The sequence below is a fragment of the Trichomycterus rosablanca genome, chromosome 18, assembly GCF_030014385.1.
Source record: "Trichomycterus rosablanca isolate fTriRos1 chromosome 18, fTriRos1.hap1, whole genome shotgun sequence".
NCBI classification, from domain to species: domain Eukaryota; kingdom Metazoa; phylum Chordata; class Actinopteri; order Siluriformes; family Trichomycteridae; genus Trichomycterus; species Trichomycterus rosablanca.
Window position 1 is genome coordinate 18,476,452 of NC_086005.1, and position 279,847 is coordinate 18,756,298.

A 279,847-nucleotide genomic window follows, 5' to 3' on the forward strand; every position below is an offset into this window, starting at 1 on the left:
AAAATAGACTAGACAAAAAAATACGTTTTTAATAGCTCACCAGGGAAATTTTATGTCAATGGAAATATTTTAATCCATGAAAAAGTCAAGTTTTACTCAGTTTATAACACCAAAGGGTGTGTCGGTCTATGCCAGGCTGAAGAAAAGCTGGCCAGCTAGCTAGCTAATTTGCATAGCACTCAAACTCTCTCTTTCCCGCTCTCTCGCTCTTGTAGTCTGTGCCTACCGACCTTCACCTGCAAAGCGGGCAAATTATTCAAATCACAAAAGTGAAATCTGTAGATATATAGGTCCAAAAATGTTTGTAACGGTTAGAACGCTCACCTTGCTTGTAAAAAACTCACTCCACAATGAAGAAAGCGCGCCTTGAGAACACAGACGAGGCGAATTCAAACTACTGAGAAAATTAAGTCGTACAGTGTATGTATTTTAAGTTGCTAGAAGCTAAATTTTGTTCTTTATTGTTTAACCAAATATCTTAAGTTCAGGTGATTCATTATAGTGTGTTGAAACAACACTTATAATTTGTGCGTTATCAGAACTCAATAAAATAACAACTGCAGATAAAAAATTGTGTAATATAATGTAACTTGATTTTTTATCATACAGCAGTGCATATATTTAAGTACTGGCTAAAGGCCATCTGAATTACTTTTTAGAGTGTGGTATGAAAAACATCCTCATATCATAGTTTTGTACCACCATGCTTTACTGTCTTCACAGTGTACTTTGGCTCGAATTCAGTGCTCGAGGGTCATCTGACATACTGTCTATGGCCACTTGACCCAAAAAGAACAATTTTGCTTTCACCAGTCCACAAAATGTTGAGCCATTTCTCTTTGGACCAGTCAATGTGTTCTTTGGGAAATTTTACCCCATTCAGGACACGTCTTTTTCTTAACAACGGGACTTTGCAAGGAGTTCTTGCTGGTAAATTGGCTTCACTTAATCATCTTCTGTACTCACTGGGAACTTCAGATGTTCCTTGATCTTTCTGGAGGTGATCATTGGCTGAGTATTTGCCATTCTGGCTATTCTTTGATCCATTCAAACAGTAGTTCCACGCTTCCTTCTGCATCTTTCAGGTTTTGGTTGTCACTTTAAGGCATTTGAGATCATTTTAGCTGAGCAGCCTATCATTTGCTGCACTTCTCTGTATGTTTTTTCCCTCTAAAATCAACTTTTTAATCAAAGTACGCTGTTCATCAGAACAATGTCTGGAACAACCCATTTTACCCAGTATTTCAGAAGGACATGCGCTATGACCAACCTGTGCAACATTTGCCACCCTCCTACCTTAAATAAGGGCCAAAATTGACACCCATTCTTCTGCAGAATGAATGACTTGACCAATTGAACTCCTCACTGCTATTATTTTGAACAACCCCCTTTCAATCAATGCTTCGATTACTCAGAATGAACGGCATGCATGTCCTAATTGTTGGGTTTGTTTTGTTTTCAATACTCTACTACACTTTCAAGTAAATTTTTTGCTATGTAGAAATAGCATTTCTACTAAAAACTTTGATTTATCAAGTTAATGGTGTTGGACTGCTATTTTTTTGAACACCACTGCAACAATTTTACTGGTTTACTGATTTTGTATTGGGGGATTTCTACTTGCACAACAGCATCTAAGCCCGTAGCAGTGTAAAACTTTTGCTTCTAAACTTTTGCTGGTTTTGGTGTTTTTTGAATTAAATCTAATCTGGATAAATCTTCTATTATGGACCCACAATTAACCTTAAAAACAAACAAAACCCTTACTTTATTAATTATTAATAAAAAACTGAGCAAGCTCAAGTGCAACCAGTATTTTAACTAGTATATACTGTAGTTGTACTAGTATATAGTAATACATTTCTTAATAAGCCAAACATAACAGCTGTGTGAATGCTTCAAGTTGCCATTGTGTGGTAGTTATTATGAAGCTAAAGACAGTTGGCAAAGGGAAGGGGGAAAAGCACATGTTTTAGGAAGGCAACACCATATTAACGCTTGTGGGTTTTAAATGCAGTCATGATGGTGCCCACATATTTTTTTCTCCATTGTGTAATTCTTCAAGTCCACTTGGATGGAACTATACTGCTGTGTAGTGGGTGGGTGGGTGAGTGGGTGCCTGCAGGGACAATTTTTGGCTCGACGCCGAAGGGGCTTCCTCATTCCCCAACTGATGCAATTTCGACCTCTGCTGGTTTTATGGCGTCTGCACAGTTTGTTTGCTTATTAGGATTTTAACGTCATGTTTTACACTGGTTACATTCATGACAGGAATGGTAGTCACTCATTACACAAGGTTCATCAGTTCACAAGGTTATATCAAACACAGTCTTGGACAGTTTAGTGTCTCTAATTCCCCTCACTTGCACGTTTTTGGAATGTGGGAGGAAACCGAAGCACCCGGAGGAAACCCACGCGTCTGCACAGAGAAGCAAGATAACAGAAAGGCTCAGATACCACCTCGTGTTACCAGTAGTGACGAAGAAAACTTAAAACTAGAGAGAAGTATCAGAAAGCCTGAGAGAGTAAGTGTCTGTGGCCACCACCTTGAAAACTATTTTCATTTTGAAGGTTGTTTAACTTTTGCTTCTTCAGTACAAAGTTAGACAATCTTATTGTTCATTTGCACCGAAGCAGGTAAAATTGATTCACAAGCACTTAAGATTCCTAACTGGAATGATTAATATCCCTTAGGTTAATTGACTTGGTGTTCTAATTTTTCTTGCATTGGTGTTTTGGGATATCTTGGATTGATGTTTTAAGACCACACCTTCCACCATAATCATGATTAACTATGTTTAGGAACTAATGACTATGAAGAACATACCATATGATTAACAAAATTATCCTACTTATTAAACAGTAAAACCTCATGGCCTATAGACGTATCATTGTGATCACTGAAAAAAATTAATTCCTCTCATTATAGAAATGTTCCTTGATGTTGATCAGGCAATAAGTCAAAATAACTGTGTATTGATTTGAAGTGACCCTACCATTTAGGGTGACACTGTTGCCTCTTAGCAAGAAGGTCCTGGGTTCAATCCCCAAGTGGGGCGTACCGGGTCCTTTCTGTGTGGAGTTTGCATGGTTTCCTTGTGTCTTTGTGAATTTCCTCCCACAGTCCAAAGACATGCAAGTGAGGTGAATTGTAGATACAAAATTGTCCATGACTGTGTACGATATAACCTTGTGAACTGATGAACCTCATGTAACGAGTAACTACCGTTCCTGTCATGAATGTAACCCAAGTGTAAAACATGACATTAAAATCCTAATAAACAAACAAACAAACAAACCACCACCCTTTGCTAATAAAACAGCACTTGGTGTGCTCTGATAACATCTTATAAAGTATGGAATTAGAGACCATTCCTCTTTCCAGAATCTCTCCAGATATTTCAGGGTCCTAGGTCATCTCTTGTGCACTCTCCTCTTTAGCTCACCCCACAGGTTTTTTTTTAAAATTGAGTTTAGATAAGGGGACTGAGATGGCCATAGCAGGGGGTTGATTTTGTGCTCAGTAAATTATTTTGTGTTAATCCGGACATGTTGAAGATCCAATAATGAACCATTTTTAATTTTTTGACAGCAAGTTCATGATGACATGTACCCTAACACGGTTGCCAGTCCCTTTGGAAGAAAAACAGTCCCACTACTGTACATCAGAGACCCTTTAATATTAAAAATGCAATATTTTTTTTTCAATCCAACAGTGTTCCTTAGAGATTTTTGCTTGTCTTACCACCCTCTGCTTTGTGGATTAGGACAAAACAAAACAAATTGACTTTTGGGGTAACACACTTTTCAGTTATTTTTTTATTTTGAAGAATGTCTAAAGAACTCAACCTCTCTGCTACTTTATATAAATACCCTAACAGATTACTGGAAAGTTTCTAAGAACTTCTAGCGGTGCCAGTAATTGTGGCCAGGGTGGTTTGTTGTAGTTATATTTGAATTTCTTCTCAGAATAAATTTAATTCTACAACCCCAAATCAGAAAAAGTTGGGACAGCATGGAAAATGCAAATAATAAAAAATGAAAAAGTTTTTTACATTTACTTCGACTTTTATTTGTTTGCAGACAGGATGAATCTGAGATATTTCATGTTTTATCTGCTCAACTTATTTATTAATAAACATCCATTCCTGCATTTCAGGCCTGCAACACATTCCAAAAAAAGTTGGGACAGTAAAGCATTTACCACTTTTGTAATGCCGCCATTCTTTTTCACCACACTTAAAAAGACGTTTCCATCCTAGATGCCTCTGCACCCAGAGAAGTTGACGCCGCTTCTGGACATGGTTAACATAAGGCTTCTTTTCTGCACAGTAAAGTTTAAAGTGGCATTTGTGCATGTAACTCTGTATTGTAGTGCTTGACAAAGGTTTACCAAAGTAATCCCTTGCCCATGTGGTTATATCAGCTATTGTTGAGTGGTGGTTCTTAATGCAGTGTCGTCTGAGGGATCGAAGATCACGGCAGTTCAGCTTAAGCTTGCGCCCTTGGCCTTTACACACTGAAATACCTCCCAATTCCTTGAATTGTTTAATGATATTATGCACTGTAGAGGAAGAAATATGCAAATCCCTTCCAATCTTTCTTTGAGGTACATTGTTTTCAAACATTTCAATAATTTTCTCTCGCATTCGTTGGATAACTGGAGATCCTCTGGCCATCTTTGCTCATTAAAGATTCAGCCTTTCCTCGATGCTGCTTTTGTACCAAACCATGATTACAATCACCATTTTTTTTTAACCTCATTACTAGCTCTAAATTGCCCCTGTCCCAACTTTTTTTGGAATGTATTGCAGGCCTGAAATGCAGGAATGGAGGTATATTAACAAATGAAATATCTTGGGTTCAAACTGTCTGCAATCAAATAAATGTCAAAGTAAATGTAAGGAACACTGCATTTTTATTGTATTTGCATTTTCAATACTGTCCCAACTTTTTCTGATTTGGGGTTGTAATTTTATTATTTTTAGTGTAAACTTAAATTTACCGTTTTACTCATCTTTAGCAGAGGTGCCAATTGTTGTGGATGGGACTATAGGTTCTTCTGCAGGTATTTTATTTTCCAGCTTCCAAAAACATGTAGCTGGTGGATTGGCTACTCTAAGCTGCCGTGTGATGTGAATAAGTGTATTTGTGATTCCCTGATAAGTTATAAAAATACATTCATTATAGAGGGCGGCACAGTGGGTATCACTGTTGCCTCACAGTAAGAAGGTCCTGGGTTCGATCCCCAGGTGGGGCGGTCCGGGTCCTTTCTGTTTGGAGTTTGCATGTTCTCCCCGTGTCCATGTGGGTTTCCTCCCACAGTCCAAAGAGCAAGTGCAAGTGAGGTGAATTGGAGATGCAAAATTGTCCATGACTGTGTTCGATATAACCTTGTGTAATGAGTAACTACCGTTCCTATTATGAATGTAACCAAAGTGTAAAACATGACGTTAAAATCCTAATAAACAAACAGACATTCATTATAGAATTATGAATGTAAAATATTATTTTTTAATTTCTTGCAGAGCCTGCACAGACTAAATGAAAAAGTAATACCCAATCAAAATCTCTCTCAGCATAATTGTCCTGTGCATGATGTATGTAAGTTCTAGGCCCAAATGAGTATATCTAACTATCTTATACGTAATCTGTTTCATACTTAAGCTTCTTTGAATTGGTTGTTGTCTCTGCCAACTTAGGGTGGCTCATTTGCATTAATGGAACACATCAGTACTCAAACAGGCTGAATATACTGCTATTTTTCTTTGTAAGCAAGTGATCTTTTGTAATGAGCTGGTGTGCCTTGTACTCTCAGGACACAGTAGAATTCAAGTTCAATAAACTGAATACAGATGGTAAATGCTACCACTGAAAGTACTATAGTAATGTAACAATAGTAATTAGCTAGTAATAGTAATTAATGATTTGGTTGGCCTGGAGAAACCCTGCCAGTCTTGTAAAAGCAAATCTCATGATTGTCCTGATGATATTTGTATTTAAATGTTCTATTGTCTTTTAGTTTCTGTCGTGATCCATGTTATTTTTTATTTAATATTCTATTAGTTATTACCTGACCACATTTTCTGACTTACGTTATTTGGCAGAAAGTATGTGGACATTTCCCTTTCCTAATTATTAAGTTCAAGTATTTTATAAAGCTGTGCAGTATACAGTCATGTGAAAAAGTTAGGACACCCCATGAGAACCTTTGTCTTTTTGAACATATTTAAACAAAGCTTCATTTATTCATCCAGAATTCTATAATGGAGAACTTGCCAGGCCCTGCTGCTGCAAAGCAGCCCCAAACCATGACATTTCCACCTCCATGCTTCACAGTTGGTATGAAGTTCTTGTGCTCAAATGCTATGTTTGGTTTGTGCCAAACATGTCTTCTGTTACTGTGCCCAAATAATTCAACTTTGGATTCATCTGTCCAAAGCACATTGTTCCAGGAGTCCTGGTCTTTGTCTAGGAGTTCTCTGGTAAACTTTATTCTTGCCCTGATGGGTTTTTTTTGACAGCAAGGGTTTCCTCCTTGCACACCTCCCATGAAAATCAAACTTGTGCAGTCTCTTTCTGATGGTAGATGCGTGTACCTTGCTATCAACTGTGGCAAGAGCTACCTGTACAGTAGTGTTCAAAAAAATAGCAGTGGTTTTAAAAAAGTGATAAAGCACAAAATCATTATGATAACTTTTATTTCCATGAATGCAAATGCACTGAAAATACTCCACTTTCAATTCTAATTCAAAACATTAACAAAATTTAGCCAGTTTGTGTTAATCCTTTACAGAAAGTTAAGAAAAATGAATATTAGGCTGTTCAAAAAAATAGCAGTGCCAGCATTTTTCTTTAAAAACTCAAAAAATGTATCTATAAACTGAAAAAAATGTTTGAGGTTTCACTTTACTTTAATATTTAACTAATAATAACTAATATTTAGTGGCATAACAATTGTTTCTGAGATCTGTGTTGCATGGAGTCGACCAACTTCTGGCACCTCTGAACAGGTATTCCAGTCCAGCTTGATTAGACGACATTCCACAGTTCTTCTGCATTTTTGGGTTTTGCCTCAAAAAAAACGTGTTTCAGATATCAGAACACAAGTTCTCTATGGGATTGAAGTCAGGGGATTGTGCTGGCCACTCTATTACCTCAATCTTGTTTGTCTGTAACCAAGATGTTTTGGGTCATTGTCATGTTGACACACCCATTTTAAGGACATTTCTTCTTCGACATAGGGCAACATGATCTCCTCAAGTATTCTGATATATTTAATCTGATCCATGATCCCTCGTATGCGATAAATAGGCGTAACACCACGGTATGAAAAACATCCCCATATCATCATTTTGTACCACCATGCTTTACTGTCTTCACAGTGTACTGTGGCTTGAATTCAGTGATCGGGGGTCGTCTGACATATTGTCTACGGCCACTAGACCCAAAAAGAAAAATTTTGCTTTTACCAGTCCACAAAATGTTGAGCCATTTCTCTTTGGAACAGTCAATGCGTTCCTTGGCAGATTTGAACCCATTCAGGACACGTCTTTTTCTTAACAACGGGACTTTGCAAGGATTTCTTGCTGGTAACTTGGCTTCACTTAATCATCTTCTGTACTCACTGATAACTTCAGATGTTCCTTGGTCTTTCTGGAGGTGATCATTGGCTGAGTATTTGCCATTTTGGCTATTCTTCGATCCTTTCGAACAGTAGTTCCACGCTTCCTTCTGCATCTTTCAGGTTTTGGTTGTCACTTCAAGGCATTTGAGATCATTTTAGCTGAGCAGCCTAGAATTTGCTGCACTTCTCTGTATGTTTTTTGCTCTACAATCAACTTTTTAATAAAAGTACGCTGTTCATCAGAACAATGTCTGGAACAACCCATTTTACCCAGTATTTCAGAAGGAAATGCGCTATGACCAACCTGTGCAACATTTGCCCCCCTCCTACCTTAAATAAGGACCAAAACTGACACCCGTTCTTCTGCAGAATGAATGACTTCACCAATTAAACACCTCACTGCTATTATTTTGAACCCACTTTCAATCAATGCTTCGATTACTCAGAATGAGCGGCATGCATGTCCTAATTGTTGGGTTTGTTTTGTTGTCATTACTCTACTACACTTTCAAGTAAATTTTTTGCTATGTAGAAATATCACTTCTACTAAAAACAGTGATTTATCAGGTTAATGGTGTTGGACTGCTATTTTTTTTGAACACCACTGTAGGTCCCGTGATGACATTGTAGGATTATTGGAGACTTCTTTACGCATCTTGCGGTCTGCTCTTGGGCTGAACTTGCTAGGACGGCCTGACCTGGCCATGTTGGCAGTTGTTTTAAATGTTCACCACATGTAAATGATTTTCCGGACAGTGGAACGGCTGATTTCTAATTGTTTTGAGATCTTTTTAAATCCCTTCCCAAACTCATATGCATCTACAACCTTCTTTCTGAAGGCCTCAGAGAGCTCTTTAGATCTCACCATGGTGATAACACTCACTTCAACAATCAAGAGCAAACCAAACTAATTTCTGAGGTTTAAATAAAACTCCAATGTTCTCTAACGATGCTCTAATCATTGCAGCTGATTTTAGACATTTTAAGTAGTAATACATGTTTAGTTTGTTTGTTTAGTTATATAAGCTCCATCTCTCAGTACTGTTTAAATGAAGCTGAAATGTCCATATGTTTAAATATGTTCAAAAAGACAAAGGTTTTCATGGGGTGTCCTAACTTTTTCACATGACTGTACATTCCATATTATCACAAAGAAAATAGATGGCATATATTGACCTTATTGTGTGAATGGTCCCCACTTACATGCAAAAACAAATAATAGCCTTGTGCATAAACACCACATTTATATTTAAGCTAGTAATCAGTTAATAATATACAGACATTCATTATATGGCCAAAAGTATGTGGACGCCTGACCATGAGCATGCTGGTTTCCCTCTTTACATCTCTAACAGTCTCCACTCTTTGGAGAAGTGGGAGGGTGGGGCTTTTTACCATATTTAGACCCTGCTGTCCACATAGTTTTAACCATATTGACCAAATTTATTGCACAATGTCTTACATAAAACAACTCAAAACCAGAATTTTTGTAGTTTAAGTATATGAACTAGTGTTAAATGATATGTTCTTCCATAGCTTATAGATAAGATATCCTAAATGTCAGATGTTCCCTTAAAACTTGAATTTATGAAATCTTCTCATAGTTTCTAGATGACACATTATAAGGTAAAGTTTCAAGTTTGTTTACAAGCTCCGACAACATTCATTAATGACACAATATAAAATGTTTAAATGTTTCAAAATCACCAGGTATTGTTACATAATTATTGCTATAAAATAAATAAAAAATAAGGGACTATTACCACCCACCTAACAGCCATTAAGAGAAACAAAAGCTTCCAATAATGGAGAGAATGGTGCCCATGCAGCTGGTGAGAGTTCAAAAGGTGGTGTGATGGTGGGACTTCAAACACACACCAACATCTTCCCAACAAAGGAGGTGGAACTGTAATTGTGCCCTCACAGCTGTTTGGGCAGACAGGCATGCACACATCAGTCCACAGAAAAAAAAAATATTTGTTTACAAATATCCAGATCCAGATCACATAAAGCACTTATGAGATAAATGAGATAAAAGACATTCTAAAGTCTATTTCTCCAAGTTTTATTGCAAATAAATTGTACAACATGTTTATTTTTTGCCAGTTATGTGCAGTATATTCCACTGTAAATTATTTGCAGTAGAGTCAAATGTTCTGTCTGGAATAAAGATGCTGTGTCAAAATCTAAAAGGAATTAATAATAAAAGACCTCACAGTGTTTCTGATTTAAAGCAGTTTAACAAAGAAGAGTGGGCTAAATGTCTCAGATGTACAAGATTAATATCATATTATGCAAAGCATTTTGTCTCAGTCACTGCTGCTACGTTGCAACCAGTTAATATTTTAAGGCAACAAACTATTTCTCTGAGGTAATATAGCTTTATACAACCCCAAATCAGATAAAGTTGGGACAGTATGGAAAATGCAAATAAAATAAAAACACAGTGTTCCTTATATTTACTTTGACTTTTATTTGATTGCAGACAGTTTTAACCCAAGATATTTTATGTTTTGTCTGCTCAACTTCATTTCATTTGTTAATATACCTCCATTCATGCATTTCAGGCCTGCAACACATTCCAAAAAAGTTGGGAAGGGGACAATTTAAGGCTAGTAATGAGGTAAAAAATCTAAATAATGATGTGATTCCAAACAGGTGATGTCAACAGGTGATTGTAATCATGGTTTGGTACAAAAGCAGCATCCAGGAAAGGCTGAGTCTTTGATGAGCAAAGATGGCCAGAGGATCTCCAGTTTGTCAACAAATGCGTGAGAAAATTATTGAAATGTTTAAAAACAATGTACCTCAAAGAAAGATTGGAAGGGATTTGCATATTCCTTGCATATTTGCATATTCCTCCCTCTACAGTGCATAATATAATAATATTAAACAATTCAAGAAATCGGGAGGAATTTCAGGGCGTAAAGGCCAAGGGCGCAAGCTTAAGCTGAACGTCCGTGATCTTCGAAATCAAATAATACCTACTCTGTAGTGGTCCTGGGAGAGTCCTGACCATTAAAGAACAGCATGAAAGGGGGCTAACAAAGCATGCAGAGAAACAGATGGACTACAAAGTGCTTCTATATGGTAAGTGAAGCTGATAAAGATTCAGTTTAATAAAGATTCAAGAGAATTAACAAATCACAGATTATTCTTTTCTGCATTGCTTACAATGTTTCAACGTTTTCAGAAATGTGGTTTGTAAATAAAAAGATACAAATACCTAACAACCATCTCTTTGTTTGTTTTTGAAGAATGTAATCATTAAGGATATGACCAGCCTGAAGATACTCTTGTCTAAGATGGAGGTAAGTATGTTCAAGAATAAATGTCTCACGTGCAGCCTGTAGAACTGATTACATTTCCAGTGTGCCAAATTGGGACATGTCTAGGCAAGTCTGAGACTGTGGGTGTGTTCGAAAACCTAGGGAGCTCTCTACATAGACGCATTTTACGTCATCCTACGCACACTCCCGAGAAGTAGGCTGTTTGAAATCCTACATGCCTTAATATCCTCACTAGTTAGGCATCTTAAAATTTCAACGCTATTTTGACTCAAGAACGAGTGAGCATCCGATGCTGCCTTAGCAGTGAAGGCAATCCCAGCATTCACTGCAGCACAACTTTTCTCACAGAAAAATAAAAAACATGGCGGACGGTGCGGAGAAACAACAAACGTAATTTGTATAAACTTGCACGTGTCGTTTATTTGCAAATTCGAGCTTGTTAGCGAATTTACCCGTTTTCGGTACACAGAGGGAGATGTTAGTTGACATGCTAGCGCGTAGTGCCACCCCATCGGTTTGAATGGCATGATGCTAACTGTATTAGCTTAGTAAGCAAAAACTGATGGAATCACTGTCTAAGTAGTGCGTTCAAGTAAACCTGCCTTATAAGTCGATGACTTATTAGAATCCTCTCTACTTAGGCAGCTGCCTATGTAGGCAGTAAGACAGCAAGGCAGCTCACTAGGTTTTTCGAACACACCCTGTGTTCCCCATCAGCCTCTCACTTTTCTTTTATCCTCATTCAGCAATCAGTAATTCTGTTTACCAAATTACTTCTCGGTTTAGTCCCACCATATGAAACTCACATGGAGTGTGTGGTTTTTTCTAGGAGTGTTTTTGCAATACAAGCATGACTTATAAAGCTGGTTTGTTTGCCAGCAGTAAGATGGTGACTAAGCAGGCAGGTGACTGTGAGGAGAGTGAGTTCCTTTTACTGACCACTTTTGTTTCACCTCGCAGTGAAGATGTTTTTTCAGGTCAGATCACATGACCGTGTAATCGTTCCTATAAGCATCTTAATGTCTTCTATTTCTTCCTCTTTGTCATTTTTTTGTTTGTTTATTTGTGACCGGAGCAGACAGGTTCCCTGAGGAGCCACCAGCAGCGAGGCAGTTACTCTGTGCAAAAGGTATACCTGAACCATCGGCAGTGATTTCTGTGCTTGTGTGTCAAACTCTAAAGAAGATGGTCGTTTTGTTTTGTAGTGATCACAGTTTCAATGGTGCAGTATCCCATTGAGGCAACAGTCTGAATTTAATAAGCTTGAATTTTATAGTCAGTTTATAAAATTTTATAAACTATGTTGCTTCCAGCCAGTGAACTTGAACATTTGTTCCAGTTTAAGCTTTTTGGCAGAGGGCGTTCTATCCTGACCAGAATGTCAGTCCCTGTTGCTAAAAACACCTGGATAACATGATATAACCACAATGTTTTCTTTAAAAAAAACACCTGGAGATTGAGATGGTTTTATGTGCAGACAGGGATGAGAGTTCTATCTGGAGAAGTGTGCTGAGGAGGAAAGAAGGTTGAGACCCAAAGTGGCTTCTAAAAAACAAGCCCTACAGACAACCTAATCAGACCGGAGACATTCATACGAGATGCATTCTTTTGAAAACATCATGCAGCAGTCGTCATCTCTCACCTCAAAAAGCCTATGATACCACCTGGAGGTATGGCATAAATCAAGACCTTTACCAAACCAGACTTAGAAGTTGCCTCCCAACCTTCATAACCAATGTTCTTACCAACAGACATTTCAAGGTCAGAAGCAAAAACACCCTATCAACAGACCAAAATCAATCCACGAAATCCAGCCTCACACAATAACAAACCAAAACACCCAAATGCTCTCAAACTGGACCATGCAGTAGCTTAAACACCACTCAATACTGCCAATCTTTATAGAACAAATATCATCCTCAGCATTAAATACATACACATCCGAATACAACCCCAAATCAAAAAAAGTTGGGACAGTATGGAAAATGCAAATAAAATAGAAATGCAGTGTTCCTTACATTTACTTTCACTTTCCTTTGATTGCAGACAGTTTGAACTCAAGATATTTCATGTTTTATCTGCTCAACTTCATTTCATTTGTTAATATACCTCCATTCCTGCATTTCAGGCCTGCAACACATTCCAAAACAGTTGGGATGGGGGCAATTTAGGGCTAGTAATGAGGTGAAAAAACTAAATAATGATGTGATTCCAAACAGGTGACGTCAACAGGTGATTGTAATCATGGTTTGGTACAAAAGCAGCATCCAGGAAAGGCTAACTCTTTGATGAGCAAAGATGGCCAGAGGATCTCCAGTTTGTCAACAAATGTGTGAGAAAATGATTGAAATGTTTAAAAACAATGTACCTCAAAGAAAGATTGGAAGGAATTTGCATATTTCTCCCTCAACAGTGCATAATATCATTAAACGATTCAAGAAATCGGTTGGAATTTCAGTGTAAAGGCCAGATGCCTGCTGAATGCCCGTGATCTTTGATCCCTCAGATGGCACTGCATCAAGAACTGCCACTCAACAATAGCTGATATAACCACATGGGTGAGGGATTACTTTGGCAAACCTTTGTCAAGCACTACAATACAGAGTTACATGCACAAATGTCACTTAAAATTTTACTGTGCAAAAAAGAAGCCTTATGTTAACCATGTCCAGAAGCGGCGTTGACTTCTCTGGGCTCGGAGGCATTTAGGATGGACCATCACACAGTGGAAACGTGTATTGTGATCAGATGAATCAGCATTCCAGGTATTTTTTGAAAAAAATGGATGCCGTGTGCTCTGGACCAAAGACAAAAAGGACCAAAAGCCAGGGTCTGTCATGGTATGAGGCTGTGTCAGTTCTCTTGGCAAAGGTCATTTACACTTCTGTGATGGCAGCATTAATGCAGAAAAGTACATTGAGATCTTGGAGCAACATATGCTGCCTTCAAGACGTCATCTTTTCCAGGGACGTCCATGCATTTTTCAACAAGGCAATGCAAAACCACATGCTGCACACACTACAAAGGCATGGCTGCAGAGGAAGAGGGTACGGGTACTGGACTGGCCTGCCTGCAGTCCTGACCTGTCCCCAATATAGAGTGTGTGGAGAATTTTAAAATGAAAAATGTGACAACGACGACCCCGTACTGTTGCACATCTTAAGACATGTTTGCAGGAAGAATGGGACAAAATAAAACCTGAAACACTAAATCACTTGGTCTCCTCGGTGCCAAAACATCTTTTAAGTGTGGTGAAAAGGAATGGCAACATTACAAAGTGGTAAATGCTTTACTGTCCCTACTTTTTTTGGAATGTGTTGCAGGCACATCTCAAAATCTTTCAACTGTTGTGAGAGGGAAGGGCACCATTATAAAGTGGTAAGTGCTTTACCACTGTCCAAACTGTTTCCGATAATATAATAATAATATTATTAATTGATTATGATTGGTGACTTTTTTTCGTTTAGTAGCCTGGTCCTCCTCCTCAAAAGTGGCCTCTACAACCTCCATATCCACATCACTGCTTTTGCATTTAAGTGGTGTGGATCTGCGAATCTCATTCAGCCTCCCTCATAAATCAACATCGGAATGATGAGTCAGAGACGTCCAGGATTAGAAAGAAGAAAAAGTCATCTGGTTTTGCCTCCTCCTCAAACTCTTCATCTTCCTCCTCCTTTTCAGCTTCTTCATAAAAAAGAATCTCATCCCAGTTCTCTTCATCCTCCTATTCCTCATAGTCTGGAAGTTCCTCCTCTATTGTGTTCAGCACTGATAGAAAATTCCTGAAGCTGATTGAAAGCTTATTTGTATTGTTGGAGCTGGTGAAAGACTAAAGAGCTGAAAAGACATGCTGGACAGTTTTGTTCATTGTGAACCAATGTATTTTACCCTTGGGACATGTTTTGGTAAAGACTTTAAACTTACTGTAACTGCTATCCTGAATGGGCTTGAATGCTAAAAAAAGGAGAAAAGAAGAAGTAAAAATAAGTTTTTTTTCCTTTTTTTGTTCAAGTCAAGAAGGCTACTTGAAGGGCACTTGGGCGACACACTGATCTAATGCAGTGGTTCTTAAACTTTTTCAGCAGTGCCAGCAGTTTTAGATACAAATACACAAATATACATGTCTTTTGCTTTCAGACTTCACTGGAATTTATTGTAAACACTGTAATCTACACTGTAGTCAACATACACTGATCAGCCATAACATTAAAACCACCTCCTTGTTTCTACACACATTGTCCATTTTATCAGCTCCACTTACCATATAGAAGCACAATTACTGACTGTTCTAACGGGTATAGGGCTATGACGGACAGGAGGGGCGGACACACACGAGATACAAACTATATTTAATAATAATAAAGACAAGACAAAGGAATACAAACAAACATACAGGACTAACAGGGAAAACAAAGCTAATAGGGCTAAACAGGCTAACGGGGCTAAACAGACAAAACAGAACTAAACAAAGACTAAACAGGCTAAATGCTAAACAAGCTAATGGACTAAACAGGCTAACGGACTAATCAGAACTAAACAAAGACTAAACAGGCTAATGGGGCTAAACAGGCTAACGGGGCTAAACAGGCAAACGGACTAATCAGAACTAAACTAAATGCTAACTAATCTAACAATACTAAGACTAAGCTAAACAGGAACTAAACAGGACTGAACAGGGACTAACAGAACTAAAGCTAATTAACAAAAGGCTAACACAGAGAGCTAACAAACAAAGGGCTAAGGCTAATATAGGGAGCTAACGAACAAAGGTCTAAATAAACTAAACAGACAGGAACATGAACTAACTAGACAGGAATATTTGACAAATAAGACATGAACAGAACAAACAAACCGGATGGGACGGAACAGAGCAAGGCAGAATAGTTCAGACAGAACTTCAGGTATCAGAGGCACAGAGCAAACAGAGGCACCAGAGCAAACAGAGGCACCAGAGCAAACAGAGGCACCAGAGCAAACAGAGGCACCAGAGCAAACAGAGGCACCAGAGCAAACAGAGGCACCAGAGCAAACAGAGGCACCAGAGCAAACAGAGGCACCAGAGCAAACAGAGTTACCAAGAATAGTCTCCAACCAGCCTTTCCCAGAGCCTCTCTTAAATACTGGCAGCTGGGGCTAATTAGCCCCAGCTAACCAATCAAGAGAGGGGAGCTGGCTGGAGACTGAATGTGCTCATGGAGAGGAGGGCGTGGCACACAGGAGCTTCAGAGCACACTGAGGCTCCAAGCGTGACAACTGTAGTCCATCTGTTTTTCTTCATGGTTTGTTAGTCCCCTTTCATGCTGTTCTTCAATGGTCAGGACTCTACCAGGACCACCGCAGAGCAGGTATTATTTGGGTGGTGGATCATTCTCAGCACCGCAGTGACACTGACATGGTGGTGGTGTGTTAGTGTGTGTTGTGCTGATATAAGTGAATAAGACACAGCAGCGCTGCTGGAGTTTTTAAACACCTCATTGTCACTGCTGGACTGAGAATAGTCCACCAACCAAAAATATCCAGCCAACAGCACCCCGTGGGCAGCATCCTGTGACCACTGATGAAGGTCTAGAAGATGACCAACTCAAACAGCAGCAATAGATGAGCAATCGTCTCTGACTTTACATCTACAAGGTGGACCAACTAGGTAGGAGTGTCTAATAGCGTGAACAGTGAGTGGACACGGTATTTAAAAACTCCAGCAGCGCTGCTGTGTCTGATCCACTCATACCAGCACAACACACACTAACACACCACCACCATGTCATTGTCACTGCAGTGCTGAGAATGATCCACCACCTAAATAATACTACTCTGTAGTGGTCCTGTGGGGGTCCTGACCATTGAAGAACAGCATGAAAGCAGGCTAAAAAAAAAAGTATGTAGAGAAATAGATGGGCTAGTCAGTAATTGTAGAACTACAAAGTGCTTCTATATGGTAAGTGGAGCTGATAAAATGGACAGTGAGTGTAGAAACAAGGAGGTGGTTTTAATGTTATGGTTGATCGGTGTATATATTTGCTATATTGTATTTGCTCATATATAGCTCATGATCAGGAGTGCACTTGCCAGTATATCTGTACTATATCTGAGTCAGATGGGCACTATTTAAAGGGTAAATTCAGTACAAATCGATAAGACAATGCGGTGTGAATTTCTGTTTGCTGTGCTCCATATAGATTGTCTGTCCTGTCATGTTTCAACCAGCTTCTTTCATTCACTCTTGTCTAGCCCTCAAGCCTTTGGCTGTTCACCCAATACTAAGGCTAAAATGGAGAGCACTGAGTATTTATGATTAGCCAGGCTTTATAGAAGAGCACAGTTCCATCAGATGTAATTGCTTGCTGCACTGCTTGTGAAAATTACATCAACTCTCCTCCACCAAAAAAGTTAAATAACACTGTTTTGAAGGTAAGACATATTTTGCATACATTTATTTAAGTATTTAATTTAACTGTTATTATTTTTTTACTTATTGTTGTTGATGTTTGATGCATGGAATGGTATACTCATGCATACGCAATGCATGCTCATTATTTTTTAATGACCTCTGTATTTAATTTGCTACATCCATGTTAAATTATTAGTTGCAACTAACACAAATTCCTCTGGATGATCAGTTATTCCAGACCATGGCTATGCTTCATTACATTTCAGATATTAGATACAATTTTATTTACACACAGTCACCAATGCTGAATATTTTAACATGACATTTATTACATAGGATGCATGTTTTAATACTTAAATGTGGCTAAGGTTTGTGTGCAGTTTCTATAGCTTGTACATATCCTAGCCAGTAAGTTTGCATTGTGTAACAGTGTTGATTTTTTAGCTTTTTCATTAGCTGCTGTTTATTCATGCATGAAGGACAGTCATCTGAGTATTGATTGTGCACAGTGGGTAGTGTCTATAGAAAACAATATTCTAAGCCTTTACTAACCTTGATACTGATGATTTGTAACAGATTAAGAACTTAAGAATAATATAATTTATTATTAGGTACCTTGCCAGTACTAATTGGTTATATTTTGGCCAGCTCAATAATAATTGACCCCATTGGTAATGATTGTTTGGGGCAATTTTTCTTGCCCTTACTATACATGGATTTAGCAACTCTATAAGGGTAAAAATGGCTCTGCCAAGAAAATGTGTAATGCTTCAAAAACATTTGGGGTTAGCTTATACCTTTTCTCCAATGAATTTACTTTACTGATATTTTAATAAAAATGTGTCTTTTTTATTTACCCTTGTACCAGCCTTTACCAAAGATGCTGGCTGTGCTAAGAAGATAATAGATGACAGCATCTGTTTTCCATTAATTAAGTCTTTATTGGCTTTTCCTCATATTGATCTAGTAAGGCAACTTGCCAATGTGCTGTTCTATCTGTTCACATGCCAGGAGCTGCTGAACCAGCCATCACATCATAGAAGCTTATCTAAAGTTGACATAAATCTAGGTAGGATTTTGGACTGCTTTTATTTCTACAACCTCCATTTAGACGCTTGATATGTAATAAGACTAAAGTATGCTTGATAGCAGAACAATTATGTGAAGGCTTGTTACACAAACATAAGGAGCTTCAAACTCTTATAAATCTATTATTTCTATGAATCCATTATATTGTCCAATGGAACATCTTTCCAGTTAACACTTGGCATTGCTTATATTATTTTATCGATGTAATAGATCTGTTTTTTTCCCTAATTTTAGACAAAATGGATTATGACTACCACAGCAACAGAAAAAGTGGTCAGTGTAAATACTGTGATGGTGCGTATTCTTTTATCATTAACTGTTGTGTGATTAGACTGCAGAAAGATTTACATAATTGGCTTTTAATAAATGCATCACTTTATACAAGATCATGTCTTTCTAAAAGTTTACCTTTGAACTATTTATTTATAGATAATGGGGCTCACCTGATTGTCATTTGACAGATTTGAGAAAAGCCTTTAGTTAGCAGTGTTTTTCACTTTGCAACTCTTCAAAAAAAACAATTATGTTTAAATTTGCTAAAATTGGGGCCGCTCAGGTGGCGCAGCGGTAAAAACACACGCTGGAACCAGAGCTGGGATCTCGAATACATCGTATCGAGTCTCAGCTCTGCCTGCCGGCTGTGCTGAGCGGCCACATGAACAGCAATTGGCCTGTTGTTCAGATATGGGTGGGATTAAGCCGTATAGGGTCTCTCATAACTAATGCAATTATGACCTCTGCTGGCTGATTGATGGCGCCTGCACAGAGATGGGAAAAAGAGTGCTGTCAGAGTGTGTCTCTCCGTACACAGTGCTGATCTGCACTGCACTTGTCAAAGTGTAGGTGACAAGGTGCATACGGCATGCTGCCCCCGTGTCGGAGGGGGCGTGGGTTAGCTTTGTTCTCCTCAATCAGAGTGGGGATTGGCATTGGTGGAGAGGAAGCATGACACAATCGGGCAATTGGACGTGCTAAAAGGGAGAAAAGGGGGAGAAAGTGCATAAACAAAATAAAATTTAAAAAAAACATTGCTAAAATCATGACATGGTAAAACCTGAGGCAAGTGATGCTGACTGATGAACTTTTTTTTATCACTGCCTTTTAGGCTACTTTGTTTAAAAGCTTTTATTTAACCCCCATTGCAGCACACAAACCCAGGAATATTAGTGAACTGGAAGCCACTGTCCATGAGGAATGGGTTAAGATTTTTCAGGAACACTGCCAATAGCTGGTGTCTGACCAGACATCACATTTATAGCAGGTCACAACAGCAAAGGGTGCTCTACTAAATATTAAAGACACTTGTCATGATGGGGTTGAATAAATCTGAGACTGCAGTAATCATTAAAAGTGACATTTGAATTTGGAGAAACCCCTTATTATATTAGTTGTGTTCAGCTATTTAAATTGTTTGTTTCACTGTTTTATTGCAAACAGCTAAAAGTTTGTAAATTTTGCTAATAAACCTAATGCAATGAGAGGGTAAATAATTTTGATTGCAAATGTAGGTGATTTTTTTATTCAACTTCAATTCAAGTTTGGCTGTGTTTAGTCCAGCCAAATGCAAATATCTATTAAATGTGGGTCATTTGTTGTTTAAGACATTTAAGGGATGTACAGTATTATTTCTATAGGGCAGCTGGAGGTTAATATCTTTTTAAATATATTCAATGATTATTTAAACAATATACACTGATCAGCCATAACATTAAAACCAGCTCCTTGTTTCTACACTCACTATCCATTTTATCAGCTCCACTTACCATATAGAAGCACTTTGTAGTTCTACAATTACTGACTGTAGTCCATCTGTTTCTCTGCATACCTTTTTAGCCTGCTTTCAGCCTGTTCATCAATGGTCAGGACCCCCACAGGGCCACCACAGAGCAGGTATTATTTAGGTGGTGGATGATTCCCAGCACTGCAGTGACAATGACATGGAGGTGGTGTGTTAGTGTGTGTTGTGCTGGTATGAGTGGATCAGACACAGCAATGCTAATAGAGTTTTTAAACACCTCACTGTCACTGCTGGCACCTCACTGTCACTGTCACTGCTGAGAATAGTCCACCAAACAAAAATATCCAACCAGCAGCGCCCAGTGGGCAGCGTCCTGTGACCACTGATGAAGGTCTAGAAGATGACCAAATCAAACAGCAGCAATAAATACAGGGGGTCCTGACCATTGAAGAACAGGGTGAAAGCAGGCTAAAAAAAAGCATGCAGAGTAACAGATGGACTACAGTCAGTAAATGTAGAACTACAAAGTGCTCCTATATGGTAAGTGGAGCTGATAAAGTTGACAGTGAGTGTAAAAACAAGAAGGTGGTTTTAATGTTCTGGCTGATCAGTGTAACTCCTTGTGTAGGTGAGTAAATGGGTAAATGATGTTTAAATTTATAAAGACATTTTATACACAATACAAAAAAACAAGCCTGGATAGGATTCAAATCTACACAGGCATATTTCACTCATTGTTTAAAAACAATAGCCTGATCCTCACTTGGACTTAAACAAGATTTATCTATTTCATTGTACTTTTATCTTTCTTTTACTGCTTACTCTCAGAGCTCCAGCCTGTTTACACTGATGTCCCAGTACCAAAAGGATACAGAAGGAAGCGGCGACAACACAGGCATGCATGTCGACATAATCATGACCATGAGAGACACCAACATCGGCATGACAGACACGAAGAGCAAATTCAAGACGATGATGAACATGATTCGAATGATCAGTTCTCGGATGTAAATCTTAACAGTAAGTAAAAAAACACCACAATAATTAAAATAAGTAACACTTGCAAAGCTAGCTGGCACAGTGGCTAAGTGGGTAGCACTGTCGCCTCACAGCGAGAAGGAGTTTGCATGTTCTCCCTGTGTCTGCGTGGGTTTCCTTCGGGAGCTCCGGTTTCCTCCCACAGTCCAAAAACATGCAGTCAGATTAAATGGAAACACTGAATTGCTCTATAGGTGAATGTTGGATTTAGCATTAGCACTATATGAGTGAATTATTATAGTACATAGCAGCTGTTAAGCAAAAATCAAATATTTCTAGTTTCTGTTGTATAACCCCAAATCAGAAAACGTTGGGACAGTATGGAAAATGCAAATAAAATAAAAATGCAGTGTTCCTTACATTTACTTTGACTTTCATTTGATTGCAGACAGTTTAAACCCAATATATTTCATGTTTTGTCTGCTCACCTTCATTTCATTTGTTAATATGCCTCCATTCCTGCATTTCAGGCTTGTAACACATTCCAAAAAAGTTGGGACGGGGGCAATTTAGGTCAAATAATGATGTGATTCCAAACAGGTGATGTCTACAGGTGATTGTAATCATGGTTTGGTACAAAAGCAGCATCCAGAAAAGGCTTTAATGAGCAAAGATAATCAGAGGATCTCCAGTTTGTCAACAAATGTGTGAGAAAATGATTGAAATGTTTAAAAACAATGTACCTCAAAGAAAGATTGGAAGGGATTTGCATATTTCTCCCTCTACAGTGCATAATATCATTAAACCATTCAAGGCTTACGACCAGGCTACAGAGAAGCTTTTTTCCAAACTCCATTACGCTCATGAACAATTGAACACTACTGAACTGTTAATGCTTGGGACACTTGCACATCAAAAACTACCTATTTAATTTATGTAATGGCATACACAGGATTTTCACATTCACTTCCATTTCTTATTTATATATTTTTCTATTTTCTATACTTTTTATATTGCACAAAACTGCACCTTTTTAAACCCACAATGTGAATTGCACATGCCGATGTTTACAATGTTTTCTATGTTTACAGGTATGAATGTGTGTGTTAGAGAGAGTGAGCTGTGTGAATAAGATTGTCTGTACTGTATTTTTTGTGCACTACAAGCATCTGTGTAACCAAAAACAAATTCCTTGTATGTGTGAGCATACTTGGCCAATAAAGCCTGATTCTGATTCTGAATCAGGAGGAATTTCAGTGCGTAAAGGCCAAGGCCACAAGCTTAAGCTGAACGCCCGTGATCTTCGATCCCTCAGATGGCACTGCATCTAGAATCGCCACTCAACAATAGCTGATATAACAACATGGGCAAAGGATTACTTTGGCAAACCTTTGTCAAGCACTGCAATACGGAGTTACATGCACAAATGGCACTTAAAACTGGCTTTAAAGCTTTATGTTAACCATGTCCAGAAGCTGCGTCGACTTCTCTGGGCTTGGAGGCATCTAGGATGGACCATCACACAGTGGAAACATGTATTGTGGTCAGATGAATCAGCAATCCAGGTCTTCTTTGGAAAAAATGGACGCCGTGTGCTCCGGACCAAGGACAAAAAGGACCATCCAGACTGTTATCAGCAACACGTCCAAAAGCCAGGGTCTGTCATGTCTGTGTCAGTGCCCTCGGGAAAAGGTCATTTACACTTCTGTGATGGCAGCATTAATGCAGAAAAGTACATTGAGATCTTAGAGCAGCATATGCTGCCTTCAAGACGTCATCTTTCCAGGGACGTCCATGCATTTTTCAACAAGACAATGCAAAACCACATGTTGCAGATATTACAAAGGCATGGCTGAGGAAGAAAAGGGCCTGCAGTCCTGATCTGTCCCCAATAAAGAATGTGTGGAGAATCTTGAAACGAAAAATGCAACAACAACCCCATACTGTTGCACATCTTAAGACGTGTTTGCAGGAAGAATGAGACAAAATAAAAGCTGAAACACTAAATCACTTGGTATCCTCGCTGCCAAAACGTCTGTTAAATGTGGTGAAAAGGAATGGCAACATTACAAAGTGGTAAATGCTTTACTGTCCCAACTTTTTTTGGAATGTGTTGCAGGCCTGAAATGCAGGAATGGATATTTATTATAAATGGAATGAAGTTGACCAGACAAAACATGAAATATCTCAGGTTCATCCTGTCTGCAATCAAATAAAAGTCAAAGTCAATGTAAGAAACTCTGTGTTTTGTTTATTATTTGCATTTACAATGCATGGGTATGGGTAGAAATGAGAGGAGGTACAGTGCCTTGCAAAAGTATTCAGCCCCCTTGAACTTTTCAACCTTTTGCCACATTTCAGGCTTCAAACATAACAATATGAAATTGTAATTTTTTGTGAAGAATCAACAACAAGTGGGACACAATCGTGAAGTGGAACGAAATTTATTGGATATTTTAAACTTTTTTTAGAAATAAAAAACTGAAAAGTGGGGCGTGCAATATTATTCAGCCCCCTTGCATTAATACTTTGTAGCGCCACCTTTTGCTGCGATTACAGCTGCAAGTCGCTTGGGGTATGTCTCTATTAGTTTTGCACATCGAGATACTGAAATTTTTGCCCATTCTTCCTTGCAAAACAGTTTGAGCTCAGTGAGGTTGGATGGAGAGCGTTTGTGAACAGCAGTTTTCAGCTCTTTCCACAGATTCTCGATGGGATTCAGGTCTGGACTTTGACTTGGCCATTTTAACACCTGGATAAGTTTATTTGTGAACCATTCCATTGTAGATTTTGCTTTATGTTTTGGATCATTGTCTTGTTGGAAGATAAATCTCCGTCCCAGTCTCAGGTCTTTTGCAGACTGCAACAGGTTTTCTTCCAGAATGGTCCTGTATTTGGCTCCATCCATCTTCCCATCAATTTTAACCATCTTCCCTGTCCCTGCTGAAGAAAAGCAGGCCCAAACCATGATGCTGCCACCACCATGTTTGACAGTGGGGATGGTGTGTTCAGGGTGATGAGCTGTGTTGCTTTTATGCCAAACATAACGTTTTGCGTTGTGGCCAAAAAGTTAGATTTTGGTTTCATCTGACCAGAGCACCTTCTTCCACATGCTTGGTATGTCTCCCAGGTGACTTTTTATAGATATCTTTGAGAAATGGCTTTCTTCTTGCCACTCTTCCATAAAGGCCAGATTTGTGCAGTGTACGACTGATTGTTGTCCTATGGACAGATTCTCCCACCTCAGCTGTAGATCTCTGCAGTTCATTCAGAGTGATCATGGGCCTCTTGGCTGCATCTCTGATCAGTCTTCTCCTTGTTTGAGCTGAAAGTTTAGAGGGATGGCCGGGTCTTGGTAGATTTGCAGTGGTCTGATACTCCCTTCATTTCAATATGATCGCTTGCACAGTGCTCCTTGAGATGTTTAAAGCTTAGGAAATCTTTTTGTATCCAAATTCGGCTTTAAACTTCTCCACAACAGTATCTCGGACCTGCCTGGTGTGTTTCTTGGTCTTCATGATGCTCTCTGCGCTTTAAACAGAACTCTGAGACTATCACAGAGCAGGTGCATTTATACGGAGACTTGATTACACACAGGTGGATTCTATTAATCACCATCAGTCATTTAGGTCAACACTGGATCATTCAGAGATCTTCACTGAACTTCTGGAGTGAGTTTGCTGCACTGAAAGTAAAGGGGCTGAATAATATTGCACGCCCCACTTTTCAGGTTTTTATTTCTAAAAAAAGTTTAAAATATCCAATAAATTTCGTTCCACTTCACAATTGTGTCGCACTTGTTATTGATTCTTCACAAAAAATTACAATTTCATATCTTTATGTTTAAAGCCTGAAATGTGGCAAAAGGTTGAAAAGTTCAAGGGGGCTGAATACTTTTGCAAGGCACTGTATATTTAGTGGTGAAGGAGGAGAACACTTTCATGCATGAGGTGCTTTGCCCCACACTTGATTTTAGCTTTGCCTATGATTAAGCCATCCAGAACAACAGAGTAGAAAAAATGCACTAAGCTGAAACACAAGGCAGGATAAGACCTTCAGCGAAATGTGTAAAAACTGAGAAAAACCTAAAGGTATTGAGAAATCTAATGAGAAAGTAGAAGAGGTAAAAAATTAAATGTAGCCATTGAGTTGATCTGAGACCACATTAAATATTTTTCCAGACGCTTTGTAATTCCTTTAACAGCAGTAAGATAAATTACAAATGGACCAGGGAAGCTCTGATTTGCTAGTAACATCATCCAGCTTTCAGCTTTCACTTCAGTCCTTTACCTCCAATATGGGTTTCTGCTCTACTCTGTCAGGTAAGCTTTATAATTATTATAAAATATTAGTTACTTATATTAGTTACTACATTAAAACTTGTTTGTTGTTTTTGTTTTTTTATGTAACAGTACTATTTTCTCAAATTTAATGTCTGAATGAAGTTTTATAATACACTATATACTGATCAGCCATAACATTAAAACCACCTCCTTGTTCCTACACTCACTATCCATTTTATCAGCCCACTTACCATATAGGAACACTTTGTAGTTCTACAATTACTGACTGTAGTCCATCTGTATCTCTGCATGCTTTGTTAGCCCCCTTTCATGCTGTTCTTCAATGGTCAGGACCATTACAGAGTAGGTATTATTTGGGTGGTGGGTAATTCTCAGCACTGCAGTGACATTGACATGACATTGGTGTGTTAGTGTGTGTTGTGCTGGTATGAGTGGATAAGACACAGCAGCGCTAATGGAGTTCACCTCACTGTCACTGCTGGAGAATAGTCCACCAACCAAAAATATATCCAGCCAACAGCGTGTGACCCTGTGATGAAGGTCTAGAAGATGACCAACTCAAACAGCAGCAGTAGATGAGCAATCGTCTCTGACTTTACATCTACAAGGTGGACCAACTAGGTAGGAGCGTCTAATAGAGTGGACAGTGAGTGGACCTGGTATTTAAAAACTCCACCAGCGCTGCTGTGTCTGATCCACTCATACCAGCACAACACACACTAACACACCACCACCATGTCAATGTCACTGCAGTGCTGAGAATGATCCACCACCTAAATGATACTACTCTGTAGTGGTCCTGTGGGGGTCCTGACCATTTAAGAGCAGGGTGAAACTAAAACAGTGCATTAAAACAGTATGTAGAGAAACAGATGGACTACAGTCAGTAATTGTAGAACTACAAAGTGCTTTTATATGGTAAGCTGAGCTGATAAAATGGACAGTGAGTGTAGAAACAAGGTGGTTTTAATGTTATGGCTGATCAGTGTATGTCCAAAAGTATGTGGACACAATATTCAGTTGACACAATTGAACAATAAAAATAATCAGAATACATCAGTTTGCAAAAAGTTACAACATCATTTCTAAGGCAATATCTCTAATCGGACAAAGTATACAACAGTGATAAATAATCCAATAAATATCTCACTAAACGGCTGAAAATATAAGTATTGTAAGTTTTACAGTGACCCATTCAGAGGTCTTATTTAAACCAAAAAGAAATGCGTAGTACGACAATCAGTAGTAAGACGATCTGCAAAATGGGTTAAAATGTCTCCACAAAATTCACCTTTGGAATGAATAAAAATGTTGATAGCAAGTGTGTGGGGTGGGGTGGGGGGGGGGGGGGAAGGGGGGGGGCTGTCTATTTACTTTTGGTCTTATACAGTATACCCCTTAAAAACGACTTAAACTGAGTAACAAATATTTTTTAAGTTTATTCGATGTTTAATTCATGTGAAGCTTGGTGACAAGTTTTGTGCTGAGTGGAGGTTTCCAGAACTTAATTTTATCTGGCGCCAGCAGTGGTTCAAATGAGATTCCTTTTTTGTGGTTTGAGTTAAACACGCTCAGTATGCTGTTACCATGTGACTGTATTACTTGAAAAAACATTATACAATTTGTAACTCAAGCAATGAAGGTTCACACAAGGTCTTAACTTTGAATTTGATGTAACTTTTTTTAACCAAGAGTCAAGATAAATGAATAGCATGGTTAATTATAACTGTGCATAAAAAATGACCTTTTTATGCTGAAAATGGCATAACCCCAGACAACATGTCCCTGGCTGTGCCACAGGATCAAAAGGATTACATAGTGGTCAACAAGATAAACAGTCACATGTCAGTAATATTTTGGGATTAGAGTCACATGCCACAACATGGGAGTACTTCCATGGTGTAAGATATTTTTATTTTCTTTGACTTGTGTTGTTTTTACTTCTTAGTTCTTAGTCTTAGTTGTGTTTTTTTTATGACTGAACATTCTAAGTTTATTGGCAATAGCCAGAAAGTCATTTGATTTAGATCACAATTTTGTTATTTTCAGTTTGTCACATGTAAACTGTATTCTACTGTAATTTGGTACAATTCCTAAAGTATGTAGACATTACTTCTAACTTGTGGATTTAGCTATTTTAGCCATAACCTGACAGGAATAAAATTTATTAAATCAAGCATAGTCATGCAATATACATAGAAATCTGATCTCAAGCTTTCATATTTGACTCTTATACAATGGACCTTAAAATGAAAATTAGTCACATTAGTTTATCAAATTTCTGCTTTGCTTGAGCTGCCCGGTCAACAAAAATGCTGGTATTGTAAAGTAAAAACGTCCAGGAGCAACAACAACTCAAGCTGTAATGTTGTAGCTGACAATATATGAGTTTGATTTTGACTAATATATAGCAAAAACATGATCTTTTTTGGTTAGATTTCTTACCACTAAGATCAAGCTGTATTTACAAGCTGTTTGGCATTAGCTGTATTGATAGTTTTTATGCCAAACTGCCTTAATTGGTTTGGTGTTAAACAACATTTTAGATGCTGGAGCAGTAAAAATAGTTAAAAAGCAGTTTTAGTAGTAATACATCTTCTTAACCATCTAGATATTTGATAGACAAAGCTGTGTATTGACAATACCAGCTACATGCTACATATAAATAAAGGTCTGCAATCCTTTTCATTTCAATGAAAACAGCAATTATATAATAGATACTTTCTTCCCATTTTTGCTACATTTGAGAATGATTCTGCATGACAATACTTGTGTGTGTGTGTGTGTCCCAGTGTCTCCTGCTGCAGAGAGACTGCGTTCCATCCTTGGAGAGGAAGATGAACCCACACCAACACTCTTTACTGAGATGGACACACTGCACCAGGAAGGAGGAGAACTGGAGTGGAAGGAATCTGCAAGGTAAACTGTATACCTAATCATGCCCATAAAACACATGGCACATGGGTTGGGAGTCACCTTGCTGCTGAACAGAAGTAATTATAGTCAGCAGCATAAGCAATGGAGGAATACATTTGGTTCATTTACATTTGGGCATTTAGCAGACACTTTTATTCAAGGCAGCTTACAATTATGACTAAATACAATTTAGGCAATTGAGGGTTGAGGGTTTTGTTCAGCAGCACTGAACTCCAGCAGCACTGCTGTGTTTGATCCACTCATACCAGCACAACACACACTAACACACCACCACCATGTCAGTGTCACTGCAGTGCTGAGAATGATCCACCCCCTAAATAATACCTGCTCTGTGGGGGTCCTGTGGTAGTCCTGACCATTGAAGAACAGGGTGAAAGCTAAAAAAGCATGTAAAGAAACAGATGTACTACAGTCAGTTATTGTAGAACTACAATGAGTGTAGAAACAAGGAGGTGATTTTAATGTTATGGCTGATCAGTGTATTTATGGACCTTACTTCATGCACAGGGTCACAGGCATAAACTACTTTAACTTTAAACTATCAGAAAGTTGGTAGCACTTACATTATTTTAAATCTGAGTACAGATGCAAGCATGTTGGGACTGGGCTTAACAATTTGAACAACACGTGATAGCCTTAGTAGGTATACTTTAATATGAGCTCAAAATGATTGCCGTTTTTAATATTACTTGTTGTGAAAGCTGTGACAGCCAATAATGTTGCAGAGGGGTGGGACAGTACTCTTCTCCACACTTGCCAGTTGATCAGGTAACTGCCAAGTTATTTGTCATGTAGTTTACACTTGTATTTTATAGGTATTTTAGTAACAGGCAGCATGGTGGCTCGGTGGGTGGCACTGGTGCCTCACAGTAAGAAGTATGCATGTTCTCCCCATGTCTGCGTGGGTTTTCTCCAAGAGCTCTGGTTTCTCCCACAGCCCAAAGACATTAAAGTAAGGTGAAATGGAGATACAAAATTGCCCAACTTCAACTGATAAATCATGTGTAACCAAATCACATATCCTGTCATGCATGTAACTAAAAGTGTAAAACTGGCATTAAAACCCTAATAAACAAAAAATCTTTTAGTAACTATGACTGGTTCGCATGGCCTGATGGTTCGTTACTTTGGTACATAAATAAAAATTGGGTCATTTATACCTGATACCTAATTTTTAGTTTCTCTCTTTTCTCAGATGGGTAAAGTTTGAGGAAAAGGTTGAGGAAGGTGGAGAAAGGTGGAGCAAACCTCACGTTTCCACCCTGTCACTTCACAGTCTTTTTGAACTACGTACCTGTTTGCAGACCGGTAGCATCCTGTTGGACCTGGAAGGTTACTCTTTGCCTCAGATTGTCAGTGAGTTTTTACCTACTATGAGTATACTTGTGTATGCTTCTAAATGTCAGTTACTAGTCAGTCACAATGACTGAAATTGTGTTATAATAATTAAAACCTTATGCCACTTTATTAATTACACACATGTAAGTGTAGATATGAGTGACATATCACATATTATTATTGTAAGCCCTGATGGCTGCTGGAATGAAGGACCTGCTGTAGCGCTCCTTCTTACACAGGGGTGGAGGAGTCTGGTGCTGAAGGAGCTTGTTAAGACCCCTACAGACTCGTGTAGTGGATGTGCGGTGTTGTCCAGGATGGATGACAGCTTTGCGATCATCCTCCTTTCTCCCACCTCCTCTACAGATTCTAGAGGACAGTTCAAGACAGAGCTCACTTTCTTGATCAGCTTGTTCAGTCTTTTCCTGTCTCTCTCTGAGATTGCACCTTCCCAACACACCACTGCATAGAAGATGGCAGATTCTACCACAGTGTCATAGAAGGATCTAAGCAGTGGTCTGCACACTCCAAAAGACCTCAGTATCCTCACTAGATGGAGGCGACCTTGGCCTTTTCAATATAGAACATCCAAGTTGCTAGATTAATCCAGTTTGTTACTGAGGTGAACACCAGGTATTTGTACTCCTTCACCATCTCAATGTCCAAACCCTGGATGCTCACAGGTGTGGTGAGATGCAACCTTTTCCTAAAATCAATCACCAATTCTTTAGTCTTTCTGGTGTTAATGTGAAGCACATTGAGTTCACACCAGGCAACAAAGTCCTTGATGACCCTCATATTATTTTAGACATTCCAGACGTACATGTTAAACAATGTGATTTATTTAACTTTACATATTTACTTTCCGTAAATGTTGCATAGTACATCTGTGTCTCCATTATATTCAGATGACATAATGGAAAAGCAAGTGCAGGATGGCCTGATTGATCAAGAGCTCAGAAAGAAGATCAGTTTTGTCTTACTGAGAAAGCATCGTCACCAGACCAAGAAGCCCATCCATCATTCACTGGCTGACATTGGGAAGCCCAGCCCTTCAATTAAAGGTCTTAATACTTTATAGTTTGTTGATCTTTTTAATTAGTTGTTGGATGATCTTGATAGCAGCAATGTAGTGTTTTCAGACAGTGTTATTTGAATAATTAGAACATTTTGTAAATATAATCAAAAAGGATAACCTTGGGAACAAAGCAACTTACAGTGAAATGTATTTATTTATTTGGATTTTAGCATCATGTTTTACACTTTGGTTAGAATCATGACAGGACAGGTAGTTACAGATTACACATGATTCATCAGTTCAAGTTCATCAGTTCATGTCACAGGCAATTCTGTACCTTCAATTTACAACCCCAAATCAGAAAAAGTTGGGACAGCATGGAAAAAGCAAATAATAAAAAAACACAGAGTTTCTTACATTTACTTCGACTTTTATTTGATTGCAGACAGGATGAACCTGAGATATTAATGTTTTGTCTGCTCAACTTTATTTCATTTATTAATAAACTTCCATTCCTTCATTTCAGGTCTGCAACACATTTTAAAAAAAGTTGGGACGGTAAAGCATTTACCACTTTGTAATGTTGCCATTCCTTTTCACCACACTTAAAAGACATTTTGGCACAGAGGAAACCAAGTGATTTAGTGTTGCAGGTTTTATTTTGTCCCATTCTTCCTGCAAACACGTCTTAAGATGTGCAACAGTACGGGGTCGTCGTTGTCGCATTTTTCCTTTAAAAAATGTATATTGGGGACAAGTCAGGACTGCAGGCAGGCAAGTCCTGTACCCGTACCCTCTTCTTCCGCAGCCATGCCTTTGTAATGTGTGCAGCATGTGGTTTTGCATTGTCTTGTTGAAAAATGCATGCATTGAGCTTAAGATTGTGCCCTTGGCCTTTACGCACTGAAATTCCTCCTGATTCCTTGAATCATTTAATGATATTATGCACTGTAGAGGGAGAAATATGCAAATCCCTTCTAATCTTTCTTTGAGGTACATTGTTTTTAAACATTTAAATCATTTTCTCACACATTTGTTGACAAACTAGAGATCCTCTAGCCATCTTTGCTCATCAAAGACTCAGCCTTTCCTGGATGCTGCTTTTGTACCAAACCATGATTACAATCACCTGTTGACATCACCTGTTTAAAATCGCATCATTATTTAGTTTTTTCTCCTCATAACTAGCCCTAAATTACTAGCCCCCATCCCAACTTTTTTTGGAATGTGTTGCAGGCCTGAAATGCAGGAATGGATGTTTATTAATAAATGAAATGAAGTTGAGCAGATAAAACATGAAATATCTCAGGTTTATCCTGTCTATAATCAAATAAAAGTCAAAGTAAATGTAAGAAACTCTGTGTTTTTATTTTCTTTTTCCATACGGTCCCAACTTTTTCTGATTTGGGGTTGTATCTAATTTTCTTGTCTTTGGACTGTGGGAGGAAACCCACGCAAACTTAAGAACATGCAAACTCCTCACAGAAAGGACCCAGATCGTTTCACCTGGGAATTGAAACCAGGACCTTTTCGCTGCGACAGTGCTACCCACTGGTCCACTGTGCTGTGAAATAATATTACAAAAATGTAACTTCTAAAAACTTTCTTGCTTTCTTCGTTCCTTTAATTATTCATTTCATGCATTCATTTAAACACTGTTTTAAACATTTCCTTATTAAATATAGTATTCCCTGTGTATTAGTCTGTAAAATCATGTCTTAATTTACCATTTTAACCATCCATAACATTTCATTTAAATATTTACAATGTAATCAACATCTTATGTATCTGTTTCTATTTTTTCCCCATTTTTTGAACTAATCAATGGTCTGCATCAGACCACCAGTGCATCCGAAAAGTATTCACAGCGCTTCACTTTTTCCACATTTTATTATGTTACAGCCTTTATTTCAAAATGGATTAAATTCATTTTGTCCCTCAAAATTCTACACACACACACACACACACACACAATATCCCATGATGAAAATTTTTTGCAAATTTAGTAAGAAATAAAACATGTACATAAGTATGTATATAAGTATTCACAGCCTTTGCCATGACACTCAATTGAGCTCAGGTGCATCCTGTTTCCACTGATCATCCTTCAGATGTCTCTACAACTTGATTGGAGTCCACCTGTGGTAAATTCAGTTGATTAGACATGATTTGAAAAGGCACACACCTGTTTATATAAGGCCCCATAGTAGACAGTGCATGTCGGGACACAAACCAAGCCATGAGGTCCAAGGAATTGTCTGTAGACCTCCGAGACAGGATTGTATCGATGCACAGATCTGGGGAAGGGTACAGAAATATTTCTGCAGCATTGAAGGTCCCAATGAGCACAGTGGCCACCATCATCTATAAATGGAGGAAGTTTGGAACCACCAGGACTCTTCCTAGAGCTGGCCGCCTGGCCAATCTGAGTGATCGGGGTAGAAGGGCCTTAGTCAGGGAGGTGACCAAGAACCTGATGGTCACTCTGACAGAGCTCCAATGTTGCTCTGTGGAGAGAGGAGAACCTTCCAGAAGAACAACCATTTCTGCAGCACTCTACCAATCAGGCCTATATGGTAGAGTGGCCAGATGGAAGTAACTCCTAAGTAAAAGGCACATGACAGCCCGTCTGGAGTTTGCCAAAAGACACCTGAAGACACCTGTCTGCTCAGACCATGAGAAACAAGATTCTCTGGTCTGATGAAACAAAGATTGAATTATTTGGCCTGAATGCCAAGCGTCACGTCTGGAGGAAACCAGGCACCACTCATTGCCTAGCCAATACCATTCATACAGTGAAGCATGGTGGTGGCAGCGTCATGATGTGGGGATGTTTTTAGGCAGCAGGAATGGGGTGAATAGTCAGGGTTGAAGGAAAGATAACTGCAGCAATGTACAGAAACATCCTTGATGATAACCTGCTCCAGAACCGCTCTGGACTTCAGACTTGGGTGAAAGTTTATCTTCCAACATGACAACAACCTTAAGCACACAGCCAAGATAACCAAGAAGTGGCTTCGGGACAAATCTGTGAATGTCCTTGAGTGGCCCAGCCAGAGCCCAGACTTGAACCTGATTGAACATCTCTGGAGAGATCTGAAAATGGCTGTGCACCGACGCTCCCCATCCAACCTGGGGGAGCTTGAGAGGTTCTGCAAAGAAGAATGGGAGACTCTGCCCAAAAATAGATGTGCCAAGCTTGTAGCATCATACTTAAAAAGACTTGAGGCTGTAATTGCTGCCAAAGGTGCTTCAACAAAGTATTGAGCAAAGGCTGTGAATACTTATGTACATGTTCTATTTTTGTGTTTATTGTTAATAAATTATCAAAAAGTTTATACAAACGTTTTTCAATTTGTAAAGCATTCCTTATGCATTTGTCCTGTTGCTGGTTATATAAATGTTTGTGAGAGGTACATACATACCAGATGTGCCGTGTAGTGACTCTTTACATGGACACTGAAATTATACGGTCACATATTTTCTGTATTTCAGATCATTCTCATAGCCATAGCATGAATGACATCTCAGTCACTCCAAGTACTAACCAGGTATGTATAATTTTGTTTTTCTATTTAACTGTGCTAATTTAGCTGTGCTTTTACAACCCTAAATCAAAGAAAGTTGGGACAGCATGGAAAATGCAAATAGGACGGGCAGGCCAGTCCAGTACCCGTACCCTCTTTTCCCGCAGCCATGCCTTTGTAATGTGTGCAGCATGTGGTTTTGCATTGTCTTGTTGAAAAATACATGGACGTCCCTGGAAAAGATGACGTCTTGAAGGCAGCATATGTTGCTCTAAGATCTCAATGTTTGAGGAATCATTTAGGCTGTTCTTGTGTGCATTTTGAGTTATAAACAGCAATCTGCCTGGTAATCCAGGGTGAATTTGTATTATGTATTATACAAACACATTTTCATTACACCCCGACCTGAAACATCAAAGAGAACTAATAAGAAACACATGGCTGTGATCATCTGTTGATTGGACTTCTAAGCAGCTGTGTTCACCTCTTAGCATGAGCTTGAGTTTAATAAGATTTTGCCTCCAAGAGTGACACCCAGCACTTTCATGTTCTCATTACCTCTTTGTATGAAAAGTTTAATAAAAAAATATTGATCTAAAATAACTGCCTTAGCATAAGGAGATTTACAGACATTTTTTGACCATACGCACTAAACACTTCATTGCCACATGTTTACTTGGTTGCATTGTCTGCTATCATAAGGGTGTTTGTGTGGGTTTTGAGTTTATTCTTTTTAAATACTAATACTGTAACAGTATATCACTCACTCCCACTCTCGAGAGAGAGTCTGCAGGAAAGACCCTGCAATGTGCTTGGGCACATTTGGTAAATATAGATAAACAAAGGTAATCATTTTTTTGTTAAAAATCTCAAGCAGCAGCATTGTTCCTCTCAGTGATGTAAATAAAAGCCATAAAGAGAATGACTACAGAATTACAGAGACAAGTATGTCATTGCAGTCCTAAGATTTTAATTACAACCCCAAATCAGAAAAAGTTGGGACAGTATGGAAAATGCCAATAATAATGCAGTGTTCCTTAGATTTACTTTGACTTTTATTTCATTGCAGACAAGGTGAACCTGAGATATTTCATGTTTTGTCTGCTCAACTTCATTTCAATTATTGATAAACATCCATTCCTGCATTGCTGGCCTGCAACACATTCGAAAGAAAGTTGGGATGGGGGAAATTTAGGGCTAGTAATGAAGTGAAAAAAATTAATAATGATGTGATTCCAAACAGGTGATGTCAACAGGTGATTGTAATCATGGTTTGGTAGAAAAGCAGCATCCAGGAAAGGCTGAGTTTTTGATGAGCAAAGATGGACAGAGGATCTCCAATTAACAAATGTGTGAGAAAATGATTGAAATGTTTAAAAACAATGTACCTCAAAGAAAGATTGGAAGGGTTTTGCATATTTCTCCCTCTACAGTGCATAATATCATTAAACCATTCAAGGAATTAGGAGAAATTTCACCGCGTAAAGGCCAAGGGCGCAAGCTTAAGCTGAACGCCCATGGGGCTGTGTCAGTGCCCTTAGCAAATGTAATTTATACTTCTTTGACGGCAGCATTAATGCAGAAAAGTACATTGAGATCTTAGAGCAACATATGCTGCCTTCAAGACCTCATCTTTTCCAGAGACGTCCATGTATTTTTCAACAAGACAATGCAAAACCAAATGCTGCACACATTACAAAGGAATGGCTGCATAAGAAGAGGGTGCGGGTACTGGACTGGCCTGCCTGCCTGCAGTGAAATGCAGGAATGGATGTTTATTAATAAATGAAATGAAGTTGAGCAGACAAAACATGGAATATCTCAAGTTCATCCTGTCTGCAATGAAATAAAGTATATGTACGAAACTCTGTGTTTTTTTTATTATTTGCATTGTCCATTCTGTCCCAACTTTTTCTGATTTAGGTTGCATTTCTGCAACAATTTTCTATGTGTAAATAAATGGAAAACATACTTTTTAAAGTTTAGCAATAAATCTTGGGTTTAAAAATGTAATGGCTTGAAAGTTTCAAACAGCAACTAAGATTATTTATTTGGTGGTGTAAAAAGCTTTAGCCTCTGTATTACAACCCCAAATCAGGAAAAAAAAAGGTTGACGGTAAAGAGAAAAAACAGCAACACTGTGTTTCTTACATTTACTTTGACTTTTATTTCATTGCAGACAGTGTGAACCCAAAATATTTCAGTTTCTTTTGGTCAACTTTCATTTGTTAATATAAACCCATTTTAGGCCTGCAACACATTCCAAACAAAAATTGGGATGGGGACAATTTATGCTAGTAATTAGGTAAAAAAAACCCAGAAAAAATATACAGTGGTAACTTGAAACTCGACGTCAACATGTTCCATGGTCCCGTGGAACTGCATATATTTTAGGCAAATGTGAAATAATAGGGTTGTTGACAGACTGACTTTTGGACTTGTTGCTGATAACAGTCTGGATGGTCCTTTTCATATTTGGTCTGGAGCACACGGCGTCCATTTTTTCAAAGAAAGACCCGGAATGCTGATTCATCTGACCACAATACACGTTTCCACTGTGTGATGATCCATCCTAGATGCAGAGAATTCGACACTGCTTCTGGACATGGTTAACATAAGGCTTCTTTTTTGCACAGTAAAGTTTTAAGTGGCCAAAGTAATCCCTTGCCCATGTGGTTATATCAGCTATTGTTGAGTGGTGGTTCTTGATGCAGTTTTGTCTGAGGGATCAAAGATCACAAGCATTCAGCTTAAGCTTGCACCCTTGCCCTTTACACTCTGAAATTCCTCCCGTTTAATTATATTAAACACTGTAGAGGGAGAAATATGCAAATCCCTTCCAATCTTTCTTTGAGGTACATTGTTTTTAAACATTTTAATTATTTTTCTCACGCATTTGTTGACAAACTAGAGATCATCTGTTCATCTTTGCCCGTCAAAGACTCAGCCTTTCCTGGATGCTGCTTTTGTGCCAAACCATGATTACAATCACGTGTTGACATCACCTGTTTGAAATCATATAATTATTTAGTTTTTTCACCTCATTTCTAGCCCTCAAAACATGAAATATCTTGGGTTCAAACTGTCTGTGATCGAATTAAAGTCAAAGTAAATGTAAGGAACACTGCATTTTTATTTTATTTGCATTTTCCATCTTGTCCCAACTTTTTCTGATTTGGGGTTGTATGTTTTAATTTCAGTGCCTGTATTTTCTGATCTTTATTCTAAATAAGCAATGTTATTGTATGTTTAAAATGTTGCGTATTAGCTTAAGAACAAATTCATGAAGAAAATCCCCAGAGATGCAGAAGCCTCCAATGTATTAATTGGTGAGGTGGACTTTCTGGAAAAGCCTTTCGTGGCATTTGTTCGTCTTGCTCAAGCCACAACATTGGGTGGACTGACTGAAGTCCCTGTGCCAACCAGGTAAACAGTTTGACTCAGTTTTTTTGTAAAGTTTTGTCTGCTAAACATGAAATAAGTCAGTCTGAAGACACCTTTATGAGATGCTTTACATTTAAAACTACAGTGTAACATTATTGGCTATTAGCTACATGTTGTTTTGTTTCAGTTTTAATCAGAATATATCCTCCTGGTATGATGTTTTATGTTTTCTCTCTGATCTTCTTTCTAGGTTTCTCTTTGTTTTGCTCGGACCTAATGGCAAGGTCAAGTCATACAATGAGATTGGACGTTCCATTGCCACTCTTATGGTTGATGATGTAAGCACAAGTTAATTATTGATAATGAACCTAACTTTTTTAAAACCAGAAAATTTTTGGGATACAAAATAGAATCTTTTTTATGTGTAGTATGTCATTGGTGATCATTGGTGATTGTTTTTTTTAGCTCTTCAGCAGCATTGCCTATAAGGCTAGAGACCGAGATGACTTGATTGCTGGACTTGATGAGTTTCTTGATGAGGTAATAGTGCTTCCACCAGGAGAGTGGGACCCAAAAATTCGTATAGAGCCACCAAAGAAATTGCCCTCGGCAGAGATGAGGTATAAGCATGTGGAGCAGGAGTATAAGCCACTGCAACTGACTTTCAATTTTTTAGTAATTAAAAACTTGGTCTAAAGAAAGTCAACAGAATTTGCTCTTGTATGCAGGAAGTCAGTTTTTTCATTAAATGAGTTGGGACAAACAAATGAAACTGCAGGCACAGGTGGTGCAGCTGATGATGATGAAGAGATACCTGCGGCTCATGAATTGGGGGAAGAGTTGGCCTTCACTGGGAGGTAATACCTTCATATACTGTACACATGAAGCCTAACTTTTTTTTAGATGGGGTTATTTGTTTGTTGAAAGCTGTGAGGGCAGCACGCTGGTGCAGTGGGTATAGCTGTTTGCAAGAAGGACCTGGGTTTGATTCCCATATACATTTAATTTTTTTCCAGGGGCTCCGGTTTCCTTCCACAGGTTCAGAGACATGCAGTCAGGCCAATTGGAGCTACTAAAAATTGAGTGTGAACGTACAGTATGTGTGTGTGTTTGTGTGTGTGCCCTGTGCATGTCTATTACAGACCTGTCCAGGGTGTTTTCTGTCTTTTGTCCAATGAATCGACCCACCGCGACCCTGACCACGATAGACAATGCATGAATAAATACAACCCCAAATCAGAAAAAGTTGGGACAGCATGGAAATTTAAAAAATAAAAACACAGAGTTTCTTATATTTACTTTGATTTTTATTTCATTGCAGACAGGATGAACCTGAGATATTTCATGTTTTGTCTCCTCAACTTCATTTCATTTATTAATAAGCATCCATTCCTGCATTTCAGGCCTGCAACATATTCCAAAAAAAGTTGGGACAGTAAAGCATTTACCACTTTGCAATGTTGCAATTCCTTTTCACCACACTTAAAAGACGTTTTGGCACCGAGGATACCAAGCAATTTAGTGTTTCAAGATTCTGCACACATTCTCTATTGGGGACAGGTCAGCACTGCAGGCAGGCCAGTCCAGTACCCGTACCCTCTTCTTCTGCAGCCATGCCCTTGTACTGTGTGCAGCATGTGGTTTTGCATTGTCTTGTTGAAAAATGCATGGACGTCCCTGGAAAAGATGAAGTCTTAAAGGCAGCAGATGTTGCTCTAAGATTTCAATGTAGTTTTCTGCATTAATGCTGCCATCACAGAAGTGTAATTGACCTTTGCCAAGGGCACTGACACAGCCCCATACCATGACAGACCCTGGCTTTTGGACTTGTTGCTGATAACAGTCTGAATGGTCCTTTTCATCTTTGGTCTGACGCACACGGCGTCCATTTTTCCCGAAAGAAAAACCTGGAATGCTGATTCATCTGACCACAATACACGTTTCCACTGTGTGATGGTCCATCCTAGATGCCTCTGAGCCCAGAGAAGTCGACGCCGCTTCTGGACATGGTTAACATAAGGCTTCTTTTATGCACAGTAAAGTTTTAAGTGGCATTTGTGCATGTAACTCTGTATTGTAGTGCTTAATAAAGGTTTGCCAAAGTAATCCCTCACCCATGTAGTTATATCAGCTATTGTTGAGTGGCGGTTCTTGATGCAGTGCCATCTGAGGGATCAAAGATCACAGGCGTTCAGCTTAAGCTTGCGCCCTTGGCCTTTACACACTGAAATTACTCCTGATTCTTTAAATTGTTTAGTGATATTATGCACTGTAGAGGGAGAAATATGCAAATCCCTTCCAATCTTTCTTTGAGGTACATTGTTTTTAAACATTTTAATCATTTTCTCATGCATTTGTTGACAAACTGGAGATCCTCTGGCCATCTTTGCTCATCAAAGAGTCAGCCTTTCCTGGAAGCTGCTTTTGTACTAAACCATGATTACAATCACCTGTTGACATCACCTGTTTGGAATCACATTATTTAGTTTTTTTACCTCATTACTATCCCTAAATTGCCCCTGTCCCAACTTTTTTTGGAATGTGTTACAGGCCTGAAATGCAGGAATGGATGTTTATTAACAAATAAAATGAAGTTGAGCAGACAAAAGATGAAATATCTTGGGTTTAAACTGTCTGCAATAAAATAAATGTCAAAGTAAATGTAAGGAACACTGCATTTTTATTTTATTTTCATTTTTCATACTGTCCCAACTTTTTCTGATTTTGGGGTTGTAAAGGATGTGCAAAAATGTGAAAGCTCATTGTGTGTCTATGGAAGAATATAAGTATGTCAAGTCACTTTTGCATGTTTACATACTGAGATGTTATTGGTGGCGTTTCCACCTTTGGAAGCAAAAACATGGTGAGGTTAATGCAAATAAATTTTTATCAACAGCAGTTGTACTTTTTGTACAATGTCTGCAACTATTCTGGGTAAATGAGGAATTATTAATATATGATTTGTTAAGAGTAAAATAATGCAGGCATTAAATTGCATTTCCCATGTCCCAACCACACTTTATTGTGTTATCCCTTTTCCACTTCCTGTAACATGATCTTCATTTAGTTTCTTTTGATATTGTGTCACTTATTAATGATCCTACATCAGGGAAAACAACAATTATGATACATGGCCAAACATACACCGATCAGGCATAACATTATGATCACCTCCTTGTTTCTACACTCACTGTCCATTTTATTAGCTCCACTTCCCATATAGGAGCACTTTGTAGTTCTACAATTACTGACTTTAGTCCATCTGTTTCTCTGCATGCTTTTTTAGCCTGCTTTCACCCTGTTCTTCAGTGGTCAGGACCCCCACAGGACCACCACAGATCAGGTATTATTTGGGTGGTGGATCATTCTCAGCACTGCAGTGACACTGACATGATGGTTGTGTGTTAGTGTGTGTTGTGCTGGTATGAGTGGATCAGACACAGCAGCGCTGCTGAAGGTTTTAAATACTGTGTTCACTCACTGTCCACTGTATTAGACACTCCTACCTAGTTGGTTCACCTTGTAGATGTAAAGTCAGATACGATCGCTCATCTATTGCTGTTGTTTAAGTTGGTCATTTTCTAGACCTTCATCAGTGGTCACAGGACGCTGCCCACAGGGCACTGTTGTCTGGATATTTTTGGTTGGTGGCTATTCTCAGTCCAGCAGTGACAGTGAGGTGTTTAAAAACTCCATCAGCATTGCTGTGTTTTATCCACTCTGTGTCATACCAGCACAACACACACTAACACACCACCACCATGTCAGTGTCACTGCAGTGCTGAGAATGATCCACCACCCAAATAATACCTACTCTGTAGTGGTCCTGGGAGAGTCCTGACCATTAAAGAACAACATGAAAGGGGGCTAACAAAGCATGCAGAGAAACAGATGGACTACAGTCAGTAATTGTAGAACTACAAAGTGCTTCTATATGGGAAGTGGAGCTGATAAAATGGACAGTGAGTGTAGAAACAAGAAGGTGGTTTTAATGTTATGGCTGATCGGTGTATGTGGACATCTGATCATGTGCTTGTTGGACATCAGGTTTCAAAACCATAGGCAAAAGACAAGGTGTTTTACAAGGTTTTGAAATGTGTCTGTGGGAATATGTGCCTATTCAGTCAAAAATCCATTTGTTAGGCATCAGATACTGACGCAAAAGGATTTAGATCACGGCAGGATTTGTAGTGTTCATTTCTTGTCTCATTAAGTCCTCAACTGCTACAGCCATGAGAGTTCTTTAAATTCCAGTCTTTAAGTGCCCTTCAGTGACCCGTTGTTATTTGTCTTATGAAGTGTAGTGGGCAAGGCTGTGCAGGCCAGGTCTTTCTCCGCTGGCATTTACATCAGCATTTCTTTTCCAGGGAACTCAGTCAGTGGCCTTTCAAGTGTGCAGAGATTACCTCAGGAGTGGGAGTGGCAGTACTCCTTTGTTCTTGGTTTTGCCACCACCAGTTCCAGTAGGGTTCTCTGCCTTTACTTTTACTTTTTTACTTAAAGTCTGGTTTTCCATGAAGTAATGGATTAAATAGCTGGTAATTGTAGTGACTCTGCATTTGTACCTTTCCTGTTATCTGTTGTGTGGTTGTGTGTCTACAGTATATCACAAATGCTCATTTAGGATGAGCGCATGGCCACCTGAGTTTTCTGTCATTCTTTTCTTTTGAGGGCAAGCACACAATTTGTGAGCTCCCCTACATCGTCCAATGTATGTCCACCTGTTCCATCACCTGTGCTTTGGGCTGGGGATTTTGTTTGGTGTCTGTTGTTTTTTGTTTGTTTGTTTGTTTCCATTATTTTGGACACCTTTTACTTTGTGGTTTCTCCTTTTTTGTGACTTTTTAGCCATTGTATTGTTCTAAATTGGTTTTCTGCAATTAGGTTATTTTCCTCTGGTCTCACAGGCTTAACGTGTTGCTCTAGTGGCTAGGCGCGAACCACCCTGTTACAGCAGGCCACTGTAGTTCCTCCACACCAACGTCAGCAAAACAAGTCTTTATGGATGTCACTTTGTTCACAGTGGCACAATCATGCGAGAACAAGAATGTGCCTTTCCACATTATTTATGAAATACAACCCCAAATCAGAAAAAGTTGGCACAGTTTGAAAAATGCAAATAAAATAAAAATGCAGTGTTCCTTACATTTACTTTTATTTGATTGCAGACAGTTGGAACCCAATATATTCATGTTTTGTCTGCTCAACTTCATTTCACTTAATATACCTCCACTCCTGCATTTCAGGCAGGAACACATAAAAAAAAAAGTTGGCAACGTGGGCAATTTAGGGCTAGTAATAAAAATAAATAATGATGTGATTCCAAACAGGTGATGTCAGCAGGTGATTGTAATCATGGTTTGGTACAAAAGCAGCATCCAGGAGTCTTTGATGAGCAAAGATGGCCATAGGATCTCCAGTTTGTCAACAAATGTGTGAGAAAATGATTAAAATGTTTAAAAACAATGTACCTCAAAGAAAGATTGGAAGGGATTTGCATATTTCTCCCTCTACAGTGCATAATATCATTAAACAATTCAAAGAATTGGGAGGAACTTCAGTGCGTAAAGGCCAAGGGTGCAAGCTTAAGCTGGCAACCTACTTTGGCAAACCTTTGTCAAGTACTACAATACAGAGTTACATGCACAAATGCCACTTAAAACTTTACTGTGCAAAAAAGAAGCTTTTTGTTAATCATGTCCAAAAGCGGCGTCGACTTCTCTGGGCTTGGAGGCATCTAGGATGGTCCATCACATAGTGGAAATGTGTATTGTGGTCAGATGGATCAGCATGTGTGCTACGGACCAAGGACAAAAAGGACCACCAAGACTGTTATCAGTAACAAGTCCAAAAGCCAGGGTCTGTCATGGTATGGGGCTGTGTCAGTGCCCTTAGCAAAAGTAATTTACATTTCTGAGATGGCAGCATTAATGCAGAAAAGTACATTGAGATCTTAGAGCAACATCTGCTGCCTTCAAGACGTCATATCTTTTCCAGGGACGTCCATGCATTTTTCAACAAGACAATGCAAAACCACATGCTGCACACATTACATAGGCATGGCTGCGGAAGAAGAGGGTATGGGTACTGGACTGGCCTGCCTGCCTTACAAGAAATGCAGCAACGACGACCCCGTACTGTTGCACATCTTTAAGACGTGTTTGCAGGAAGAATGGGACAAAATAAAAGCTGAAACACTAAATCATTTGGTTTCCTCAGTGCCAAAACGTCTTTTAAGTGTGGTGAAATAGAATGGCAACATTACAAAGTGGTAAATGCTTTACTGTCCCAACTTTTTTTGGAATGTGTTGCAGGCCTGAAATACAGGAATGGATGTTTATTAATAAATGAAATGAAGTTGAGCAGACAAAACATGAAATATCTCAGGTTCATCCTGTCTACAATCAAATAAAAGTGAAAGTTTTTTTATTTTTTGCATTTTCCATGCTGTCTCAACTTTTTCTAATTTGGGGTTGTACATTTTTTTACGTTAACTTTATAAGGCTGCATTAATGAATATGAATTTTGTATTCATTTAAATTGGGTTCTAAGTGTGCTGGCAATAAAACAATAACAAATTATTCATAAAAATGCTGTTTAGTTTGATTTCTGTGTTGTGTCTGTGATTTAGATTTTGTGGAGGTCTTTGCCTTGACGTCAAACGAAAACTACCATGGCTGCTGAGTGACTTCTATGAGGGCTTTCACATTCAGTCCATCTCAGCTGTGCTTTTTATATACCTGGGTTGTATCACTAATGCCATCACTTTTGGAGGACTCTTAGGGGATGCCACCGACAACTACCAAGTAACATTATTCACTTCACTGAACTAAGCTCAATTGATCTGCAAATGCTGTGATGCAATTTGTAGGACCACCACTTAAAATGTGGCAAATTCAATGCTAATTCATTTTTTTTTCTTTTAGGGTGTGATGGAGAGCTTTATTGGCACGGCTTTGGCAGGAACAATATTCTGTCTGTTTGGTGGCCAACCTCTCATCATCCTAAGTTCTACAGGACCAATTCTGGTCTTTGAAAAGCTACTCTATGAGTTTTGCAAGTAAGTACAAAAAGATGTTAAATCTGGCATCAGTGGAATTAATGGCAGTGCATGGTATTTCTGCCGAGCTTAGTTACTCGATCTTATGTTTTTCCACTTTTAGGACAAATGACATAGACTACATGGAGCTGCGCTTATGGATTGGATTGCATTCTTGCTTCCAGTGTCTTTTGCTGGTGGTTTCAGATGCTAGCTACATAATTAAGTACATGACACGTTTCACTGAGGAGGGCTTCTCCAGCCTCATATCCTTTATCTTTATCTCTGATGCAATCAAGAAGTTGATCGGAACCTTTCAATACTACCCCATTAATATGAACTTCAAGTCTGAGTACATTACTATGTACAAGTGTGATTGCCTGCCTCCTGATCCAGGTGAGCCTCAAGTAAAATACACTTATCAGCATTTAAGGTAGAGGGCTATACCACAAAGCTAACATAACATTTTTAAAGATTTATAGAAAAATATAATAAAGTTTAGTTTTAACTAACCAAATTGAGGGACAACACTGTTATATTGCTTTTTCTCAGATAACCCTAATATTTTACTGAGTTATTCACTAGTAAGTTAAATATGACTACTTTACCTCTGTTAGTTATTGATAAGGGTGATGCTACAACCCCAAATCAGAAAAAGTTGGGACAGCATGGAAAATGAAAATTTTCTTTGACTTTACTTTGACTTTTATTTGATTGCAGACAGGATGAATCTGAGATATTTCATGTTTTGTCTGCTCAACTTCATTCCATTTATTAATAAACATCCATTCCTGTATTTCAGGCCTGCAACACATTCAAAAAAAAGTTGAGACAGTAAAGCCTTTACCATTTTGTAATGTTGCCATTCCTTTTCACCACACTTAAAAGACGTTTTGGCACCGAGGTAATGTCAACAGGTGATTTTAATCATGGTTTGATTAGTCTAAGCAACACCTTTAATGGGTCAAAAAACTAAATAATGATGTGATTCCAAACAGCTGATGTCAACAGGTGATTGTAATCATGGTTTGGTACAAAAGCAGCATCCAGGAAAGGCTGACTCTTTGATGAACAAAGATGGCCAGAGGATCTCCAGTTTGTCAACAAATGTGTGAGAAAATTATTGAAATGTTTAAAAACAATGTGCCTCAAAGAAATATTGGAAGGGATTTGCATATTTCCCCCTCTATAGTACATAATATCATTAAATGATTCAGGAAAATGGGAGGAATTTCAGTGCGTAAGGGTCAAGGGCCCAAGCTTAAGCTGAACGCCTGTGATGTTCGATCCCTCAGACGGCACTGCATCAAGAACCACCACTCAACAATAGCTGATATAACCACATGGGTAAGGGATAAGCCTTATGTTAACCATGTCCAGAAGCGGCGTCGACTTCTCTGGGCTGGGAGGCATCTAGGATGGACCATCACACAGTGAAAACGTGTATTGTGGTCAGATGAATCAGCATTCCAGGTCTTTTTTGGAAAAATGGACACCGTGTGCTCCGGACCAAAGACGAAAAGGACCATCCAGACTGTTATCAGCAACAAGTCCAAAAGCCAGGGTCTGTCATGGTATGGGGCTGTGTCAGTGCCCTTGGCAAAGTACATTGAGATCTTAGAGCAACATATGCTGCCTTCAAGACGTCATCTTTTCCAGGGACGTCCATGCATTTTTTAACAAGACAATGCAAAACCACATGCTGCACACATTACATAGGCATGGCTGCAGAAGAAGAGGGTACAGGTACTGGACTGGCCTGGCCTGCCTGCAGTCCTGACCTGTCCCCAATAGAAAATGTGTGAAGAATTTTGAAATGAAAAATGCAACAACTACGACCCGTACTGTCGCACATCTTAAGATGTGTTTGCAGGAAGAATGGGACAAAATAAAACCTAATACACTAAATCACTTGGTATCCTCGGTGCCAAAACATCTTTTAAGTGTGGTGAAAAGGAATGGCAACATTACAAAGTAGTAAATGCTTTACTGTCCCAACTTTTTCTTTGGAATGTGTTGCAGGTCTGAAATGCAGGAATGGGTGTTTATTAATAAATGAAATTAAGATGAGCAGATAAAACATGAAATATCTCAGGTTCATCCTGTCTGCAATCAAATAAAAGTCAAAGTAAATGTAAGAAACACTGTTTTTTTATTATTATTTACATTTTCCATACTGTCCCAACTTTTTCTGATTTGGGGTTGTAGTTGCTACTGTTATATGAGTTTGTTTTTCTTGTTTGTTATACACAGTACTTGCTTTGACAATAAGAACAATGTTTTATCATCACTTAGTTGATTTTAATTTTTCTGCAATAGGTTCAATGAATCTCAATTTCTCAGCTTCATTTGGCCCAGACAACTTTACCGATTACTCCATGGTAAGAGCAAACGTGAACAAATTTGACTCTTTTTTACTGGCATTCTATTATATATAATATATTCTGTTATATAATGTTCTTCTGTTGTTGCATTAGTTCTAAAGATGTTTTACTATGAAATACTTTTCTAATAAATTGAAATTACATAATGACATTAGAGATTAATATCCAATGATCAGCTTTTATTTAGCATTTTAACCCCCTTTTGATCTGTGTGCATAAATAACCATATCATTCGTGTCAGTTTAATTTAACAGGTCTGGACTGGAGCCTGCTCAGTAAAAAGGAATGTCTAAAGTTTGGTGGCTTTCTGGTGGGCAAATCCTGTGAATATGTCCCTGACCTGGCTCTCATGTCCTTTGTCCTGTTTTTCGGCACCTACTCCATGACCATTTCACTCAAGAAGTTTAAGTCCAGCCGGTACTTCCCAACAAAGGTTTGACTGCATCAGAACAGGATTTTCATATTTATTTGTTATAGGACTTATAAAATATACAATGATCAGCCATAACATTAAAACCACCTCCTTGTTTCTACACTTACTGTCCATTTTATCAGCTCCACTTACCATAAAGGAGCACTTTGAAGTTCTACAATTACTGACTGTAGTCCATCTGTTTCTCTACATACCTTTCTAGCCTGTGCTCACCCTGTTCTTTGATGGTCAGGACCCCCACTTGACCACCACAGAGCAGGTATTATTTAGGTAGTGAATCATTCTCAGCACTGCAGTGACAATGACATGGTGGTGGTGTGTTTGTGTGTGTTGTGCTGGTATGAGTGGATCAGACCCAGCAGCACTGCTGGAGTTTTTAAATACAGTGTCCACTCACTGTCCACTCTATTAGACACTCCTACCTAGTTGGTCAACCGTATTTTTTTTATTTTTTTTATTTTATTTTATTTTATTTATTTGCACATATGAACACAAAAGGAAAAGAAACAATGAGAAAAAAAAAAGAATGTGCAGGGAAAGTAAAAAAGCCGAATGGGCTTATATAAATGAACTTTCTCTCAAGAAAAAAAATAACTTAATTAGTTGTAGATGTAAAGTCGGAGACGTTTGCTCATCTATTGCTGCTGGTTTGAGTTGGTCACCTTCTAGACCTTCATCAGTGATCACACAGGACGCTGCCCACGGGGTGCTGTTGGCGGGATGTTTTTGGTTGGTGGACTATTCTCAGTCCAGCAGTGACAGGTGTTTAAAAACTCCATCAGCGCTGTTGTGTCTTATCCACTCATACCAGCACAACACACACTAACCCACCACCTCCGTGTCAGTGTCACTGCAGTGATGAGAATGATGCACCACGCAAATAATACCTACTCTGTAGTGGTCCTGGGAGAGTCCTGATCATTGAAGAACAGCATGAAAGGAGGCTAACAAAGCATGCAGAGAAACAGATGGACTACAGTCAGTAATTGTAGAACTACAAAGGGCTTCTATATGGTAAGTGTAGCTGATAAATTTGACAATGTGTGTAGAAACAAGGAGGTGGTTTTAATGTTATGGCTGATCGGTGTGTATATATATATATATATATATATATATATATATATTATAATTGTTTTCATTATTAATTTCCATGTTCTGTGTAGTCTATTTTCAGTGTGCGTAAAAATTGAAGATTTCAAGGAGTTGAGAAGTTTCTCTTCCAAATTAAACAAACATGTGTCTCAATTTCTTTTAGAGATAATGAAAAACAATCTATCAAACAAATCTTGCCATCAGATTTGCTCTTCCTGAGGGATTGACAAGCCATTTTTCTGCACCGTAGTTTTGGTTCAGTGGAATGGAACATGTCTGGAACAGCTCAATATTCCAAGCCTGTCCTTCCCTGTGGGGACCCGGGGTGGAAAAGGTCTTCAGCCTCAGGCTGCTCTTAAGAGGTGAGCAAATGAAGCTCATTTGAGGGGAGTGATGGCTGCGGCTACCATGTGCACAACACAGGACTTTGCAAAAGGAGGTCATCCGCGATTTAAGAGACATGGATGACAAGGACATAGTCAAGAAACTGGCTCGCCAAGACAAATCACGACGAAGAGACAAAGAGATGAAAACAAATACATACATTATAACCTTCAACAAAACCACAACACCCAGCAAACCCATCATAGGCTACCAAAGGAGGGACGTAGACCTCTAAATACCCCATCACATGATGCAATAAATACCAAAAATTCTGACATGGATCAGCTGAGTGTAGAAGCACCGCAATTGGCTGTAACTGCGGAAAAGAGGGACCTAAAAAATTGCCATGCACCCACAAACCCAAGTGCAGGAATTGATGGGGCCCACATGCTGCATTTACATTTACATTTTCTGCATTTAGAAGACGCTCTTATCCAGAGCGACTTACAGAAGTGCTTCCATAGTGAACATTTTATTTCTCAAGTTTAAGTAAACAACAGTCGAAGAACACAAATCTGTTGAAACCTGTTAGAACCAAAGTGTTTTTTTTTTTTTTTTGGAAATGGAAAAATTTTTTTTGTAAATAAGTCAGCTTAAGTGCTTAGTAAAAAGGTGGGTTTTTAATCGTTTTTTAAAGACAGCAAGAGACTCAGATGTTCGGATGGACAGAGGAAGTTCATTCCACCACTTGGGTGCTAGAACAGAGAAGAGCCTTGATGCTTGTCTTCCTTTAGTCCTGGGTGGAGGCTCAAGTCGAGCGAGACTAGAGGCTCAGAGGTTGCGTGGTACAGAGCGGGGTTTGATTAGACCACGAAGGTAGCTTGGGGCTGGTCCATTTTTGGCTTTGTAGGCGAGCATCAGTGTTTTAAACTGAATGCGTGCACATTTACTACACATTTACCACTTTGTAATGTTGCCATTCCTTTTCACCACACTTAAAAGACGTTTTGGCACTGAGGATACCAAGTGATTTAGTGTTTCAGCTTTTATTTTGTCCCATTCTTCCTGCAAACACGTCTTAAGCAACAGTACGGGGTCATTTTTGTTGCATTTTTCGTTTTAAAATTCTCCACACATTCTCTATTGGGGAGAGGTCAGGACTGCAGGCAGGCCAGTCCAGTACCCGCACCCTCTTCTTCCACAGCCATGCCTTTGTAATGTGTGCAGCATGTGGTTTTGCATCGTCTTGTTGAAAAATGCATGGACATCCCTGGAAAAGATAGCCCATCACATGATGCTATAAATACCAAAAATTCTGGCATGGATCAGCCACAGCATTGCAATTGGCTGTAACTGCAGAAAGGAGGGACCTAAAAAATTGGCATGCACCCACAAACCCATGTGCAAGAATTGTTGGGGCCCACATGCTGCTTTAGAAAGATCAGCAACGTCAAAGCTAAAAACTGTATCAATGGACCATCGTTTGCTGAAAGTAAACAGAACATGGGGGTTAATATTTAGTCATTAGTGGCACTAATCGTTGTATTGTGTTTAAGATAAACTATTTAACTTGACTGAGATTTATTGCTTTTCCCACCAGTCCCAGTTTTCATACATTTGACCCTATTCTCCCAACCTCCTCATTACTCTTTTACCCTCAGTGGCGTACCTTGATTGCGGATTTTGCCATTATCATATCCATCTTGGTCTTCTGTGGCCTGGATTACCTGATGTCCCTCGACACTCCCAAACTGCATGTGCCCACTGAGATTAAGGTCACCTAATTTTCCTTATTTGCCATAATTTTCAGCTCAACGAAATTACCTTCATGAATGACTACTTGCTACATAACTGATTTGAAATCAGATCAATAGTTCCTTGTGTTCTTCATGCCCTTTTTCTTAACTTTTCACCTTCTTGCCTAATATCCTATATTCATCTTTGTATTCCTCTTCGAAAACTCATCAGCTTCGAAAACTCATCAGTGATTTTGCCATCTTCACTTCAATCATGACTTTTGTTGGTCTTGATATGTTCTTGGGGCTTGATACACCTAAGCTTATCATTCCTACAGAGTTTAAGGTATGAGCATGATTAACTAACTGTACTTATGTTTGAATTAATCAGAATGTGTTTTATAATTTTTTTAAATTAACCCTTTGATGCACAACCTGGGTCAAAAGTGACCCAACTGAGTTTTTATTTTCTATATCTTTGCAATAAATTAATTTCGTCATTCAAGCTTCCATGAATTTTTCAATTAACTTGTTTTTGTTCATCACAAAACCTTATTTCAGTTTTATATTTTTTGCTTTTTTAATAAAAATCATTTTTGTATTACTACCCTTCTAATGCACAACATGGGTCAAAAATGACCCTTATGTATTTACTATGGAATTTGACAGAAACTACTGACATTTGTAAGTGTTTGTAGTCAAAAACATATTTACTGATCTTTTGAAAGACAACCAAAGATTAGGCTCTTGAATCTTGAATATGTCCAATACTATTTGCTTGCTAGCTGTTTACATATTCTAGTATAGATACAGCCACTGTATCTGCAGGGTGGGGGCCAGACCATGTGTGGGTGGGTGGGTCTTCATACGCTGTGTAACTACCCTGACTGGCGGAAGAGACGCCTGTGCAGAAGGCAGGGGCGAGAAGAGGAGGGCTGTGCACGTGCCGGAAGAGGCGTGTACAGCGACGTGCTCTCCTCGGATGCAATCTGGTATCTCTGGTAGCAGCGGAAGACAAAATTGAGTGCACAAAATCGGGAGGAAAATGGGGAGAAAATGCATAAAATATATATATAGATATACTGTAGATTGTGAACTAAATAGACACAACTTTCCACAGACACACTGCAAAATTTTGTGGAAAGAATTCCCAGAAAATTGGAGGCTATTGTAGCTGCAAAGAGGAGTCCTACTCCATAATAATACCCAGGGTTTTAAAAATAAATGTCCAATTAGCTTATGGTCAAGAGTCCAGAAACTTCTGTCCATATATTATATCAAGATGGGCAATATGGTGAAATAATAATAACAAGCAATATCTATCATCACTATGTTTTGCTAAGGTTTTTAAAGTAAGCTTTCACAAAACAATGAATCCACATATTTAATTATGTACAGTCAAGCCGGAAATTTTTTTAATTCAAAAGCATAACACTTAAAAGCATGAGCTTAATTTAACATTTTTAAAAACCCTAATCTTATCTCTCTCTTTTTTTTTTTTATTATAGCCGACCCGGCCAGATCGAGATTGGGTGGTCATGCCCAAGGGAAAGAACCCTTGGTGGATGTACTTGGCGAGCTTCGTGCCTGCTCTTCTAGTTACCATCCTGATCTTCATGGATCAGCAGATTACTGCTGTTATTGTAAACCGGAAAGAGAACAAACTCAAGGTCCACTATAGCAAAAGCCTTTTTTCTTTTCTTATTGGTACAGTTTTATAAGTGATATATATATACACCCACCAGGCCTAACATTATGACCACTGACAGAAGAAGTAAATAACAAGTGAACATTTTATCTTCAAAGTTGATGTGTTAGAAACAGGAAAAATGAGCAAGCGTAAGAATTTGAATGAGTTTGACAAGAGCCAAATTGTGATAGCTAGACGACTGGGTCAGAGCATCTCCAAAACTGCAGCTCTTGTGGGGTGTTCCCAGTCTGCAGTGGTCAGTATCTATCAAAAGTGGTCCAAGGAAGGAACAGTGATAAACCAGCGACAGGGCCAAGGCTCATTGATGCACGTGGGGAGCGAAGGCTGGCCAGTGTGGCCCGATCCAACAGATGAGCTACTGTAGCTGAAATTGCTGAAGAAGTTAATGCTGGTTCTGATAGAAAGGTGTCAGAATACACAGTGCATCACAGTTTGTTGCGTATGGGGCCGCATAGCCGCAGACCAGTCAGGGTGCCCATGCAGACCCCCGTCCACTGCCAAAAGCACCAACAATGTGCACATGAGCATCGGAACTGGACTACAGAGCAATGGACGAAGGTGGCCTGGTCTGATGAATCACGTTTTCTTTTACATCACGTGAATGGCCGGGTGTGTGTGCGTCACTTACCTGGGGAACACATGGCACCAGGATGCACTATGGGAAGAAGGCAAGCCAGCGGAGGAAAACCTTGGGTCCTGCCATCCATGTGGATGTTACTTTGACACGTACCACCTACCTAAGCATTGTTGCAGACCATGTACACCCTTTCATGGAAACAGGATAATGCACCCTGACACAAAGCAAAAATGGTTCAGGAATGGTTTGAGAAGCACAACAATGAGTTTGAGGTGTTGACTTGGCCTCCAAATTCCCCAGACCTCAATCCAATGGAGCATCTGTGGGATGTGCTGAACAAACAAGTCCGATCAATGGAGGCCCCACCTCGCAACTTACAGGAGTTTGTGGTTTTGGCAGCAAAAGGGGGACCAATACAGTAGGAAGGTGGTCATAATTTTATGCCTAATCAGTATATACATATAACTATATATAATAATGTTATGTATATTTACTTGATGTTTTGGAGCAGAAAGGATGTGGGTACCATTTGGACATGCTCTGGGTGGGCATTCTCATGGCTGTCTGTTCTTTCTTGTGCCTACCCTGGTATGTGGCAGCTACTGTCATTTCCATTGCTCACATAGACTCACTTAAAATGGAGAGCGAGTGTAGTGCACCAGGGGAACAGCCGCAGTTCCTTGGAGTAAGGTGGGTGAATATTCAAGTAATTAAACATTCAATTAATACTATGTATAGTTAATCATTTGTATAGTTATATTTACTTTTGTGTTAATTTCACCATAGATATTCAGGAAACATTAATTATTTTTAACAGGGAGCAGAGACTGACTGGTATCCTGGTCTTTGTTCTTACTGGAGTTTCTATTTTCCTTGCTCCTGTACTGCAGGTGAGTTTTATGACCAAGTTCCACTTTGTTCCTGTTTTGTACCAGACCTGGTAAATCACAAGAAAACATGTTACCTCAGGCACCCCAGAGACACTGTCTAGGGCACCTGGATGGAAACTCATTTTCACCGAGGGCCACATCTGCATTATGGTTGCCCTCAAAGGGCTGATTGTGACATATCCTGCTGTGATTGCAGTCTGCCTTTTAAGTCTTGGACAATTTGTTGTTTTTCTTGGAGGCTAAATTCTGTGTTTAGTGTCAATATGCCAAATGTATACTTCTTGAAGCATAAACTTGTATTCACTTTTCCATCTTTCATTAAATTCTCTTCTTTCTGCTTCAATTTTCACTTCTTTTACATTTTGGGATTATCTGTAAATATTTCTCAACATCATCTAGTCAAGGACGGATTAAGGATAGTCTGGGCCCCTGGGCAAAAGTTGTTGGACATATTGTCAGGCATGAAAAGAACATCAAATAGCTCAGTTAAGTGTGTGTATGCATTCAAACGGTGGTTGAGACAGGACGTCAATGACAACATTGAAAGTTTCGATCCGAAACTTGTCCTTTCCGTTAAATGCTACACCTGGCTCTGCACTATCATCAGACATAATTTTGCGCTTCTTTGTACGCTGGAGGTCATGCCTGTACTCTTGGGAGACAGCAGTGGTGACATTTAAAGCTGCCCCTTCAAACACCTCAAAGTTATCTCTCTGTGCTGCCACAAAGTCTCGTAAAGACAAGAGAAGTTGTGTAGCTGTACATATGTCAATATCATGCTTCTGCAGCTGCAGGCTTGTGGCTTGGAACCTCTGTAGTATTGTGTCCCAGAAGTATGCCATGAAGGCCATCTCCAGCGTGTCCAATTTTTCACAGAGTGCAGAGGCTTCACTTCGAGTTACACATTTCTCCTCCATATCTTTAGACATATCATTCAATGCCTTTCTCAGTTGTGCATAATATTTCCAAAGAGCCTTAGTTGACTCAGCTCGTGCGCTCCATCGAGTACCTGACAGTGATTTCAGTGTGTGTTTGATATCAGTATCACGGAAAACCTTTCCCCACCTGTGTGTAGATGATGCACAAAATGTGTACATTGCCTGTACAAAGTCAAAAAAACGTCCAGCTTCTGGGCTACTGTCAACAGCATTGACACCAACTAAATTCAGTGAATGTGCTGCACAGGGGACATAACAAATCAAAGGGTTTCTTTGTTTAAGATGAGCTTGGACTCCATTGTACTTTCCCGACATGTTACTTGCATTATCATATGACTGGCCCCTACAGTTGGATAAGTCTAGGCCCATATTCTCCACCATAGCAACGACACACTCTGCCAAACTGTCCCCACTATGGTTTTCAAAATAGGCTCAAAAGCTAGAAAACGCTCAACTACATGTCCGTCATTATTAACAAACCTGAAAATAAAAGTAAGTTGGTCCACATGAGCAAGGTCTGGAGTGGAGTCAACTATAACAGAGAAGTATTTTGATTCTTTGATCTCATTAACAATTGCCTGCTTTGTTCTCTGTCCCATCAAATGGATAAATTCTTCACACACTGTCGATGATAAGTAGGACACAGAACCTTTTCCCTTACCTCCAAACCTTTGGAGGTGCTCAGCTAGGAATGGGTCAAATTTGGCTGAGTTCTATGATGCCCAAAAAATTACCATTGTGGGCTGATCCTAATAGCTCATCATCTCCCCTGAAAGCAAGTCCCCTCTCCCCCAAAAACTGGATGACTGCAACAACTCTTTTCAAAACTTCCCGCCAGTATTGTCTTTCTGCATCAATTTGTTTGACAATATCAGAATCAATTGTTGCTGTGCCTCTGGAGCGATTATATAATGCTAGCATGCAAGCCCTATGCTCCACACTTCCCTGAGTAACTGAGTAGAGCATTTGTAAAGCTCCTACTGGTACCCCCAATGCCTCTATCCCTGACTGAGGCTGGGTACTTAGCACTTCTGTTTTGAAATGCAGCTTCTCCTCTACTAACAAGAATCGACTTGGCTTGGTCGGTAATGGTACTGGGCCATAAAGCAGGGTCGTTGACCGTTTCACACCAGGAGTTGGGGTCCTTGCCCTCCTCATTTGAAAAACGACACTCACACGATGCAGCTGGCTGGTCTGATTGTGGGTCTGACACACCTGCAACTTTCCTTTCATGGTCTTTCTGCTGCTAGTCTGTGGTAGCCTGGCAGGGCTGGCATTCCTGCTCTGCACCTGACTGGGTCTGCAAAGGTACATAGTCACTGACAGGTGACACTAAGCCAGTGGTGATCACATCTTTATTGCTAGAACTCTGATAACTGCTAACATTAGCAATACTTGTCTCACTCATATCCAGCGGTTTCTCAAAGAAGTTTGAGATCAAAGGAACGCTTTTCAGGAAATCTGCCTGATTTGCTTCCTTAATCTTTTTTGCTTTTCTTTTTGAGGCACCACTTTTTTGTTTGGGATCCATGTTATTAATGGCAAGTGTTTCTTAAGATGCAAATATAGAAGCTTGTCTTGCAAATTCCTATTTCTATCCAATACTTACTATGTTGTTTCTATGTTGTGTGTTCAGGAAAAAAATACAATCACAAAATTGTAGAACCAGATACAATATGTAAAAAAAAAAGGCTGACCTATAACTATTTAGCTATAAATTGTTGTTATTGTAAATGTATTGTATGTATGTACTAATATTATAAAGCTTACACTTCTACTATTATCAATAATGTAATATGCAAATAACAATAAGCTTTTAAAAAAGCTGTGAGTTGCTAGTTAGCAACGTTACACTAGCCTTGAAAAAGGCTGTGAACCTTTCAAAGTTTAATATATTATATATAGTAATATTATATTATATCATGTAATATAATATAATATAATATCTAAGCCTTTGAAAAGACTATGAAAAGAATGTAACAGAATATATGCAATATAGTATAGTATAATATAATATAAAAATATTTATATATATTATAAAATAATATAATGCAGTATAAAGGGCAATGAGCCTTTAAAAAGGCTGTTGGTTGCTGATCTGGTAATAGCAAGGTAAAAGTTGTAGTAAAAGCACAGAGCAAGTTCGCAAGCTGAACTGTCTGAATGTGAGGAGTTTTGATACTGGCAGGGGGTTTTATATAGATCTTGCATATTCACTTGGAAGTTCTCGCAACACCTGATTGGCTCAGCCCCCGTGGGAATTTAGGGTAATGTAACAATTTTTCACCACTGAGTGAGAGAGTGGGGGAGGGGCAGCCACTATCTACTACAAAAAATGCTGTTTTGTGTGTGTGTGTGTGTGTGTGTGTGTGTGTGTGTGTGTGTGTGTGTGTGTGTGTGTGTGTGTGTGTGTGAGAGAGAGAGAGGCATGGAGAGGGAGACAGGGGGAAGGTTTTGAGTATATTAAAAATGCTGTGTTAATGATATTAAATCAAGTTTAATTATTGTCGAGACCCCTTCACACTGCCTTGAAACATGTCAAGTCATGTCAAACTGTCATTGAATAGTCATTGAATAGTCATTGAATAACAAGCTGAATAAAATATGTTTTCCAATAAATAATCCTCAAACAAAATATCAGGGTTACACGCATACGCAGCCACAGCTACTACAACAAAACCACTTGCTGTTTCATCATCTGTCACCAAACCAAAATTGTGCTACTCAGTAAAATTAGCTTGCAGTTCTGTTGTATGAAAAGGCACTTTTCCTTTCATGCATTCCTTTAGAGCTAGAGTGACCACTGGTCTCTTTACTGTTGTTTATTAAAGGGGAAACATGAAACTAGTCAAATGGCTTGTTGTTTTCACATAAGTGAAATCACACCCTTGGCCAAATTCACTCAATTTAATCGGTGTCAAAGATAGCATTCATCAGACAAATTGCTTGTCTTAAATTTAAATAGTTGCAAAATTGCAAAATTAATTTGTGTCTCTGCGCTTGAACATAATAATTTTGAAATAATACAAATTCAGAAACATTAAGTAAGGGCCTGAATCGCATATTTGCAACAAAACGTCTGTTATGAAATATGGTAGCTTGCCTGGCAATTTGTAGGTCCCTAGAAAGTCAAGGAGCCATGGTAAACGACTTCTATGGAAGTCAAGGGCCCCATAGCAGGGGCCCTCGTGATCAAGGGCCCTCTAATGGTATGCCCTGCTCTTCTCTAGGGCCCCCTGGTAGGGGCTCTCATAACCAGGGCCCTCTAAAAATATGCCCCCCTCTTTCCTAGGACCCCTAATAGCCAGAAGTCGAAGTCAGAGCAGTGCCACAATGCCTCATCCATTTTCATAAGGGGCCCAAAAGCGTGGCTAGGGCCCAAAAGCATGGCTAGGGGCCCCAAAAGCATGGCTAGGGCCCCCAAGAGGCCCTGGGGTCAAAGTCCCTAATAGTCAGAGGATCCTTAAAATGGAGGGCCCTCGGAAATAAAAATATATTGTATCATAAATGTTGATAGGCATCGCAAAATGTTTTGGGCCAGGGCCCCCTGACCTCAAGGGCCCCTGGGCGCTGGCCCCACGAGCCCGGTCAGTAATCCAGCCATGCATCTAGTGGCGGGATGCGATCACTTTGCAGGTCACAAAATCGGCATGCATTGTGGGAGATGCAGTTTATGTATGATTTTACGGTGTATTTTAAGACAATTGTTCTGCCCTCGCCAAGTTTTCCCCCTTTCTCAGCTAGACAGACAGACAGCTCCCTCCAAAATACAGTTACATCGGTTTTATTTGCTTCCCAACTGTACACTGTGTGCATCGGAATGGAGTAAAACTACAAAATACAAACAATAAAAACAATTAAAAACTTAATACAGTACATGCACATAGCTGTAGTTAAGTGTTACATCTAGTACAATATGAAATTTAACCAAACGTAAAATAGCTCTAACGAGTTAGCATTTTGTGTAAAAATACTAATTGTTATAGTAATGGTAACAACCGTATTTCATTACGGAATTATGGTAAATTCATAACTGAAACCCTGTAACATATGCACTAAACATTTACAAACAACTGAGAATATAAATGTCTACTACTAACAGACGATGATTCTGTATTGGATTGCAAGAGAATTAACTTCTATTTATTATTGTTTACGCTACTGACTTTACCTCGCGTTCTTTTGCCGCTTAAACGTAAAAGTGACATGACTTCTTAGCAAAGGGTAAAGTTAGTTGCCATGACTACGATGTCAACGGTTGCCGCATAGAGGCGCAGGTGTCCCATTAAATTATAAGTACGTCTCTGTAACTACTCGAACCATCACAACAATCGTATGTCTTTTAAGCTCTTGCAGGCCACATAAAATGATGTGGCGGGCCGAATTTGGCCCGCGGGCCTTGAGTTTGACACCCCTGGTCTAGGGGAAGGTAGATCAGTTTGGAGACCTGCTGTCTGGTTAATGCCTAGTTCACACTACACGATTTTTGCACTGATTTTTGTTCACTGACTGGTCGCTGCTAGATGTGGCAGCTTGGAAGCTGAAAAATATCTAGCATGTTAAATATCTTGATCAGTTGGGCGACTGGCAATGAGTGTTATGTTGAACTACAGCCAATGAGAACGCAAGATACGGGGTGAGGGGAAACCCGGGGAGGAGTTGTAAAAATGTTGGACAGGGGCATAATATAGTTTCTGTCAGAATACATCAGCACACACACAAGCTTTACATTATTTCTGACCTTATCGTTCTTGACAAAACATAATACCAACACTGCATTGCAAAAAATATTTATTTACCTCCAACTCACTACAGAACAAAACAATCCATGCTGGCCGCGTAGCCCAATCCACTCTGATTCATTTATTTTTTCTCCTTGCTTTTACGATGCACATCAGTGCACAAACAGCTTTGAATGCTCGCTTAATGTTGACGTGCATTTGTAGACATGGTATCATTAAACCCCTTGTCACTTTTTGCGTGTGTTTTTGTGACAAAACGTAGTTTGGGAGACCAGACAGACTCACCCGCGATTCCTCATGATGGTACACTATATTGCCAAAAGTATTCGCTCGTCCGCCTTCACACGCGTATAAACTTGAGTGACATCCCATTCTTAATCCATAGGGTTTAATATGATGTCAGCCCACCCTTTGCAGCTATAACAGCTTCAACTCTTCTGGGAAGGCTTTCCACAGGGTTTAGGAGTGTGTTTATGGGAATTTTTGACCATTCTTCCAAAAGCACATTTGTGAGGTCAGACACTGATGTTGGACAAGAAGGCCTGGCTTGCAGTCTCTGCTCTAATTCATCCCAAAGGTGTTCTATCGGGTTGAGGTCAGGACTCTGTGCAGGCCAGTCAAGTTCTTCCACACCAAACTCGCTCATCCATGTCTTTATGGACCTTGCTTTGTGCACTGGTGCGCAGTCATGTTGGAACAGGAAGGGGCCATCCCCAAACTGTTTCCACAAAATTAGGAGCATGAAATTGTCCAAAATCTCTTGGTATGCTGAAGCATTAAGAGTTCCTTTCACTGGAACTAAGGGGCCGAGCCCAACTCCTGAAAAACAACCCCACACCATAATCCCCCCTCCACCAAACTTTACACTTGGCACAATGCAGTCAGACAAGTACTGTTCTCCTGGCAACCGCCAAACCCAGACTCTTCTATCGAATTGCCAGACGGAGAAGCGTGATTCGTCACTCCAGAGAACACGTCTCCACTGCTGTAGAGTCCAGTGATGGCGTGCTTTACACCACTGCATCTGACGCTTTGCATTGTGCTTGGTGATGTAAGGCTTGGATGCAGCAGCTCGGCCATGGAAACCCATTTCATGAAGCTTTCTACGCACTGTTCTTGAGCTAATCTGAAAACCACATGAGGTTTGGAGGTCTGTAGTGATTGACTTTGCAGAAAGTTGGCGACCTCTGCGCACTATGCGTCTCAGCATCCGCTGACCCCGCTCTGTCATTTTACGTGGCTAACACTTCGTGGCTGTTGTTCCCAATTGCTTCCACTTTGGTATAATACCACTGACAGTCGACTGTGGAATATTTAGTAGTGAGGAAACTTCACGACTGGACTTCACGGTACCACACTGGAATTCACTGAGCTCCTGAGAGCGACCCATTCTTTCACCATGGTTTGTAGAAGTAGTCTGCATGCTTAGTTGTTTGGTTTTAAACACCTGTGGCCATGGAAGTGATTGGAACACCTGAATTCAATTATTTGGATGGGTGAGTGAATACTTTTGGCAATATAGTGTAGATTGTTAGTGTGTGACCCCCTATCGCCGATCAGTCGTGTAGTGTGAAATACACAACGACTTAAAAGACTCCCAAGTGCAAGAGATCCAGTTGTGTAGTGTGAACTGTACAGCGATCTGACAACTTGAAAGTCGTGTAGTGTGAACTTGGCATATGGTGCTGGCACCAGTAGTGAAGGAATGCAGGAAGCGTAGCATGTATTTTTAATTAGATGTTTGTTATTTGACAAAAGTATGTGGACACACCTTTTAATTCTTGTGGTGTTTTAGCCACTCAATGCTAACAGGTGTAAAACATAAATATATGCCTTTATATGCTTTTAACTTTGAGGCAGCTAGGAAGATGGCCCAAACAGGAGATCTATTAAGATATCATTTTATAAGTTTGGTGTGCTGAAATTTCAGTGGCCTGTACAGAGCCCAGAACTCAACCCCAGTGAATACCTTTAAGATAAATTGGAACAGTGATTGTGAACTAGGCCTTTTAATTTGCAAATGCTAAAATAAGCACAATTTTTTATTATTATATTAATTTGCTGTGTCTTTTTTTATCTTTTTAGTATATTCCCATGCCTGTTCTCTATGGTGTATTCCTGTACATGGGAGTTGCTTCTCTCAGTGGCATTCAGGTGCACACATACCTTCTTTTAGTTATTTAATTTTTCTGAAATTTTTTCAGTATTATTACAAATGCAATTGTACATTTATGTTGAAGTTCTGGGAAAGGATCAAGCTTATTCTGATGCCTGCCAAGCACCAGCCAGACTTTGTTTACCTTCGCCATGTTCCTCTACGCCGGGTGCATCTTTTTACCTTAGTGCAGATCACTTGTCTAGCTGTGCTTTGGATCCTCAAGTCTACAGTAGCAGCAATTATTTTCCCCGTCATGGTAAGTGCAATATTTTTACATCATTGTGAATTGATGAATTGAATCTTACCAACTTTAGTACGCATGCACCAGCTCTGTGTAGCCACATTTGGAGTTTCTAATCTGAGGTTTTACATTTTATAATTACATAATTATCATACACCGATCAGCCATAACATTAAAACCACCTCCTTGTTTTTACACTCACTGTCCATTTATCAGCTCAACTTACCATATAGAAGCACTTTGTAGTTCTACGTACAATTACTGACTGTAGTCCATCTGTTTCTCTACATACTTTTTTAGCCTGCTTTTACCCTGTTCTTCAATAGTCAGGACCACCACAGAGAAGGTATTATTTAGGTGGTGATGATTCTCCGCACCGCAGTGACAATGACATGGTGACAATGGTGGTGTATTAGTGTATGTTGTGCTGGTATCAGTGGATCAGACACAGCAGCGCTGCTGTCCACTCTATTAGACGCTCCTACCTAGTTGGTCCACCTTGTAGATGTAAAGTCAGAGACGATCGCTCATCTATTGCTGCTGTTTGAGTTAGTCATCTTCTAGACCTTCATCAGTGGTCACAGGACGCTGTTGGCTGGATGTTTTTGGTTGGTGGACTATTCTCAGTCCAGCAGTGACAGTGAGGTGCTGCACAGCACTGCTGTGTCTGATCCACTCATACCAGCTCAACACACACGAACACACCACCACCATGTCAGTGTTACTGCAGTGCTAAGAATGACCCACCACCCAAATAATACCTGCTCTGTGGGGGTCCTGGGAGAGTCCTGACCATTGAAGAACAGGGTGAAAGGGGGCTAACAAAGCATGCAGAGAAACAGATGGACTACAGTAAGTAATTGTAGAACTACAAAGTGCTTCTATATGGTAAGTGGAGTTGATAAAATGGACAGAGAGTGTAGAAACAAGAAGGTGGTTTTAATGTTATGGCTGATCAGTGTATATTGTACTGTGTATTGTGAAGTATTTACAAGTAAAGAACACTTATTTTATCTTGAATTTGTTTTGTGACAGATCCACAAAGACTTAATTAGTTTTGGTGTGTTTATGTGTAGTTGGTTAGTTTTTTTTTCACTTTGCTTTAGTACTGCTGAAATTTGTTTCATTTTTACATCAAGCCCTTACAAGCAAATACTCAGCTTCAAAATAACTGTCATTTATAAAACGGATAGTTCCGGTCCTAAAATCTGATTGGCTGAGCCGCGTTCGAAGCCGTTGTAAAATCCCCGATAAACGCACACCTAGGACCGCCTCACATCATTCCATATTAATACGCCACTGAAAAGAAAAAGTTAATGTTATTTTCGCCCTCATGTTGCCTAGCAACACTGTTAATCGAACTACCTGGCGTCGCGGAAGAATGCTTTATTGTAAGTTTATACACAATAAATACATTTATGAATTAAACATTGTTGTATTTATTGTATTTAATTTTGACCGCCGTTTAATAAAAGCAATAAGCCACTCGAGACCGTGCGTTACTGCTATGATTTTAGCACGGGAAAGAAGTTTTAGGCACTCCGCTTCGCGTCGTGCCAAAAACGTCATCCCCATGCTAAAATCACAGTAACACACGGCCTCTCGTGGCTTATTGCTTTATTTAAGAACAAATAGGAAAGGTCATAAAATGTTTTTGTTTAATCTTAGATTGATTGTGTGTGTGTGTGTGTGTGTGTGTGTGTGTGTGTATGTATGTTAAGGGAGCCATGTTGAAACATGCCAGGCAGATACACTGATCAGCCATAACATTAAACACTCACTGTCCATTTTATCAGCTCCACTTACCATACCATTAGCAAACTTTTAAAGTTTGATTTGATATTTGGTTGTCTCCTATTTGAAGATCCTGGGACTAATGCTGGTGAGGAAGATGCTTGACCTTGTATTTTCCCAGCATGACTTGGCTTGGCTGGATGATATTCTTCCTGAGAAAGACAAAAAGAAAAAAGAGGATGAGAAAAAGAAAAAAGAGAAAATGAAATCCAAGGCCAGAGAACATCACAATGATGAAGAGGTAAACATGCAATTAAGTTTGCTTAAATACATACAGCAATAATTGTAAGGCACAGACACTTGACCAATTGTGGCTAAATTGTTTGCAGTTAGCTGATCTGCTAGTCTTTGAGATTTGTGCCACAATCAGCTAGATAAAGCTTATTTTTGCATATTAAAAGATTAAGATTATTATTAAGATTATTGCCATCTGAAACTGAAATCCCTCTCATTGTACCTGTAAGGCAATATTGTTTGCACTGTTGTTTTTACACAATATTAATATATTGTGAATTAGATTTTAAATAAATACAATTGCCATTTTACCCACCAATCTACACTTAATAACCCACAATAACAAAGTAAAATCATCGGGGTTTTTTTTTAATGAATTTAAAATTAGTCTTAAGCCACCATTAGATTTGTTGTTTTAGCAATGCTGTAATGTCTTTTTATTAAAATACAACCAGAAAATACTGGAAATTTGTATGCAGTATTAAAAAAAATTATTTGTCCTACTATTTATGTCCAAGTAACTGCTGTGAAAAAGGTCTGTTACACCTGGTTTGTGCAAGACATGCTTGAGCATTACATACACTTATATGAATGGAATTCATTGGAAGCTTGCTAATATGTATAAGAGAAACCTTCAATCACATCATTCCATTTAAAATGCCACAGATGACCAGAAGTAGCAAAAAGAAATAAGGAATACATTTTAAAATTATTCAATAAAGGATGGCACCTTACAGTAGCAAGGTCTTGGGTTCGGTTCCCAGGTGGGGCGGCCCGGGTCCATTCTGTGTACTTACTATCTGCAATGTACTGTAATAGAGGTCTAAGGATCTGTAAGAAACTTACATTTTTATTTGCCTTTTACCAACTTTTTCTGATTCGGGGTTGTACATATTTCATCCATTTGTCTAGGTACACTTGTTGTTAACCCTTTGATGCACAACCTGGGTCAAAAGTGACCCAACTGAGTTTTTATTTTCTATATCTTTGCAATAAATTAATTTCGTCATTCAAGCTTCCATGAATTTTTCAATTAACTTGTTTTTGATCATCACAAATCCTTATTTCAGTTTTATATTTTTTACTTTTTTAATAAAAATCATTTTTGTATCACTACCCTTCTAATGCACAACATGGGTCAAAAATGACCCTTATGTATTTACTATGGAATTTGACAGAAACTACTGACATTTGTAAGTGTTTGTAGTCAAAAACATATTTACTGATCTTTTGAAAGACAACCAAAGATTAGGCTCTTTAATCTTGAATATGTATAATACTATTTGCTTGCTAGCTGTTTAAATATTCTAGTATAGATAGCTTTTATTAGCTAAGACAGCAAATACATGAATAACTGACAAATGTGCATATGCAAATATTCTTGAATGGATGAATATGGGTCATTTTTGACCCATGTTGTGCATTAGAAGGGGTTTGCTTAGCTTGTGCATCAAAGGGTTAAAGGAACTCTGCAAGAAGGTTGTTCCATACATTTTGGAAAACTAACCACAGATCTTCTGTGGATGTAGCCTTCTGTCTCTTTATGTAATCCCAAACAGACTTGATGATGAGATCAGGGCTCAGTGGGGGCCATATCACATCACTTCCTTCTTTGCGCTGAATATAGTTAATGACATTGGCTTTATGTTTGGGATTGTTGTCCTGCTGTAGAATAAATTCAGAGCCAGTCAGATGCCTCCCTGATGGCATTGCATGATGGGATAAGTATCTGCCTGCATTTCTCAGCATTGACAACACCATTAATCCTGATCTAATCTTCTGCATCCATTTGCTGAAATGCAGCCCCAAACTTGCAAGGAACCTCCAGCATGCTTCACTGTTGCCTGCAGACACTCATTATAGTACTGCATTCCAGCCCTTAGCAAACTCATCACTCCAGAGCGCCTGCTCACTTGGTCACGTCAAAGGCATGGCTTTATGTCCGCAATTCTCCAAACAGTAGATGGGTGTACCATGGTTAAACTGGTTTCTACATACAGTATATCCTACATATGAAAATGATGATCATTGTCACATGTTTGGTAGAATTAGTTAATCATGCACCTGACTATAATCATAAGTTGGCTGTGTTCTTTTTTGTCATCTGCTAAATGTTGTGTTTGATGAACACATAACTACAGTTGCGTAGTGATATTTTGTGCTTGCTTTGTCTCTCCCAGTCAAACTGCTGGGTGTTGCATGCTCTGAATTGTTTTATAAATCAGACTGACATCACAAATATCGTGAGAGAACACACATTAAGTATGATCCTAGGTGCTGCATTACCATGTCATCCAATAGTCAACGCTTAATATATACACCGATCAGCCATAACATTAAAACCACCTCCTTGTTTCTACACACATTGTCAAACATTTTATCAGCTCCACTTACCATATAGAAGCACTTTGTAGTTCTACAATTACTGACTGTAGTCCATCTGTTTCTCTGCATGCTTTGTTAGCCCTCTTTCATGCTGTTCTTCAATGGTCAGGACTCTCTCAGGACCACTACAGAGTAGGTATTATCTGGGTGGTGGATCATTCTCAGCACTGCAGTGACACTGACATGGTGGTGGTGTGTTAGTGTGTGTTGTGCTGGTATGAGTGGATCAGACACAGCAGCGCTGATGGAGTTTTTAAAAACCTCACTGTCACTGCTGGACTGAAAATAGTCCAACCTATCGTCTCTGACTTTACTTCTGCAAGGTGGACCAACTAGGTAGGAGTGTCTAATAGAGTGGACAGTGAGTGGACATGGATTTAAAAAATCCAGCAGCGCTGCTGTGTCTGATCCACTCATACCAGCACACAACACACTAACACACCACCACCATGTCAGTGTCACTGCAGCGCTAAGAATGATCCACCACCTAAATAATACCATTGAAGAACAGAGTAAAAGCAGGTTAAAAAAGTATGTAGAGAAACAGATGAACTACAGTCAGTAATTGTAGAACTACAAAGTGCTTCTATATGGTAAGTGGAGCTGATCAAATGGACAGTGAGTGTAGAAACAAGGAGGTGGTTTTAATGTTATGGCTAATCAGTGTTCAAGTTCTAGTTTTAGGCCATATATATTTATTTACCTATATCCAAATCCAATCACGTAGTAAGTAGAATACAAATAAAAACATAATCAGTGATTATTAAACAGTTTTATAGGTATGTTATTGAAAATGTCTTATTCTTTAGTCATGTCTCTTTTTTTTTCTCTCTCCTCTGGTCTATGTCCCTGCTTTGCCTCTGTACACTTTCCTTGATGTGTATCCATGTGAAAAACAGAAGAATCTCTCTTATTCCTTCAGCACTCCCAGTGAATAGGACTTGAACCACAGGTATTGTGAATTCCATACATAAACTAATACAGTATTCATGCATTCTCAACTAAGTGAAAATTCTGCACTTTCCCAAAAAAATTCTTCACTTTCCCAAAAATCATAATTGAAATCATATAATTTACAAACCCCCTTTCCAGAAAAGTTGGGCCACTTTTTAAAACTATAATTTGAAATTAATCGTGATTAAAGAACCAAATTAATCGCAATTAATTGCATATAATTGCAAACTAATAACTAAGCAGCAGCAGCAGCTCGAGCAATTTATAACTCACGGCACCTGTTGTGCCTGTGCTATCGCTACAGTAAAAACACAATGTTGCTGTGTTAAAGTAGCACAAATTACCACAGAGACACATATTTACGTGGCACAAACATAGCCCAATAAAAATAGTTTGATTAAAAATTTTAATCTCGACTAATTTTTTATATTGCGATTAAAATTTTAATGCATTAATTAACGCAATTAACGACAGCCCTAGTATTTACCTAATAAAAGTACATTTTAGTATTGTTTTTTTCTACTCACAAGCCTAATTGTATTTAGTAAAAAACAAGTATTAGAATGTGACACCTGCAACACAAAAAAAATTGGGACAGAGGCAAAAAAGCTTTATACAAATAACAAGTTAAGTTTATACAAATAACACTGTTCTGAAAGGTTTCACAATTAGCATTTTAAATGGTAACAGGTGAGGTTAAAATTGAGCATCCACCAAAGCTTAGCCTTTGCAAGCAAGGATGGGTCATGGAGCAAGCTGTAGCCTAGTGGTTAAGATACTGGACAGGTCGCTGGTTCAAGCCTCACCACTGCCAGGTTGCTGCTCTTGGGCCTTTGAGCAAGGCCCTTAAGCCTTATTTGCTCAGACTGTGTACTGTAACTGTACTGTAAGTCGCCTTGGATAAATGCGTCCGCTAAATGCCGAAAATGTAAATGGTCAGCGGTGGTGTCAAGGAAGGGGGGGTGGGGGGGTCGGGGTGTAGGTTGGGTCACAGCCACCCTTATAAAATCGAAACTGTATGAAGCAGACATTCAGACAATGGCGACCACAAACAGTTAAGCAAGTCTTGTATACAGCAAAAATAGACAAAAATTCCACCTGTCAAACTGCAACAATTACAGTTAGTGTCTTTATTTCCCAGTCAATTAAAAAGTATATGTGTTAAAAAAAGGTTCAAGTAAATTAACAAATGACATGTCAGTTTTTTGTACATATGCTTTGTATTTTATTTAATTGATCTCATGACTCTTTCAGCAACGGGGCAGCTAAAATAGCTAAACTTAGAAATTATGAGGATGCCCCCATGTTCTTAGCCATATATTATAAATTCTGTTGAATGAATGTATGAAACTTATTTATTTTAAAATATTATTTTATCATTTTGTTGAAAACATTAATGTTTATTGCTATCTGGATCTGGATCTGTATATGCCTATTCAGTGACTGTTAAACTGTATATCTTTTGTTGACCTTTTCTTAGCTTAATCTGAGGATGAAGATACCCTGTTTAAATCTTCACCTTAATTTTCAGTTCATCAGTCTTTTCTTCACCTCGTCAGCTTTCAGATCCAACACAAACACAATAAAAAAGAGTTTTACGAGGACTGCACCGTGACAGTGTGGCACCATATTGTACTGAAATGACATATTAACCCTTATGTTGCATTTGCGTTAATATGACCTATTTTTACACCGATTAGGCATAACATTATGACCACCTTCCTAAGTTGTGTGTTGTTTTGCCTCCATGGATCGAACTTGTTTGTCCAGCACATTCCACAGATGCTTGATTGGACTAGGTAATGGGACTGGGTAATTTGGAGGCCAAGTCAACACCTCAAACTCGTTGTTGTGCTCCTCAAACCATTACTAAACCATTTTTGCTTTCTGGCAGGGTGCATTATCCTTCTCAAAGAGGCCACAGCCACCAGGGAATACCGTTTCCATGAAATGGTGTACGTGGTCTGCAACAATGGTTAGGTAGGTGGTACGTGTCAAAGTAGCATCCACATGGATGGCAGGACCCAAGGTTTCCCAGCAGAAAATTGCCCAAAGCATCACACTGCCTCCGCCAGCTTGCCTTCTTGCCAATTTGAGCTACAGCAGCTCATCTGTTGGATCAGACCACACTGGCCAGCCTTTGCTCCCTGCGTGCATCAATGAGCCTTGGCCACCCATGACCCTGTCTCCGGTTTATCACTGTTCCTTCCTTGGAGCACTTTTGATAGATACTGACCACTGCAGACTGGGAACACCCCACAAGAGCTGCAGTTTTGGAGATGCTCTGACCCAGTCGTCTAGCCATCACAATTTGACCCTTGTCAAACTCACTTAAATCCTTACACTTGCCCATTTTTCCTGCTTCTAACACATCAACTTTGAGGATAAAATGTTCACTTGCTGCCTAATATATCCCACCCACTAACAGGTGTCGTAATGAAGAGATAATCAGTGTTATTCACTTCACCTGTCAGTGGTCATAATGTTCTGCCTAGTCGGTGTATGTTTACTACAAATGAAAAATGCTGTAATTTGTAATCCTAGCATGAAAACTTATGTTTTTATTTTGTTCTTTTAATAAATACATGACATTTTTACCTGAAATGACAAATCAAACTTACCAAACCACATCTATAGTACATGTGAATTTTGCATTCTTTGTCATTTGCCAACCCCTTTATTAGGAAAACCTGTACAACTGATTTTATGAATTAATATCTAAGCAGCCAGCCATGTGGCAGTAGCAAAGTGCTTAAAATCATACATACATGGGTCAAGAGCTTCAGTTTAGGTACACGTGAAACATGGTACAGAACAAAGTCTTGGTCACCTGCCATGATTGGTGTCATAAAAAACAGAAAGTATCAGAATAAGAGTTAACACAGAAGGTTTTTAAAAACATCCAGTAAGTGCTCAAATTTCCGCTGTTTGCTGAAAGAAGTGTAATCAGATTACATCTGCTCATTACATCTGGTTACATTTCCAGAAAATTTACATTTTGTAAAATGCAAAAAAAACCAAGAATCTGTGGTTTGTCACTTTTCATAAAATTTCATTTACTGACCAAATTACAAAGCTTTGGCTTTCTATTTTTGGCTGATTAGCTTAATTGTATTTTGTAAATACTGAATTTGATACCTGCACCAGACTTAAAAAGTTAGGATGTCACAAATTAAGAGTAGAAGTTTAACAAATGAAAATATTCACTGAATTAAATATTAACATACACTGATCAGCCATAACATTAAAACCACCTCCTTGTTTCTACACTCACTGTCCATTTTATCAGCTCCACTTACCATATAGAAGCACTTTGTAGTTCTACAATTACTGAATGTAGTCCATCTATTTCTCTACATACCTTTTTAGCCTGCTTTCACCCTGTTCTTCAATGGTCAGGACCACCACAGAGAGCAGGTATTATTTAGGTGGTGAATCATTCTCAGCACTGCAGTGACAATGACATGGTGGTGGTGTGTTAGTGTGTGTTGTGCTGGCATGAGTGGAGTTTTTAAATACGGTGTCCACTCACTGCCCACTCTATTAGACACTCCTACCTAGTTGGTCCACCTTGTAGACGTAAAGTCAGAGATGATCGCTCATCTATTGCTGCTGTTTGAGTTGGTCATCTTCTAGACCTTCATCAGTGGTCACAGGACGCTGTTGGCTGGATATTTTTGGTTGGTGGACTATTCTCAGTCCAGCAGTGATAGTGAGGTGTATAAAAACTCCATCAGCTCTGCTGTGTCTTATCCACTCATACCAGCACAACACACACTAACACACCACCACCATGTAAGTGTCACTGCAGTGCTGAGAATGATTCACCACCCAAATAATACCTACTCTGTAGAGGTCCTGGAAGAGTCCTGACTATTGAAAAGCAGCATGAAAGGGGGCTAACAAAGCATGCACAGAAACAGATAGACTACAGTCAGTAATTGTAGAACTACAAAGTGCTTTTATATGGCTGATCAGTGTAAGTTACATCATTTTGACATTTCATAATAAGCAGGTGAATTAGAAACAGCTGAGCGCATCATCTTTGGTATAAATGGAAGATCCACTAAAGGCTCAGTCTTTGTAAACAAAGATGCGTTGTGGCTCACCAATTTGTGCCAAACTTTACAAGAGTATAGTCAATCAATTCAAAAATTTCTTTTAGATCTCTCACCATCCACCTTACATAATATTTTGAAAAGGTTTAGGGAATCTCAGTCCACCTAAAGCAGAAACCACTGCTGAATGTGTGTGTAACCTTTAAACACTCAGATGGCATTGCATGAGAAACCATCATGCTATTGTGATTAAATATAACCACATGGGCTTGACAGTACTTTGGAAAACCTTTGTCGCTTAACACAGTCAGTTGATGCATCAAGAAATGAAACCTGAACTCTAATACACAAAGAGAAAGCCATATATCAATGCTATTCAGAAATGCTGCTGAGCCCAAGCTCATTTTACAACCCCAAATCAGAAAAGGTTGGGACAGCATAGAAAATGCAAATAATAAAAAACAGAGTTTCTTACATTTACTTTGACTTTTATTTCATTGCAGACAGGATGAACCTGAGATATTTCAAGTTTTGTCTGCTCAACTTCATTTCATTTATTAATTAAAATCCATTCCTGCGTTTCAGGCCTGCAACACATTCCAATAAAAGTTGGGAAAGTAAAGCATTTACCACTTTGTAATGTTGCCATTCCTTTTCACCACACTTAAAAAAAAGTTATGGCACCGAGGATACCAAGAGATTTAGTGTTTCAGCTTTTATTTTGTCCCCTTTTTCCTGCAAACACGTCCTAAGATGTGCAACAGTATGCTGTCGTCGTTTTTTTGTTTCAAAATTCTCCACACATTCTCTATTGGGGACAGGTCAGGACTGCAGGCAGGCCAGTTCAGTACCTGTACCCTCTTCTTCCACAGCCATGCCTTTGTAATGTGTGCAGCATGTGGTTTTGCATTGTCTTGGACTTGTTGCTGATAACAGATGGTCCTTTTTGTCTTTGGTCCGGAGCACACGGGGTCCATTTAAAAAAAAAAAAAAGACCTGTAGTGCTTGACAAAGATTTGCCAAAGTAATCCCTTGCCCATGTGGTTATATCAGCTATTGTTGAGTGGTGGTTCTTGATGCAGTGCCATCTGAGGGATTGAAGATCACCGGCATTCAGCTTAAGATTGCACCCTTGGCCTTTACGCACTGAAATTCCTCCCTATTACTTGAATGGTTTAATGATATTATGCACTGTAGAGGGAGAAATATGCAAATCCCTTCCAATCTTTCTTTGAGGTACATTGTTTTTAAACATTTTAATCATTTTCTCACGCATTTGTTGACAAACTGGAGATCCGCTGGCCATCTTTGCTCATCAGAGACTCAGCCTTTCCTGGATGCTGCTTTTGTACCAAACCATGATTACAATCACCTGTTTGGAATCACATCATTATTTAGTTTTTTCACCTCATTACTTTTTGGAATGTGTTACAGGCCTGAAATGCAGGAATGGATGTTTATTAATAAATGAAATGAAGTTGAGCAAACAAAACATGAAATATCTTGGGTTTAAACTGTCTGCAATCAAATAAAAGTCAAAGTAAATGTATGGGACACTGCATTTTTATTTTATTTGCATTGTTCATACTGTCCCAATTTTTTCTGATTTGGGGTTGTACATTTACTTCATTCACAAGACACTGGAAACAAGTGCTGTATTCAGAGGAGTCCACATATTTAGAGGAGTCAGCGGTGTATGGTACAGTATGAACAGGAGAATAAGACAAAAGTGACAACAGAGCAGCTAAAGCAGCTAAATTCTACTATTGCAAGAATGGACAACAGTCTACTTTCAAAACTGCAACAGTTATAATTCTCAGTTTCCAAATGACTAAAAAGTGTCATTAATAAGAAAGGTGATGAAACTCGTTGTTTTTATTGCATTTTACAAATAATCTTTTTATGTACAGTATATTGTTGTAACCCATTTACTTTAAAGTTTGACATGTGCATTCTGAAATAAGTGTAAAAAGTGGTTGAGTTACCCGCTCAGGTGGTGCAGCGGTAAAGTACGCTAGCGCACCAGAGTTGGGGTTTCGAATACTTCATCTCGAATCTCAGCTCTGCCTTCCGACTGGGCTGGGCGGCAGTATGAACAACGATTGGCTGTTGTTCAGGGTTAGGGGTAAAAAGTCGGATCATAGGTCCTCATAACTGGTGCAACTGCTGCCCCTGATGGCGCCTGCACAGGGAATAATGCTCATGGGGGTGTGGCCCTCCGTACACAGTGCCTGTCGGTGTATGAACTCGACTCGTGCAGGTGAAAAATGCTGTACGTGCCAGAGGGGGCGTATATCAAATGAGAGGCGTCCTCAGTCAGCGGTGAAGGGTTAAATCGGTATAGAGGACACAATCAGGGTAATTGGACGCAACTAGATTAGGGGAAAATTGGGGGGGGGGGGGGGGGGGAGTGGAGCTTCTGCTAACAGAACTGCAACTTACTTAATCTTTAATTGTTTGATTTGTCCTGAACTTGATGTGTGTGATTTTATGGAGACTGGCTGATTGGATAATCACATATTTAATGTGAAGTGAATATTACAAATTAAATTAAAACTTGTGTGTAAAAAACATCTATCTCAATGACTGAAGTTGTGAAATAATGAAAACTAAACGTCAAGACATTTTTAAAATCATGACTTTTGTAATAAAAATCATTGGGTATTTTGATTGAATGATGATTTGATGACTAGATTTAATAATTATTTTTATTAGTACTAACTACTGTATTAACACACCTTTAATATTATTTACAGTGCCTATTTAAATTTAATGAAATAAGCTAAATAAAAAAAAGTTTACCAAAAAACTGCTTTTTTAATTTCATTGTTTCATTGTTTTTACCACTGCTTTATCCTGGTCAGGGTTGCAGTGGGTCCGGCTTCCCCAGAATCACTGTGTGTAATCCAGCACACCCAGGACAGGATGTCAATCCTCGGCCACCGTCCTCCCTCAGACATAGCCAATCATGTGTGCAGACATGCAGAATTAATTAAAAATATGCTGCCATGTCTACAGATAGTAATGTATAGTATAGAAATGTGTATAATATAAATGTGTATTACAACCTCAAATGCTTGCAGGTAATCTACACGCTCTGCCATCATGTTACTACTCTACTTTCATTGTGTAACGCCCACCGATGATGACAGGCTTGGTTCCCAAAAACTGGTGGAAACGCGGGTTGGTTCTCAACACCAAGGTTCGAAGAAACCTGAACAGAACCGGTTCAAGAACCAGGGTTCTTTTGGTGAAAAAGCACTATGAGTGACTCAGATTAAGCCAAGTCCATAAAATGAACCGAATTTACCATCACTAGTGCACAGACTTGCCTCAATTTATTAGTACTTAAAACAGACTTGCCTCAACTTATTAGTACACATCGCCATGATGACATTCTGCCACTTCGGCTTTTTAAAGTTTGGACCAAGACGTCAAAATCTTACACATTAATGTTTTCTGTGTACAGGCGCAGGATTGCGTCTATAGACGCATAAAACAACGTTTTTATATGTTTATTTACGTGTAATATTTATACGTGTCCAGACAAACGATTCCACGCCTTTTATAGTTTCGCTCTGAGTTTAATGGAGTCATTCCTCCCTCCCTAGATTGTTAAAGCATGAACACGTGACGGGATTCGCTGTCGTCAATTGCCGCACTATGATTGGATAAGCTGTGCCACTTCCGGCTGGAAGAAGAGCAGGGAATAATAAACAGCAATGGGGGAAATCTTCGGCTCCAGTAACAGATTTACTTCTTATTCTATGACACAGTTAAACGAACTGCTGGAGGACGATGACAAGCTTAATGACATTGTTAAAGAAACGGACGAGGTAAGTTTGTAACTATCAGTGCAGTGGCTTTACTGAGCTCAGTCGTGAGGCGTCTGTCCTTTGTTCGAAAACACAATGTACTTTATACAGTAAATATTATAAACACTGTTTAATACGACCACAACGCTAATTCATGTGTTGAGCTTTTCATACTTTACATAATGAAACTGGTGCCTCACATTTTTATAAGTAACATATCTGATGATAGAGCAGCTGTTTTAATGCTCTCTATCACCGGTGTGTGTTCATGGTTCAGACCGTCAGTAAAGCGATCTGCTGTCATTCACGTTCATTCAGATAAATCTGCGATTTTCGTCGACAGGAGGCGGAGAGAACGTTAGAGACGCAATGTGGGCGGAGTCGAAGATGCGAAAAAATTGAGCAAAGTTTAACTATGCAAATTATACGACGTGTATTAGGGCAACTTTAAAGAAAATTATTTTTTGAAGTTTCGATTTCGAGAATAAAGTCGTATGAGTTTCGATTTTAAGATTAAAGTCGGAATGATTTTGAGATTAAAGTCGGAATGATTCCGAGACTGAAGTCGAAATGATTCCGAGACTAAAGTTGTATGAGTTTTGATTTCTAGATTAAAGTCGAAATGATTTCTAGATTAAAGTCAAAATGATTTTGAGATTAAAGTTGTATAAATTTCGATTTTGAGATTAAAGTCGAAATGATTTCTAGATTAAAGTCAAAATGATTTTGAGATTAAAGTTGTATACATTTCGATTTCGAGATTAAAGTCATATGAGTTTCGATTTTGAGATTAAAGTCATATGAGTTTCAATTTCAAGATTAAAGTTGAAATGATTTTGAGATTAAAGTCGTATGAGTTTCGATTTCGAGATTAAAGTCGAAATGATTTCGATATGGCTGGCACCAATCTGATACTCTGTATCGGTCCGATATTGGCCCAAATTACTGGATCGGATATCGGAAGGAAAAAAACTTGCAATCCGATCCGATACTGTTGCTTATGTATTATGTATGTAACACTTAATGTAAATAACACTTAATGTAAATAACACAATGTAAATAAGGCCGTTGTTTGTATGTAAAGCAAATAACACATGAAGATACATTCCAACAGAGTGCCGTTTATTGCTAACGCCTTTGGCAACTGCCATAACAAGGTGCATCTTGATGACATCATTAACATGTGCCACTGATCTACAACTCATCTGCAACAGCCGTTTAGAAATTAAAACACACTGATCTACTTAAAATTTTAGCATTTTAAAAAATCATTTTCTACTGCCACATCTAAAAACACTGTTTAAACACAATAAAAAACGCTTTATAAATGATAAAACGCACCCCGGCTTAAAGATCTCTCACATCCTCAACGATTAATCCATTAGTGTTATGAAATAAAACAAACTACACCGTTTCCCGTTTAGCCAGCAGGGTTTTTTTAATAAGCGTGTTTTGTTTTTAATAATCTAAAAACGTGACAGAACTTTAACGGAAAATCTCACATCTGCGTCAACTCTAATTGGTCCATCACGTTTGATTGACATCAACATCTTCCAATTGTAGACCCTTTGGACGACGTAAAGCGAGATGTGTCGTGAACGTGAGCTAGAACGTAAGTGAAACCAAAAATGCTGCTAAATGTTCTGTGTGTAAAAGTTACAATAAAAACAGCAGTTTTGATAAGTGTTTATGTGCACTATTATTTAAGACCCAGCCTCGGTACTTAGTGGAACATCCTTTTGCCTTAATAACCTCTAATAAGCGATTTCAGTAAGTGCTAACAAGCTTCTGTCTCTTGTGGAATTTTTACACATTGTTCTCGTGCAAAAGCTTCCACCTCATCAAGGTTTGATGGCTTTTGTGCTGTAAGTGCTTTCTTTAAATCCCACCAAAGGTTTTATATGTTCCTGCAGCAGAATGGCCTGTCAGTTCTAGTTTTGATGCATCACTCTGTTGAACTACGTATGTCCCAGAACTTGTCTGGTGTATTCCAGTTTACCCTTTCTGTGTGTCTAGATTAGTGTGGTCTGGCCATGAACTCTTTGGTTGTTCTCTTATAGTTGCTGACGCATTTGTCCCAGCCTTTATCAGGTCATCTTGTAAGTTCCTTGCAGTAACACTGTTTTCCCATTTGTTGTCCTAATGACATTGGATGAAAATTGGATGAAATTTTTGGCTTTCTCCCATGGCCAGGCAGATTGGCTTTTGCATCAAAAGGTTGGAACTAGGGCTGTGTTATATGACTAAAAAAAGTTATATCTAGATATGCTTTTGAGAAGTGGCGATATACAATACAATATGATATAATGTAAACTTGAAGTACAATGGCAGGCCACTGCCTGTATTTTAGCTTATTTTGTTTATAAGTTATCTTAAAAACACAAAATACTGTAGTTCTGATACATTCTGACAGAATTACAGTGTTTATTGTCAATATTAATACAAATACACCCTTGTAATAATACAAAATATATTGATATTATATCTACTTATTATAGATATATAATAATAATATTAAACAAACCAGCAGAATCTCAATCACATTTATGCTGTCTATTTTACTTCGAATAAATGAGCATCAAAAACAAAATCTCGATAATGTTTAATATTTGATAATGCTTTGCTATCATTGCAAAGTGAAAGCGCACGGTAAACAGCAGCACCGCAACCCAGATCAACCACAAAGCAGCATAAAATCATAACCACTGCTTACCTGAGCTTCTCTTCTTCAAATTGAGACCAAACCTATATTCGTGTTTCTTCCATTAGGGAAAAAATCCACTTGTTTTTTTCTTCTTGGAAGCCACCTTGTATGTTTCCAGAATATTTCCAGAATATATAATTCTATATCCAACTGTGTTTGTCCACCTAACTAATGAAAACCGTTTCAGATCATTTATTCTCTCTGCTTTCCCAGTAAAAAGCTGAAACTGGTAATTCATTCACTATGCTGTCCCTAATACAATAACCAATGAAAAGAAAAATTCAACCCAAAATCTGAATTCGGAAGCTCTGATTGGTTTATACATCTGAATCTCTTTAACAAATGAATTGATTCATTTAGTTTTTTACGCAAAACGAATGAATCTTTACATAGATAAGAGCACAGCTCCCTGATTTGATTCCAATGAATCATTCGCTTGAAAAGAGTCGGTTCTGACTCGTTGACTCAGTGATTCAGTTTGCATATGCTCATATGCTAAGGAAAACGTTCCGCGCAGCGCTTTTGTGCTTTGTTTTAAATGTTCTCAAATGGTAACCAGTGTATTCTACGCATACTCGATATGTCGAATATGGTCATTTTCAACATCGTGTAAAAAGTAATATCGAATATATTGATATTTACGATATACCGCCCAGCCCTATTTGGAACCTCTGGACAGTACTCCCAATGGTGTCTATAGTAATGTCTTGGAAATCTTCTTATAAAAGTTAATTGTAATACTTCTCCTGATGGTGCAATTAATGTATCACCTCTCTTAGCCTTTGTAATAGCTCCTTAGTTTTCACCATGCTTGCAACACACTTTAAACACATCTCTGGGTGGTGTTTATATAACACATCACAGCTAAAGCAAATTAAGTTATTAAGTTCCCGAAAGTTTAATCATGTTGTAACCCAACTTTAGGTTATACAGACATGCAGTAGGTTTTAAGATAATTGTGACATTGCAGTTTTGACAAAATACCCTGTTACTCGTAATTACCCTGTTACGTAATTAATTTGCTGTATCTTTCAACTGATAAAAACAATGTATAGAGGGGGAGGATTTTTGCGTCTGTGGTAGTTCACCCATTTTATGGGAACTGATGCACCCCATACCATGACAGTCACTGGCTTTTCCACCTTTCACCGATAACAGTTTGGATGGTCTTTTTCATCTTTGGCACAGAGAACTCATCGTCTGACCTCAGCACATGTGTTTACTGTTTTTCAAACTATCTGAGATCAGTTCAGGAACAGAGAACACTGGGTGTTTCTGCATAGAATTGATGTTTGGATTCTCTTTGTGTAAAATAGTTTTAGGTTTCATATCTTAATGACTGTAGTGAATGACAATGGTCTTTTTGATAAACTCCCAGGCCCGTGTGGCTATATTTATTACAGTACCATGACGGTTTCTCATGCAGTGCTGTCTGAGGGCTCAAAGTTCACACACATTTAACAGTGGTTTCTGGCTTTTTCCTATACAGACTGAGATCTTTCCAGATTTTGTGAATCTCTTCACAATATTGTGAAAACTAGATGGTAACATACTTGCAATTTTGCATTGAGACGTTTGGCAATTTTCTTCTAAAGTTTGGCACAAGGTGGTGAGCCATGATTCATCATCATTCACCTGCTTTTTGTGGAACCCTGTAACTTGAATAGTCTGTTTTTTGTAGTTCTACAATTACTAACTGTAGTCCATCTGTTTCTCTGCATGCTTTGTTAGCCCCCTTTCATGCTGTTCTTTAATGGTCAGGACTCTCCCAGGACCACCACAGAGTAGGTATTATTTGGATGGTGGATGATTCTCAGCACTGCAGTGACACTGACATGGTGGTGGTGTGTTAGTGTGTGTTGTGCTGGTATGAGTGGATCAGACACAGCAGCGCTGCTGGAGTTTTTAAACACCTCACTGTCACTGCTGGACTGAAAATAGTCCACCAACCAAAAATATCCAGCCAACAGCGCCCTGTGGGCAGCGTCCTGTGACCACTGATGAAGGTCTAGAAGATGACCAACTCAAACAGCAGCAATAGATAAGCGATCGTCTCTGACTTTAGATCTACAAGGTGAACCAACTAGGTAGGAGTGTCTAATAGAATGGACAGTGAGTGGACACGATTTATAAAAACTCCATCAGCGCTGCTGTGTCTGATCCACTCATACCAGCACAACACACACTAACACACCACCACCATGTCAGTGTCACTGCAGTGCTGAGAATGACCCACCACCCAAATAATACCTACTCTGTGGTGGTCCTGGGGGAGTCCTGATCATTGAAGAACAGCATGAAATGGGGCTAACAAAGTATGCAGAGAAACAGATGGACTACAGTCAGTTATTGTAGAACTACAAAGTGCTTCTATATTGTAAGTGGAGCTGATAAAATGGACAGTGTGTGTAGAAACAAGGAGGTGGTTTTAATGTTATGGCTGATCGGTGTATATAAAAACAGCTATAAACATACATGCACATACAGAGGGCCAAAAAAGTATACACACTTTAACAAAATAAACTGTATAAAAGCTAGTTGTAATACTATCAAGGGATGAGCATCATGCAACACATTCGATTCAGCTTTACAAAAGTCCATATAAAAACAAGTGTGTGTGTGTGTGTGTGTATGTATATATATACAGGGGTTGGACAATGAAACTGAAACACCTGGTTTTAGACCACAATAATTTATTAGTATGGTGTAGGGCCTCCTTTTGCGGCCAATACAGCGTCAATTCGTCTTGGAAATGACATATACAAGTCCTGCACAGTGGTCAGAGGGATTTTAAGCCATTCTTCTTGCAGGATAGTGGCCAGGTCACTACGTGATGCTGGTGGAGGAAAACGTTTCCTGACTCGCTTCTCCAAAACACCCCAAAGTGGCTCAATAATATTTAGATCTGGTGACTGTGCAGGCCATGGGAGATGTTCAACTTCACTTTCATGTTCATCAAACCAATCTTTCACCAGCTTGCTGTGTGTATTGGTGCATTGTCATCCTGATACACGGCACCGCCTTCAGGATACAATGTTTGAACCATTGGATGCACATGGTCCTCCAGAATGGTTCGGTAGTCCTTGGCAGTGACGCGCCCATCTAGCAGAAGTATTGGGCCAAGGGAATGCCATGATATGGCAGCCCAAACCATCACTGATCCACCCCCATGCTTCACTCATGCAACAGTCTGGGTGGTACGCTTCTTTGGGGCTTCTCCACACCGTAACTCTCCCGGATGTGGGGAAAACAGTAAAGGTGGACTCATCAGAGAACAATACATGTTTCACATTGTCCACAGCCCAAGATTTGCACTCCTTGCACCATTGAAACCGACGTTTGGCATTGGCACGAGTGACCAAAGGTTTGGCTATAGCAGCCCGGCCGTGTATATTGACCCTGTGGAGCTCCCGACGGACAGTTCTGGTGGAAACAGGAGAGTTGAGGTGCACATTTAATTCTGCCGTGATTTGGGCAGCCGTGGTTTTATGTTTTTTGGATACAATCCGGGTTAGCACCCGAACATCCCTTTCAGACAGCTTCCTCTTGCGTCCACAGTTAATCCTGTTGGATGTGGTTTGTCCTTCTTGGTGGTATGCTGACATTACCCTGGATACCGTGGCTCTTGATACATCACAAAGACTTGCTGTCTTGGTCACAGATGCGCCAGCAAGACGTGCACCAACAATTTGTCCTCTTTTGAACTCTGGTATGTCACCCATAATGTTGTGTGCATTGCAATATTTTGAGCAAAACTGTGCTCTTACCCTGCTAATTGAACCTTCACACTCTGCTCTTACTGGTGCAATGTGCAATTAATGAAGATTGGCCACCAGACTGGTCCAATTTAGCCATGAAACCTCCCACACTAAAATGACAGGTGTTTCAGTTTCATTGTCCAACCCCTGTATATACAGTGTATCACAAAAGTGAGTACACCCCTCACATTTCTGCAGATATTTAAGTATATCTTTTCATGGAACAACACTGACAAAATGACACTTTGACACAATGAAAAGTAGTCTGTGTGCAGCTTATATAACAGTGTAAATTTATTCTTCCCTCAAAATAACTCAATATACAGCCATTAATGTCTAAACCACCGGCAACAAAAGTGAGTACACCCCTAAGAGACTACACCCCTAAATGTCCAAATTGAGCACTGCTTGTCATTTTCCCTCCAAAATGTCATGTGATTTGTTAGTGTTACTAGGTCTCAGGTGTGCATAGGGAGCAGGTGTGTTCAATTTAGTAGTACAGCTCTCACACTCTCTCATACTGGTCACTGAAAGTTCCAACATGGCACCTCATGGCAAAGAACTCTCTGAGGATCTTAAAAGACGAATTGTTGCGCTACATGAAGATGGCCAAGGCTACAAGAAGATTGCCAACACCCTGAAACTGAGCTGCAGCACAGTGGCCAAGATCATCCAGCGTTTTAAAAGAGCAGGGTCCACTCAGAACAGACCTCGCGTTGGTCGTCCAAAGAAGCTGAGTGCACGTGCTCAGCGTCACATCCAACTGCTGTCTTTGAAAGATAGGTGCAGGAGTGCTGTCAGCATTGCTGCAGAGATTGAAAAGGTGGGGGGTCAGCCTGTCAGTGCTCAGACCATACGCCGCACACTACATCAAATTAGTCTGCATGGCTGTCACCCCAGAAGGAAGCCTCTTCTGAAGTCTCTACACAAGAAAGCCCGCAAACAGTTTGCTGAAGACATGTCAACAAAGGACATGGATTACTGGAACCATGTCCTATGGTCTGATGAGACCAAGATTAATTTATTTGGTTCAGATGGTCTCAAGCATGTGTGGCGGCAATCAGGTGAGAAGTACAAAGATAAGTGTGTCATGCCTACAGTCAAGCATGGTGGTGGGAATGCCATGGTCTGGGGCTGCATGAGTGCAGCAGGTGTTGGGGAGTTACATTTCATTGAGGGACACATGAACTCCAATATGTACTGTGAAATACTGAAGCAGAGCATGATCCCCTCCCTCCGGAAACTGGGTCGCAGGGCAGTGTTCCAGCATGATAATGACCCCAAACACACCTCTAAGACGACCACTGCTTTATTGAAGAGGCTGAGGGTAAAGGTGATGGACTGGCCAAGCATGTCTCCAGACCTAAACCCAATAGAACATCTTTGGGGCATCCTCAAGCGGAAGGTGGAGGAGCGCAAAGTCTCGAATATCCGCCAGCTCCGTGATGTCGTCATGGAGGAGTGGAAAAGCATTCCAGTGGCAACCTGTGAAGCTCTGGTAAACTCCATGCCCAGGAGAGTTAAGGCAGTTCTGGGAAATAATGGTGGCCACACAAAATATTGACACTTCAGGAACTTTCACTAAGGGGTGTACTCACTTTTGTTGCCAGTGGTTTAGACATTAATGGCTGTATATTGAGTTATTTTGAGGGAAGAATAAATTTACACTGTTATATAAGCTGCACACAGACTACTTTTCATTGTGTCAAAGTGTCATTTTGTCAGTGTTGTCCCATGAAAAGATATACTTAAATATCTGCAGAAATGTGAGGGGTGTACTCACTTTTGTGATACACTGTATATGAGACCAAGGCTACATTTTGTAACAACTTGCATCAAGTCGGCCAAAAACCTGTGGGTAAATTTGTTCCGGTCTGATGAGACCAAGGTTATACTGTTTGGGCATGATTCCAAAGGGTTTGTTTTAGGTTGGAACTGGGGCTTTAGTCAAAGTGAAGGGAATTGTGAACAGTTCCAAGTATCAGTTAATTTTGGCACAAAACCTTAAGGCTTCTGCAAAAAAATTATGGAATTTTATGACAATGACCCAAGGCATACATCCACATCAACAAAAGAATGAAATGTCTTAAAATGTCAAAGTAACATCCACATAAATGCCAGGACTCCAGGTTCCCTAACAGAGCATTGCACAGAGCATTACAATGCCTCTGTCGACTTGCCTTCCTCCCACATTGCATACTGGTATTATCTCTCCCACAGGTAATCCATGCACACACGCCAACCAGCCATCCTCATGATGTTAAAGAAAATGTAGATCATTAGGCCAGCTCACCTTATTCCATTCTTTCTTGGTCCAGTTCTAATGCCTCCATGCCCATTGTTGGCATGTTTAGCTTAGTCACTCAGATCTTTGAGCTTTCCAGTTTACTTTTTCCAGCACATCAACTGCTATTGTGTGTGTGTGTAAGTGTGTGTAAGTGTGTGTAAGTGTGTGTAAGTGTGTGTGTGTGTGTGTGTAAGTGTGTGTGTGTAAGTGTGTGTGTGTAAGTGTAAGTGTGTGTGTGTAAGTGTAAGTGTGTGTGTGTGTGTGTGTGTAAGTGTGTGTGTGTAAGTGTGTGTGTGTAAGTGTGTGTGTGTAAGTGTGTGTGTAAGTGTGAGAATCCACACCAGTCAGACAAAACATGAACCATCCACCTAAAATGTGTATTATAAAATGTATATTTAATGTTAGTTCATTGTATTTTACGTATTGATATGCAGTTCATTGTATTTTACGTATTGATATTACATATTGTAATGCTCTGTAAACAGGCATAAAGACCTAAGTGGCCACACAATGCTCACAGGCAGCAGTCCGAGGAGGGACAGGTCATTCTGGTACCAGATACCACAGGACTACTTCTGATATCTTGTTGAGTCCTGTTGGCTCATCTGTGTTGGTTACATATTTCTTTTTGCACACCCTTTGTAATATTTTGAGTTTATTGTTCTAAAAGTGACCCTCAGATGCTGTAATAATGTCCTCCTCTGAACAAAAATGAGGACAATAGTTGGAATTGCATGCAGTAAATGCAGATTCCATGTTCTGGTTGGGTCTAAATCCTGATTAAAATGTTTTATGAATGTAATTTCTGTGCTGGTAGGAGAATTATTCATAATAGAAAAAAATTGTTTATTGTAGAATCCTTTAAAGAAAAGGAAGGTTTGATAAATTAAGATTGATGTCTTAATTTGACATTACCTATGAGCCAAGATTTGGGGTTACATATCCAAGGCTAAAGGGCACATTTCTTATTCCATGCAAGGGTTATGTAATGGCAAGCAGTAATTCTTTGATTAAGCAGATTGGAATAGGGTCGGAATAGTAGACATGATGATGATGATGATGATGATTTTAATGATTTAATAAATAAAATTAGCTCAGTTTCAGGTATTGGATTAGGGGAATGTAAATGTATAAGGTTGAATAAAACACTATCAGCACTTCTGATAGGGTGTATTGCTGCTAACTAGGGGAATAATAACTTCAATAATTTTGAAGTCATATATTTTTTATCTTATCATTAAGGAATATTAGAAAATCATTAATATCAGAGTCTGGCCACACCCACAGTCTGTACAGAGAAAGAATAGTGATTTAAACACTCTCCTACCAACTTTAGTACGCATGCACCAGCACTGTGTAGCCACATTTGGAGTTTCTAATCTGAGGTTTTACATTTTATAATTACATAATTATCATACACCGATCAGCCATAACATTAAAATCACCTTCTTGTTTCTACACACACTGTCCATTTTATCAGCTCCACTTACCATATAGAAGCACTTTGAAGTTCTACAATTACTGACTGTAGTCCATATATTTCTCTACATACTTTTTTAGCCTGCATTCATCCTGTTCTTTAATAATCAGGACCCCCACATGACCACCACAGAGCAGGTATTATTTAGGTGGTGGATCATTCTCAGCACTGCAGTGACAATGACATTGTGGTGGTGTGTTAGTGTGTGTTGTGCTGCTGGAGTTTTAAAATGCCGTGTCCACTCACTGTCCACTCTATTAGACACTCCTACCTAGTTGTCCGAGACGATCGCTCATCTATTGCTGCTGTTTAAGTTGGTCATCTTCTAGACCTTTATCAGTGTTCACAGGACGCTGCCTACGGGGCGCTGTTGGCTGGATGTTTTTGGTTGGTGGACTATTCTCAGTCTAGCAGTGACAGTGAGGTGTTTAAAAACTCCAGCAGCGCTGCTGTGTCTGATCCACTCATACCAGCACAACACACACTAACACACCACCATGATGTCAGTTTCACTGCAGTGCTGAGAATAATACCTGCTCTGTAGTGGTCCTGGGAGAGTCCTGACCATTGAAGAACAGCATAAAAGGGGGCTAACAAAGCATGCGAAGAAACAGATGGACTACAGTCAGTGATTGTTTGTTTGTTTGTTTATTTTGATTTTAACATCATGTTTTACACTTTGGTTACATTCATGACAGGAACAGTAGTTACTCATTACACAAGATTCATCAGTTCACAAGGTTATATCAAACACAGTCTTGGACAATTTAGTGTCTCCAATTCACCTCACTTGCATGTCTTTGGACTGTGGGAGGAAACCGGAGCACCCGGAGGAGATATCATGAGTTTGCTAATTAACCAGCCAGACAGCAACAGACAGTTTAACTCATATTGATGTTTTAAACATTACGCTTTGCCCTTTTACATGCTTAATAGAAATTGTTAGCTAAGGTTACAATGCTTGCTGCTGATGGCAAACTATAGCATGTTTGCCTGACAACTAATGTCCTTCTGCTTTTAGGTACAGGCGATGCAACAGACTAAAGAGATGACCCTTGCCAGTAACCGCAGTCTTGCAGAGCAGAACCTCAGCCTTCAGCCTAATCTGGACCAACAAAAGTTGCAGCTAACCAAGTGCTACTGCTATTTACAAGAGCTCTATGAGTCCTACCAGCTTCGCAAGTCCACTCTAGGTTAACCATTTACTGTTAAGATGTTTTCCTTATATGTGCCACAAAGCATCTTTCCTGACTGTGTAAACAGCAAAAATCACAAATAATGTGGCCTTCAGGACTAGGCCTTTATGTGTCTGCTGGTTGGTGTAAAGAAGAGCCAGTTGGCTTCATGTGTCAAAGGGGTCATAGGGTAGTCTCTGTTCTTCAGCCTGCAGAGCTGCTGTGCGAGAGACAGACATTAAAAGTAAAGTGGGGGAGGGAAATTGAAATCTAAATTATATATTTTTAAAAAAGTTAACAATAATTAAAAAAAACATTTATTTATTAATGCCCTGTAAGGATTTGGCCAAAATGTTTGAGACATAGGTAAATGACAATGTGTAATATAAAAAAAAAACCAAAGTGTACACCGAATAGGCATAACATTATGACCACCTCCTTGTTTCTACACTCACTGTCTATTTCATCAGCTCCACTTATCATATAGAAGCACTTTGTAGTTCTACAATTACTGACTGTAGTCCATCTGTTTCTCTACATACCTTTTTAGCCTGCTTTCACTCTGTTCTTCAAGGGTCAGGACCACCACAAAGCAGGTATTATTTAGGTGATGGATCATTCTCAGCACTGCAGTGACAATGACATGGTGGTGGTGTGTTAGTGTGTGTTGTGCTGGTATGAGTGGATCAGACACAGCAGCACTGATGGAGTTTTTAAATACCGTGTCCACTCTATTAGACAATTCTACCTAGTTGGTTCACCTTGTAGATGTAAAGTCAGAGACGATCGCTCATCTATTGCTGCTGTTTGAGTTGGTCATCTTCTAGAGCTTTATCAGTGGTCACAGGACGCTGCCCACGGGGCGCTGTTGGCTGGATATATTTTTGGTTAGTGCAGTGACGGTGAGGTGTTTAAAAACTCCATCAGCGCTGCGGTCTTTTCCACTCATACCAGTCCACAACACACACTAACACACCTCCACCATGTCAGTGTCACTGCAGTGCTGAGAATGATCCATCACCTAAATAATACCTGCTTTGTGGTGGTCTAGACCATTGAGGAACAGGGTGAAAGCAGGCTAAAAAAAGTATGTAGAGAAACAGATGGACTACAGTGAGTAATTGTAGAACTACAAAGTGCTTCTATATGGTAAGTGGAGCTGATAAAATAGACAGTGAATGTAGAAACAAGGAGGTGGTTTTAATGTTATTCCTGATCGGTGTATTTTGCCTTTGAATATTCAAGTATGCCAATAATATTAGTATTGGGACAGATTAGGAGAACAAGGTTTGTTTAGAAAGAGTTTAAATATGGAGGTGGAGAAGCAAAGGGTTGTTTTACTTGCATTTACGAAGTTAGACTAATTTTAGGAAATTGATATTTAAAGAATGTGATTAGTAGAGGGTAGGCTGGTGTTTATGAAGATCGGCATGGGGCAGCAAAAGTAGTAAGGTTTGGTTTAGGGGTTTGGAGTGTCTCTGATTGGTTTGGGTTCCAGATTGTCAAAATTAATAGGGATTAGATGGAATATATAGGGATATATTGGAATAAGTAATGGGAAGGGTTTGGAAGGATGAGGTAGGGGTTTTGGCATAGCTGATTGTAATTGTTTTGTTGGGTTTCTAGATGGGTATTTGTCTGTTAATGAGAGGTTTGATGTGCTGGGGAATTTATATGTAGCTCTAGTAATGGTTTTGAAGGGATGTTGTAATGCAAAGAGAGAAGAAAGGGCTGATAGTTTGCTTTTGGATATCTCCTGGTATTAGGAGTGCTACGGGTGAGGCAGTGTGGTGGGTGGGTAGTGGAGGTATAGTTGGGATAGTTGGATTTGCGGATAGGGCAGGAACCATAGGTTTTGGGTGACAGGGAGATATATAAGGGAAGGAGGTGGGCCTGGGGATGGGATAAGGCTAGGAAGTGAGATGAAATGGGGGTGGGATGAATGGGGAAATTATTAGTGCTGCCCAGTTGTTTCGGACTTCTGACGGATGCGTGGATAGTGTTTTTACAGGACGTCCTTTTTCTGTCTACGGGCTTCTAATTAGCTCATTCATTTTCTCATTGTAGTGTTAAACGTTGGATGTTGAATGTTCACATCCATCGTATGAAACTGTCCATCTTCTAAAACTGGCATAAACTTTGATGTAAGGCAATGATGTTAAGGTCCTGTGGTATGGCTGCTTATGGGGATTCATCAAGAAAGAAGAGAGGGAATCATGAGTAAAAATATAGACAGTCAGTTAAAAGTTGGGAGAAGTTTCAGCCATGTCTTTTTTTACCTAAGTTATATCATAGCTCTGTTTATTGTCAACGTACTTAAATTACCCTAGACTAAAGCCAGTTTAGGAATTCGGCTGTCTGAAGATTATTAACGTGCTTAAATTCTCACTGAAAAATTCATTGTATACACTGTGCATAGAACGCGTGCCCCAGTTTGCATAGTACTGTCTTATCATTCTAAACTAAAATTTGCATACTGTTCTGTATCTGTGTATGCTCAGATCACAATTCAGGGAAAAGCTCATTGGACACATTGTTAGCCTTGCTGCAAGCTGAAGGAGCCAAGATTGAAGAAGAAACCGAGGTAATGACAGTTTCTTGTGTGCTGGTAACTAAAAACAGTAATACAAGTGTAAAACTCATTTAAGTAAATTTTCTGGTGAAGACTGGAACATGTGATTTCAGAATTTACCCTTCTGTTTTTCAGAACATGGCTGATTCATTCCTTGATGGAGACTTGTCTTTGGATGCATTCATCGAATCCTATCAGAGCAAGAGAATACTGGCTCATCTGCGGCGTGTGAAAATTGAAAAGCTGCAGGAGATTGTGCTCAAATGCCTTCGGATGCAACCTACGCCTGGTAATGAGCATGTGAAGCCTCAGATCTCCAATTCCTCCGCACCCTTCCACAGCCAAACTAATGGCTCAGCAGTGCCTGTGATGGCACCACCAGTGGCGTCAGTCCATCCCACAGCTTTACCATACCCAGCAACTTCCAACCTTCCTGTCCAAATTCCCATTATGGTGCCATCCTACTCAAGTCCAGCAATGCAAGAGTACACATCAGCACTTCCGCAGAGGCCTGGACCAAGTCTTGCCCCAAGAGCTGGCTTTATCATGCAGTGATGTAATGTTGTTGTTTTGAAGGGTGTAACATGGACATTTAAAGGATTTTATTCAAGCACTTTGCTCTTATACAGGTTTGTCTATCCTCAAATGTGGTAACAAGTGGTTTACTATGAACAGTCTTTATTTGACTTTTAATTGTAGTCGAGTATGTTTTACCGAGGTAAATTGCAGAAGGGACTTAGTTATGTATCTATTAAATGGATGCAAGCCTCTGATGAAAATGGCACATCTTAAACTTATACAGCTTAAATGCATTAAATAAAAGCAATGCTTTTGCTACACAAACAAATATATAAATTTCTCTATGTATTATACAGTATGTATCCATAAAAAATAATTCGAATTAATTAGAATGAAAGCATTAAATTCACATTTAAAAATGGAAGAAAATTCAGCATTTCCTGTTATGAATAATGAAGAACTGTGTTGTGCATGTAAGTAAATAATGATGCATTGTTGAAAGGATATATTGTTTTACCATTTTTATGTTTAACTGGCCAAAAACCAAAGATATACACCGATCAGCCATAACATTAAAACCACCTCCTTGTTTCTACACTCACTGTCCATTTTATCAGCTCCACTTACCATATAGAAGCACTTTGTAGTTCTACAATTACTGACTGTAGTCCATCTGTTTCTCTGCATGCTTTGTTAGCCCCCTTTCATGCTGTTCTTCAATGGTCAGGACTCTCCCAGGACCACTACAGAGTAGGTGTTATTTGGGTGGTGGATCATTCTCAGCACTGCAGTGACACTGACATGGTGGTGGTGTGTTAGTGTGTGTTGTGCTGGTATGAGTGGATAAGACACAGCAGTGCTGCTGGAGGTTTTTCCAACACCTCACTGTCACTGCTGGACTGAGAATAGTCCACCAACCAGAAAAATATCCAGCCAACAGTGCCCCGTGGGCAGCGTCCGGTGACTACTGGTGAACGTCTAGAAGATAACCAACTCAAACAGCAGCAATAGATGAGCGATCGTCTCTAACTTTACATCTACAAGGTGAACCAACAAGGTAGTACTATCTAATAGAGTGGACAGTGAGTGGACACGGTATCTAAAAACTCCAGCAGCACTGCTGTGACCGATCCACTTATACCAGCACAACACACACTAACACACCAACACTATGTGATTGTCACTGCAGTGCTGAGAATGATCCACCACCTAAATAATACCTGCTCTGTGGTGGTCCTGACCATTGAAGAACAGGGTAAAAGCAGGCTAAAAAGGTATGTAGAGAAACAGATGGACTACAGTCAGTAATTGTAGAACTACGAAGTGCTTCTATATGGTAAGTGGAACTGATAAAATGGACAGTGAGTGGTTTTAATGTTATGGCTGATCAGTGTAATTACAGTAGTTTTCTCTTTGGTACTTAAATATTGCTTTTAGTTTATTTTCCTTTAAATAACACTTCAGACTAGATTAATGAGCTTTTGCAGCTATTATTCACATTTTTATCTGTATTTAAAACATATGTGCATCTTTATAAATACACATATACTGTTTAGTATATATATACAGGTATACTTTTTGATTTTAATAAGTTAGAGGTCCAAGCCACTTTAGATTTAGATTTATCCGACTGCTCATGACTTGACGTGAAACACACGTGAATGCCTCTTTTTTGTAATCCTATACAATTTCACAACTTGTTTAAATGCATTTGTACTATGCAGTCCTTTATAAGCTTTTTCTATTGAAGTTTTATTTAGCTAAAAAAGGTGCTTGTACAAAAACAGTCATGTCATGGCTGTTCAAAAACTGTACATCATTAAATTTATATTTTATAAATGCATCCCCAAATCAGAAAATGTCGGGTCAGTGTGGAAAATGGAAATAAAAAAAATCAGTGTTTTTTACATTGACTTTAGTTTCATTGCAGACAGCATGAACCCATTGTGATTTCATGTTCTGTCTGATCAGCTTCATTTTATTTGTTAATAAACATCCATTCCTTCATTCCAGGCCTGCAACACATTCCAAAAAAAGTTTCTCACAACATTTAAAAGAAATGTTGGCACAGAAGATACCAAGTGATTTAGTGTTTCAGCTTTTATTTTGTCCCATTCTTCCTGCAAACACGTCTTAAGATGTGCAACAGTACGGGGTCGTCGTTGTCACATTTTTCCTTTCAAAATTCTCCACACATTCTCTATTGGGATCAGGACTGCAAGCAGACCAGTCCAGTACCTGTACCCTCTTCTTCCACAGCCATGCCTTTGTAATGTGTGCAGCATGTGGTTTTGCATTGTCTTGTTGAAAAATGCATGGACGTCCCTGAAAAAGAATAATGATGCATTCAATGATGATATGCAGTGTGGAGGAAGAATTATGCAAATCCCTTACAAACTTTATTTGAGGAACATTTCAATAATTTTATCACATATTGGAGATCTTCTGCCCATCTTTGCTTGTCAAAAACTCAACCTTTCGTGGATAATGCTTTTGTTCTGACTCATGATTACAATCACCTAATTATTAACCACATAATTATTTGCATTTTCCATACTGTCCCAAATTATTCTGATTTGCAGTTGTATAAGATAGAGAGGACTAATGACATTGTGAAATCGCTCCTACTAAAGTAAGTACTGTTATTTAAACAGTGTTTCAAATTCTGTTATTAATAATGAGTCGTCCTAATATATTTGAAATGACAGCCATAACTCGTGTGCCTTTGTAAGAATTCTGTTAGTTTTCTCTTTTCCTTTATTAATACTAAAATATGTTTTTAATGTGTTAAATAGCAGGTGTCATCCTGTTGTAAGTGTACATCTGTTTATTGCAAGGAACACTGTATAGTGATTTGGTTTATTTAGTTGTGAATTTTTAATTTGTGTTTTTTATAATTATGTGAATTAAAAGAGAATATCAAGCGTATCAAGGTAAAAGTATTTGGGAATCAGTTTCTTAGACAGCGGCAATACAGTTGCTCTCTACTGGATGTCCAGTTTATCAGTTCTTTATCACTTCCAAAAGCTTATTAAACTGTGATGAACTGGCAATTTGTCCAGGGTATTCCTGTTCTGTTTCCAGTGCCTAGTGAATCCGAACCCATGTGGTGAATGTGTGAATACTTTTGCTTAGGCAAGTCACTGTGTGTGCAAGCGTCCAATTAGTCGGGGTGTGAATACTTTTGCTCAGACAGGTGACAGTGTGTGTAAGTATGCAGTTGCTGCGTGTGTGTAAATACTTTTGCTTAGGCTTTACTTTGATACATTTGTCATATGCACATAAGTTACTACAAGATAAAACAGCAAGACATGTGGTAGCTAAATAATGTAAGATGTGTGACAAACTGCAATGAAATAAATGCGTTTATTTGTCATGTATACATATGCTTATGCACACTGCTTCCCACATATCTGAGCCTGTGCCGGTCCCTACTGATCTGCCTGAACCTGTGCCGGTCTCTACTGATCTGCCAGAACCTGTGCTGGTCTCTACTGATCTGTTAGAACCTGTGCCGGTCCCTACTGACATGCCTGAACCTGTGCCGGTCCCTACTGATCTGCCTGAACCTGTGCCGGTCTCTACTGATCTGTTAGAACCTGTGCCGGTCCCTACTGACCTGCCTGAACCTGTGCCGGTCCCTACTGATCTGCCTGAACCTGTGCCGGTCTCTACTGATCTGTTAGAACCTGTGCCGGTCCCTACTGACATGCCTGAACCTGTGCCGGTCCCTACTGATCTGCCTGAACCTGTGCCGGTCTCTACTGATCTGTTAGAACCTGTGCCGGTCCCTACTGACCTGCCTGAACCTGTGCCGGTCTCTACTGATCTGCCAGAACCTGTGCCGGTCTCTACTGACCTGCCTGAACCTGTGCCGGTCCCTACTAGCCTGCCTGAACCTCCACTACTCCCAATGGCCTACCTGAGCTCTCACCTGTACCAACCTCTATTATTTGGGTGGTGGGTCATTCTCAGCACTGCAGTGACACTGACATGGTGGTGGTGTGTTAGTGTGTGTTGTGCTGGTATGAGTGGATAAGACACAGCAGTGCTGATGGAGTTTTTAAACACCTCACTGAGAATACCAACCAAAAATATAGCCAGCCAACAGCGCCCTGTGGGCAGCGTCCTGTGACCACTGATGAAGGTCTAGAAGATGACCAACTCAAACAGCAGCAACAGATGAAGGATTGTCTCTGACTTTACATCTACAAGGTGAACCAACTAGGTAGGAGTGTCTAATAGAGTGTACAGTGAGTGGAAAGGATTTTTTAAAACTCCAGCAGCGCTGCTGTGTCTGATCCACTCATATCAGCACAACACACACTAACACACCACCACCATGTCATTGTCACTGCAGTGTTAAGAATGATCCACCACCCAAATAATACCTGCTCTGTAGTGGTCCGGGGAGAGTCCTGACCATTGAAGAACAGCATGAATGTGGGCTAACAAAGTATGCAGAAAAACAGATGGACTACAGTCAGTAATTGTAGAACTACAAAGTGCTTCTATATGGTAAGTGGAGCTGATAAAATGGACAGTGCGTGTAGAAACAAGGAGGTGGTTTTAATGTTATGGCTGATCAGTGTATATGTGTATATATACCCCTGTGTTTGTAACCTTAATGGTTGGTCATTAAAATGAAATTAGAATTTGAATGTGAGACTGTATCAGTATCAGTTCATGATAATCTGGGATTATTAGTTTAGTATATTGCAGCTGTCTGTCCTCCAGCCTGTTTTGTTTTCTGTCTTGTCTCCTGTTTTGGCTTCCTGTCTTGTTTCCTGTTCTGGTAATATCTGGTTCATGTCTATTTGTTCTAGTTGATGCAACCACTGTCCGTGTTTGTTATGTCCTAGTTTTAGTGTCTGTTCTGGCTTAGCTTAGCATAGCCATTAGCTTTGTTGTTAGAGTTACCTGATTTTATAACTTTATTGACGTTATTGTTAGCATTACCTGACTTTTTATAGCTTTATTGTTAGAATTACCTGACTATAACTTTATAACTATTATCATTGCTAGCACTATTAGCACTTCCATTCTTAAGATGTGCAACAGTATGGGGTCGTCAATGTCGCATTTTTCCTTTCAAAATTCTCTGTTGGGGACGGGTCAGGACTGCAAACAGGCCAGTCCAGTACCTGTACCCTCTTCTTCTGCAGCCATGCCCTGTACTGTGCCATGTACTGTGTGCAGCATGTGGTTTTGCATTGTCTTGAAAAATGCATTGACGTCCCTGGAAAAGATGACATCTTGAAGGCAGCATATGTTGCTCTAAGATCTCAATGTACTTTTCTGCATTAATGCTGCCATTACAGAAGTGTAAATGACCTTTGCCAAGGGCACTGACACAGCCCCATACCATGACAGACCCTGGCTTTTGGACTTGTTGCTGATAACAGTCTGGGTGTTTTTTTCCAAAAAAGACCTGGAATGCTGATTCATCTGACCACATTACACGTTTCCACTGTGTGATGGTCCATCCTAGATGCCACCGAGCCCCGAGAAGTCGACGCCGCTTCTGGACATGGTTAACATAAGGGTTCTTTTTTGCACAGTAAAGTTTGAAGGGGCATTTGTGCATGTAACTCTGTGTTGTAGTGCTTGACAAAGGTTTGCCAAAGTAATTCCTTGCCCATGTTGTTATACCAGCTATTGTTGAGTGGTGGTTCTTGATGCAGTGCCATCTGAGGGATCGAAGATTACGGGCGTTCAGCTTAAGCTTGCGCCTTTGGCCTTTACGCACTGAAATTCCTCCTGATTCCGTGAATGGTTTAATGATATTATGCACTGTAGAGGGAGGAATATGCAAATCCTTTCTAATCTTTCTTTGGGGTACATTGTTTTGAAACATTTTAATCATTTTCTCACACAAACTGGAGATCCTCTGACCATCTTTGTTCATCAAAGACTCAGCCTTTCCTGGATGCTGCAGGCCTGAAATGCAGGAATGAATGTTTATTAATAAATGAAATGAAGTTGATCAGACAAAACATGAAATATATTGGGTTCAAACTGTCTGCAATCAATTAAAAGTCAAAGTAAATGTAAGGAACACTGCATTTTTATTTTATTTGCATTTTCCATACTGTCCCAACTTTTATTTGGAGTTGTACATGAATTTTGGTGGCTGTCAGGTAAAGAATAGACCGTGTTTGGTAGATAGTGCCTACTTCAATCACACCAATGAATAAAAAGTTTTAGACAGATGAATCTGACATGGATGTTTTCTAATAACAATAATTTATTATCATTCATGAAAATAACAGCTACATGAAATGCGGTTTTTCCATCAGTGGGGTGAAGAGTTGTGGTGGGGTTGTTAACGTTTTCAGTAGCATTTTGTTGAGTATGAACTACATACCTGCCCAACCCGCATGATTTTAGTGTTGGTCTAGTTATTTTACTTGATTGTCCCTGGCATAAATCATATGTAGAACTACGCAATATCAAACAGCTTCTCAGAATAAACAAATATTCTGTGTTGCACCTCACTCTCAGTTTCCCACAGGGCAAAGAGCAATGTTCATCCATTGCTTATAAATACAACTGTTAGAGTACTAATACCACAAAAAGCAAGCGATTTACATTGTGACTAAGCACATTAACTAACCTGGAAAAATGAGTGGCCATGTAGGAAATCTGAATCCCAAGCAGGCTGAAGCTCTGGAGCAGGTAGGAATATTTGCTGAATGTGTCCACCTAAACTCCAAATTAAAAATGGTTTAGGACAAAGATATTTGGTTGCTTTTGTCTGTCACTTTGTCTAGTTTCGTGAGAGACTTGGAGATGTCTTTGCCCAGCTGCCTAATCAATGTGATCACTATCTACTTCGTTGGCTGAGAGGTAAGCAGTAATTTATTAAATAATTAAGATAATTTAGCTTTTTGAAGCTGTGCAGCTGTGCATGATTATCACATGTCATTATTGCAGATAATTAAACATACCATTAAATAACACAAAGGGAAGAAAGGATTATTTATGAAACAATGTTATTCAACATCTTTTTCACATAGGTGATCAGTTAGCGATTACTAATTTTAAACTTTTACCTAACTTAAATGTATAATCAAAATCCAAGAAATCAGAAACAATGCAAGGAAGTCATAAAATAACAGAAAACAGATTTATTTGGTCTTAGCTAAGGTACAATGCAAACGAGACGATGCATAACAACATTTTTAATGAGTAGCAAGCGGTAACCCACTGCTAACCAAGAGTTTCTTAAAGTGCTTTTCAGACAAGTGCAAAAATAACTATTTAAAATAATTAAGGCCCTACTTAATTCACGGTCGTGAAAATCGTGTCACGGACTGTGAATTGAGCCATTGCCCGTGAAATGCGCCATCTCCCGTGTAATAAGTATTTTGCTATAAAATTCACATTTTAAGGTTTGTGTTTAGCGACTGAACATTTTTTATTCACATAGTGTATGAAATATGAGGCGCAATATGCAGTAAGAGGCGGTCCAGCCATCATACAGCAATTACGTTAGTGTAAGAGACTTTTCTGTGGTGTAGTGTGCTGACAATGGGTCTGTTCGAAAACTTAGTGAGCTACCCATACGCAGTAGACAGCAAAGTAGCTCACTAAGTTTTCAAAGTCTCAGTAGAGAGGATTGTAATTAGGCAGCGACTTATAAGTCAGCGCTACTTAACGATTCCATCAGTTTTTGCTTACTAAGCTAACACAGCTCCCCCCTGTACCAAAAGCGGTTAAATTGTCACTGACAAGCCCGAATTTGCAAATAAATTAAACTTGCACACATTTATACAACAACCTCCCACTCCCGATAATTTGTCTATGTACAGTATATTTCTTTCTTTATGAACTCAGCAAACTCTAAAGACGCTCGGTTACGCTCGCAATCGGTTAGTCAAAATATGCAAGATGCCGAAGTCTAAAGCGTCTAAAAACACAAATCCCAACCAATGCTCTGGACGCAGAGGACGGAGTGTCAAAACACGGACAAGAATTTTGGTCTTTGAGAGGGAGCTAGTAAGGTAAGCTGTGCTGTGTATTGTAGCTTCTATTGATTCTATCATTCAGTTTATGAGTGTTATTTAATGACTGCCGTGAAATGTGGCACTTTTCTTTGAAAATCCATGTAATCTGTGATTATTGAAAAATGAGGTCCGTGAAATTAAGCACATTTTCCCTTGAATTAGGTAGGGTCCTAAAAATAATGCTCTGTTAGACCACTTCTGCCATGATAGTTACAATACATGTCATTATTTGTCATGGTCAGTTACATTTTCAATTTCAGTTACATGAACAATAGTATACACCTTCATTGTTTAAATGAGATGATTACTGGTTTACAAAATATGCATTTATTTGCAGTACCGGGCTAAAAGAAATCCCACAAGAATTATCCCAATAGGATTAAAAAACTGTGAGCCCTTTAAAACTGGGTCACTAGCCAAAGAAGGTTGAGAACCCATACCTTACAGAGAGTAACTGAAAGCAAAGTTCAAAACTTTCAATGTATTCCTTAAATACTGTATAAATACATTATATGAAGTCTTTGTCTGAAATTCGGTTTAAATTCTTTACATTTGTATTATCTTAGTTTAATAAAATTCTTAGTTAAATAAGAGTTTGTCTTATGCATTTCAAAATGCAATTCTAGCCGACCATATGAACTACATGAGAGGTTCAAGGTGAAATTCTCAGGATACAAATATTTGAAGTTCCGTTTTGTCCAGTGCAATAATATTTGCTTGTTCCCTTTGAACCACATTAATGATCTATCTTGTCAACTTGGACCATGACAAATGAGTTTTACAAAATTATTAATAATTTTGTAATATTTTGGATATTTCTTTTTTTTTTTCAGATTAACCCTTTCATGCATGAATTACTGTATAACAACATGAATCAAGAATGTTTTCCAAAATGGTTTAATTTTCCCTTCAGGCAAATAAAACTATTGAATTGCTTTTTTTATTTTAAATGTAATTATTAAGAGTCATTCATGTGTCCACTCAGGTGGACAGCATGCATTTGAGTTTCACTGAGAGTGACATTTCATTAACAGCCCAATGAATAGAACAATAATTTATAAATTATAAAAAAAAAACATGAACAGTACAATGCCTGTAAAAACATAGAAAGAATGAATTGGTTTGTATGTAAATCTATTTACAATACGTTAGCAAAGCAGTCAGGGCACAAAGGCACAAGACATTTCAAGCAAATGTACTTGGTCTATTGCGTGCATAAAGCATCTTGGCATCTGTGTGTATTTTTTGCTTCCTTGAGCTGAGGCCAGTAGTTTCTAGGCCCAAATCTGATCTCAGTACATCTCATCTTGGTACAAATGGTACCTTGTGATTCTCTAAAATTAAAAATAATAATTTAATACTATTAAAAAATAGTGCGGTTCACAAAAGAAATCAAATTTGAGGTGTATTTTGACATTTGGTAGGTGAAATATCCCCAGAATGCATGATGTCCATTTTAGTGGACATGTGGTTAATTGTAATTTACTGCTTCAAAAAAATAAATATTTGAACAACACGATGATTGTATTGCTTCTTAGATGTTGCTTTTTGTGCTCAAATTTTATTTACCAGGAAAGATGCCTTTTAGTAGTAGAATTTTACAGAAATCCCTGAAGCAGATAGAGTTTCAGACATTCCGTCAGCTATTTTTGGTTTACCATATGATTTGTTGCACTTGCAATTATTGGCCAGATGGTAGCGCCATACTGGGTTGTTTGGTAGCGTCCCCTTAAAAGGCTGTCATTCATCAATAACTGTAGGGGTGTCAAACTCATTTTCACCGAGGGCCACATCTGCATTATGGTTGCCCTCAAAGGGCCGATTGTGACATATCCTGCTGTGATTGCAGTCTGCCTTTTAAGTCTTGGACAATTTGTTGTTTTTCTTGGAGGCTTGAAGTGTAAACTTGGATTCACTTTCCCATTTTTCATTAAATTACCTCCTGCTTCAGTTTTCTCTTCTTGTACATTTTGGGATTATTTGTAAGTACTTCTCAACATCATCTAGTGGCGGGATGCGATCACTTTGCAGGTCACAAAATCGGCATGCATTGTGGGAGATGCAGTTTACAGTGTATTTTAAGACAATTGTTCTGCCCTCGCCAAGTTTCCCCCCTTTCTCAGCTAGACAGACAGACAGCTCCCTCCAAAATACACTTACGTTGGTTTTATTTGCTTCCCAACTGTACACTGTGTGCATCAGAATGGAGTAAAACTACAAAATACAAACAATAAAAAACTTAATACAGTACATGCACATAGCTGTAGTTAAGCAGCCAGGGCACAAAGGCACAAGATATTTCAAGCAAATGTACTTGGTCTATTGCGTGCATAAAGCATCTTGGCCTCTGTGCATTTTTTGCTTTTTTGAGCTGAGGCCAGTAGTTTCCAGGCCCAAATCTGATCTCAGTTGCTGCTTCAGTTGACTTCAGTTGCTGCTTGGAAACAGAAATGTAAGGCAAGCCATTGTTGACTGTTCTCTATAGGGCAGTTGTAGCCTAGTGGTTAAGGTACCAGACTAGTAATCAGAAGGTTGCTGGTTCAGGCCCCACCACTGCCAGGTTGCTACTGTTGGGCCCTTAAGCAAGGCCCTTAACTCTCAGTTGCTTAGACTGTATACTGTAAGTCGCTTTGGATAAAAGCGTCTGCTAAAGGCCGAAAATGTAAGTGTTACATCTAGTACAATATTAAATTTAACCAAACGTAAAATAGCGCTAACGAGTTAGCATTTTGTGTAAAAATACTAATTGCTGTAGTAACAGTAACAACCGTATTTAATTATGGAATTACGGTAAATTCATAACTGCAATGCTGTAACATACTCACTAAACATTTACAAACAACTGAGAAAATACTGTAAATGTCTACTACCTACAGACGATGCTTCTGAACTTTACCCCGCATTCTTTTGCCGCTTAAACATAAAAGTGACATGGCTTTTTAGCAAAGTCAAAGTTAGTTGCCTTGACTACGATGTCAGCGGTTGCCGCTTCAAGGCGCTGGTGTCCCATTACATTATAAGTGCATCTCTGTAACTACTCGAACCATCACAACAATCATATGTCTTTTAAGCTCTCGCGGGCAACATAAAATGACCTAAAACATAAAAAAACCTACGCACATGGAAAATAATAACTTTTAAATAGCTGTCCACTGTATTGACCACCATGCATGAAAGGGTTAAATACATCAATAATGGCAGTATTAAACAGTATTGTGTCAGGTATAACACTAATGACATAGCCAAATAGACTTTTACTGGTAAATTTGAAGTAGGTTTGAGCTGTGCAGTTACACAGGTTCCTCTTTTTATAATGCATTAGCTGTTCAGCGTAATAGACCAAGACACTTGCATGCTACACTTACACTTTTTCATGTGTAAGCTTTATTTTTGTTTTTACTCCATTTAACAGCAGTTTTTTTTGACAGCACGAAGTTTCAGTGTCCCAAAGGCTGAAGCAATGCTTCGTAAGGTAATATTTATTTCAAAGATTTTTCTCTGGTTATTACTTCTTAAAACTGTGTTATTGCTAAATTGTGTTTCCTTTTCTAGAACATTTCTAAATCTGACTCAGAATTTCAAAAAAATGTTATTATTATTATTATTGTTATTATTATTATTATTATTATTATTATTATTATTATTATTATTATTGTTATTGTTGTTATTATTATTATTATTATTGTTTTTATTATTATTATTATTATTATTATCATTATTATTATTATTATTATTATTATTATATTGTTTTATTAAACATGTTCAGTGCTTAAAAGTTCATGTTCGTGATGAATGTGTTTGATTTTTAGCATTTAGAGTACCGCAAACGCATGAAAGTAGATACAATCCTGGAAGACTGGAAGCCACCAGAGGTAAAATTGTAAACTTTCATTCATTCCATTATTCATTTTCTTATCCGCTTTTCCAATAAGGGTCACGGGAGGGTGTGCTGGAGCCTATCCCAGCTTTTCAATGGGCGCAAGGCACACAGTAACACCCTGGACACACACACACACATACACACTCACCCATTCACTTATAGGGCAATTCAGTGTCTCTAATTAACCTGACTGCATGTTTTTGGACTGAGGGAGGAAACTGGAGCTCCCGGAGGAAACCCACGAAGACACGGGGAGAACATGCAAATTCCATACAGAAAGGACCCGGACCACCCCGCCTGAGGATCGAACCCAGGACCTTCTTGCTGTGAGGAAAATTGTAAACAATAAAATCTATATGCATTAGCAGCTTAAATCTGTATGCACTAATGCTGTTAAAATGTATGCACAGTACTGTCTAATCAAAATAAATATGTCCAAACACTGTTTTAGTAATATATTTAAGCACCAACACTTAATTAAAACATAAATGCTCAATACTGTTAAATTTTCATCCACATTGTTTAATTAAAACATAAACCTCATTTCGGGGCAGCACTGTGGCTAAGTGGGTAGCACTGTCGCCTCACAGCAAGGAGGTCCTGGGTTCGATCCCCAGGAGGGGCGGTCCCTTCTGTGTGGAGTTTGCATGTTCTCCCCGTGTCTGTGTGGGTTTTCTTCTGGGTGTTCCAGTTTTCTCTCACAGTCCAAAGACAAGTGAGGTGAATTAGAGACACTAAATTGTCCATGACTGTGTTTGATATAACCTTGTGAACTGATGAACCTTGTGTAATGAGTAACTACTGTTTCTGTCATGAATGTAACCAAAGTGTAAAACATGATGTTAAAATCCTAATAAACAAACAAACAAACCTCATTTCCGAAAAAGTTGGGACATTTTGTAAAATGCAATAAGAAGAAGAATCTGTGATCTGGTCATTTTCCTAAATCTTTATTCAACTGACACAAGTAGAAAGAAAAGATTTCAGATGTTTTCACTGATCAGCTTCATTGATTCTTCACAGATTCTTTTTTTGCTGCATTTTACAAAAATGTCCCAATTTTCTTAAAATAGGGTTTGTATATATGCAGACTGTTTAATTACAACCCCAAATCAGAAAAAGTTGGGACAGCATGAAAAATGCAAATAATAAAAAAAACTTGTTTCTTACATTTACTTTTACTTTTATTTCATTGCAGACAGGATGAACCTGAGATCTTTCATGTTTTGTTATTAATAAACATCCATTCCTTTATTTCAGGCCTGCAACACATTCCAAAAAAAGTTGGGACAGTAAAGCATTTACCACTTTGTAATGTTGCCATTTCTTTTCACCACACTTAAAAGACATTTTGGCACCGAGGATACCAAGGGATTTAGTGTTTCAGGTTTTATTTTGTCCCATTCTTCCTGCAAACACGTCTTAAGATGTGCAACAGTACGGGGTCGTCGTTGTTGCATTTTTCATTTTAAAATTCTCCACACATTCTCTATTAGGGACAGGTCATGGTCCCTGGACAAGATGACGTCTTGAAGGCAGCATATGTTGCTCTAAGATCTCAATGTACTTTTCTGCATTAATGCTGCCATCACAGAAGTGTAAATGACCTTTGCCAAGAGCACTGACACAGCCCCATACCATGACACACCCTGGCTTTTGGACTTGTTGTTTATAACAGTATGGATGGTCCTTTTCGTCTTTGGTCCGGAGCACACGGCGTCCATTTTTTCCAAAAAAGACCTGGAATGCTGATTCATCTGACCACAATACATGTTTCCACTGTGTGATGGTCCATCCTAGATGCCTCTGAGCCCTGAGAAGTCGACGCCGCTTCTGGACATGGTTAACATAAGGCTTCCTTTTTGCACAGTAAAGTTTTAAGTGGCATTTGTGCATGTAACTCTGTATTGTAGTGCTTGACAAAGGTTTGCCAAAGTAATCCCTTGCCCATGTGGTTATATCAGCTATTGTTGAGTGGCTGTTTTTGATGCAGTGCTGTCTGAGGGATCAAAGATCACGGGCGTTCAGCTTAAACTTGCACCCTTGACCTTTACGCACTGAAATTCCTCCTGATTCCTTAAATTGTGTAATGATATTATGCACTGTAGAGGGAGAAATATGCAAATCCCTTCCAATCTTTCTTTGAGGTACATTGTTTTTAAACATTTCAATCATTTTCTCACACATTTGTTGACAAACAGGAGATCATCTGATCATCTTTGCTCATTAAAGACTCTCAGCCTTTCCTGGATGCTGCTTTTGTACCAAACCATGATTACAATCACCTGTTTGAAATCACATCATTATTTAGTTTTTCACCTCATTACTAGCCCTAAATTGCCCCGTTCCAACTTTATTTAGAATGTGTTGCAGGCCTGAAATGCAGGAAAGGAGGCATATTAACAAATTAAATGAAGTTGAGCAGATAAAACATGAAATATCTTGGGTTCAAACTGTCTGCAATCAAATAAAAGTCAACGTAAATGTAAGGAACACTGCATTTTTATTTTATTTGCATTTTCCATATTGTCCCAACTTTTCTGATTTGGGGTTGTAAAATAAATATGCTTAAATACTGTTTTATTCATTTCTGTCAGCACCAACACTTTAAAATATTAAGTCAGACATTGTTTACTTAAAATATATATGCTCCAACACTGTTTAGGTAAAATTTAAATGGTTACTGTTTAATTTAGTATCAATAATATTGTCTTGATTGACTACATTTTGTATATGCAATGATATGTATATGAAATGATCTGATCAGGTGATCGAGCGATATGTGTCTGGTGGGATGTGTGGCTATGATAGAGAAGGAAGCCCAATATGGTACGATATTGCAGGCCCACTGGATCCAAAGGGCCTTCTCATGTCTGCCTCCAAGCAAGACTACATTAGAACAAAAATCAGGGACTCAGAGTTACTTCGCAGAGAGTGCTTAAGGCAGTCTGAAAAGGTAAGGTGTTTGTGTGTATATATATATATATATATATATGTTTGTATTTATATACTTAGTTAGTACACTTGATTGAGACATGTTTGGCAGACAATCTTTGTATAGAAGTGTTTGAATATGTTTAGCAAAATTAAATTTAGTTATTTTGGTCCATTGTCTATCATTTTTTATGCATTTTCTCCCCATTTTCCTCCCGATTTAGCTCACTCCATTTTTGTCTTCCGCTGCTGAGAGATACCAGATTGCATCCGAGGAGAGCACGTCGCTGTACACGCCTCTTCCGACACATGTACAGCCCTCCTCTTCTCGCCCCTGCATTCTGCCCAGGCGTCTCTTCCGCCAGTCAGGGTCCTTACACAGTGTATGAAGACCCACCCACCCACACATAGTTCAGCCCCCACCCTGCAGATACGGTGGCCAATTAGTATCTGCTGCAATTATGCCCACCAGATGGCGCCCAGCCGACCAGTGGCAACACCTAGTTTCGAACCGAGGAGTTCAGAAACTCGGTGCTGGTGTGCTAGCGGAATATCCCGCCGCTCTGGGCACTCATTGTCTATCATTTTTTATGAAGTTCTGCTGGGTCATTTGGGAAGCTTTGGTGTGTACTGCTTTAGGTGTTATGTTACAAATGTTAAATAGGGCTGCTCTAAAGGCTGGCAAGGGGCACGAATATGGTACCCGGCATGTAGGCGCAGGTGACTGACAGTACCTGTTCTTTTACGTGGCACTTCGAGGGCAGTCTCTGCACCTAATTAAGCATTGTTCACTTTTAATATCCTTTTAATATACATCCATTTATATCAATATATCAATTTTAATATGCTGGCCTTTGCCTCTTTAGTCATGTTGTTCATTTCCAGAGCTTGGGTTGATTTGACTGGTGGATTGAGTGCCTGGCAACCAAGCTACTCTGTATTAGTTCTTCATTCAATCTCTGTGTTTTCTGTGTGGTCTTGCTATCACTGGTGGCTTTAGTAATTATGTCACTGAGAAGCAATTGCAAGGCTAATTATGATTATTATGGGTTGTTATGGTTATTCCCCTTTTTCTGTCTTGCATTGTGATATCTGGGACAACCCAGTTGTTGAGAAAAAGGAGAGTTAGGGAACCTTAAACACCCAGCCAGGGGGTAATGCATGAGCAGTACCCCAACCCCATTAATTGGCGCAGCACGTGATAGCAGCACATGATATCATGGATTTATGGGCTGGGTCTTCTCTGGAAACAGGGACATCACATTGCCTTTTGGGCAATTTGCTCTTCCAGGGCCGTGTTGTCATGAGGCCTGAAAATGCCACAACACTGGGTGAGTTCCCAGAAAAAGAAAGAGCCTTGTATCATGGATTCAAAGAAAATTAGGGTTGCCAGACAGAGGAACTTCCTATAACAAGGCTTAGATGACTGTCAAGTAAAAATAACTGGGCCCTAAAGCTAAAAATGGCAATGCAGTGGCATAACTAGGAGCTTATGGGCCCCAGTGCAAAAGAAAATTTTGGGCTCCCTCAACAAATTTCATTTTATATAAATGCTGTATGCTGAATGAATTAAAGGTACTCACTCTCACTTACTTTTAATATTTTACTTAACAAAAATATTGTAATAGAATAATAACGGGGAGGGGGCAGAGCGGTGGGGGGTTTAATTAATGTTGTGGAGGGCCCCCCTCCCGCCATAGGCCCCAGTGCACCTGCCCCCCGCCCCCGGTAGTTACGCTCCTGGCAGAAGGGCATGATTCCAACAAGGCTCATTGCCAAACTTCTTCATCAGCTGAGCCATGTTACAGTTTCAACCAAACAAATGAATGTGATTGCTGCAACACATTTCAAAAAGTGCAGGTTCACAGACATTCAATAGTTTTTCAGAGATTCTGTATTATCTAAATCAGTTAATAATGTTATGGATTGTAGATGGTAAAATCCATTCATTTCATACAGTTTTGCATATTTTTGTTGTTTTTGCTTTTTCTATTTGCAAAGTGGAACATATTGACCCATTTGTACTCTTAATGTTTATTTTATACCTAATCATAATGTAATCATGTTTAATTTATAGACAAGTATATTTATATATACAAAATATATACAGTATATACAATTGGTAACTTTTAAAAATGTAACTTTTCAATTAAACCAAAAGGGAAACATACAGTACTGAGCATTTTGTAATATACTTGTGTGTTGTTTTTAAGCTGATCTTGTGAGCTTTTTTTACCAGCTTGGGAAAGTAGTGGAGTCCATTACTATTATCCATGACTGTGAAGACCTCGGCTTGAAACACATGTGGAAGCCTGCTGTTGAGACTTTTGGAGAAGTATGAATTTGATCAGTTGATTAAGTCTGTTGAATTAATTATTATTTCATCCACATATCACATACAGGTCTATATAACCAATGTTACAGCTATGTCATTTGCATATACAAACACTGGCAGTTCAAGCCACAGAGCATATTGACATATACTGATCAGGCATAACGTTAAAACCACCTCCTTGTTTCTACACTCACTGTCCATTTTATCGGCTTCACTTAGCATAAAGAAGCACTTTGTATTTCTACAATTACTGACTGTAGTCCATCTGTTTCTTTACATACTTTTTTAGCCTGCTTTCACCCTGTTCTTCAATGGTCAGGACACACAGGACCACCACAGAGCAGGTATTATTTAGGTGGTGGATCATTCTCACTGTAGTGACAATGACATGGTGGTGGTGTGTTAGTGTGTGTTGTGCTGGAATGAGTGGATCAGACACATTCCACTCACTCCACTCACTGTCCACTCCTGTTAGACACTCCTACCTACAGTAGTTGGTTCACCTTGTAGATATAAAGTCAGACACGATCGCTCATCTATTGCTGCTGTTTGAGTTGGTCATCTTCTAGAGCTTCATCAGTGGTCACAGGACGCTGCCCACAGGGTGATGTTGGCTGGATATTTTTGGTTGGTGGACTATTCTCAGTTCAGCAGTGTCAGTGAGGTGTTTAAAAACTCCATCAGTATTGCTGTGTCTTATCCACTCATACCAGCACAACACACACTAGGGCCAGTGATAGCTCAGTGGTTAAGGTACTGGACTAGTAAACAGAAGGTTGCCGAATCAAGCCCCGCCACAATTGCTCATTGTGTTCCGCTCATTGTGTAAGTCGCTTTGGATAAAAGCGTCTGCTAAATGCTGAAAATGTAAATGTAAATGTACACACTAACACACCACCACCATGCCAGTGCTGCTGAGAATGATTCACCAATCAAATAATACCTACTCTGTAGTGGTCCTGGGACAGTCCTGACCATTGAAGAACAGCATGAAAGGGGGCTAACAAAGCATGCAGAGAAACAGATAGACTACAGTCAGTAATTGTAGAACTACAAAGTGCTTCTATATGGTCAGTGAAGCCGATAAAATGGACAGTGAGTGTAGAAACAAGGAGGTGGTTTTAATGTTATGGCTGATCAGGGTATATGGTGCTGTTACAGGATTTAATCTTTCAAACAATTCAATTTGTGCATTAATAATTTTGAGTAAATAAATGCCGGAAGAATTTTACCTGTTCAAATAAACTGCCCTGGGTACTGTTTATTGTAGAAGCATTAAAAGTGTGGGGTTGTTTTGTTATGATTTAGCCTGGACATATAATGTGTTATATAATGTTCTAAACAATGGCAAAATTTCTTTTTGTGATAAAAGTTCTGGGTACTGTGGAATGAATTGATTAATGGTCTAAAATAAAAGCAAATATTTGCAGTCACATTCCAATTTGCTGCAACAAAGTGCAAAAAAAAATATGTTCATACATAAAGCACATACGGAGTTGGTGTTTAGGCAATCACTAATTTAAGCCATTTAGTGCCTAGTTAGTTTTAAATAGTTTGTAAATTGTCAGTTTATTTGTATTTTGTTTTATTTTTAAAGATTCTGACCATGTTTGAAGAAAACTATCCTGAAGGCCTAAAAAGGGTTCTTGTTATTAAAGGTAATGGTTAATAATAATAATACTACTAATAATTATTAATTATTATTATTGTTGTTAAATTGTTTAAATGATGGTTGTTTAATGCACTTACAGCATCAATATTGAAATAAGGTGCATAGGATGTGGCATTGTATTTGATTTATTACTTCATTTCTTAAGTACATAAACATTTAAATGTGTATAATAATCTAATGATCTGGTAAAAGATAATAGTTTGGCCAGTTAAGCTTTCAGATGTAAGGAGTAGCCAGTGGCTTGATGGCCAAATTGGCTCTGCTTTTTATTTTGTTCTGTTTTTCATTTCTTGCAGCACCTAAAATCTTTCCTATTGCTTACAACCTCATCAAGCCTTTCATGTGTGAAGAGACTCGGCGAAAGATTATTGTGGTTGGATGTAAGTATCATATAGGTAGTTGCTGCAGTACACATCTGTCCTTATATTACACATAACACACACACACACACATCAGTTACAGACACAGAAAAACTACTGTGGCTCAAATTGCACATAATGTAATGCTGCCGATGATGTAAATGTGTCAACACACAGTGTATTAAACCTTTCTGTGCAAGAGGTTGTGTAGCGCAGGGATTTTCAACCTTTTTGGACATGCGCCCCCTTTTGTGTGTCGACCATAAACTTGCGCCCACCTCTCACCAGTTAGTGAGAGAGAAGAAGGAATTCGGCTCAGTAAAGTAGTCTTTCTTTCGTGCAGTTACACCTACAAAATACTGTACAACACTATTGAAATAAAGGAAATAATAGAGAAATATGAGAGTTATTGTTGTTTCTGGTAGATACATTTTATAAGAAAAAGAAGGAAATGTATTATGGTGTATGGTACAGCTCACATACTGTACTGAAATGTGATGTGTGTTTTTTATGTACAGTACTACTGTGTATTGTTGTTCATTATTGTTTATTACTGTATTATCTATTCTATAATTTAAGATCAAGGGAAAATAAACTTGTATTTATAACAAAAAAGTCCATTTAGACATTAGAAAGGTTAGGTAAGGGGGTGGTTTGGGAGGTCTGGCACAGATTAATTGTATTTACATTATTTCTTATGGGAAAAATAGGTTTAACTAATGAACATTTTGACTTAAGAACAGCCCTTCGTAACCAAATTCATAAGTCAAGGGTCTACAGTAGTTATAAATCGTAGCAGTACTTGCTTTTGATGTAGATGAGAGCAGAAAACTTTCACAGAGCCAAGTAGAGGCAAAAGTACATCAATTGCTAAGTTCAGGATAATCTGTTTTGACTGACAGAAAACTCAGGTTTTATTCTGACTCGGCTACCACTCTGTGGTAATTGCCAGTTTAATTAAGTGTCCCACCTGTAAGGAAAGTGAGTCACACAAGGTGTTCCAGTAGCTGGTGTTTATTTTAAACCACAGCATTCATTAATAACAGTAAAAAATAACAGAGCTGACTGGGTAGAGAAACTTAGAATGTGCACACGCTTTGATTCATTGGAATCGACTCCTGAATCACTTATAGCGATATTGTGAACAGAGCATCTCCCACTATACACCTCTCTAAAAGATACACACCCACCCACCCACATGTCCTATAACAGCAGTCATCGTTTTTGTCACAGATTTATCTTCACTGTTAGCCCTATTTTAAAGTTTTGCTTGCCAACGGTCCTTTTTTTTCAGATTGAACTGAACATTAAATGTGTGTGTGCGTGGTCAGCGAGACTTATCAAATATGTCTCCTGTGGGTGAAAAATGAATTGATTTAGTTTTAGAAGTAAAAAAAGTTCATAATGTCATAATGACAGGTTGAAAACCCCTGGTGTAGTGGCCGACTCTGACTCCTGTCCACCATTAAAAACACCTACAATGGGCACACAGGCATCAAACTAGACTCATTTTCTTGTGTAATCCTCACCCATTCTTCTCATACAAAAGCTTCCAGTTCATTGAGGTTTGATTGCTTTCATGTTGAAACTACAACCCCAAATCAGAAAATTTTCTACATTGGCTTTGACTTTTATTTCATTGCAGACAGGATGAACAAAATATTTCATCAATTTCTGCATTTCAGGCCTGCAACACTTTCCAAAAGAAGTTGGGACACTAAAGCTTTTACCACTTTGTAATGTTGCTATTCCTTTTCACCACACTTAAAAGACGTTTTGGCACCGAGGATACCAAGTGATTTAGTGTTTCAGCTTTTATTTTGTCCCATTCTTCCTGCAAACATGTCTTAAGATGTACAACAGTACGGGGTCGTCGTTGTTGTCGGTGTTTTCCTTTCAAAATTCTTTATTGGGGACAAGTCAGGACTGCAGGCAGGCCAGTCCAGTACCCGTACCCTCTTCTTTTGCAGGCTTGCCTTCGTAATGTGCAGCATGTGGTTTTGCATTGTCTTGTTGAAAAATGCATGGACGTCTCTGGAAAAGATGACGTCTTAAAGGCAGCATATGTTCTCAAGATCTCAATGTACTTTTCTGCATTAATTTCTGCCTCATACCATGACAGACCCTGACTTTTGGACTTGTTGCTGATAACAGTCTGGATGGTCCTTTTTGTCTTTGGTCCCGAGCACACGGCGTCCATTTTTTCCAAAAAAGACCTGGAATGCTGATTCATCTGACCATAATACACGTTTTCACTGTGTGATGGTCCATCCTAGATGCCTCTGAGCCCTGAGAAGTCGACACCGCTTCTGGACATGGTTAACAGAAGACTTTTTTTTTTTTGCACAGTGAAGGTTTAAGTGGCATTTGTGCATGTAACTGTATTGTAGTGCTTAACAAAGGTTTGCCAAAGTAATCCCTTGCCCATGTGGTTATATCAGCTATTGTTGAGTGGCGGTTCTTGATGCAGTGCCGTCTGAGGGATCGAAGATCACGGGCGTTCAGCTTAAGCTTGCGCTTTTGGCCTTTACGCACTGAAATTCCTCCCGATTCCTTGAATTGTTAAATGATATTGTGCACTGTAGAGGGAGAAATCTTTAAGGTACATTGTTTTTAAACATTTTCTCACACATTCGTTGATAAACTGGAGATCCTCTGACCATCTTTACTCATCAAAGACTCAGCCTTTCCTTGATGCTGCTTTTGTACCAAACCATGACATCACCTGTTTAAAATCGCATAATTATTTCTTTTTTTTAACCTCATTACTAGCCCTAAATTGCCCCCATCCCAACTTTTTTGAAATGTGTTGCAGGCCTGAAATGCAGGAATGAAGGTTTATTAATAAATGAAATGAAGTTGAACATACAAAACATGACATATCTTGGGTTCAAACTGTCTACAATCAAATTAAAGTCAAAGTAAATGTAAGGAACACTGCATTTTCATTTTATTTGTATTTTCCATACTGTCCCAACTTTTTCTGATTTGGGGTTTTACATCATTAATTGTATTTGCTGTATCATTCAACTGATAAATACTCAATTTGAATCTAGCTCTGCAGATAAAAAAGATATATTATAATTCCTGATTTTCTATGGTAAGTGGAATATTTCCAGTAAGAATTGTTATCAAATTAAGTTGTTTGTTAAAGAAAAAGGTCTAAAATCTGAAATACTTTTCACCTACAGCCAACTGGAAAGAAGTATTACAAAAATACATAGCACCTGATCAACTGCCCATGGTCTATGGAGGCACACTGACAGATAAAAATGGGGACCCTTACTGTAAAACTATGGTAAGTGTATGTTAAGCTTTCAATATGTGTCTACCAAGTACAATTAAAAATGGCAGTGTGATAAACACAATATATCAATATTTACTGCTTTAAAAATGATGGAAAAAGATTAAATTAAATATTGACACTGCAACAGCAAAACAAGCAGGAAATGAGTTGGTTATAAATCTGACTTTTTTTTTTCTGAGTACTGTAGTTTAAGGGGCAGCACGGTGGCCCGGTGGGTAGCACTGTTGCCTCATAGCAAGAAGGTCCTGGGTTCGATTCCCGATATTTTGTTTATGCATCTTTGTTCCAGCAGCCTGGATAACATGTGGTAAGTGCTGCTCCAGCGAGTACTTACATGGTGCACCAGCATGTGATGTGGTGCACCCATGGCTGGATTACTGACCGGGCCAGTGGGGCCAGCGCCCAGGGGCCCTTGAGGTCAGGGGGCCCCGGGGGGGCCCTGGCCCAAAACATTTTGCGATGCCTATCAACATTTATGATACAATATATTTTTATTTCCGAGGGCCCTCCATTTTAAGGATCCTCTGACTATTAGGGACTTTGACCCCAGGGCCTCTTGGGGGCCCTAGCCATGCTTTTGGGGCCCCTAGACATGCTTTTGGGGCCCCTAGCCATGCTTTTGGGCCCTAGCCATGCTTTTGGGGGCCCTAGCCATGCTTTTGGGGGCCCTAGCCATGCTTTTGGGCCCCTTATGAAAATGGATGAGGCGTTGTGGCACTGCTCTGACTTCGACTTCTGGCTATTAGGGGTCCTAGGAAAGAGGGGGGCATATTTTTACAGGGCCCTGGTTATGAGAGCCCCTACCAGGGGGCCCTAGAGAAGAGCAGGGCATACCATTAGAGGGCCCTTGATCACGAGGGCCCCTGCTATGGGGCCCTTGACTTCCATAGAAGTCGTTTACCATGGCTCCTTGACTTTCTAGGGACCTACAAATTGCCAGGCAAGCTACCATATTTCATAACAGACGTTTTGTTGCAAATATGCGATTCAGGCCCTTACTTAATGTTTCTGAATTTGTATTGTTTCAAAATTATTATGTTCAACTCTTTGCCCAGGGGCCCAGACTATCCTTAATCCGTCCTTGGGTGCACCCATTTGCTGCTGCTTATCCTTTAGCATGGTGCATGCCAGTTCACTCTTGTTAAAATGTTTAAAGGCATCTTACAGCAGCTACACACTTAAAACAGCGGGTGTGTTAGTCCCGGCTCTCCTCAGTCAGAGTAGGGTTTAACATCAGTAGAGAGGAAGCGTAATGCAAGCCAATAATTGGATATGACTAGATTGGGAGAAAATTGTAGTATGTAAAAAGTATGTATGCTCTCTATGGTACTGTGGTAAAAGGTCCTCAGGAAAAACAACCAGTGCTGTACTTTCTTGACTAGTGCAGTTGTGTTAGTGAACCATGTGAGCTCCTTGGTATTTGTGGTATTGACAGGTATTTGTGATATTGTTCTCGCCATGTTCTGCACCTCTGCTCTATAGACTGATTAATTATTGTTGGAGATCAAGCCAATCACTATTGAGTCATCTGCAAACTTCATGATGGAATCAGTGGTGAACAAAGGAGCACAGTTGTGTGTAAAGTGGGAGAATAGAATGTGCCTCAATACACATCCTTGCAGTGTGCCAGAACTTACTGTGATGGTGGAGGACATGTAGGTGCTCTGACAGAGTCCACTATCCAGTTGCATAGTCATAAGTGGAGGCTTATGTAGTTTATCGGTAAGCTTGCTGGGGATGACGGTGTTGAAAGCAGAACTGTAATCACTGAATAGCACCTTTGAGTATGTGCTCTGTCTTTCCTGGTGAGTGAAGCCAGTATGAAGGGCCAGAGAGATGGTGTCCTGGTGTCATGGTTTTAATGTTGTGAAGGATCAGTCTTTAAAAGCATTACATTATTGTGGGTGTGAGGACAACCGGACAATAGAGGTTCAGATTGCTGGTGTTCATTAATCTTTCTTCATGCTGTAGGTGTTTTTCTTTTCTGCGTGCTGTAGGTCAGCGTTTCCCAACCTTTTTTGCACCACGAACCGGTTTCATATAAGATATAATTTCACGGACTGGCGGGGAAGGGAGGATTTAATAATATTGCTCACAAACGATGTAAATGAGCTTTTTTTTTTCGCTGCAACAAGGCACTGCTCCCACCTAGGGGTGACAATAAGACAATTTGGTGCACAAATTCGAGGTCAGAGAGGGGCGAATTTCCAAAAAGGTTCACACTACATGATTTTTGCCCTGACTTTCACACGACGACTGGTTTTCCCAGCTCGGCTAGATTTCCCAGCTCGGCGTTCGCTTGGTGATCAAAACTCGGCTCTCAATTGCTATGTGTAAACTACTCAACAACTCGATCCGAGCGGCTCGCTGAGAGATATCTAGCTTCCCAGATATCTGGATCTGAGTTGCCCGACTGGCAATGAGTGCTATGTTGAACAGCCAATGAGAACGCAAGACACGGTGTGAGGGGAAACACAGGGGAGAAGTTATAAAAAGGTGGGGCAGGGGCATAATATAGTTTTACAGTATTTCTGACCTTATCATTATCTTCAAAACATAATACCAACACTGCATTGCAAACAATATTTATTAACCTCCAACTCACTACAGAACAATCCAAGCCAAATCCACTCAGATTCATTTATTTTTTCTCCTTGATTTTACGCTGCACATCAGCACACAAACTTTGATCGCTTGCTACTTGACGTTGACGTGCATTTTTGGACGTGGTATCATTTAACCCCTCGTCACTTCTTGCATTTGTTTTTGTGACATAACGTGGTTGGGAGACCAGAGAAGCTCGCCTGCGATTCCAGTTGGTGATAGATGGTGTAGCGTGAAACCCCCTATCGCCGATCAGTCCTGTAGTGTGAAAGCCACACCGACTTGAAAGACTCCCGATTACAAGAGATACAGTCGTGAAGTGTGAACTGTACAGTGACCTGACGACTTGGAAAGTCGTGTAGTGTGAACTTGGCATTAAATAATCGTGATTGCGAGCTCCTCCTACCACTCTCTCTCTCTTTTAGCTCTAGTTAGTTTCTCTCTTAAGTCCTTGCAGACTTCTTTGCTCTGCTATTGGGTCCTTTCTCCCTCTGCTGGTGAGTCTAAGCAGTACATATTCACCAGACTCGTTACAGGGGGTCTCTACATGGTTTTGACCATATGCTGTACTTTTTCAAATTAGATGTATTTTCTTTTAGATTAAGTGGGGAGGTGTAGTGCCAAGGTCTTACTACGTCCGAGACTCTGTTAAAGTGCAGTATGAAAATTGCATCACCATCAGCCGTGGGTCTGAACACCTTGTGGAGTGTGACGTCCTAATGCCTAACTGCTTACTGCGGTATGTGACAGATAGCCATATCCTCCCCTCTACTGTCTTTTCAGGCCTGTAATGTTTAGCCTTTTTCATTTACTTTATTTGTTCATATATCTAGATGGCAATTTGCTAGCGATGGTGCTGATATTGGTTTTGGCATCTACATGAACACAAAAACAGGAAAGAAACTAAAAGTTGCAGAAATGCAGGAAGTGTTACCAACGGCACGGTACAACTCTCATCTCGTACCAGAGGATGGATCGTACACATGTGAAGAGCCAGGAATCTGTAAGTACAAATTTATAATAATAGTAATAAATAATCGTAATCAATCAAGTTTTAAACCAACTGTAAACTGAATCCAACTAACCATGATTTTTATTTTTAATATTTAAAACATTTCAGGTCTACTTTGTAATACACTGTTGTGTCCACTATTTTTTTTTCTATCAAAATAAATGTAGTTCTTTTTTGTAGGTCTTGTTGTCAGTTAACATTAAAGGAGAATAGGTTTTATGGACAATGATTTTTAATACTTACTGAGTTTTGCAACATACACTGCTCAGCCATAACATTAAAACCACCTTCTCGTTTCTACACTCACTGTCCATTTTATCAGCTCCACTTACCATATAGAAGCACTTTGTAGTTCTACAATTACTGACTGTAGTCCATCTGTTTCTCTACATACTTTTTTAACCTGCTTTCACCCTGTTCTTCAATGGTCAGCACCCCCACAGGACCACCACAGAGCAAGTATTATTTAGGTGATGGATCATTCTCAGCACTGCAGTGACAATGACATGGTGGTGTGTTAGTATGTGTTGTGCTGGATCAGACACAGCAGCGCTGCTGGACACTCCTACCTAGTTGGTCCACCTTGCAGATGTAAAGTCGAAGACTTTTTTTATTGCTGCTGTTTGAGTTGGTCATCTTCTAGACTTTCATCAGTGGTCACAGGACGCTACCCAAGGGGCACTGTTTGCTGGATATTTTTGGTTGGTGGACTATTCTCAGTCCAGCAGTGAGGTGTTCAAAAACTCTATCAGCACTGCTGTGTCTTATCCACTCATACCTGCATAACACACACTAACACACCACCACCATGTCAGTGTCACTGCAGTGCTGAGAATGATCCACCACCCAAATAATACCTGCTCTGTGGTGGTCCTGTGGGGGTCCTGACAATTGAAAAACAGCATGAAAGGGGGCTAATAAAGCATGCAGAGAAACAGATGGACTATTGTCAGTAATTGTTGAACTACAAAGTGCTTCTATATGGTCAGTGAAGCCAACAAGGAACACCTGAAACAAGGAGGTGGTTTTAATGTTATGGCTGATCTATAACATTACAGCCGTATATTTTAAGGTTGAATATAAAAATGAAAAATCATACCAAACTTCCTAAATTAAAATTTTAAATTGATCTTTGTGTTTATTTCCTATAACATACCGGTGTTCATTCACTTCTAACAGATGTACTGTACCTCAGAGTAGGAACAGTATTAGAAGTGAATAAAAACTAGAAGATTGTCACGACATAAATGGTCCTTAACTTCAACTGTAAATGGTGGGATGATTGTTGGAAGTTCTAAATTTGTGTTTGCAAAAAAGTTGGTATTATAAAATAATATGAAGCCTAGAATGTTTCATTGTTTTAAACAATATAATGCATTGGACACAAAAAAATGTCATGTAATTACAACCCCAAATCAGAAAAAGTTGGGACAGCATGGAAAATGCAAACATTTACTTTGACTTTTATTTCATTTTGACACAGAGGATACCAAGTGATTTAGTGTTTCAGCTTTTATTTTGTCACATTCTTCCTGCAAACACGTCTCAAAATGCGCAACAGTACGGGGTCGTTGTTGTCGCATTTTTTGTTTCAAAATTCTCCACACATTCTCTATTGGAGACAGGTCAGGCCTGCAGGCAGGCCAGTCCAGTACCCGTACCCTCTTCTTCCACAGCCATGCCTTTGTAATGTGTGCAGCATGTGGTTTTGAATTGTCTTGTTAAAATATGTGGACGTTCCTGGAAAAGGTGGCGTCTTGAAGGCAGCGTATGTTGCTCTAAGATCTCAATGTACTTTTCTGCATTAATGCTTCCATCACACAAGTGTTAATGACCTTTGCCAAGGGCACTGACACAGCCCCATACCATGACAGACCCTGGCTTTTGGACTTGTTGCTGATAACAGTCTGGATGGTCCTTTTCGTCTTTGGTCTGGAGCACAGGGCGTCCATTTTTTCCCAAAAAGACCTGGAATGCTGATTCATCTGACCACAATACATGTTTCCACTGTGTGATGGTTCATCCTAGATGTCGCTGAGCCCAGAGAAGTCGATGCTGCTTCTGGACATGGTTTTAAGTGGCATTTGTCCATGTAACTGTATTGTAGTTCTTGATAAAGAGCTATTGTTATGATATATCAGCTATTGTTGAGTGGCGGTTCTTAATGCGGTGCCGTCTGAGGGAACGAAGATCACAGGCGTTCAGCTTAAGCTTGCTCCCTTGGCCTTTACGCACTGAAATTCCTCCTGATTCCTTGAATCGTTTAATGATATTATGCACTGTAGAGGGAGAAATATGCAAATCCCTTCCAGTCTTTCTTTGAGGTACATTGTTTTTAGACATTTTAATCATTTTCTCATGCATTTGTTGACAAACTGGAGATCCTCTGTCCATCTTTGCTCATCAAAGACTTTCCTGGATGCTGCTTTTGTACCAAACCATGATTACAATCACCTATTGACATCACCTGTTTGGAATCACATCATTATTTAGTTTTTTCACCACATTACTAGCCCTAAAGTGCCCCCGTCCCAACTTTTTTTGGAATGTGTTGCAGGCCTGAAATGCAGGAATGGATGTTTATTAAGAAATGATATGAAGTTAAGCAGACAAAACATGAAATATCTTGGGTTTAAACTGTCTGCAATCAAATAAAAGTCAAAGTAAATGTAAGGAAGACTGCATTTTTATTTTATTTGCATTTTCCATACTGTCCCAACTTTTTTGATTTGGGGTTGTATTACACTTTACCAGTACAAATAATAATATCTGTTAATTTTTTTTAAATTTCTTTGTAATTTTGTACTTTTAAAGATATTTTATAGCTGAGTTTAACTCACACCTTTTGGATTTTACAGATGTGGTACGATTTGATAACACTTACAGCATACTTCAATCAAAGAAAATCAGCTTCACAGTGGATGTTGTTCTACCTGAAATTCACACAAACTCAGAAGGACATGCATAATGTGAGAGCACTTTCAACATCCAACATGACAAGAAAGCTTTGTATAACTGATGAAATATTTTGTGGTGCATTATGATAAACAACAGAAAGACAAATAACTTTACACTGAAAATATCAGTATTAAAAAACTAATTTGTTTTCCATAGCAATTTCTTATAAATCAATGTAATTATAAATTAATTATGTAATAGTCGGGATATTCTGGGTATAAATATGATTTATAAATGATTTAGAAAGTTTTTAGTAATGGATTGTGCATTCTGATTTTTAAAGTCATTTGTTCCTGCTTGCAATTAAACTATTAACAAACATGTCATTTGTATTGATTATTTACACTGATAAGGCATAACATTAAAACCACCTCCTTGTTTCTACACACACTGTCCATTTTATCAGCTCCACTTACCATATAGAAGCACGTTGTAGTTCTCTAATTACTGACTGTAGTCCATCTATTTCTCTTCATACTTTTTTAACCTGCTTTCACCTTGTTCTTGGTCAGGATGGTCAGGACCCCCACAGGACCACCTTATTTGGGTGGAGGATCATTCTCAGCACTGCAGTGACACTGACATGGTGGTGGTGTGTCAGTGTGTGTTGTGCTGGTATGAGTGGATCAGTCACAGCAATACACCTCCTTGTCACTGCTGGACTGAGAAAAGTCCACCAACCAAAAATATCCAGCCAATAGCTCCCCGTGGGCAGCGTCCTGTGACCACTGATGAAGGTCTAAAAGGTGACCAACTCAAACAGCAGCAACAGATGAGCGATCATCTCTGACTTTACATCTACAAGGTGGACCAACTAGGTAGGATTGTCTAATAGAGTGGACAGTGAGTGGACACGGTATTTAAAAACTCCAGCAGCGGCCGCTCAGGTGGCGCAGCGGTAAAAGACACACGCTGCAACCAGAGCTGGATTTCGAGGGTGCGTTGTTTCGAATCCAGCTCTGCCTTCTCTGGTCGAGGCTGGGCGGCTACACTCTAAAAAGTAATGTGTCATTTTTTCTACACAACTCCTGTGGTCTGTAACATGTTTTGTGTCATTTCTGGCCACTTCTTACACAGACACGTGTAAAGTAACTCTAATAGTTAGTCTACACATTTATGTGTAGAACTGTGAGAAAATACATTGTGTAAAAATATATATTTATTCAATGTTACTTAAATTTGCTGGATAAAATAATGGCATTTCTGACTAGAAACATAGATTATTTCCCATGAAAGATTAAAAATAAATTAATAAATACAAAAATATGCGTTAACCAATCACATTTCTCCTATCAAGTATATCTGTGTTTCACGTTTGATTCCCTCTTTTTGGACCATGCAAGGAAAGGAGTAGGACTCATCCTTATTGGTAAGTTGCAAAAGCAGTGGGGTTTCAAAATAGTCTAGTATTGAGTATGTTTTATTAATCTTTATTTAGTTCATGTTTATCAGTGTTTTGTTGTGTGTATTATGAAGTCAAGCAAAGCTATAAAAAGTAGGTTTTAACCTTGTGACCTGTTTTAACTTACAATAGACTCAAAATTGACTTAGTTAAGTAAAAAAGGAGGCACTGAATTACATTAATATAAACCTAAGTTTGCTTTTCTGTTACTATTCAGTAATAAATGTTCTGTTAAACCTGACTAGTCTTTCTTTTTATTGGTATTATTTATCGTTAGCTAACTGGCTAACCGTAAATTGGACTTTTAGTTTGGTCAAAATGGCGCCACAACAGAATGACTGTGGATAAGGTTACCATAGCAACCCTCTGTTTTTCGGTTTCTCAAGGTGACTTACTTAACTGACCTATTGGGAACTATGTGATTACAGTGATTGAGTAACATTATTTAAGTTAAATCTCATTATGAGAAGCGAATTTTAATCATTTTAACATTTGTTTTAGCTTAGTTTAGCTCAGTTCGTTTTACCGAATCGGTTCTTTTAAATCATCCGTTTAAACGAATCGAAAAACTGAATCGATTGATTCATTAGTGGTCCTAATGTAGTTGGTTCCGAAGTGCAGAATCGGTTCGGAAGAATCGGTTCTTTAAATCGAATCGTTAGAAACATTGCTTATTGTTATTAGCATTAAAGTAGTAGTGGTGGATATACGTATTTAGGGTTAAAGCACAACTCTTCCAAAATTCATCATCCGATTTACTTTATTCTGGTAAAGTAAACATTTTAGCTTGTATTCTGTAACTGTAGTTTTCAGGTGACTTGTTTAATAATTTGTTAAACCAGCCTATGTGAATAATCAGAGACATCTGATGACAAATTTGGAGGAATATTAGTTGTTAGCTGATTACTCATTTGGTTGGTTGACTAATCAGAATGTTATTCAAAATATTAAATGTTGTAAATGTCTCAGTTAATATTTTGTATTGTGATTTGTCTTTCTTTTAGGACAGAGAAACAGACGTTTTACGAGTTTTTGCAACCATCTTTAAGAATGGAAAAGAAAGTTCAAGGAAGATATATTTTGTACATTTACTGTTAAACTGTTTGTAATCTTGTTTTAATGTATTGTCACAAAAAAAGAATGTTATTTAAACATTTGTAATATTATACAGTAAAATAAAATGGCTATATTTGTATTAGTCTTTATTTTACCCATTTTCTTGATTACACATAATCAACACACATTGTGTGAGAACAACACATTGTGTGTGTTAAGTACCCTAACACGGTGGGTGTGCAAAAACAGGATGACACATTTACTGTGTTTAAATCAACACAGTATGTGTCGTCCCTGAGCACACTCCGTACATGTGTTGAAATTTCACACAGTGTGTGTCGTTTTTACGTCTCAGGACGGGGGCGGTTGCGCCCTCTGCTGGCTGGTCGGTGGTGCCTTCATGGAGACGGGAGGGGGTGCGGTGGAGTGTGTGATCCTCCGTGCACGGTGCTCTGCCGAGCTGCACTCGTCAAGTGTGGGTGATAAGACGGTCGATTGGCTGTGCACGTGTCGGAGGAGGCGTGGAACGGCCTCGTCAGCCCTGACCAGGAGCAGGGACCGGCATTAGTGAGAGCAGGGCCGGCGCTGAGGGGGGCATTGCCCCCCCAAATTGTGTCTTTGCCCCCCCAAGCACAATGCAAGCAACGGCTATTTTTAAAATTATCTCTGAACCAATCACAAAAATGCATTTTGTTTTACAGTGTGAAGATATTTCCTTGCTTATTCCTGATTGGCTCTTTGAGTCATATAAAAATCGGCAGACTGCCCCAAACAGTTCAGTTCGGCAGTATATGTTCTGTTAGTGTGAGCGAGAGGCAGGTATACTGGTAAACACTTTTTTTTTACAGAATTAGTATTCTTTTGTTTTCTTTATATTTTAATTTCCCAATAATATAAATATTCTCACTCATTCCTATTTCCACGTTTGAATATTCTCAGTCTGTGTGTAGGTACATTTGTCAGCTTTGACTTAAATTTGTATTAAAGCCTTTCAAGAAATAGAGTTGTTCTATTAGTAATGGCAATTTAATTAAGGGGGCGTATTAAAATGAAATAGAATTAGATCATCTTTTTTCTCCATTTACATAATCAACATGTATTTTTTAATCATTGGGTTTTAAGTTTAAGTTCGAAAACATGCATTTTTATTTCTTTACCTCATACATCACTTTAAGCCAGTATCAATAGCTTGGCTGTCATCATTCATGCACAAATCAAGCCTTGAATATATTTCTGGCTTCAAAAACATGACTATCAACATGCCCCCTCATTAGGTTTTACTGCCCCCCCAAGCAAAGCAGTCCAGAACCGGGGCTGAGTGAGAGGATGATTGATGGGATGAAATTGGACGCGCTAAATTATTTAAAAAAAAAAAAAAAAAAACAGCAGCGCTGCTGTGTCTGATCCACCCATACCAGCACAACACACACTAACACACCACCACCTTGTCAGTGTCACTGCAGTGCTGAGAATCATCCATCACCTAAATAATACCTGCTCTGTGGGAGTCCTGACCATCGAAGAACAGGGTGAAAGCAAGCTAAAAGGGAAATAGATGGACTACAGTCAGTAATTGCAGAACTACAAAGTGCTTCTATATGGTAAGTGGAGCTGATAAAATGGACAGTGAGTGTAGAAACAAGGAGGTTTTAATGTTATAGCTGATCGGTGTATATTATTATTGTTATTATGTTCTACATGTGTAAACCAGTGCTAGCACACAAAACACTAACTACTTTATTGAGAACACCATACTATTACTGGGTAGCATCCTCCTTTGTGATACAGGTTTACGAGGCAAATGCAGATTTCATTTGAGTATATACAAGATCAAGGCAATCAAATCCAAAGACAGTCCAAATCCAGGTCAAGGTCATAGAACATTTGACTCTCTGATACTTCACACCAAACTGAAACCAAAAATGGGTTTAAATAAGGGAACACAAGGAGAGGAACAAACTCAGTACAGGTGAACATAATAAAGATACACTATATTGCCAAAAGTATTCGCTCGTCTGCCTTCACACACATATGAACCTGAGTGACATCCCATTCTTAATCCATAGGGTTTAATATGATGTCGACCCACCCTTTGCAGCTATAACAGCTTCAACTCTTCTGGGAAGGCTTTCCACAACATTTAGGAGTGTGTTTATGGGAATTTTTGACCATTCTTCCAGAAGTGCATTTGTGAGGTCAGACACTGATGTTGGACGAGAAGGCCTGGCTTGTAGTCTCCGCTCTAATTCATCCCAAAGGTGTTTTGGGTTGAGGTCAGGACTCTATACACAATTTGTTTGAGATGACCCCAGAGATAAAAGTCGAGGGGTGTGATGTCGGGTGATCTGGGCGGCCATTCCACAGGACCACGACGGCCAATCCAATGACCAGGGAATTGAATATCCAGCCACTGATGAACACCTGCTCCATAGTGTGGTGGAGCCCCATCCTGTTGGAAATAACAGGGGAAACTGTCATCTTCGGTCAGAATGGATGGGAACACTGTTTCCTGTAGCATTGTCAGGTAGCGCTGAGCATTTAGGGTCTGGTCGATGAAAATGGGTCCGATTACACGGGTGCCCCATATTCCACACCACACCATAACCCTCACATACGTTCTGGCGGTTGACCTCACCACTGACATAAAAATTGGCCTCGTCACTGAACAAAATGCCCTGTGCTGCCAAAACCATTGTTGAGGTTTCTTCGTTGGTAGCGGTCTTCGGACGACCACTACGTGGCTTGTTGTCCACAGTCCCAGTTTCTCGGAATTTGGCTATGAGGGATGCAACAGTGCTGTGTGAAATTGGTGGTCTTTCTGGGTGTCGGTTGTTGAAGTCTGCAGCTATGATACGGCAGCTGCATTCCCCGGACATCAGAATTACCTCAATCCTCTCTTCTTTCGTCAATTCCATCTTCAGTTACCTGTAACGAACAACAAAAGTTTTGAACTTTCTGTGTTGATAACTTTTGAACCACAGGAGATATTGCAAATCTGATTGCGGCAACCGATCTCTGAGAAAATTCTGGTCTTCTGTGGACAACGAGCCACATAGTGATCGTCCAAAGACCGCTACCAACAAAGAAACTTCAACAATGGTTTTGGCAGCCTTTGCGAAAAGTCCACAACGCAGCACGCGACGTCTCGCAGCAGAATGTGGTGTCAGCCAGTCATCCCTTGTACGGAATCTTCATACCAATAAGTATGCAACAGAAACTATCAGTTGATGACCCTGATAGACGTGTCGAGTTTTGCACCTGGGCGTTAGACCAACATTAACGGGATCCCGCATTCGCACAGGGCATTCTGTTCAGTGACGAGGCCAATTTTGATTTCAGTGGTGAGGTCAAATCAAACCCCGCTCTGTACCGCGCAACCTCCAAGCCACTAGTCTCGCTCGCCTTGATCCTCCACCCAGGACTAGAGGAAGACAAGCATCAAGGCTCTTCTCTGTTCTGGCATCCAAGTGGTGGAACGAACTTCCTCTGTCTGTCCGAACATCTGAGTCTCTTGCTGTCTTTAAAAAACGATTAAAAACCCACCTTTTTACTAAGCACTTAAGCTGACTTGTACTTACTTACTAACACTCATTCATCCATTTTCATTCATATTCATTTCTTGAAAAAAACCCCCACTTTGGTTCTAACAGGTTTTAGCAGATTTGTGTTCTTGGACTGTTGTTTTACTTAAACTAGAGTAAGGTAATGTTTACTATGGAAGCACTTCTGTAAGTCGCTCTGGATAAGAGCGTCTGCAAAATGCCGAAAATGTAAATGTATGTTGATATGCTACATGACCACCTTCCCATTGGAAAAACTTGCCCTTGATCCAATATGGCAGCTTTCAAGATGGTGGCCATGTTCCGGACATAGCCTAAAAGATAGGCCCCCTCACCCATTACCTGCTGGGGTATTCAGATATGTCATTTTCCCTTTCGTTTCTGAAATATAAGAGTCTCCCTACCTTCTGAGGCATGATCAAAGACATGCTGAAAATGTTCAATAAAAGATTCATAATTGAAAAGAATCTCACCCCACTGATTCCAGACAGCTGTCACTTACTTCAGAGCCCTACCACTGAGAGGGCCAATCATTTGTGCTATTTTGCTCTGGTTTTATATCCCTCCCTGACCTGAGAAATAAAGCTCACATTGTAAAAGAAAACCCTGGCATTCCAAAGCCTCCCTGGATTTGCATTCATGACAAGCCACAAGAGTTTGTAATGTGCAGACTAGCGTTTGTGTGGTAGCGGAAGCAACAGCCTCTGCCTTGGCGAGCTGGCAGACTTGGTGGTTGAGCTGAGTGAGCAACTGTTGTTGTTTGCCTGATAATCACCTTTGTGTGGACACTGCTACTCTCATAAAGTCTTGTCCTGCCACATCTATAGTTAAGGTGAAATATCCTGTAACAAAAACGAGGCAGGATTAAAATGCAAATGCAGGTTTTATTTGCGTATATCAACCCGGAAAGTCCCTTTCACCTTCTCCACATTTTATTATGTTACAGACTCATTCTAGTATAATAGTTTAAGTTCTTTTTTTGCCTCAAACATTTACACACAATCACCAATAATTACGAAGTGAAAACAGGGTTTAGATAATATGCAATTTTATTTTACTGACAAAAATGGTTATTTAGGGGTTACATATCTGTACACACCCTTAGCCTAATACTTGGTTGATGCACCTTTGGCAGCAATTACAGCTTCAAGACGTCTTGGGAAAGAAGCTATGAGCTTGGCACACTTGTTGTTTTTGCCCATTCCTCTTGGCATATCCTTGAAATCTCCGTCAGGTTGTATGGGAACGTCGGTACACAGCCATTTTCAGCTCCTTCCACAGATGTTCGATTGGATTCAGGTCTGGGCTCTGGCTGGGCCGCTCAAGGACATTCACAGACTTTCTCCTAAGCCACTTCTTTGTTCTCTTGGCTGTGTGCTTCGGGTTGTTGTCATGTTGGAAGATAAACCTTCGCTCCAGTCTGAGGTCCAGAGAGCTCTGGAGCAGGTTTTCTTCAAGGATCTCGGTGTACTTAGCTGCATTCATCTTTCCCTCTATCAGGACTAGTCGCCCCGGTCCCGCTGCTGAAAAACATCCCCACATCATGATGTTGCCACCGCCAGGGATGATGCTTCGCTGTAGGGATGGCATTAGCCAGGTGATGAGTGGTGCCTGGTTTTCTCCAGATGTGACGCTTGGTATTCAGGCCAAAAAGTTTAATATTGGTTTCAGCAGACATCTCATGGTTTGAGAGTCCTCTAGGTGCCTTTTGGCAAACTCCAAGCGGGCAGTCATGTGCCTTTTACTGAGGAGTGACTTCCGTCTGGCCACTCTACCATAAAGGCATGATTTGGGGAGTGCTGCCTGGATGGTTGATCTTCTGACGGTTTTCCCATCTCCACAAGGATACCCTGGAGCTCTGTCAGAATGACCATCGGGTTCCTGCTCACCTTCCTGGCCAAGGCCCGTCTTCCTCTATCTCTCAGTTTGGCCGGGCGGCCAGGTCTAGGAACATTTTTGGTGTTTCCAAACTTCTTCCATTTAATGGTAAATGCTTTACTGTCCCAACTTTTTTGGAATGTGTTGCAGGTTTGAAATGTAGGAATGGATGTTTATTAATAAATGAAATGAAGTTGACCAGACAAAACATAAAATATCTCAGGTTCATCCCGTCTGCAATGAAATAAAAGTCAAAGTAAATGTTAGAAACTCTGTGTTTTTTTATTATTTGCATTTTGCATACTGTCCCAACTTTTTTCTGATTTGGGGTTGTACTTGCACTTTAGTGAAACAATACACTACATATAGTACACATAACAAATAAATGAACGCTAATACTGTCTACTACATTACACAAATAAAACGCAAAGACATCAATGTTATTTGAATATGACCGTGAGTATTGTTTTGGTGCATAAATGTGTGGCTTCTTAACAGTCCAGGTAACTTAGCTATAATAGCTAACGTTTGGGATGGTTGATTGATTAGCATTTGCAAATTGTATAAAGTGGAAACAAAAAAATGCTACACAATTACAGTTCCAGTACAAAATGACATACTGACGTTAACGTTCCCTTTTCTACACCACAAATTAATAATTTAAGCTAAGATAAAATAAAATAAGATAATCCTTTATTAGTCCCACAGTGAAAAAAATTCAGTGTTGCAGCAACATTAATAAAGTCAATAATAAAAGTAAAAAACTCTGAAAAATATTTACAAATAGTTACAAATAATGAATAAGGTATTTATATTTTTAGAAATATTTTTTAGAAAATCCACAATAAGTTTATAAAAGTCAAATTTATAAAAGGGTCTTAGTTGCCGCTCAGGTGGTGCAGCGGTAAAAGACACACCGTTCACCAGAGCTGAGATCTCGAATACATTGTATCGAATCTCAGCTCTGCCTTCTGGCTGAGGCTGAGCGGTTACATGAACAACGATTGGCCTGTTGTTCAGATAGGGGCGGGACTAAGCCGGATGGGTACTCTCTCTCATACTAGTGCAATTACGACCTCTGCTGGCTGGTTGGTGGCGCCTGCACGGAGATGGGAAAGGAGTGCGGTAGAGGGTGTGACTCTCCGTACACAGCGCTGTACTGCACTGCACTCGTCAAGTGTAGGTGATAAGATGTTCGATTGCTGTGCACGTGTCGGAGGGGGTGTGGAGCAGCCTCGTCCTCCCCAATCAGGAGCAGGGACCAGCATTAGTGACAGGATGATTGACAGGCAGAAATTGGTTGCGCTAAAGTGGGAGAAAAAGGGGTAAAATACAAAAAAAAGGGTCTTGGTTAATAAACGATTTACAGAAAATAACTTTTTTGTTTGTTTTAGAAGTTAGGTGTAAGAAATTAGGTCCAGAAATTGTAACAAAGTTGAATAGAACTGCCCAGGGTGTGTTACCACATTGCACCCAGGGGAAACCGGATCCACCGTGGCCCTGACCAAAATGAATTGGTGGTAAAATATGAAAATTAAATTAAATTAAATGAAAAATATATTCAATTTGGAGGATTTTACAGCACAGTGAAATTACGTTATAATATCAGCGTACAAAACAAACACGCCTAAAAGGGGCGCTCTTTACGGTTGATCTGCAAATTTCGCCCGACTCTGGGGTCCTGGGAACGTGGGGTTAACTTTCGTTGTTAGGATGGCACAGCTGGTAAGGTGGGTTTTGCACAGCAACATGAGTCCTGGGGCTGAGTTTAATCCTCGCCTTCTGTCACTGTCTGTGACCACCATGTTTTTCTGTGTGCAAGTTTTCTCGTTTCATCTCACTTCACCAAGAACATGCCAGTAGGTGAATTGAAGAAGAACGCACTGGAATGGATTGGCACACAGTCAGCATTGTGTTCTTCCATGTGCGCAGAGTTTTGTGAATTGTGAGTTTGATCGTAATGAAGCAGTTACTGGGGATTAATAAATGCATATACAGACATCCCAAGTTGCAAAAATTTCAGGGAGGTACCCCCGGACCCGGACCCCCCAAGCCCCCAGATAGTGTGAAAGATAATAGATTTATGTTCCTTACATAGTGCACTAGATTGTATATTAGAAAAGAATTTATGTTCCTTACTTAGTGCACTAGATAGTGTACTAGATAATAGACTTATGTTTCTTACATAATGCTTTAGGTAGCGTATTAGTTAACAGATTTAGGTTCCCTACATAGTGCACTAAATTGTATATCAGATAATGGATTTATGTTCCCTACATAGTGCACTATATAGTATTTTAGATATGAATTTATGTTCCCTACGTAGTGCACTAGATAGTGAATTAGACAATTGGTTTATGTTCCCTACACAGTGCACTAGATTGTATATAAGATCACGGATTTATGTTCCCTACATAGTGCACTAGATAATGTATTAGCTAACGCATTCATGTTCACTACATTGTGCACTAGAAAGTATAACTAGATGATGATTTGTGTTCCTTACATAGTGCACTAGATAGTGTATTACATAATTAATTATGTTCCCTGCATAGTGCACTAGATTGTATATTCGATCATAGATTTATGTTCCCAATTTAGTGCACTAGACAGTATATTAGACAATTGATTTATGTTTGACTTGGGATGTCTGCATATAAATGTTAGCTAAGGTAATTCAGATTTGAAAATATATTTAAAAGCAATTAATTCTTTGAGCCGCTCACTAAATAAAAAATTATGTAAATTGGTAAGTGTTTTAAAACACTTTAAATTTATATAAGGATAGTATTTTCTAAGGAGATTTGCTTATTTATCTTATTGACTTATTTTATATGATATACTATATCACTATATAATATACAATATTTATTTTATATGATATACTATAAATACTATTGCTTGCGCTTTTTTTTTAGATGACTGGCTTTGTTGTTTTTCTCTTTTATGTTTATATTTTTGGGCGGCACGGTGGCTAAGTGGGTAGCACTGTCGCCTCACAGCAAGAAGGTCCTGGGTTTGATCCCCAGGTGGGGCGGTCCGGGTCCTTTCTGTGTGGAGTTTGCATGTTCTCCCCGTGTCTGCGTGGGTTTCCTTCAGGTGCTCCGGTTTCCACCCACAGTCCAAAGACATGCAAGTGAGGTGAATTGGAGACACTAAATTGTCCACGACTGTGTTTGATATAACCTTGTGAACTGATGAATCTTGTGTAATGAGTAACTACTGTTCCTGTCATGAATGTAACCAAAGTGTAAAACATGACGTTAAAATCCTAATAAAACAAATGTTTATATTTTTTCTTCTCTGCTGTTATTTAACATATTTTGTATATTGTTAAATTTAGTGCAAAAGTTTGCTGCCACACAGTTAAAAAAAAAATACCGTCAGTATGTCGTTATAACGAGAAAGGATGTCGTTATAACGAGAAAAGGATGTCGTTATAACGAGAAAAGGATGTCGTTAAAACGAGAAAAGGATGTCGTTATAACGAGAAAAGTTCATTACCTCAAATGCTGCACAGCTGATGGAGCGTATCTGCTGATGGAGAGACAGTTTGCACACATGCATGATGCTGTAACTTGTGTAACCTTACAGCTTGTGGTGCCGATCAAGATTCTCCTTTAGGATCTAAACTTGGTTTAATATTCAACATTTGTCTGACATTCGGCATTCCGATCTAAATAAGTGCTTCAAAAAACACCTAAGACCTTCTTATTTGATGATTTCTTACACAAATGAAAATAGTCAACATACTACAAAAACAAGTTTATGTTCAATTTAAGATTACGTCTATTTATCTAAAGAAAGGTTATAATGAAACCGTTTATCCAGCTCCCACTTCATGTAACGAGTTAGGGACCGTCATAAAACTAACTGAGAAACGTAGGAAACATGCACTTATCCACACTAATAAATCCATTTAAATCTGGTATGATTTGTATTTTTGGAAATATAATTTGTATATTTGAAATATAAATTTATTACAGATTTATTTATCTTTATTTAAATGTAATGTAAAATAAATACCATGTTATTTCAAAAAATAAGGTTTTTGTAGTAGGTGAGAAACATTGATGTGTTTTTGTAAAAACTGTTTGACATTAATTCATCAAATCATACCAGATTTAAATGGATTTATTAGTGTGGATAAGTGCATGTTTCCTACGTTTCTCAGTTAGTTTTATGACGGTCCCTAACTCGTTACATGAAGTGGGAGCTGGATAAACGGTTTCATTATAACCTTTCTTTAGATAAATAGACGTAATCTTAAATTGAACATAAACTTGTTTTTGTAGTATGTTGACTATTTTCATTTGTGTAAGAAATCATCAAATAAGAAGGTCTTAGGTGTTTTTTGAAGCACTTATTTAGATCGGAATGCCGAATGTCAGACAAATGTTGAATATTAAACCAAGTTTAGATCCTAAAGGAGAATCTTGATCGGCACCACAAGCTGTAAGGTTACACAAGTTACAGCATCATGCATGTGTGCAAACTGTCTCTCCATCAGCAGATACGCTCCATCAGCTGTGCAGCATTTGAGGTAATGAACTTTTCTCGTTATAACGACATCCTTTTCTCGTTTTAACGACATCCTTTTCTCGTTATAACGACATCTTTTCTCGTTAAAACGACATCCTTTTCTCGTTATAACGACATCCTTTTCTCGTTATAACGACATACTGACGGTATTTTTTTTTTATCTGTGTGGCAGCAATACGCTTCCGTACAAAAGCATATTTGATGTTTATATATATATATATATATATATATATATATATATATATATGATATGTATGCGTCTGTAATATTGTTGTTTAAAAATAAAAGTTATTAAAAAAAAAAGTTAGCTAAGGAACAAGTAAGTTTTATGCAGCCTAAGTAGTGCACTACATATATTAATAAAGAGTGATTTGGGACGCATATGGCTCATACCCGGTTTCGCTGATGGTGGGCGTTGCGCAAGCGTATGACGTCACCACCTCGCTTCCCCAGACGCGAAGCAAACATGGCGACAGAGTGGATTAGGCAGGGCTACCTGCTAACTTTTGTCATGATCCTTTGGAGCTCGGTGTGTGGTCGGACGGAGACAGCGAACGTCGAAGGCAGGCGGATATTAGGTATGAGACTGGAGAGGAGCGACAAACCGTTCACGACGACGGACGACGGTGTGATTCAGGTGACGGAGGAGAGCAGCGTCCAGCTCAGGTTTTACGGACTGCACCTGAGTTCGGATTCCGCGTACCACATTCGCTTTATTGAGACTGACGTGGACGAGGACGAGGACGGCACAGATATGGTAAACAGGACTTGTATCGACTTCACCAAAGATATCAGTGTCGGAAACTACATGAACGTGAGCGGTCAGGGTACTTCAGGTGTGGTTAGTTTGAACGTTAAGCCGCTCCGCAAAAGCGAGCAGCAGCGGGAGTACAGCGTGTGCGTCCGGACTGCGGAGGATAAATGGCACATGCTGTCAGATAACGATGGCAAGTTACGAGTTGTGGAGGAGAAAGCTTCTCTTCTTCCTTTGTGGCTTCAGATCATCATCGTGTCATGCTTACTTGTACTGTCCGGCATGTTTAGTGGACTCAATCTCGGACTCATGGCACTTGATCCGATGGAGCTCCGTATAGTCCAGAGTTGTGGCACAGAGAAAGAGAAGCGGGATGCCCGCAAGATCGAGCCTATTCGCAAGAAAGGAAATTACCTGCTGTGCTCCTTGTTACTCGGTAATGTCCTGGTAAACACCACACTCACGATCCTACTGGACGATCTGATCGGGTCAGGTTTGGGTGCAGTAGTAACGTCCACTGTGGGCATAGTCATCTTTGGTGAGATCGTTCCACAAGCACTCTGCTCACGCCATGGTTTGGCGGTGGGTGCCAACACCATCATGCTGACTAAATTCTTCATGTTATTGACGTTCCCCTTGTCCTATCCTATCAGCAAGCTCCTGGACTGTGTGCTGGGTCAGGAGATTGGTACAGTGTACAACCGTGAGAAACTAGTCGAGATGCTGAAGGTGACTGAACCCTACAATGACTTGGTAAAAGAGGAGCTTAACATGATTCAAGGTGCGTTAGAACTGAGAACCAAGACAGTAGAGGATGTGATGACACCACTAAACGACTGCTTCATGATCAAGTCTGATGCTGTTCTGGACTTCAACACCATGTCGGAGATCATGGAGAGTGGATACACACGGATCCCTGTCCATGAAGATGAATGCTCCAACATTGTAGACATTCTATATGTGAAGGACCTGGCGTTTGTTGATCCAGATGACTGCACAACATTAAAAACAGTCACCAAGTTTTACAACCACCCAGTCCACTTTGTTTTCCATGACACCAAATTGGATGCCATGTTAGATGAGTTCAAAAAAGGTCAGTATTTCTTTTATGGCTGGAGGATATGATGAGCTAAATAATCAAGCAGCGTACAGTCAGATCCAGAATTTTTGGAAAATGGGGTAAATGGTATTTCACACTAAATACCAAACCTTTAGCACCTCCTTGTTTCTACACACACTGTCCATGTTATCAGCTCCACTTATCATATAGAAGCACTTTGTAGTACTACAATTACTGACTGTAGTCCATCTGTTTCTCTGCATGCTTTGTTAGCCCCCTTTCATGCTGTTCTTCAATGATCAATACTCTCCCAGAACCACCACAGAAAAGGTATTATTTGGGTGGTGGATCATTCTCAGCACTGCAGTGACACTGACATGGTCTTTGTGTGTTAGTGTGTGTTGTGCTGGTATGAGTGAATAAGACACAGCAATGCTGATGGAGTTTTTAAACACCTCACTGTCACTGCTGGACTGAGAATAGTCCACCAACCAAAAATATCCAGCCAACAGCGCCCCATGGGCAGCGTCCTGTGACCACTGATGAAGGTCTAGACAAAAGCACACATATGAAGGTTCTGTCCACTTTTTTTAATAGCATGTCGAACCTGTCCATGTTGCAAGACTTGATCAGATGATCAGTGCTGGCGTGCCAGCAGAATATCCCACTGTGCCATGTGGGTGCCACAGTTTCTTTTTTTCAAGTTAAAACAAGTAAAAACATAAAGTAAAATAAGTAAGCTCACATTCTCTTAGTGCTTAGGAGTCTAATCGATAACCATATAGTTTCAGTATTTGCTCACCCTTTGAAGCTTTATATAGGTACTTTAATTATTAAAACCATAGAAGTGCTTTATGCTTTCCCAATCATCAGTTGTCCTAAAGAGAACCTGGAGCGTGCATATGGTTTATTAACCTGGTAGATGAACATTTGTTTCTCAGTAAAAAAAATAGGCTTTCTAATATCCTATTAATTTTTGACCACCGCATTCATTTTACATTTACAGTGTATCATGCACGTTGATGGTGCAGTTGTGTTAGTTTTAAAATAATAATAAGTTAAAATAATAATATTTAAAATAATAAGTTTGGACGCTCAGGTGGCGCAGCGGTAAAAACACACATCGGAACAGCTGGGATCTCTAATACATCATATCAATCTCAGCTCTGCCTGCTGGCTGGGCTAAGCGGCCAGATGAACAATGATTGGCCTGTTGTTCAGATAGGGGTGGGATATTAAAGCCGGATAGGGACTCTCTCATAACTAATGCATTACGACCTCTGCTTGCTGATTGATGGCACCTGCAATCAATGTAAATTATTCTGGGAAGTCATTTCATAAGATTTTAAAGTGTGTCTGTGGAGATTTGTGCCCATTTAGCCTTACTAGGTCAGACACTGATGTCAGAAGAAAAGGCCTGAGTTGCAATCCACACTTCAGTTTATTCCTAGAGTGCTTAATAGAGGCACTGTGTAGCCCACTGGAGTTCCTTCATACTACACTGGACAAACCATATTTTAAGAACCTTACTAAGTGCAGGGGCACTGGCATGCTGATACACAAAGCGGCACTCCCCAACTTAGTCTTGATGTCAAACACATACATACCTTAAATCAGAAAAAGTTGGGACAGTATGAAAAATCTGTTAGAAAATAAAAGTAGTGTTTTTTTTTTATTTACTTTCAATTTCATTTCATTGCAGACAGTATGAACCCAGGATATTTTATGTTTTGTCTCGTAAACTTCATTTCAGGTCTGCAACACATTCCAAAAAACATTGGGGCAGTATGGCATGTAACATTCCTTTCCACAACACTGCTTACAAAAGACTTTTTGGCACCAATGATGCCAAGCATTGACTTGTTTTAGGTGTTTTCTTCCTTTTGTTCTTTCTGCAAACAAATGTTAAGGTTCACAGCAGTATGGGGTTTACATTTACATTACATTTTTGCCATTTAGCAGACACCTTTATCCAAAGCGACTTACATTACAGTATGAGCAACCGAGGGTTAAGGGCCTTGCTCAAGGGCCCAACAGCAGCAACCTAGCAGTGGTGGGGCTTGAACCAGCAACCTTTGGATTACTAGTCCTGTGCCTTAACCACTAGGCTATGGCTTGCCCTTATGGGTTGTTGTTGTCGTCACATTTTTCGATTAAAAATTTTTCACTCATTCTCTGTTGGGGACAGGTCAAAACTGCAGGAAGGCCAGTCCAGTACTCATACCCTCTTCGTATAAACACTTGATGTCCTTTTCTGTATTTATGCTACCATCACAGCCCATTACATCCTCCTATCAGAAGCAACAGGTGAAATATAATACAACCACTTGGAGCCTGAATGAAGTAATACATAGACAAAATAAAGATAAATTTAAACATGATAACCCAAAACCCTCACTACAACATACCTCCTTGGAAATTCAGTAAGCCTGATATCATCTTCTACCTTGCAAAAATAATTCACACCAAAATGTATACATCAACAAATTCTTGAAAATCAGAGACAAATATCCACTCTATTTATTCATTTATACTGATGGATCAAAAACCACACAGCAAGTAACAGCAGTTGTAACCACAAACCAATATTCAAGAACAGAAAAATTACCTCAACCAAGCTGCATATTCTCTGCGAAAGCCCACACCATAATAATGGCTTTAGAATTTGCAGAAGAGACCCATAAGAGAAAAATAATAATATGTACTGACTCAATTATTAACAGTATACAAAGATCCATCCATAGACTAACTGAAATAAATTACAACATAAAACTGTGCTGGGTTCCGGGACACAGCGGAATAAGTGGAAATGAAAAGGTGGATAAATTAGCCAATGAATAAATACATTAAGGAAAAATGGCAAACTGAGTGGGACACACAGACAACAAACAAACTACACGAGATACATCCAAATATAAGCAATAAGCCAAGAACACACCAAGGAAGACGAGTGGACCAAGTTATATACACAAGATGTAGAATAAGTCATACAAAAACCACTCACCAATACTCAATAAAAGGAGACAACCCCCCAACATGTGAAAGATGCCAAACACAACTCACAATAAAACATATTTTAATCGAATGCCCCAAATACCCCAGAGAGAGACAACAACTACACATACCTGGAACTGTTAAGTGTATAAAGTGGCGTAAAAATCAAATAAATAAATAAATAAAATGCTGTCATCACAGAAGAGTAAATTACCTGTACCTAGGGCACTAACACAACCCCATACCATGACTTTTACACTTGTTGCTGATAACAGTCTGGATGATTCTCTTTGTCTTTGGTTCGGGGGACACAGCCTGTATTTCTTTAAAAAAAAAAAAAAAAAAAAAAAAAAAACTGAAATACAATATGTTTCTACTCTGTGATGGTCCATCCCAGATGCCTCTGAGCCCAGAGAACTTGATACTGCTTTTGGACGGGGTTAACATAAGGCTTTGTGCACAGTAAGGCCTAAGTGGCATGTACAAATGTTTACCACATTACATAATTCAGAATGCCATTTTGCAGTCTGCTGACCAATAGCCTGTGAGAACATTAAATTAATGCCCCACCTGATAAATAAACTCACTATTTACACTTACACATGCTGTGACTGTGTACTGTTCAATGGTAAAATGTCTCCACTAGTGAAGTTTCCACATTTCTACAGATCATTTAGACTAGACTGTAAACAAAGGCTGTCCATCTCATCCACAGTGGGCTGGTGTGACATCCAGGAGCTACATCTCATACAAGTGAACTGGACCCATTGTTGTGGACAGTCACAGCTTTGATGGGGATCAGACTTAATGTCTATCTAATTAGATCGCTCGCCCGACTTGCCTGTACACAACCTTTGCAAATTTTAGTCAATGAGTGAATGTAAATAGTAATGTTTATTTATTTTTTTTACACGCTGTTTTTTTGTTCCTCTATCACTTGTGTTGGTACACCAGCCAGACAGCAGGAGTTGGTGTTGCAGCAGTTATGTGGTGCATCCTCATCCAGCCTTTCCTCCCTCAGACATATCCAGTTGTGTCTGTTTATTGTCCCATCAGGCTGGTGGTGGACTAGCATATTATACTGCTGTGCCACCCATGCAACTCATTATGCATTGAATTTTAATGAGCAAACACTGTAAGTTACTTAATTTTATTCAGTTTATTTACCTCAAGACCTGTTATACAGCTCTTTATTGTTGTGCCCTGCACCTGCAGAGCAATTTATACTAGTTGTATACCCCCCAGTCTAGCTATTCCTGTATTTAGGGGTCACCACAGCGGGATCAATTTGCTCTGCATACCTGACTTGGCACAGTTTTTACACCAGATGCCTTTCCTTATTTTATCCAGGCTTAGAGCCAGCACTGAGAGTGCACTGATAAGTGCATCTCCCCATAGCCAAGCAGTATGGTACTCTTGTTAAATCTAATGGGGTGTGACCATGCATAGAATTCCCGGCTTAGGGTGTAGATCTGGATTTCTGGGAATATAAATGTGCAGCCACATCAGCCCTGTGTTAGTAGGATTGTACAATTCTGCAGTAAACTGCAGTGAAACCTTGCTGCCTATCTCAGTAAGTCAGCCTCACACAGTTTTCTTTTGACAGTGTGATGAATTTTGGGGTTTAATACACAAATCATTCCCCCTAACTGACTGGTCACCTCTAAATCTGATCTAGGTTGCAGTGGGTTTTTAAAAGCCAGTCAACTGTAGGCAATTACACACTCATAATAAAGCCAATATGATATTATAGTAACAGTTTAACCCCATTTTCAAAAAAGTTTCTCCAAAACACCCCAAAGTGGCTCAATAATATTTAGATCTGGTGACTGTGCAGGCCATGGGAGATGTTCAACTTCACTTTCATGTTCATCAAACCAATCTTTCACCAGTCTTGCTGTGTGTATTGGTGCATTGTCATCCTGATACACGGCACCGCCATTGGATGCACATGGTCCTCCAGAATGGTTCGGTAGTCCTTGGCAGTGACGCGCCCATCTAGCACAAGTATTGGGCCAAGGGAATGCCATGATATGGCAGCCCAAACCATCACTGATCCACCCCCATGCTTCACTCTGGGCATGCAACAGTCTGGGTGGTACGCTTCTTTGGGGCTTCTCCACACCGTAACTCTCCCGGATGTGGGGAAAACAGTAAATCATTATTTTGAAAAACTCACCTACAGACAAATATTTCCTCAGATAACTTCTGTATTAGACCGGCAGAGGAAACATTCATGGTGCTGAGGAAAATGCACATCTTTAACTGTTTAATGGTCTCAACAAGAACTCAACTTATCCAACTTTTTATGGCGGATTTTTCAACTGCTGCTTCAAGTTGACGTATAAGTTAGAAATGGTGTTTACTTAAAGTAAGAATACCAATATTTTTTGAGTTTAACACATTCCAATCAGGGAGTAGATACAGCCCAAAAAGATGATTTAAATGCAGCTTATTTTACCCAAATATTTCGATTTAAATTAACGGTTGAGCAGATCATTAAAGTGCTAAAAGTGCCACATGTTTTGTTAAACTCTCTTGAGTTTTGCTTCAAATTAATTCTGCCAAAATTCAGTTGTTTTTGGTTATTGGGATGTATACAGTATCAATGACTTGAATGTACAACCGAAATAAAAAAAAATGGGACAGTATAGAAAATGCAAATAAAATAGACCCAGTGTTTCTTACATTTACATCGTCTCTTATTTTATCCTATATGAACCCCAGAATATTTCATGATTTGTCTGGTCAACTTCATTACAATTCTTAACATACACATACATGCATTTTAAGTCTACAACACATTCTAAAAAGGTTGGAACAGAGCAATGTAGGGCTAGTAATAAGGTGAAAAAAAAAAAAACTTAATAATGACGTGATTTCAAATAGGTGATGTGAACAGCTGATTATAATAATGAATTGGCACAAATCATGTTCAGATGGAAGGAAGGAAAAAGGTTGTTAAGGTTTACAGGCTTAAAAGAACAATCTTAATTGTTAATCTTAAAACAACCGCTTCAGTTTATACTAACAGCGATTACTTTTACTTCTACTTTTAATGCTTAAGTTCAATTTAATATCAAATTACTTTTAATACTTAAGTACATTAAACATCAGATACTTTTAGATTTTTACTCAAGTAATATTCTGAAAGGTGACTTACTTCTATTAAAGTTAATTTCTGGTAAGATACTTGTACTTTTACTCAAGTATGGACTTCAGGTACTTCATACACCACTGCTTCTGACACCTCATGTGGAATCTTAACTCATTAATCCTTTGCAAAAGCTTTCTGCTCATTGAGGTTTGGTGGTTTTTGTACAACAACTGCTTTCTTTAAATCTCACTAAAGAAATTGAGCGGTCACTCTAGGAGATGACAGGACTGATTTCTCAATCAAGCTTTGGTTGACTTGGCATCATTGTTTTGCTGATATATGCCAGAAAGAATGAATTTGAATAGGAGTTCTGTGACACTGTTGTGTGGAGTAATGATTCAAAACTGGAGTGGTTTGTCTGGTGCAACTCAAGCCAATGGTGATATTCAAGACCAGAAGAATACTATCCCTGCGGTCAGGGAGGTTATTTAGTGCTGCGGAAATGGTCAGTCTTGACCATGTGACTGGCATCATGGATTTACAGAAATTACAAGGCATTTTATGTAAGATTGTTATGTCTTTTCCAGTAAAATTGAACCTTGGTGATAATTGAACTTAACAAAACCTCGTCTAATAAACACCTATCAGCCATAACGTTAAAACCACCTCCTTGTTTCTACACTCGCTGTCCATTTTATCTACTCCACTTACCATATAGGAGCACTTTGTAGTTCTACAATTACTGACTAGTCCATCTGTTTCTCTTCATGCTTTGTTAGCCCCCTTTCATGCTGTTCTTCAATGATCAGGACCACCACAGAGCAGGTATTATTTGAGTGGTGGATCATTCTCAGCACTGCAGTGACACTGACATGGTGGTGGTGTGTTAGTGTGTGTTGTGCTGGTATGAGTGGATCAGACACAGCAGCGCTGATGAAGTTTTTAAACACCTCACTGTCACTGCTGGACTGAGAATAGTCCACCAACCAAAATATCCAGCCAACAGCGCCCCGTAGGCAGCGTCCTGTGACCACTGATGAAGGTCTAGAAGATGACCAACTCAAACAGCAGCAATAGATGAGCGATCGACTCTGACTTTACATCTACAAGGTGGACCAACTAGGTAGGAGTGTCTAATAGAGTGAGTGGACATGGTATTTAAAAACTTCAGCAACATTGCTGTGTCTGATCCACTCATACCAGCACAACACACACTAACACACCACCACCATGCCATTGTCACTGCAGTGCTAAGAATGATCCACCACCTAAATAATACATGCTCTGTGGTGGTCCTGTGGGGCTCCTGACCATTGAAGAACAGGGTGAAAGCAGGTTAAAAAGACATGCAGAGACACAGATGGACTACAGTCAGTATAGTATGTTTTTAACAATAATTTGGGGTGTCAAGCTCCCTGAAAGCAGCTGATTTGGTTGTGGAGTGAGCGGTACAGCAAATGTGAGTTTTAAAAAATGTGCACTCGGCTTAATCTACTCTCCTCTTTTCTCTTAGGTAAATCTCATCTGGCAATAGTGCAGAGGGTGAATAATGAGGGTGAGGGAGACCCCTTCTATGAAGTACTGGGTCTAGTCACACTTGAAGATGTTATCGAGGAGATCATCAAGTGTGAGATCTTGGATGAATCTGACCTCTACAGTAAGTTGTTTTAAATCTACCAGTTTTTTGTCCTTGCCAATGACTTTACATATTGCTTTAGTACCTTCTTTTATTTTCTACTAGCTGACAATCGGAACAGGAAGAAGGTGGACCCTAATAAGAACAAGCGGGACTTCTCTGCCTTCAAACAAGAAAGTGAATCCAAGGTTAAGATTTCTCCCCAGCTGCTCTTAGCAGCTCATCGGTTCCTGGCTACTGGTGAGCTAATCTTATTTAATTCTAGAACAATTTTAGGGGGTCAAAGCACCTTTGCACTGGAACACTATTGTTTTTTAGGTTTGTTCTATTTTTTTCTGTTTAAAAGTCAAGGCACTAAAGGTGATTGAATCCTATTGTTTTTATTAGGATTTGTTAGGAATTTTCTTCTTTTTCCTTTTTGAAATGAAACAAATCGTGACAAATAACAAATAAACATACCAAATCGTGAACTATAAGGTTCATACAGTTCAAGCCGGAAAGTCTGCACACCCCTTTCACCCTTTCTTCACGTTTTATTTTATTCTATAACAGATTGAGTTGTTTTTTTTGCCTCAAACATCTACACACAATCGCCAATATTTACGAAGTGAAAACAGGGTTTTACTTACAAAAATGGCTTATTTAGGGGTTACATATCTGTACACACCCTTAGCCTAATACTGGGTTGATACTGGCTTCCGTCTGGCCACTCTACCATTTGTGGAGTGCTGCCTGGATGGTTGATCTTCTGATAGGTTCTCCCATCTAAACAAGGATATGCTGGAGCTCTGTCAGAGTGACCCTCGGGTTCCTGATCACCTTCCTGGCCAAGACCAGTCTTCCCCGATCGCTCAGTTTGGCCGGGCGGCCAGGTCTAGGAGGATTTTTGGTGGTTCCAAACTTCTTCCATTTACAAATGGTGGTGGCCACTGTGCTCTTTGGGATGTGTAAAGCTGCAGCATTTTTCTGTACCCTTCTCCAGATCTATGCCTTGACACAATCCTGAGGTCGGCAGATAATTCCTTTGACCCCATGGCTTGGAGGTTGCTCTGATTTGCATTGTTAACTGTGTGACCTTATATAGACAGGTGTTGGCAATCCACAATCCTGTCCAATCAATTGAATTGACCACAGGTGGACTCCAATTAAATTGTAGAAACATCTCAAGCAGTATCAGTTAAAACTAAATGCACCTCAGCTCACTTTTGAGTGTTATATCAAAGGGTGTGCACACTTGTGTACATATGATATTTTACATTTAATAAATTAATAAATTAGCACAAATGTCTAAAAACCTGCTTTCACTTTGTCACTGTGGGCTATTTTGTGTAGAATTTTGTGACAAAAAAAGAACGCAATCTATTATAGAATGAGTTTGTAGTGTAATAAAACGTGGAGAAATTTGGCATAGTGCTTATGTTCCATATCCTCCTTCATTAAAACCACATTCTTGTTTCTACACACACTGTCCATTTTATCAGCTCCACTTACCATATAGAAGCACTTTGTAGTTCTACAATTACTGACAGTAGTCCATCTATTTCTCTGCATACTTTTTTAGCCTGCTTTCACCCTGTTCTTCAATGGTCAGGACCACCACAGAGCAGGTATTATTTAGGTGGGGGATCATTCTCAGCACTGCATTGACGCTGACATGGTGGTGGTATGTTAGTGTGCAGCGCTGCTGGAGTTTTTAAATACAGTGTCCACTCACTGTCCACTCTATTAGATACTCCTATCTAGCTGGTCCACCTTGTAGATGTAAAGTCAGAGATGATCGCGCATCTATTGCTGCTGTTTGAGTTGGTCATCTTCTAGACCTTCATCAGTGGTCACAGGCCACTGCCTATTGGGCTGTGTTGGCTGGATATTTTGGTTGGTGGACTATTCTCAGTCCAGCAGTGACAGTGAGGTGTTTAAAAACTCCGGCAGCGCTGCTGTGTCTTATCCACTCATACCAGCACAACACACACTAACACACCACCACCATGTCAGTGTCACTGCAGTGCTGAGAATCATCCACCACCTAAATAATACCTACTCTGTAGTGGTCCTGGGAGAGTCCTGACCATTGAGAAACAGCATGAAAGCGGCTAAAAAAGCATTCAGAGAAACAGATGGACTCCAGTCAGTAATTGTAGAAGTACAAAGTGCTTCTGTATGGTAAGTGGAGCTGATAAAATGGACAGTGAGTGTAGGAACGAGAAGGTGGTTTTAATGTTATGGCTGATCGGTGTATCAGTCAGTTCTAAGCCATAATTTGTCCAATTGAGACCAAATTTGAGACTCAAATTTGGACTGTATTGGACATCAGTGGACTAATTTGTATATGGTTTTGTGTATTGTACTCCCAGAGGTGAGCCTCTTCAGTCCACTCCAGATCTCGGACAAGATCTTGCTGCGGATCCTCAAGCACCCGGATGTCATCCAGGAGCTGAGGTTTAATGAAAATGACAAGCGCTCACCGCAGCATTATTTGTACCAGCGCAGCAAGCCAGTTGACTTTTTCATCTTAATTTTGCAGGTAAGCATAAGTTTATATCAGTTTCAATTTCATAACCAGGGTTGGGCAAATCTTAACAATAAAAAAGAAAGTATTTGTTTAATAGAGATGCATACAGAATATTGTTCATAATTGTAGAAGACTACTTTTTAAATTAACTGCATGGCCAATAATACACTATATTGCCAAAAGTATTCGCTCGTCTGCCTTTACACGCATATGAACTTGAGTGACATCCCATTCCTAATCCATAAGGTTTAATATGATGTCGGCCCACCCTATAACAGCTTCAACTCTTCTGGGAAGGCTTTCCACAACGTTTAGGAGTGTGTATGGGAATGTTTGACCATTCTTCCAGAAGCGCATTTGTGAGAAGGCCTGGCTCGCAGTCTCCGCTCTAATTCATCCCAGAGGTGTTCTATCGGGTTGAGGTCAGGACTCTGTGCAGGCCAGTCAAGTTCTTCCACACCAAACTCGCTCATCCATGTCTTTATGGATCTTGCTTTGTTCACTGGTGCGCAGTCATGTTGGAACAGGAAGGGGCCATCCCCAAACTGTTCCCACAAAGTTGGGAGCATGAAATTGTCCAAAATCTCTTGGTATGCTGAAGCATTAAGAGTTTCTTTCACTGGAACTAAGGGGCCAAGCCCGACTCCTGAGAAACAACCCCACACTGACGGTTATCTGTGGAATATTTAGTAGTGAGGAAATTCATGACTGGACTTGTTGCACAGGTGGCATCCTATCATGGTACCACGCTGGAATTCACTGAGCTCCTGAAAGCGACCCATTCTTTCACAAATGCAGACAACCCAAGTCTCTCGGAAGTTCCGGGAGTCTTCCGCATATACATAGCGGCTCCCTGATGCCTGCAAGTCAGGTAAAATCTACCGGAATCTAGAACGAGCGGCCAAGAACGCGCACGCAGGCAACACAGACTTTTTTCCACGATCGCGTATTAAATCCGTTATTTGATATACAATCTAGCGCACTGTGTAGGGTACATAAATCAATTGTCTAATATACTGTCTAGTGCACTATGTAGAGAACATAAATCCACTATCTGATATACAATTTAATGCACTATGTATGGTTAAGGTACTGGACTAGTAAACAGAAGGTTGCCGGTTCAAGCCCCGCCACCACCAAGTTGCCACTGTTGGGTCCCTGAGCAAGGCCCTTAACCCTCAATTGCTCATTGTGTTCCACTCACTGTGTAAGTCGCTTTGGATAAAAGCATCTGCTAAATGCTGAAAATGTAAATGTAAATGTATGGAACATAATTAATTATGTAATACACTATCTAGTGCACTGTGTAAGGAACACAAATCCGTGATCTGATATACAACCTAGTGCACTGTGTAGGGAACATAAACCAATTGTCTAATTCACTATCCAGCGCACTACGTAGGGAACATAAATTGATATCTAAAATACTATCTAGTGCACTATGTAGGGAACATAAATCCGTTATCTGATATACAATTTAGTGCACTATATAGGGAACCTAAATCCGTTAACTAATACGCTACCTGAAGCATTATGTAAGAAACATAAGTCTATTATCTAGTACACTATCTAGTACACTAAGTAAGGAACATAAATTCTTTTCTAATATACAATCTAGTGCATTATGTAGGGAACATAAATCTATTATCTTTCACACTATCTGGGGGCTTGGGGGGTCTGGGGGTACCTCCCTGAAATGAGTTTTTGCAACTTGGGATGTCTGCAAATGTTTGTAGAAGCAGTCTGCATGCCTAGGTGCTTGGTTTTATACACCTGTGGCCATGGAAGTGATTGGAACACCTGAATTCAATGATTTGGATGGGTGAGTGAATACTTTTGGCAATATAGTGTATGTGGACATTCTTTTTGAAGGAACTTTTAAAGGAACCTTAACCCCAAAAAAAACACTTTAGCAATGATTTGCAACTTTGATTGCAAACTAGAACTTTATCAGTGTCACACCTTACAAATGCTATTTTGACTGGGTATAAATTCCCACATAAACACTTTACAATCTTTTAAAGTTTTAGGTGGGGAAATCTATAATAATACCTGTAGTTTTGGAATAGAATGTTCATTTATACATCATCCTCAGTTTCTATGCTTTAATGCCCTTCTCCCTTCTTACTAGCAGCTCATTTCCTGCTCAATGGAACTAAACCAGAGCATACTGTCTGTTCCTGCACTGTCCACTCTCCAAGTCTGTTGGGCCTTTTGCCCATGTTGGGCCGTTTGCCCACATGAATCCCAGGCTTATGAGCATTAAAACAGGTCTGAAAATAACTTCAGAGTTAGGATGTGTCAGACGGGTCCAGATTTGTTCTTACTGTTGCACTTTGTTTATAAAGAAATACACACATATTACTTTATCTGGTTATATTACAACAAGGATATTGTTTGTGCACTGCCAACATAACCTGTACTGGTGTCAGCTTATAATAAAGGTATGCACCATTTCAGGATTCTGTTGCATTGCATCATATTTCTAGCTGTGTCAAACACTTAACCACTACTTGACTTTAGTTGAACTACTCGGAGCTACATATTGTGCAAACAGAAACCCTTGAAATGTTGAAATGCCATGAATTGTTGAGTATTTGGAGCACTGTTTTGAAGCTGCATAACAATGGTAAACACCAATCACCCATAACATTAAAACCACCTCCTTGTTTCTACACTCACTGTCCATTTTATCAGCTCCACTTACCATATAGAAGCACTTTGTAGTTCTACAATTACTGACATCTGTTTATCTACATACCTTTTTAGCCTGCTTTCACCCTGTTATTCAATGGTCAGGACCCCCACAGAGCAGATATTATTTAGGTCGTGGATCATTCTCAGCACTGCAGTGACTGACATGGCGGTGGTGTGTTAGTGTGTGTTGTGCTGGTATGAGTGGATCAGACTAGGGGTGGTTTTATAAAATCGATTTTTCGATTCGAATCGATCTTTATTTGAACGATCCGATATCGATTCATATAAACGCGAGATCGATCTTTTAAATACGCCCCTTTTCACGGTGCACATGGAAATCTGTTACTATGGTTACCCCCTTTAATTTCGCGTGACCAGCCAGTGTTTTTTCATGCAACGAGATCTGACCTGCACATCAGTTTAGCATGGCAGAAGCTCAAGTTATGACCACTACACAACTTCTTGCACTGATTTTCGCTCGGCGACGGGTCGGTGCTGGATTCGGGTGGAACTCGGTGTTCGCTCTGCGATCAGAACTCGGCTCTCAATCAATGTGTGAAACAGCGAGGGGAAACACAGGGGAGAGGTTGTAAACAGGTGGTACTGGTGGATAATATAGTTTCTATCAGAATACATCAGCACACGCGAGTTTTACAGTATTTCTGACCTGATCGTTCTCTACAAAACAAAATATTTATTAACCTCCAACTCACTACAGAACAAGCCATGCTGCTCGTGTTGCCAAATCCACTCAGATTCATTTATTTCTTCAGTGCACAAACTTTGATCTCTCGCTACTTGTTGATGTGCATGTTTGGACGTGGTATCATTAAACCTTTCATCACCTCTCACGTGTGTTTTCGTGACAAAACGTAGTTTTGGAGAGCAGAGAAGCTCGCCTGTGATTCCCCCTGGTGATAGATGGTGTAGTGTAAAACCCCCCATCGCCGATCAGTCGTGTAGTGTGAACATTACAGCGACCAGGTGTTAATCAGAGTGTCGTGTAGTGTAAACTTGGCATAAGCTGTACAACAGCCAGGTGTATGTTTACATTACATTTACAATGTTGTAGCGTGTCAGACATATAAAATAATAATAAAAAATGTATGTTACTGTTTTCTGTTTTGGATTAATTATTTATGTAAACAAAATACACAAATATTTTTAATAATGAGTGTTCTTTGTACAATTATCACATTCGTTCTCTGAACATCTTTACATATTTAAACAAAACCTGTTAATGTAACTCAAATATGCCTAAATGTGTTGAATCGAAATTGAATCGAAAATCAAATCGAAGATCGAATCGAATCGGGACCTTGTGAATCGGAATCGAATCGATCCAGGAAATTAGTGGCGATACCCAGCCCTAGATCAGACACAGCAGCGCTGCTGGAGTTTTTAATACAGTGTCCACTCACTGTCCACTCTATTAGACACTCCTACCAAGTTGGTCCACCTTGTAGATGTAAAGTCAGAGACGATCGCTCATCTGCTGCTGCTGTTTGAGTTGATCATCTTTTAGACCTTCATCAGTGGTCACAGTACGCTGCCCATGGGGCGCTGTTGGCTATATGTTTTTGGTTGGTGGACTATTTTCAGTCCAGCAGTGACAGTGAGGTGTTTAAAAACTCCATCAGCATTGCTGTGTCTGATCCACTCATACCAGCACAACACACACTAACACACCACCACCATGTCAGTGTCACTGCAGTGCTAAGAATGACCCACCACCTAAATAATACCTGCTCTGTGGTGGTAGTATGTAGAGAAATAGATGAACTACAGTCAGTAATTGTAGACCTACAAAGCGCTTCTATATGGTAAGTGGAGCTGATAACATGTACAGTGTGTGTAGAAACAATGAGGTGGTTTTAATGTTATGGCTGATCGGTGTATTTGTTTTTGAATCAATTACATATTTTTATTACTACTGATTTTCATTGGCTGGCAGTGGCTGGCAAAATATTTAATCCTTTATTCATTTGTATGCCTGAGCGTAGCTAGCTTCCAGTTTCTGGTTTTGTTTGTAGTAACTTGTAACTGGCTGAGGCAAAATATGAGGACCGAGACATTGAAACCTGCTTGTGTGGTCTGCTGTCTGCAAATACAGTATTCATGTTGTGATCCGGTTTCTTAATTCGAGGACTACTGCTCTTAGACTTTTTGGAAGGCCTGTATCAGATGACTTATCTGAATGTAGATTTACTCATTTTCATAATGCTGTAGAGACTGGATTAGGAAAACATAACAACAGTCAGAACAATATAGTTTAAGTCCTGCATTATTCAGTTTCTACATATTGGCATAGATGCAGGCAGGGATTTTATTTCATTACTGTAAAAGGATTAAGTTTGGCTCTAGCTAGCAGCAACTTTAGAAACAGGAAGGGACAGTCTTGGCAAAATGACAGAGCAAGATATATTTACTCCTGAACTAATTTTAGTGTTGTCAACTTACAGACATGATAAAGAAAGATTTGAGTCAGCTTCTAAGCGTCTTGAACTGATGTAAGAGCAAGTGTGTTACACATTATGGGATGAAGATGTACAATATATAATACTAAAAATGCAATGTCATATGTAATGTTTAAAAAAAGCTTAAAACAACTGTTACTGCAATTACAAACCCAGCTGCACAAGTGAGTTACAGTCAAGCCGGAAAGTCTACACACCCTTTCACCTTCTCCATGTTTAATTACATTACAGACTCATTCTATAATAGATTGAGTTCATTTTTTGTCACAAAATTTTACAAAAAATAGCCCACAATGACAAAGTAAAAGCAGGTTTCTAGACATTTGTGCTAATTTATTAAAAATCAAAATGTAAAATATCATATGTACACAAGTGTGCACACCCTTTTTTTATTGATACTGCTTGAGATGTTTCTACAATTTAATTGGAGTCCACCTGTGGTAAATTCAATTGATTGGACTTGATCGGGGATTGCCAACACCTGCCTGTATAAGGTCCCACAGTTAACAGTGCATATCAGAGCAAACTCCAAGCCATGGGGTCAAAGGAATTATCTGCAGACCTCAGAAATAGGATTGTGTCAAGGCATAGATCAGGAGAAGGGACAGTGGTAGCCTAGTGGGTTGAGCTTTGGGCTATCAACCGGAAGATTGGCGGCTCTGCTATGCAGCCACTGTTGGGTCCTTGAGCAAGGCCCTTAACCCTGTCTGCTCCAGGGGCGCCGTACGATGGCTGACCCTGCGCTCTGACCTCAGCTTCCAAACAAGCTGGGATATGCGAAGAAAGTATTTCATTGTACTGTACATCTGTATATGTACATGTATATATGACAAATAAAGTATATCTTCTAAAAATTGCAGCTTTACACATCCTAAAGAACACAGTGGCCACCATCATTCGCAAATGAAAAAAGATTGGAACCACCAAAAATCTTCCTAGACCTGGTCGCCCGGCCAAACTGAGCGATCGGGGAAGACGGGCCTTGGCCACGGAGGTGAGCAGGAACCTGAGGGTCACTCTGACAGAGCTCCAGTGTATCATTGTCGAGATGGGAGAACCTATCAGAAGATCAACCATCCAGGCAGCACTCCACAAATCACACCTTTATGGTAGTGAAAGTAAAAGGCACATGACAGCCCGCTTGAAGTTTGCTGAATGGCACCTAGAGGACTTTCAAACCATGAAAAGCAAGATTCTCTGGTCTAATGAAAGCAAAATTGAAGCCTGAAAACCAAGTGTCATGTCTGTAGGAAACCAGGCACCGCTTATCACCTGGCTAATGCCATCCCTAAAGTGAACTTGATTGGAAAATATGTACAACCCAGTCTAATATCAATCCAGTTTTGCATAATAGTTCTGGTATTGAAAAGGATGTGCAAGGCCCTTACTCTCCCAGTTTGGTAGCTGTCATGTGGAAGGTAAGACCCAGTGGGCAGGAACAGGCAATAGCCAAATTCTGACAAAAGGGGGGCAAATCTAAATAAAGAATGAACTATGTGTCCTCTCACCGCCTTCTTATTCAAACAGGGTCGGGTAGAAGTAGAGGCTGGCAATGAGAACATGAAGTTTGAGACTGGCCCTTTCTCTTACTATGGAGTCATGGCACTGACTGCTCCAGCTTTAGGTAAGTCTTCTTATTAAATACCATATTCACATGTCTACATTTTATTTAGTGTAGTACAAACAGATAGGATGTGACAGGCATTGCTGCAGTTTTTGGTCATACAAATGTAAATGATTTCAAGACTGTGCACATAAAAAATGTTTATTAGCTGTTATCAGACTGATCTTTACAAAAAAGGTTGTGTCTTGTTCTAAAGTACTGAATGAATTTATGGCTCTGAAGGTTAAAATCAGGTCTCATGAAGTTAGTGTCAATATACAGAACAGAATTGCAAAATTGGCCTGACGTGAAGTAAGAAATGGTAAAAACAAGCATGTATTATATCCACAAAGTTGAATCAGTTCATCTGGACACAAGTTTGTTGTAGCGATATGTTTCATCACTCATCCAAGTGACCAATCACCGCCCATTGCATAACAATGAAACCGGTGGTCAGGTCCATATGCAAATCACAATTACCATTAATTACAATGGCCATGTGTGCCTTTCACATATGATTGGGGTATAGCTCCTATTATGGCGTTGTAAGATGGTGAGATGTACCCCCCTCTCGGTTCAGGGTTGTTCCCTCTTCACATAGATGGCCTTTTTGACTTCCCGTTCAAACCAGCATTTCTCCTAGTCAAGGATCCACTTGCAGGTGAGTGTAAATCGCTGAGTCCGTAATAGGAGCTATACCCCAATCATATGTGAAAGACACACATGGCATTGTAATTAATGGTGATTGTGATTTGCATATGGACCTGATCACTGGTTTCATTGTTATGCAATGGGAGATCGTCGTTAAGCAAATCATTTACGAGGGATGCAAAATTTAACTAATAACTGGCTGGTTTTTTTTAAATAGCAGTCTATTAAAATATTTAACATGTTGCTGAGTTTTATGAAAACAAAGCTTTAGGTGTTACTCAATTTAAAAACAGCTTAATGTGGCAGTAATGTATAAATAACAATAAATATCGTAGGCGGCACGGTGGCTTAGTGGGTAGCACTGTCGCCTCACAGCAAGAAGGTCCTGGGTTTGATCCCCAGGTGGATAAGACACAGCAGCGCTGATGGGAGTTTTTAAATACCGTGTCCACTCACTGTTCACTCTATTAGACTCTCCTACCTGATTGGTCCACCTTGTAGATGTAAAGTCAAAGACAATCGCTCATCTATTGCTGCTGTTTGAGTTGGTCATCTTCTAGACCTTCATCGGTGGTCTCAGGACGCAGCCCATGGGGTGCTATTGACTGGATATTTTTGGTTGGTGGACTATTCTCAGTCCAGCAGTGACAGTGATGTGCTTAAAAACTCCAGCAGCGCTGCTGTGTCTGATCTACTCATACCAGTCAGTGTCACTGCAGTGCTGAGAATGATCCACCACCTTAATAATACATGTTCTGTGGTGGTCCTGTGGGGGTCCTGACCATTGAAGAACAGGGTGAAAGCAGGTTAAAAAGATATGTAGAGAAACAGATGGACTACAGTCAATAATTGTAGAACTACAAAGTGCTTCTATAGTGTAGAAACAAGGAGGTGGTTTTAATGTTCAATGTACAGTAATACTCACCTACTCAAGAATTTTTTATCTAACGTACCTTGAGCCTTTTACTTACTTATTTAATGTTTTCTTATGTATTTTGAGCTGATGTAATGCATGACTTTCCTTTGGGATTAATAAAGTTATCTATCCATCTATTTATCTATATATCTATCTACCTGTCTGTCGGTCTATCTATCTGTCTATCTATACTTGTTTTTTTGTTTTTGTTTTTTTGCATTTGTTTTTTTGCATTTGTTTGCTAAAGGTCACTAATTAAAAGTATTGTCCACATACTTTTGGCTTTGTAGGGCACGTTAGAAGTTCAAGACAACTTGGATGTAATCAAATGGTTAATTAAAAGGGTGCAGCAATTTGTGCATTTTTGTAAGAAAAACTCACCATATTAGCTGCACTTCACAGTCTAAAATGTTCAGTAGTAAAATAAAACTGTGATGAACAAACTGTGAACTGTTTAAAGATCCTCTCTATTTTTCCTCTCTGACTCCTTCCTCTGTTCAGATGTCACCCCCCCTCTGTCCCCCTCTGTAGTGCTGCCTCAGCCGCGGCGCCTTTCTCTTAAGAGGTTTTCTCTGTTCTCTCGCTTCCCAGGTAAATTCCTGCATGTTGGCAGCTAACCAGGGGTAGAAAGGATAAAAGCACAGTGTTACTAACATAAGAATTAGGGGGCGGGTGGTCAGGCAGTGCTTAGTTAAATAAATCACTAACTAAACACATTTCCACAGTTCATTCTCAGTGGAGCTCTTATTAAGCAAATACAAACCCAATTTCTGGAAAATACAATAAAAACAAGAATCTATGATTTGTTAAATTTGTTAAAGCTTTCTGATAGAAAAGTTTAAATGTTTTTATTGACCTTTGTATTTGTAGACTTTGTATTTGATGCTTACAGCACGCACAAATATGGGACAGGAGCAAAATAAGGGTGAAAAGTTTATAGAAAACCATGTTACGCCGTTTGAAACATACACTGATCAGCCATAACATTAAAGCCTTATTTTGCTCCTGTCTCACTATCCATTTTATCAGCTTCACTTACCATATAGAAGCACTTTAAAGTTCTACAATTACTGACTGTAGTTTTTCTGACAGCATCTGTTTTTCTACATACCCTTTTAACCTGCTTTCACCCTGTTCGTCAATGGTCAGGACTCCCACAGGACCACCACAGAGCAGGTATTATTTAGGTGGTGAATCATTCTCAGCACTGCAGTGACAGTGACATGGTGGTGTTGTGCTGGTAGAATGATCCACCACCCAAATAATACCTGCTCTGTGGTGGTCCTGTGGGAGTCCTGACCATTGAAGAACAGCATGAAAGGGGGCTAAAAAAGCATGCAGAGAAACAGATGGACTACAGTCAGTAATTGTAGAACTACAAAGTGCTTCTATATGGTAAGTGAAGCCGATAAAATGAACAATGTGTGTAGAAACAAGGAGATGGTTTTAATGTTATGGCTGATCGTGTATAAGCAGGTGAATTGGTAACAGGTGAGGGTATCATGATTGTCTATTGAAGGAAGAACCACCAAAGGCTCAGTCTTTGCAAGTGATGATGGGTTGGGGCTTTACCACTTTGTGCCAAACGTCATAAGAAAGTTCAAGAAGGGCATTTGTCAATGCAGTATTGCAAATAATTTAGGTCCATCTACCAAACTATAATAATTATAATTAGAGATGCATGAGTACCGATACTGGTATCGGGTATTTGCCCGATACCGCACTCATTAACTCGTACTCGTACTCGCAAACGAGGCTCCGATACTAAACATCCGATACTGTGTCTATTGCTGCGTTACGCCTAGTTCACACTACACAATTTTTGTGGTTCACTTTGGTAAATCATAAGCGGTTCTTGCTTTTTTATGTAGATGAGAGCAGAAAACGTTACTTCACAGAGTCAAGCATAGACAAAAGTTCATCAGTTACTAAGTTGGTTAGTTCAGGATAATCTGTTCTGACTAAGAGAAAACGTTTAGCTCCACAGACAGAACAACTCTGAGTCGGCTCCCGCTCTGTGGTAATAAGCAGTATAATTAAGCCTGAGCTTTTTAAGGTAAGCGAGTCACACAAAATGTTCTGTAGTAGTTGGTGTTTATTTACAACCGCTACATTCATTATAACAGTAAAAACGGAGAGATGACTGAGAAAAGAAACTTACGCTGCGCTTAAAATGAATCGACTCATGAATCACTTATATCGATACTGTGAACAGAGCATCTCCTCTCTTAAAGGCACACACACGTCTTATAACAGCGGTCGTTGCTTTTGTAACCAGTTATCTTCACTGATAGCTCTATTTTGAAGGTTTTTTTCAGACTGAACTGAATAACATTAAACGTGCGTTTGTGCGTGGTCAGTTAGACTAATGAAATATGTCTCCCGTCGGTGAAAAACGAATTGCTTTAGTTTTAGAAGTAAAAAAAATGCCACGCCCCCCAGTCAGGCACTGGCGCCCCCCCAGACAAGTACTCCCCCAGGTTGAAAACCCCTGTTCTAACATGTCAGATATCTGATCCAATAGGTATCGGTATCGGTATCGGCAAGTACAAAAATACATGTACTTGTACTCGTACTCGGTTGGGAAAAAATGGTATTGATGCATCCCTAATTATAATAATACTGTAAAAAGATTTGAAAAATTTATACAAATCTTACTCTGTGTAGGTCAAAGGCTAGAAACAAATGTTGCAATTGCATGAGCTTCAAGCCCTCAGACACCATTGCATTAGTTTGTTAGGCCCAAAGTGATCTCAAATGTACTGAAAGAAAGTGAAAATGTGTACTTTATTTTATTTTATCTTTTATGGAAATAGGGTTTGTAGGATCTGGAAAGTTGGTCATAAGTGGTTTTAATGAATTACAGTTTGTTTTTAGCTAGCACACTAAATGCTTTAATGTCTATAGCTAGTCCAGTGTTTTGGCTGCCTGCGAAAAAAACATTAAAATTGTATGTATTCTATTATTATTCTAATTGTGTATACCTACACCGACTAGGCATAACATTATGATCACTGACAGGTGAAGTGAATAGCACTGATTATCTCTTCATCACGGCACCTGTTAGTGGCTGGGATATATTAGGCAGCAGGTGAACATTTGATCCTCAAAGTTGATGTGTTAGAAGCAGGAAAAATAAGCATGCGTAAGGATTTGAGTGAGTTTGACAAGGGCCAATGGCTAGACGACTGGGTCAGAGCATCTCCAAAACTGCAACTCTTGTGGGGTGTTCCCAATCTGCAGTGGTCAGTATCTATCAAAAGTGGTCCAAGGAGAAAACAGTGGTAAACGGGCGACAGGGTCATGGGCAACCAAGGTTCATTGATGCACGTGGGGAGCGAAGGCTGGCCCGTGTGGTCCGATCCAACAGACAAGCTACTGTAGCTCAAATTGCTGAAGAAGTTAATGCTGGTTCTGATAGAAAGGTGTCAGAATACACAGTGCATCACAGTTTGTTGCGTATGGGGCAGCAAAAGCAGGACCAACACAATATTAGGAAGGTGGTCATTATGTTATGCCTGATCGGTGTATGTGTCTTTAATATCTTCTGCATTTTTTGCATATTCATTTCTCCAGTACAAATCACATTACCCTGCTGCCTTAGACTAAAATTGTAGCTAATGGTTTTTAACCAAATTGCTGCTGACTAGCTAGTTGCTGATTATGATTAGAATCATAATGCAATAGTAATTTCTGCTACAGTAAAATCAGCAGTCTATTGAGTGGACTATTTGTGTGCCAGCCAATTGCATCATTAAATAGAGGAACAAAAAAAATTGGATACATCTAATGTGCAGTGGCTACCCCTGCCACCTTCACAACACCCTCGCTGGCTGAGAAGGGCGCAGCCAGTGTCACATGATGTGAACCCACCTGGTCGCTTCTTTACACTTTACAAATTCTTACAGAGCCCCAACAGGTACAGAGGCTTTCCAATCTTCTCTTCCTCAGACACGGTCAGTTGTGTCTGTTGTGTGACCAACCAGGACAGTGCCCCTCTGAGGTCTGAACTGTTTCTTTAAAGAGGTTGGATAGATTGTTAGACTGCTGACTTCATAGCACCCTAATTGATTCTTAATTTGAGCATCCAGAACTGAAAAAACAAAGCCATTTAATTGTTAAGTACTTATAAATATTGGCAGTAGACATGCAATTCCACTGCTTTACTGGCAGATTATACCTAATTAAGAAAGTTTTATGTCAATATCTAGCTTTCTGCTGTTAAATACAAACTGGAAAATACAAGAGCAATTTAGCCCAATAAAATTTACCAAGACAACCACTGTGGATGTATAGAAAAATGATTAATGGGTTTATTAAGGCTTTTACTAACCAAAACAAACTGTTGGTTGGTTCCAGAAGCAACTGAGGAGCTTGAGAATGTGCAGGCCTGTTATACTCGACTCCACCAACCAATTACTTACAATTTAGTACTGATTTCGATTTGTCCAAAAAATCTTTTAAATTCCATTATTTTGAAATGAATGCTTTGTGTTAGGTGACCCTGATCAAGAATACTTTGGTTTTAGGTGGTTTTGATTCTCACTTCTTCAAAATTATAAAAAAAATATGAGGTCACACTCTTAGACATGTTGATCATGTGTGAATCATATAATCAGAATACAAATTTTTTTGTCACGTTTAGGGCACATGTTCAAAATACACCTGTTAGAATACACCATTGAACACTTGTTTCTTAACGAGTTCTCTAAATGTCTCTGGTTTTGGTACATGTGGATCATCGGTCATGACTGTGTTTGAAATTAAAGACCTGACCTGATGAATCTTGTGTAACAAGTAACTTACCTGTTCTGTCATGAATGTAACCAAAGTGTGTAAAACATGAGGTTAAAATCCTAATAAATAAATACGTAACGTATTGATTCTATATACAGTATTATTCACACTATTAAATTTACCATTGTTTTCACCCTGTTTTAAACACAGTAGGTCTTTAGTTATACTCATGTGTAGAGAAAATATCTCACACTGACACTAAAGCAGTATAGTTGAATGTTTGTGTAACATTTTGCAACTGTAAAACCCCAATTTCATGCCTTTTTTAAATTTATAAAATAAAGCACAGAAATGCAATTGCATTATAATAAACCATTACTACAATAAAATAGTTAAACATAACGTATGGTGTTTATTTTCATGTAGAAAAGATGTCTTGTGGGATTTGCAGGCTCTGGCATTAAATTCCTCAGTGGAAAGGGAGTTTTTTCTCCCCACTTTTTTTATTTAAATGATTTGCTTTGCCATAACCTACCTTAGCCTTCGTTATCTTTGCCATAGCACTAAACTTGGCCCTGTCTGCTATGCAGTAAATAAGATCTTAATTACTTCTGCAGTGCTTATGTTAAAGTGTATTGGTGGTGCATTTAGTAATGAAAATAGTGGTTTTTGTGCTTTGTCCCATGTTTTGTCTGTGTTGTAACTGTTCCCATTGCTTTAATACGCAGTGATTTCTGGGTGTTCTGGGGTTAATTCAGGTAAAACTATTTACTAACATGAGCACTAGGGGGAGCCACATTAACACAGTACATGTACACATTAACATGCCGCTCAAGTTTTGTGAACACTATCTTACCAATGTTTTGTACAATCATTAGACTAATGCATTACTCACTTGATCATGGTAGATGTCCTACACAGATAAACTAAACCTACATATAAGTTTGTTCTACTAATTTTTCATAACATCCATTCATTGTACAACCCCAAATCAGAAAAAGTTGGGGCAGCATGGAAAATGCAAATAATACATTTACTTTGACTTTTATTTGATTGCAGACAGGATGAACCTTAGATATTTCATGTTTTGTCTGCGTAACCAAGTGATTTAGTGTTTCAGCTTTTATTTTGTCCCATTCTTCCTGCAAACACGTCTTAAGATGTGCAACAGTACGGGGTCGTTGTTGTCTCATTTTTCGTTTTAAAATTCTCCACACATCCACACACTGCAGGCAAGCCAGTCCAGTACCCGTACCCTGTTCTTCTGCACCCATGCCTTTGTAATGTGTGCAGCATGTGGTTTTGCATTGTCTTGTTGAAAAATGCATGAACGTCCCTGGAAAAGATGACGTCTTGAAGGCAGCACATGTGGCTCTAAGATCTCGATGTACTTTTTTGCATAATGCTGCCATCACAGAAGTGTAAATGACCTTTGCCGAGGGTCAAGGACCTCATACCATGACAGACCCTGGCTTTTGGACTTGTTGCTGATAACAGTCTGGATGGTCCTTTTCATCTTTGATCCAGAGCACACGGTGTCCATTTTTTCCAAAAAAGACCTGGAATGCTGATTCATCTGACCACAATACACGTTCCCACTCTGTGATGAGCCCAGAGAAGTCGACACCGCTTCTGGACATGGTTAACATAAGGCTTTTTGTTTTGCACAGTTAAGTTTTAAGTGACATTTGTGCATGTAACTCTGTATTGTAAAGTGATCCCTTACCCATGTGGTTATATCAGCTATTGTTGAGTGGCGGTTCTTGATGCAGTGCCACCTGAGGGATCGAAGATCACGCGCATTTAGCTTAAGCTTGCGCCCTTGGCCTTTACACACTGAAATTCCTTTCGATTCTTTGAATCATTTAATGATATTATAATAATAATAATAATAATAAATTTTATTTATAAGCGCCTTTCATAACACTCAAGGACACTTTACAAGAGTTTTTAAAACATACATACAAAAGGACACCAAACATACAAAAGGACACAAAACATACAGGGACAATAAAGTGGAAATTACAGAGAATAGGCTATTTTGAACAGGTGAGTTTTGAGTGTAGATTTAAAAAGAGGAAGAGAATCTATGTTACGGATGTCGGGTGGGAGGGAGTTCCAGAGTTTGGGAGCAGAGCGGCTGAAAGCTCTGCTCCCCATGGTACTCAGACGAGCAGAAGGCAAAGAGAGATGAGTGGAGGAGGAGGATCTGAGCGAGCGGGAGGAAGATGCGATATTGAGAAGATTTGACAGATATGGGGGGGCAAGATTATGGATGGCCTTGAATGTATAGAGAAGAATTTTGAAATTGATTCTATATTTAACAGGAAGCCAGTGGAGTTGTTGAAGGACAGGTGTAATGTGATGAAATGAAGGAGTTTTAGAAATAATACGACCAGCTGCATTCTGGACCAGCTGAAGCTTATGGAGGGATTTATGAGGAAGGCCAAAAAGGAGAGAATTACAATAGTCAATACGGGAGGTAACAAGACTATGAACAAGAATAGAGGCAGTATGGGGGGTGAGGGAGGGGCGTAGACGATTAATGTTACGGAGATGAAATTATGCACTGTAAAGGGAGAAATATGCAAATCCCTTCCAGTCTTTCTTTGAGGTGCATTGTTTTTAAACATTTCAATAATTTTTTCACGCATTTGTTGACAAACTGGAGATCCTCTGATCATCTTTGCTCATCAAAGAATCACATCATTATTTAGTTTTTTCACCTCATTACTAGCTCTAAATTGCCCCCGTCCCAACTTTGTTTGGAATGAAGAACAATGAAAAACTGAAATGAAGTTGAGCAGATAAAACATGAAATATCTTGGGTTCAAACTGTCTGCAATCAAATAAAAGTCAAAGTAAATGTAAGGAACACTGCATTTTTATTTTATTTGCATTTTCCTTACTATCCCAGCATTTTCTGATTTGGGGTTGTAATATCCCATTCATGTGATATATTTTGTGTATTAAATTGCTCTTTTGATGTCCTCAGGCTGTGTTTCCTCTGTAGGTAAGTATTATGTGGCTCTTACATTTGTGTCCTGAGATGTCAATTTTTCACCCCTTGTTTAATTTTCACTTGCTTTCTGTTATGCACATGTGTGTATTTTGTTTAGGCACTTAAACCTTATCTGTAGTGCATTGTGTGTTATGTTAAATATCCTCAGATTTGTATTTAAGCTCACTCTGATTTTTTTTTGTGGATGTCACAGAGTTTCGCTCTCCTTCACACCTGAGTGGCCTGAACCGTTCAGCCTCCCTGAGCTGCTCAGAGAGAGTGGACACGCTTTCTGTCAGCGGCAGCAACTTGCAGCTCAACAGCACCTCTGCACCCCATTATATTCCTGACTTTAATGTGCGTGCTCTCACCGACCTGCAGTTTGTTAAGGTATGAGCAAATAGGCTTAAGATATAAAATCATTAATATTCATTTTGAGATTTCAGTTGTCAGATTGGTATAAATGTGCTAACACTGTATATAAGCAATTAGCATTTATTATTCCAGCAAGATTCCAGTTTTATACTCATTAACAGATTTACCGAGTGTGTAATATAGAATAGAGTATTTTTAAAGGGTTGCTGCAGTAAGACAAATTATAAATAAATGTCTAATACAACTTACACGTACACTGATCAGCCATAACATTAAAACCACCTCCTTGTTTCTACACTCACTGTCCATTTTATCAGCTCCACTCACCATATAGAAGCACTTTGTAGTTCTACAATTACTGACTGTACCTTTTTAGCCTGCTTTCACCCTGTTTTTCAATGGTCAGGACCCCCACAGGACCAACACAGAGCAGGTATTATTTGGGTGGTGGATGATTCTCAGCACTGCAGTGACACTGACATGGTGGTGGTGTGTTAGTGTGTGTTGTGCTAGTATGAGTGGATCAGACACAGCAGCACTGCTGGAATTTTTAATTACCATGTCCACTCTATTAGACACTTCTACCTAGTTGGTCCACCTTGTAGATGTAAAGTCAGATACGATCGGTCATCTATTGCTGCTGTTTGAGTTGGTCATCAGTGGTCTCAGGACACCGCCCATGGGGCGCTGTTGGCTGGATATATTTTTGGTTGGTGGACTATTCTCAGTCCAGCAGTAACAGTGAGGTATTTAAAAACTCCAGCAGCGCTGATGTGTCTTATCCACTCATACCAGCACAACACACTACCACACCACCACCATGTCAGTGTCACTGCAGTGCTGAGAATCATCCACCACCCAAATAATACCTGCTCTGTAGTGGTCCTGGGAGGGTCCTGACCATTGAAGAACAGCATGAAGGGGGGCTAACAAAGCATGCAAAGAAACAGATGGACTACAGTCAGTAATTGTAGAAATACGAAGTGCTTCTATATGGTAAGTGGAGCTGATAAATGGACAGTGAGTGTAGAAACATAGAGGTGGTTTTAATGTATGGCTGATCAGTGTATATTTGATGTGACACCTTGAAACTGGCGCTAAGTGTTCACTGATGTGTGTTCTCCCAAAGTAATAAAATCATTACATTACAAAAAATCGTTAAATCATACAATTAAATCATTATATTACATAAAAAATAAGAAAACTGTAATTTGGTAAATTGCTTAAACAGTGTTTTTTGCAAATAGACATACTCAAAATTTGAGACAGAGGCTAAATAAGACTAAGGTTATGCGAGTAACACAGTTCTTGAAGGTGCTACAATTATCAGTTTAACTGTTAACAGGTGAGGTCAACGAGATGAAGTATAAAAGTCTTTGCAAGTAAGGATGGGTCGTGGTTTACCACTTTTCCAATTTGAGAAAATTGTCAGTCAATTCAAAGACAATGGGTGTGTTCGAAATCCTAGTGAGCTCTCTACATAGACAGCATTTTACGTCATTGTTCATGCGCTCCTGAGAAGGAGGCTGTTCGAATTCTTAGATACCTTAAAATGCTGCCTAGTAAGGCACCTTAAATCTGAACGGTATTTTGACAGAATAACGAGGAAGCATCTGATGCTGCCTTAACGGTGAAGGCAATCCCAGAATTCAGTGCGGCACAACATTCCGCCACCAAGTTTTTATGGGAAAAATGTCGACCTTGCCAGGACGTCATGTGACAACCAGAAGTCCGATCTTTTCCAAAAGCAAAAGCACACTATTCCCATATGGGATATGGTCATATGAAAAAAACTGCAGACTGTAAAAAGTGTGAACATGTGTGAATAGAATAATAATAAAAAATAAGAACAATATGAAAAACAGGATGTTGACTTCATCAAGCCAACATAAAAATAATAATAACAAGCTAAAAAAAACAGGATGTTGGCTTTGTCAAGTCATCGTAATTATTTTACCCAAAATGAAGAAAACTGTGTTGTATGTCATGCAAGAGATGAACATTAAGTTTAATACATTTTAAAATCAAAGTAAAAACTTTCATGAAGTTGAACTATCTCATCTGTAAAGTGTAAGTTGAGGCTTCTGCATGATGTTAATTGTTGCAAAGAACTTGGTTCAGACTAATTCATATGACCACAAAGAGTTTGTGAAAAATCGAGGCGATACTCTCTATATAAAATTAAGTACAAAGGGCCGCTCAGGTGGGTCAGAGGTAAAAACACACGCTGGAACACCAGAGCTGGGATCTCGAATACATCGTATCGAGTCTCAGCTCTGCCATCCGGCTGGACTGAGAGGCCACATGAACAATGATTGGCCTGTTGTTTAGACAGGGTTGGGATATTAAAAGCCAGATAGGACTCTCTCATAACTAATGCAATTACGACCTCTGCTGGCTGATTGATGGAGCCTGCACAGAGACGGGAAAAGAGTGCTGTCAGGGTGTGTCTCTCCGTACACAGTGCTGATCTGCACTGCACTCGTCAAAGTTTAGGTGACAAAATGCATACGGCTGCTGCCCACGTGTCGGAGGGGGCATGGGATAGCTTCGTTCTCCTCAATCGGAACGGGGATCGGCATTTAGGGCAATTGGACGCACTAAAAGGGAGAAAATGCATAAACAAAATATATGTATAAGCACAAAGCCATGCAATCTTCATAGCCAGCACTGGCAGTGACTTTAAAAATGGAACGGTTCATAGGTTTACCCATGACTCTAACAATGTCTCAGTTTGTCAAATTTCTGCCCTTTTAGAGCAGAAGTACCAGCAATGATTGCCTGCTAACATTTAGCAACATAATATAGCAATACAGAATATAAAATAAAGTATTACAATCCTAAAAGTTGGTCGGTGTATATTCAAAAGTCTTTAGGCGCCAATTTTTCTGACAACAATTAAGGATGGTAAGAGATTATTCAGTCCACCGGGGATTGTATTCCAGTGCTGTTTTTACACACCCTTTGTTGACTTCCTTTTGCATGTCCTTCCAGGGAAATCTTTGTTGCCATCTTAAGGGCCGTGCCTGCACTTAACATCTCAATTGAAGCTTGTTAGATGAAAACCTCTTTCCCTTCACAGTGCTACTAATGGTTCTGTAAGAAAAAAGTTTAAATGTGAAAAAATATTTATACAACCCCAAATCAGATAAAAGTTGGGACAGTATGGAAAATGCAAATAAAATAAAAATGCAGTGTCCCTTACATTTACTTTGACTTTTATTTGATTGCAGACAGTTTGAACCCAAGATATTTCATGTTTTTTCTGCTCAACCTAATTTCATTTGTTAATATACCTCCATTCCTGCATTTCAGACCTGCAACACATTCCAAAAAAGTTAAGACGAGGACAATTTAGGGCTAGTAATGAGTTGAAAAAAACAAATAATGATGTAATTCCAAACAGGTGATGTCAACAGGTGATTGTAATCATGGTTTGGTACAAAAGCAGCATCCAGGAAAGGCGGAAAGTCAAGTCAACTTTATTTATATAGCGCTTTTTACAATATACATTGTCTCAAAGCAACTTTACAAAATCCAGGACCAACAGATACAAAACCCCTGTTGAGCAAGCCGAGGGCGACTGTGGCAAGGAAAAACTCCCTGAAAATTACAGGAAGAAACCTTTACAGGAAATTACAGGAAAGAGTCTTTGATGAGCAAAGATGGACAGAGGATCTCCAGTTTGTCAACAAATGCGTGAGAAAATTATTAAAATGTTTAAAAACAATGTACCTCAAAGAAAGATGGAAAGGGATTTGCATAATATCATTAAACGATTCAGGGAATCAGAAGGAATTTCAATGCGTAAAGGCCAAGGGCGCAAGCTTAAGCTGAACATCCGTGCTCTTCAATCCCTCAGATGGCACTGCATCAAGAACCGTCACTTATCAATAGCTGATATAACCACATCGGCAAGGGATTACTTTGGCAAACCTTTGTCAAGCACTACAATACAGAGTTAGATGCACAAATGCCACTTCAAACTTTACTGTGCAAAAAAGAAGCCTTATGTTAACCATGTCCAGAAGTGGCGTCAATTTCTCTGGGCTTGGAGGCATCTAGGATGGACCATCACACATCAGCATTCCAGGTCTTTTTTGAAAAAAAATTATAGGACACCGTGTGCCCCGGACCAATGACAAAAAGGACCATCTGTCATGGTATGGGGCTGTGTCAGTGCCCTTGGCAAAGGCCATTTACACTTCTGTGATGCAGCATTAATGCAGAAAAGTACATTGAGATCTCAGAGCAACATATGCTGCCTTCAAGACGTCATCTTTTCCAGGGACGTCCATGCATTTTTCAACAAGACAATGCAAAAGCACATGCTGCACACCTTACAAAGGCATGGCTGCGGGAGAAGAGGGTATGGGTACTGGACTGGTCTGCCTGCAATCCTGACCTGTCCCTAATAAAGAATGTGTGGAGAATTTAAAATACAAAATGCAACAACGACGACCTCGTACTGTTGCACATCTTAAGACGTGTTTGCAGGAAGAATGGGACAAAATAAAAGCTGAAACACTAAATCACTTGGTATCCTCGGTGCCAAAACATCTTTTAAGTGTGGTGAAAAGGAATGGCATCATTACAAAGTGGTAAATGCTTTACTGTAATGTGAAAGTTGGCCTGAAATGCAGGAATGGATGTTCATTAATAAATGAAATGAAGTGGACCAGACAAAACATGAAATATCATGGTTCATCCTGTCTGCAATGAGAAAATCTGTGTTTTTTATTATTTGCATTTTCCATGCTCTCCCAACTTTTTCTGATTTGGGGTTGTAGGTGTTAGGTAATTCACAATAAGACAAACTGTCTACAAATGACAGAAATTTGCTACTTTTGCTAGGATCGAGCATCCTGCAAAGATAATACCAAGATCATAGAGTGCAATGCTTAAGTAGATGCAAGAGATCCTATGGTAACAGCAAAAGACCCAGAGAACTCTGTAGGTAAAGCCTGGTGTTAATGGATAGACATCACTCAAAAGTCCACTGCTGGGCGCCCAGGTGGGTCAGCGGGATATTCCGCTAGCACACCAGTGCCACCGGCACCGACGTTGCCACCGGCCTTCTGGGTGCCATCTGGGTGCCATCTGGGGGCGTAATTGGCTGTGCCTTCAGCAGATACTAATTGGCCATCGTATCTGCAGGGTGGGGGCCGGACTATGTGTTGGTGGGATCTTTATACACTGTGTAAGGACTAGGGCTGGCACCGATCCGATACTCTGTAATGGTATCGATCCAATATTGGCCCAAATTACTGGATCGGATATCGGAATGAAAAAAAACTGTAATCCGATCCGATACTGTTGCTTAATGTAAATAACACTTAATGTAAACAAGGCCATTGTTTGTGTGTAAAGCAAATAACACACAAAGATACGTTCCAACAGCCGTAACAAGGTGCATCTTGATGATATCATTAAAATATACCACTGATCTACAACTCATCTGCCACAGCCATTCAGAAATTAAAACACACTGATCTACTTAAACTTTTAGCATTTCAAAAAATCATCTACTACTGCCACAACTAAAAACACTGTTTAAACACAATAAAAATTGTTTTATAAATGATAAATTGCACACCTGAGATAAAGAAAATCTTGTCCCGCTTGGAGATATTTAACATCCTCAACGATTAATCCATTAGTGTTATGAAATAAAACAAACTACACTGTTTCCCGTTTTCCTCTTCAAAATCTAGCGGGGTTTTTTAATAAGCATGCTTGAGTTTTTTAATAAGCGTGCTTTGGTTTTTAATGATCTAAACACGTGACTGAACTTTAACGGAAAATCTCACACCAATTGTAGACACTTGTTAAACAAGCCAAAAATGCTGCTAAATGTTCTGTGTGTAAAAGTTAATATAAAAACAGCAGTTTTGAATAAGTGTGATGTTGTAGGTTATGTTTTTATATTTGTTTCACAGTCTGAGCATTGTTATTTTGATTTTTTAGCTTTTTTAGCTATTTTAACCATGGTGCATTAAGACATGTATTATTACTGCTTAGTTGTTTGAGAGGAGAAATAACAGTATCGGATTGGTATCAGTATCGGCAGATACTCAATTTGCAGTATTGGTATCGGACATGAAAAAGTGGTATCGAGCCAGCCCTAGTAAGGACCCTGATTGGCGGAAGAGACGCCTGTGCAGAATGCAGGGGCGAAAAGAGGAGGGCTGTGCACGTGTCGGAAGAGGCAGGAACAGCGACGTGATCTCCTCGGATGCAAACGGGTATCCCTCAGCAGCGGAAGACAAAATGAGTGTGCAAAATCGGGAGGAAAATGGGGAGAAAATGCATTAAAAAAAAGTCCACTGCTGTCTAAAACAACTCTGTACATTTTAATTTTGCCAAAGACGGTCTGGATTTTCCACAACATGTCTGGTAAAAAGTCAACACGAGCATCATGGTGAGGACCTTTATAGATGGCAATAATTGAGGGTCAACTTAATTTAAATTTAAAATCGTTTAATTATGCTTAATTTGTGCAACTATAAGTAATGCACGCTTTTAGCTCATGAGGAAAATTGATTGTTGATTGAGTTTATGTTTTTTTAGCATTTGGTTTTATATATTTTTTTCCAGATCAGCCGTTCTCAGTACCAAAATGGTCTTTTGGCTTCCAAGCTGGACAGCTCACCCCAGTCTCCACAGAGTAATCACATCCGATTAGAGTCTACGCTTGCACCGCCCGTGACCCCACCCACTTCCTCCACGACATGCAGCTCAGCACCATCAGCACTTAAAGAGGTTGCAAACGAGACTACTGCATTGCTTAATGACAAGAACATCCATCGATCCCACCCTAACACCAACTCCAGCCCTCACCTTCCGCCTCACAATCGTCCTCAGTCAAACAGTTACCCCAACAACCCAAACACCCATCCTATAGTCCACATCTCTCATAGCCACGCCCACACCGAGAGCACAATCTAACTGTGTTTGAGGAGCTGTGGATGCCAGATGGACCACTTCGACTTCGGCATAAGGACACACACATACACATGCTGGCACACATTTAGGCACATGCACACAATATCATACCTATCAGCAGCAATCTGTACTTGCATATGGCCATTCTAAACCTTATATGCAAACTAACAAGCACTTTTATTATTATATTATTAATGCACTTCATGGTAGGAGTTGTATGTTCTGACTCTATGCATGCAATCTTTTCATTTTCATTTTTACCCAGCAGGATGGCATCTTTGCAGAATTTTGACATTCTGAGCTACAGTACAGCATACGAATGAGATCTACAGGCTGTGGATGAGATTTACAGGCTCAGAGTTAGGTTGTCATAAAGACCATCCTTGGAGCTTTTCTTTTTTTGCTATAAGTCCAAATGTTACATGGTACTCACATAATGATGTTACACATACTGATTACTGTTTCTGTAGCATGCAATGGGTAAAAATGCCTTGGGCACACTAAGGCATTTCACTGTATAACGCAAGATGTGCACTTTTGATATCCTCCATAACAAACCATTTATCTTTTTTAAAAGCATTTGGGCATCGATAGCCATTTGCTACTATTGCCAAGAGTTCAGTGGCACATGTGATGTTTGTGCTAAACTGACTAGGTTTCATTAAGCACAACCATTTTTTTTATTAGGTCATAGAGTTACCACACTACAGATGGGCTGCACAATAATACATGATCAAATGTGGGAAATTTTAAATTCAAATTATAAATGTAATATGGTTCTGAAATTTGCATGTTTTATGGATGGACCTTTATCCTATGTGTACGATAACAGACATACTCATACATATAGCCCTTAATTATATTGTATCGGGTCATTATTTGTTATTTATTTTTGCATAAATTAATGTGTAAATATTATTTACTTTTTGAACTAGAAATATTTTGTATGCATAGATTCTACTGAGACTGCCCAGCACAACAGCAGCTTATACATACACTGATCAGCCATATCATTATTCCTTGTTTCTACACTCACTGTCCATTTTATCAGCTCCACTTACCATATAGAAGCACTTTGTAGTTCTACAATTACTGACTGTAGTCCAACTGTTTCTCTGCATGCTTTGTTAGTCCCCTTTCATGCTGTTCTTCAATGGTCAGGACCCCACAGGACCACCAGAGAGCAGGTATTATTTAGGTGGTGGATCATTCTCAGCACTGCAGTGACAATGACATGGTGGTGGTGTGTTAGTGTGTGTTGTGCTGCTATGAGGGGATCAGACACAGCAGCGCTGCTGGAGTTTTTAAACACCATGTCCACTCACTGTCCACTCTATTAGACACTCCTACCTAGTTGTTCCACCTTGTAGATTTAAAGTCAAGAGACGATCGCTCATCTATTGCTGCTGTTTGAGTTGGTCATCTTCTAGACCTTCATCAGTGGTCACAGGACGTTTGATGTGTCTTATCCACTCATACCAGCACAACACACACTAACACACCACCACCATGTCAGTGTCACTGCAGTGCTGAGAATGATCCACCACCCAAATAATACCTACTCTGTAGTGGTCCTGTGGGGATCCTGACCATTGAAGAACAGGGTGAAAGCAGGTTAAAAAACATTTAGAGAAACAGATGGACTACAGTCAGTAATTGCAGAACTACAAAGGCTTCTATATGGTAAGTGGAGCTGATAAAATGGACAGTGAGTGTAGAAACAAGGAGGTCGTTTTAATGTTATGGCTAATCGGTGTAGGTATTACCATTATATAAATACGACGATACCTAGTCAATTACCATAGTCAAAAGAATTAGGGTTACATTTTAGTACATAAAACTGCAGTAGTACTGGTGCTGAGACAAAATTCACTGTGAATTAGGAAAAGAAAAACTACATTCTTTGTTATGTGTTTTTTCAATCCCTGAAGCAAATGAAATGCTTGCTTTGTTTCTTTATGCTTATAATAAGACGTTTTCTCTATATACTAACAAAAAAATATTAGGACCAATTGTGCTTGTCCCCTCATGTGAGCACCCCTTTTTGTGTGCAGTATTCACTAAACAAAGTAGCCTAATAACGTATTTTGATGCATGTCTCAAGTGTCACCTGTTCATACTCTGTATTGTTAGTCAAAGTTGAAATGTCAGGTAAAATAAGAGCCAGTGAGTTGCTTAGTCGTACTGACAGCATTGTTATATGTGGAACTTTTATTTTACGTCGTGTAGTATTCATGTTAAAGGTGGGTACGGGTCCTATTTTTATATGGCAAATGAGATATTTATAATTGTTTTGTTGCCTTTATGAAGTGTCTAAAAAGAGAAGCAATAGATAGATAGGTACTAAAGGGTTTTATGATTTTGCACAGAGGACTTGGTTTCATTTTTACCTCAGTTGAAATGTATAACTTTGTACTCCTGTTAATGTTTTTTTTTTTTTTTTCAATGAACATGTATATAATGACCATAAATTATTATTTAACATGACCAAAGGTACAACAGCACAATTATATAATTGGGAGACACATTCACCAAAGTATTTAGCACATGTTTCTGTCTTTTCTTTCTTTCTTTTCTTCTAACATACTACCTAACCTGTTTGGGCCTTGAGTTTGTAGAGGGAGAGACAGGGGCGTAACTACTGGGGGGGCAAAGGGGGGGCAGGTGCACTGGAACCCGCACTGCCCCCCCCCCCCCCCCATTGGCTGTACTCGCCAGGTCATTATTATTATATTACTATTATATTACAATATTAAAATAACTAAAAGACAATGAAATATCAATACATGTATTTATTAGCATGGAATTTGTTGAGGGGGCCCAAAAATTTTTTTGCACAGGGGCCCATGAGCTCCTGGTTACGCCACTGGGGAGAGACACCTGTGCAGTAATGAAATTCCTTCGAGCTTGAGGTCCAGTCAAGTAATCTGATTTTAATGTTCATGGCAACGGTTTGTGACTACCTCTTGCTGCTGGCTTTTTTATTAAAATGACCTTGGTTTGATGATTTGTCAACACTAAAGGTTAAAGATAATACAGGTGCAGGCTGTGGGCCCATTTTCCATTGAACACACTGTTTGTTGTCATGCTTCTTGTGTGTTGATTCATGAAACAGTTGAGCTCTGCAGACCAGTACAACTCTTTTGCTTCTTAGGTACCATGTTTAGCAGCATGGCTTTCATGTGCTTGCTTTGAATGTACAGTCAAGCCGGAAAGTTTGCATACCCCTTTCACCTTCTCCATGTTTTATTACATTACAGACTCATTCTATAATATACTGAGTTCTTTTTTTTTTTTGTCACAAAATTCTACACAAAATAGCCCAAATGACAAAGTGAAAGCAGGTTTTTAGACATTTGTACTGATTTTTTAAAAATAAAAATGTAAAATATCATATGTACACAAGTGTGCACACCCTTTAATATGACACCCAAAAGTGAGCTGAGGTGCATTTTGTTTTCACTGATACTGCTTGAGATGTTTCTACAATTTAATTGGAGTCCACCTGTGGTAAATTCAATTGATTGGACATGATTGGGGATTGCCAACACCTGCCTGTATAAGGTCCCACAGTTGACAGTGCATATCAGAGCAAACTCCAAGCCATGGGGTCAAAGGAATTATCTGCAGACCTCAGAAACAGGACTGTGTCAAGGCATAGATCTGGTGAAGGGTACAGAAAAATTGCTGCAGCTTTACAGGTCCCAAGGAGCACAGTGGCCACCATTATTCATAAATGGAAGAAGTTTGGAACCACCAAAAATCCCCCTAGACCTGGCCGCCCGGCCAAACTGAGCGATCGGGGACGACAGGCCTCGGCCAGGAAGGTGAACAGGACACCCTGAAGGGTCACTCTGAAAGAGGTCCAGCGTATCATCGTGGAGATGGGAGAACCTATCAGAAGATCAACCATCCAGGCAGCACTCCACAAATCACGCCTTTATGCTAGAGTGGCCTGAAGGAAGCCACTCCTTAGTAAAAGGCACATGGCAGGCCACTTGGAGTTTGCCAAAACGCACCTAGAGAACTCTCAAACCATGAAACAAGATTCTCTCGTCTGATGAAACCAACATTGAACTTTTTGACCTGAATACTAAGTGTCACGTCTGGAGGAAACCAGGCACCGCTCATCGCCCGGCTAATGCCATCCCTACAGTGAAGCATGGTGGTGGCAGCATCATGATGTGGGGATGTTTTCAGCAGCGGAACCAGGGCGACTAATCCTGATAGAGGGAAAGATAAATGCAGCTAAGTACACCGAGATCCTTGAAGAAAACCTGCTCCAGAGCGCTCTGAACCTCAGACTGGGATGAAGGTTTACCTTCCAACATGACAACGACCCGAAGCACACAGCCAAGAGAACAAAGGAGTGGCTTAGGAGAAAGTCTGTGAATGTCCTTGAGTGGTCCAGCCAGAACCCAGACCTGAATCCAATCAAACATCTGTGGAAGGAGCTGAAAATGGCTGTGTGACTCTCCCCATCCAACCTGACGGAGCTTGCAAGGATATGCCAAGAGGAATGGGCAAAATGTCCAGAAACAAGTGTGCCAAGCTCATAGCTTCTTTCCCGAGAAGGCTTAAAGCTGTAATTGCTGCCAAAGGTGCATCAACCCAGTATTAGGCTAAGGGTGTGTACAGATATGTAACCCCTAAATAAAAATTTTTGTCAGTAAAATAAAATTTTATATTTCCTAAACCCTGTTTTCACTTCGTAATTATTGGTGATTGTGTTTAGATGTTTGAGACAAAAAATGAACTTAATCTATTATACAGTAGAATGAGTCTGTAATGTAATAAAATGTGGAGAAGGTGAAATGAGTGTGCAGACTTTCCGGCTTGACTGTACCTAGAAAATACATGTAATGGTTTGCAAAGGTTTTTACATACATACACACACACACATCAGTGTGGGTGTGGTGTTCTTTTGGTAGTGCAGTATTGTTTTTTTGCACCAAACATACTTTTTGGAATTATGGCCAAAAAGTTCAACTTTAAACTTAGACCATAACACATCCCCACATGATGTTGCCAGTGTTAGACTTGATATAGGTTTTTGCAAATTGGATGTTTGTCTTGCCACCCTACCCCATAGCCCATATACACTGATCAGCATTAACATTAAAACCACCTCCTTGTTTCTACACTCACTGACCATTTTATCAGCTCCACTTACCATATAGAAGCACTTTGTAGTTCTTCAATTACTGACTGTAGTCCCTCTGTTTCTCTACATACTTTTTTTTAAAGTTTTTAAATACCGTGTCCACTCACTGTCCACTCTATTAGACACTCCTACCTAGTTGGGTCACCTTGTAGATGTAAAGTCAGAGATGATCGCTCATCTATTGCTGCTGTTTGAGTTGGTCATCTTCTAGACCTTCATCAGTGGTCACAGGACGCTGCCCACGGGGCGCTGTTGGCTGGATATTTTTGGTTGGTGGACTATTCTCAGTCCAGCAGTGACAGTGAGGTGTTTAAAAACTCCATCAGTGCTGCTGTGTCTTATCTACTCGTATCAGCATAACACACACTAACACACCACCACCATGTCAGTGTCACTGCAGTGCTGAGAATTATCCACCACCCAAATAATACCTACTCTGTGGGGGTCCTGACCATTAAAGAACAGCATGAAAGGGGGCTAACAAAGCATGCAGAGAAATAGATGAACTACAGTAATTGTAGAACTACGAAGTGCTTCTATATGGTAAGTGGAGTAGATAAAATGGACAGTAAGTGTAGAAACAAGCAGGTGGTTTTAATGTTATGGCTGATCGGTGTATATGAAGAATATGGGAGATTTATGTATTACACAGCCAGTACTTGCAAGAAAATCCTGCAGCTCCTTTAATGTTGCTGTAGGCCTCTTGGTAGCCTTTCGAACCAGTTTTCTTCCATTTACACGTCGAGGGACATTCAGTTCTTGGTAGTCACTGTTATGCCATATTTTAGCCACTTGTTGATGACCGTCTTCACTGTGTTCCATGGTATATGTAATGCCTTGGAAATTTTTGTACCCTTCTCCTTACTGATACCTTTCAATAATCAGATCCAGATGCTTGGTTAGCTGTTTGTGGACCACAGTTTTTGCTGTAAGATGCAACTTAGTAAATGTCAGACAAATCCTGCTTTACACCTGAACTTCATGTGGGGTTATTTACTTAGTCACTTTAATTGATGGCCAGTGTGACTTCTATTTGACATGAGTTTAAATGTGATTGTTTTTTAACACAGCCACATCCCCAATAATAAGAGAATAAATTATCTATAGTGGTCTTTGTTTCTCTTTTAAGGAAAGAGTGTAATGAGCAAAAGTACTGTAACTAGATTTATGTTTAGACTTGCGTTTAAAGAAACGTGTATATAATGTTTTATAAGAAATGCAAAAGAAATATCAATTTAATGATAATAAATTGAGAGGTCTATTTCTCTATTAAATGTTTTGCTTGTCTTCTTTTCAGTGGCATGTTAGCATTATTAATTTATGCTTTTTATGTTAACCCCAAATCAGAAAAAGTTGGGACAGCATGGAAAATGCAAATAATAAAAAAAACAGTTTCTTACATTTACCTTGACTTTTATTTGATTGCAGACAGGATGAACCTGAGATATTTCATGTTTTGTCTGCTCAACTTCATTTCATTTATTAATTAGCATCCATCCCTGCATTTCAGGCCTGCAACACATTCCAAAAAAAGTTGGGATAGTAAAGCATTTACCACTCCTTTTCACTACACTTAAAAGACGTTTTGGCACCGAGGATACCAAGTGATTTAATGTTTCAGCTTTTATTTTGTCCCATTCTTACTGCAAACACGTCTTAACGTGCAACTGTACGTGGTGGTCGTTGTCGCACTTTTCCCTTCAAAATTCTTCACACATTCTCTATTGGGGACAGGTCAGGACTGCAGGCAGGCCAGCCATGCCTTTGTAATGTGTGCAGCATGTAGTTTTGCATTGTCTTGTTGAAAAATGCATGAATGTTCCTGGAAAAGATGACGTCTTGAAGGCAGCATATGTTGCTCTAAGATCTTAATGTACTTTCATTAATGCTGAGAGACCCTTTTCTTTGGACTTGTTACTGATAACAGTCTGGATGGCCCTTTTCGTCTTCGGTCTGCAGCACACAGCGTCCTTTGTTTTTTATATATGTATATATACTTACCATATAGAAGCACTTTGTAGTTCTACAATTACTAACTGTAGTCCATCTGTTCCTCTGCATGCTTTGTTAGCCCCCTTTCATGCTGTTCTTCAATGGTCAGGACCACCACAGAGTAGGTATTACTTGGGTGGTGGATAATTCTCAGCACTGCAGTGACAATGACATGGTGGTGGTGTGTTAGTGTGTGTTGTGCTGGTATGAGTGGATAAGACACAGCAATGCTAATGGAGATTTTAAACACCTCACTGTCACTGCTGGACTGAGAATTGTCCACCAACCAAAAATATATCAGCGGGCAGCGTCCTGTGACCACTGATGAAGGTCTAGAAGATGACCAACTTGAATCTGAATCAGATTATTTCGCCAGGTATGTTACACATAGGAGGAATTTGTTTTGGTGATACACATTCTAATACACAAAGTAGTACACATAATACACATGTATGACATGTAGCATGTTAACAGTCCATGTGCTGTCTGGTCTGTTAAATAAGTATTAACCAAGGGAGCAACTGTGGTTTGTTGTTTGTTTATTAGTATTTTAACGTCATGTTTTTCACTTTTTGTTACATTCATGTAACGGTAGTTACTCATTACACAAGTTTCATCAGTTCACAAGGTTATATCAAACACAGTCATGGACAATTTAGTGTCTCCATTTCACCTCACTTGCATGTCTTTGGACTGTGGGAGGAAACCCACGCGACACAGGAAGAACATGCAAACTCCACACAGAAAGGACCCAGACCGCCCCACCTGGGGATGGAACCCAGGACCTTCTTGCTGTGAGGCGACAGTGCTACTCACTTAGGAGCAACTGTGGTTGAGAATTGTTACAGCTCTTGGAAAAAAAAGCTGTTAGCATGTCTGATTGTTTTTGTTGTCTCCTGCCAGACGGAAGTGTTTGCAAGAGGTGATGTCCAGGATAAAACAGCAGCGATAAATGAGCGATCATCTCTGACACACACTAGCACACCACCACCATGTCATTGTTTGTTTGTTTGTTTATTAGGATTTTAATGTCATGTTTTACACTTTGGTTACATTCATGACAGGAATGGTAGTTACTCATTATACAAGTTTAGATCAAACACAGTCATGGACAATTTAGTGTCTCCAATTCACCTCACTTGCATGTCTTTGGACTGTGGGAGGAAACCCACACGGACACGGGGAGAACATGCAAACTCCACACAGAAAGGACCCGTACCTTCTTGCTGTGAGGCGACAGTGCTACCCACTGAGGAGCGATTGTGGTTAAGAATTGTTACAGCTCTTGGAAAAAAAGCTGTTAGCATGTCTGGTTGTGTTTGTTGTCTCCTGCCAGACAGAAGTGTTTGCAAGGATAAAACAGCAGCAATAAATGAGCGACCATCTCTGACTTTATGTCTACAGTGGACAGTGAGTGGACACGGTATTTATAAACTCCAGCAGCGCTGATGTGTCTGATCCACTCATACCAGCACAACACACACTAACACACCACCACACCACCACCAAGTCATTGTCACTGCAGTGCTGAGAATCGGAATATCTTTATTGTCATTATACCAGGTATAGTGAAATTAAGGTGCAATAATCTACAGTGTTACAAACAATAAATTTAAAAAACAAAATTTGCATTCACAAAATTTACAATAACACAAATATTTACATTTTCAGCATTTAGCAGACGCTTTTATCCAAAGCGACTTACAGTACTGTGACAGTATACAATCTAAGCAATTGAGGGTTAAGGGCCTTGCTCAGGGGCCCACCAGCAACCTGGCAGTGGTGTGGTTTGAACCGGCAACCTTCTGATTACTGAACCAGCACCTTAACCACTAGGCTATAGCTGCCCTATAAAGGTTGACCCCGACGTGATTTGGAGTCAGACGCGCTTCCCTTGCGCCACGAGGTCAAACAGACCTTCTCATCTACCACCTAAATAATACCTACTCTGTGGTGGTCCTGACCATTGAAGAACAGGGTGAAAGCAGGGTAAAAAGGTATGTAGAGAAATAGATGGACTACAGTCAGTCAGTGTGTGTTGTGCTGGTATGAGTGGATCAGACACAGCAGCGCTGCTGGAGTTTTTAAATACCATGTCCACTCACTGTCCACTCTATTACACACTCCTACCTAGTTGGTCCACCTTGTAGATGTAAAGTCAGAGACGATAGCTCATCTGTTGCTGCTGTTTGAGTTGGTCATCTTCTAGACCTTCATCAGTGGTCACCACGGGGCACTGTTGGCTGGATATTTTTGGTTGGTGGACTATTCTCAGTCCAGCAGGGACAGTGAGGTGTTTAAAAACTCCATCAGCGCTGCTGTGTCTTATCCACTCATACAGACATCCCAAGTTGCAAAAACTCATTTCAGGGAGGTACCCCCGGACCCCGATCCCACAAGCCAAAAAAAAAAAAAAAGCTAAAAAACCTCTTGCACACACCAAAAGATATGGGTGATAACAGAACTTTTAGGAGCTGCTAACTCAGCTACTAAGCTAACTGTCAGCGTCACAAACACATTGTGTACTACATAGTGCACTAGATAGTGTGAAAGATAATAGATTTATGTTCCTTACATAGTGCACTAGATTGTATATTACAAAAGAATTTATGTTCCTTACTTAGTGCACTACATAGTGTACTAGATAGACTTATGTTTCTTACATAATGCTTTAGGTAGCGTATTAGCTAACTGATTTAGGTTCTCTACATAGTGCACTAAATTGTATATCAGATAACGGATTTATGTTCCCTACATAGTGCACTAGATAGTATTTTAGATATGAATGTATGTTCCCTACGTAGTGCACCAGATAATGAATTAGACAATTGGTTTATGTTCCCTACACAGTGCACTAGATTGTATATCAGATCACGGATTTATGTTCCGTACATAGTGCACTAAATTGTATATCAGATAACAGATTTATGTTCCCTACATAGTGCACTAGATAGTATTTTAGATATGAATTTATGTTCTCTACGTAGTGCACTAGATAGTGAATTAGACAATTGGTTTATGTTCCCTACACAGTGCACTAGATTGTATATCAGATCACGGATTTATGTTCCCTACATAGTGCACTAGATAGTGTATTAGATAACGCATTCATGTTCACTACATAGTGCACTAGAAAGTATAACTACATGATGATTTGTGTTCCTTACATAGTGCACTAGATAGTGTATTACATAATTAATTATGTTCCCTACACAGTGCACTAAATTGTATATCAGATAACGGATTTATGTTCCCTACATAGTGCACTAGACAGTATATTAGACAATTGATTTATGTTCCCTACAAGGGGACGTCTGCTCATACCAGCACAACACACACTAACACACCACCACCATGCCAGTGTCACTGCAGTGCTGAGAATGATCCACCACCCAAATAATACCTGCTCATTGAAGAACTGGGTGAAAGCAGGTTAAAAAGGTATGCAGAGAATCAGATGGACTACAGTCAGTAATTGTAGAACTACAAAGTGCTTCTATATGGTAAGTGGAGCTGATAAAATGGACAGTGAGTGTAGAAACAAGGAGGTGGTTTTAATGTTATGGCTGATAAGTGAAAACTGTCGTGTTTATCTCACGTTACTTGCCATGGTGGGCGTGGCTTTATCGTCTTTAATCTCATTGGTCTGTAAGAACATACACGTAGTTCCGCTATATAAAAAAAACTGTCATCGTTACTCAGTGTCTGACCGCTGCGGATAAACTGAGTTTGTTTGTTGTTTTCTTGTTTATTTTTACTGCTCTGGACATATTAAACATGGCTGTGCGGGCAAGGACGTTTACCAGAAAAAAACAAGTCGGAGGGTAGGCCGAGGTGGGCCAGTTCGTATCACATGATCCGCGACTAAACCCGAGCTGCCCCGATTCCAATATGGTGGTCGGCTCTCAGGATCTCCGTGTCTCGTTGTTGATACTGTTGGTCTGCGGATTCCAGTCGAGCGTGAGCAGCCAAAACTCCCGGCCGCAGGTAATCGGCCTGCGACTGGAGAAAGATGTGCAAGACGACCAGGTGTACATGCGAGAACGGGTTTTAATCGCACCGCACGGCTACAGCTTTAAGCTTCGGGTATTCGGTTCCTACCTGTTTAATGGAACCTGGCCGTGGCTCGCTTTCGCCCGAAAACATAAAGACGCCGATGCAGGTGCTGTTCAGGATACATGTGATCAGGAGAACCTGCGCAACTCCTCCGCTTTCCAAGTGCGCGGAGAGTTTGAAGCAAATGAAGCCAACAGCTTCTTGATTAAAGTCCAAACCGCGAAGAAAAGCATCTTATTAGATCAAGGAGATCCTTTTTTGCATCACTTGTGCTTGTTTAATGGAAAAACCTGGGAGACAGTGGGGCAGGATAGATTTCAAATAGAAGACCCTCCTGACTGGATCCCTACTTGGGGTCTGGCCCTAATTATCATCCTGGTGATTCTCATATGTGCTTTGCTACAATGTTTAAACCTTAGTTTGCTCTGGCTTGACCCTCTTGAGCTCTATGTCCTGCACAGTTGTGGATCAGAGCACGAAAGAAAGCTTGCAAAGCGCCTGGAGCCGATCCGTAGAAGAGGCAACTTTCTTGTATGCTCCCTACTGTTCCTGTGTGCCTTGGGTCACTCAGTCCTTGGGGTGATGTTCTACCGCAGCTTCGGATCCATCCTACCTGCTGTATTCGTTTGTGGCACTCTCATATTTCTGGTTGCTGAGCTGCTGCCATATATAATAAGCTCAGGTTATGGCTTCCAGCTCGCCCCAGGCCTCGTATGGTTGGCCCAGACCTGTCTGATTATCACCTGCCCTTTGTCTTGTCCCTTAGGGCTCGTTCTTGATTTGGTCCTACGGCGGGATGTGAGCACTTGCGGAGTGCGCGAGAAGGTCATGGAACTTATCCGGTCCAATGTGACCGATCCGTACAGTGAGTTTGTTAAGGAGGAGTTCCGGCGCGGGACATTGAGGAGCAAGACCGTGGAGGACATCCTGACGCCACTAAAAGACTGCTTCATGCTGGCCTCAACAGCCGTGCTGGACTTCAACACCATGTCGGAGATCATGCAAAGCGGGTACACGCGTGTTCCTGTGTATGAAGAAGAACGCTCCAACATCGTGGAGATCCTGTATGTCAAGGACTTGGCCATGGTGGACCCTGCTGACTGCACACCTGTGACCACCATCACCAAATTCTACAACCATCCTCTACATTTTGTTTTTAATGACACCAAACTGGACTCCATGCTTGAGGAGTTCAAGAAGGGTGAACTTTAATTTTAACTGAACATACGTTTCGCAGTAGTAGTACAGATTATCAAAGTTTTGGTAGTAACAAAAATTTACTAGGCACATTCCTAAACACATTACCATTATGATTTGCTCCAGCCCATGCCTACAAAATTTATATAAACTCAATTTGCTTTTTTCTTCCTCAGGAAACTCTCACCTTGCCATTGTGCAAAGGGTAAATAACGAAGGAGAGGGAGATCCCTTCTATGAGGTACTGGGTCTGGTTACACTGGGGGATGTTATTGAGGAGATTATAAAGTCTGAGATCCTGGAGGAGTCTGATGGCTATAGTAAGTATCTTGATGTTCGTTGTTCGTCGTGATTTTAGACCTAAATTTTCTTTTATTAAATTATTTTTGCCACTGTACTGTTTTACAGTGAACATGAAAGTAAAACGTCCTTTTCCACCACTGGAGATTCCTCTTGAGGCACCTGCAGTACAAGAGGAGTTCTCTCTGTTCAAGCCGCCTGAAGGGGAGGCGAAAATCCGAACATCTCCTCAGCTCCTGCTTGCCACACATCGCTTCCTGTCCCGAGGTTCGTAATCTATGAAACTTTTTTTGTTGGTTTTAATATAATGCGGCACAAACTGGAAAAAATATTGAATTGATAATTTGTTAATACATACACTGATCAGCCATACCATTAAAACCACCTCCTTGTTTCTACACATGCTGTCCATTTTATCAGCTCCACTTACCATATAGGAGCACTTTGTAGTTCTACAATTACTGACTGTAGTCCATCTATTTTTCTACATACCTTTTTAGCCTGCTTTCACCCTGTTCTTCAATGATCAGGGCCACCACAGAGCAGGTATTATTTAGGTGGTGGATCATTCTCAGCACTGCAGTGATACTGACATGATGGTGGTGTGTTAGTGTGTGTTGTGCTTGTTCGAGTAATCAGACACAGCAGTGCTGCTGGAGTTTTTAAATACCCCTGTCCACTCACTGTCCACTCTATTAGACACTCCTACCTAGTCGGTCCACCTTGTAGATGTAAAGTCAGAGACGATCGCTCATCTATTGCTGCTGTTTGAGTTGGTCATCTTCTAGACCTTTATCAGTGGTCACAGGACGCTGTTTAAAACTTCATTAGCATTGCTGTGTCTTATCCACTCATACCAGCACAACACACACTAACACACCACCACCATGTCAGTGTCACTGCAGTGCAGTGCTGAGAATGATCCACCACCTAAATAATATCTGCTCTGTGGGGGTCCTGATAATTGAAGAACAGGGTAAAAGCAGGCTAAAGAAAGTATGTAGAGAAACCGATGGACTACAGTCAGTAATTGTAGAACTACAAAGTGCTTGTATATGGTAAGTGGAGCTGATAAAATGAACAGTGAGTGTAGAAACAAGGAGGTGGTTTTAATAGTTTAGTTGTGTTGTCTTTTGCAATTTTGATTGGTTGTGTTATGGTCAAATTCCCTAAATAATTAACATAGGGAAAAAGGCACAAATGAAAGGAGACCAATGTGTGTGGCCCATTATGAATCAGACAACAGCTATATTAATAGTTACACGTGTAAAAGTGTTCACTGTTTTAAAACACAGATTGTGAAAACAGCTAATGAATGACTATCACTGAGTTGGCTTGTAGACAGGAGCACTAACATTTACTAGTCCTAAAGTGTCAGATTTTGAAAATATTTTTGGAAACCACCTCAATATCATCCTATTTTAACTATTAACTATTTATTTGAACATTTTGGTCTATATAGGTTGGTCCACATGGTTATACTAGCAGTCTGGCATGTATGTACTTGCAAAAAAGATCTTGCAACTTGAGATTAAAAATATTATTAGTATTATATACACTATATTGCCAAAATTATTTACTCACCCATCCAAATCATTGAATTCAGGTGTTCCAATCACTTTCATGACCACAGGTGTATAAAACCAAGCACCTAGGCATGCAGACTGCCTCTACAAACATTTGTGAAAGAATGGGTCGCTCTCAGGAGCTCAGTGAATTCCAGTGTGGTACCGTGATAGGATGCCACCTGTGCAACAAGTCCAGTCGTCAAATTTCCTCACTACTAAATATCCCACAGTCAACTGTCAGTGGTATTATAAGTGGATTGGGAACGACAGCAACTCAGCCATGAAGTGGTAGGCCACGTAAAATGACATGGGTTAGCGGATGCTGAGGCGCATAGTGTGCAGAGGTCGCCAACTGTCTGCAGTGTCAATCGCTACAGACCTCCAAATTTCTTGTGGCCTTCAGATGAGCTCAAGAACAGTGCGTAGAGAGCTTCATGGAATGGGTTTCCATGGCCGAGCAGCTACATCTAAGCCTTACATCACCAAGCGTAATGCAAAACGTCAGATGAAGTGGTGCAAAGCACGCCGCCAGTGGACTCTAGAGCAGTGGAGACGTATCACGCTTCTCCGTCTGGCAATCCGATACACGAGTCTGGGTTTGGTGGTTGCCATGAGAACGGTACTTGTCTGACTGCATTGTGCCAAGTGTAGGGAAGGGGGGGGGTTTATGGTGTGGGTTGCTTTTCAGGAGTTGGGCTCGGCCCCTTAGTTCCAGTGAAAGGAACTCTTAATGCTTCAGCATACAATTCCATGCTCCCAACTTTGTGGGAACAGTTTGGGGATGGCCCCTTCCTGTTCCAACATGACTGCACACCAGTGCACAAAGCAAGGTCCATAAATACATAGATGAGCGAGTTTGGTGTGGAAGAACTTGACTGGCCTGCAACCCAATAGAACACCTTTGGGATGAATTAGAGCAGAGACTGCGAGCCAGGCCTTCTCGTCCAACATCAGTGTCTTACCTCACAAATGCGCCTCTGGAAGAATGGTCAAAAATTCCCATAAACACACTCCTAAACCTTGTGGAAAGCCTTCCCAGAAGAGTTGAAGCTGTTATAGCTGCAAAGGGTGGGCTGACATCATATTAAACTCCATGGATTAAGAATGGGATGTCACTCAAGTTCATATGTGTGTGAAGGCAGATGAGTGAATACTTTTGGCAATATAGTGTATTAAAGTGGCATTATTACCATACCACCACTCAAATATTGAGCCAAGTTTTAATAACACATGTATTAATGCAGCTCTTCTTTTTACTATCTTTCTTGTAGAAGTGGAACATTTTAGCCCACAGCGTGTGTCAGAAAAAGTGTTATTTCATCTCTTACGGCATCCCAGTGTTAATCAAGAAGTGAAGTTTGACCCAAGCAATCGATTGAGTCCTGATCACTACATTTACACACGAAACCACCCTGTGGACTACTTCATTCTGCTGCTGCAGGTAAGCTGACATGGTCACACGAAACACACTAGCTAATTTCCTTCACTTTCTCATTACAGAACTTCCAGAAAAGTAAGACTGTTCGTGCAAAAACAAAAAGTACTGATTTGTAAATACACTTTGATACATGGCTTAACCTTATCACCTTTCTTTGATATGTGTATAAATAATTTAAAAATCGGGCGACTAGGTGGGTAGCACTGTCGCCTCACAGCAAGAAGGTCCTGGCTTTGATCCCCAGACGGGTCCTTTCTGTGCGGAGTTTGCATTTTCTCCCCGTGTCTGTGTGGGTTTCCTCCGGGAGCTCCGGTTTCCTCCCACAGTCCAAAAACATGCAGTCAGGTCAATTGAAGACACTGAATTGCCCTATAGGTGAATTGGTGTGTGTATGTGTGTGTGTCTGCCCTGCGATGGACTGACACCCTGTCCAGGGTGTTACTGTGTGCCATTGAAAGGCTGGGATAGGCTCCAGCTCCAGGATGAAGAATGTTAGGTATTTTACTCTCTACAGTGTATGGTGCATGCACATGCCTGTAATCTTTGACACTGCAGTAGGCACATCATGAAAATCCAGGAATGCTTTTGTAATGGATATCACCACAGGCACTATAATACTTCCACAGGCACTGGGACACTGTTGATCTCTGCCTCCAGAAGTGCAATTTAAATCTGTACTGCACTGTGGAAGCTATATTGTCAGTAACATTTTGAAAACGGTGCCGACCTCTCTGGTCTTGAGCTCACCTAAAATGAAAATGTGTGTTGTGATCAGATTAATCAATCATTTGTTTATGAAAATAGCAGATGACTGTCAGCAGACCCGACCTGTATCTTTTTAAAAATGTTGTGCAAGGCGCCCAGGTGGCGCAGCGGGATATTCCGTTGGCACACCATCACCGAGTTTCTGAACTCCTCAATTCGAAACTCTGTGTTGCCACCGATCGGCTGGGCGCCATCTAGCGTGTATAATTGGCCAGTTCCTGTTACAGATACTAATTGGCCACCGTATCTGCAGGGTGGGGGCCGGACTATGTGTGGGTGGGTAGGTGGGTGGGTGGGTTTTCATACGCTGTGTAAAAACCTTGATTGGCGGAAGAGACTGTGCAGAATGCATGGGCGAGAAGAGGAGGGCTGTGCACGTGTCGGAAGAGGCGTGTACAGCGACATGCTCTCCTCGGATGCAATCTGGTATCTCTCAGCAGCGGAAGACAAAATTGAGTGCTCTAAATCGGGAGGAAAATGGGGAGAAAATGCATTAAAAAAATTATAAAATGTTGAGCTAACTGCACATTAATCTGAGCCACCAGCTTTAATATGGGAAAGTTGAGAAAGCACTTTACAAATATTATAAATTAGAGAAGTCAACCAAAAAGGCCGGCTTATTCTAAAAGATAATTTGTGAGAATAGTGGGATGTAATTTAAGAATACCCACAACAAACTCAAGTTTTAAGTTAGTTTTTTGATCACATGGACCAGGGGTTTTCAACGTTTTTGAACATGCGCCCCTTTTCGTGTGTCGACCTTGAACTTGCGCCGCCCTCACCCACGCCCCCTCCATCAACTCTTGCACAGAAACCATTGCAAAAGCTCTTGCATTTACATTTTCGGCATTTAGCAGACGCCTTTATCCAAAGCGACTTACAGTACTGTGACAGTATACAGTCTGAGCAATTGAGGGTAAAGGGCCTTGCTCAAGGGCCCAACTGCAGCAACCTGGAAGCAGTGGGGCTTGAACCCCACTTTTGATTTCCAGTCCAGTACCTGCTGTCCAGCTTGCTGTATAATTAACGTTGTGCGCATTATACATACGATGCAATTTTGTTGATTAAAATATTGAAAGCCCTATCTTTTTCAATGTGCAACAACACATTATAGAAATTCAACTAGTCATACATCATAAGTGGTACTTGATTTGATGTAGATGAGAGCAGAAAATGTTACTTCACAGAGCCAGATAGAGGCAAAAGTACATTAATTGCTAAGTTCGCTAGTTCAAGAGACTCCGCATTGACTGACAGTAAACTCAAGTGAGCTAACTTTTAGTCTGACTCGGCTATCACTTTGTGGTAATAGCCAATTTAATTAAGCCTCCGACCTGTAAGGATAGCGAGTCACACAAAATGTTCTGCAGTAGCTGGCGTTTATTTAAATAACATTTAAATAACGTTTATTAATAACAGTGAAAACGGAGAGCCGACTGAGAAGAAAAACTCCGAACGTGCACAAGCTTCACTTCATACGAATCAACACCTGACTCACTTATAGCGATATTGTGAACAGAGCATTTCCACCGATACACCTCTCTTAAAGACACACACACCCATGTCCTATAACAGCAGTCATCGTTTTTGTCACTGATTTATCTTCACCGTTAGCCCTATTTTCAAGTTTTGCTAGCCAATGGTCTATTTTTTAGACTGAACTGGATAACATTAAACGTGTGTGTGTGGTCAGCAAGACTAATCAAATATGTCTCCTGTGGTTGAAAAATGAGTTGCTTTAGTTTTAACACACAGGTTGGAAACCCCTGACATGGACAAAGAAAAAGCTCTCTGGAGAAGAGTTTTAGTCATCTAAAACACAATGACCAAAAGAATGTTTGGAAAAGAAAAATAAGACATTTAAACACAGCAACACCCCACCTACTGACAAGCATGGTAGTGGTGATATAATGCCCTGTGGCTGTGTTGCTACTAGTGAAACTGGTCAGTTGCTGAACGTGGACATAATATTAAGATAACACTTTATTGATCCCGAAGAAAATTGCAGTGTCACAGTACTATACATATTTCACAAGAGAAGACGAACATTATCAACACTAGTAAACATATTAGGACATAAAAAATGCCTTTATTTGTATGTATATGTGACAAATAAAGGCATTCAATCTGCTATAGATTATCCTTGTCCTTCTCATCTAGGCCACAAAGTTGAACCAAAACAAGTCTTACTGGCTGTAAACAAGCACTGGGCAATACTGCTTAAAAATAAATCTCACTAATTCCAGAATTTTTATAGAAATAAAATAGTTAGAGGTAGAATTAGGTACAGTAAGGACAGAATGAGCCCAGATTCTAACATACACATTCACTCAAATTACTTCACATTCTAAGCGATGTAAACAAACGGGTGTTTCACATGAGAAGCTTTTTGCGCTTTGAGCAAAAATCACGAGCCCAATGCAGCAAAGTGCGCAGCGTCTAACTGAACTTGCTAAGGAATACGGTATTCCAAGATCTCTGCGATTAAGAAGCTTAATGAAACAATGTAAAGGTAAAAGTTCTGCCATGTCTCATGTGCCCTAACTGAACTCGCTAAGGAATACGGTATTTCAAGATCGCCACGATATAGAAGCTTAATGAAACAATATGGAAGTAAAAGTTTTGCCGCGTCTCATGCACCCTAACTGAACTCACTAAGGAATACGGTATTCCAAGATCTCCGCGATCAAGAAGCATAATGAAACAATATAGACGTGCAACATCGCGCTAGTCCTGCTGTGGTACCATTAAAGCTTTGTACTGCTGAGGGAAATCATATGAACGGTTATATGAATGGAAACATTGTAGAAATGAAAAAGGATCTTTTATAAACATAGTTTTAAAAACGATGCATCGACTTAAAATATTTACGTCAACGCATTTTTAGCATAGTTGTTATCGACTAGGTCGACCAATCGTGGCAGCCCTATAAAAAAAGTATTTGCCTTCACCCAATTTAATCTATTTTTGCTGATGTGTCATATTTAAATGTTTCAGATCTTCCAACCAATTTCAATAGATTACAATTTTTGTTGTGTTTAGTGTTTTAGTGATTTATGTACAGTATAGAATTATTCAATGATGTCACAGAAGCTTATACAAATTGGTGAGGCCTGTAAAATTGTGGTCGTTAAAAGAAAATGCACATACATTCACACTCAAAAGTACATTTGAATGTTTTGGGATTTCTTCATTAGTTTTTCTAACAGTAATCTGGTTAATCTAAATTGTGTGTGTCTCTGCAGGGTCGTGTGGAAGTAGAAATTGGAAAAGAGGGCTTGAAGTTTGAAAACGGCGCCTTCACATATTATGGTGTGTCTGCTCTGACGGCACCTTCCTCTGGTATGTAAGAACTGATTTATTTGAATAGTATTTAGTATTATTTTCTATTTAATAAAATGTAATTTTTATTTTTAGCATGCACTGTCATTTCATACATTTGACACATTCATCAAAATATATACACCGATCAGCCATAACATTAAAACCACTTGCTTGTTTCAACACACATTGTCCATTTTATCAGCTCCACTTACCATATAGAAGCACTTTGTAGTTCTACAATTACTGACTGTAGTCCATCTGTTTCTCTGCATGCTTTGTTAGCCTGCTTTCACTCTGTTCTTCAATGGTCAGGACCACTACAGAGTAGGTATTATTTGGGTGGTGGATCATTCTCAGCACTGCAGTGACACTGGCATGGTGGTGGTGTGTTAGTGTGTGTTGTGCTGGTATGAGTGGATAAGACACAGCAATGCTGATGGACCACTGATGAAGGTATAGAAGATGACCAACTCAAACAGCAGCAATAGATGACAATCGTCTCTGACTTTACTTCTACAAGGTGAACCAACTAGGTAGAAGTGTCTAATAGAGTGGACAGTGAGTGGACACAGTATTTAAAAACTCCAGCAGCGCTGCTGTGTCTGATCCACTCATACCAGCACAACACACACTAACACACCACCATTATGTCAGTGTCACTGCAGTGCTGAGAATGATCCACCACCTAAATAATACCTGCTCTGTGGTGGCCCTGACAATTGAAGGACAGGGTGAAGGCAGGTTAAAAAAGTACTTAGAAAAACGGATGGACTACAGTCAATAATTGTAGAACTACAAAGTGCTTCTATTTGGTAAGTGGAGCTGATAAAATGGACAGTGAGTGTAGAAACAGAAAGGTGGTTTAATGTTATGGCTGATCGATGTAAATTGTAACAGAAAAATGTTGTGACGTTAGTAGAAGGGTGGTCCTTCTACCCTATTTAAATTAATTAAGCTGAACAATCAAACCCGTAAACGGTAAAAACACTTATGTAAAAGCAAACCTTTTAATGAAATTTATAGCTGTAAAATTTGTTGTTTGAAGTCATAGCCACTTGCATGTCCACAGTTATGAATCTAATGTTTTGCTATTGGTTAATCAAAAGCTAATAAGCTTATATTCTGTATATTCCACAGTGCATCAGTCTCCAGTGTCGACACAACATCGCTCACCCAAAGACGCATTTGAGCTGGGAGAAGCCACCAGCCCATCCAGCTACTGCCCTGATTACACAGTTCGAGCCCTCACCGATCTTCAGCTTATCAGGGTAAAATCAGCAGCTCGCAAACTTTTTTAATGAAATAGCCAATTCTAATGCTTTATTATCGTTTTTTATGAGATATAATTGTACTAAATACAACCCCAAATCAGAAAAAAAAACTTTTATTTGATTGCAGACAGGATGAACCTGAGATATTTCATGTTTTGTCTGCTCAACTTCATTTCATTTATTAATAAACATCCGTTCCTGCATTTCAGACCTGCAACACATTCCAAAATAAGTTTGGACAGTAAAGCATTTACCACTTTGTAATGTTGCCATTCCTTTTCACCACACTTAAAAGACGTTTAGGCACCGAGGATACCAAGTGATTTAATGTTTCAGCTTTTATTTTGTCCCATTCTAACTGCAAACACGTCTTAAGATGTGCAACAGTACGAGTATTTGTGCATGTAACTCTGTATTGTAGTGCTTGACAAAGGTTTGCCAAAGTAATCCCTCACCCATGTGGTTATATCAGCTATTGTTGAGTGGCGGTTCTTGATGCAGTCAAAGTAAAAGTCAAAGTAAATGTTAGGAACACTTACAATATAATATAATAATATGTATGCAGACATAATGCAAAACTCTAGACCGATTAGCTGCTGGGAGGCAGACAGATCGCTAAAAGACAAAAACAATTCTTCACACAACAAAGCTAAGCAGAGTTTAGGTTTTTTCTAAGCATGACAGGACACTTTCTTTCCTTCAGTATGAAACTGTATTCGCTTTTGTTTCTGTCAGGTTTTTGTCCCTGTTATAGATAAATGTAAATGTCATAACTCTGCTTTGTAGTGTTCAGTGTAGTATTCAAGTTTAAAACCCAGTCCATGTGTACAGTCGGGTCAAAAAGTATTTAGTCAGCCACTGATTGTGCAAGTTCTCCTACTTAGAAAGATGAGAGAGGTCTGTAATTTTCATCATAGGTACACTTCAACTATGAGAGACAAAATGAGAAAAAAAAATCCAGGAAATCACATTGTAGGATTTTTAAAGAATTTATTCGTAAATTATGGTGGAAAATAAGTATTTGGTCAATAACAAACAAGCAAGATTTCTGGCTCTCACAGACCTGTAACTTCTTCTTTAAGAAGCTCTTCTGTCCTCCACTCGTTACCTGTATTAATGGCACCTGTTTGACCTCGTTATCTGTATAAAAGACACCTGTCCACAGCCTCAAACAGTCAGACTCCAAACTCAACCATGGCCAAGACCAAAGAGCTGTTGAAGGACACCAGGAAGAAAATTGTAGACCTGCACCAGGCTGGGAAGAGTTAATCTACAATAGGCAAGCAGGTTGGTGTAAATAAATCAACTGTGGGAGCAATTGTAAGAAAATGGAAGACATACAAGACCATTGATAATCTCCCTTGGGGTCAAGATGTCATCCCGTGGGGTCAAAATGATCATGAGAACGGTGAGCAAACTACACAGAGGGACCTGATGAATGACCTGCAGAGAGCTGGGACCAAAGTAACAAAGGCTACCATCAGTAACACACTATGCCAAGAGGGACTCAAATCCTGCAGTGCCAGGCATGTCCCCCTGCTTAAGCCAGTACATGTCCAGGCCCGTCTAAAGTTTGCCAGAGAGCATATGGATGATCCAGAAGAGGATTGGGAGAATATCATGTGGTCAGATGAAACCAAAATGGAACTTTTTGGTAAAAACTCAACTCGTTGTGTTTGGAGGAAGAAGAAAAACCCAAGAACACCATACCTACTGTGAAGCATGGGGGTGGAAACATCATGCTTTGGGGCTGTTTTTCTGCAAAGGGGACAGGACGACTGATCCGTGTTAAGGGAAGAATGAACGGGGCCATGTATCGTGAGATTTTAAGCCAAAACCTCCTTCCATCAGTGAGAGCATTGAAGATGGAACGTGGCTGGGTCTTCCAGCATGACAGTGATCCCAAACACACCGCTCGGGCAACGAAGGAATGGCTCCGTAAAAAGCATTTCAAGGTCCTGGAGTGGCCTAGCCAGTCTCCAGACCTCAACCCCATAGAAAATTTGTGGAGTCCGTGTTGCCCAGCGACAGCCTCAAAACATCACTGCTCTAGAGGAGATCTGCATGGAGGAATGGGCCAAAATACCAGCTACAGTGTGTGCAAACCTGGTGAAGACTTACAGGAAACGTTTGACTTCTGTCATTGCCAACAAAGATTATGTTACAAAGTATTGAGTTGAACTTTTGTTATTGACCAAATACTTATTTATACTTATAAATTCTTTAAAAATCCTACAATGTGATTTCCTGGATTTTTTTTTCTAATTTTGTCTCTCATAGTTGAAGTGTACCTATGATGAAAATTACAGACCTCTCTCATCTTTCTAAGTAGGAGAACTTGCACAATCAGTGGCTGACTAAATACTTTTTGGCCCCACTGTATGTCGGCAGACATCTGGCGTCTTATCAAGGGCTTACCCAAATTTTCTTTCATCTTGGTCACATCATTCTATTCAAAATGCAAAAGATCACAAAAATTGACTGGCATAAAATCATAATTTTGCATTAGCAAGGCCACTGTCAAAGGTAAATTAGCAAACAATCTGAATATTCAAGATGTGATATTCAAGCTGTTATGAAGAAATTTGAAGAATCAGGAGAGGTCAGTGGAAAAAAAGGACTGGAAGGCCAGGAAAACTTTCTCGTTTGAGAGAAGGACCTGGCTCAGCATCCGGCAGCTTCATTGGGATGCCAGGTTGACTTTTCTACAGTCTGAAGAGGCTTGATTATGAATAGTCTTTTTGGAAGAGTAGCAGCCAAGAAATAATTTTTACAAAAAGGGATCCGACTGAAAAGGCTAAGATACATCGATCAGCCGTAGCATTAAAACCACCTCCTTGTTTCTACACTTGCTGTCCATTTTATCAGCTCTACTTATCACATAGGAGCACTTTGAAGTTCTACAAATACTGACTGTAGTCCATCTGTTTCTCTGCATGCTTTGTTGGCCCCTTTCATGCTGTTCCTCAATGGTCAGGACCACCACAGAGCAGGTATTATTTAGGTGGTGGATCATTCTCAGCACTGCAGTGACACTGACATGGTGGTGGTGTGTTAGTGTGTGTTGTGCTGGTATGAGTGAATCAGACAGCCACGCTGCTGATTTTAAATACTGTGTCCACTCACTGTCCACTCTATTAGACACTCCTACCTAGTTGGTCCACCTTGTAGATGTAAAGTCAGTGACGATTGCTCATCTATTGCTGCTGTTTGAGTTGGTCATCTTTGAGACCTTCATCAGTGGTCACAGGACGCTGCCCACGAGGTGCTGTTGGCTGGATATATTTTTGGTTGGTGGACTATTCTCAGTTCAGCAGTGACAGTGAGGTGTTTCAAAACTCCAGCAGTGCTGCTGTGTCTGATCCACTCATACCAGCACAACACACACTAACACACCACCACCATGTCGGTGTCACTGCAGTGCTGAGAATGACCCACCACTCAAATAATACCTACTCTGTGGTGGTCCTGTGAACATGTAGAGAAATAGATGGACTTAGATGGTAATTGTAGAACTACAAAGTGATTCAACATGGTAAATGGAGCTGATAAAATGGACAGTGTAGAAACAAGGAGGTGGTTTTAATGTTATGGTTGATCGGTGTATGCTAAAGCTCACAAACACAGGAATTATGACCAGTAAAAAAACAGTATAATGGACAAATTCAGCAAATTAAATACATTTGACCAGACAAAACATTAAATTTCTTCATTCTATTCATTCTGTCTGTGATAAAATAAAAGTAAATGTAAAACACTGCTTTTTTTTTATTTGCATTTTCCATACTAACCTGACCTTTATTTTTGGAATTGTATGATTTGTATTAATAACATTAACTATGTGTTTTTTGAACAAGGCTTTAATATTTTTTGACTGCATTATTCTATGAAATGACGATGAAATGTTTTTTGTGTCTGTTTTTTTCCTGTGCTTAGGTAACTCGTTTGCAGTACCTCAACGCCTTGATGGCATCACGAGTAGCACAGAGCCATGATCCCCATGAGATTAAGATTCTGCCCAACAGCCAGACAAAACTTCTTAATGAGAGGAACACCACCCAAGGTACAGACCTTTAACTGAGGCATTCAGTCAAGATTTGGTAATAAACCACCGTGCAAGTTCTGAAATTTAAGTGATACTTGACCCTTAAACATCAGTTTCAGTAATTAAAGCTGTGTAGGTAATGTCATTCTTGCTTGCCTTAAAACATACAGATGCATTAAAATTCCTAAATGTGCTGAGATCAAGAGAGACTACCTAAATGTCTATTAAACTACAACCAAAATTCAGAAAAAGTTGGGACAGTATGGAAAATGCGAAGAAAAAAGAAAAAATGCAGTGTTCCTTACATTTACTTTGACTTTTATTTGATTGCAGACAGTTTGAACCCAAGATATTTCATGTTGTGTCCACTCAACTTCATTTCATTTGTTAATATACCTTCATTCCTGCATTTCAGGCCTGAAACACATTCCAAAAGAAGTTGGACAGGGGCAATTTAGGGCTAGTAATGAGATAAAAAAAAAAACTAAATAATGATGTGATTCCAAACAGGTGATTGTAATCATGGTTTAGTACAAAAGAGTCTTTGATGAGCAAAGATGGCCAGAGGATCTCCAGTTTGTCAACAAATGTGTGAGAAAATTATTGAAATGTTTAAAAACAATGTAACTCAAAGATTTGCATATTTCTCCCTCTACAGTGCTGTTTGTTTGTTTATTAGGATTTTAACGTCATGTTTTACACTTTGGTTACATTCATGACAGGAACTGTAGTTACTCATTACACAAGATTCATCAGTTCACAAGGTTATATCAAACACGGTCATGGACAATTTAGTGTCTCCAATTCACCTCACTTGCATGTTTTTGGACTGTGGGAGGAAACCGGAGCACCCGAAGGAAACCCACGCACCTTCTTGCTGTGAGGCGACAGTGCTACCCACCTCTACAGTGCATAATATCATTAAACGATTCAAGTAATCGGGAGGAACCACAGACGAAAAGGACCATCCAGACTGTTATCAGGAACAAGTCCAAAAGCCAGAGTCTGTCATGGTATGGGGCTGTGTCGGCGCTCTTGGCAAAGGTAATTTACACTTCTGTGATGGCAGCATTAATGCAGAAAAGTACATTGAGATCTTAGAGCAACATATGCTGCCTTCAAGACGTCATCTTTTCCAGGGACGTCCATGCATTTTTCAACAAGACAATGCAAAACCACATGCTGCAGACATTACAAAGGCATGGCTGCGGAAGAAGAGGGTACGGGTACTGGACTGGCCTGAATGTGTGGAGAATTTTGAAACGAGAAATGCAATGGGACAAAATAAAAGCTGAAACACTAAATCACTTGGTATCCTCTGTGCCAAAACGTCTTTTAAGCGTGATGAAAAGGAATGGCAACATTACCAAGTGGTAAATGCTTTACTGTCCCAACTTTTTTTGGAATGTGTTGCAGGCCTGAAATGCAGGAATGGATGTATATTATTAATAAATGAAATGAAGTTGAGCAGACAAAACATGAAATATCTCAGGTTCATCCTGTCTGCAATCAAATAAAAGTCAAAGTAAATGTAAGAAACGTTTTTTATTATTTGCATTGTTCATGCTGTCCCAGCTTTTACTGATTTGGGGTTGTATTAAACTAAACTTTTTCTGTTCACCTGGAAAGTATGGGTTCAGATTTTGGCAAATTTTCTTGAACAGTAACTGACTGTAAGTAGTCTGTGGTTAACCATTACCTAATGGCCCATTGCAATCTGTCAAAAACAAACACATCACTGCAGTTCGTGTCAGCAAGTCTTTGGACTTTTTTAAATGAAGCAAAAATACAGTAATCTGTAGCACACTTGTAGTTATATCATTAGTCCTAGTTAAAAGTGCCATGAACTGGCATAGTGCCCTGAACTAGCCTGGAGCTGTTGCAGTGGGTTAAACATGTCAGTTCGGTTCTTTTTCTTATTTAAACATGAAAACAGAGCTACAGCTCTCCACACAAAGAAGCAATAGAGTAAATCTGTTGAATTATGACCCAGCCTCCCTCAGTGTACATGCAGCACTTTGAGAATGTTGCAGTTCAGTTAATATTACACATTAAAATCACAAAAGAGAAAGCTCTTTCTTGTCAGTATGGAGGTTGCTGACATGTTAAACTTTTCACTTGTGGATCCATGCATAACTTACGTTAGCTTGAACGTTTTTCTTCTTCCCTAGTATAAAAGTAGAACTGTTTATCTCATAATAACGACACTGTTGTTTTAATACAGTCAAGCCGGAAAGTCTGCACACCCCTTCCACCTTCTCCACGTTTTATTACGTTACAGACTCATTCTATAATAGATTGAGTTCATTTTTTGTCACAAAATAGCCCACAGTGACGAAGTGAAAGCCGGTTTTTAGACGTTTGTGCTAATTTATTATTAAAATCAAATGTAAAATATCATATGTACACAAGTGTGCACACCCTTTGATATGACACCCAACCACCATCATTCATTAATGGAAGAAGTTTGGAACCACCAAAAATCCTCCTAGACCTGCCCACCCGGCCAAACTGAGCCATCGGGGAAGACGGGCCTTGCCCAGGGAGGTGAGCATGAACCCGAGGGCCACTCTGACAGAGCTCCAGCGTATCCTTGTTGTATCATTTTGACCCCATGGCTTGGAGTTTGCTCTGATATGCACTGTCAACTGTGGGACCTTATATAGGCAGGTGTTGGCAATCTTCAATCATGTCCAATCAATTGAATTTACCACAGGTGGACTACAAATAACTTGTAGAAACATCTCAGTGAAAACAAAATGCACCTCAGCTCACTTTTGGTTGTCATATGAAAGGGTGTGCACACTTGTTGTATATTAAAGCAATAAGCCACGAGAGGCCGTGCATTACTGTGATTTTAGCACGGGGATGACGTTTTTTAAAAACCTGCTTTCACTTTGTCATTTGGGCTATTTTGTGTAAAATTTTGTGACAAAAAATGAACTCAATCTATTATAGAATGAGTCTGTAGTGTAATAAAATGTGGAGAATGTAAAAGGGTTGTGCAGACTTTCCGGCTTGACCGTATATGTAGCCCAGTGATACTCAACCTTTTTTCAGTCACGGCACCCTTTAAAAGTATTCAAAACCTCAAGTCACCCCAGTCTAAAATGTATTAAAAAAAACTTACACTCTGCCTCCCTCAGACTGCTAACACACAAAAACACTACAGGGAAGAGTCATACTGTGGTTGCATTACATTAGGTTTCAGAACAATCCTCTTATTTCTCAATTATTTGTCATTATACCACTAGCACTGCTCATTGTCTGCATGGTTTCTCTGTAGCTCGGTTATGGCTCTCAAACTTAAACTCAAAAGAAGCTTTACTGGCATGACAAATAAGGACATTCGTATTGCCAAAGCTCAGTTACAGAGAAATAAAAAAAAGAACAAATATATACAAAACAGTTACATGTGCAAAAATATAAAATAGAGTAAAATATTAATAAAACAGTGCAAAATAATAACAAAATTACAATATTTACATTAATGAGGTAATGAGCTCTCTCTCTCTGTGTGTGTGTGTGTCGCTTGCTCTCTCCACGATACTGAAAGTGATTTGAATTTCGACAATAAACAGCTTTTATTATGACTGATTAATTCCCTCTACTGATGGAAGTGGAATGGTTGAATTACAGCTGATAAGAACTGCATAGAAGTGTAAATATGTATTATAACGGCTCTCAGAGGCGCGACTTGGTTCCTTTTGTTCATTTTAAAGAGCCGTTTAATAGAATCGGATCGTTCGCGAACAACTCCTCACTATAGGCAACGCACGCAACCCGTGTTGACGTTGTAGCATGGGGAAAGGGGCGTGTGAGAAAAATTTTGATGTTTGAGGCGGCTAATGGTCTACATTTTCATAAGTTGACTTTTTTTATATTTTAAATTTATTTCATAATATCAGTTACGTCAGAACAGTTTTGACGACACCCCTGATGAAGCCAGACTGCACCCCAGGTTGAGAAAGGCTGATGTAGCCCATTGCCTTGAGATTAAAATACATTGTGTAGCTGTCGTTTTGTCAGTGTCTCCCATTCATGGCATTTTCTTTCCAGCTCTGCATAGAGTTGTGGTGTGAGCTAAAACAATAAATATTGTAATAATTATTGCTAAACAACAACACCTAGCACTATATAACAGATTTATAACTGACAAAACAGTATCATTAACAACCCAAGTCTAGACTTGTTTTTACTGAGTCATGTTAGAACTGGGTAAAGTATCACATTAAACATCAACTCCTGGCAATGTCTGTAGTACATATACAGTATTACATAGTAGTCAACTACAGACACTGTATAATTTGATAAACTTGACACTTGTTCTTTTCTCTTTCCTCCTGTGTTTTTTTTCCTCCCTGACTGCAACCCTAGATTTTCCTCTTCACTTTTCATTCTTTGACACAATTGACAACTACTGTTAGGGTACGGTTGCATCAGGTAAAGGCAAGTTTAGTTTTATGCATGTATTTGTGTGTTGAAACATCAAATTCACTTTTACATATTGCACAAAAAACATGCAAGTCATTTTAATCAAGTAATGCAATGGGAAATGTGAATGCTGCCTTTTTAATCAGCCTCAATTTCCTTTTCTCCATTCATTAAGAAAAAGATTCCTTGCTTGTGTAAGTTTTACACATTAAGGTGTCTTTATGTAATGTGAATTTTTTGCATCGTCAGTGTAAATTGTAAGGTAGGTCATACCCCAAATTTACATTGGATGCATCATGTGTTGTGTTGCTTTAAAGTCGGTTAGCTTTGCTGTGTGTCAATGGCAGTCAGCACACAAAAGCATGAAAATCATTTTAATAATGGTTATACAGTATATAATACAGCTGTTATTACAATTGTTTTTACCTGGGAACCTGTAATAGGTCTGTGAGACTGTACAAACACAGAATATGATTTTAACCCTTGTGTGGTGTTTATAGTTTTGTTACTCAGCCAATGTTTGTGGGTCTGGTGGACCCACAGCATTATTGTGTTTTTAATTCAATACAGCCATAACCTATTTAACATACAAAATATCAGATGTTTACTTTACGATGTTTACATGCAATAAAGACAGCATATTTGGTTAACATTTACTATTTACCTATTTTAGATCATATTTATAAATAATAGTGCCATCCGTTTGTTGTGATAAAATATAAAAAAGAAAAAAAACTATTAAAATATGGCTGGAAAAACATGTTTACTTTGAACAAATCTAAATGAAACATTTCACACTACACGACTGATCGGCGATAGGGGGTTTCACACTACACCATCTATCACCAACTGGAATCGCAGGCGAGATTCTCTGGTCTTCCAAACTACGTTTTGTCACAAAGACACACGCAAGAAGTGACGAAAGGTTTAATGATACCATGTCCTAAAATGCTCATCAACAAGTAGCGAGCGATCAAAGTTTGTGTGCTGATGTGCAGCGTAAAATCAAGGAGAAAAAATAAATGAATCTGAGTGGATTTGGCTTGGATTGTTCTATAGTGAGTTGGAGGTTAATAAATATTATTTGCAATGCAATGTTGGTGTTATGTTTTGTAGAGAACAATAAGGTCAAAAATACTGTAAAACTTGTGCGTGTGCCAACGTATTCTGATAAACTATATTATGCACCCTTTTACAACGCCTCCCCTGCGTTTCCCCCCACACCGTATCTTGCATTCTCATTGGCTGTTTGACATAGCACTCATTGCCAGTTGTGCGACTCAGATCAAGATATTTGACATGCTAGAGCGCTCATCGAGCTGCTCGGATCAAGTTGTTGACTAGTTTACACACAGCGATTGAGAGCCAAGTTTCGAGAGCCAGCAAATCTAGCGCCAACCAGTCGGCGAGTGAAAATCAGGGCAAAAATTGTGTTGTGTGAACTAGGCATTAGAAACACCAGCCTGAACAGATACAGTATCTGTATCAGTCTACACAACACAGTCTATTCATGCTCACCTATACAAAACATGAGGGTCAGCTTTACTGTGTGTGTTACATACATTCATTTGATGTATGTATGCTGTGTCTGTCTGTCTGTTTTTCTCTCTGTCTCTGTATCATTATGTCTCTCTGTATGTCTGTCTCTGCCTGTCTGTCTATTTCTCTCTCTCTGTGACTGTCTGTCTTTACAGTGTAAACTCATTAAAACGTGTTATTTTATATGTTCTTCACACAAAATGAGCCAATGGCAAGGAGTCTGAGGTTAAAAAAATAATAAATAGCATCATTTTTCTTTTGGTAAACATTGAAAACGGGTCCCACAGACCCAACCACCACACAAGCGTTAAATTAAGTTAACATTGTATAGAAAGTAAAGCTGTGTTAAATTTGTCAGAATTTGTCTATTATTATTATTACTGATTTCCATGTTTTATTAGTAATACAGAAATACATCAGCCATAACATTAAAACCACCTCCTTGTTTCTACACTCACTGTCCATTTTATTAGCTCCACCATATAGAAGCACTTTGTAGACTGTAATCCATCTGTTTCTCTGCATGCTTTTTTTTAGCCTGCTTTCACCCTGTTCCTCAACGGTCAGGACCCCCACAGGACCACCACAGAGTGGGTATTATTAAGGTGGTGGATCATTCTCAGCACTGCAGTGACACTGACATGGTGGTGGAGTGTTAGTGTGTGTTGTGCTGGTTAGTGTGGTATGAGTGGTTCAGACACGGCAGCTCTGCTGGCGTTTTTAAATACCGTGTCCACTCAGTGTCCACTCTATTAGACACTCCTACCTAGTTGGTCCACCTTGTAGATGTAAAGTCTGAGACAATCCCTCATCTATTGCTGCTGTTTGAGTTGGTTATCTTCTAGACCATCAGTGGTCACAGGACGCTGCCCATGGGGTGCTGTTGGCTGGATATCTTTGGTTGTTGGACTATTCTCAGTCCAGCAGTGAGAGTGAGTTGTTTAAAAACGTCATCAGCGCTGCTGTGTCTTATCCACTCGTACCATCACAACACACACTAACACACCACCACCATGTCAGTGTCACTGCAGTGCTGAGGATGATCCACCACCCAAATAATACCTACTCTAACAAAACATGCAGAGAAACAGATGGACTACAGTCAGTAATTGTAGAACTACAAAGTGCTTCTGTATGGTAAGTGAAGCTGATAAAATGGACAGTATGTGTAGAAACCAGGAGCTGGTTTTAATGTTATGGCTGATGGGTGTATGTCCAAATACATTCACAAATGATTTACAAATTTCAGCTTAAACAAAATGTTTAAGACAGACCAGAGTAATTAAGCAGGCTTTTTGTACATCCCTATACTCTTTTTCTGCTCACTGTGTAAGAACATGTATAGGCTCGCAGTGGAATCTTATGTTTATTTTTCACTTTCTGGGTTTTGCAGGTACAAGCAAGATTCAGGAATGCAGAACTGAAGAAGCACCATCATGCCAGACAGAGGATGTCTGATAAAACTGATAAATTGTGGACCTTTAACACAGTTTTAACCTTTTATGTCTTTAATCCCTAGATGGTTTTTTCTCCTTGGTGCTCACACCAATTTTACTGCGGGTAAGTTAGTTTGGCTTGTGTGTTTTCGGCATGGTCAAGTGTCAAAGCCTTTACTGTCTCTCAGAGGCAGCATGTTAAGGCTTCTGTCAATAGACAGAGCAGTAGCAGGGCAGCAGGAACTGCTCGGTTTTGCTTTCTACATTTAAATAAGATACACTTTATTTTTCCCAATTTATGTTCAGATCTTCTAGGCTTTACACTTTAAGAATTGATTGCTAAAAGAGTGTTGAAGCAGACTCTTGCTGAGTTGGGAACATTAAGGGTATTTTTCTACCTGTAGTATGTGTGATTTTACATAGGAAAGTACAGTTTTCCCCCTTTTTATTTTCTTTAAGTTTTTGCATATTTGTCACAGTTTCAGATACAAATACAATCTGATATAAACAAAAATAGTTTTATAATCATTTAATTTATTAAAAGACAAGTTATCCAACACTGTTCGGCCCTGTGTGAAAAGTTAATTTCTCAATTTATTAGGCAACCAAACATATATAAGTGATAACTTGGCTCACTCACTAGATTCAGTTCTTCCAGAAGTCCACTGACAACTCAGTCTTCATTCCCCTGAAATAAGGTCAGCTTTATAGTTCCTCAATTAGATAGAAAAAGGCAAAACCACTGCTAATCAGGAGCTAAATAAAGGCTAATCTTACGTATTAGACCACAAGTCATGATTTAAAACTTATTCAGATGCTGAGGAAGGACTTTAAAAGGGCAAACCTCCTGTGTGGCTGAATTTAAGCAATTCTATTTAAATAGTGGGCTAAACTTGTCCATTGTGATGTCAAAAACTGATCTCTGGTTATTGAAAGCCATCTATTGCAGTTGTTTGCTGCTAAAAGTTTGGGGGTCGTTTTCTATAATCGATAAAATGATGGACTAAATATGGTTTTGCGTTTACTCGGGTTGTTTTGAGCTGAAACGTGTGGCAAATAAGCAGAAATAAAACAAATCAGGATACAGGCAAATACTTTTTCATAGCACTGTAACCATATAAGGTATAACAGGTGTATTAAGTACCTTAAATAAGTTTAGGATAGAAATATACAAATTAAAAGTACAGAAATATCCCCAGCAACAAGCAAATGTACATTCCAGTATTTCTGACAGTGCATCCTTTTTTAATAAGCAGTTTCAGTAAAATCAGCCAATATACTTTAGATAGTTCAGTAATAGTGTATGACTGGCCAAGATCAATACTATACCAAAACTCAGAGTATTATAAGGTGGATGGAGCCCTTTACTCCATCACCACACCTACTGGTTGACATGCTTGCTGTATTTACAAACATTATAATACTTATAGGTCTCCCATTACATCTTGCACATTTTGTATAACTGTACATGTCATAAGGCATTTACAAAACTTCCTTTCTGTTTGCTAGCTGGCAAAGCACCCCCTAGAGTTCAAAACTAAAAGATCAAACATAAATGGTTGTATTTTACATATTGCCCCTAAACTAAAGGGATTTTCACTATTAGGGCACATGACTCTGACAGAACTTCACATTGCTAATAATTTGTGTTGGTAAAAAGAATATATTAACATTTATGTAACTCTGTTTACAAATAATCGATATTAAGGGATTACAGTGTTCAACAAGTATATAGTGACCTGAGCCAGGTCTTTGCCAGGTCAACAACAGCGTCTAACATTACGAAAACTCGCTTGACTAAATGGGCACAAATTTCTACAAACAATTTTGTGGAAAATCCTCTCAAAAAGTGGAGCTGTCATAACCAACTCCACTTTGCCCATGGTTGATTATTTGATGTCCATGATACACATACATTTGGCCATATAGTGTACCTCAAGTTAAGTCAAATGTGCAGAGGTCTGTCCTCTCTTTCTCTCTCTTTATATATACACATACACATACCTCCTTGTTTCTACACTCACTGTCCATTTTATCAGCTCCACTTACCATATAGAAGCACTTTGTAGTTCTACAATTACTGGCTGTAGTCCGTCTGCTTCTCTGCATACTTCTTTAGCTTGCTTTCACCCTGTTCTTCAATTGTCAGGACCCCCCACAGAGTAGGCATTATTTAGGTGGTGGATAATTCTCAGCACTGTAGTGACACTGACATGGTGGTGGTGTGTCAGTGTGTGTTGTGCTGGTATGAGTGGATCAGACACAGCAGTGCTGCTGGAGTTTTTAAATACCGTGTCCACTCACTGTCCACTCTATTAGACACTCCTACCTAGTTGGTCCACTGCTCATCTTTTGCTGCTGTTTGAGTTGTATTGAGAATGATTCATCACCCAAATAATACCTACTCTGTAGTGGTCTTAGGAAAGTTCTGACCATTGAAGAACAGCATGAAAAGGGGCTAACAAAGCATGGACTACAGTCAGTAATTGTAGAACTACAAAGTGCTTCTGTATGGTAAGTGAAGCCGATGAAATGGACAATGTGTGTAGCAACAAGGAGATGGTTTTAATGTTATGGCTGATCGGTGTACATACATACATACACGATGTTATGCACTAGTATCTTCTGGCCAAAATTACCAGCCTTGGAAAAAATGCATTGTTGACTGTTCACTAGTGTAGAATATTGAAATTCAAATAGTAATTATTTTTTTAACATACACTATTGAGAATATATTTGTTGGATGTTTTGCTCATTTACAGTTCTAGTAAAACGTATAGTATTACTCCAACTTCTGTGAAAGTATGAGTCTGATGGTTTAGTCATTAAGCCCACAAATTCAAAAAGAAAAGCTTTGTGTTCACATTTAAATTAAAGTGTTTTTGATCTTATTTTTTTTAGCCTGTAGTCTGTAGGAGGAGGGACAATGGCTGAAACAAGACACTACATCTTGTAATGCTTCCAATGTTTCCTATCACTGACATCATTTATCATGATTCCTTACACGTATGAAAAATATTCTTGCATGCTGCAACCTGACTACATTTTCATCCTTTCATTCCAAAGTCATCTCCATACATATCTGCCTTTATGAACTATATTCTAGTCTAAGCATCAGTATTTAAACAGTATACATTTCACACAAAACAAGCTGTGTATTGGGCAGAATTATGTACATTGTCTATTTTACCACTAACAGACATTGCACTTATTATACCAGTTTCAAACCATATTTATTTTTAGAAAGAATTGCATTTAATTGTAAGAGCCAAATCCAACCCTGTTTTTTTGCCTGAAAGTACTGATATTGATGTGCCATTTAAGTAGATAGTGCTTTTTTCCATTTTAGACCAAGATTTCTGTGAATTTGTGGCTTTGCATTTTCATTTAAGTCTTTATGTTAAATGTTTTATGTTTAGTTACATTTCACCAAAGAAAATAGTGTCATCTCCAAGTTTCACATGCATTACACCTTTTATTCATTTGTCACGTTATGCTGTCTCACAAATTAATGCATATAGTTAAAGAAATTCAAGCTGTAGTAAATGTAATCATTATATGCTGTTTTCCCTTTTGGTATGTTAGAGATTATTTTATATTAGAATTCTAAATAATCTATGAAAGAGAATAACTGCTGGCTGATGATTTTGGGTATTTTTGTTGTTTAGTTACAAAATGATAGCTGGATTGTAACTGTTTTTGTAGAAATCTCTGAATCAAAGAATCTCTGTAATATTAAATACTGTTCCTTGCATTGAATGATTCCTGCCTCAACTTTTCCAAGGACATTAAAACAGATGTATGTATGTCAGATGTGTTGTTCTGTACTTTTTTAATTAATCCCCTTTGGGGCGGCACGGTGGCTAAGTGGGTAGCACTGTCGCCTCACAGCAAGAGGGTCCTGGGTTTGATCCCCAGGTGGGGCAATTTGGGGTCTTTCTATGTGGAGTTTGCGTGGGTTTACTGCAGGAGCTCCAGTTTCCCCCAACAGTCCAAAGACATTCACGTGAGGTGAACTGGAGACACTAAACTGTCCATGACTGTGTTTGATATAACCTTGTGAACTGATTAACCTTGTGTAACGAGTAACTACCATTCCTGTCATGAATGTAACCAAAGTGTAAAACATGACGTTAAAATCCTAATAAACAAACAATTAATCCCCTTAGTATGCTGTAATAGCGGTGTAGGTCCTGGCATCTACTTTTCAATACAATTAAATGTTTTTGCATTATAGATGCAAGATATCCAGGTTACCACTGAAATATCTATAAACACTGATCAGCCATAACATTCCCTGAACACCTCCTTGTTTCTACACTCACTGTCCAAGCATGCTTTGTTAGCCCTCTTTCATGATGTTATTAAATGGTCAGGACCATTACAGAGCAGGTATTATTTGGGTGGTGGATCATTCTCAGCACTGCAGTGACAATGACATGGTGGTTGTGTGAACAGGGTGAAAGCAGGCTAAAAAAAAGTATGTAGAGAAATAGATGGACTACACTGAGTAATTATAGAATTACAAAGTGCTCCTATATGGTAAGTGAAGCTGATAAAATGGACAGTGAGTGTAGAAACAAGGAGGTGGTTTTAATGTTATGGCTGATCAGTGTATCTCGCAGACATGCTGAGATGCGAGCTGAGACTTGTGTATCTGAAGGAGGAAATGACAATGAGCTGAGTATCATCTGCATAGGAGTGGTAAGAAAAGCCATGGGAGGCTATGACCTTATCAAGAGAGCGGGTGTAGATAGAGAATAGAAGTGGGCCAAGTACAGAGCTTGTTTCTACACTCACTGTCCATTTTATCAGCTCCACTTACCATATAGAAGCACTTTGTAGTTCTACAATTACTGACTGTAGTCCATCTGTTTCTCTGCATGCTTTGTTAGTCCCCTTTCATGCTGTTCTTCAATGGTCAGGACTCTCCCAGGACCACTACAGAGTAGGTATTATTTGGGTGGTGGATTATTCTCAGCACTGCAGTGACACTGACATGGTGGTGGTGGTGGTAGTGTGTGTTGTACTTGTATGAGTGGAAAAGGTCTAGAAGATGACCAACTCAAACAGCAGCAATAGATGAGCGATCGTCTCTGACTTTACATCTACAAGGTGAACCAACCAGGTAGGAGTGTCTAATAGAGTGGACAGTGAGTGGACATGGTATTAAAAAACACCTGTGTCTGATCCACTCATATCAGCACAACACACACTAACACACCACCACCATGTTAGTGTCACTGCAGTGCTGAGAATGATCCACCACCTAAATAATACCTGCTGTGTGGTGGTCCTGTGGGGGTCCTGACCATTGAAGAACAGGGTGAAAGCAGGCTAAAAAGATATGTATAGAAACAGATGGACCACAGTCAATAATTGTAGAACTTCAAAATGCTTCTGTATGGTAAGTGGAGCTGATAAAATGGACAGTGTGTGTAGAAACAAGGAGGTGGTTTTAATGTTATGGCTGATCAGATATTTCTGATTGCAGCTGTAGATGCAGCAGTAGGATATGGCCAGTTTCAGGCTGGTAAGGTATAGATTTAGCGTCCACTAGAGAGAGCCATAGATCAATCGAAATCCAGTACAATGTGAGCGTCTGGACAAAGCAACAGATGACATGTTAAAACTCAGCCCTGATGACTTCATTCAAAATCTGAATGCAGAAAATTCGTCACGTTTTGTGTCATTGCATTTATTTTCTGGATGTTGTCATCTAAAATATACCACAAATGAGACAGAATACACGTCAGAGCAGAAGAAAACCAGTTTCCTCCAGGATAGCCTTGTTAGTGGCTTGACTCATGCATCCTTCACGTAGACTCAACTGCCAACTTCCAGCCTTGCTAAAGCACCCCTGGATCATCATGGATTCTCCAGAAATGTCATAGTAGGTATGAGACCCGGTGACTGTTAAGCCACTCCTGGTTTTCATTTAACCATTAGTTGCCCAGGTGTTGGGTCATTTGGCTATTTGTGTAGGTTGCTTGATTGCTTGATGTGATTCTACAGTTGCTGACTTACACTCAAATGAGTCGTCTGCCTTAGCTGGTGTGTAACTTTGCTGTCCCCAGTGTCTGCTGCTTTACCTTGTTCTTATGGTGTTGCAAATCACAAAGGTGGCTTGTAGATACAGTGGTACCTTGTAACGCAACGTCCCCTAAACTCAAAAGGGCGGCACGGTGGCTAAGTGGGTAGCACTGTCACAGCAAGAAGGTCCTGGGTTCGATCCCCAGGTGGGGCAGTCCGGGTCCTTTCTGTGTAGAGTTGGTATGTTCTCCCTGTGTCTGCGTGGGTTTCCTCCGGGTGCTCCGGTTTCCTCCCACAGTCCAAAGACATGCAAGTGAGGTGAACTGGAGATACTAAATTGTCCATGACTGTGTTCAATATAACCTTGTGAACTGATGAACCTTGTGTAATGAATAACTACTGTTTCTGTCATGAATGTAACCAAGGTGTAAAACATGACGTTAAAATCCTAATAAACAAACAAACAAACTAAACTTAAAATCTTTGAAACTTTGTACCCTTAAACTCAACGTTTCCCTTAAACTCAACTGTTGCTTTGTTCAGCGCTCGGCTTGAGTGATGCAGTAAAACGTCATCAAAGTGTGAATACAAGATGAATCTGCATTTGTGTGGAATAACCATCAAATTCACTCTGAAAGCTCCACATGTATCTGTGTTTAGCTGGATTTTCCTCCTGTTTCACTTTTAAACTTGTGTTACAGCTCAAGTTTCTGAGAGATTATGAGAATCAGCTTTTCCAAGAGAAAACGCTTATTGTTATAAAAAGCTTAATGTGAATTTATGTATTAAAAGAACGACATAGATACACTAAACTTCGCTGAATTATTACTGCTCATAAGTTCTCTCCACAATAAAGAAGTAAAAGTAAAGAGCAGGTTTTATTGTATTTTCTATTGCTGTTTGTTTTTCAATTGTATTTCAGGGTTTTTATATTATATTTGTGTTATTTTCAGTGTATAATTGTCAAAAACAACCTCATTATTTTACATTAGTCTACAATATATGAAGTTCCACGGGACCATGGGACACGTTAACAGGTTTTTTTCATACATCTTTATGGAAAACAATACTTTGAAAGTTAACGTCACTCCCAGAACCACCTGACGTCAAGTTTCAAGCTACCACTGTGTACTGTTTACTAACAAAACCAAATTCTCTGAAACCAAAAGTTTAAGCATCATACTGTAAATCATGAGGATTTGGGCAGTGAATCACATCGACATCACATGTCTTTCAATGAACAGCAGGGGAAGTAGCTCATAGAATGACCTATCCTTAACATGACTGAACTAATTACATACTGTATATTGGCACAGTTTTACTTGTTTAAGTGGGTTCCCATTTTCATCACCAATCAATGTTATTTCAACCATACAAACCCAATTCCAAAAAAGTTGGGACACTGATAAACTCAGTATGCAGAACACTGTTTAAACATAAAATGAAATCCTGAAATACTGATGAAATCCTGAAAAACAGTAAAATGATATTAAACTCTGTTTAAATGTACAATGACATCCTAAAGTGCTGTACAATTTCTGAAGTTATGTAAAATGATGTTAAACGCTGTTCAAATATAAAATGTAATCCTTTAATAAATGTGATGTCCTAAATACAGTTAAATGACGTTAAACACTGTTTAAAACATATAATATCATTTGTTGTGGAGTAGTTGAAACTGAGGGTTTTTTTAGCTATGGGTTTAGTTGATGGTTTAGTTGTGGTTGAGGGTTAATTGGTTTTGGGGTAGTTGAAGCCGCAGAAGTATTTAGCTGTAATCATTTCTACCTGATGTTTATCTCATTCTGACAAATTCTGTCTATAGGACTGGGGCCCCATATAAAAAGGAGATTATTACTATTATTGTTAGTATTATTATTATTAATATTGTTATTACTAAAAATAACAGCTAAGTATTTAGCTGTTATTTTAAAGTAGTAGTTGAGGGGAATATGACTTTGATGGTTAATTTTGCAACTTTATATTGGATTAATAAAGCAGCTAAAATGAATCTTATAAAGCTGGCTGTTTGACTGTGAAATGATGTTAAATGCTCTTTAAACCTAAAATTAAATACTAAACATATGTGTTAGTTTCTGCTAAAGGTTGCTATGCTATATGGTTGCTATGGTAACATGTTATTGTTAAAGAGTTGCTAGGCAGTTACTAAGATGATGCCAAGTAGTTACTAAGGTGTTGCTTGGTGGTTGTTAATGTTTTGCTATGCAATTGCCAAGGTGTACTGAGTTTGCTAAGCTGTAGTCAAGTGCTAAGTTGTTGTTCATCCGTTGCTATGCTAACAGGTTAGTTACTAGGAGGTTGCTAATCTGTTGCTATGTGGTCAGTAAGGTGTTGCAGGTACCAAGGTACATTAGGTTGTTGGTAACCGGTTAGTTGGTTGCTAAGGTATTGCTAGGCAGTTGTTAAGGTATACCAAATGCTTGCTAAGGTGTAGCTAGGTGATTCTTAGGTGGTTAGGCTATTATCCTTCACCTAGGTGGGTAGTAGGATATATGGGGTTGCTAAGGTTTAGTTTAGCTAAGTTGTAGGTAGGAGGTTGGCAAGGTATTCTGATTGTGTGTGTGTGCAAACAAGCAGTTGTTGGGGGGTGTGAATACTTTTGCTCAGAAAGGTGATTGTGTGTGTACAAACAAGCAGATGTTTGGGGGGGGTGAATACTTTTGCTCAGAAAGGCGATTGTGTGTGTACAAACATGCAGTTGGTGGTGGTGCAAATACTTTTGCTCAGATCACACACTAACACACCACCACCATGTCAGTGTCACTGCAGTGCTGAGAATGATCCACCACCCAAATAATACCTGCTCTGTAGTGGTCCTGGGAGAGTCCTGACCATTAAAGAACAGCATGAAAGGGGGCTAACAAAGCATGCAGAGAAACAGATGGACTACAGTCAGTACAGTCAGTAAAATGCAGGTTTCCGAACAGATAATCTGGCAAATCTGTGAGGAAGAATCTGTGATAAATAGATGCACTTCCACTTGGAGCGAATTAATGCTAAACGAAGCAAAGGTGACTGTCATTTTAAGAGACACTAAAACATCAATAATCTGCACCTCCATGCCCACTTTTACTTCAGTGTATTTCTCTTTCACAAAGGAATTTTACAAACCAACTAACAAGGAATTCCCTAATTGTTTGACAATCAAGTTTCATTCCATTTACTATTTCATTTCTACTTGATGTTTATCTCATTCTGACATATTTTGTCTATAGGACTGGGGCCCCATATAATAAGGAGATTATTACTATTATTGTTAGTATTATTATTATTAATATTGTTATTACTAAAAATAATAATAATCATTTCTACTCCAGCAGTACTAAAGTAAGAGGATGTAAGCATTACATATGTAATTAAAAACATTACACAATAGTGTAGTTAACTTCCTTATATTACTCACTGTCTGATTTTGTTTAAAAGTGATGTAGTCTGTTTCCACACTGGACTCTTGCAAAAATCGAAATGTTCCAAAGTGAACTGATGCTACCATATTGTTGTTTTTCCTTTTTCAATTACCTACAATACACCGATCAGCCATAACATTAAAACCACCTCCTTGTTTCTACACTCACTGTCCATTTTATCAGCTCCACTTACTATATAGAAGCACTTTGTAGTTGTACAATTACTGACTGTAGTCCATCTATTTCTCTACATACCTTTTTAGCCTGCTTTCACCCTGTTCTTCAATTGTCAGGATCCCCACAGGACCACCACAGAGCAGGTATTATTTAGATGGTGGATCATTCTCAGCACTGCTGTAAATTAGTAGTTTAAATAAACAATATGTACATAATAAATTAAGAGTCTGTCCACAGCAATTACAATCTTTGAAAAAGGGGCAAAGATAAAGTAACAAAAGTATTCATGAGGTCAGACACTGATGTTGACCAAAAGCCTGGCTTGTAATTGACATTCCAATTCAATCCAAAGGTATTCTTTTAGGTTGAGAACAAGGTCCTGTGCAGGGTGCCGGATTACTGCACACCAAACCTTTCACCAAACCTTGCTGTTATGCTGACAATGCTATGGAATTTTTTTTTATCACACTCAGTTGTTTTAGATCTTTAAACATAAGTAATGACATTATGAATATGAGTAATAAAATAATAAAGTTTCATATTCATTCATCACAAACATTTGTGCCCTTCCTTGTTAGGATTTAGCAATCAGACAGAAAGCAGGATGTGTGTGGTATCTACACACAAGATGATCAAGCATTTAAGCCTCTTAATAACTAGGTATTTTTTTCCGGTGAATGAGTAAATGAGGAAGTTACATAACCTTAAAAGTTTGAAGAACACTCCTGCACTGAGTTTGAACATGCGAAAGGCTGTAATACGAATAATTTGTTAAATTCCAAACTTTTACTCCTTTTGTTTAATGGAAAGTTTGGTATGTCATAAAAAGTTACAAACCTCAGTTACAACCTAAAGGTTTATAAACAACACCACACAGGAAGTAAGGAAGTTACTGATTTTTATTACATCAACCAGGAAATCTTAACTTTAATTAATAAGCCTACTCAGGAGTGGAAGGTTTGCCCATCAGATTGTGCCCTAAGCAGTTGGGTTATGCAGCAGGTCAATGATGTGAAGCAGACAAGCAATTTCACCTCTGATTAGCTCACAAGAAACAAAATGGTTTTAGAGTGGCCGACTTGAATAATTTTGAGACACTGTAGCGTTTGACTGCAGTTGCTTCTATAAACTTACACCGATCAGGCATAACATTAACACCACCTCCTTGTTACATCATGTGTGGACAGCAAAATAAGAATTTCATTGTACAGGGAAACACGTTTCCTACTGTACATATGACAATAAAGCTTTGAACCTTGAACCTTGTTTCTACACTCACTGTCCATTTTATCAGCTCCACTTACCATATAGAAGCACTTTGTAGTTCTACAATTACTGACTGTAGTCCATCTGTTTCTCTACATACTTTTTTTAGCCTGCTTTCACCCTGTTCCTCAATGGTCAGTGACACTGGTGGTGTGTTAGTGTGTGTTGTGCTGGTATGAGTGGATCAGACACAGCAGCGCTGCTGGAGTCTTTAAATACCGTGTCCACTAACCGTCCACTCTATTAGACACTCGTACCTAGTTGGTCCACCTTGATCTCGCATCTATTTCTGCTGTTTGAGTTGGTCATCTTTTAGACCTTCATCAGAGGTCACAGGACGCTGCCCACGGGGTGCTGTTGGCTGGATATTTTTGGTTGGTGGACTATTCTCAGTCCAGCAGTGACTGTGATTTGTTTAAAAACTCCATCAGCACTGCGGTGTCTGATCCACTCATGCCAGCACAACACACACTAACACACCACCACCAAGCAGGCTAACAAAGTATGCAGAGAAACAGTCAGTAACCAAAGTGTAAAATATGACATTAAAATCCTAAAAACAGTATAAAATCTTTTATATGGTAATGTTTACATTCAAAAATCTGGCAGAATAATAAGAAAACAGGAGGAAAAGACAAAAATAAGAACAAAGAAGAAAACGTAGTAAAGAATAAAAAATAAAATAACAAAAGTGTCATGAGTGGTAAAACAGACAGTCAGTGAATGAATGAACAAATGAACGAATGAATGCATGGTTTTATAATTATTTATTTTTGTCATGTCAGAGTACTTCTTTATTAATAAACTATTGTAAAGTATAATGCAAAAAAACATTGCAGCATAAAACTATTAAAAACATGGTAAAAAGAAATATTTGTTATAATCACATATATGATATTTTAGCAACAGATCAGTTATAAACAACAACAACAGTACACAGCACAGTGGCACAGTTTGTAGTTGGGGGGGTGCCACCTCAGGGGTCCTGGGGATCTGGGTTCAAATTAGTAGTAGTAGTATTATTGTTGTTGTTATTGTTATTGTTGCAAGAACAACAACAGGGCAGTGATAGCTCAGTGGTTAAGGTACTGGACTAGTAAACAGAAGGTTGCCGGTTCAAGCCCCGTCACCACCAAGTTGCCACTGTTGGGTCCCTGAGCAAGGCCCTTAACCCTCAATTGCTCATTGTGTAAGTCGCTTTGGATAAAAGCGTCTGCTAAATGCTGAAAATGTAAATGTAAACAATAACAACACTAATAATAATAATTATTATTATTATTATAATAATTATTATACAGTGCTCTTTTCTTTGGAGGGGTAAGAGTGCATGAACAACACAAACAGAATTAACAAACTTATCAAGAAGGCCAGCTCCATAGTGGGGTCTGAACAGGACTCAGTTCAGCAGGTAGCAGAGTTAAGAATGCTCACAAAGCTTAACTGGATAATCACAAACCATTTACACCCACTTCATGCCCTAGAGGTGTTTCGACAGAGCACCTTTAGTCACAGACTGATTCCTCCCAAATGCGGGACTGAACGCTACAGGAAATCTTTCCTAACGTCTGCAATTACAATTTTCAATAAATACATACAATTATTGTATGCATACACCAGCTGCTAATGTTTACATGTATATAGAGATTTTTGTGTATTTTTTCCTTAGCTTGTTTTTTGTACTTGCCAGTGAATGTTGTATGTATGTAACAAGTTGTTTTTGTCTGATGTGAGCTGCTGTAACAAAGAAATTTCCTGCAAAGAATCAATAAAGTATCTATCTATCTATCTATCTATCTATCTATCTATCTATCTATCTATCTATCTATCTATCTATCTATCTATCTATCTAATAATAATGATGATAATAATAATATTAATAATAATATTAATAATGATAATAATAATGATAATGATAATAATAATAATAATAATAATGATAATGATAATGATAATAATAATAACAATAATAATAATAATGATAATGATAATGATGATGATGATGATGATGATAATGATAATTATGATTATAATAATGATAATGATAATAATGATAATAATAACAATATAAATGATGATAATGATAATGATAATAATAATAATATTAATGATAATGATAATAATAATAATGATGATGATAATAATGATAATGATGATGATAATGATAATGATGATAATAATAATAATGATAATGATGATAATGTTAATGATAATGATGATGATCATAATAATGATAATGATAATGATAATGATGATTCTGATAATGATAATGATAATGATAATGATAATGATAATGATAATAATGATAATGATAATGATAATGATAATAGTAATAATAATGATGATGATGATAATGATAATGATGATGATAATAATAATGATAATGATAATAATGATGATAATAATAATAATAATAATGATAATAATATTAATGATAATGATAATAAAAATAATAATAATACGATAATAATAATAATAATAATGATAATAATAATAATAATAATAATAATAATACGATAATAATAATAATAATGATAATAATGATAATACGGATGATAATAATAATAATAATAATAACAATAATAATAATAATAATAATAATAATAATAATAATAATAATAACAATAATAATAATAATAATAATAATAATAATAATAATAATATTGTTTGTTAATAGTCGTATTGGTGGTAGTAGCAGAAGTATTAAAAACATATTAATCACCAGTAAGGCGTGTCAAGGCGCGTGTCAGGATTTTGGTGGGTTTTCCTAAACGATGTTTTGACGTAGAGATTTTGCGCAATATTCCAACCATTTCCGCGCACGTGAATTCCCCCGACAGCGCTTTAAAAGCTCGGTGTGGAACCACTGATCTGTGTAAACATTTCAACAAGCTGAGGAATTTAGAAATACCAAAGGGCAGCGCAAATCATTTAATTGTGAATCAACTGCCTATTTAATTGTTTGATTATTTAAAAATTTTAACTTTTTTCTCCATGGCTGACACGGATTTGTTATCTCTGCCAAGGTAAGTTTAATTCATTAAAGAACTCTTCTTCTTTAGAATATGAGGCCGAAAAAACATAAATATTACAATTACTTTCTCCAAAATGTTAGCCAATACTGAGTGATTATGTCCTAAAGTATCCATTTATTCTTAAATTAGGGCAGGTCAAAGTCAATTAGTCTTAAAACACTCCACTGCCCTAAAGGGTAGTGAAAGCTCAGCAGATGAGGTACTGGTTTAGAAATCTGGCCCTTTATCTTTAAGAGCATGCATTGTGTATTTATTAGGATTTTAACATCATGGTTTACACTCTTTGGTTACATTCATGACAGAAATGGTAGTCACTCAGTTCACAAGATCATCAATTCACAAGGTTATATCGAACACAGTCATGGACAATTTTGTATCTCCAATTCACCTCACTTGCATGTCTTTGGACTGTGGGAGGAAACCGGAGCTCCCGGTATTCGGTCACAATAGTAAGTTGCTTTGGATAAAAGCAGCTGCTAAATGCTGGAAAAGTAAAATGACCTGACACATAAGGCAATTAGAAAACACATTTGTCAACCTGTTGAGATCAAACTCCCCCACCTCATTTTGTATTGTGTTTAAATTTTGTAGTTTAAAAATCATTTTTATCATCTTTTTTATCAGTGTACAAAAATTGTCATTTATTTTTATTTTAACAGTCACTTTGATAGTGATGCCGCTTTTGACTTTGGCATGGACTTTGATGAGCTGGACTGCGTTGATCCCTTAAACATGGTAAGTCATGGACCCAGATTTGGTTTTCTTAATCTTTCCCCACAATGCTTTAGCTTATAGTGGATTCTGATGTGTTACAGAGTGGCAGATGTGACCTGCACAAAGGAATCCGAATCGAGCTTACTGAACAACCTCACAGCATGCGTCAGGTGGCAAACATTGTAATTGCTCTGCATAGACTAAAGAATATCCATAAAACTCAGTCAGCAGACCTCACCCACCAGAAGCTCTTCAATGTCATCATTGAGAATGTGGTTGAAGGTAGAACATTTTTGTTGTTATTTAATAAAAGTCTGTTTGCTGTGCAGTTGCTCTGGTGTGCACTGCACTTTAATGAAACTGTATAAGCAATTTCTTTCTTTGTCACACAGAATGCAAGGTGATGGAGATGTACCGTGATTCAAGCAAGACTTACCAAATGCAGGAAAGGACTGTGCAGTGCACTATCTGTGATCATTCCCAAAAGAACTTGGTGAAGCCCAAAGGCAGTTCAGTCCTGCTATCCGTAACACTAAAGGCTGGCAATTGGGACCATCAAGGTAAAACTTAATAATAAAAAAATTATTATTGTTGATATTATTATACCACTAATATGCTGTATGTACTGCATATGTAGCTTCCTACATGTCTGACTTAACCCTCAAATCTGCCATTTTTGTCTTAATTAATCCTGCCATTTAATTCATCACCTTCACTTCATTCTTCGACCTTTACTCTTTGTAAAATAAATGGTGTGTTTGATATCACTCTTTATTTTCTCTCTGTTTGCTTTTCCTTGCTAATCCTGAACTTCAGTTGTTACCACAAAATCATCCACATCACCACAACTAAAATGAAATGCTTTTGTTTCCACAGTATGGTTCAACCTTTCACCCTACACACCTCCATATTCTAAGGACACCAGAGGCCTGCCTGTATGTTTGGGAATTGTGAAAAGCAACCTTTATCTCTCATGCAGGAACGATGATAAAGGAGTCCCTTCTCTCTTCTTAGAGGTGTGTTAACAAAAACATATCTGTATGTGTTGTGTTTGTCTAAAATATGTCATTAAAATTGGGTGGGTACTACAGCCAATGTTATTGTGAATAAATCTAAAGGAAGCAGTAGTGAACAGTAAATACGAGGTATTACCACAGATGTTAAATATGGTTAAACTGACATCAGTTTTTATTTTTCATGACCAGAATTGCTTTGGCTGTGAACATAAACATTTTAAGCATTGTACCTTTAAAATCTCACTTTTTAAACTTAATTGTTTAAATGCTGCTTTATTTTTATTCCACTCTGCATGCCAGTAGGTGGGTTGGTTACCCTCAATTGCCTGTAAGTGTAAGTGTGTGTGTGTGTGTGTAATACCTGTGATGACTTAGCGCCCTGTCCAGGATACATCCCTGCCTTGTGCCCCATGATTTCTGTGATTTCAGACACATTATGACTGAAATCATAATGGGTTTTTATTTTGATTTTATAATGCACACTGGATCACAGGTCAGCTAAAATATGTACTAAGACAATGCAATATATCCCAAATATTTTTAAGATAGCACTCAATGAGAGAGGCAATTGAATATAAACACTCAGGAATATCAGTCAAACTAGACTACTACTACTATTATGCAATCATTATGTTGCTAATGGATTTTTTCTTTTATAGGAGGTAAAAGACAGACAAACATTGCGGACCATCAAAGAAGATGATGATATGGAGCGTTTCCTCTTCTACAGAAATGGCTCAGGCGAATCCATTAACACCTTTGAGTCGGTCAAGTACCCAGGCTGGTTCATCAGTACCTCCCAGAATGACATGAAGCAGGTGGACATGTGCAAGGAGAAAGTGGACTGTGATCGTGTCCATGCTTTTTTGCTGCATGATCAAAAAGTAGTCTTTGAAAATCAATTATAGAATTTTGATTTTAAAAAACAGTTTCCAGAAAGTATGTACTAAGTACAAGTATTCACCTGGAAGCTTTGATATTTATCGTGTACCTCTTTTTTGAGATATATTTATATAGATAATATATATTTATTATATATAATATAATTATGTATAGTTGGAACATTTTGTAAAACAAAATAAAAAAAAAACAAATGTGATTTGTTCATTCTCTTTCATCTTTGTTTAACTGATAACAGTTGAAAGGGGAAAAAATCCCAGTGTTTTCACTGTCAGCTTCATGTACACTATATTGCCACTCAGCCATCCAAATAATTGAATTCAGGTGTTCCAATCCCTTCCATGTCCACATGTGTATGAAACCAAGCACCTAGGTATGCAGACTGCTTCTACAAACATTTGTGAAAGAATGTGTCGCTCTCAGGAGCTCAGTGAATTCCAGCATGGTAACGTGATAGGATGCCACCTGTGCAACAAGTCTGGTCGTGAAATTTCCTCTCTACTAAATATTCCACAGTCAACTGTCAGTGGTATTATAACAAAGTGGAAGCGATTGGGAACGACAGCAACTCAGCCACGAATCGGTAGGCCACGTAAAATGACAGAGCGGGGTCAGCGGATGCTGAGGCGCATAGTGTCGGCAACTTTCTGCAGAGTCAATCGCTACAGACCTCCAAACTTCATGTGGCCTTTAGATTAGCTCAAGAACATTGCGTAGAGAGCTTCATGGAATGGGTTTCCATGGCCGAGCAGCTGCATCCAAGCTTTACATTATCAAACGCAATGCAAAGCGTCGGATGCAGTGGTGTAAAGCACGACGCCACTGGACTCTAGAGCAGTGGAGATGTGTTCTCTGGAGTGATGAATCACGCTTTTCCGTCTGGCAATACGATGGACGAGTCTGGGTTTGGCAGTTGCCAGGAGAACGGAACATGTCGGGAACAGTTTTGGAATGTTCCTCTTCCGACATGAATGCGCAACAGTGCACAAAGCAAGGTCCATAAAGACATGGATGAGCGAGTTTGGTGTGGAAGAACTTGACTGGCCTGACCTCAACCTGATAGAACACCTTTGGGATGAATTAGAGCAGAGACTGCGAGCCAGGCCTTCTTGTCCAACATCAGTGTCTGACCTCACAAATGCGCTTCTGGAAGAATGGTCAAAAATTCCCATAAACACACTCCTAAACCTTGTGGAAAGCCTTCCCAGAAGAGTTGAAGCTGTTATAGCTGCAAATGGTGGGCCGACATCTTATTAAACCCTATGGATTAACAATGGGATGTCGTTCAAGTTCATATGCGTGTGCAGGCAGACGAGCACGAGACTTTTGGCAATATAGTGTAATTTGTAAAGATAAATACATTTGGAATATGATGCCTTCAACACAGTCCAAGAAAGCTGGGCTAGAGGCGTGTTTGCCTGTGTTCCACTATCCGTCCTATTAATAAGACTTTTTAATGGTTTGGGAACTGAGGACACTAACTGTTGCAGCAAGTGGAATTATTGTCCATTCTTGTTTGATATTCAGACTTCAGCTGCTCAACAGTCTATGTTTGTTGTCGTCTAATTCTCCTCTTCATGTTGCACCATACTGTTGCACTGATCAGCCATAACATTAAAACCACCTCCTTGTTTCTACACTTACTGTCCATTTTATCAGCTCCACTTACCATATAGGTGCACTTTGTAGTTCTACAATTACTGACTGTAGTCTATCTGCTTCTCCACATACTTTTTTAGCCTGCTTTCACCCTGTTCTTCAATGGTCAGGACCACCACAGAGCAGGTATTATTTAGGTTGTGGATCATTCTCAGCACTGCAGTGACAATGACATACATGGTGGTGGTGTGTTAGTGTGTGTTGTGCTGGTTGTGCTGGTATCCCTTTGTCCATATAATGTACTAACACCTACAGTCATGTGAAAAAGTTAGGACACCGCATGAGAACCTTTGTCTTTTTGAACATATTTAAACATATTAACATTTGAGCTTCATTTGAACAGTACTGAGAGATGGAGCTTATATATCTAAACAAATAAAACTGAAAAAAATGACTTTTAAACTCATGTAATGAACAGAAATGGAAATTTATTGTGAGGAAAAAGTTAGGACACCCTATGCCCTAATAGCTGGTATTTCCCCCTTTGGCTGAAATAACCTCTAACAATGGTCTAATCATTGCAGCTGATGTGGTGCATCAAATTCTAATTTTAGACATTTTAGTAGTAATAAATGTGGGGGTGTCCTAACTTTTTCCTGAAAAAAAATTTCCATTTTTGTTTATTATATTTTACAACTAGTGTTTAAAAGTAATGTTTAACATTTCTTGTTTAGTTATATAAGTTCCATCTCTCAATACTGTTGATAAAACTCAAATGTCAATATGTTTAAATATGTTCAAAAAGACAAGGGGTTTTTATGGGGTTTTCATGGGGTGTCCTAACTTTTTCATATGACTGTATATAGTAGGAGGAAAAATTACCGTTACACTACATCAAACTAGTTGCACAGTCATGCTGTCACAAGGAAAAGAGCTCAAAGTTTGAAGCATATAACTTAATGTTATTGACTATTGAGTGTCCACACAGTTGTCCACATGAGTTATTCTCAATTATAATTTATACTGAGTATTGTTAAACTGACCATTATTGAATCAAATACATCAACAACTCCGATTTGAGGGTGTTACGGAGGGCTTTATTGGAGGGCACTTTTTAAGATTTCCATCTTCCTTTCCTACCTTTGCTCATAAGCTCAGATAGCAGAAGAAAATAGTTTAATATTTACTGCAGTCTATTGATAGTGCTGCTTTCCACTGGTTGTTTCAATCAAAATTAACACTAGTCATATGCACCGATCAGCCAAAACATTAAAACCACCTCCTTGTTTCTACACTCACTGTCCATTTTATCAGCTCCACTTACCATATAGAAGCACTTTGTAGTTCTACAATTACTGACTGTAGTCCATCTGTTTCTCTGCATGCTTTGTTAGCCCCTTTCATGCTGTTCTTCAATGGTCAGGACTCTCCCAGGACCACTACAGACCAGGTATGATTTGGGTGGTGGATCATTCTCAGCACTGCAGTGATACTGACATGGTGGTGGTGTGTTAGTGTGTGTTGTGCCGATATGACTGGATAAGTCACAGCAGCGCTGCTGGAGTTTTTAAACACCTCACTGTCACTGCTGGACTGAGAATAGTCCACCAACCAAAGATATCCAGCCAACAGCACCCTGTGGGCAGTGTCCTGTGACCACTGATGAACGTCTAGAAGATGACCAACTCAAACAGCAGCAATAGATGAGCGATTGTCTCTGACTTTACATCTACAAGGTAGACCGATAAGGTAGGAGTGTCTAATAGAGTGGACAGTGAGTGGACATGGTATTTAAAAACTCCAGCAGCGCTGCTGTGTCTGATCCATTCATACCAGCACAACACACACTAACACACCACCACTATGTCATTGTCACTGCACTGCTGAGAATGATCCACCCCCTAAATAATACCTGCTCTGTGGGGGTCCTGACCATTGAAGAACAGGGTGAAAGCAGGCTAAAAAAGTATGTAGATAAACAGATGGACTACAGTAACTAATTGTAGAACTACAAAGTGCTTCTATATGGTAAGTGGAGCTGATTAAATGGACAGTGAGTGTAGAAACAAGAAGGTGGTTTTAATGTTATGGCTGATAACATTGGCTGGTGTATTTGTGTTCTCCAAAACTTAATAATTAATTTTGTCTGTCTTGTCAGGCTAATTAAATATATTTTACAATTACAATTAGTTCAGTAATATTTATGCTGAAGGCACCCTCATAGGATGAAGCAGGACAAATGTATTATTAATATGTATAATTATTCAGGCTGTTGCTGAAGATAAAAATATAAATGAATCCAAACCTACACAATAGGTAACTAAATAATTAATCCCAAAGTATATAGACCATTGAGTCCGAAATGCTAATGTGACCTGGATAGAATCTGATTTATGAGAACAATTAATATCACTGTAACTGAAAATAAAATAGATTTTAGCAAATCACTGCCATATCACTGTTTAATCCACTGTGCAATATTTCAAACAGAAATTGGGAATTTGAAAATCAGGAAGTCAAAGAACAGAAAAAATGTGCTAGATCGTTAAGTAATCTATTTTACCGACTCAGCACTTCTGTGCATGTGATGTTTTATGGGGGTTTTTTTCAGTACTATACGGATGTACTTCCTTCCTTTTTTCCAGCTCTAAGATCAATCTTAAACACGACCTTTGGTTAGCAGAGCAAACACTCTCTAAACTGTCCCTGAACTGTCATTGTAATTTTTTTTTCTTATATCCCTTATGGAACAAGACACATACTGTACGTTTACCTCATTTTGTATTAAGCAGCAATGGTGTTTTCATGTTGCTTTTGTCATTGCAGCGCTGAGAATGATCCACCTAAATAATACCTGCTCTGTGGTGGTCATGTGAGAATCCTGACCATTGAAGAACAGGGTGAAAGCAGGCTAAAAAGGTATGTAGAGAAATAGATGGACTACAGTCAATAATTGTAGAACTTCAAAGTGCTTATGGTGCTCTATGGTAAGTGATAAAATAGACAGTGAGTGTAGAAACAAGGAGGTGGTTTTAATGTTATAGCTGTATATGGCATAGAATAGAATGCCTTCATTTGTTATACAGTATATACATATACAGCTGTACAGTACAACGAAATTCTTTCTTTGCATGTCCCAGCTTGTTTGGAAGCTGGGTTCAGAGTGCAGGGTCAGTCATTGTATGGTGCCCCTGGAGCAGAGAGGGTTAAGGGCCTTGCTCAAGGGCCCAACAGTGGCTGCATGGCAGAGCTGGGATTCGAGCTCTACCACTGTCCACAAAAAAAGAATTCTGGCAAGGCATAGATCAGGGCTTACATGTACAACCCCGAATGAGAAAAAAGGTTGGGACAGTATGGAAAATGCAAGTAAAAAATGCAGTGTTTCTTACATTTACTTTGATTTTTATTTGATTGCAGACAGGATGAACCTGAGATATTTCAGTGTTTTGTCTGGTCACCTTCAGTTTATTTCTTAATATAAATATAGTGGATTTGTAGTGGAAGCATTCAAATTCTTGAGTTTTTGCACACTTGTGGATTTTTTTCGAATTGGTATAATTGCCATGTTACCCCTCAATTTTAATTAAAACCCATAATGACGTTATTTGTAATAAAACATTTCTGACCCAATGTCTCCATCTACAGGACAGTAGTAAAGTTCTAGTAGCAAAGCACCCTCCAGTAGTCTTTAAACCTACACTGAACCAGTGGGTTTACATGACCATTGGCCACACCTTACTGCATGTCATTAATTTATTCTTTATTGGTTGTTTTAACTTGGTCAGGGTCATGGTGGGTGCAGTGCCATTTAGGAAAACTGGGCACATGGCAGAAATACACCATTTGCAGGGTGGTACTCAATCACATGTACTTATTCACATAGAGATCGGGCGACGCACCACCAAAGGGCGAAAGGGAAGACATTTTTCTATCACATTCAACCAGTGTTAAACTAGCTGTGACTGTTCTGGACAGTCTGTCTTGCCTCCGAATATCTTAGTCCAATCAGCGTCGAGTTGTGTTCCGTAAAGTACCGCCCCTTTTGGGCGATTTCAGTCTGATTTTTTTTCGAACTGTAGGCACTGCAATGCAATCTGTATGGGTTCCGGGAGGGCTCGCACTTACGTGCTTGTGTCACACGTAACCTGGTGTAGCGATAATTGGAGCAGCTAGCGATCTCGTCACCATCACTACCATTACCTCAGCTCGGAGCAACTCCATCGTGTCATTAAGGGAAATGCCATTCAGTCGTCGTAGTAATCAGGATAAATTAGCAACTAAAGAATTAGGGCCACCCAGACCAAATTTAAACATCAAGCAAGTATCTACAAAGGGGGGGGAATCATTTAAGTTATATAAGCATATAAGTAAACTACAAGTAAGTAATGTAATTTTTAAATTGTGATGGTAAAGCTGGTCTCTCTCCATGTTTAAAGTTATTTGTGAGGGCAAACTGACAGATGACTTAAGATGTTAATTATTTAAGCTTTACTTTACCCATTGAATGGGTCACCTTGGCCATCATCGCAACAATTGCCCCCCCTGAGAGATTTGGCAGGAGCCGCCATTGCTTATTCACCTGCTTACTCACTCTCCTGGGACACTTAACAGTAGCCTTATTCACCTACTGCATGTTTTGTTGTTAGAGGAAACAGGAAACTCCTCACAGTCAGTGACCAGAAGCAAGTATCAAACCCAGGACCCACACTGCTGTGTGCCACCCACCCTGTCAGATTCATCACTTCATGTCGTATACAGCATGATGGTAATTAAAAATTGTGTGACTGTAATTATTGTTTCATTTGTGTTTACTAATGACGATTTGATTTCCTTTTTCTTTTAGTTAAATTAAAGCGGGGCGGCACAGTGGGTAGCACTGTCATCTCACAGCAAGAAGGTCCTGGGTTTGATCCCCAGACGGGGCGGTCCGGGTCCTTTCTGTGCGTAGTTTGCATGTTCTCCCCATGTCTGCGTGGGTTTCCTCTGGGAGCTCCGGTTTCCTCCCACAGTCCAAAAACATGCAATCAGGTTAATTGGAGACACTGAATTGACCTTCAGGTGAATGGGTGTGTGTATGTGTGTATGTGTGTCTGCCCTGCGATGGATTGGCACCCCATCCAAGGCGTTACTGTGTTCCTTGCGCCAATTGAAAAACTGGGATAGGCTACTGTACAAAGACCCTAATTGAAAAAGACCAAAATTATTATATTCCAGAAAAGACCCAGATCTCAGGGAACCAAACACAAATTTAAATTAGGAAATCATGGAATTGAGCACACTAAAGATTATACTTACCTCGGACTAAAAATTAGTTCAACAGGAAACTTTAACCCAGCAATAAATGAACTGAGAGAAAAAGCATGCAGGGCCTTCCATGCCATAAAATGACAAACATTTGTAGAAATTCCAATTAGAATCTGGCTCAAAATTTTTGAATCAAGGAGAGGAGAGGCTGTGCCAGCACTGCACTCTCAGTACAGTAGAGACGGAGCTGCACTTCCTCACCCAATGTACCAAGTACCACCACATTCTTCCCCAAATTTAATAACATCATCCCGGACTTCCACTCCCTCCCAGACCCCGACAAACTGCCCCACCTACTGGGGAAGCAAAGAAAGAGCTGCACACTAGCAGCACTATACATACACCTGCCACCAAGTGAGGGACAGTGGGTGACCATGTCCCATAAACACACACACACACACACACACACACACACACACACACAAACTGATCGTTATTGTAGTTATTACTACATCATTACTATAAATATTATATTTTTATTGTTATTATTGTGCCCTGTTTTTATTAATATTTTATTCTATTTTATATTTTTTGCACATGTAACTGTTTTGTATATATTTGTTCTTTCTTACTGTTATTTTTATTATTTCTCTGTAACTTGCTTTGGCAACACGAATGTCCTTATTTGTCATGCCTATATATACATGCCATATAAAGCTTCTTTTGAGTTTGAGTGAGTAAGAGTGAGTAAGAGTGAGTGAGTGAGTGAGTGAGTGAGTGAGCCCCAATACCTCGACGAACTGCCCCACCTACTGGGGGAGCACAGAGAGAGCTGCACACACTAGCAGCACTACATACACCTGCCACCATGATGGACGGTACGTGACCATGAGACACACACACACACACACACACACACACACACACACACACACACACACACACACACACACACAAATTGGTATTCTTATAACTTACATTTAGTATTATTACTGTCACTGTTAATATTTTTATTGTTGTTACCACTTGCACTGTTTTTTCTAAATTGTTATATGTATAGGCTATCTGTAACTATTTTCATATTTTAGATTTTTTTTTGTTATTATTTTGTTTTTATTATATTTGCTAAATATGTAAGCTTTGCCAATACGAATATCCATATTTGTCATGCCAATATAGTTACGTTTGAGTTTTAGTTTGAGGGCATTTCTCTCATTTCCTAAAGAGCGGCTTCTCCCCAGCTACTCGGAGGCGCGGTTGGTGAGAGAGCCGTCTCTTAATTCGGACTGCGCACATGCGCGTTCGGCATTTCTCTCGTTTCCAACAGATTGGCTCTGGAGTTGCAGTACTGAGCGTGACGGCCTCGCAGTTGGCGATAGGGGTTTGCGACTCATCTGGGGGGTTTTGGTTTATGTTGTGTGTCTTCTGTTATTAATATCATTTTCTGTTATGTTAATAAAATCATTTATTTATTTATCTCCGCCTGAAGGGTCCTTTCTCTCCCCACCTGACAGCACTGTGTTTTTGTTTTTATTTGCATTTTTCATACTGTCCATTTAATTCTGATTTGGGGTTATAAAACAATATATAGGGCTTTGAATGTTTCCAGGTCCAATAATTTTGAAATGGAAAAGCTTATTAAAACTTACAGATGTCAGTGATTAACTGGTTAACCAATTAGGAAGTCAAAGTTCAATCAAAGCTTTCGGTTAAAAATGTGTTTTCAATGTATTTACACACATAATCTTTCTTCCAATGTAGTCATATTCAGTTACCTGATCGTATTTCTCATTTACTGACCTTGACTCCTAAATTAGGAGGGCCTTGGATTGAAATGGAGATCTGTATTGTGCATAGAGAGTGATGCAATGATCCCTATTATACCCTGTCTCTTTGCAGGCACCACTGACCAGCCAGAAGAGGTCGTAATTGCAGTAGCCATGAGGAATTTCCTCCAGCATTCCCACCCTCAAATGAGCCAATCATATAGTCCATATAGGCGAGATGTCAGCTCTGGTGTGCTAGCATGTTTTACTTGTGTGCCACCTGAGTGCCTTATTTTGAACCTAAAATTGTGTGACTATAATTAACTTATTTTGCATTGCATTGTTCTACATTTCTGCTTTGTTTGCCATACTACATTGTTTATTAATCAATAAAGAATGAGTGACTTGTTGATATGACGCTCATGTTTTTGTATTTTTTAAAAAAAAATTCCCACTTTTCCCCCCCAATTTCTCCCCTAATCTAGTCGTGTCCAATTACCCTGAATGCATCCTCTATAGTGATTCGACCCTTCACCGCTGACTAAGGAAGCCTCTCAACTGACATACGCCCCCTCCCACGTACAGTCAGTACAGAACCCGCACGAGTGGAGTTTGTACACCGACGGGCACTGTGTACGGAGGGCCACACCCCCATCAGCATTATTCCTCGGCCGCAGTTGCACCAGTTATGAGGACCTATGATCCGACTTTTTACCCCTAACCCTGAACAACTGCCAATCGCTGTTCATGCTGCCGCCCAGCCCAGTCGGAAGGCAGAGCTGAGATTCGATACTATGTATTGAAAACCCCAACTCTGGTGTCCTAGCGTACTTTCCCGCTGCACTACCTGAGCTGCATTGTATGTTTTTTTATATTTTAACGGGATGCTGTTAGCTTGTTTGTTATCTGTATGCAATGTTCACTCTAAAAGAGCTTCACAAGTCCTGTGCAGAGATGTGATAACCTGTTGGATAAATAACCATATCTAAAGCATTACATAATTCAGGCTTTTATGAAAGAAGTAACACAGAAGTTACAGTGGTGACACAGAGAAAAAGATTCTTAGGTCTGACTGCATATCACCAGGCAAATACCTTCATTATGAATCCTGAAAGACTTGCAGCTGTAATTGCAATTGGGCTTCTACAAAATATTGGATAAAGTGTCTTTAGTTTTTAATGAATTTTCAAAAAACTTCTAATATGTTTTCATAACTATGAGTGCTAAAGTATAGTTTGGTGGATAAAAATGGCAGTTATAACCATTTAAAATAAATTCCACAATGCAATAAAATGTGCAAAATATGAAGGGCTCTGTCGTGTGTGTGTGTGTAGTGTAGGTGCCATGCAACTTCAGGTGAACCTGTGTGGGTTTCCTCCAGGAACTCCAGTTTCCAACTACCTCCTAAAGCCATGTCTCATATGTGATTTGCAACAGTGTGAGGAATAAATGTTTGAGTGTGTGATGCACTGTAATGAACTGACGCCCTGCCAAGGTGCATTTTTGCCTCAGTGTTTATAAACAGGCATCTGGAACTGGATTGAACCCAGGACCTTCTTACTGTGAGGCGACAGTGCTACCCACCGAGCCCTTAGCCCTCAGGATGAAACAGTTACCAATATTTTTTTAATATTTAAAATTAATATTTTCTATCATTGATGATACAAGTTTAGTCTTACTTTGCTTTATATGGATTGCAATTATAAGTAGTTTATGTGCAGCTCACTGGTCATCGCAAACGTTGTAAAATTACTGTAAAGAAATAACACAAACAGATACCAATCTACGATTTTTTCCTGTATGTAAATCTCACTTATCTCCTGTGTATTTTTTTACACGTCATTCATATCATTTATAGTCTCGCAGTTATTCGTGTGTGGATGGGGGGGGGGGGGGGGGGGGGGGGGTCTGTGTAAAGAAGGGTCAAGTTTAACTAGCTTACATATCATATCTTTATTTAATTAGTTGTAAATTGGCATAACGTGCATAGCATTAACAAATGTGTAATATTACTCATTTTAAACTATTTATATAAACAGTGTATCACAAAAGTGAGTACACCCCTCACATTTCTGCAAATATTTCATTATATCTTTTCATGGGACAACACTATAGACATGAAACTTGGATATAACTTAGAGTAGTCAGTGTACAACTTGTATAGCAGTGTAGATTTACTGTCTTCTGAAAATAACTCAACACACAGCCATTAATGTCTAAATGGCTGGCAACATAAGTGAGTACACCCCACAGTGAACATGTCCAAATTGTGCCCAAAGTGTCAATATTTTGTGTGACCACCATTATTATCCAGCACTGCCTTAACCCTCCTGGGCATGGAATTCACCAGAGCTGCACAGGTTGCTACTGGAATCCTCTTCCACTCCTCCATGATGACATCACGGAGCTGGTGGATGTTAGACACCTTGAACTCCTCCACCTTCCACTTGAGGATGCGCCACAGGTGCTCCATTGGGTTTAGTCCATCACCTTTACCTTCAGCTTCCTCAGCAAGGCAGTTGTCATCTTGGAGGTTGTGTTTGGGGTCGTTATCCTGTTGGAAAACTGCCATGAGGCCCAGTTTTCGAAGGGAGGGGATCATGCTCTGTTTCAGAATGTCACAGTACATGTTGGAATTCATGTTTCCTTCAATGAACTGCAGCTCCCCAGTGCCAGCAACACTCATGCAGCCCAAGACCATGATGCTACCACCACCATACTTGACTGTAGGCAAGATACAGTTGTCTTGGTACTTCTCACCAGGGCGCCGCCACACATGCTGGACACCATCTGAGCCAAACAAGTTTATCTTGGTCTCGTCAGACCACAGGGCATTCCAGTAATCCATGTTCTTGGACTGCTTGTCTTCAGCAAACTGTTTGCTGGCTTTCTTGTGCGTCAGTTTCCTTCTGGGATGACGACCATGCAGACCGAGTTGATGCAGTGTGCGGCGTATGGTCTGAGCACTGACAGGCTGACCTCCCACGTCTTCAACCTCTGCAGCAATGCTGGCAGCACTCATGTGTCTATTTTTTAAAGCCAACCTCTGGATATGACGCCGAACACGTGGACTCAACTTCCTTGGTCGACCCTGGCGAAGCCTGTTCCGAGTGGAACCTGTTTTGGAAAACCGCTGTATGACCTTGGCCACCATGCTGTAGCTCAGTTTCAGGGTGTTAGCAATCTTCTTATAGCCCAGGCCATCTTTGTGGAGAGCAACAATTCTATTTCTCACATCCTCAGAGAGTTCTTTGCCATGAGGTGCCATGTTGAATATCCAGTGGCCAGTATGAGAGAATTGTACCCAAAACACCAAATTTAACAGCCCTGCTCCCCATTTACACCTGGGACCTTGACACATGACACCAGGGAGGGACAACGACACATTTGGGCACAATTTGGACATGTTCACTGTGGGGTGTACTCACTTATGTTGCCAGCTATTTAGACATTAATGGCTGTGTGTTGAGTTATTTTCAGAAGACAGTAAATCTACACTGCTATACAAGCTGTACACTGACTACTCTAAGTTATATCCAAGTTTCATGTCTATAGTGTTGTCCCATGAAAAGATATAATGAAATATTTTCAGAAATGTGAGGGGTGTACTCACTTTTGTGATACACTGTATATATATATATAGTGGGGTCAAAAATTTAGTCAGCCACTGATTGTGCAAGTTCTCCTACTTAGAAAGATGAGAGAGGTCTGTAATTTTCATCATAGCTACACTTCAACTATGAGAGACAAAATGAGAAAAAAAAATCCAGGAAATCACATTGTAGGATTTTTAAAGAATTTATTTGTAAATTATGGTGGAAAATAAGTATTTGGTCAATAACAAAAGTTCAACTCAATACTTTGTAACATAACCTTTGTTGGCAATGACAGAGGTCAAATGTTTCCTGTAAGTCTTCACCAGGTTTGCACACACTGTAGCTGGTATTTTGGCCCATTCCTCCATGCAGATCTCCTCTAGAGCAGTGATGTTTTGGGGCTGTTGCTGGGCAACACGAACTTCACAAATTTTCTATGGGGTTGAGGTCTGGAGACTGGCTAGGCCACTCCAGGACCTTGAAGTGCTTTTTACGGAGCCACTCCTTCGTTGCCCGAGAGGTGTGTTTGGGATCATTGAAAATTACAGACCTCTCTCATCTTTCTAAGTAGGAGAACCTGCACAATCAGTGGCTGACTAAATACTTTTTGGCCCCACTGTATATATATATATACCGATCAGCCATAACATTAAAACCACCTCCTTGTTTCTACACTCTGTCCATTTTATCAGCTCTACTTACCATATAGAAGCACTTTGTAGTTCTACAATTACTGACTGTAGTCCATCTGTTTCTCTGCATGCTTTGTTAGCCCCCTTTCATGCTGTTCATGAATGGTCAGGACTCCCAGGACCACTACAGAATAGCTATTATTTGGGTGTTGGATCATTCTCAGCGCTGCAGTGACAATGACATGGTGGTGGTGTGTTAGTGTGTGTTGTGCTGGTATGAGTGAATCAGACACAGCAGCGCTGATGGAGTTTTTAAACACCTCACTGTCACTGCCGGACTGAGAATAGTCCACCAACCAAAAATATATCCAGCCAACAGCACCCCGTAGGCAGCGTCCTGTTACCACTGATGAAGGTCTAGAAGATGATCATCTCAAACAGGAGCAATAGATGAGCAATCGTATCTGACTTTACATCTACAAGGTGAACCAACTAGGTAGGACAGTGACTCTCATACCACTCATACCACTCATACCAGCACAACACACACTAACACACCACCACCATGTCAGTGTCACTGCAGTGCTGAGAATGATCCACCACCTAAATAATACCTGCTCTGTGGTGGTTCTGTAGGGGTCATGACCATTGAAGAACAAAGTAAAAGCAGGTTAAAAAAGCATGCAGAGAAACAGATGGACTACGGTCAGTAATTGTAGAACAACAAAGTGCTTCTATATGGTAAGTGGCGCTGATAAAACTGACAAATGTGTGTAGAAACAAGGACGTGGTTTTAATGTTATGGCTGATCAGTGTACATATGTGTGTGTGTGTGTGTGCGTGCAAATTAAATGTTTATAACATGCTACATTCGTTACGAATATTGTGACTAAAAAGGTACAAAGTATAGATCAAAACAAACATGTATTATAGAAGATGGTAATCTATGTAATGGCGACGTAAATAAAATGACTTTCTGCCTCACGACCGCCGTACGATATTAGGAAAGGAGGCGGGATTAAAACTGTTTTGATCAGCAGCTGATCTAAGATCAGCTTTTGCTTCTATACAACCGAGTTAAATATACCAGCTGGACTAGGAAAAGCGGGTCCCGGTACAGAGCTTAATAATCATTCGTCCTGTTAACAAACCGTCGAATAATTATATCCAATAGAAACTGTTGGCCCGTCTTTTTATAAGACTGACACTAGCGAAGCCTTATGAAAACACGAGCATGTCTGTGATTGGCAGGCACACAGCCAATGGGTGCGTTTGACGTCAGCGAGGTAGCCAGTCCACTGTGTGAGAGCAGGATTGTCAGTGAGAGAGAAGTTGGCTGGTGGCGGTGAAGATGGCGGATGGAGACAGCGGGAGTGAGCGCGGTGGTGGTGGCGGCGGCGGCGGCGGCGGCGGAGGCGGAGGTGGAGGTGCAGGTGCAGGTGGAGGATTCTCGCACTTCCAACGGGAGCAAGAGACCCAGGAACTGGCGTCAAAGCGCCTCGACATTCAAAACAAGCGCTTCTACCTTGACGTAAAGCAAAACGCCAAGGGCCGCTTCATCAAAATAGCCGAGGTCGGTGCGGGCGGCTCGAAAAGTCGCCTGACTCTCTCCATGTCTGTGGCTGCGGAATTCCGCGACTACCTCGGAGACTTTATTGAGCACTATGCCCAGCTGGGGCCCAGCAGCCCCGAGCAGATCGCGCAGTCCTCGGGGGGCGGCCCCGGAGACGACGGTGGGCCAAGACGAGCTCTGAAGAGCGAGTTTTTGGTGCGGGAGAACCGTAAATATTATCTAGACCTAAAGGAGAATCAGCGTGGCCGGTTCCTGCGCATCAGACAGACCGTGAATCGGGGCCCCGGTTTCGGGTTGGGAGGTCCCGGCGGCGGCGGCGCGCAGGCCGGGCAAACGATCGCGCTGCCTGCGCAGGGTTTAATAGAGTTCCGCGACGCGCTGGCCAAGCTCATCGACGATTACGGAGGCGACGATGAAGAACTTAGTGGCGGCGCGGGAGGGGGCGCGGCCTCGGCCGGCTATGGCGAGCTACCGGAGGGCACTTCCATCATGGTGGACTCCAAGCGCTTCTTTTTCGACGTCGGCTCTAACAAGTACGGTGTGTTCCTACGGGTCAGCGAGGTGAAGCCAAGCTACCGGAACTCGATCACTATCCCCTTCAAAGCCTGGAGTAAATTCGGCGGCGCCTTCTGCCGCTACGCTGAGGAGATGAAGGAGATCCAGGAGAAACAGCGCGACAAAATGTACGAGCGCAGAGACGAGTCCGAGGGCGAGGACGTGGATGATGACTGACTTAAGTCTAATAAGAGCTTAAACATAGTGCTCTAATGATGAGAGATCCGTTATAGAATTACAAGATGCAGAAAAGTGTGAAGAAAGTGCATGATGAATCGGACTCTAAAATATCCTACTGGTGTGATGTTTATTTGACAGAAAATTAAAAAAAAAAAGATGTGGAGTTTGTGAGATAAGGATAAATGTTATAAATTCTCAAACGAGTGTTTTATGATTTAGTAAGAGTCCTAAACCAGCAAGTATAATTGTCTAAGATGACAGTTACACTTTTATGTTGCCAGAACACTGATACTGCTTAAATGAAATAGGCAGTAAATCCAAGCAACTAAATATAGGTTTATCGGTCAGTGTATTTAATGAATTGTGTAATAGCAGATTGCTTTTATTATAGTCTTGATGTGTATGGAGGCTAAGACCACACGTGGACCATATAATTTTAACTGCTGTCACTATGAAACTTGTTCATACACCACATGAGCAAGTCATAGGAATATTTATTAAAATAGCCACCATCTTTATAGACGTTAAAAAGACTTATTTATCATTTATGTTAAACTAATTTACATTAAAAAATTAGGAAAATTTAGAAAAACCACCTTCACATATGAAGTACTTTGTTATTGGGTGTTGTCTAATTGCCTGATGAATTTAGAGCAAAAACATAAATTCAGTTAATAAAAGCTTTGTTTCTTACAATTTCTGTCAATCAGAATACCATGAAACACTCCTTTTTTATTAAAAAACACTAAACAAATAGATTTATCTTTTTCCTTGGTTCTTTTATGACAATTAACCAAGCAAACCAGCATATTTTTAATAACTTATATAGAGAATATATGTATTACATGATTTAAAAGAGGCACAATTTATATTAAAAAATAAGGAAAAAATGTATGACCATTTACGATTTGAAAAAGTGTAAAATATAGCATCCATATATAAATAAACTAAATAAAGCTACTATTAAATGCATCTGTAGATAGGCAAGTATCACTTTCCTTAATTGCTTCATGTAATTTTTATTTCTCTTGTCTAAATTACTCCTTTTAAAGGGGGAGTTTACCACAAACCATTTTTACTGGTAAATTTGTTGTTGGTAAAAATATTAGCACCAATGACTTGAACTTTGTCTTTAAGTCATCACATGAAATGACATTCAGAGATTCTTTATCAAGTCTGTTTTTTTGATTTCCCACAATAACTTATAATTTATTAAACATGGTTTATTTAACAATGTTAAATCTACAATGTTTTGATGTATTGGATAATGATATGGCCTGTCATTTAGGCAGATTTTTAGGGTAGAATTAGGGAAAATTGCCCAAATTGTGATGAATACAGCTAGTAATGATGTTGATTTATTTGCCACTTTTTTTTTTTTTTTTTGCACTTTAAAAAGGCTTACCAGTATCCCAGAAAATATGGTGCTGTTTATTAAGTGTGATGTAATATTAACATTGTGTTTTTATTTTCCTCAGTCTACAGCATAGCAGTTTTAAGATCCTTTTGAAGGGAAAAACAGTGTTCTGTACTCATATATAAAACAATCTTTTGTCATCCCTACTGACTTGTACTGTTTCATGTTACAATGGCAGCTTTCCCTGTGTCCTACTGTAAATGCTCAAGGTCCAATTAATAAACAGTCATTTATTTTTAAAAAATGATTTAAAGTTGCAAGTCCAACCAGTGAACAGCACAGGGTTTTTGACACAGGCTACATCAGAACAAATAAGATGAATGCAAAGTTTTATTGTTTTACATCTTACGCTTTGGTTGCCAAATTAGTGCATTGTGCCCATCTTAACTTTGTTGTTGGTGTTATCTCTGGTTTGTTTCATTTAAGTTCTCACTCAGCCTACAATTACCGCAGCTGTTCTTTCACAGCAGTGTGCTGACTTAGTAGGCAACCGATTTTAACATGAGAGGCAGGTGGAGTGCAGCATTCTTGTTCAGGATTCAGCTGTGCCATTAGCTCTTGAGTGCTGACACTGAGACACAAGGACTTGATTGTTGAACCCAATACACACACAATCACGATTACACAGGTAATTGCCTCAAGAAAGCTAAACCCTCCTAACAATAAATATAGCTGTCCTGATCAAACCTTTCAAGGTGGATGAATTATCTCTGGTAGACTTTTTAAATAGATGCCATTTGTTATCGAACTTGACACCTGTCAGTAGTTGTCGATGCAGCTGTTAAAACACTATGGTGCTGTAACCACTCTAGTTAGTAGCAAGCCAGTGAAAGTCTAACACGACAGCTGTTGGCAAGAAATCTTTCTTCAGCTGTGCTGACTTGTCTTAGTTTTCTTAAAGGCAGTCACACCTTACAACCCAGATAAATTTCCCCACCACCATCCATAATTTTAAACCCCTGAAAGGAAATCTGTAATTGTTAAGTGAACTAGTGAGTTCAGTTATTGTCATAATGTAAGTGAGCTAATGATGTTTTTGTAGGCTAAGTAAGTGTATTATTTTAATTGCCATTAAGTACAGGTCAGATGAGTTAAACGGGCATTTTACAAATTCCACAAATACACAATACACTTCATTTCGAAAGTTTGTTAATAGTTTGCTTGCTGCTGAAGCAATATACACACTGAGGGTTTATGGCTTTACATCCAGGTTTGATTTGTCTTCCTGTGTTTCAAGGTTGGAGAATGCAAGTTTCCTTTTTTTATTATTTTAATTATTTTTACACCTTCTGTCATGCAGTGGTTTGTGTAAATCATGTTGCTATTTCAGGTAATCCTCCAGAGCTCAGCTGTTTTTTGATAAACCTTTTTGGGAACAGAATGGACTCAGCTAATACCCTAAGGAATAGTTATGTTTTAAAAGAAATCCAATGTTTCCGACAGAGATTCTAAGGTTAACCTCAAACCCGTGTCTGATTTCTACTCAGGTTCTAGTTATTCTTAATGTATCTTTATGTGCTCGTCACATACATACCTCCTGTTAGAAGTTTATGCTAAAGTGGTTAGGAGGCAGGCTTGATAAATATTCCTATAACAGGAACTGTCCCATGCGATGAAGACTACAGCACTGCTGGTTCTTGACTATCCCTTAGTATCAGACCACCTTCTGCAGACCCCAGACTGGGTGGCTATCCATTTTCCCAATGGCTTCTCAGTTTTTTTTTTCAACTGGTGATTTACAAGTATATATTCAGATAATGCTATGTATGTTTGTAACAGAATAAAAGAAATTATAATTGATGGAAAATGACTCGGTCTTGGTGCTGATGATGTCTGTCTTAAACTGTTCCAAAAACTCGTGATCGTTTAATTTTATTAATTAGTTTGCCTAATGACTTTATGTCATCGAGTTGATATCTAAATTCTCTTACTTGCAATTAGCACAGATTACACATTAACCAATATATTTTTAAAACGTATAATGAAATCCATAACAATATTTATGGCAGTGTATATGTGAGGTTAATAAATGCTAATTTCTTAGTTGTTAACTGGTTTTGTTCCTATTATGCATATGTTTTATGTGTTATTCATCAGTCATCAGCTTAGTGCCAATATTTTGGTTCTTAAAAATAGTAGGGCTGGCCGCTCAGGTGGCGCAGCGGTAAAAACACATGCTGGAACCCGAGCTGGGATCTCAAATACATCGTATCGAATCTCATCTCTGCCTTGCCGGCTGAGGCAGAGCGGCCACGATTGGCTTGTTCATATGGGCGGGACTAAGTTGGATAGGGTCTCTTTCATGACTGGTGCAAATACGACCTCTGATGGCTGATTGATGGCGCCTGCACGGAGATGAGAAAAAAAGAGTGGTCTTAGGGCGTGTCCCTCCGTACACGCAGCTAGGCTGCACTGTACTCGTCAAAGTGTAGGTGATAAGATGCATACGGCTGCTGCCCACGTGTCGGAGGGGGCGTGAGTTAGCTTTGTTCTTCTCAATCAGAGCTGAGATTGGCATTGGTGGAGAGGAAGCATGAAGCAATCGGGCAATTGGACGCGCTAAAAAAGGGAGATAAAGAAAATATATAATAAAAAAAAAAAATAGGGCTGGCTGAATACCCCTTTTTTATGTCCAATACCGATACTGCAAATCAGAATCACAATCTTTATTTTCGCCAAGTACCAGGTGTACAAGGAATTTCTTTTGGTACAGGTGTCAACATATAAACGTCTAATTAAATAATAGAAATTTGTACTATATATAAATATAGAATTAAAAAAATATAGCAGCAACAACAACAGTATAGCATCCGATGAAGTGTGCAATACAGATTTATAGTACAATACACTGCCAGACTTCAAGTATAAAAAACTGCAATAGATATTCCAAGTAAAAAGGTGAAAATGTGCATAAGTATCTTTAAGTATTTTAAGTAAATTGAGTATCTGCCGATACCGATACCAATCCGATACTGTCATTTCTCCTCTCAAACTTCTAAGCAGTAATAATACATGTCTCAATGCACCATGGTTAAACTAGCTATCTAAATAACAATGCTCAGACTGTGAAACAAATATTCTAAAGGAATAAATACAGAACCTACAACATCACACTTATGCAAAACTGCTGTTTTTATTTTCACTTGTACACAGAACATTTAGCAGCATTTTTGGCTCATTTAACAGCACCGTACAAACATTTAAAATAAATACCTGAATACCTGTATTGGTGTTTATTTCTGTGTGGAGTTTGCATGTTCTCTCCGTCCGTGTGGGTTTCCCCCGGGAGCTCCGGTTTCCTCCCACAGTCCAAAAACATGCAGTCAAGTTAATTGGAGACACTGAATTGCCTATAGGTGAATGTGTGTGTGTGTGTGTGTCTGCCCTGCGATGGACTGGCGCCCCATCCAGGGTGTTACTGTGTGCCTTGCGCCCATTGAAAAGCTGGGATAGGCTCCAGCAACCTACATATACATATTTGCATGGTTTTTGGAGCCTCTGTCCAGTTAAGTATTAACCTAATGTTTCACCCTACTGTAGTGCCCAAGCAATTAGCTGCTAATTCATTGTAATAATTATTTGATCAATAACATTTCAAGACAAAGAACTTAGTTCCAAAGTTCCAAATACTGGGTGCCTGAATGCACCAATCACAGAAATTCATAAAATTAAACTACTAAAAAGCCGCTCAGGTGGCACAGCGGTAAAATACGCTCGCACACCAGAGCTGGGATTTCGAATACATCGTATCGAATTTCAGCTCTGCCACCTGGCTGGGCTGGGAGACTATATGAACAACGTTTGACTGTTGTTCATCCAAGGAGGGAGCCGGATAGGGACCTCATAACTGATGCAATTACAACCTCTGCTGGCTGATTGATGGCGTCTGCACAGAGTAGAGGAATAATGCTGATCAGGGTGTGTCTCTCCGTGCACAGGGCTGATCGCAAATGAACTGATTGCCTTGTGCAAGTGAAAAGATGCAGTCGGCTACTGCTCACGTGTCGGAGGGGGCATGTGTCAGTTCGCTCTCCTCAGTCGGGGCGGGGGTCAGCACCAGTAGAGAGGAAGCATAACACAATTGGGTACAAAATTGGATGCGCTACAATCGGGAGAAAAAGGGGAGAAAATGCATTTAAAAAAATTAAACTACTAAAATTATTAAAGTTTTTCATTAGAAGTCATGACAGCATGTAACGTTGCTCAACTGTTGAAGTAGTCATTCTGCATTGCCATTTTGGCTGGCAGAAGGGGCACGGAGGCACAAATCACTGATGTGTCGGTTTATCTTAACTGACTAGTCACCTGTGCCTCGTTACAGGTGAAAAGAAACCAGTAATGGTTTCTTTTTACAGATGTACCAGCCCTTCTGTCTGGCAAACCTGATTTATCTGGAATCTTGATGCCAGACTCAGTCAGGTCTGGTTTTCTCATAGCATATTATGCCAGCACACTTAACTCTTTCTGGGAACTTACCTGGTGTCTCTGCATTTTATGGGTCTCGGAGAGCAAATTGCCCCAGAGGCTGTGTGATGTCCATTTCCTGAGCCCACTCCACCTATAAATCCACTTTGCAAGGCCTGACCCGATTTGTTACAGCAACAGAAGTAAAAGAAACATCATTACCAAAAACTAATAGCTGTTGCAAGTCAAATATTAGTGACAGAAGGAGATACAGGGGCAGTGTATAGTATAATTTCTAAATGCCTTAAAAGTACAACCTCGTTTAAGGAGCATAAAACTGAATGAGTTAAAAAAGGTTTGTAATCGAATGGAACCAGAGTGTGCCATCAGTTATACAGTATACTGTCTGCTGCCAAAGATTAAAACATCAATATGTTATGGGAAGCTGTCTGGTAGAGAATTGGTGGGAAAGGTCACAGATCAGCCGTAACATTAAAACCACCTCCTTGTTTCTACACTCACTGTCCATTTTATCAGCTCCACTTACCATATAGAAGCACTTTGTAGTTTTACAATTACTGACTGTAGTCCATCTGCTTCTCTGCATGCTTTGTTAGCCCCCTTTCATGCTGTTCTTCAATGGTCAGGACTCTCCCAGGACCACCACAGAGTAGGTAGCATTTGGGTGGTGGATCATTCTCAGCACTGCAGTGACACTGACATGGTGGTGGTGTGTTAGTGTGTGTTGTGCTGGTATGAGTGAATAAGACACAGCAGCGCTGATGGAGTTTTTAAACACCTCACTGTCACTGCTGGACTGAGAATAGTCCACCAACCAAAAATATTCAGCCAACAGCGCCCCATGGGCAGCGTCCTGTTACCACTGATGAAGGTCTAGAAAATGACCAACTCAAACAGCAGCAATAGATGAGCGATTGTCTCTGACTTTACATCTACAAAGTGGACCATATAGGTAGGAGTGTCTAATAGAGTGGACAGTGAGTGGACACGGCATTTAAAAACTCCAGCAGCGCTGCTGTGTCTGATCCACTCATACCAGCACAACACACATTAACACACCACCAACATGTCAGTGTCACTGCAGTGCTGAGAATCTCCTGTGGGGGTCCTGACCATTAAAGAACAGGGTGAAAGCAGGCTAAAAAGGTATGTAGAGAAATAGATGGACTACAGTCAGTAATTGTAGAACTTCAAAGTGCTTCTATATGGTAAGTGGAGCTGATAAAATTGACAGTGAGTGTAGAAACAAGGAGGTGGTTTGGCTGGGGTCAGAGTGCAGGGTCAGCCATTGTTAGGCGCCCCTGGAGCAGAGAGGGTTAAGGGCTTTGCTCAAGGGCCCAACAGATGATGCATGGCAGAGCTGGGATTTGAACTCTCAACCTTTCAGTTAATAGCCCAAAGCCCTACCCACTAGGCTACCACTGTCCCCTGTAACATGTAACATGTAACATGTACCAATGTCCACTGTCGTTTTTCCCACACCCTATATCTTTCACAGGTAAGACAGAGAAGACAATTTCTTTCTTGTAAACAAGGCATAACTTCATAAATATGCTACATCACTAAAAGTGAACTCAGTGTCCAGGAGTCTGTGAATGGAACTGACTCTACTGGCACTGTGTACAGTATGTGTGAGAGTGTGTATTGAGGGGGGTTGTTGTATGATGCAGGGATTGTGTAGTCACAGGAAGAAACCACGATCCCAGTGCACTGCTGCTGTGTGAGGTTATATTTAGCCTGTGTTGCCATGTGCTCTAAATGTGCATGGCAACCTCAAGCAATGCGTCATCATTCGGTGCATGTGAACATACGAAACTGCAAGTAGGGATTGAGAGGAACAGGATAATACAAACATGCAAACTCTCCTGCTGATAGGAAGCTGTATTTTCCCAACGCTTATACAGTACACTGATCAGCCATAACATAAAAACCACCTCCTTGTTTCTACACACACTGTCCATTTTATCAGCTCAACTTACCATATAAAAGCACATTGTAGTTCTACAATTATTGACTGTAGTCTATCTGTTTCTCTACATACATTTTTAGTATGCTTTCACCCTGTTCTTCAATGGTCAGGACCCCCACAGGACCACCACAGAGCAGGTATTATTTAGGTGGTGGGTCATTCTCAGCACTGCAGTGACACTGACATGGTGGTGGTGTGTAAGTGTGTGTTGTGCTGGTATGAGTGGATCAGACACAGCACCACTGTCGGAGTTCTTAAATGCCGTGTCCACTCACTGTCCACTCTATTAGACACTCTTACCTAGTTGGTCCACCTTGTAGATGTAAAGTCAGAGACGATTGCCCATATATTGCTGCTGTTTGAGTTGGTCATCTTTTAGACCTTCATCACGGGCCCACGGGGCGCTGTTGGCTGGATATTTTTGGTTGGTGGACTATTCTCAGTCCAGCAGTGACAGTGAGTGGTTTAAAAACTCCATCAGCGCTGCTGTGTCTGGTCCACTCATACCAGCACAACACACACTAACACACCACCACCATGTCAGTGTCACTGCAGTGCTGAGAATCATCCACCATCCAAATAATACCTACTCTGTGGTGGTTCTGTGGGGGTCCTGATCATTGAAGAACAGGGTAAAAGTAGGCTAAAAAGTATATAGAGAAATAGATGGACTACAGTCAGTAATTGTAGAACTACAAAGTGCTTCTATATGGTAAGTGGAGATGATAAAACGGACAGTGAGTGTAGAAACAAGGAGGTGGTAAATGTGATCGGTGTATATGCATACTGTATTTTACAAAATAGGGGAACGGGATCTAATAGGTATACACAATTTAAACTTTTGTGGACATATTTCCTCTAAATCACTGTTTTGCGTGTTTAATCTCGGCTTGAGCCCAGCCCAGCCCAGCCCAGCCCAGCAGGGTTTCTGAATGTTAATATGCAGCTTCTGCCTTGCATAGTAGAGTCTTAACTTGCAGACTTAACTTAAGTCTTAACTTAAATTGTAGATGCAGCAACGAATTGTGTTTACTGGCAAATATTTTCTCAGTTCCTCCCAAGCTCATTCAGTTATATTCATTACAGAAGCATACAGGCTCGGTGTCAGCCTCAGGTGGTGAAATGGTACATGCCAGAACAAATTTGAGCTGAAAAAAGAAAGGATGTAGTTAAAAGTCATACAAACAAAATAATAACAAGTTAATAATAAGTTTATCATGCTAAGTATAGCATAGGACCCTGGCACCCTTAATTATTACAGCATAATTAAAAGGCCTAAATAAATTAAAACCAGAAGGGCTGCTTTGGGACATCAGTGCCCACTTCCACCATCATCAACAAACTGAGGCAGGTAAATTCCAAAGTTGTAGAGCTCAAATGCTGAGGAGCCCAACTGTGTAGCTAAAAATAGTTTGCAATTTTGTCAGTTTTTGATTAAGACCTCTCTCTCACTCACTTACTTTCTTAACCTCTTATCCAATTAGGGTCACGGGGTGTTCTGGAGCCTATCCCAGCTTTTAATGGGCGCAAGGCACACAGTAACACCCTGGACAGGGCGCCAGTCTATCGCAGGGCAGACACACACACACACAATAAATACAAACTACACACACCATTCACCTATAGGGCAATTCAGTGTCTCCAATTAAACTGACTGCATGTTTTTGGACTGTGGGAGGAACCCCATGCAGACACAAGGAGAACAGCAAACTCCACACAGAAAGGACCCAGACCGCCCGCCTGGGGATCGAACCCAGGACCTTCTTGCTGTGAGGCGAGAGTGCTACCCACCAAGCCACCGTGCCCTTGACCTCTGAATCAAAAGCTGGGAGTCACAGAGAAAGCACAAAGGTTTAGCAAAATTTTAGACAACTTGTCCTCTACAGCCTCAGTACTACCATTAGTTCTTAATTTTGTGCTATACCTGTTCTATCCACTTTCTCTGCTGCGGGCAGCACATGTTTTGTCTTTTAAAAATACTGTATGTTATGTAGAAAAAAATTTATCTACAACCTGGAGCACAAAGACAAAGGTTTGTTAAAGTAATACCTTGCCCATGTGGTTATATCAGCTATGACAGTTCTTGATGCAATGCCGTCTGAGGGTTTGGAAATCATGGGTATTAAGCTTGCGCCTTTGCCCTTACCCACTGAAATTCCTCCAGAATTTGTTCACAAATATTATGCACTGTAGAGGAGGAAATATGCAAATCCCATCCGATCTGTCTTTGGGGATCATTGTTTTTAAACTTTTTAATATTTTTTTTTTAGATTATCTGCCCATCTTTTCTCCTCAAAGCCTTTCATGGATATAGCTTTTGTTTCAAATGGTTATTATAATAACCTGTTGGCATCACCTGTTGAAATCGCATAATTTTTTTTCATTACTAGCCCTAAATTGCCCCCATCTCAACTTTTCTCAACTAGAACCCCCAAGCTTTGCACAAGCTCTGAACAAGCTCTGAACAAAGTGAATGTGCTGTGTTGTAGTGATCAATAAGTTCACTTAGATACTGTGGAGCCAGACCATGTAGCATTTCTAGGTTAGTAAAAGTATTTTGTAATTAATGCGGAATTTATTTGGCAGCCAGTGTAGAGATGATAGAACAGGACTAATATGATCAAACTTTCTAGTTCTGGTTAGCACTCAAGCTGCTGCATTTTGAACCAACTGTAGTTTGTTTATGGATCAAGCAGAGCATCCGATCACTAAGGTTTGACGATGGTGGGGGAGGTGGCGCTGACGTCCTGTGAAAGCCCTCATGACTGTGTTACCTGCTCACTCTCCCTTTTAGTTATGCTGTAATAATTAGGGGTGACAGAGTCTCATGCTACTCTCAGCAAAACTGACATTGTACTCTTAACGATTTTACATTTTAACTACTATTTCTGTTGTTTTACCCTGAGGTGGTTCTGACGGAAACCTGTTTACACACCCGAGGTTGAGACTGCAAGTCAAACTGCCATGCCAACAATTCTGCTCCGGCCAGATGTGGCGGGGCAACCCGGTTTGTTTGCACCAAAAAATGTCAAGAACTCACTACGAGCTTTATCACAGACTGGACTGAATAATGAATAACTCTACTGTTTACATTTTTACATGCCAGTTGTAACTTTTAGTTCAATTTAATTGTGTGTATGTATGATTTGTGTAAATTCTATTTATTCAAATTATCCCCCCACCCAAGAAGGATGGAGGTTATGCTGAGCCTTCTTCCTGTAATTTTAAGGGAGTTTTTCCCTGCCACTGTTGCCCTCAACAATTGTTTTTGGTCTGTTGGTCCTGGTTTCTGTAAAGTTGCTTTGAGACAATGTACAAATAAATTTGACTTGACTTTTGAAATGTGTTGCAGGCCAAAATGGGACAAAATAACAACTGAAACACTTCATTTGGTTGGCTTGGTTTCCTCTGTGCCATGTTTTAGTGTTGTGGGAAGGAATTACAACATTACAAAGTGGTAAATGCTTTACTTTCACAACTTTTTCTGATTTTGTCCTTTATTATTCACATTAATTACAGCATGTCAGGTCAAGTAAAGTCAAATTTATTTATATAGCGCTTTTTACAATGAACATTGTCTCAAAGCAACTTTACAGAATCCAGGACCAACAGACAAAAAAAACCCTATTGAGCAAGCCGAGGGCGACAGTGGCAAGGAAAAACTCCCTTAAAATTGCAGGAAGAAACCTTGAGAGAAACCAGACTCAGCAGGGACCCATCCTCTTTGGGTGGCCTGGAGGATACTTTAAATAAATAGGATTTACTCAAATCATACAAACACAACATTAAATTGAACTGAAAGTTGTAACTAGCAAAAAATAATTGGAGTTCTTCATTGTTCAGTCCAGTCTGTGATAAAGTCTGTTGTAAGTTCTGGACATTTTTGGTGCAAACACGCCAGGTACCCATCCCATCTAGTAGGAGCAGCATTGTTGGCACTGCAGTCTCGACTTGCAGTCTTTAACCTCGAGAGGGTAAACAGGTTTCTGTCAGAACCACCTCGGGGTAAAACAACAGAAGATGTAGTTACAATGTGAAATCGTTAAGAGTAAAATGTCAGACAGTAGCTTTAGACTCTGGCACGCCTAAATATTACAGCATAACTAAGTTTAGTGCTTGTTTAGTGCTTGTTTAGTTTGACAGAACTAATGACAAGTGAACGTTCTGGGTTGTAGTGATCAATAAGTTCACCCAGATACTGTGGAGCCAAGCCATGTAGCACTTCATAAGTCAGTAAAAGTATTTTAAAATCAATGTGGAATTTAACTGGCATGTACATATGTACAGGAAGATGGCGCCAGAGTGTTTGTTGCTGCAGTCTCTCCCTACCATTTCTGTATTTAGGCTGTGCTGACCGTAGTTTAATAGTGCTAATAGCTCTCCACTATTACTGTTAATAACCATAAAATGCTACTCAACATTCGCATCTCTAAGGTGGATTTCTGTAAATCCACCATAGACGGAATCCAGAGGGGCGGAGTAGCTTCCACTGATTTTATTCAGCCTTTGGATTCTTTTAATTTTACTCAACATATTCATGAGCCTGCTCATGTACAAGGTCATACACTTGATTTGGCATTTTCAGCTGGTTCTGATATTGATTTTGCTTTGCTCAACTGGGTGGCACGGTGGCTCGGTGGGTAGCACTGTCGCCTCACAGCAAGAAGGTCCTGGGTTAGATCCCCAGGTGGGGCGGTCCAGGTCCTTTCTGTGTGGAGTTTGCATATTCTCCCTGTGTCTGCATGGGTTTACTCCGGGTACTCCGGTTTCCTCCCACAGTCCACAGACATGCAAGTGAGGTGAATTGGAGACACTAAATTGTCCAGAACTGTGTTTGATATAACCTTGTAAACTGAATAACCTTGTGTAATGAGTAACTACCGTTCCTGTAATGAATGTAACCAAAGTGTAAAAAATGACTTTAAAATCCCAATGAACAAACAAACAAACCTTGCTCAACTTTTACTGGGCACCTCTCTGTTCCCGTTTTAGGTCGTTTGTCTAGGTACATTGGTTTGTCTATGGCTAGTGATTTTTCTAAAGCCTTTTCAGATACTTTACATTTCACTGCACATAGTTCATCCTAAAATTTATAATTTGGTATGTTTATCATAATTGAATGACTGCTCTTGATGCTGTTGCCCCCATAAGATCTCTCACTCACTCACTTATCCAAGTCTATCCCAGTCTTTCAATGGGTGCAATCCATCGCAGGGCAATCACACTTACACACATCCACCTATAGGGCAATTCAGTGTCTCCAATTAACCTGACTACATGTTTTTGGACTGTGGGTGGAAACTGGAGCTCCCGGAGGAAACCCACACAGACACGGGGAGAACATGCAAACTCCACACAGAAAGGACCCGGACCGCCCCGCCTGGGGATCGAACCCAGGACCTTCTTGCTGCGAGGCAACAGTGCTACCCACCAAGCCACCGTGCCGGCCGTGAGAGAATGAATGATTTTAAAATATATAAATTAATGGAATTTTGAACTGTCTAGTCACCTAGTGCTGCCCACAGTTTCTTGTGCTTCTGTAGTATACAGATGCTTCAAACTCATTCCCATCAAGAATGCATTCTGTAAACTAAATCAGAAAAGAGTAACATCGTCTGTGAGTTCTTAAGCTTGTATTGTATTAATGAAGTATGTTACTTTTTTACCTTTAAAGTAAAACTTAACATGACAAAATTCAACTGTTGAATGCAAAACATTTTAATTGTTCATGCGCCAAGAACATCTTAAATAAATACAGAAACTTAAAGTCATAGGTTATGTGAGGTCGGTTGGAAATTACCCAAGAGCAGATAGCAAGGCACATGATGTTTTTGGTGTAAAGACAATGGTCATATAGAAAATGTGTGTGAATATGAAAACAATGGTGGTGAAGTATTAAATGGTGTAATTGTAAATGGTGTAGTGAAGTAAAATAATTTCATTCCCCCACACCAAAATTGGAGAAATTAAGATTAACCCTTGTGTGGTGTTCATAGTTTTGTTACTCAGCCAGTGTTTGCGGGTCTGGTGGACCCACCGCATTATTGTGTTTTTAAATCAATACAGCCATAACTTATTTAACATACAAAATATCAGATGTTTACTTTAAGATTTTTACAAGCAATAAAGACAGCATATTTGGTTAACATTTACTATTTACCTATGTTGGATCATATTTATAAATAACAGTGCCATCCGTTTGTTGTGATAAAATATAAAAAAGGAAAAATCACCATCAAAATAAGGCTGAAATTGATTACTTTGAACAAATTAAACAACTTAAGACATTTAAAACATTTGTCAGTGTAAGAAACACCAGCCTGAACAGATACAGTATCTATATCAGTTTACACATCAGTCCCACTGAACACAGTCTATTCATGCTCGCCTATACAACACATGAGGGTCAGCTTTACTGTGTGTGTGTGTGTGTGTGTGTGTTGCATACATTCATTTGATGCAGGTATGCTGTGTCTGTCTGTCTCTCTGTCTGTGACTGTCTGTCTGTTTCTCTCTCTGTCTGTCTCTGTCTGTATCAGTATGTCTCTCTGTATGTCTGTCTCTGTCTGTATCAGTATGTCTCTCTGTATGTCTGTCTCTCTCTCTGACTGCCAGCCTTCCTGTCTCTGCCTGTCTGTCTGTTTTTTCTGTCTGTCTGTCTGTCTGTCTCTTTCTCTCTGTCTGTCTCTGCCTGTCTGTTTTTGATCTATCTGTCTGTCTGCCTCTGCATGTTGGTCTGTTTCTCTCTCTGTCTCTCTGCGTGTCTCTCTGTTTCTCTGTCTGTCAGTCTGTCTGTCTGTCTTTCTCTCTCTGTCTGGCACTCTGTCTGTCTCTCTCTCTCACACACAGACGCACACACACACACACTCACACAGCAGAACATGTTGTAGTAGGACAGAGTAAAGGGACACACTTTTATACCTGGTCCCGAACACCACATGTGTAATATAAATGTGTGTATGTGTGTGTGTGTGTGTGTGTATTTCTCACGTATTCGACAGCAATGTTGCATAGATTTACGGGCGTAGAAACAGAGCCCAAGACTGTGGGTGTGCGCATGCGCAGAGCCGCCAAGTAACACAAATTGATGGGTAGCAGAATTCAACAGAACACATGTTCCGTCGGAGACTGTGCACAGACGTCATGAACGTGAGACCAGCCGTGAGTGGATAAGCTGCAACGGACGACTTATAAAAATCTGTTATTTTCGAAATATAGTAGATAGACAGTAAAAATATACTTTAAAAGATTAGCAACGTCAAAAGGAAAAGCAGAAATTTGACGTTCGTCATTTTTTAACCTTTGCGTTAAATATAGAATGAAAGCCATTTACTTTCACTTTCATTTAGCACCTCATGATATCTGTCAACTGCATTAACATTCAGGTTTGTTTCTTTATTTTCATAATATCAGCTAATATATTGGTAACACTTGTTTACATTGATTGGAGAAGCATATAAACTTATGCTTGGTTAACACGAAAAGTTTGTGAACTTAGTGGAATGTTTTGGTTTTCTAAAATAGTCATAAATTGTGGTCTGACACCTTTATTGATTATTGATAAAATATGAAAAATGTTTGTAAGCCGTTGTGTTCAACAGCTGATTAAAAAAGCAGCAATAACATTTCCTGCAGCTGCTAAAGGCTGAGCTTATTTAGACAGTAGCCCATATAAGGAGGGTTGGCAGAGTGGCAAAGTGTGTATTTTACTGTGGGTCGGCTGTTGCTGCTGGTCGTGGGGATGCGGGGGGTGTTCAAAAGTTGACCATGCTCTATGTTCTTTAGATTTGAACCATAAACACTTACTTTTAAACAAAAAAGAGTAAAAATACCTTCATATTCTATATTACCAGATAATTTTATTCATGTTTATTACAAATTAAATATGTATTTACTAGGGCTGGCTCGATACCGATACTGCAAATTGAGTATCTGCCGATACCGATACCAATCTAATACCGCCATTTCTCCTCTCAAACAACTAAGCAGTAATAATACATGTCTCAATGCACCATGGTTAAACTAGCTATTTAAATAACAATGCTCAGACTGAAACAAATATTCTAAAGGAATAAATACAGAACTTACATCACTCTTATTAAAAACTGCTGTTTTTATTATAACTTTTACACACAGAACATTTAGCAGCATTTTTGGTTTGTTTAACAGCACCGTACAAACATTTATAATAAAATTTAAAGTGCAACTTTATCTGTATTTAACAAATAAATTATAATTTCAATGTAAAACTCTAGATCTACACCTTGAAGAGGCAGCGATAAATATTATTTATGAACAATTAAAATTAAACAATTAAATAATGAAAAATAAACAAATTCATCTGTCTTGTCCCTGCTTGGACATCTCTCACATCCTCAATTAAATTTAACCCATTAGTGTTATGAAATAAAACAAACTACACCGTTTCCTGTATAGCCACAGATGTCCTCTTCAAGGACGTTTTGGTTTTTAATAATCTAAAAACGTGACAGAACTTTAACAGAAAATTTCAACTCTGCATCAATTCTAATTGGTCCATCGCGTTTGATTGACATCCACATCTTCCAATTGTAGACACTTTGACAACACGTCGTAAAACAGTGTTTTTAGTTGTGTAGATGATTTTTTAAAATGCTAAAAGTTGAAGTAGATCAGTGTGTTTTAATTTCTGAATGGCCTTATTTACATTACGTGTTATTTACATTAAGTGTTATTTACATTAAGCAACAGTATCGGATCGGATTACACTTTTTTTCCTTCTGATATCCAATCCAGTGATTTGGGCCAATATCGGACCAATACCAATACAGAGTACTGGATCGGTGCCAGCCCTAGTATTTACTTACCACATTTAAACAATATATTTCCTTATATAATAATAATAATATTGCCATGAAATCCACTATTACACCAGACACGTTAAGTCTTTGTAATTGCAAGACATGATTACATTTGTCTGTACACATAAGCTCCTCTGTGACTTAACAGTCCTGTGTTTCTGCAATGTGCAGTTTCTGCAGGTCAATAAAATCAAAATGTTTTTTGGAACTTCTAAAATAAAACTGTAAATATACATTGATCAGCCATAACATTAAAACCACCTCCTTGTTTCTACACTCACTGTCCATTTTATCAGCTTCACTTACCATATAGAAGCACTTTGTAGTTCTACATTTACTGACTGTAGTTCATCTGTTTCTCTACATACTTTTTTAGCCTGATTTCACCCTGTTCTTTAATGGTCAGGACCCCCACAAGACCACCACAGAGCAGGTTTTATTTAGGTGGTGGCTCATTCTCAGCACTGCAGTGACAATGACATGGTGGTGGTGTGTTAAATACCGTGTCCACTCACTGTCCACTCTATTAGACACTCCTACCTAGTTGGTTCACCTTGTAGATGTAAAGTCAGAGACGATCGCTCATCTTTTGCTGCTGTTTGAGTTGGTCATCTTCTAGACCTTCATCAGTGGTCACAGGACTCTGCCCACGGGGCACTGTTGGCTGGATATATTTTTGGTTGGTGGACAATTCTCAGTCCAGCAGTGACAGTGAAGTGAAACACCATCAGCACTGCTGTATCTTATCCACTCATACCAGCACAACTTACACTAACACACCACCACCATGTTAGTGTCACTGCAGTGCTGAGAATGGTCCACCACCCAAATAATACCTGCTCTTTGGTGGTCCTGGGAGAGTCCTGACCATTGAAAAACAGCATAAAAGGAGGCTAACAACGTATGCAGAGAAACAAATGGACTACAGACAGTAATTGTAGAACTACAAAGTGCTTCTATATCGTAAGTGGAGCAGATAAAATGGACAGTGCCTGTAGAAACAAGGAGGTGGTTTTAATGTTATGGCTGATCGGTGTACATCTGCAATTAGAAATTATTAAAGATGTGTACCTGCAATAATACATTTTAATTAATCTTACGGTAATGGACTATTGCTCAGGCTCTGAGGCAGCTAAGCAATAATCATGAACCCTCCACCATGTTTCACAGGTGGGATGGGATTTTGTTTTTGGTGGCCAGTGCCTTTATTTCTCCAAACATAGTGTGTATTTTTAGTGTCCTACTTAGTTATTTTCTACTGTCAGAGTTTGTACTGGGTGCTAACTGGTGCTGGTGTTTTCTTTTCTGGATGCCCACTCCTAGAGAGTAGCAACAGTGCTTATTTTTTTTGTAGACAGTGTGTCTTATTGTTATAGCTACTCTATGACTTGAATAAAGATTATATTACAGTTTTTTAAACAATTACTTGACAATTTAGACAATTACAGTAGTTTTACAAACTTTGCAACTGTTTTTAATAAATCTTAAAGTACACATTAACTTATGCAAACATTGTTTCTAACAGGTCTCCACGCATGGCTAATGTTGCTGCCTGTGTTTCTCCTGCTAAAAACATGCTGCAGTTTTTCATCTCTCTTTTTCTCTTGCTCACCCCATTTATCGAATGCAAGGACCATGAAAACACCACAATTCAAAGAAACGATCCCTTGTTTCAGTGGCAAATGAGACTGACAAATACAGTTAAACCACTTCATTATGATATACTGATTCACCCAAACCTAACTTTTCTGAACTTTACTGGAAGTGTACAAATTCAACTGGAGGTACAACAGGACACCAAACACATCATACTCCACAGCAAGAACCTTCATATCTCCAGGGCAGTTGTTTTAGTGCAAGGACGTGCTCATCTCCTTTATTTTCATGAGTCTGTGGCCTTTGAACAGATTGCATTGTCTTCTCCGAGCTTTACATTTACAAAAGGAATACATGTTATACATGTAGCTTTCAGTGCCAACCTGTCAGACAGTTTTCATGGTTTTTATAAAGGCTCATACACCACTCGCACTGGGGAAGTCAGGTGAGTTAAAAGTTTGTGTTTTAGCAAATTTTCTGTGTCATTTTGATTCTTATACACACACCAATGACTTTAAAAAAAGATTTTTATATTTGAACCATAATAATAAGTTATTTTTGTTTTTTATATTTCAGGTGCTTTAATATACACCAATCAGCCATAACATTAAAACCACCTCCTTGTTTCTATGCTTAATGTGGGCGGCACGGTGGCTAAGTGGGTAGCACTGTTGCCTCACAGCAAGAAGGTCCTGGGTTCGATCCCCAGGTGGGGCGGTCTGGGTCCTTTCTGTGTGGAGTTGGCATGTTCTCCCCGTGTCTGCGTGGGTTTCCTCCGGGAGCTCTGGTTTCCTCCCACAGTCCAAAAACATGCAAGTGAGGTTAATTGGAGATACTAAATTGTCCATGACTGTGTTCGATATAACCTTGTGAACTGAAGAACCTTGTGTGAAGATAAACTACCATTTCCTGTCATGAATGTAACCAAAAATTTTAAAACATTACGTTAAAATCCTAACAAACAAACCTACGCTTAATGTCTATTTTATCAGCTCCACTTACCATATAGAAGCACTTTGTAGTTCTACAATTACTGACTGTAGTCCATCTGTTTCTCTGCATGCTTTGTTTGCCCCCTTTCATGCTGTTCTTTAATGGTCAGGACTCTCCCAGGACCACCACAGAGCAGGTATTATTTGGGTGGTGGATGATTCTCAGCACTGCAGTGACAGTGTGTGTGTGTGTTGTGCTGGTATGAGTGGATCAGACACAGCAGCCCTGCTGGAGTTTTTTAATACAGTGTCCACTCACTGTCCATTCTATTAGACATTCCTACCTAGTTGGTTCACCTTGTAGATGTAAAGTCAGAGACGATCGCTCATCTCTTGCTGCTGTTTGAGTTGGTCATCTTCTAGACCTTCATCAGTGGTCACAGGACGCTGCCCACAGGGCGCTGTTGGCTGGATATATTTTTGGTTGGTGGACTATTCTCAGTCCAGCAGTGACAGTGAGGTGTTTAAAAACTCCATCAGCACATACCAGCACAACACACACTAATACACCACCACCATGTCAGTGTCACTGCAGTGCTGAGAATGATCCACCACCTAAATAATACCTGCTCTGTGGGGGTCCTTGGAGAGTCCTGACCATTGAAGATCAACTTGAAAGGGGGCAAACAAAGCATGCAGAGAAACAGATGGACTACAGTCAGTAATTGTAGAATAACAAAGTGCTTCTATATGGTAAGTGGAGCTAATAAAATAGACAGTAAGCATAGAAACAAGGCGGTGGTTTTAATGTTATGGCTGATCAGTGTATTTGAAGGTAAATTACAGATTAGGGTTACACCGTTTATACAGTTAAACTATACAAGTATTTGACCACTGTAGCCTTTGCAGTTACTATAACTACTTTAAACGATATCAAATGTACTTACCTGTTGTCTTACACAATTTTAAACAAAAAAGATTGTAACTTAAATAAAATGTAACTTACATATAAGCATAAAAAATGGCTAAAAAAGCTTCGTAAGTCTTGCATGAACAGTCATCTCTGCAAGAAAACTCAAATCAAACTTTATGGTAAAGTGGCTAGCTGGAAGCCCCTGTACAGTAAAAGGCATGTGACATCCCACTTAAATTTTGATAAATCTAAGCGACATGTGAATACTCTCTTGTCTGATGCAATGAAAATGTAACTTATTGGGCAGAACAGCAAGCACTATGTCTGGCAAAAAACAGGGAGACTCAATATGATGTCAACCTGTGTTATCAAAACTTGTGCTCGGGTGTGCTAGCATGTTTTACCGCTGCACCGCCTAAGCGCCCAACATAATACCATTTCTGAATAAACTGTAACATCACAGATAAAGCTAATTAAGTGTTCTTATTAAGTTCCCAAAGGTTAAATAATGTTGTAATCATGGTGTAATGAAGTGGACCAGACAAAACATTAAATATCTTGGGTTCATGCTGTCTGCAATGAATAAAAGTTAAAGTAAATGTAAGTCCCAACTTTTTTTGATTTAGGGTTGTAAATACACAAAAAAACACATTTAGAATTTGATGCCTGCAACACACTCCAAAAACAGGATAAAATAAGTGGGAAAAGTTGATTAAAGGTACATTTTTTTAAAACATTCCGCAGTAAGCAGGTTAATTGCTAACAGGTGAGGGAATCATGAAGGTTTAAAAGGTCTTTCACCATCTACCTTTTGTAATGTGAAAAGTTATGGTGAATCTGGAGAAATCTCAGTATGTGTAGGGCAATAAAGCATTTACCACTTTGTATGTTGAAATTCCTTTTCACCACACTTAAAAGACGTTTTGGCACCGAGGATACCAAGTGATTTAGTGTTTCAGCTTTTATTTTGTCCCATTCTTCCTGCAAACACGTCTTAAGATGTGCAACAGTACGGGGTCGTTGTTGTCGCATTTTCCGTTTCAAAATTCTCCACACATTTTCTATTGGGGACAGGTCAGGATTGCAGGCAGGCCAGTCCAGTACCCGTACTTTCTTCTTCTGCAGCCATGCCTTTGTAATGTGTGCAGCATGTGGTTTTGCATTGTCTTGTTGAAAAATGCATGGACGTCCCTGGAAAAGATGACGTCTTGAAGGCAGCATATGTTGCTCTATCATCTCATTGTACTTTTCTGCATTAATGCAGCCATCACAGAAGTGTTAATGACCTTTGCCAAGAGCACTGACACAGCCCCATACCAGGACAGACCCTGGCTTTTGGACTTGTTGCTGATAACAGTCTGGATGGTCCTTTTCAGCTTTGGTCCAGAGCACACAGCGTCCATTTTATCCAAAAAAGTCTCGGAATGCTGATTCATCTGACCACAATACACATTTGTGTGATCACTGTGTGATGGTCCATCCTTGATACCTCCGAGCCAAAAGAAGTCGACGCTGCTTCTGGACATGGTTAACATAAGGCTTCTTTGTTGTACAGTAAAGTTTTAAGTGGCATGTGTGCATGTAACTCTGTATTGTAGTGCTTGACAAAGGTTTGCCAAAGTAATTCCTCACCCATGTGGTTATATCAGCTATTGTTGAGTGGCGGTTCCTGATGCAGAGGAATCGAAGATCACAGGCGTTCAGCTTAAGCTTGCGCCCTTGGCCTTTAAGCACTGAAAATTCTCCCGATTCCTTGAATCATTTAATGATATTATGCACTGTAGAGGGAGAAATATGCAAATTCCTTCCAATCTGTATTTGAGGAGATTGTTTTTAAACATTTCAATCATTTTCGCACACATTTGTTGACAAACTGGAGAAACTCTGGTTATCTTTGCACATCAAAGACTCAGCCTTTCCTGGATGCTGCTTTTGTACCAAACCATGATTACAATCACGTGTTTACATCACCTGTTTGAAATCACATCATTATTTAGTTTTTTCACCTCATTACTAGCCCTAAATTGCCCCCAGTCCCAACTTTTTTTGAAATGTGTTGCAGGCCTGAAATGCAGGAATGGAGGTATAGTAACAAATGAAATGAAGTTGAGCAGACAAAACATGAAATATCTTGGGTTCAAACTGTCTGCAATCAAATAAAAGTCAAAGTAAATGTAAGGATCTCTGCACTTTATTTTATTTGCATTTTCCATACTGTCCCAACTTTTTCTGATTTGGGGTCATATATTTAATTAAATTTTACACAGTGTCTCAACCTTTTTGAAATTGGGGTTGTACTTTTGTCGGTTAAATATTCAATTGAATTAGCAAATCACAGGTTCCTCTTTTAATAGCATTTCACAAAATGTCTCAACTTAATTATACACATAAAGCATGTAATAGTGTATGCATTTTAATTTTGTTTCATAGTCTTTACATACAGTGGAATTAATTTAGTTTTTATGCACTGTCATATGTATATTAACGTATTAATGAACTGAAGCACAGGTGATTTATTGTGTTTTTTAGGACTTTGGCCTCCACCCAGTTTGAGCCCACACATGCAAGAGCTGCTTTTCCATGCTTTGATGAACCAGCCTTTAAAGCCAACTTTTCTGTTCGTATTCGGAGAGAGTCGAGGCATATTTCCATATCCAATATGCCTAAGGTCATTTTTTACATTATTTATTATCAATGTCATCCTAATGGAATTGTCATTATGATGGATATATAAGTTGTACAAAAATGATTTGCAAACCCCTTTGGCCTTTGGAGACAAGATACTTCATGTTTTAACTAAATTCCATTATTTTGTTCATCTGTTATTTTGTCCCATTCCTTTTGCAAACCTGTCTTGGAAGTTATGCAACAGTGCTGGGTTGTGTTGGTTGCATTTTACATTGCAGAATTCTCCACACATTGCAGCATGTATTACTGCATTGTCTTGTTGAAAAATGCATGGAGGACCCTGATGAAAAAATTTCATCTTGAAAGCAAGATATGTCACTCTAAAACATAAATTTTCTTGTCTATATTAATGCTGTCATCACAGAACTAAATTACCTTTGCCAAGGGCAACCCTATACCATGACAGACCTTAGCTTTTGGACTTGCTGAAAACAGTATGGATGATCTTCTTGTCTTTGGTCCATAGCACATTGTCCATGTCTTCCAAAAAAGATCTGCAATACTAAGTCATCTGACCACTATGCACGTTTTCACTGTGTGATGGTCCATCCCAGATGCCTTTGTGTCTAGAGAACTCGGTGCCTTTTCTGAACATGGTTAACATTAGGTTTTTTTTTTGCACAGTAAAGTTTTAAGTGGCATTTGTGAGTATAGGTCTTTATTGTAGTGCTTGACAAAGGTTTGCCAAAGTAATCTCTTGCTCATGTGGTTATATCAGCTATTGTTGAATAACGGTGTTTGATGCAGTGCCGTCTGAGGGATCAAAGATCACGAGCGTTCAGCTTAAGCTTGCGCCCTTGGTCTTTACGCACTGAAATTCCTCCCAATTCCTTGAATCGTTTAATGATATTCACTGTAGAGGGAGAAATATGCAAATCCCTTCCAATCTTTCTTTGAGGTACATTGTTTTTAAACGTTTCAATAATTTTCTCACACATTTGTTGACTAACTTGAGATACTCTGATCATCTCTGCTCATCAAAGACTCAGCCTTTCCTGGGTGCTGCTTTTGTACCAAACCATGATTACAATCACCTGTTGACATCACCTGTTTTGAATCACATCATTATTTAGTTTTTTCACCTCATTACTAGCCCTAAATTCCCCCGTCCCAACTTTTTTTGGAATGTGTTGCAGTCCTGAAATGCAGGAATGGATGTTTATTAACAAATGAAATGTCTGCAATGACAAAGTATGTCAAAGTATGCTCTCACAATTGGCAGTGCGGTGGCTTGGTGGGTAGTGTTTGTGCCCTACAGCAAGAAGGTCCTGGGTTTGATTCCCAGGTGGAGCGGGCCAGGTCCTTTCTGTGTGAAGTTTGCATGTTCTCCCTGTGTCTGCTTGGGTTTCCTTCGGGTGATCCAGTTTCTTCCTTTAGTCCAAAGACATGCAATCAGTTTAACTGGAGATACAAAATTGCCCAAAGTATGAATGTGTGTTTGCCCTGAGATGGGCTGTCCAGTGTGTCTCATATGTTTCACCCAGTGAATTGGACCCACTACGACCCTGAAAAGGACAAAGCAGTGGTAAACAGACAATAAATAAATGAATACTGTCACAACCTTTTCTGATTTTGGGTTGACATTTAACTAGAACTGATGAATCATGTGTAATCTGTAACTATCTGTCCTGTCATGAATGTAACCTAAGTGTAAAACATGACGTTAAAATCTTAAAAAACGGACACTCAGGTGGCGCAGTGGTAAAAACACACACTGGAACCAGAGCTAGGATCTCAAATACATCGTATCGAATCTCGGCTCTGTCTGCTGGCTAAGGCTGAGTGGCCACATGAACTGCGGATCCTTAAAAAGTCTTAAATTCGTTTATCTTAAAAAAAGACCTTAATTTGTCTTAAAAAGTCTTAAATTCATCTGCCACTGGTCTTAAAAATGCCACAGAGTGTAAATATAATTTTGGTTTTATTTTCGCGGATTGTATCTCGTAATTTCCAGATTTCGTATGCAAATAGTTTAACTGTTTAAACGGCGGACTGAACTAAGCGGAACCAACAGCGTAAGGTTACCTCAAATTAGCGCCCCTCGGAACCATTAAGACAATGGTTCCGAGGGGCGCTAATTTAAGGTAACCTTACGCTCATTACTTGCTAAACGCCACTGCTGGCTTGGGGAAGTGTACATTTAATAACAGGGTTTGTACGGGTGCTGGAAATCCTTGAAAATGCTTGAATTTTAATGTCGTATTTTAGGTTTAAGGTTTGAAAAGTGCTGGAATTTTGGGTGAAGTGCTTGAAAATGCTTGAAATCGTAACAGTATTTCTTTCACTACAAATAGCTATCTGACCGAATAGTTATTAGAGAAATAAAAAAAGTCACAGAGCCTAAAATGAAAACTGCTCCGCCTGAGTGTGAGTGATGCGAATTCCGGCTCTTTTTGGTGAGCCATTTGGCTCAGCTCACGGAGAAGAACCGGCTCTTTCTGCTCCAAAATGGCTCTTCAATGTTACCACTTCTGCCTGTGGAGTGCCTGCCCGTGCCGTGGAGAAAATAGTTGGCTTAAAGAGCTCGTTCGCGACCGACAGCTAGTGTGTGTGACTGCGATCTGCCAGTCTGTATTCATGTGTGACCCGTCAGTGGGTGTTAGTGACGGGTCGTTCGCGAACGATCCGATTCTATTGAACGGCTCTTTAAAATGAACGAAATGAACCGAGTCGCGCCTCTGGGAGCCGTTAGGTGTATTTTTTTAATAGTTTTGCGCAGTTCTTATCGACTGTAATCCACCCATTCAGATTCACATCAGTAGAGGGAATTAATCAGTCATAATGAGAGTCATAATAAAGAGCGAGCGAGAGACACGCGCGCGCACACACACACACACACACACACACACACACACACAGAGCCATAACAGAGCTACAGATAGAACATGCTGAAAATAAGCAATGCTCTTAGTATAATGACAAATTATTAAGAAATAAACTTGTTTAATTATGCTAACATGTAACAGGACAGATTATTCCCGAGCTAAGGAATTGATTGAAGTCAGAGAACTTGTTTTTTTGAATGCAAACTTGCCCTAAATGCTGCAATTTAATTATTTTTCTGTTTCTAATTGGGGTATTTTTTAAGCTTGAAATGTAAGCCCAGTTTGGCTACAAGTTATACAGCAGAGCGTTCGAGACTTTTATGCAGTCGCCTCAGCACTTGGCAACCCCGCTCTGTAACTTTACGTGGTCTACCACGTCAGGCCACGAGATGCTGTCGTTCCCAATCCCACTTTGTTACACCACTGACAGTCGACTGTGGAATATTTAGTAGTGAGGAAATTTCATGACTGGACTTGTTGCACAGGTGGCATCCTATCACGGGACCACGCTGGAATTCACTGAGCTCCTGAGAGCGACCCGTTCTTTCACTAATGTTTGTAGAAGCAGTCTGCATGCCGAGGTGCTTGGTTTTATACACCTGTGGCCATGGAAGTAATTGAAACACCTGAATTCAATGATTTGGATCGGTGAGTGGATAATTTTGGCAATATAGTGTATGTATTGTATGTAAACTGAGACCCCGATTTCAGTGTACAGACGGTTCTGGTTTATACAAAATATAAGTATAAATGGTTTTAGTTTATACAAAACTGTTCATTTAAGTTTAAATCATTAAATATTGGTTAAACAGAAATTAAAGCACTTGCATGCTTACAATAAAGTCTGTAAACATAATGTTGATGTGTGCTTTTTGCTGCTTTGTTACTGCGACAGTGGTCTTAATTTTTGTCTCAGAGTGGTATTAAAAAGTCTTAAAAAGTCTTACATTTAATTTCCCAATACCTGCAGATACCCTGTGAACAACGATTGGCCTGTTGTTTAGATATGGGCGGGACTATGCCGGATGGGGTCTCTCTCCCATGACTGGTGCAATTACGACCTGATTGATGGTGCCTGCACAGAGATGAGAAAAGAGTGCTCTCAGGGTGTGTCTCTCCACACACAACGCTGAGCTGCACTGCACTCGTCAAAGTGTAGGTGATAAGATGCATACGGCATGCTGCCCACGTGTTGTCCTCAATCAGAGCAGGGATCGGCATTGGTGGAGAGGAAGCATGATGCAATCGGGCAATTGGACGCGCTAAATGGGACAAAATGTATATATATATATATATATATATATATATATATATATATATAAACTTAATAAACGTACTGCTTACTAAAGAAATAAAAAAAATAGGTCATGATGTAAATGCTCAGCCTTGGTATTCTGCATGTTTTTTTAGTTGAAAACGGTGATGCTTCTTGATGGCCTCCTGGAGGATCAGTATGATGTGAGTGTGAAAATGAGCACCTATCTAGTGGCCTTTATCATTTGTGATTTTCTCTCCATCAGTAAGAGAAGTCAGCATGGTGTCGAGGTGTGTAAGTTATTCTATCTTCCCTTGCCACGTTTGGTCTGCACGTTAGTGCATATACTGTATGTTGCTTAAATAAATTATGTTTCTTTTACAGATATCAGTGTACACTGTTCCTGATAAGATTAACCAAACAGATTATGCTCTTAACACAGCAGTTACACTACTTGACTTTTATGATGATTACTTTAATATACCCTATCCGCTCCCTAAACATGGTGAGTAAAAATTCTGTCCCATTAACTATGGTTTTGTAGAACCTGTTTTATGTCCATGCTTGCAAGTCTCTTTAGTGTTAACTTTATTTTTGTTGTTGTTGTTGATATAACTACAAATGCAAATTTTGCCAATTTATTTTAACCGATAAGTCAAGTCTAATTTATTTGTATAGTGCTTTTTACAGTAAACATTGTCCCAAAGAACTTTAGAGAATCCAGGACCGACAGACCAAAAACCCCTGTTGAGCAAGCCGAGGGTGATAGATAACAGACCGTCACATATCTTACCAGCTTATTGCATCCAATTACAATATACACTGATCAGCCATAACATTAAAACCACCTCCTTGTTTCTACACTCACTGTCCATTTTATCAGCTCCACTTATCAGCTCCACAATTACAGACTGTAAATCTATTTCTCTAAATACTTTTTAGTCAATACTTCAATAGTCAGGACCCCCACAGGACCACCACAGAGTAGGTATTATTTAGGTGGTGGATCATTCTCAGCACTGCTGTGACACTGAGATGGTGGTGGTGTGTTATAGTGCTGGTATGAGTGGATCAGACACAGCAGTGCTGCTGGAGTTTTTAAATACCATGTCCACTCACTGTCCACTCTATTAGACACTTCTACCTAGTTGGTCCACCTTGAAGTGTTTAAAAACGCCATCAGCGCTGCTCTATCTTATCCACTCGTACCAGCACAACACGCACTAACACACCACCACCATGCCAGTGTCACTGCAGTGCTGAGAATAATCCACCACCCAAATAATACCTACTCTGTAGTGGTCCTGGGAGAGTCCTGACCATTAAAGAACAGCATGAAAGGGGGCTAACAAAGCATGCAGAGAAACAGATAGACTACAGTCACTGTAATTGCAGAACTACAAAGTGCTTCTATATGGTAAGTGGAGCCGATAAAATGGACAGTGAGTGTAGAAACAAGGAGGTGTTATGGCTGATTGGTGTATTTGTTGGTTATTGTTTAACTGCTTAATCATTAACACCCCTATCTCTAACCCATCCACCAAACCTGTGTGTTTGAAATTTACATTTTTATTTGACTAATGCCACATTCATTGCCAAGTCACAACTGGGACATTTCTGATCTTTAAGCTGTAAAAATAAAAACTTTAGTGGACAATGAACTGATAATGTACATTCAAAAAGCAGGGCTCTAGAGTGCGACCATTTTGGTCGCACATGCGACCTAATTTCTCAATGGTGCGACTGAAAAAAATCTGAGGTCGCACCGGTGCGACCAGCTCCCAGTCTAACAGCTCCACATGTATCTGTGTTTAGCAGGATTTACTTCACGTGTGGTGTTTATATCTCACATTAAGCGTTGTTCGTTCTCTCCGGGTTACTTTTACCACCTCACATCACACAGTTCATCTTTTTTAAGGCACTTGAAAAATATCAGCGGCAAACTGACTCAAAATGTAATAATGTCATGTCATGTAGCCTATGTCAATAATATGCGTCTCGTTACTGCATTAACCATATATAATATTCTTATCATTAAATGAGATGTGCAGTTTGAAGCCCTTAAAGCACTTGCACTTTTAATTTAGATTTTCTTTTTATTTCATTTATCTTAAGTTTAAATTTCAGCTCAGTGAAGCACTTTAAGCACCAACACTTTTTGAGTAAGTTACCTTTCTTGTAGAATTGTGCTTCAAATAAAGAACTTTAAGTGTGCCAGATTGTTAGTTAATCATTTACAAGTCAATATTGCCTATATGGACAGCGATTAAAAAAAAAAAAATTTTACCTGTAAAACTGCGGTGGAAAATTTGGGTGCACCTAAATTTTGTACTGGTGCACCTAAGAAAAAAAGTTAGGCGCACCAGTGCAACCAGTGCAAAAAGTTAGTCTAGAGCCCTGAAAAGTCAGTGTTTTTAAGAGCTTATGAATGTTTGTTATGAGTAAAGCATGTTCAGTTTTTGGACTAAAGGGTCAGCTGATAAATCTGACCTGTACTATAACCACTAAGCCAAAACTGCTAGTTTACATTGTACTGTGATTCCCAGATCTTGCAGCAATTCCAGATTTTCAGTCCGGTGCCATGGAGAACTGGGGTTTGTCCACGTACAGAGAATCTGGACTCCTCTTTGACCCTGAACGGTCTTCCACCTCTGACAAGTTAGGGATCACAAAGGTTATTGCTCATGAGCTTGCCCATCAGGTTGTTGATTTAGTATTTCCTACAAATATTCAGAACATTGTCATTTTGGTTAACCCGAACTGACTGGTAGGCTACTAATTGCTGACCCCTCTTTCTTCCAGTGGTTTGGTAACTTGGTAACGATGCAGTGGTGGAATGATTTGTGGTTAAATGAAGGATTTGCCAAGTTCATGGAGTTTGTATCTGTTAACATTACCTACCCTGAACTGCAAGTGGTGAGTCTGATTGGTTTTCATTACTGCATGTTAACATGTCTTCAAAGTCTGTCTAGACCCTATATATTTTTTTGACCTGTGTCTGTTTAGAATGACTATTTCATTGAGAGGTGTTTCACGGCTATGGGTGTGGATTCTTTAAGTTCGTCTCACCCTGTTTCTACCCCAGTGGAGAATCCTGCAGAAATCAGAGAAATGTTTGATGATGTGTCCTATCAGAAGGTACAAAAGCAGTTGATTTATTTAATTTGTTTTTTTATTAATCAACTGCTTTTATTGTTACAAAGGCAATATACAATGAAGCTGGAAGGTCTGCACACCCCTTTCACCTTCTCCACGTTTTATTACGTTACAGACTCATTCTATAATACTGTAGATTTTCTTTTTTTGCCTCAAACATCTACACACAATCACCAATAATCACGAAGTGAAAACTATATACAATATACAAAATATACAATTTGATCTTACTGAGAAAAATGGTTTATTTAGGGGTTACATATCTGTACACACCCTTAGCCTAATACTTGGTTGATGCACTTTTGGGAGCAATTACAGCTTCAAGCCTTCTTGGGAAAGCAGCTACGAGCTTGGCACACTTTTTTCTGGACATTTTTGCTCATTCCTCTTGGCATATCCTTGCAAGCTCTGTTAGGTTGGATGGGGAGTGTCGGTACACAGCCACTTCCAGCTCCTTCCACAGATGTTCTATTGGATTCAGGTCTGGGCTCTGGCTGGGCCACTCAAAACATTTACAGACTTTCTCCTAAGCCACTCCATTGTTCTCTTGGCTGTGTGCTTCGGGTCGTTGTCATGTTGGAAGGTAAACCTTTATCCCAGTCTGAGGTCCAGAGCGCTCTAGAGCAGGTTTTCTTCAAGGATCTCGGTGTACTTAGCTGCATTCATCATTCCCTCTATCAGGACTAGTCGTCCCGGTCCCGCTGCTGAAAAACATCCCCACATCATGATGCTGCCTCACTGTAGGGATGGCATTAGCCAGGTGATGAGCGGTGCCTGGTTTCCTCCAGACGTGACACTTGGTATTCAGGACAAAAAGTTAAATTTTGGTTTAATCAGACCAGAGAATCTTGTTTCTCATGGTTTGAGAGTCATCTAGGTGCCTTTTGGCAAACTCCAAGTGGGCTGTCATATGCCGTCTGGCCACTCTACCATAAAGGTGTGATTTGTGGAGTGCTGCCTGGATGGTTGATCTTCACTCTGTCAGAGTGACCCTCGGGTTTCTGCTCACCTTTCTGGCCAAGGTTCCAAACGTCTTACATTTATCAATGATGGTGGCCACTGTGCTCTTTGGTACCTGTAAAGCTGCAGCAATTTTTCTGTACCTTTCTCCAGATCTATGCCTTGACACAATCCTGTTTCTGAAGTCTGCAGATAATTCCTTTGACCCCATGGCTTGGAGTTTGCTCTAATATGCACTGTCAACTGTGGGATCTTATACAGGCAGGTGTTAGCAATCCCTAATCATGTCCAATCAATTGAATTGAGCACAGGTGGACTCCAATTAAATTGTAGAAGCGTCTCAAGCAGTATCAGTGAAAACAAAATGCACCTCAGCTCACTTTTGGGTGTCATATTAAAGGGTGTGCACACTTGTGTACATATTTTACATTTTGATTTTTAATAAATTAACACAAACGTCTAAAAACCTGCTTTCACTTTGTCATTGTGGGCTATTATAGAATGAGTCTGTAATGTAATAAAAGGAGAAGGTGAAAGGGGTGTGCAGACTTTCCGGCTTGACTATATTATTTTAAAGTTTTTGAGCGTACATTTTTTAAATTGCTTTATTTTCTTTTAGGGAGCCTGTGTTCTAAACATGCTAAAAGATTTTTTGACTCCAGAAGCATTTAACATTGGTATTATTCGCTACCTGAAGAAGCACAGTTACCAGAATACTGTTAGTGCTGACCTCTGGAACAGTCTGACAAATGTAAGTTAATATGCAGTGCAATATTGGATAATGCTGGTATATCATTGTAATGGAAATGTCGAAGAAGGTCCAATATTTAGAGGTCCGAAAACCAGTCAACGAGTTCAGAACAAAATGCGTTTTGCTTATTTGTTGTTGTTGTTTTTTTTTTTTTTTAGATCTGTCAATCAGATGATTTTGATGTTGGGAGACTAAAAGCAAATGGATTTTGCACCAACAGCAAGTCTAGAACATCTGCCTCTGTATGTATATTTAACAATCTGAGTCTGTGTGGATACATGAACATCATACACTGTATTGTCAAAAGTATGTGGCCACTGAGTTTAGGTATTTTAAGAACACCTATTGCAAACAGCTGTAAAAAATTTATATGAATGTATATGAAATGGATCACTTGCTTTTAACTTTATGGCAGCAGTTTATTAAAGACCTAGGGTGTGTTCGAAAACCTAGTGAGCTACCTTGCTGTGTTACTGCCTACATAGGCAGCTGCCTAAGTAGAGAGGATTCTAATAAGTCATCGACTTACAAGGCAGCTTATTCGAACGCACTACTTAGACAGCGATTCCATCAGTTTTCGCATACTAAGCTAACACAGTTAGCCTCGTGCCATTCAAACCAATGGGATGGGGTGGCACAACGTGCAAGCATATCAACTAACATCTCCCTTCGTGTACCGAAAACGGTTACATTTACTGACAAGCCTGAATTTGCAAATAAATGACACTTGTGCAAGTTTATACAAATTAAACATCAATAATCATTTATTTACGTTTGAAAATAATAATATTTGTTATTTTTCTGGGAGAAAAGTTGTGCCGCACTGAATGCTGGGATTGCCTTCACCGTAAAGGCAGCATTGGATGCTCCCTCGTTATTCTGTCAAAATACCGTTCAGATTTAAGGTGACTTAGTAGACAGCATTTTAAGGCATCTAGGAATTCGAACAGCCTACTTCTCAGGGAGCACGCATGGAATGACGTAAAATGCTGTCTATGTAGAGAGCTCATTAGGTTTTCGAACATACCCCTAGTGCTGGTTCAGCATGAATATGAGCACCTGTACACAATGCAGGGTTCATAAACACATGTATGGTATGGTGGAAGTTCTCACACTTTTGTTTATATAGAGGATATGTTGTTGGCATATAAAGTCAGGGCTTTCACACCAAACTTAAGTAAACCCTATCTCTGTTTATCTGTTTTGTGCATGGGGGCACTGCTATACTGAAGGAGAAAAGGGCCTTTCCCAAAACTGTAGCTTTAGTTCTTTAAAAAGTCATTGTATGGTGTAGCATTAGGATTAAAACTAGGGGGCTTAGCCTTTTAGAGATAATTATTTATTTTTCACCAGACTTTACATTTGGGACTAAGCAGTTGGGCACATACACCGATCAGCCATAACATTAAAACCACCTCCTTGTTTCTACACTTACTGTCCATTTTATCAGCTCCACTTACCATATAGAAGCACTTTGTAGTTCTACAATTACTGACTGTAGTCCATCTGTTTCTGTACATACCTTTTTAACCTGCTTTCACCCAGTTCTTTAATGGTCAGGACCACCACAGAGCAGGTATTATTTGGGTGGTGGATCATTCTCAACACAGCAGTGACACTGACACTGGTATGGTAAATTTTTAAATACCGTGTCCACTCACTGTCCACTCTATTAGACACCCCTACCTAGTTGGTCCACCTTGTAGATGTAAAGTCAGAGGTGATCACTCATCTATTGCTGCTGTTTGAGTTGGTCATCTTCTAGACCTTCATCAGTGGTCACAGGACGCTGCCCACGGGGCACTGTTGGCTGTATATGTTTTTGGTTGGTGGACTATTCTTAGTCTTGATTGAAGTCGAGACTGCCGTGACAATGATGCTGCTCCTGCCGGATGTGACGTATCTGGAGTAATTGCACCAAGAATGACAAGAACTCACTACAGATTTTATTGAAGACTAGACCGAATAATAACTCTATTATTATTATTTATTTATTTATTTATTGCCAGTTATAACTTTTAGTTCATTTAATTCTGTGTTTGTATGATTTGTGTAAAGTATCCTCCAGGCCACCCAAGAAGGATGGGCCCTGCTTAGTCTGGTTCCTCTCAAGGTTTCTTCCTGTAATTTTCAGGGAGTTTTTCCTTGCCACAGTCGCCCTCAGCTTGCTCAACAGGGGTTTTTGTATCTGTTGGTCCTGGATTTTGTAAAGTTGCTTTGAGACAATGTCTATTGTAAAAAGCGCTATATAAATAAAGTTGACTTGACTTGACTTGACTTAGTCCAGCAGTGACAGTGAGGTGTTTAAAAACTCCATCAGCATGTGTGTCTTATCCACTCATACCAGCACAACACACACTAACACACCACCACCATGTCAGTATCACTGCAGTGCTGAGAATGACCCACCACCCAAATAATACCTACTCTGTGGTGGTCTTGTAGGGGTCCTGACCATTGAAGAACAGGGTGAAAGCAGGCTAAAAAAGTATGCAGAGAAACAGGTGGACTACAGTCAGTATTTGTAGAACTACAAAGTGCTTCTATATGGTAAGTGAAGCTGATAAAATGGACAGTGAGTGTAGAAACAAGGAGGTAGTTTTTATTATTTCCCCCCCCCTTTTTCTCCCTCTTTAGCGCATCCAATTGTTCAATGTGCATCGTTCTTCCTCTCTGTCTATGCCAGACCCTGCCCTGACCAAGGAGATCGAAGCTAACCCATATAACCTCTGAAACATGGGCAGCAGTCGGATGCATTTTTGCCACCCGCACATTGATGAGTTTGGCGCCACCTAGCGTTGCATGCGCAGAGACACACCCTAAGGGCACTCTTCCTCCTACATCCGGTTCTTTGTCCCACCCCCCAACTGAGCAACCGGCCAATGGTTGCTCATACAGCCACTCAGCCTCGAACCGAGGAGGCAGAGCTGGATTCAATACGAGGTACTCAGAATCCAGCTCTGGTTGCAACGTGTCTTTTTATCGCTGTGCCACAGGAGGTAGTTGTAATGTTATGGCTCATCGGTGTATCTTAGACTTCTGTATGGCTGCTCAGTCATTAACACACAATTTTGAAATTTCAGTCAAGGTGCTAATATTGCTTTCAGAGGCAATATTATGAATTATAATTGATTTCACAGAAATGGTATATGGAGGATGACCTAAATGTGAAGGATATCATGGATTCCTGGACACTTCAGGAGGGCTTTCCCATGATCACTGTGGAGGTCAACGGCCGAGAGGTCCAAATAAAACAGGAGAGGTACCTCAAAGGTGCAAACGCTTCAACAAATTCAAGGTAAGATGTGTTTCCTGGTGATTTGCTAAAAGAGACAATGGTTATATTTTAATAACATAACTTTTTTCCTTTTACCTTTACAATGAAGCTTTCTATGGCAAGTGCCCTTGACCTACATAACCAGCAGTTCCAGTTCTGTCCAGCGTTTCCTGCTGAAAACTAGAAAAGGTTTTTAGCTTACTGACCTAAAAGTACACATGCAGTTGTAAAGATTTGTCCGTTGCCAATAATATTTTTAACAAAATCATAATTTTTCACTGTTTTGCCAGATGTATTATACCTGCCAGCAGAAGTAGAGTGGATCAAGTTCAATGCAGACATGCGTGGTTTTTATATTGTTCATTATGAAGGAAATGGCTGGGATGCTTTAAAAAGACAGCTTCAGCTCAATCACACTGTATTTAGTGGGAATGATCGAGCAAGCCTCATCCACAACATCTTTCAGCTAGTGAGGTAAAAGACCCTTTTATAGGAAAGATTATTATTATTAATGGAAAATCTTGAAGAATGTTACTGGACCATAACATGTACATGTGCTAAACCTCCAATATCAAGGCATTAATACACCAATCAGGCATAACATTACAACCACCTTCCTAATGTTGTGCTGGCACCAAGATGTTAGCAGCAGATCCTTTAACTCTTGTAAGTTGTGAGGTGGGGCCTCCATGGATCGGACTTGTTTGTCCAGCACATACCACAGATGCTCGATTGGAGTGAGATCTGGGGAATTTGGAGGCCAAGTCAACACCTCAAACTTGTTGTTGTGCTCCACAAACCATTCCTGAAGCATTTTTGCTTTGTGGCAGGGCGCATTATTCTGCAGCCATCAGGGAATACTGTTTCCATGAAAGGGTGTACATGGTCCACAACAATGCTTAGGTAGGTGGTACGTGTCAAAGTAACATCCACATGGATGGCAGGACCCAAGGTTTCGCAGCAGAACATTGCCCAAAGCATCACACTGCCTCCGCCAGCTTGCCTTCTTCCCATAGTGCATCCTGGTGCCATGTGTTCCCCAGGTAAGCGACGCACACGCACCCGACCATCCAAATGATGTAAAAAAAACCTGCTTCATCAGACGAGGCCACCTTCTTCCATTGCTCTGTGGTCTAGTTCCGATGCTCACGTGCCCATTGTTGGGACTTTCGGCGGTGGACAGGGGTCAGCATGGGCACCCTGACTGGTCTGCGGGTATGCAGCCCCATAGGCAACCAACTGTGATGCGCTGTGTATTCTGACACCTTTCTATCAGAACCAGCATTAACTTCTTCAGCAATTTGAGCTACAGTAGCTCGTCTGTTAGATCGGACCACACGGGCCAGCCTTCGCTCCCCACATGCATCAATGAGCCTTGGCCGCCCATGACCCTGTCGCCGGTTTACCACTGTTCCTTCCTTGGACCACTTTTGATAGATACTGACCACTGCAGACCGGGAAGACCCCACAAGAGCTGCCGTTTTGACCCTTGTCAAACTCGCTCAAATCCTTACACTTGCCCATTTTTCCTGCTTCTAACACATCAACGTTGAGGATAAAATGTTTACTTTCTGCCTAATATATCCCACCTAATATATCCCACCCAACAGGTGGAGTGATGAAGAGATGAACCTGTCAGTGGTCATAATGTTATGCCTAGTCGGTGTATAGCGTTGGTCCTTCCTTTAGATGCTTTTATTTCTCTGAAAATATTATTTCCACTGTATTTTGAACCATGACTGCAGGGATTCACTTTAGCTTCTCACAACGATTCTTATGTATCTCAGCATTGGAAAAGTGACTCTGGATAAAGCCCTGGGCCTGAGCCAGTACCTAAAGCATGAGACTGAAATTACGCCAGTGACACAGGGCTTCAGTGAGCTAGTGCCTTTTTACAAACTCATGCAGAAGAGAGATATGGTGAAATTGGAACACCAACTAAAGGTAAGTTCATTCATATATAAATAATACAAATACTAATACAAATACTATATCAATATATGGACAAATGTATTGGGGCACCTACAATACACCTTGACAATATATCTATGACAATAGACGTTAATGTGGAGATGGTCACCCCTTTGCAGCTATAACAGCTCCAACCTTTTAGGAAGTCTTTTTTGTGGATTGTATCTCTGGGAAAATCTTCCTATTTAACCAAATAAGCATTTGTCAGGTCAGATTTACATTTGCGGCATTTATCAGACACTTTTATCCAAAGCAAATTACAATTATGTCTGAATACAGTTTTGAGAAAGTGTTATGGGCCTTACTCAGGGACCCAACAGTGGCAACTTGGTGGAGGTGGGGTCTGAACCGGCAACTTTATGATACTGGCCTAGTACCTTAACCACTGAGCTACTACTGATGTCAGAAGAGAGGGCTAGGCTCACAATCTCCCTTCAAGTTCATCCCAAAGGTGTTTGATAGGGTTGACACCAGGGCTGTGTGTGGGCCAGTTGATTTTTTCCACGCCAAACTCACCACACCATTGCTTTATTCCCAGTTTAGGAAAGGTTGTGCAAAATACCCTTTATTTTACTGTAAACATATTCAATAAACATAGATGTTTGTGAGAGTAGATTGGTAAAATGTATATATTTTTATTCTTAAATATTATACACCGATCAGGCATCACAATATGGCCACCTCCTTGTTTCTACACTCACTGTCCATTTTATCAGCTCCATTTACCATATAGAAGCACTTTGTAGTTCTACCATTTCTGACTGTAGTCCATCTATTTATCTACATACCTTTTTAGCCTGCTTTCACCCTGTTCTTCAATGGTGAGGACTCTCACAGGACCACTACAGAGTAGGTATTATTTAGGTGGTGGATCATTCTCAGCATTGCAGTGACACTGACGTGGTGGTTGTGTGTTAATGTGTGTTGTGCTGGCATGAGTGGATCAGACAGAGCAGCGCTGATGGAGTTTTTAAACACCTCACTGTCCCTGCTGGACTGAGAATAGTCCACCAACCAAAAATATCCAGCCAACAACTCCTCATGGGCAGTGTCCTGTGGCCCATGATGAAGGTCTAGAAGATGACCAACTCAAACAGCAGTCTCTGACTTTACATCTACATCTAGGGTGAAAGCAGGCTAAAAAGGTATGTAGACAAATAGATGGACTACTATTGTAGAACTTCAAAGTGCTTCTATATGGTAAGTGGAGCTGATAAAATGGACAGTGAGTGTAGAAACAAGGAGGTGGTTTTAATGTTACGGCTAATCAGTGTATGATTGCTAGGACCACCTCATATTGCACCTCATAGTTCATGCGCTATGTGAATGAAGTGTTAAATTGCTAAACACAAACCTTAAATTTTGAATTTTAGATTATTTAGGCAGGGCCTTACTTGTAATGGTGAAACATGTCTAATTCTGCTTGTAGGGCTATCTAATGAACCTGTTCCAAAGACTGATTGACACTCAGAGCTGGAGTGATAAGGGCTCAGTGTCAGAGAGACTGTTGAGGAATTACCTTCTTCTTTTTGCTTGTGTATGCCGTTATTCTCCATGTGTAAGCACTGCACAGGACCTTTTCCACAAATGGAAGGAGTCAGGTGGCAAGCTGAGGTCAGTGACCTTAATTTGCCATTTTATTCTCAAGCACTATAACTTGTATAACTGTATATTTCCCATGATTTCTCATGTGTCTATGTTTCCTTTTGTTCCATTCTAAAACTATAGGTTGCCTGCTGATGTCCGTTTAGTTGTGTACACTGAGGGTGCTCAGACAGAAGAAGGCTGGGACTTCCTCTTGACAGAATACAATCACACCATTTATACGTCAGAAAAAATCCAAATTAAAGCAGCACTGTCTTACAGCCCATTGGCTCACAAGCTGAAGTGGTTTGTCCACTTTTTGAATTTTTCCTGTCCATGTCTGATATACACCAATCAGCCATAACATTAAAACATTAAACATAATGTTTAATTAAACATTAAACATAACATCCTTGTTTCTACACACATTGTCTATTTTATCAGCTTCACTTACCACATAAAGGACCGTTTTGTAGCTCTACAATTACTGACTGTAGTCCATCTGTTTCTCTGCATGCTTTTTTTTAGCCGCCTTTCATGCTGTTCTTCAATGGTCAGGACTCTCCCAGGACTACCACAGAAGCAGGTATTATTTGGGTGGTGGATCATTCTCAGCACTGCAGTGACAATGACATGGTGGTGGTGTGTTAGTGTGTGTTGTGCTGGTATGAGTGGATCAGACACAGCAGCGCTGATGGAGTTTTTAAACACCTCACTGTCACTGCTGGACTGAGAATAGTCCACCAACCAAAAATATATCCAGCCAACAGTGCCCCGTAGGCAGCGTCCTGTGACCACTGATGAAGGTCTTGAAGATGACCAACTCAAACAGCAGCAATAGACGAGCGATCGTCTCTGACTTTACATCTATAAGGTGGACCAACTAGGTAGTGGATAATAGTCTAATAGAGTGGACAGTGAGTGGACACGGTATTTTAAAACAAACACAACACCACCATGTCATTGTCACTGCAGTGCTGAGAATGATCCACCACCTAAATAATACCTGCTCTGTGGGGGTCCTGACCATTGAAGAACAGGGTGAAAGAAGGCCTAAAAGTATGCAGAAAAACAGATGGACTACAGTCAGTAATTGTAGAACTACAAAGTGCTTCTATATTGTAAGTGGAGCTGATAAAGTAGACAGTGAGTGTAGAAACAAGGAGGTGGTTTTAATGTTACGGCTGATCAGTGTAAGCAAATGAGTACATAGGCCGTTTGCACATTTTAATGGTTCTTTGATGCTCTTTGATTTCAGGCTGATGGAGAGCGGCCTAGAAGGAGACATTCTGAAGACTCATGAGCTACCATCTCTTGTCATAAGCATCAGTAAAAATCCAAATGCTTATAAACTGGCCTGGGACTTTCTAAAGTCCAACTGGCCAACTCTGGTTAAAAAGTGAGTAGCCAACTTCATAACATTATTGTTTGTTGGAGAAATTAGGCAGAATTATTGATTCTTTAATTAGACATTATGTTTATTGTTTAGTCATTTTTGACCACTTGTCACAAACTAAAGTACCACATAATAATTTTGGGTCTCTGCAGAAATTAGGTTCTTTCACCAGGTGGTTGGACTTGCTCTCTGAAATACAACCCCAAATCAGAAAAAGTTGGGACAGCATGAAAAATGCAAATAATAAAAACAACACAGAGTTTGCTGCATTTACTTTCACTTTTATTTGATTGCAGACAGGATGAACCTGAGATATTTCATGTTTTGTCTGCTCAGCTTCATTTCATTTATTAATAAACATCCATTCCTGCATTTCAGACCTGCAACACATTCCAAAAAAAGTTTGGACAGTAAAGCATTTACCACTTTGTAATGTTGCCATTCTTTTTCACCACACTTAAAAGACGTTTTGGCACAGAGGATACCAAGTGATTTAGTGTTTCAGGTTTTATTTTGTCCCATTCTTCCTGCAAACACGTCTTAAGATGTGCAACAGTACGGGGTCGTCGTTGTCATATTTTTCATTTCAAAATTCTCAAAAGATGACGTCTTGAAGGCAGCATATGTTGCTCCAAAAAAGCCCTAGAATGCAGATTCATCTGACCACAGTACACATTTCCACTGTGTGATGGTTCATTCTAGATGCCTCAGAGCACAAAGAAGTCTCCACCGCTTCTGGACATGGTTAACATAAGGCTTCTTTTTTGCACAGTAAAGTTTTAAGTGGCATTTGTGCATGTAACTCTGCATTGTAGTGCTTGACAAAGGTTTGCCAAAGTAATCCCTTGCCCATGTGGTTATATCAGCTATTGTTGAGTGGCGGTTCTTGATGCAGTGCCGTCTGAGGGATCAAAGATCACGGGCGTTCAGCTTAAGCAAGAACTAGACTAACAGAAACAAAGCAAAACCGGGCGAACGAACCAAAACCGGGCAAACAGGTGAACAAACCAAAACCAGGCGAACAAACCAAAACCGGGCAAACAGGCGAACGAACCAAAACCAGGCGAACGAACCATAACCAGGCGACCAGGCGAACGAACCAAAACCAGGCGACCAGGCGAACGAACCAAAACCAGGCGACCAGGCGAACGAACCAAAACCAGGCGAACTAACCAAAACCAGGCGAACTAACCAAAACCAGGCAAGCAGGCGAACGAACCAAAACCAGGCAAGCAGGCGAACCAACCAAAACCAGGCGAACCAACCAAAACCAGGCGACCAGGCGAACCAACCAAAACCAGGCGAACCAACCAAAACCAGGCGACCAGGCGAACAAACCAAAATCGGGCGAACCAACCAAAACCAGGTGACCAGGCGAACGAACCAAAACCAGGCGACCAGGCGAACGAACCAAAACCAGGCAACCAGGCGAACGAACCAAAACCAGGCGAGCAGGCCAACAGGCGAATCAGAGTCAAATTCAAAATAGTCCCCAATTGACTAAGCCCAAGCTCCCTTCTTCAATGCCATGAGCTTATTACCTCAAACGATGAACCTTATTTAAAGGGAGAAAGCCCTTTCCTTCTCTAGTTTGACCGTGCCCCTGTGCACAAAGCATGGTTAATAAAGATATGGTTTAATGAGTTTGGTGTGAAAGAAACTTTGGTGGTTAATGCCTGACCTCACAGATGTATGTGATTAGAGGTGATAGAAGTAAGCAAAAATGTATACAATAAAAAAAATAATAACTTCTGGGCATATAGCAGCAACAAACAGTAAACAGGGTGCCAGTCTGTCACAGAACAACAATCACACAGCCAGTCCACACCCGCATGTTTTTGGGAAGTAGGCAAAAACAGAATACAAGAGAAAACCCTCACAGACACTGAGAGAATATGCAAAACACCTCACTGACCTCTGTTAGCTGAACAGTTATTTAGGATCTTTCCTAATCTACCACCTTTTGCTGCACATACCAACTCCAGAGCAAGCTAGCTTTGTTGAAATTGCAACAAATCTTTATTAAATAAAGAAAAAAGCCACTGTTAGATTTACAGATACTTTTGCATGTTCTTATTAAGAATGTGCTGTTAAGGATTTGATGCTATTTGAAACAGCTTTGCTTAAGCAGGTTTTCTGTCTTTAGTATCATGTTAAATAACAACAATGCATTGTGTGTGTTTGATAACATAAGATGTTAATTTAATAATACTCTATTTAAATTATAAATCTATAATAATAATGTACACTTTTGTGTGTGAATGAAACTTGGGAAATATGAGACTCCAAAAGATTTTAAAACCACTGTTGTAGTGACTTTTTTGTCACTTAATGTGTAATAAAAAAGTATTGTTTTGTTTCTAGTGAAACATTATGATTAGAACTTATGTTGAACTTCTTATTTTTCTTATAGGTTTGATCTTGGTTCCTCATCTATCTCACGCATGGTTGTTGGTGTGACCAATCAGTACTCGTCCAGTGAAATGCTAGAGGAGGTTGTATTTTCAAGTATTCCCAAACTGTATAAAATATTCCAAAATATAGACAAAAACATTCACAAATAAATCCTGCACTAGAAAGCATTGACAAAGTAGAATTCTCATTTCTAATTATTGCTAGTACAGTGGGGGAACAAATATTTATTTGCGGGAAATCTATTTACTGTAATTTACACACAATCTTTTAGGTTTTTACTTTTTAAATACAACCCCAAATCAAAAAAGTGGGGACAGTATGGAAAATGCAAATAAAATAAAAAATGCAGTGTTCCTTACATTTACTCTGACTTTTTATTTGATTACAATGTTTTATTATCATTTCTGTAACAAGACTTTTGATTAATCAACTCATTTTAGGTGAAAAGCAGTTTAAACCCAAGATATTTCATGTTTTGCCTGCTTAACTTCATTTCATTTGTTAATATACGGTACCTCCATTCCTGCATTTTAGGCCTGCAACACATTCCAAAAAAAGTTGGGACGGGGGCAATTTAGGGCTAGTAATGAAGTAAAAAAAACTAAATAATGATGTGATTCTGAACTGTGATTGTAATCATGGTTTGGTACTAAGTAAGTAAGTAAGTAAGTAAATTTTATTTATAAAGCACTCTTAAAACAACTTACGTTGACCAAAGTGCTGTACATCAAATAAGCATACATAACACAACATTATGTTAAAAAAGTAAGAACCAAATAAAAATACAGAGTAAGAGACAAAATAAAACAGATACAAATAGACTTAACAATTAAACAATTAAAAATCCAGGAAAGGCTGAGTCTTTGCTGAGAAAAGATGGCCAGAGGATCTCCAGTTTGTTAACAAATGTGTGAGAAATTTATTAAGAGGACTAGAAGGGATTTGTATATATCTCCCTCTACAGTGCATAATATCATTAAACAATTTAAGGAATCATGAGGAATTTCAGAGCGTAAAGGCCAAGGGTGCAAGCTTAAGCTGAACGCCCGTGATCTTTAATTCCTCAGACGGCACTGCATCAAGAACCACCACTCAACAACAGCTGATATAACCACATGGGTGAGGGATTACTTTGGCAAACTTTTGTCAAGCACTACAATACAGAGTTACATGCACAAATGCCACTTTAAACTTTACTGTGCAAAAAAGAAGCCTTGTGCTAACTATGTCCAGAAGCGGCGTCAACTTCTCTGGGCTCAGAGGCATCTAGGATGGACCATCACACAGTGGAAACGTGTGGAAAGACGAAAAGGACCATCCAGACTGTTTTCAGCAACAAGTCTAAAAGCCAGCGTCTGTCATGGTATGGGACTGTGTCAGTGCCCTTGGCAAAGGTCATTAACACTTCTGTGATGGCAGCATTAATGCAGAAAAGTACATTGAGATCTTAGAGCAACATATGCTGTTTTCAAGACGTCATCTTTTCCAGGGACGTCCATGCATTTTTCAACAAGACAATGCAAAACCACATGCTGCACACATTACAAAGACATGGCTGTGGAAGAAGAGGGTACAGGTACTGGACTGGCCTGCCTGCAGTCCTGACCTCTCCCCAATAGAAAATTTGTGGAGGATTTTGAAACGAAAAATGCAACAACGACGACCCCGTACTGTTGTACATCTTAAGACGTGTTTGCAGGAAGAATGGGACAAAATTAAACCTGAAAAACTAAATCACTTGGTATCCTCGGCGCCAAATGGAATGGCAACCTTACAAAGTGGTAAATGCTTTACTGTCCCAATTTTTCTTTGGAATGTGTTGCAGGCCTGAAATGCAGGAATGGATGTTTATTAATAAATGAAATGAATTGGAGCAGATAAAACATAAAATATCTCAGGTTCATCCTGTCAAAGTAAATGTAAGAAACTTGGGGTTGTATGTATATAAAAGAAATATGTATGTACTTATAAGCATTACAAGAAAATACTTAAACAGTTACATTGTATATGGGAAATGTCACAGTATGAATAATATTTATATGGGTGCTTCCATCGTAGAAAATGAGCCCTCGAGTCTTTAGCATTTTTATCAGCTGTGTCTGACAAAGGGATAGGGTCTCTTCTCATTGCACATATGGCATAACATGAGGCTCTTTGTAAGAATTCTTCATTGGCTGTTCTCACGGACAAAATTATTTAACAAAGCCATAGCAAATGCCTTAAACATCTCTGTAAAGACAATTGATAAATGGATTCACAAATCATTGCTGACATGTAGGCTACACAAGAATCCACAATGTGTAATTACAGTGAACAGTAAGCAATAAACTGCATTCCTACATCACACACACAACTTCTTTGCTAAAGTAGAAAGCTTGCGATAGTTTAGCTTGTCGTTTGGAAAACACTTTTTTGTTCAGGTTATAATACAACCCCAAATCTGAAAAAGTTGGGACTGCATGGAAAATGCAAATAATAAAAAAACACAGAGTTTCTTACATTTACTTTGACTTTTATTTGATTGCATATAGTTTGAACCCAATATATTTTATGTTTTGTCTGCTCAACTTCATTTAATTTACTAATAAACATCCATTCCTGCATTTCAGGCCTGCAACACACTCCAAAATAAGTAAGGACAGTAAAGCATTTACCACTTTGTAATGTTGCCATTCCTTTTTACCACACTTAAAAGACGTTTTGGTGCCGAGGATACCAAGTGATTTAGTGTTTCAGCTTTTATTTTGTCCCATTCTTCCTGCAAACACGTCTTAAGATGTGCAACAGTACAGGGTCGTTGTTGTGGCATTTCCGTTTCAAAATTCTCCACACATGGTAATGTGTGCAGCATGTGGTTTTGCATTGTCTTGTTGAAAAATGCATGGACGTCCATGTAAAAGATAACATCTTGTAGGCAGCATATGTTGCTCTAAGATCTTAATGTACTTTTCTGCATTAGTGCTGCCATCACAGAAGTGTAAATGACCTTTGCCAAGGGCACACAGCCCCATACCATGACAGATCCTGGCTTTTGTACTTGTTGCTGATAACAGTCTGGATGGTCCGTTTCACCTTTGGTCTGGAGCACACCGCATCCATTTTTTCCAAAAAAGACCTGGAATGCTGATTCATCTGACCACAATACACGTTTCCACTGTGTGATGGTTCATCCTAGATGCCTCCGAGCCCAGAGAAGTCGACGCCGCTTCTGGACATGGTTAACATAAGGCTTCTTTTTTGCACAGTAAAGTTTTAAGTATTTCTGCATGTTTTTTTGGAATGTGTTGCAGGCCTGAAATGCAGAAATGAATGTTTATTAACAAATGAAATGAAGTTGAGCAGACAAAATATGAAATATCATTGGTTCAAACTGTCTGCAATTTGATTTGGGGTTATAGTAAAAAATAGAGCTTATTGTTCTTATTGTTGTTAAACATTAGTATTAATTCCTTGCCAGCTGGCAGGCAGAGTCGAGACTCGATATGATGTATTCGAGATCCCAGCTCTGGTGTGCTAGCGTGTGTTTTTACCGCTGCACCACCTGAGCGACTCCAAACATTTTTAATAGAAGACAGATCTGGACTGTGGGCAGGCCAGTCAAGCACATGCAGTCTATGTCTATGAAGCCACACTGTTTAAACTTGTGCAGAATGAGTCCTGGCATGGGGTTCCTGGGAACACATGTCATCCTGACAGCAGCATATGTGAGAAAGTGCAAACTACAATCTACTGTGTGTAAAATCAGACACATCAGACACTGTTTAGATATAGGAAACTACAAGACATGAAATAAGGTAAAAAAACAAAAAAAAGATCTATGTTAAGGAGTAAACACTTTAATTACACACATTAATTCTCATTTTCTCATTCTTTACTACAGGTACGGTCTTTCTTCAGTTCCCTGCAGCAGGACATGGGTGCAGCACTGCGCAGCATTCAGCAAGCCCTAGACAACATTGAAGAGAATAAGCGCTGGATGGATAAGAATATTCCTCTACTTACAGACTGGCTTAACAAACATCAAAGTACCTGACTAAAGCTTTCAACTGATGGTGCAATTGAAGCACCTTCAGGTGCAATTCTAGAAGACCTTTGGAATTAAAAAGTAATTTACAATCATGTAATTTACAATATGTTTTGAAAATGTATGAGAAAGGTTTTCTTATTTTGTCTAATAAAATATATGTTGATGTTTACTTCTGTTTGTGCTTGACACCATGTTTCACTACATCTAAACATCAGGCACCGATATTAAACCAAGATTACAGTTGGTGAACACCATACCCACCCCATTTTATGAAATGGTAAGTGCTCACTGTACATCTAAAATGTGTGTGTGTTCCTGTACAAGGACTTATAGCCATAACATTAAGACCATTTCCTTGTTTCTACACACATTGTTCATTTTATCGGCTTCACTTACCATATAGAAGCACTTTGTAGTTCTACAATTACTGACTGTAGTCCATCTGTTTCTCTGCATGCTTTGTTAGCCCCCTCTTATGCTGTTCTTCAATGGTCAGGCTTCTCCCAGGACCACTACAGAGTAGGTATTATTTGGGTGGTGGATCATTCTCAGCACTGCAGTGACACTGACGTGCTGGTGTTAGTGGATAAGACACAGCAGCACTGCTGGAGTTTATAAACACCACACTGTCACTGCTGGACTGAGAATAGTCCACCAACCTAAAACATATCCAGCCAACAGGGCCATGTAAATAGTGTCCTGTGACCACTGATGAAAGTCTAGAGAATGACCAACTCAAACAGCAGCAATAGATGAGTGATTGTCTCTGACTTTACATCTACAAGGTGGACCAACTAGGTAGGAGTGTCTAATAGAGTGGACAGTGAGTGGACACATTATTTAAAACCTCCAGCAGCGCTACTGTGTTTGATCCACTCCGACCAGCACAACACACCACCACCATAGTCAGTGTCACTGCAGTGCTAAGAATGATCTACCACCTAAATAGTACTTACTCTGTGGTGTTCCTGTGGGGGTCCTGACCATTGAAGAACAGGGTGAAAGCAGGCTAAAAAAGTATGTACAGAAACAGATGGACTACAGTCAGTAATTGTAGAAGTACAAAGTGCTTCTATATGGTAAGTGGAGCTGATAAAATGGACAGTGAGTGTAGAAACAAGGAGGTGGTTTTAATGTTATGGCTGATTAGTGTATGTTTCCTATATAAAAAGGCCAGTATGTTTAAAATAATAACATACTATATGCTTTCAAATGATAAACAGGGTACAGGGGGTGAGTAAATGTGCAGAGCAACATATGGGCTACAGTTAGTAATTGTTCATCTGTTTGATAGATGCAGCTTATAAAATAATACATGAACATGCCAGACAGGTGTACCTAATGAAGTGCTTTGTAAGTGTAAATAAAGCCATATGTTTTGATGATGCTTAAATACCCATACATTATACTTTAACAATAAGAAGTGTTTGCGCTCACTTATTTTGCCACCTAGAATGGCAGTTAAACCATCTTGCATGTTAAAACCTGCATATAGCCAAGAGCGTTTTTGGCTCATTTGACATGCAGTTGCTTCTGGGTTGGCTCACTGCCTCATTTTAGTTATTTTACACTAAGTTTTACTTTTATAAGGGTTTTATTCAAATCCTGTTTTTGTAAAATCATCAAAAGTTATAAACATGAGCATTAGTTTTCCTAGGTAGTTCTTTGGCACTCCTGGGATTTAAAATAAATTTACATTAAATTTACATATATTCATAGTAGTTTAGTACTGTAATCCTGCAGTTGGACTGGTTTTATTTATGAACTGACCTGACAGACTTTTATTTTAAAGTTTTCTAGTGTGACATACAGTAGATTAGGAACACCATGTTATGAGGTGTGTCAACCCTTTTTGATTTAACATTAAAACCACCTCCTTGTTTCTACACTCACTGTCCATTTTATCAGCTCCACTTATAGAAGCACTTTGTAGTTCTACAATTACTGACTGTAGTCCATCTGTTTCTTTATATACTTTTCAGCCTGCTCTTCAATGGTCAGGACCCCCACAGGGCCACCACAGATCAGGTATTATTTGAGTGGTGGATGATTCTCAGCACTGCAGTGACAATGACATGGTGGTGGTGTGTTAGTGTGTGTTGCGCTGGTATGAGTGGATCAGACACAGCAGTGCTGCTGGAGTTTTTAAATACCGTGTCCACTTACTGTCCACTCTATTAGACACTCCTACCTAGTTGGTCCACCTTGTAGATGTAAAGTCAGAGACGATCGCTCATCTATTGCTGTTGTTTGAGTTGGTCATCTGCTAGACCTTCATCAGTGGTCACAGGACGCTGCCCACGGTGCACTGTTGGCTGGATATATTTTTGGTTGGTGGACTATGCTCAGTCCAGCAGTGACAGTGAGGTGTTTAAAAACTTCTTCAGCGCTGCTGTCTTATCCACTCATACCAGTACAACACACACTAACACACCACCACCATGTCAGTGTCAATGCAGTGCTGAGAATGATCCACCACCTAAAAAAATTTCTGCTCTGTGGTGGTCCTGACCATTGAAGAACAGCATGAAAGGGGGCTAACAAAGCATGCAGAGAAACAGATGGACTGGAGCTGATAAAATGGACAGTGAGTGTAGAAACAATGAGGTGGTTTTAATATTATGGCTGA

General features: G+C 39.5%; 8 protein-coding genes and 1 long non-coding RNA gene across 10 annotated transcripts; all 9 read left to right on the top strand.

The window, feature by feature from the left end:
- The first annotated feature begins 18,633 nt into the window (after positions 1-18,633).
- slc4a5b (solute carrier family 4 member 5b) lies at positions 18,634-65,615 on the top strand. The gene is made up of 26 exons (XM_063014760.1): positions 18,634-18,688; positions 20,961-21,152; positions 28,207-28,333; positions 29,547-29,707; positions 30,598-30,753; positions 33,446-33,502; positions 34,203-34,258; positions 37,503-37,660; positions 37,869-37,956; positions 38,084-38,238; positions 38,347-38,475; positions 44,250-44,424; positions 44,545-44,678; positions 44,782-45,053; positions 45,243-45,245; positions 46,977-47,038; positions 47,283-47,474; positions 50,552-50,665; positions 50,859-50,972; positions 52,135-52,296; positions 53,426-53,604; positions 53,732-53,804; positions 61,570-61,638; positions 61,725-61,898; positions 63,748-63,918; positions 65,583-65,615. Exons 1-26 carry the CDS (start codon positions 18,634-18,636, stop codon positions 65,613-65,615), a joined length of 3,261 nt encoding a protein of 1,086 aa, XP_062870830.1.
- A 9,317-nt stretch (positions 65,616-74,932) lies between these two features.
- vps37bb (VPS37B subunit of ESCRT-I b) lies at positions 74,933-90,047 on the top strand. 2 transcript variants are annotated; one of them, XM_063014166.1, is made up of 5 exons: positions 75,116-75,144; positions 76,687-76,735; positions 86,374-86,545; positions 89,029-89,111; positions 89,235-90,047. In XM_063014166.1, exons 3-5 carry the CDS (start codon positions 86,383-86,385, stop codon positions 89,652-89,654), a joined length of 666 nt encoding a protein of 221 aa, XP_062870236.1. In that variant the 5' UTR covers positions 75,116-75,144; positions 76,687-76,735; positions 86,374-86,382; the 3' UTR covers positions 89,655-90,047. The 2 variants fall into 2 exon arrangements, with proteins under 2 accessions (XP_062870235.1, XP_062870236.1); XM_063014165.1 differs by lacking the exon at positions 76,687-76,735 and having other exon boundaries at positions 74,933-75,144.
- A 6,140-nt stretch (positions 90,048-96,187) lies between these two features.
- On the top strand, positions 96,188-119,014 carry sec14l7 (SEC14-like lipid binding 7). Its single transcript, XM_063014826.1, has 12 exons — positions 96,188-96,296; positions 96,392-96,467; positions 101,056-101,099; positions 101,437-101,499; positions 104,275-104,463; positions 106,681-106,776; positions 108,374-108,434; positions 108,745-108,828; positions 111,999-112,105; positions 115,318-115,457; positions 115,552-115,721; positions 118,589-119,014. The coding sequence occupies exons 1-12, from the start codon at positions 96,243-96,245 to the stop codon at positions 118,696-118,698; spliced, it is 1,194 nt and encodes a 397-aa protein (XP_062870896.1). The 5' UTR covers positions 96,188-96,242; the 3' UTR covers positions 118,699-119,014.
- A 684-nt stretch (positions 119,015-119,698) lies between these two features.
- On the top strand, positions 119,699-121,279 carry LOC134332968 (uncharacterized). The gene is made up of 2 exons (XR_010015325.1): positions 119,699-120,057; positions 121,095-121,279. It is a non-coding gene; the product is annotated as an uncharacterized LOC134332968 (long non-coding RNA).
- Positions 121,280-131,592: 10,313 nt separating this feature from the next.
- Positions 131,593-167,448, top strand: LOC134332437 (metal transporter CNNM4). The gene is made up of 7 exons (XM_063014084.1): positions 131,593-132,973; positions 140,545-140,688; positions 140,773-140,907; positions 143,022-143,191; positions 149,881-149,977; positions 159,476-159,651; positions 166,234-167,448. Exons 1-7 carry the CDS (start codon positions 131,593-131,595, stop codon positions 166,582-166,584), a joined length of 2,454 nt encoding a protein of 817 aa, XP_062870154.1. The 3' UTR covers positions 166,585-167,448.
- Positions 167,449-177,622: 10,174 nt separating this feature from the next.
- On the top strand, positions 177,623-201,167 carry LOC134332276 (metal transporter CNNM3). Its single transcript, XM_063013846.1, has 8 exons — positions 177,623-178,994; positions 179,167-179,310; positions 179,399-179,557; positions 182,130-182,299; positions 186,307-186,403; positions 187,523-187,653; positions 191,593-191,719; positions 199,068-201,167. Exons 1-8 carry the CDS (start codon positions 177,629-177,631, stop codon positions 199,130-199,132), a joined length of 2,259 nt encoding a protein of 752 aa, XP_062869916.1. The 5' UTR covers positions 177,623-177,628; the 3' UTR covers positions 199,133-201,167.
- An 11,838-nt stretch (positions 201,168-213,005) lies between these two features.
- On the top strand, positions 213,006-215,754 carry il1b (interleukin 1, beta). The gene is made up of 6 exons (XM_063013821.1): positions 213,006-213,037; positions 213,706-213,781; positions 213,862-214,042; positions 214,153-214,320; positions 214,637-214,776; positions 215,436-215,754. Exons 1-6 carry the CDS (start codon positions 213,006-213,008, stop codon positions 215,682-215,684), a joined length of 846 nt encoding a protein of 281 aa, XP_062869891.1. The 3' UTR covers positions 215,685-215,754.
- Positions 215,755-229,849: 14,095 nt separating this feature from the next.
- Positions 229,850-234,045, top strand: purbb (purine-rich element binding protein Bb). The gene has a single exon (XM_063013947.1). The coding sequence runs from the start codon at positions 229,865-229,867 to the stop codon at positions 230,816-230,818; it is 954 nt and encodes a 317-aa protein (XP_062870017.1). The 5' UTR covers positions 229,850-229,864; the 3' UTR covers positions 230,819-234,045.
- An 11,860-nt stretch (positions 234,046-245,905) lies between these two features.
- On the top strand, positions 245,906-277,363 carry erap1a (endoplasmic reticulum aminopeptidase 1a). The gene is made up of 19 exons (XM_063014250.1): positions 245,906-246,017; positions 248,998-249,513; positions 253,443-253,581; positions 257,837-257,971; positions 258,066-258,186; positions 260,228-260,382; positions 260,484-260,597; positions 260,688-260,819; positions 262,417-262,548; positions 262,707-262,790; positions 265,689-265,846; positions 265,935-266,014; positions 266,116-266,299; positions 267,613-267,769; positions 269,226-269,410; positions 269,525-269,686; positions 270,639-270,779; positions 273,190-273,271; positions 277,072-277,363. The coding sequence occupies exons 2-19, from the start codon at positions 249,008-249,010 to the stop codon at positions 277,222-277,224; spliced, it is 2,820 nt and encodes a 939-aa protein (XP_062870320.1). The 5' UTR covers positions 245,906-246,017; positions 248,998-249,007; the 3' UTR covers positions 277,225-277,363.
- Positions 277,364-279,847: the final 2,484 nt, after the last annotated feature.

Excerpts from the sequence above, each read along its gene's own strand:
- il1b (XM_063013821.1), top strand. The coding sequence starts at position 213,006 with ATGGCTGACACGGATTTGTTATCTCTGCCAAG. Across the intron at positions 214,043-214,152 it reads CATTGAGAATGTGGTTGAAG|AATGCAAGGTGATGGAGATG; the intron begins GTAGAACATTTT and ends TTTGTCACACAG. Across the intron at positions 214,321-214,636 it reads TGGCAATTGGGACCATCAAG|TATGGTTCAACCTTTCACCC; the intron begins GTAAAACTTAAT and ends TTGTTTCCACAG.
- vps37bb (XM_063014165.1), top strand. The coding sequence starts at position 75,031 with ATGGGGGAAATCTTCGGCTCCAGTAACAGATTTACTTCTTATTCTATG. Across the intron at positions 75,145-86,373 it reads TTGTTAAAGAAACGGACGAG|GTACAGGCGATGCAACAGAC; the intron begins GTAAGTTTGTAA and ends TTCTGCTTTTAG. Across the intron at positions 89,112-89,234 it reads AGATTGAAGAAGAAACCGAG|AACATGGCTGATTCATTCCT; the intron begins GTAATGACAGTT and ends TCTGTTTTTCAG.
- LOC134332437 (XM_063014084.1), top strand. The coding sequence starts at position 131,593 with ATGGCGACAGAGTGGATTAGGCAGGGCTACCTGCTAACTTTTGTCATG. Across the intron at positions 143,192-149,880 it reads TTTTCATCTTAATTTTGCAG|GGTCGGGTAGAAGTAGAGGC; the intron begins GTAAGCATAAGT and ends TTATTCAAACAG. Across the intron at positions 159,652-166,233 it reads CCGACCTGCAGTTTGTTAAG|ATCAGCCGTTCTCAGTACCA; the intron begins GTATGAGCAAAT and ends ATTTTTTTCCAG.
- erap1a (XM_063014250.1), top strand. The coding sequence starts at position 249,008 with ATGGCTAATGTTGCTGCCTGTGTTTCTCCTGCTAAAAACATGCTGCAG. Across the intron at positions 258,187-260,227 it reads CTATCCGCTCCCTAAACATG|ATCTTGCAGCAATTCCAGAT; the intron begins GTGAGTAAAAAT and ends TGTGATTCCCAG. Across the intron at positions 273,272-277,071 it reads CCAGTGAAATGCTAGAGGAG|GTACGGTCTTTCTTCAGTTC; the intron begins GTTGTATTTTCA and ends TCTTTACTACAG.
- sec14l7 (XM_063014826.1), top strand. The coding sequence starts at position 96,243 with ATGAGTGGCCATGTAGGAAATCTGAATCCCAAGCAGGCTGAAGCTCTG. Across the intron at positions 101,500-104,274 it reads AAGACTGGAAGCCACCAGAG|GTGATCGAGCGATATGTGTC; the intron begins GTAAAATTGTAA and ends TGATCTGATCAG. Across the intron at positions 115,458-115,551 it reads ATGCCTAACTGCTTACTGCG|ATGGCAATTTGCTAGCGATG; the intron begins GTATGTGACAGA and ends TCATATATCTAG.
- LOC134332276 (XM_063013846.1), top strand. The coding sequence starts at position 177,629 with ATGGTGGTCGGCTCTCAGGATCTCCGTGTCTCGTTGTTGATACTGTTG. Across the intron at positions 179,311-179,398 it reads GGAGGAGTCTGATGGCTATA|TGAACATGAAAGTAAAACGT; the intron begins GTAAGTATCTTG and ends ACTGTTTTACAG. Across the intron at positions 187,654-191,592 it reads CCGATCTTCAGCTTATCAGG|GTAACTCGTTTGCAGTACCT; the intron begins GTAAAATCAGCA and ends TCCTGTGCTTAG.
- purbb (XM_063013947.1), top strand. The coding sequence starts at position 229,865 with ATGGCGGATGGAGACAGCGGGAGTGAGCGCGGTGGTGGTGGCGGCGGC.
- slc4a5b (XM_063014760.1), top strand. The coding sequence starts at position 18,634 with ATGGATTATGACTACCACAGCAACAGAAAAAGTGGTCAGTGTAAATAC. Across the intron at positions 37,957-38,083 it reads CCACTCTTATGGTTGATGAT|CTCTTCAGCAGCATTGCCTA; the intron begins GTAAGCACAAGT and ends TGTTTTTTTTAG. Across the intron at positions 53,605-53,731 it reads CCGCAGTTCCTTGGAGTAAG|GGAGCAGAGACTGACTGGTA; the intron begins GTGGGTGAATAT and ends TATTTTTAACAG.